The sequence below is a fragment of the Colossoma macropomum genome, unplaced genomic scaffold, assembly GCF_904425465.1.
Source record: "Colossoma macropomum unplaced genomic scaffold, Colossoma_macropomum, whole genome shotgun sequence".
NCBI lineage: Eukaryota > Metazoa > Chordata > Actinopteri > Characiformes > Serrasalmidae > Colossoma > Colossoma macropomum.
The window spans coordinates 24,338,202-24,577,957 of NW_023494791.1; the positions used below are offsets into that span (position 1 = coordinate 24,338,202).

General features: G+C 39.0%; 1 protein-coding gene across 1 annotated transcript; it reads left to right on the forward strand.

The window, feature by feature from the left end:
• The first annotated feature begins 1,318 nt into the window (after positions 1 to 1,318).
• dntt (deoxynucleotidyltransferase, terminal) lies at positions 1,319 to 171,886 on the forward strand. The gene is made up of 11 exons (XM_036574578.1): positions 1,319 to 1,434; positions 8,953 to 9,127; positions 27,323 to 27,412; positions 44,797 to 44,967; positions 48,656 to 48,727; positions 49,164 to 49,287; positions 59,668 to 59,800; positions 102,187 to 102,289; positions 121,614 to 121,859; positions 122,915 to 122,998; positions 171,800 to 171,886. The coding sequence occupies exons 1-11, from the start codon at positions 1,319 to 1,321 to the stop codon at positions 171,884 to 171,886; spliced, it is 1,401 nt and encodes a 466-aa protein (XP_036430471.1).
• Positions 171,887 to 239,756: the final 67,870 nt, after the last annotated feature.

Sequence of the window (239,756 nt, forward strand, 5' to 3'; positions counted from 1 at the left end):
TCTGACGTTAAAAATTCCATGTTTGTCAGTTTTGACAAAACAAGAGCATTCAAAGTGAAGGAGACAGATGTAGGAGAGTAACTGTTGGTTTACCATATGAAATAAATTCCATGAGGCTGTATTAGAAATGAAATCCAATTCCATCAAATTATATTTTTTCCGATGTTAATTGTAAGCTCTAATTACAGCTAAGGCTTTGAAAAAGGCAATGAGTTTGCTCTATATACACTGTAAACGTTTCTCTGTTATTTGTTTTGACACACAAGTTGTGTCATGCTTTGCACCTGCCTTGATAGCAGGAGTGAGATGAGTGTCACACTGTGAGTTCATGTTTCAGCATCCTTAAATGGAAGAGAAAGAAGAAGACAGGGAAGAGAACCAAGGGTAAGAAGCCCCAGAAGAAGAAGCAAAGCATAGATGCAGGAAACATGAAATATTGAAGACAGAAGCTGAGGAATAAAGAGAGCAAAAAGGCCCTGACTGACTATTCCCACATATGTTGCTTTGTGGCTACTGAGTAGCTAATGAAGGGTTCCATCTTCGATGATGTGCTCATTAGTTGGCTGGAGCAGATGGACGAACTAGCGGGAACAGGATAAGGTGCTGGGCCACATATGGGCAATGTGTGGGGGGAAGCTGCTGGACATCACTGGACAGCTGTGAAGGTCTATAATGGCGATGAGTTACCCAAAACCCCCAAGAGAAACAGGCAGAACAAGGTCTCAGTCAGACAAGCCCAGCATGACCAGTCTCTATCCCACATAGATTCATGATGTAGCTACACACTTCCACTTCCACTGGTCATATTCACTGTTCCTTTTTTTGCTCAGTTCATAGCATATCGTTCTCTTTTATACACAGGTCATACGGAGAAATGATCTTTTGCACTTTAGTAACTTTAACCACATTTACATGAATATTATACCCCCCTAGCCCCTTAACATCCCTCTTCTGTTTTCTCCATTTATCTCCATTACTTAACCCTGGTAGTTAAAATGAGTGCCAAATCAGAAACACCTGTTTCTAGTCTCTCTTCCTCTATGCCAAGTTACAAACACACACTCCACCACGCCAACTGCCAGTTCTCTCCCTCAAAGAAAAATAAGACATTGATGCCATCACCACTGCAGGAGAGGGGTCTACTCTGAGTGTATCATTGACAAAGCATAACCACAATATTACTGTCACAATCTGAAAGTGTCTTCAAATACTGCTAATAATATTCAAAAATTCTGCAAAGATGTTTCAGACGACCCTTTCGACTCTTTTGAGGAAACGCCGGCGACCTGAATCAACCCCTGTTCATCCTCAACAGGGAATGAAGTTTGAGGAGGTGACCATGTACCTTGTAGAGAGAAGAATGGGGACAAGCAGGAGGAATTTCCTGACCAGCTTGGCCAGGTCAAAGGGCTTCTGTGTGGATGACACCCTGAGGTATGACACCAAATTACAATTACATTTACATTTATGGCATTTGGCAGATGCTTTAATCCAGAGCGATTTACAGTTTAATCATGCTTACACAGGTCAGTGAATTTAGCTTGCTGCGCAAGAACTCTTGTTGGTAGAGGCTGGTGTACTTGTTAAAATGGGGAATCAAAACCCAGTCTACCAACCACTTAACCGCTTACAAAGCCATGGGCTTGTTGGCGGGCCCAAGGTTTAATGACTCACTTCTATAACCTAAGAAAAGCTCTATTAATTTGCATTGAAGTCTTTGTAGTTAATGAATAATAAACCTTAGTATGTAATAAGCCTGAAATGTCAAGCGGTTAACCTCATACTGAATAATAAGCCATTAATAAGCCTTAGGGGTTAAACATGGTGGATGACCAGGCACAGTTCACTGGCTTGGTTAGAACTGCGGTTTTAGTCATACATTGTAAGCCTTTACTCCAGGAAATGTTGATTAGTTGCTTATTTGATTGACGCGAGGCGTACTTCTCTAAGAATTTTTTTCATACAGTGTTATACAAGCTGCCAGTCTGAAGCGTGTTCAATTTTTATGCAAATCATAATGATAATGTGAAGGTATGTTGCCTAGTTTCTAAGAACACAGAAATTATGACAGCATAATAACAAAGAAGATGAAAATCTATCAGTCTCTGCGAGGTGTGACAGGGTAACTAGCTGCTACAATCAACCGATTGCTTGAAGAAATGACACTTGCAAACTCTGAAAACTGAGAACATTTGCACATGAATTGTAAGGTGGTGAAACATCTAATTTCATTCTCTTTTAATGCTGATTGCACATGGAACAGCCTGTAAGAACATGTCAAAGACAGCACTTATAAAGTGTCACCCACAATAAAATGAGGGTATGGCTCCCAGTCCTCCTCTGTTTCAAAGCTTTGTTATCTGGGTTTCTGCATGCCTTTGGATGCTAGCTGAGGACGGTAGTCCTGCCTGGCTGGGGCTGATACTAGCCTGTTTTCTGCCAGTTGGTGGTGGGTGCCAGGCCTGCACAGCTGGCTATTGGCAGCAGTGGGAGTTGTTTTCAGCAGGCTGGCATAACCGCAGCCAGCAACTCACTGTGGCATAGTGTGCCATGCACAGCTGAGGGATGGCACCATTCCCAGAAATGCAGCTTGAACTCCTACAGCACCCCAACACCCAATGAGCTATTGTCTAAAGCCAACCACAGGAAACAGGCTGAAAGAGACGCAAACTGACATTTTACAAGCCAGTGAGGATTAGATATCAGTGGCGGTTTGATAATACATTGGCCGATTCTAAATCCCACTGGTGTTACTGAGAAAACAAAATGGATTAAAATGCACACACACACACACACACACACACACACACACACACACACACACACACATCTATGGGCTACACTGAAGACAAGACAAAAGCAGAAGGCCTGGCATTGGTTTTATGTTTGTACAGAGCACTGCTGAAATTTCAATGTGAAAGACAGGGGGGCTAGTTGGGGTGGGTGTGGAAGTGGTGACTTACCCACAGGACTTTTTCATTGAGGAAATCAATGTCCTAGACTTCTGAGGCTTCTGAGAAGCTAGATAATCAGATTACATAAGATGAAACAATATTCTATATTTTAATATTTTACACTTGCCACATTTGTTTAGCTAAGGTTTCACCTCATGTTATCTACACTGACTCATTATAAGAGTAGACAATGCCTTACTATTGCTTTATACAGGCTTATTTTAAAATATAATTCTGTATGCAATACTTCTTAGTTATCTGAATCTTACTTCGCTGTCTAAAACGACACTTCGATCAGGCAAAACATTTTCATCAGCAGGCTGTTTTCAAACACTCTTGTGCTGACTAAGGAATTATTAATGATAAAAACCAGACCCATCTTCCTAAATGCATTCCTTCAGCAGAGTTTGGAGAGCATTATTTAAATGCTGCTTAAGGTGAGTTCCTGAGGTTGAATCAGTGTGCTGTTCAGCACATCAACTACTTGCACCACTGCAGCCCGCATGCCTAATCACGCTCTCATTTCAAATTTGAAATCTATTAGAAAACTCAACAAATCAATCATTTGGATCACTACAGGTGAGGATTAATGTGCTTCATATTGTTATTCTTAGAATTATTAACCTGAGGCATTTGCTAATGTGTGTATTGAATTCCTTGCATTTTAACCAGCCAGGGTAGCCACAGCTGTTCTAGCATAGTTTAAGTAGGTTTACAATGGTCTCTTTTCCACTGCAGGGCCGAATGGCTCTGAGCACAGAGGGTAACGTCAACTGTTCTAGTGGCGTTTCCACATGGACACGGTTCACCACATCCTGCTGCATTAGTTCAAACAAATAAAAAGCAGTGAAAGCAGTGCACGATTTTAAATCTGCCATTTAATAAATGTCAAAGCATCACAATTTCTTAATATTAAACAGCGCAGATAATCAGGAGAGAGTAACTGGTTAGCATTAACTTAGCTGGCATGCTGCCAGCTCTGCTCGCCACAGAAAAGGTTTCGATTCTGACTAAAGCTTTACTGACACAAGGTTAGATGTTAATGACTCAGCTCTGAGGAAGCGAAGTCAAGCGGTTGATGTTAGAGGGACAGAAAGCCAAAATTAAACCTGTTCTCTAGCATCTGGAGCTAGAGCCTCCAAGGTAGCTTAGCTAATGCTAACCGGCTCCTCTCTCCTAGTTAATTTAGCATAGCTGAAGATAACCGAACACCCCAGTGCAAGTTCGAGTTGACTAACCGATGCTCTGCTATCACAAGTATAGATGATAAAAACTTACAACAGCGAGAGCAAGTCGACTGACTGATGATGGAGTGACAGAAAGCTGAAATCGAGCCTGTTTTGTAACGCTTTAAGCTATAGCCTGCTAGGCTAAGTACGGTGCCTCCCACTGCAGTACAGGCTCGTTTCTAGCGAACCGATGATTAAAAACAACCATGTAGAGGATAGAGGCTCATATCTGAGAGCACAAATGAGAATGACTGGTGTAGAAGTGACAGAAAGATTAAGATAGAACTGTTCTGTGGTGCTATAATCTGTGCCCTGCCAGGCGACGCTAATGTAGCTAGTTACCCTGCTACAGGTGAAACCCTCCACAGTACAGGCTGTTTCAGTAACAGATGCTTAAATAACACCCGTTTAGAGGATACAGAAGATGAGAGCGTGCCGAGAGACTGGAGTTGGAAGGACAGATGGAATCAAACGTATGTTGTGGTGTGTGATGTGTGCATGGCTATTAGCCTGTTAGCAGTTAGTCACTCGTCTGCTTATTTTTCTTGGGTATTTCCTGGTTATGATTTAGCAGTACAACAGATGTAAACAGAAACCATAACCAGTCTCGCAAGTCCGGAACAGCGTGGAACGGCTCACTACGACCCTGAGAACCATTTGACCCGACAGTGGAAAAGCGGCTAATGTGTTTGCAAGGCTTTGAAGGCAGTAATACACAACGTTTCCAAGACACCTACAGCTCACTGCTAGCTGTTAGCATTAGCAATTCGCATTTTCTCACTCAATAAAAAAAAACTTTAGTAAGGTTAGGATACCGCACTTTTTATAACCAAAATGTGGTATTTTACATAAATTAAATATTTACTTTATTTCACTGAAAGAAGCTTTAATGCTCATAACTGCAATTATGGGCTAGGCTAGCTACCTAAGTATTGGATTACCTTGAGCGTTAGCTTACGTTAACTAAGTTAGCTAACATAACAGTTAACAGATACTTATAAGGACATAAAAAGTAAACATAATAAAGAGCAGCCATGGTTGTTGTTCTAAAATGACAACGTTTAAAGATTATTAAGAATACTTTAGCCAAACAGCTAAAGCTGCATTGTGAACAGCTTTTTAACCTTGCAGTAGTCATTTAAAAAAGAAATAAAGTGAAGCTAAAGTAAAATGGCTGTGACTCAATTATATTACAAATACCATCAAAAGCTACTTTCTACCTCGTCCTACCCATCATTAATACAAACTTATTTGAACAGCAATTGTACAAGTAATATCTGATCAGATGTTTACAAATATGGACTGTAGAACCTATTCTTTTTGCCTAGAGAACCTATTTTCTTTTTGCTATTTATGCTACTGATCAAATACAGATAACAATAGTTACGTTTGGCTTTGGGATAAAGAAGGAAGAGGCAGGGAATGTTACAGCTTTAATTTCAGAGGGTTTAAACATCAAAAAGACCAAATGGAGTGGACAGTATTTGACCATTTAATGTACAAAACCAGTTTAATTTTAAGGAGGCACATTGGAAACATCAGAAGTGGTCCAAAACTCATCAGTAAATGACTTTTTAAGTAAAGGATTACCTGTGAGAGATTAAAAGTTCACTCCAGAGTCTTTGGAGGTATTAGCCTCACGCTGACTCCACCATGAATCCACAATCTAAATACAGTAGGTGTTTATAATAGTGGGTCACATATGCTGCCCTATAAAAGAGCAGAAACAACACGAGTAATGAAACTTAGAAAGCAAATGTGTTACTGAAATGTTCACACCCTGTTTTGTTTAAAAAAAACTTCCCACACTTGATTACAATCATAACTCAGTTATGACCGAAACTGCATTTGCTGTGTTACGCCTTTATACGTCAGTCTGTGGCTTTTTCAGGTCTCATAGCCATTGTTATCTACCAGAGACAAAGACAGATCAAGTTTAAAACACAGAGAACACAAGATTCTGCAGAGCTTAAGTACTACTGCACATGTAAAATAGGCTGCAGTCTATTTGGGCTTAATATTTGTTGAAAAAAAGGCCTGTGGTTTATGCAGTTCCTCTCTTTGTACAATGAAACAGCAAAATGAGAGGAACTTCTCTGCAAGGGATTTGGCTCACCTGCGGTTCATCGGATTACTTAAATACACACAAACAAACAAACAAACACACACTCACATGCCCACACACTCCTGCCTCTTTCGTTATCTCTTCCAATTGGAACGTCCGGGGAGTTGTGGCTGTTGTACTATTCTACCTCTCTGGGACTTTAGTGGCGGAGCTGTACACTAGGGGTAATTATGCACGGGTGACTGCTCTCACTGGCACTGTAATTAAACAAAGCAACAAAAACAAGGGCGGCTGGCACACGGGATGGCTGTGGCGGATGTTTGTGTGTTTATGTAGGTGTGTGTGAGAGAGATTTGACTGCTGGCTTTCTTCAGTCTCCCGCAAAAAACGGCTTCTGTTTTCAGTGATGGGAATTCTCTGGTGCTCATGTTTCCACAGTGATGACAGAATGTTGGAAATAAATAGTCGAAATAAGTGAGCGTGGAATAAAAGGATAAGTAAGAAGATTAATGGCACTAAGGCCTTGCAGAGACATGGGGCAGACATTTAAAACTCTGTGTGGAGCTAAAATATGTAGCAGAACATTAAGAGAGTCTCAGTAGTTGCATGGCATATCAAATGTTACATTTGAATACTATCTACTAAGAAGAGGTTTCATGAGTTATATTTATGGGTGTTTAATCACCGCTTCAAACAACCGCGGTAGAAGTGATATGTCATTGTAGTGTACCACAGCGCTCAAACACTAAGATATAACATATTTTAGTTTTCATGCATTCCTGAGTGACAAATGGTGAAAGTAAGAGCACCAGGCTGGAGTTAGGGACTTATTTTCAGACCGGAAGTTACATGATGCAGACCGACATACCCCAAACTCTATTTCTCCTACAACACACACACACACACACACACACACACACACACACACACAGCATTGCCTTCATGCAAAACAGCTTTTTCTAAAATCTGTGCATTTTCCTTTTTTCATTTCATTCTCTCATATATTATTTATATGCTACACTGAGATGACCAAGGCGGCTGGCTAGTGATAAAATGCTTTATCTTTTGTGACAAGTATGACAATCATGACATTCAATATGCTACAAGCTAGTGCTAACTAAGTGGTTAATGTGGCCTCTTGCTTGAATATGTCTTCATTTTCCTCAAGTAGCTTTTTCTTGTCTTCTTGGTCTCTTGGTTTTGGTAATACATTGGTAATGCTAAATTACTGAACTTGGTTGGGCACTGCCTGTTGTATCAGATTCTCACCATCACTCTGAATTTGATACGTCAAGCTCTCAAGGCTTATGTTGCTGATGTTAGCTTCTATCCGAATTTCTGTTGCACCTAAAGTAGTGCAGCAGTGACAGCCATCTGAATGTTACCACTACATTGTGCAAGGTGGAACAGGAAATGAGAATAAGAAACTTCAGCTTTGTCTAATCGATCCACTGTGCTAGACTCAGTTACAATCAGCAAGTCTACAGAAGACAGCTTACTGTATCACACATATGCCAGCATTTTTTTTTTGGTAATATTCATGTTTTACAAAGATTAGAATTGATTATAAGAATATATATAGCTCATTTATTAGAGTTTGTTTATATGTAGCTAACTAGTAGTTAGGCAGTTTTGCTATAGGCTACAGGTGCTAAACTATTAGCAGATTAATTGTGTATGAAAACAAATTTGTTATGTTTGTGTGAATAGTTAGCATTAGCTAGCTAGTTATGTCAGCGATAGGGCTCTCTGACACCACAAAAACTGACAGAAAAGCAAAACAAAAATGTCACAACACAGTTTATCACCTGCATCAGGCTAGCCTAGCATTATCTAATAGACAGCTAAAAACTGCTTTCTTTTTTTTTTAAATAATATGAATATTCCAAACACTGTGTGACAGGCAGCAGCTTCATGTTAGCCAAGTGGTGAAAATTGTGAGGGCTACCCTGAGAATGTGGTTAACGTTCTCTTACTCTCCCACTCCACATTTGCAGCATCTTCTGTTTAATTCTGTTTAAATTTCAGTGTTTGACTATCTGGAATCCACCTCTTCCTTTGTGCTGTTGACTGAAAGCTGTTTGAGCTATAACACACTGCAGTGAGAAACTGTTTCTGTTGTTTGGAGTGGAAGTTTAAACATAAATATGAGTTAATGTCTTAAAATCCGAGGCTCATTGAATACTAAGGCTTATTATTCAGTAACTACAGGGACTTCAATGCAAACTAGCTGAGCTACTTATAGGTTATAGAAGTGTGTTATAAAACTTTAGGCACACTGGTGGGCCCCGTCTATTTAAGGGGTTAATTAACTGCCCTCAAGGGCGTAGTTTTGGTTTTCAAGTTGGATGGGGCGCTGTGAAGTTGGAAATGAATTATCCTCTCATCAAATGGCTTACAAATAATTTTTCCTTCTTTCTCAGTGATTTTGAATATTTAATTGACTGTTCTCTGGTAATGGGTGTAGATCACTGATCCTTGTATTAGTGGTGTAGTCAACTTCAGATAGACATTTATCAGTCAACCCATTATAATTATATTTCTATTATCTAGATTGCAAAAGCTGGGCAGCAAAAGTAGACCTACCTTATTTAGTGATTTCCCTCACAACCTCTGGCTGCCCTTCTCCTTGGAGGCAAACAGAATTTTGAAAAGTGAGCAGGGGGAAACTAAGCCAAGGACGGCCCATGTCTGGTCTTTGCAGTGCTAAAGTGACTCACGTTGTAGCCGAAGACAACCCGGGGCAGGAGCTGTGGCCATGGTTACAGGAACAGGGCCTTCCACACCTGGACAATACCAATGTGGTGGACATCACTTGGTTTACAGAGAGTATGAGAGCTGGCAGGCCTGTTCCAGTAGAGGCGCAACATCACATACAAGTGAGTACAGCTGTGTGTGTGTGTGTGTGTGTTTGTGTGTGTGTGTGTGTGTGTGAGTGAGTGTGTGTGTGAGAGAGAGAGAGAGAGAGAGAGAGAGAGAGAGAGAGATTAAGAAAGCAAGTTCAGCTGGAGAGCCTTTGAAGCAAATGTACAGAGATCTATCAGGCCAATGAAAGGCAGCAGAGACTGGCTAAGTGTGATAAGAAGCCTCACAAGCTTATATAGACTGGATGTTTATAAAGAAGCCTGGCCTGGAAGGGAGGTTACTGAGAGTGAATATGCATACGATGAACACTAGGTGGAGCTGTAAGCCCAAAGGGATGCACTCAAGGGGCACCAAAGTTTTTTGTTAAGCACTGTTAAAATAGCAAATAAATAAATAACACGGAATATGAGAAAGAAGCACGGAGAGGGTAAGAGATTTGATACATATTCAAAAGAGTAATGATTAATCGTATAATCAGACGTTCGTTTCAAATCACAGAAACAAACAGAGGTAGCTGAGCAGATGTTTGGATTTCTCAGTGCTGCTTCTTCCTTAATGAGATATTCTTATATAAGTTTGGATGACAAACTTACTCTCAACGCTCAGATGAGTCTACAATCATCCTATTCTGCATTATTCATCATTCAAAAGGTTCGTTCAAAAGGTGAGCCAATGTGCTGCTGAGAAAGAGGCTCTCTCTCTCTCTCTCTCTCTCTCTCTCTCTCCACCCTCCTTCACTCCCTCTCACCTCTCCGTTTGGCTCGAGCGTGGAACTCGTAGAGACCCGGACGCCTCAATTACACTGTCAGTTACAGCGTCTGAGAGCAGGTTTATCTGTACACTGGGAAATAATGGGGAGCATTTCTTGGGTTGGCCGCGACGCCACATTTCATATCGCCTCGCCCCCCCGCTGTCTGACAGCAGCAGAGTGATGCTCAGCACTGTGGGCGCCGGTGCCAAATAGACCCATCTCGTAGGCCTGCGCTCGTAGCGCATCACTAACCAACGCTAAAGACAGATTCCTTCCCCTGGACTCCACTGTAAGGGGCTTCCACAAGCATATGTGCCGAAAATAAAGAAATCTGCCGCCCGTTTCAGGAGACCCATCAATCTCGTCGCGTGCTCTCAGTGGGGAAAACGAGAGACAGAAGTTGTCCATCTTGCGCCTCCGCCAGGCGCGCCCGCGAGCCTCACTCTCCTCTGCGTCAGCGAAGAGTTATGGCCGTGAACTTGCGCTTGTCTTCTAGCCAGGGGCGTCGCTAGGCTATTTTTAGGGGGGCTTCAGCCCCCTAAATGTTATTTAGCCCACTCGAATAAATGTGCATCATACTTTCATTCCATCAGTAGTTTTTTCTTGTTCATTCTTCATTACTCAGCTGTACCGTTGTGCGTCCAAATTCACAACATTCTGTGATAGTCGGGTGTAAACTGGTGGAGGCGCTGCTGCTGCTCTAATCCAGCACTGCCTCCACCGAGCTACCAGATTTACTAACGTAACCGAAGAGGATACGGCTGTAGGTCCTTTTCAGAAGAAAGTGCGAAAAACGCTGGTAAAACAAGTCCGGCTACACCTCTGGACTAGTCCAATTAAAGCCATGCGAAATACAGTTTCTATCCAATTGAACGAGGTGGGTAATCCTGTAAATAATCTGTTAAATAGAACAATGGTAATCATGTAAACGCCTGTATCCAATTACAATCCCAATGGGAAAGTTTAAGTACGCTCTGCACATGTGCATTCGCTTCATAGCTAAAGTTAATAATGTTCACGGGGTAAGGGAGAAGCTAAGTAGCCTGCTACTTTTTGTAGCTAACTACAAGTTTTTGTAGCTAATAGCTGTAGCCACTACAGTTTTATGAAATGTAGCTAATAGCTGTAGCGCCTACAAATTTTTGCGTAGCTATAGTGATAATTTTCGCTAAAATTTCGCTACAGGCTTCAGGCAATCCGCACAAAATTCGAACCATAGAACATGGCCACTAACTGAGATAATGGCGATTGTGCAATCCTGACTGAGCCACAGACAGTTTGAACTAACGGACACACGCTGGCCCCACACACTGATCACCCCTTACTAGTAGGCTTAGCTCAGGGGTTGGCAACCGAAATGTTAGGAAGAGCCATTTTGTCCTTTCAACAAAAATGAAACTACCTTGGGAGCCACAACATTTTATGTCCGTTTTACCGTCATGGCTGTAAATATGTCTCGGTATGTGCTAATGTACTAGTACAGGCTAAAAACTATAATATAAATGCAAACGCAGACTTACTTTGCTCTGCTTTAACATTTAGGTCAGCTGTAGCCGCATTTCTCACATCTCAGTCAGGAAACTTTTCCTCAAAAGTAGAATAGTTCCTTGTAAAATGTCTCTCAATGTTTGATTTTTTTTTATGAGGCTGAAGTCAGCTTCTCCTTCACCAGCTTCTTGTTCAAATGGTCCCATTCCACCTTAAATGGTGCAGCACTACATTTAAGGTGGAACAGGAAAATTTGAATGAGAACCTGGCGAAAGACTGACCAGTTGCTCGCTGCAGATTAAACATACCAGGAAACAGCTGAGTGCATCTAAATGCAAGTAAGTCTGTTCGTCGCCAAATTATCAATGTTCATCTTAAATCTTTCTCTTTGCTATTTTGTTAGCTATGAGCTAGGCGAGACTGTTATCTGTGTTGCTGTGTGACCAGCAGTCTGCACGTCTTCAGCATTAAAGGTTGGTGAATTAGCAGTTATACATTAACTCCAGCATTTAAGATTGATGGTTACACTTAAACTTACTTTTTGGTGATCTTTTTGTATATTTGCAGTTTTTGAATTGTATGTTTCTTTCTGGCACAAGATTAAATGCAGTGTCTTGTTCACATCAGTTGGGCTTGTTTGGTGTGTCAGGTGGAGATTCACAAACATTCTGACAATCACGCTTTAAAAGTAGCTAAAAAATAGTGCACTACTTTTCAAAAAGTAGCTAAAAAGTAGCCACTACTTTTCTTCTGGAAAAGTAGCCAAATTGTAGCAAGCTACAAATTTTGGGAAAATAGCTACAAAGTAGTTACTAGTTTTTCAGTAGCTATCCCAACCCTGAACGTTCAGCATGGCGGAAGCAGAAAGTGGACTGCAGAGGAGACAAAGTTTATGCTTTGAACTTTAAAAGACGGCAGCCGGACTGGCGTCCAGCTTATGTGTCTCAGAACACGAACATGTTGGAGAACCAAACACACAAAAATGTGGGATTCCAAACTACATAAAGGATATAAATGCTTTGTGGAAAAATTCCTTCACAGCTATGAGAGTACAATAACATCAGCTAATGTATACAGAGAGATAAATTGATTGGATAGGTAAAAATAAGTATAACCAAAATGCTAGATTAGCATCGTTAGCTGGAGATGTTGAAACTGCTTGCCAACTAGCTGACAAAAGCTAAAGACGCACAGATGCCGGCAGGGATCAGGTCATCATGTTCCACCATAGATGTTTACACAACCATCAGCTTCAGTGAACGAGCACTCGCTCTCTCAGATGCCGACAGCTTTACAGGGAGAAAATGGAAACTGTTTCTCTGAAAGCGGCTGTGACAGCAACTTTAAAGCACAAACTGCATGTTAACATTAACTTAGTCAGTAGCAGTGAAATGCTGACACAGAGATTCCTTTTCCTCTGTTATGACAAAGTTTGTTCCTTTGTTAACTGCACAAACTCATTTTTTTTGTTTGTGTATCTCCACCTGACACACCAAACAAACCCAACTGACAATGTGAACAAGACACTGCATTTAATCAAGTGCCAGAAAGAAACATGCAATTGAAAAGCCGCAAATATACAAAAAGATCACCAAAAAGTCAGTTCAAGTGTAACCAACAATCAAACCAAAGGCGTGATATCCAACAAAAATTTAGACTAAGTAAAGGCAAAGTCAATCATTCCAGAATCATTTCCTAACAAAAATCAAAATAAAATCAAAAATAATCTAATACAAACCAAACAATTTTGTGCAAAGCATTGTCATTGCTAAATTTAAACTGCTCCAATTTAAACATTTCAGCAAGATCTGTATAGACATGACATTCAGAGTCCTTTGTTAAACTTCAGCAACACTTCAGCCTCAAAATTTTTATCAGTGACCCTGGCTCTGCGGAGTACTATTAGTAATAGTCTATTATGAAAATGTTTTTCCAACTTTAGCTAAGGCAGGGGTCAGCAACACACGGCTCTTTTACTGTCCTGTTACAGCTCCACAGCAGAACTAGATTTTTAGGTAAAATAACAATCAGCTCTGATAATCGTTCTAACACAGTTTTAACAATAAATGGTCTTAAACGCTGGAGTTAACGTATAACTGCTAACAGGGCCGTAACTAGGATCAGAAATTTTGAGGTCCATTTTGCAGAAATGTTACTCACATCTGATTGTGATTAAAATAACTACCAAATATGAGCATTAGAGCAACAATAGGTTTCTCCTTTTGTTTTTTTATTCAATCACTCCTTAGCCATCTATAACTGTTATGCACCTTTTTCTTTCATTTGTTCCTTCTTCATCCCTCCGTTCTTCCATAAACTGCTATTAATGTTCCATAAACCTATTTGACTTCAACTGCCCTGTTTAAGTTTAATTAATCATTTAACTATTTATTTATGTTTATTTTCAGCCTAAAACAATACATTAAACCTACATTAAATCAGGCGATAGTTTCAAATTGATTTTTTTTTCATTTATGTCTCTCTCTCTTTGTTTGTCTCTTTTGCATCTCTGTACTCACTGATTATTGTAAAAGCACACATTAAACATGTTATAAAAAGGCTGTCTGTACCAAAGCCCAGCTAGAGGGAAAGGCGGCTACTCATATAGTTAGTTAATGAGACAAAATATAGTCTAATGTACCTGCTGATTTCTTAATGTTTGTTGCTTGTAGTATGTTATTAACTTTAATTTCACATCTGATCTCTAATATAGCCGACTATGGAGCCTGTAGCCTAAACTGAGCAGCTACTGGAGCTAGACTAAAGCATGCTGATTTGGCTAGCCACATTACGAGCAGTCCGAACAAAAAAAAATAAAATATAGGGTTTTCATTTTACAATCTTAATGTGTTAATTGTGCTCATAAACTCTCTGCTAGCTACATTTATGCCATAGCGATGTTATGTGTTAGCTTATAGCATGTGTGCTGCATACCTGAACACCTCAAGAAGTCAAAGTTACTCTGGTTCTCTGGGCTGTAGCGTCTCGTACAGAGAGAAACAGAGCAGGCAGTTCAGTCTATGGCCGAGCCACAGCTGTACTGAGGTCAGCTGAGAACCTCTCACTGCTCGCTGTGCAGTTTCATCGCTTTTTGAATAAAACCCTGAGAAACTTCTGAGAAGCTCGGAATCCTAACGCTAGTAACAAACCTGACAGGCGCTGAGTACTTAAGTAATTGCGGACATCAACAATTAATAAGCGGTGATTGGAGGGTTGAGAAAATAACGCGGAGCTTGGCAGATTTTGACTGGCCATTATTCAGTGACAGCGCTCACAGAGAACAAATCAAATTTCATATAAAAAATATTCTGTCCCCAGATTTAAGACGAACATTATGGAGTTAGTTTTGTGCCAAAATGTTTGAGAGAAGATCCTGATGTTTGAGAGAGGAATGTTCCGGTTTGAGAGGACAGCGCTAATGAACTTGAACGCACTTGTCAGCACGACGTGCGGCAGGTAAACACCTCGGATTTGCTCAACAAAACACTCTGGTTTCATTCAAAACTTTAAAATCTGCACAACAATGTTTTTCCCTCTCAAAACTCGAACGTGCAAAACACTCCGGTTTTCACTCAAAACTGGAAAACTTGCTCAGTCATGCTCTTCACCTTCAAAACTCGCACATGCGCGCAAATCATTTCTGCTCTCAGCTCCGCAGCGTGCGCTCAACTTTCACATCTGCTCGCTGTAAAATGTCTGAATGTTTGTGTCAAAACTCCAGCCAATCAGAGCTGCCGAGGGGCGGCTCCTGTCAGTGCACCAATCATGGCGTCTTTTCTTAAGCAGCTTTATGCCAATTGGTCAAGGTACGTTCGTGGCTGTGGTATTGAGTCGACTAGTGTGCTTGTAGCCTCGACATTAGCTAGATGGTTTCTAGCTTTCTAGTATCAAATTCATAGAAATGATTTATCAGTAATACTCTGTCATAAATAATGACGTATTAATATAACTAACATTGGTAGCTCGGCCATTTGTTCCCTACCAGAGGCTTAACGGTAGCTAACTTCAAATAGCGGTTGCCGACCCCTGAGCCAAGCCTGTAAGGGGTGATCTACGCGTGGGGGCAGTGCGTGACCGTTTGCCCGAACTGTTCGCAGCTCAGTCAGGATCGCACAGTCGCCACCAGCCCAGTTAACGACCGCGCTCTGTGGTTCAGATTTTGCTGGGATTGTCTGAAGCCTGTAGCAAAATTGTAGCGAAAATTATCGCTATAGTTACACGAAAATTTATAGGCGCTACAGCTATTAGCTACAAAAATTTGTAGCTAACTACAAAACGTAGCAATGACTACTTCCAGCAGAAAAAAATGCGGTAATGTGAAAAAGAATCTTCTTTTGTTTAGGTTGGGGGAAAATGTAGGAGCTGACCCCAGCTCAGCCAATCATATCAGACCTCTTAAGTTGTTAGCTGATCATATCAGATCTTGAAAGTTGTGAGCCAATCATATGAGACCGGGGGGCGGGGCTTTGGTGGCCATTTCTCTGAAAACTAACTAACATCTGTCAGCAACCACTAAAGTTGTGACAAGATTGTGGCTAAAAGCTAATAAACATTAGGCTTTATTCAAAACACATCATGTGCAGAGTGAAACATTAAGCAGTTATGGAGTGAAAATACCTGCCTTGGGTACAGATTTCTGATCAATTATGGTCAGTATAGCTGGTTATCAGGTTTTTACCGGTTCTTAGCTAACGCTAGCTAACATTAGGTTTAAGTTATGTGAGGTAAAGAAAAGAGATAGACTATTTAACATTATTGTTAGCCAACTATTTTAGTGTAAGCTTGAATTTTAAGAAACTGAGTGAGAGTGAGAGTGAGTGTGAACGAGTGAATGAGGTAGAAATAATGTGACAGCTTTTAATATATTTTTGTGTTCATCTTTCTCTTCAGTGTTTGAAATAGTAACATCAGTAGTAGTCACAGACTGTCGCTTACTGTATGATAATCTTAGTGAAAAGGTCACACAGTGTTGATCATAATACAGTTTTGTATCCCTCAATTCCTCAATCTGCAGATGGACAAATAGAATTTCTTTAAGAAAGAAAATCAGACAGATTGATGTCTCATTAAGCTTTGAGTTCTTACAAATTTGATTCTTTAAAATTAATGTAATACTAAATAGGCAAAGTGAGAAAGTAGCTGAAGGAGTCTGACAGGGCTGAAGGAACGGGTCTGATCTATGGCCTGTGTATTTGAATAACATGTTTTGGATCTGCTGTTTTAACAGAGAGGATCTAATATTACTTGACTTTTGCACAAGTGGATGGATAGTATTTATGTCATCTGAGATTCATACCTAATAACTATGAAGAGACGAGTTTTTGATCAATAAATTTTTGCCTATTGCCAGTCTGGAAGTTCATGATGAACAGACGCTTTGGGGCCATAAAAGACCTCCCTAGTAAAGGTTTACCCCCCATTCATTAATCTGTAGTTACACCCCTGCATCTAACTACTTTTAGCGTGTTGCCCAGCAGAATGCATCTCATTCACTTTCCTCTCACTGTCCATCTAGACATTCTAGAGTGATTTGACTGAAGATTTTCATGGTTATAATGAAGAAAAAGCAAAGATATATAGACCGTTTCACTCATTCCATTCTTACTGTGTTTCTCTGCTTTTATGTGGGGCAGACCCTGTACACAGAGGTGTTTTATAGACTTCACACTTCCAATGGATTGTTTTTTATGGGTTATAAAAAAGGAGGATGGTGAAAAGGGACAAAGTTGAGTAAAGCTGCCTTTGTGAACATGTCCAGCTTTGCCTCGAGTGCTTTGCTGGACACTGAAAAATGCCTCACTTTTGTGATTGTTTATTTCTCTGCCTCCTGTGCTCCTCTCTTAAGGGGAGTACGAACTATTAAACCCATTGACTTGCGTTAGCCTCTCCGGTGTGGGCAGAGAGTGAATTATAGTCAAAAGTCAATAAGAACTTTATTGTCATTCCATCCATATACAAATTTACAGAAGAATGAAATAATGTTCTTCCAGGGCCCCAGAGCAATATACAGGTTGGGCAACCAGCTGTGTATGCTATGCCCCTGTTTTATGTATGTGTGTGTGTATATATATATATATATATATATATATATATATATATAATATATAGAGAGAGAGAGAGAGAGAGAGAGAGAGAGAGAGAGAGAGAGAGTCCATTCACAAATAAACATTGTGGGGCATCGGAATCACGCTGCGAACTAGATTTTTTGTTCTTTTACATTCTGGGAGAGGACATATATGTCTCTTAAATCAAGAACAAAGCAGAACTGAATAAAATTGCCCTGCAATAAATATATTGTCGCGTTGTAAAATACTTCTTTTCAAGTATTTTCAAAATGGTAACGTTACAGGAGAAGAAAAAAAAAATCCTTAACTTAAAATTTAAGGACCAAGATTTTTTTTCCACAGACTTTTGAAACATTTTTCCTGGTCCATTCATCATGAGATTTTAAAACATTGGAAAGAACAACTGGCATTTCCAAATTTGACAAAGACAACAAAAATGGAGAAGCAAGATTTTGTTCTGCCTGCCAGTGTGCAAAATACACCTTTGCAATCCAGGGGTCCGTATGTTCCACTGTGAGCTGGACACTTAAGGCTTACTTTGGTGTTATGGAATATATCACTGTTGTTGAAAGGAAACCTTGTATCTCTATTTTTGACAATTTTTAGCCATTGAGATAATTTGAAAATACCTGTTAACCTTTACATTGTTTGTAAAGTTTATGATGAATAGACCAAAAGAAATGGCCCAAAATGACTTGGAAAAAAGTTTGGTTCCATTGACTTACATTAAAAGTAAAGTAGGTTTTTTTCTTCTCCTGTAAAGTTCTCATTTTGGAGATGCAAGGTTTTCTTCTGACAATAGAGATATATTAATAATTTACAATACTACTGCATATTCAAAGCATAACATAACTAGATAAATCACATCATACACATATATGCTACTCAATTAGTAAACAAAAAACACAACACTGTGCTTCTGACCAACATCCCGCTGTCCATGACACATGCAGAGTCTGACACTGTTTGCAAACTATCACATCATGCAGAGGACTACAACAGCAATGCCATAATCTACTCAGAGCTACAAAAGTCATCTTCAACATAACCTTACACACTGTTCTTCTGTTCAACAGCACAGCTTCTTTTTATACGCTTCCTTTTAGGGACCCCCTAAAAATCTGATCAGGCCCAAAGGGTAAATTAGGGAATCCACTGGAATCCCTCATATTTTGCTGCTTCAATTTGGCATTGTACCTATTCTGATGCTTAATGTGGACATTACCTGAAGCTGGTCTGTGTCTGTGTCTGCATGATTTTAGGCACTGCACTGCTGCCACATGATTGGCTGTTTAGATAACTGCACAAACGAGTAGGTATACAGGTGCCACTCATGAAGTGCTCAGTGATATATACATTTTTTTTTTCTTATTTGTATGTAAACACACATACTTAGGGTTACAGGCTCTAATGGAATTTAGTGATATAACACCAGCCACCAGCGTATTGCTAATGTGGCTGGGCTAAGCCAATTTCCTCCCTGTTTTCGCTTATTTGCTATTTTAGCTGAAATAGAAACAATCTGTGCCAGCCTGGGTAGATTGGCACCAGAAACAAAGTGGCATTTGAAATCTACTGGTGCACTGTTTTTTGCTTACTCACTGGGACAGGGACTTCAGTGTGCCTACACTGGCTTCTATCAATCCTGATCTGAGAGTGACAGGAGATGGCAAGGTCATAATCAGGAGGGATTTGACCCCATTCCTGGTCAGTCTGAGGGCTATCATCTCATTAACCTCAATGGATGCGGCTCACCTGTACGTGTACAGATTATTATCCTCAGCATGTGTTCTCCTCACCTGAGTCTGATACTGGGATCACTCTCTCTCTCTCTCTCTCTCTCTCTCTCTCTTTTTCTCTCTCACATACACACACACATACACACACACACACACACACATACACACACACATACATTCAAACATAAGTTAGTCTGTGTTTTTTTTCTATCTCAGGGTGCATTATTGTTTTGGGCCTGTACTATGACACATGGTGTGGTGGCAGTAAAGGGTAAAGTTCTAACACTGAGTGAATTGCAGTTACACAGACCAATGCCAGTCCAGCAGGAGTCTACAGCACCCATTAAACAGTCCATATTATGGAAAAAACGATTTGCCTTTTTTAAATAAAATAGTTTGATGTAGTAAATACTCTTGTTTGATACCCACATAAGTGCAAGCTGATCTGAGCCCTCCTGGAAGTTAATGTATGCCCTTAATATAAAATGAATATTTAAAGAGAATTGGTGCCCTACTGGAACTCTTTTTTATTGGCTCTCGTTGTGTTTCCCTATCAGTCTTTTTTACTTTTCTCTCTTTGAGTTCTACTAAATTGTATTCTCTTTTATTTTACTCTTTCTTCCTTCAGTATTTTGTTTTTTAATCCTTCAAAGCAAACTTGTTTTAAAAAGTTGTTGATGGACCGTTCTGCTGAATTAATTCAAACTGTAGTCCCACTGTCTATTAATCTGTTAAAAACAAATAAGTACTCAGACATTAGATATTTACAAGGATTATGTTATTATCTTTTGAAACCCAAGGCATTAATTGAGATAGTAACAAAGATAAATATATACAAAGTCATTTTTGAGTACTTTCTACTGAGAAGTGCCTGTCCCAAATCCTAGCCCCTAAATTTCAACTTGTCAAAATTATACTTAGACCTTTTTTTTTTAAATATTTTTAAATGTCTTTTTTATTTATTTAAAAGTGAACATTTATATTTATCATGAGTTTAAATAAAAAAAAAATGTTATTTCTTTATCCCTGCCTCTCATGACCACATGGTTAGTAAGTAAAGCCCATTGTTCTGAAGTAAATGCATTCCAAAGTCTGAAAATCAGTGTGTAACATTAAGAATTGTCATTACTGAAGCACATCTTTTCTGCAATTAAGTAAACTTTTTATATGTTTTAATGAAAAATATATTATGCTTGTATGTGTGTACAGCTGTTCACAGCTGGGTTTACTAGTCATGTACTGGCTAACGTTTATGTGTTACGCTCAAAATTAGGTAACAGTCACAACCAAAACATTCACTACTGAAACATTTAGTAGGATTTGGTAGTATTTTGATGGTTTTATTAGAGACAAAATGGAATGTTCAATCATACATTTTAGTAGAGTAAACATAGTTAAGGTATAGGCTAATTCAAAGCAAAAAGACTTTAGTCTAAAGTTCAAATCAGTTAAAAATCTGAAATGTGTTTTGAAGTCTTTTAATCAATTTAGTAGAATCACCCATTTAAGGTAAAAAAAACAAAACAAATTGCATTATGATAAAACTGTTATTATAAAAAAGTCAGTGTTTTCAATAATTGTCGTTGAATTGTAAAATACAAACTAATTTGCTAAAGCCTTTTTGTGGTTCAGTAGAAGTCAGAAGTTAGATGTTTCGCCCACAGACAACAGTTTGATATCTAGTGCCGGCATTTCTCTCAAACCTTTCCAGGTCAAACTCAACTGCACAAAGGGTTATGAAGACCATGAAGACAGAAGACCATAAAGGATGCTCCAGTAGCATCCTTAAAAAGTGTCAGAACATAGGCTGTATTTCTTGGCTGAATTTGTGGGATACTTGTGATTAGAACAGTCACTGATGATGTAATGCACTCGAGATTGTAGCCTAACTTTCAGAACTCAAATCTGAAGATGGCTTGTGAGACTAGTTTAGAAGTGACTGAAGAGAACAGAACACATTCACGCAAGAGTCTTCTTTCATATCTCCAATATATTCCCTGCCTCTAACCCTACTTTCCTGCAGAGTTTAGTTCCAACCTCCATCTGAGATTCTGGCCCTTCTTTACCTAACACTAATACATCTGGCCCAGCCAATCAAGGACATGAAAAAATTAATTTGCTTGAGCAGGTGTGGCAGATTACAGTTGGAACTACACTATATGTCCAAAAGTATCCAGACACCTCTTCTAATTATTAAGTTCGGCTACTGAATTAGTGCATTCAGGTGTTCCCATTGCTGACAGGAATTCAGTGACACACAACTTGTGTAATCTTTGCCAATAAAATGAGACATTCAGGAGCAGCCGCGCATGAATCTGAGGCCACCATGACCAATGCAACATGTCGAGAGGTAAGCTCACTGGACAAAAAAATAGTCACCTGTGACTGAAATGTACCTAACGGCATGTAATACCTCCACGAGCATGAATAACAGATGTGATTCGATTTGGCATGTACTAAACAAGTTTTTGGATGTAGGAGACATTAATGTTCAGCCACTACTGCATCAAAGGATTGCGCAGTTTGGCCAGATTTTTGGATGTCCTCCCTGGTGTCTTATTGTTCCAGGTAGTCCCACAGATTTTAAAGAGGATTAAAATCTGGGGATTTTGCAGGCCAGTCGAGATGTGTGAATGCTCCTGAATGTTCCTCATGCCAATCAGTCACAGTTGTAGCCCTGTGAATGTGAGAATTGTCATCTTGGGATACAAAAGGCAAAACCTGATTGTCCAGCAGCTCAATGTAGGCACTGTGGTGTCTCTCTTTTGCCCAGGGTCTGGACATTTATAAGTAACTCTAATATTATCTATACTATTTGCCCTAATAACTGTCTATAATCTAATGTCTTTAAAAAGAATTAAATAATATCAATAAAAATGAAAAGGATAAAAAAGAATGGAAAAGGACTTCAGCTGCTGAGTTCTTGTGGAAGGAAGGAAAAGACCTTCAATGCAAAGAACATCTCAAAACATCCCTTTTTATTCCCCTCTGGGGTGATGAGGTAATCTTCTCACCCCATTTACACAATTCCATACCATTTTAGTCCCCATCATATCCAAACTTTACACCTTTTTTGTTAGATTTAAGCCAAACGCATATGATGTCTTTTTTTAAAAAAAACCCACTCTGGTCTGGCTCTTACCAGATTGTTCTCTCCTTACAGGGCCCTCTTGCACAACTCTCCATAGGGCCATCTCACACAACCCTTCATATACTTAAACTGTCATCTGGTACAGCTCCCTTCTGTGGGCCCAGAAACTCTTTCCCCGTTAGAGAGTCTACTGCATACAGTCCATAGTCTGTTTCCCTATATTACCTTATTAGGAGGTCTCTCTAGTCAGCCAATATTTAGTTTATTGATTACTAATCAGGGAATGTTTTATTCAATCTTTCCCATCAGTGGTTCAAATTTACCGTCACCTCAACCAAAGAACCCATTTCCGCAAAATTAAAACACCCCCAGAACATCACAGAATCTCCTCCAGCTTGAACCACACCTTGCACACAGTCCTCATTGAAGGCTTCTTGAGGTCTACGATGAACACGATGCCCAGCATCTTTCACATACAGGCAGAAACAAGATTCATCTGGCCAGATAACACGTTCCCAGTCATGAGCAGTCCACTCTGCTCCATATGTTCATGGTATGCAGTTGTGGAGTGTTCTTTGAGAAATTGGTTGTGAAGGACCTGCGTTGACTTCTAGAAGCAATTCTTGCCTGGAAGCGAAGCGATTTTTATTCACAAGCTGTTTCCCACACATCCAATGACACACTCACTGCACTGTACAACCTCTTCTCAATCTATAAATCCCATCACACACCCCGCATGTGTTTATAGCCCCATCATCCTCAAGCAATGCCATCTGCTTGAGCCTGAACTTTAGGAAGAGCTAGAGTGGCTTTTGTAATCCAGAACTACTCGTCTAACATCAGAACCTAACCTCACTAATGCTTTTGTGGCTGAATGCAATCAAGTCCACACAGCAATGTTCCAACAGCCAGTGTAAAGCCTTTAAAAGCAACAAAATGAGAATGGAGTCCCTTGATTACCCTTGATTTCAGAAGAATCATTGGATAATCATGTGTCTAAAAACTGAGAGACAAAAAAAGTGTAGAGTCAACAAGAAAGTACTCTCCAGGACCAGGTTTGGTCACCACTGATATATATGAATTTTGAGGAGACAAACAAAAGCAAACTAATGACTCAGTGTTGATGTTCATCAGCTGCTTCCACCAGCCATAAGATGTTATGTGGAACAACACCGTATATAAACCCCTGGTTCCTGTAGAGCATCTGATAGACTCATGCAATGAGTGGTTTGTTCACAGTAGAGGAGACCCATGGACTGAAAAGCACCTCTGATTGTCAGACATAATGAGAAACAAGAGCGTGAGATTAGTTCCTGATATGGAGTGAAATTTGCATTAGGGAATGTACTTGGTGGCTGTTGGTGCTTTTTTTAAGGAGATGCCACAGGCAGTGAATACAAGTGTTTTCTCCTTTCATTGCTGATGCTGCTAGACAAGACAAAATATCCTTCTTTGTCTATTCTAATAAGTAACTAAATGCCTCTTTAATGACTTGGAACTGCTTGGAAGCAGCTGCGTGTACATTTCCTGAACTCAGCAATGACACAATGTGTCTACAGGTAATTTCCACAGACTCAGAGCTCTGCTGCATATTAATTCCCCCGAATACTAAAGTCACAAGCGTAATCCCTTTGATACCTTACAAACGGGTGGAGTGATTTCTGTGCTGAAATGAAAAGGCAATTTACAGGAGGCAAATTGAATTACAGCTTGGTGAATTTTTTATAGGCCTGGCTGCGGGAAGTAATCGATTGGTGCTTTCTTATCTCTGTGATGAGCAGAAGCTGTTAATGTGTTGTCCTGATACTGGTGAGGTTTAACAGTGAAGTTAAGTAGTGCACACTCAATTGGTTAGATTTAAGCTCTTGAAAGATGAAAGTTCTAGTACGTTCATGTAAACTCATGAAATGGAGGAGATGCACACATATATATTTGTAAAGGAGACTGGCTGAATTTATTCCTGCACGTGTATTGTGTGGAGTAAAGTTCCAGGGAAGAGATAACTAAAAAATATCAAAAACATTTGTATGACACTAAACATGAGTGTTATATTAAACATCCAGCAAAGGCTGCATGAAAAATATAGATATAAATATGATAAAAAACACTAACCAGGCCTATCTGAGAACTGTGTGGGCATGGCTAATGTGCAGCTTGATTGACAGCTCTCTGTCCAACACTCCCAGCCTGCTCCACCACTTATACATGATTTTTTATATTAAAATCTGTATCCAGCTCTTATGTGAAAGTAACTGGATAAAAAAAGTCACGGATGAACAGATGTGCAGATGAACAAACAAATGGATGGAAGAAACAACGAGCGAAGGAAAGGACGAACAGATGTTCAGACAAACAAATGGATGGATGAAGCAACGCGTGAATGAAGGAAGGGACAAACAAACAATGTTCATATATGGATAAAGGAATGAACGGGCAACAGGCAGCTACAGACAGGTGGTCCAGCTTGCAAGCTTTTGGTTATACTTTGTTAGCTTGAGCTTGCTAAGTTTCTCTGACTCTGAGACTGTTTTGTGTGGGCGGGGCAAGAGATTCTTTGTGATTGGTCAGGGAAATGCTTACGGAAGCGCTACGCAAGATTTGGACCATCCCGGTTTACATCTAGAGAAGAGAAATATGGTGAAATATATCGGTCATTTATTGTTCATTGGAACCTTTTTCAAGGGGTATACATATTTACTGTTTGTCTGCAAGAGCAAGACTAATGTAACTAGAAAGAAAACACAGATTTAGGTTTACTGAGTCTTAAACCTTCAGTATTCATGGTTATGTTGCTGTATATGTTATGTTGCTGTTTTATCTGAATCATTATACATATAATATACATAATGATATTTATTTTTAAGGTTTGATAAGCTGGAACAGACAAAAAAGAACCATTAGTATCAATATTTATTTACTTAGTCATTCACATACTGCACAGCACTAAATCTAATTAAACATGACTGATTAAGCTCTCTTTTTAATGAGCCTTGTAAATGCATTAAAGAATATTAATTTACTGAAATATTTCAGTGCTACATGAGTTATACTGCAACTAAAATGCATTTTAAATCACATTTCAATATCACTAAATACATTCAACTCATACATTTAATACACACATACCTATATGCATACAAAGGTTCTTTTAAACTGGATCAACTTACATTGTAAAGAACTTTTCAAGTAATGAAGTATTTATTAAGACAAAAATTAAACTACACATGAAATGCATTTTAATTGTATACTCACGGTTGTACCGATACCTATACTTAATTGCTAGTTAGTTTGAGTTATATAGCAACAAACAAAATGTACTAAAGCATACTTTAAAGCCATTGCTTAAGAATATACTTTTAAAAGCTTAAGTTGATAACATTTAAATGTACTTTTGCTTAAGTATGCTTCAGTATGACAGTATGTTACTTTACTATAATTTAAAATGTTACTTTAAATATGTACTTTTGGAAAACTACAGAATATTTGAGGTATATTCCATGAAAGGCATTACATTAAAAATGATGTTAAGCATTCTCTGTATACTTCAAGTATACTATTGATCTACTTAAGTATGCTTCTGTTTTACAGGGGAACACATGCAGTTGTTCTACATTCTTTGTCAAGTGACAATATCCACAATATGCTGTGATGTAATGTGACATAGTTTGTCACAATCGTAGTGCGCAACCCTAAGTATATGTAGTTCATCATGTGAGTGATTATGTAATGTGACTTCATAATCACATGTAACCCTTTAAATAGCCAGGAGCCTCCGGCAGGTCTAGACTTCCTTTTCACACTCCTACAACTTAGGAATAACTTAGTTTGGACTGCTTTGCATGTAATTACTGAAGAAAGCCTTAGGATGTAATCAGCCTGAGATTTCAATGGTTTAAACTATGAATACATGTTGAGTATGAGTAAATGTTTTTTAGTTCTTTCCAATACCGATATCAATACAGAGTGACTGACCTACTTAGAATTATGTAGTTGTTAGTGTAAATGAGTGCAATGTACCTTAATAATTGAATCGCTAAATTAAGCTGCTTTTAGTGATGTGCATTAACTAGCTATGAGACATGAATTACTTTGAGTACCTTGAGTACTGTTGCAGTGGCGTGCAAGTGAGAAAAGCCCTTCTGAACAGCTATAAAGTAATGTATGTTTCATAGATTTGATCCTATGCTCCTCATCTTTAACTTTCTATAGCAGTCTGTGTAGCACAGTGACAGCACGATTCACATCTGAGGCTAATCCGGAGGAGCTCACCTGTAAAGTTTTATGTGTTTGCGGAGTCTTTTGATTGGCTGGTTGAGCTGTAGTTGAATGTCCAGAAATACACTGTGTGATTTTAGTAATCCTGTTCTTTGGTGACTAACACTGTACATTTGAATGGACTATGTACAAAGCATATTATTTACACACTGTAGGAAAATGCTTAGTCTGGTTGACATACTATTTGAAACACACAAGGTCTTTGGTAGGAAATTTTGAGTTTTTAGCCGCCCATATTGGGGAAGTGATTGTGATTGTATGTATGTAAAAACGTGTGTATTTCTGGTGAGAACATGGCAAGTTGGAATATTTAAAGTGACCAACAACTTCATGTGTGACTGCCGTGAGGTCAGCAGCACTTCTCTGTGTGAAAAGACCCTTGTTTACTGCCAGCTTGAAACTTGTTGAAACTGGTTCATTAGTGTGGCTGCATACACTAGGCTTACGTTCCATGGTATCAGGGAGTATTAAGTGTTGGTATCATTTGTTGGTGAATTTTATAGTATGAGTAGGAGTAAATGAGCATGGTGTGGGGCCAATACTGTAGTTTAAGCAGCATAGCTATATGGTAATAATGCTAAATATATAAAAACTAATGCATTTAAACATTTGGGACTGAAGCAATGTGAGATTAATTGATATTAAAGCAACAGAAAAAAAAAGATTCTGCTTCTCTCTCTGTTTTTCTGAGATCAATCTCTCTCTCTCTCTCTCTCTCTCTCTCTCTCTGTCTCTCTCTCCTTCTCTCTCTTTTATTCTGTCTTTCTCTTTGTGAGCAGAAACCTTCGCTGCAGCTGAAGACACCTCTGCCAGACACCTCTTTGCCTGCTGTGTCTCAGTATGCATGCCAGAGACGGACCACACTGGACAACCATAACAAACTCCTCACTGTGAGTACACACACACACACACACACCTACACACACACATACGGCATGTGGGGAAGAAAGGTCTCCTCAGTCTGTCTATCACAATGTGAGTGTTTCCAACCTTGACCAATTTCAAATGCAACACAGACCACGTATGAGGAGTGAGAGTGCACACACACACACACACACACACACACTGAAGGTTTTTGATTAAATGGAACAGTATAGTGCAGAAGATAAATTACGGTAGCACTTTATTTTAAGGAACACATATTGGGTGTTTATTAAGATCTTGTTCTTTGTTCAATAGAGCCCAAATTAGACACTTCTACTTGTTTTTTTTTCATTGTGCATTAGGCTACTTTTATTATGACCTGTATTAGTACATAATTGAAGGTCTATTATGTGAAAATCACTAATAAATGCAATATTGGTTAAAAGGCTTTGTTATGCAAATCATTGAGCATGAATTAATCACCTTAATTCACATGTAATTACTGTATAATTTGCAACATTATTCTTAACAACAGGGGAGCTGCATTTACGGCAAAACATCAAAGGTCTGCGCATTTATGAAACATGTTGTGTCATCATTTGTCATGTTAACTAAAGTAGTATTACAATTGCCCCTCTGATGCCAGACCTGGGTAGCATCATGTTGCTTTTGGAGTTTATTACATTACAGCTTATAAGGGTTTAATAAGTCATTAATGCTTCAAGATTGTTATAAAGTGTGATTTTAGTTATTACTAGAGGCTAAAAAAGGCTAAATGAGTCTTCATTAAGTCAAATTGCATCCTATATTATACAATAAACATGATTTCATAGCTTTGTGGTAGGCAAAAACATACAAGACAAAACAGCTCTTCAAATTCTATACTAATTCAAGCAGGGATGCGGGAAGGTGTTTTAAGTTGGGGGTGCTGTAATTTTAATCAGCATATGTGTGATGTAAACGGTGATGTCATGCAAAATCATTTGTCTTTTTTCATTTGGATTTTTTTGACAATTTACATCAAACAGAATGTCATATTATGCTATAATGAAGTGAAACACACTTCGAACACTTTCTCTGCTCTTTTGTTCTGGACAAACTGCATGACCTGAGTGGCGACCAGTCAGGTTGTTGATATGTGGCGAGCTAAATGATTGTGGCATGCTCATAATCACAGACTGAGTTTTAACACTGAAATGCACACTGAGTGAGAGATATAATGGGAGATAAAAACTGCTATTGTTATGTTAGATGGTTTTTTTATTTTAAACTTAAACATGCATTGTTACTGCAGGTTTTGAAAATACACACACACACACACACACACACACACCCACACACACACACACACACACACACACACACACATCCTCTAAACCGCTTATTCCTTCTGGGTCATGGGGGGAGCAGTCATTGGGTGGAAGGCAACACATACCCTGGACAGGTCGGTTTTGAAAATATATAAATAAAATATAAAATGCAAACTACACTCTAAAACAAGCACACATGGATGTTTACTACACTGAAAAAAAGAGTTGCTTAAAGTTTCCTCCAAATTTACATGATTCAAAGGTGTACATTTACTCCACATGAATGAAATATGTTACATCAACATAACTGCTATGTGTAAATAACTTAAGTTGATGTAACACAGATAATTTGTGTAGAACTCATGTACACATTTGAATTATGTAAACTTTACAACTTTTTATCTTATAATAAAGTTTCTATTAATGTTTTAATTTTGATATAGTATGTTAATTAGTTTTCATTAGTATTATTACTTTTGGAGGCGGCACGGTGGTGCTGTTGCCTCACAGTAAGAAGGGCCTGGGTTCGATTCCCTAGCTGGGCATTCAGGGTCCTTTCTGTGTTGAGATTCCTTGTTCTCCCTGTGTCTGTGTGGGTTTCCTCCGGTTTCCCCCCACAGTCCAAAACATGCAGTCAGGCCAAATGGACGCTAAATAGGCTAAATTAAACTGGCTAAATTGCTCCTGGCTGTGAATGTATGTGTAATTGTAAATATCTGTGTGTCTGCCCTGTGATGGACTGGTGACCTGGCCAGGGTGTTCCTTGCCTTCTGCCCAGTGACCACTGGGATAGGCTCCAGCGACCCAGAAGGATTAGTGTCTTAGAGTGTGTGTATGTGTATAGCAGTTGCATTCCTGAAATCTAGGGTGCTGCAGCCCCCACAGCACCTGCACTCCCTACATCCCTGAATACAGGTCATAATGAAAGAATCTTAGTAAATAAACCCTTCAAAAGTGTCTAATTTGAGCTTTACTGAACAAACAAGGCCTTAATAAACCCCCAATATGCATCCTTAAAATAAAGTGTTACCTAAATGATGAATGGAAAACTGGAAATAGATCTACTGAATTTGGACATTCATACATAAAATGAGCAGACTCAGTTTGTTACTTTGATGAAAGAAAAGAAAACTTTTGTATAGCAAGGTCAATTGAAGTATCATGGAGGAAGATAAATAAAGGATCCTGTCCTTTTACAATAGCATGGGTGCATGATTAAAATTAGCCAGCGTGAAGATTATACAGTTTCACCCTTGAGCTGATCTGAACCTGCTCAGCAACATCATCAGATATTAATGAAAATACATAATCTGGATTGCTCAGCTGCCAGTGGAGCAAACACGCTTTCAAAGCAAATAGATTCCTGAGAACAATCCCTGCCTGATAAAAGCAGGAAGTGATAGTAGCAACACTGTTATTTATTTCTTTATTTATTTATTGTGAGGAAAAGCTATCTCTGATATGGCTGACTATGTGGAGTGGAGGATTTACTCCTTACTGCCTGCTGGTGACTTTTTCTAACAAGAGAGTAAGAGTGAGCAAAGAACAGAGTATGATGGAGAAGAGACAGGCAGAGATAAGAGAGGTGAGAGAGAGGTAGAACTGCAGAAAAGGGCATAGAGAAAAAAAGGGCAAGGGGGTAGACAAGAAAGAGGCATAGAAAGTATAGCTACAGAAAGAAAGCCTGTCAGAGAGAGGCTGGAAAAAGAGAAAAAAGAAGGTAGAGAAGAAGAGAGTATAGAGAGAGAAGAAATGGGCAAAGATAAAAGTGGTGAGAGAAAAATTGAACCTCAGAAAGAGTCAAAAAGAAAAAGGAGCAGAGAGGGAGAGAAAGAGAGAAATGAGGAGATCTAGAAGTAGAGAGAAAAAAGTATAGATAGAGATGAAGACAGAGAGACAAAGGTAGAGAGAGAAATGGTGACAAAGAGAGATGGACATGAGGAGAAAGGAAGAGAGAGAGCGAGGGGCAAAGGTGGAGAGAAAGATAAAGATGAAGCCATACAAAACTGTGCAAATGTATCATAAAAAGCAGAAAACATACAGGCCTATTTATCAGAAAAACACACTAAAGTCTCCAAGACTAAGTATAATATCAAATCTATCAGTATTGTCCACTCTTTAACTTTGTTTGTATTGTGTCCACTCTTTGACTTTGTGCACTCTACTGCCACTTTAACTCTTCCATCCTTTCAGTCTTAAAGCCAAAGGCTTACAGCTGTGTAATAAAAGCTGTTTCTAAAGGTGTCACTTGCATTGTTATCCTTCAAAGAGACACTGACATTCACACAAGCAATCACCCAAACACACCTTAGCTGCCTTTGTCTTTCTCATGTGCATCTAAAAATGGCTAAAGGAGATATTGCTGAGATTGGATACAAGACAATCCACTTGCATAAGGAAGGGCAAAGTCAAAGGGAAACAGTGAATAATGAAGACTTTCCAAAACTGGAGTTTAGAAAGTTATTAAAAGTTATGAGAAAATGGAACTCCCAACAACCATGTAAGACCTGGTTGACCACCATAACGGTCATCAGATAAGCAGTACTTAAAGCCTTCATCTTTGAGAGAGAGAGGAGAAAATCAAGCTCTTACTTCAAAAAACTCTAGAGGTGTTTCTATTTATCCTTTCACAGTGAGAAAACAACTCCACACTATGGGTGTGAAAGGAGATGAAGTTGCCAAGAAACCTTTACTGAGAAAAAAAAAATAGACTAACAAAAGAGAAAAATTTGCACTGGAACACCAAAAATGGACGTCTGAGAAAAGGGTGGACACAGAAAAGTACTGAAAAATATATATATTATATTTAGTTTTTTATGTTTGTGTAATTTTGTGTTAAATAAATGTTTTTCTGCTTTTATTTCTGAAGCTGTAAAATGAACAATTTGTACTCAATGGACATTTTGACTGGAAATGAAATAAATGATGAGTGGTATCTGACTTTTGCACAGTACTGTGGGAAAATAGACCAGAGCATATAGAGTATAAGAGCCAAAGAGACTGGGAAAAAAAAAGACATTACAAAAAAGAAGTTATAGAGAAGAAGGGCTTACAGGGCATTTGAGGGCATGGGGCCAGTATGCTAGAGGTGAGGAATCCTGAGTGGTGGAGATACGACATGTCACCTCCAACACAGGCCACGAACACGATTTCCACTCCACTACACCAGTGAGGTGTCAATCAACACACGCCCATTCCCCAGAGACACACACCATTGATTTATTCATCTGGTGTTTTTCTATCCATCTACCCCTTTCACCCACAGCTTTCATAACCTGCTTTGTGATGCACGATAGCCCAGACTGACATGCTGTATAAGTGGCTCCTAGACATGCCTGACATGCAGTGTCTGTGTGTGTGTGTTAGGAGTTGTGGAGTTGCATGGCTCGGTGGTTGATGTTTGAACATTAACGAGCAGGGAACGGAGTTCACTTCCACGTTATTTCCCTTCGTCATGCGGCCTGTAGTAGCGCGCTGGATGGCCTGCCAGCGGCCTCGAAATGATGCTGTGCGCTCCACTGAGCAGTAACACAGATGGATCGAACTCTTTAACAATCCTGCGGGCCGTGCTCTCTCACATTCCTGCACCTAATCACAGCAGGAGTACACACATATGCTCATTCGCACGCTCTCCCGCACACAAAGCTTGTATTCCTATCTTTGTGGTGTATTTCAATTGATTTGCTCATGACTGTAGTTAAATGCTGCTATGCTACACCTAATCCAACCCTAATTGTAAGATCTTTTCTAGGCCTGCGAGTCGATCTCAAAATGAATTGACTCTCTGATTCTAGACATTTGGGAATTGCAAGTCGACTCTAAAGCTTTTGGCAAGTTCAAGTAGTTGAAGTTCGAAGTAAAATTTGTAACAAAAAAGTTGCTTAGAATCAACTTTGCAAGTGGTGATACATCTTCCCACCTGAAGAGGAGAATCACATAGAGTTAACTGATCTTAGACTCTGAGCTCTGTTTCATCCTGCATGTAAACACAGTCACTAAAGTATTTTTTATCATTTGAGAAATATTGCTAATGTTTGGCCTTTTCTATCTCAGAGTGACGCAGAGAAACTTGCATTTGTTCCAGAGTTGATTACTGTAATACTCTTCTTACTGGACTTCCTAAGAGAGCAATACATCCTTTACAACTCATACAAAATGCAGCAGCATCCTAACCAAGACGAAACAGACAGATCATATTACGTCTGTTTTGAAAGAACTGCACTGGCTACCTGTATCATTCAGGATAGATTTTAAAGTTCTGCTACTAGTTTTTAAGGCTCTAAATGACCTTAAGTCACCGCTTTCATCTCAGAGTGTCTGTCTGTTTATGTTCCAGCACATGATCTTAGATCTGCAGATACTGGCCTTCTGCAAACACCTTCTGTAAAATACAGAAAACAGGGAGAGGCTTCTAAACTGTGAAATTCAATTTCACCTTTTATTAGACAGTCAAGCTCAGTGCTCACTTTTAAGAAGCATCTAAAAACGTATCTCTTTAACTTAGCATTGAATTAAAACTCTACATCTTGTGGTATTTATCATTAATTTGATCTGTCATTTTCTTATATGATTCTAAATTAATACTTATTTCTTGTATTGCTGTTTAACTAAAAGGACTTTGAGCTGTGACTGGCATGAAAAGTGCTATATAAATAAAGATGATCATTATTATTAGAATTACTAATTTGACTAGCGGTATAAACAAGATAAACTGCCTTGCTAAGATCAAACAGACAGATTAAACTAAAAACAACTGAGGTGGTAGTACAGTGAAGTGAAGATGTCAAGATCTCCTGTCATTCGCCAATAAATGATAACAGTGTTTAATATTGTACAAATCCACTATCCATATTGGAGCAAATCCACTAACTACAGTGGTAAATTTTCTCTTTTCTGATAATTCATCCATGCTTTGTGTGTGCAGTTGTTGTGGTACACACAGGCTTTGTACAGTGTTAGAGGAGAAACGTTAACTAAGAATGATAACAGCTTTCTACTGTAATTGAGATTGAACAAACTCTGCATATGCACTAGACAAGATGTGCTCTCTGACTCCGTGGAGGACAAGTAGAGATTGTAAATTGTTTTGGTGGTTCTAATTTAGCAAGGACACTGAACTACCTCAGCCTACTGAGCTTGCTGGTCAAGAGGCCTTCAGAACATTCACCTCATCTCAACTCAACTATAAACAAGCTGTGTTTTATTCTGCTGCTGAATTAAGGAAAAGGCATTCAAGGCTGAACATTGCTGTTATGAAGATATCTAGTGCAATGTCTGACAGTTTGGATCCAGAATTATAACATCTGGGGGCTTTATAACATTTGGGGGCAGTCATGGGCTGGAGGCTAGGGAACCAGCCTTGTGACTGGAAGGTCACCGGTTCGATCCCCTCAGCTGACAGTACGTGACTGAAGTGCCCCTGAGCAAGGCACCCAACCCCCAACTGCTCCCCAGGCGCCATGGATAGAGCTGCCCACCGCCCCGGACAAGTGTGCTCACTGCCCCCTAGTGTGTGTGTTCACTAGTGTGTATGTGGTGTTTCACTGCACAGATGGGTTAAATGCGGAGGTCTAATTCCGATGTGTTCAGACACAGTTGGCTAAAAAGGTTCATTCATTCATAACATTTTATACAGTGTCCTTTATACAGTTTAATGCTTAAATGCAAACCTCAGTCTGCTAATGACCTATGAACTCACTTGCTGCACTCTATACTCTTAGCAAAAAAGGTTTTATATAGTACCAAAATGTTTTATGACTTGTAACAATAACAGAATAATTTTAGACATAATTTTGCTTTAGAGAACCATGGATGTTTTGCAAGTTTAACCAAGCAAATAACTGTTTAAGCATTCAAATTTTAGTATTTACAATCATGTATATCAATTGTCTTTACTAAAAAACTCTTGAAAAAACTTTTTTGCACTTAACCCACAATAAACTGTACCTTGGGTGTACCTTGTCCTTTTAAAGTAAACATGGTAAAATACACAAAAAACAGAAAAGTGTAAAGAAACTCCACATTAGAAAGTCTGAACAATCAAATACCACTTTACTGCAGAGTTCTGTTCATAAGGCTATGTGACACCTGCATAAGCTTGCCTTGACGACTGACATAACCCTGTATAAATGTTTAAAAATGCTTTTTCCAATGGGCATCATCTATCATAAAGGCTACTTCAGCTAACTTTGATTAAAACTGGCATATGTAAGCTTTATAGCGAATGACACCCATTGGAATAAGCATTTATAAACATTTATGTAGGGTTATGCCAGTTATGATCATAAGCTTTTGTAGGTTTCACGTACCCTTATGAACAGAACTCTACAATAAAGTGTTATCAAATTTTTGATAGCAAATTAGCTCCCTCCTAATTTAACCCAGTCTTTGTATGAACAGTCTGTTTATGAACCATTAGATTTTTGAACTCTCTACTCCACCAGAAGGTGATGAAGAAATTACATTTTGTTTCAGAGGGTCTAATCTGTTTAGTTTGACAAAGAAAATGTAAGCTGCATCCCGCCCTTACCGTTGCATCATGAAACATAGAAATCTCTCTGCCTGCTCCTTGCTCCCTAAAACAAAATGAAACTTTAGTGTACATTTTGCTTCAGACCACATTGGCTTTTTTTTTAACATTTGTACTGTTAGCTATTTGACCAAGTTCAAACCCAATACTTACATTTAAAAGTGAACTCCTTAGGCGCCGCTTGCTTCTCAGTTGACACGGTCATGTTCTCGAATCCTCGCCAGCACGTAATGAACCTTGGGATATGTTGGCTGGTGAAGGACCCATCAGTTGGATCCTTCGTTGCCATAGAAAAGAAGGACATATTTCCATATGGCCGAATATGAAGGAGTCTTCGAAATGGGACAGCCTAGTCGTGCTGCTGTGATGCAATCAGCCTTCAAATGCACCCTCCGAAGGATGCAGCCCCTGAATTGGGAAACACCTATAGACTATAGCATGTCTCACTGGGTTTGACCAGTAGGGGGCGGCTGTTTTTTTCCTTAGTCTTCGGGGGGAGGAATGAAAATCACTGAGGAAGGCTAAGTAGCCATCAATTGGTATGCTACACCAGCTTTGACCAGCAGGGGTGCCCTGCTGCTCCCCAGTATTTTTTCTCACCCAGTCCTTGAAGGATAATGGAAAAAATACAGCCACCTCCTGCTGGTCAAAGCTGGTGTAACATACCAAGTGTGCCGTTTTTTTTTCATGATACTCACTCATCTGGTGTAGCTCAGTAGAGGAAAAAAATTCCATGAGGGAAAGTGGAAATTAAACTCAAGAACTCACTTTGATTTTTTTTTCATCTTACCCTCATTGTACCTTATGTACTTCACTGCTGACCTCCTAAAGTAATAGTTTTGTTATAGGGTAAGTTGATGAAATGACATGGAATAAACTATTTTGTTAAACTCATTTTGTTCTCATTCATTTAGTTATACTTCAGTCAGGTGCGAATGATCCATTTGATCAGGTGTCTGTGGTCCCTTGGGCCAACAGTCATTTTTGGTGCACTAACCTTAATATAACCTGATGCAGTTAACCTGAGTTTTAATCTGGACCCTTTAAAGCTTTCCTGCTTTTCCATTGTTAACCATTGTTACAAACAATTGCATTTGTTGCAGCTGTAATTTTTTCACTAAAGACGCCTCTGTTGATAATGAAAATGGTATGTATTTTTGAATTTTGAATAGTATTGTATTAAAATGGAAAATACTATTATCAGGACAACACTACGAGAAAGGAAAGTGCTTTTTAAATGAAGTAGCTGAATGGTGTAGACTAGGCTAGGCTCTGCTCTTATCACACACCCCGGGAAGCTGCAGTGCTGCAATTCTCAGCACAGCAGGCCTTCAACCTCTCAACCTCACCATTACCAGCCTTACAAACTCATTAACCACTGTTGTGAGGGGAGCCCTCTGAGTGTGTGTCTGTGTGTGTGTTAAAATAACTGTGGTAAAAGGTGACTGTACATGTTCTTGATTCATGAAACATATGATTTGTACAAGTGTTTGTACAAGTGTATGCAGTAGAGGTGTCAGTCTCTCAACTTAAAATGATTCATTTTGATTGCGATTCTGTAGCATATGATTAGATTCTGTTCATTTATTTTAGTACAATTAAGAATTACATTAAAATTCACTGAATACTTACACAAGTGTAACCGGAGGTGATGAAATATAAACACCAAGCTTTTAACATTTGAGAACTTTAATTTCAGTGTTACTGAATTGCCATCTTTAGATGCATTTTTATGCCCCTATCAGGAATACATGTACAATGAGGCCTTCATCCTCTCAGCCTCACCTTTACCAGCTTCATATGCTCATTAACCATGCTGTGAGGGAGCCCTGTGTGTGTGTGTTAGAGTAACAGAGATAAATGATAAAGGGTGACTGTATATGTACTTTAAAAACCCAAAGGGAACATATGATATTTGTGTGCAGGCATGTTTAACACAGGAGTGCATGTACAGTAAGGCCTTCACCCTCTCAGCCTTACCTTAACCAGACTAACAATCATTAACCACTGCTGTGTAGGAGCTGTGTGCGTGTGGGTGTGTATGTTTGTCAGAGACCAAGTAACTGGCACATCTGTGAAGGCACCATTAATGCTGAGTGTACATTCGCATTTTGAAGCAACGTATGCTGCCATCTGTGATGTGTCTTTTACAGGGACGCCTCTGCTTATTTCAGTAAGACAATGCCAAGCCACATTATGCATGTGTTACTACAATGTGGCTTTGTAATAAGACAGTGCAGGTGCTAGACTTGTGCTGCATTATGAAGCGCATATACAGCAACAGAGACCCCAAGCTGTTGAGCAACTGAAGTCATATATCAAGACTGGGAAAAATTCACTTTTGCAACTACAATTTCAGTGTCTTCAGTTCTTAACTATTACTGAACGCTGTTAAAAGGAAAGGTGATGTAACATAGTGGTAAACATGCTCCTGTCTTATGCAAAATAAATAATAAAAAAAAATAATAAAAACAATAAATAATTAGTTGGAACATTAAATATCTTGTGTTTTGTACTGTTTCCAACCAAATACAGGTCAAAAAGAGTTTGCAAATCATTGCTGTTTGTGTTTTAATTTATATTTTCCCTACTGTTCCAACTTTTTATAATTAGGTATGTACAAATTACACATTTTTCAGGAAATATTTCTGGGGAGGTTAGATATAAGAAAATCCACTTAGGAGGGGAAATTAAAAGGAAAACAAGAGTTTCCAAAGCTGGAGTTCAAAAAATTATCAAAAGACATAGAGAAAACGAAACTTCAAACAACTGTGCAACACCTGGTAGACCACCAAAACGGTCACCATAAGATAACAGGACTTTCATTTTTGAGAGAGAGGAGAAAATCAAGCTGCACTCTTGTTTCAGATCTGTTAGAAAACAACTCAGAGCTGTGAGCCTGAAAAGAGGTGTAGCTGTGAAGAAGCTGTTATTGAGAAAAAGAAACACAAAAATAAGAAAATTTGCAAACCAAACAAAGACGCTGCTGGAGTTCTCGGAACAATGACCACCCCAGAGTCCAGACCTTAACATCACTGAATGTGTTTGGGATTACTTGAATCATGAGAAGAGGAAAGTGCAACCAACTTCTAAGACTGAATTTAGCGGTGTGGAATACCTGCATATTTATTTGCAAACTGAAAGTGAGTCCTAAAAAGAAGGGATCCCTTAAAAGAAGATCAAAGGGTAGACACACAATATACTGAAAAAATATATTTACTCGTTGAGTCTTTTGAGTAATTTTCTGTTAAATATCTGTTTTTAGATTTTTTTCCTGCTGCTGGCTGGAAATTAAATAAATGAGGGGTGGTCTCTGACTTTTGCACAGTACTGTACATATATGTATGTACCATTTGCATTTATGGTGTGTTTGAGACTAATTCAGCAGAGGTGAATATCAGTGACAGCTTTTTCAGAGAAATTAATTACAGTTTAGTTTTCTATTATTGTGCCTTTTTAAGATTAATATCAAGTGATGCGTGCAAATTGTCAAGAACACTAGAAATGGACAGCAGGTGGCTCTCATCCTTGATGATCCTGAGAGCTTAACAGAGTGTAAAGCACTTCAGGCAGGAAGCAGCACATTAATGCTATAATACCAAAGACCAAATTCAATGAAGTGATAATTTAACAAAATCTGTGTTTCTCCTGTAGGGCTGTGTATTCATTTACTGACATAGCTGTATAGTATATGTCAGTGATGTACTGAATTTTATTCCTAATTTACTGAAATTACGGTGAAATCAGTGTTTCCCTGCTCCCAACACACCTGATTCAGTTTATCAGCTAATGAAGGCTTTCAAATGGAAGGCTATCCAAAATGACCAGTGAACCAAATGACGAGCAAACCTGAGTTTTTACATGCAATGTTGACAATGGTAAAACAGCGACAAATCGAAGAAAAGAAGTTTTCTTTGGGTACTATATTGCCTTACAACGTTCCGCATGCACGTTGCCACTGTGAAAAAAGTATATTTTGAGCCAAAAGTTATCGCAAAACTATTGTAAATCAGATATCATGCAGCGTATTCATAACCATCATTTAGCATATTCATAACCATCATAATAACTTTCTGTGAAGGAGCTTAGCTTTAGAGGAATTCTATTTCTCCTGAACAGAGCATTTCATATCAAACCACTCCAAATGACTTTGTTTACATTTCAACCATTTAATTATGCAGAGGTTTTGAAAAATTGCTGTAATTTCTCTTTAAAGAGAAGAATGAAGGTTTTATCAAACCATGTTGAGTTGCTAGGCAATAAACTTGATAATGTGGTTTATGAGACCACATGACATACATGTTAGTTATGAAATTGAAACAAATATATGAACAAAATTCAGGCTATAAGATGACTGCTACTGTTTTTAGCTATACTGTTTACCTTTGTTTATTTGACTTTGGACAACAAACCTGTTTTGGATAGTCAAATACATTTGGACTAAGTAAAAAATTGTGAAAATTGGATTTTTTGTTTGGCTGAACTATTCCTTTAAATATATTATCCATTTGAATATGGATATGTGAAAGGCAGTAAATATTTTATCTGCCACAGTGTCCTCAGCTTTATATATAAACTGCTTCTCATCAGCAGTTCATCATCACTTTCTGACATGCTTAGTCCCACAATCTGCACATCAGTGTAGCAGTTTATTAATTCCTGCATATTTCATGCACTGCCTACTTACTCCAAGATTACATCTGCATATTATTATGCAGACATACACTTAACACATGCAGTCATTGGTTGCTGATTTTGAGCTAGACTAAGCAGCCCATGCTGCCACTTTCAACCATTCATCTAGCTTGACACTGCGATAGAGCGACTGGCCAGCCGTCCCCTCAGACAAAGATACTCTAAACTCTGTTTTTTTGCAGTCTTGTCATGTTTGCAGTGTCAGCTTTGCCCTGGTTTGTATTTTATGTCTAACTAGTAAACATTCCCATCAGTCATCATTAATCAACTGAACACACTGAAATCAGCTCAATCTCGCAAAATCGGGCCTTGCACCACTCCACAGCATACAGAGTTAGCATGCTGTCTGACTGGGGTGTCAGAAATGTCTTAACATCTTTTGGCAGCTCTAAAAGTGTTTGGCCCTCTAGGACTGGAGTCTGACATCCCTGATCTATCCTATAACATTATATGAAAATCTTCACTTGTGAAATGGGAGTTTAAGATGAAAATGCAGGAGGAGCATTGAGTATTAGCAGACCACCGCTGAGCTTTCCTGCCAGTCTTGTCACGCCATTACAAATATGTTATTTATGCCATTTCCATTCACAGCTTTTCTCTCAGTTGCTGTCAGCATTTTCCACACATCAGCCCAAAGAAAGCTTGCTTCCAAATAATCCTAAACTTGTTGCCATTTCACTGCGCATCTAATATGACTACTGTTTCAGTGAAGTGTGAGCAGTGAATGCTGCTACCAACCAACCTCCCCATCACCTATAAGTGTCTCTGCTCTTAGATCTATGTCCAGAGTGAAGTTTGTGAGTGGTTTAATGTGTCTGGCCAGGCGTGAACTTGTGTCCCTAAGATTCTGTGTCAATATTACCTGTGGTATGAGTGATTATTTGAGAATGTGAAAGTGTCAAGGATTTATGTCCAAATAGGTTTCTCCAGTATGGCTGCATATCAATTTACTGACATAACTGTGCAGTATATGTCAGTGGTTCTCAGTCTGGACTTGGAGCCTCTCTGCACCAGACATTTTAGTGTTTCCCTGCTCCCAACACACCTGTTTCAGTTCACCAGCCAAGGAAGGCCTCCATGAGTTGAACTGGGTGTATTAGAGTATTGAAAATACTAACCTGTGCAGGGAATTGGTTCTCCAGGACCAGGATTGTGAACCACTGGTCTATGTAACTGTTAGCAGAATGAAGCCATAAGAGCACAACATGGCATGTAATAGAAAAACAAAAATAGTGTGTTGCGATCCAAAAAATGTGCAAAATTTGATTCACAAATTCAACACAGGATTCACAAAATGTATACAAAAAGGGGGTTCTGGGATGGCCAAAAACAATAAAGATATAAAAGAGAAAGCAGAGTAAAAATAACAAAACTCAGACCAGACTAGGAGATTATGCTAAAAGGTGTACTCACTGAGTGTGTTTACATGCACTTAATAATCCGGTAACTGTGGAAAATCAGATTTTGTCAGTAATCCAATTAACGTGTGTACATGCACTTGGGTAATCAGATAATGTGAAACTCCAGGTCTTCACGAGTCAAGCAGTAATCAGATGTCTGCTTTACAACTGGCCAGTAAACTCACAGAAGATGATGTGACGTAAACGTAATGTAAAACGCAAACTTCATGCCGCAGCTTTTTTTTTTTAATCATTGTGCAACTTTACCTGAAAATATAAACATATATTATCTAGGAGATGAAGACTATTAAAATCCTTTATTTCGTCAAGCATGTAGTAGATTTTGGCATCATTCCAAAAGTGTTTTTTGTTGAAAGAAATCAGAGTAAGAGTTTACATGCACTGAGAAATGTGATTACTGAGCTAAAATCCAGCTCTCTTTATCCAATTTCTTAATCAGATTTCTAGACCTTACCTCTGATCGGGAAATAGGAGTATTCTGTTTATATTTGAATAATCATATAACTGCAGAAATCTGATTATGATCAGATTATTGAGTGCATGTAAACACATTCATTGGTAATAGAAGTTAGCTAAAGCTAGCTGTTTTCAAACTCAACAGGCAAACAAATGCAGACCATTAATTCAGGTTTCTTCCCAAAGCCTCGCCCTGATGGTGGTGCTAATGGTTTAGCTTGTAGTCAATTGTTACAAATAAAATGATGCTACAAGTGGACACTAACACAACAAATTAGCTAGTTAACACAGGAGCTAGCTGCCTACTAAATGTTATGCTTATTGGACTGGGTTCCTCAGCCTAGCTGGTGCATCAGCCAGCTACTTGTTTTTAAGGTGTAACAGGAAAATTCGAGCAAGAAGCTGGCGAATAAGAAGCTAACTTCAGCTTCATGTAAGAAGGTGCTAACGTTAATCTATTATGAACATCTACACGGTTTAAGGAATGCTATAACTTACTTAGCTACGAAGCATTAACCATCATTGTAAATAAATAACTACTATATGAAGTTAAGCTTCCCTGAATAGAGTATTAAATGACATAAGCTTAATATAAAACCAGAGGAAAAACAATCACATCAACAGATTCTCTGTGCCTCACCAACCACACAGCCATAAACATCACATAAACAACACACATCACACAAACATGAGCGTGGATCGCTGCGTTCCCTCCGTTATATAATCCTATCCCACTTTCTGAGCGCAATATTCTTAAAATAGTATAATTTTGGACAGTATCTTTCTTAAACTGCTGCTCTGTAATGGTACTGAACGCAGTCCAGCAGTGATGTTGACCGCCGCAAAATGGTGGCGCCGTTGACGTGCCTGGGTGGACCCAACATGGCATCTAGGTATGTATATCTATGTGCTGTGCACATGCAACAAGAAAACACATGAATATATCACTGAAAAACGCTAGAGGGCACCTATGAGCGAGTCCTCAGTGAATAGGGGTGAATGTAGCTAAAAACAAAAAAGGAAACTTATTTATAGACATTTGTGCAAGACCTTGTTTTAATTTTGGAAAGTAGAGGGATATATTTCATTTAGAAAATCGAAAGAAAATTGTACCTGTATTTTTCCATTCCACTTTTAGGTTTTGGGCCATAGGAAGCTAACATTACTGCTCCTGAATGCAGATTGGTCGGCTGATCAGCTTGTTGGCCGAGTAAAATGGTCCACTCACATTGATGCCATGAACAAACACAAGATACTATTAGGAACTATTAGGAAGTCCAATGAATGAATTTTTTTGTGCTAGTGCATTTCTCTGTCTAAAAACAATCAAGCATTTACAAACTATGATTTGCATTGTAGTAAACCATTCATTTTGGCTTGACACACACACACACACACACACACACAATTCTAAAGATTAGCACAAAGTCACACACTCATACAAATGTACTTTCTATCAACATTCTCAAAAAACAACCAAATGAACACCCACGTGTTTTGAAGAAGAAAGGTGTTTCTAGGTGTGTTTGTGTGTGTGTTTGTGTGTGTGTGTGTGTTATCCCCTGGGAGAAGATGTTGTGAACAAGTGGAAAATGACAGGTCCCTTTCCGGCACTCACAAAGCCGCATGTTGCTGTGCGGTCATCCAGAAGACGCCCTGGCACAACAGACCGAGAGAGAGTAAGATAGGTAGAGAGGGGGAGAGGGAGGGAGAGTGAGAGAGAGAGAGAGAGAGAGAGAGAGAGAGAGAGAGAGAGAGAGAAACGGGAGGATGGAGGGAGAGAGAGTGAGAGGAAGAAGAAAAGAATGTGTTCCAGCCTGTTCTTTGATCCCTGTCTGGTCAGGTCAGTGCTTATGGAGTATGGGCACGTATCTGACACATTAATTCTGTCTCTCTCTCCCTCTCCCTCTCCCTCTCTCTCTCTCTCTCTCTCTCTCATTCTCTCTGCCTGCTGTATTGTTTCTATCAGAACAAACCACATATGGTAACTGTAAGCTTTAATATACTACAATGTAAAAGGACAAAGTTTTGATCTGACTGCAATGAAATCCACACTTTTTTGTCATCTGCATGTGTCTATTAAGGGACCATATCATGGAAAACAGAGCTTTCCTTGCTTTCTTGAGATAAGAGAGTACATAAACTTGGTAAAGGTTTTAAAACATACTGTGGCATCTGTCATGGGCTGCGCTGCCATGGGAAGCTTGGGGGGTGCATGCAAAGTAGCTCTCAGGGTGCGCCACACTCCTGGTTAAAAAGGACAGTTATTGTTGTTGTCATTATTAGTGAAGTAGTTACTGTTTATTGGAAATGTGTCAGAGGAAGCTGGGCTTAGTGTGTTGGAAGTGTCTACCCACCTTGTACGTTGTGTCCTCCCTGTGTTTTGTGCTGGAAGAACGCTGGGCTGGGCTGGCTTTGATGACGTGTCTGTTGAAAATAAACAATGTTGTCTTCTTTTGTGGCAACGCTACAACAGCATTCACTCCTTAGACCCGTATATGGAAAACAGCTGATTCATGGAAACCAACATCTTTACATATATGCACCTATTCGGTGTACAGCAGTTTAGCTCTGCCCATTCACTCTGAAGTTTTAAGGAGTTTTTCAGCCAGGACTGCTTCTTGAATGGGGCACAATACAGAGCAACCAATTAGAACAGAGCTCATTTACATATATGAGTAACAAAAACAGTCTGTTTAATTTTAGGGGATAAAGAAAAGTTGGAAAATGGTCATGAAAAAATAAATTACACCTGCTTTTGGTACATAAAAGCACGTAAATGTTATTTGTGGACCTAAGGTGGAAAAAATGAAAAAGAATAAAAGTTCAGGATATGAGCCTTTTACATTTTTACCACTTGTGATTGATCTTTCTACACACTTACTTTCCCTGGGTGTCATTATTTATTATAGTTCTCTGGTTTTATTTTTTCTTAACTCTCTTCCTGCACTTTCTTTCATTCCCTTCCACCTCCTTCTCACCTGTGTATATTTCTTCAGGATGCACTGGAGGTGCTGGCGGAGAACTATGAGTTCAATGACAGTAAAGGTCCGTGTTTGGGCTTCCGGAGGGCAGCATCTGTGCTGAAGAGCTTGACCACTGCACTGAGCTGCCTGCAGGATGCAGAGGGCCTGCCCTGTCTGGGAGAGGAGAGCAAGACCGTCATAGAGGTGCAGTATAACTCCTCAATCTGAAAATGACTTGACTGATAGTCTTTCCCCAAGATCTCTTACGCTCAAACGTCTATTGTTTCTCTCTCTCAGTTAAGATACCTTGATTTAGACTTTGTTAAGAGTTTAAACATTTACTTTTGAACTGCAAAAACAGCCCGTTTTGAGGTCATCATGGCCGTTTTGAGGTCATCATCGCAACTGTGGATACCTTTACATATGACTGCCCATTCAGATATACCTACTACATGTAACACAGTGGCATAAGCAGAATTAAATATTTGGATAGGCCTGTGAAAAAGGAAGTTGGCCAACTAATTTTTTTTTCCTTAGGGATAGGTTACATTTTCCAAACGCAATGTCGTGACATCAAGCTATAGCTCATTGCTGCCTGCAGTGCAGTTGGAATTAAACCTATTTCAACAATTCCGCCTTACAGTGATACAAAACAATAGAAATATTGTGTACACATCAAGCGGAATGCTGGATTCACATATATAAAAACACTGCAACACCCTATATATAAACTATTTATACTATAAAGCAGAAATCTGAGTTCAAATCAGACAGATGTCAAGGAAGAACAACACCTAAACTTGAAAACCTAAACCATTAAGCAACCTAGGTTGAAGCATCTTGCCATGGGCAAGGACAAATGGGCCATTTCTATCTTACCTGTGATGGCTTTATGCACAGAAGTAGATATTTGCTTTGACACTTTGACAACTTTTCTTTATCTTTTGTAGTAAAAGAGTGCCAAATTTGTCATCAAGTCTATCTGAGATTTCTTAACAACTGTTAAGAACCTGTATGGTCTGAGGTGTGTGTGTGTGAGTAATGCAGTTTACAGTGTTCATTGGTGGAATATAAGATTGCATAACGTGTTAACTACATTAGCTTTGTAGCTCCTGTGCTGTATTTTAAATTTTTTGCCAAACTGTCAATTTAAGCACATAGACACTCAATAAAACATCTCTCAATAAATGCTGCATTCATTACCTCCTAGTTGAATTGATTTGCTTCAGTTTGTCTCATCATTTTTGTCAATTAACAAAAAATAGCAAAATGCTTGACACCATTCACTCTGTTTATCATGGAAGAATACAAGGAAAACTGAAATTAAATGTTAAAATAAGTTAAACTGTAAAAAACAAACGAGCTAAACAAACAGATGTCATGTGGAAAGACGTCAGTGACAGTCAAGGAGCCTCAGTGTGTGATGCGTGAGGAAAGGAAAGTGTGAGTTGTGTGTGTTTGCGTATGTTACTGTGTGAGCTTGTGAGTGTGTGTGTGAATTTGGTCTGTCGGTTTTGGAGGCCTGGAGCCGTCAGTGGTAATCAGAATGCAGTGCCTGAACTGAAAAGTGTTGCATGCAGGCGAGAGTCAGAGAGCTGAATTCTAACAAAGAACAACAAACACACTGCGCAGTACACAGGTCAAACCATTTGCTTTGAGTGTTTTGGTAGTGAATGTTTCAATAGTGACAATTTTAGCTAATTTTGAGCATAACTGAAAACGTTAGCCAGTACATGACTAGAAAATACAGCTTTAAACAGTTGTACACACATAAAATCATAAAATTATTTTTACTAAAACACACCAAAAAATTAAATTAATTGCAGAAAATATGTGTTTGATAAAGACAATTCTTACTGTTACACACTGTTTTTAGAGTTCAGAAGAAAAAAAGATCAAAACAAACACACTAACAAATGCAATGTAAGTAGTATTTTCACAAGTTGAATTTTAGGGGTTAGGGTTTGGGACAGACATCTCCCAACAGAAAGTACCCTATAAATTATGATTTTGTATATATTTAGCTTATTACTATCTTGATTAATGCCTTGGGTTTAAATAGATCATAATATAATTCTTGTAAAGATCTTTTTTTTTTTTTACAGTAACTGTAAACTGAGATCTGTAGTTTCAAATGCAGAGCTGGAAATGCTTGTACACACCTTTATTTCATCCTTACATTGACTACTGTAATGTTCTTTTTCCTTACTTAGTATGTCTTCACTTGATCGTCTGCAGGCAATTCAGAATGCTGCCGCAAGGCTGCTTACTGGGTCTAACAGAAGGTCTCATATAAGCCCTTTGTTGATATCCCTTCACTGGCTTCCTGTTGCATGTAGGATCCAGTTTAAAATTCTTACTCTTACCTACAGAGCACTTCACATGCAAGCTCTTGCATATGTGGCTGATCTACTTCACCCTCATTTGTCAGCTTGTTCTCTTAGGTCAAATAAGTTACATTTACTGTCTCTTCCACGCACCTGCTTAAAGACCCGTGGTGATTGAACATTTGAGGTCATAGCACCTAAACCAGGGGTCGGCAACCCAAATGTTAGGAAGAGTCATTTTGTCCTTTTAACAAAAATCAAACCACTTTGAGAGCCACAGCATTTTTTGTCCATTTTACCATCATAGCTGTAAATATGTCTCAGTAAGTGCTGATGGCACAGGCTAAAAATATAATATAAACAAAAAATGCAGACTTACTTTGCTTTATGCTTTAGCTCAGCTATAGCTGCTTTTCTCGCATCCCCAGCAAGAAACTTCTCTGCAAAAGTGGAATAGTTCCTTGTAAAATGTCTCTCGATGTTAGACTTTTTACGAGGCTGAAGTCAGCTTCTCATTCGCCAGCTTCTTGTTTGAAGTGTCCCGTTTCACCTTATATGGTGCCTGAGGCGCCAGAATGTAACTCGAACAAGAAGCTGACTTCAGCTTTGTGACTTTTTGGTGTTTGACAGTTTCTCATTGCAGATTAAACGTATTGGAAAACCAGCTGGAGTGATTATAAATGCAAAAAAGTCCATTCGTCTCCAAATTATCAATTATCCACCTTAAATCTGCACTGCATGCCAGTCTTCAGGGTTAAAGGGTGGTGAAATAGCAGATCCAGGCTACATTAACTCCAGGGTTTAAGACTATTTATTGTTAAAACTCTGTTAGAGCGATCAGCAGAGCTGTATTTTACTGCAAAAGAGGATTATTTTATTTTTTCTAAAAATCTAATTCTGCTGTGGAGCCACAACAGGGCAGTAAAAGAGCTGCATGCAGCTCCAGAGCTGCGTGTTGCCGAGCCCGGACCTAAACTGTGGAAAGCTCTGCCCACTCCTTTAAGGTCTGCTGATTCTGTGGAATCTTTTAAAAAGCAGCTAAGGACGTATTCTTTTAAACAGGCGTTTAGGTAATTAGTGTGGACCAGGTCTGCATTTCCTATTTACTTTGTATCTGTATTCTTTTATGTTGTGTAATGTCTCCGTAAAGCACATGTGACTTTCGTGTGTGAAAACTGCTATATAAATAAACTTTTATCACTTACTTACTTACTAAGGCCTCAAAACTTGATTGTTTTTTTTTATGAGTTTCTAGCGCAACATGTACATGCCACTACCATGTGAGTGTTATTGTGTTGCTGAGAATTGTGAACCACCCAAATAACATCTGGTTGTCCCTTTCCATTTATTGAGAGGACAGGGGGCTGATAAGTTGTGCAAGCTACTGTTAGTAAGGTGCACCTATATGATAAGTGTACCTGATAAAATGATAAATGAGTGTAAATACAAGTTGGTTGTACCAAATAAATTAACAACTCAGTGTATAGTGATTAGACACAAATAGAACTGCCTGTTTATAAATGAGAAATGAAGAGCTTTTTGTTTTCTGTATGTGTCTCTTACAGGAGATCTTTGAATGTGGATCGTCCTCCAGGGTTGAAGGCATACTAGCAGATGAGAGATATCAAACACTGAAGGTCAGTTGCTGAGATGTGAAGGTGATTTGTTGTTTATAGAGAAATGAAAGATCAGATGTATTGATGTTTTGTGAAGGGGAAAAGAAAGAAACAAATGATCATAGAAGTGCTGCCCTTCAAACAAAAACACTGGACTCCTCCACTTCTTATTGTTTCTCCAATAATAAAGACAATGTAGATCTTCACAGCTTTTTCTCCTGTTAGAAATCAATATCATGGTGTAGTTAGTAAACTGTCAGAGGTTGTAGTGATTATTCAAACATTATTTAAATACATCTGTGTGCTTATGTATGTTGAGTATCTTTGCATGTACACGTGTGTGAAATACCATCATTAAAATTTTGTTCTGCAGGAACTTCTTTATAAAGCTCCAGTGTTGCCATGAATTGTTTGGTGTGTGTGTGTGTGTGTGTGTACGTGTTTGTGTGTGTAACAGCTGTTCACCAGTGTGTTTGGAGTTGGACCCAAAACAGCAGAGAAGTGGTACCGCAGAGGCCTGCGTAGCCTGGAGCAAATCTGTGCTGATTCTAGCATCCACTTAAACAGGATGCAGGAAGCAGGTACCACACTCAGCTCATTCCTATCAGTGCTTAACACATACCAGACTGTCATTCTGTAAGAGCAACTCCAAAATAGTGACTTTATAGGAGAAAGAAAAAAAATGTTCTTGAAAACATCTGTTAATATGACATACTACACTTACACATCTACAGTTACACATCTACTGGTCAATTTATCATGATTTGTTCATGCTATGTAGTAATAATAATAATAATAATAATAATAATAATAATAATAATAAGAAGAACAAATGCTTGTATACAACATCTTTCATGCCATAGAATGCAGATTAAAAAGCTTTGCAATGACAAAGGCAAATAAAAGCCAGCATAAGAGAAGTAGAAAATGGAGAAATGAAAAACATTGATAAAAGGAAGGAAAAAAAATGTAAAAGTAACTGTAAAAATATAAAAGATAAGATCATGCTTAAATGGAATGACAAGAAATTGTACCACATAATAAAAAAGATTTTAAAATCTAAAAATCAAAACAAAATGAAAATTTAAACAAATATTTGCTTGTAAAAAGTCAAATGACATCATAAAATTGCTAACTGAACATGCATGTCATACAAATTGTGGGAGGCAGTTCCACAGCTTGGTTGTTTTAACCTTTGTGTTTTAAGTAATTCTGTGTTTGATGATATCACACATCATTGTTGAGCATATTTATTTAGACATTCTGACCAGGAGTGTCACTAGAGATCAATGGATGGGGGGGCTTAAACTTTATTGGGGGGGGGGGTCTTTTAGGGTTCCAAATTGTCTTTGTTTACTTGTTTATCATGAACCTTTAGATTAGCAATAGGCAAAGAATTATTCATCAAAAATATGACTATTTGGTGTCACTGAGAAGAAACAAGACCTGCCTCTTTATAGTTTGTTGTATAGGGGACAGATATGTGTCCTAATATGTCCTAAACCTTAAACGGCCGGGGCCTACCGGTAGGCCCAAAGTTTTACTACACTCTTCTTTAAGTTAAGAGTAACTCAGTTAGCTTGCATTGTATTCCATGTAGTTATTGAAATATAATCTTTTGCATGTCACAAGCCTGGAATTTTAAGGGATTAAATACTTCCACCATCCACTCACAACAGGCACAGATCAAGCAGCAGTACTAAAACATGTTATTCAAATACACAAGCTATAGATTAGTACCTGATCAGACCTGCTCCTTCAGCCCTGTCAGACTCCTTTAGCTTATTTCTTGGCCTCACCTTGCCTGCTTAAGATCACGTTTTATTAAAATCACACTTATAAGAATTTAAGGCTTAACAAAAGATCAATCTGATCTGGTTTTTATTTTAACTGGCAAAAATCTTCTTACCTGTCTGCCCTTTAGCAGAGCTGTCGCCTCTCTTAAAGAAATTCTGTATATCGATCTGCAGGTTGAGGAACACTGCGTGACCTTTTCACTGACATTATCATACTGTAAGTGACAGTCCGCGGCTACTAATGATGTCACTGTTTCAAACACTGAAGAGAAATATGAACACAAAGAATATAAAGAGCTGTCACAACGTTATTTCTATGTCTTTCACTCGTTCACACTCTCAATATCTGTGAAGTTTCTTAAAATTCACTTACATTAAAACAGCTGGCTAATGATAATGATAAATGACCTATCTTCTTACTTTACCCCCGTGAATTAAACCTAAAGTTAGCTAATGTTAGCTAAGAAGCAAGTGGTAAAAACTCAATAGACAGCTATACTGACCATAATTTGTCACAAATCTGTACTGTAGGCAAGCATTTTCACTGTATAACTTACTGTTTCATTCTGTATGTGATGTGTTTTGGATAACGCCTGATGTTTATTTCGGTTAGCTTTTAGCCAAAATCCTCTCACACCTTCAGTGGTTACCTACTGTTATTAGTTTTCAGAGAAATCACCACCACACTTACACTAAAATAGCTCGCTAACATTAATGTTAATATTGGCTGACATTAATGAGAGCCCCGCCCCCATATGAACTTTCGAGGTCTGATATGATGTGCCGAGCCGGGGTTACACTTTTCTCCAACACTAAACAGCAGAGGACTGCTGTCTGCTCTTCTGTTATGTTAGTAAATCTCTGGTAGCTGAGTTGAGGCAGCGCTGCATTAGAGCTGTAGCAGTGCCTCCACCAGTTTACACTCAACTATGATAGAATATTGTGAATTCATGATGGCACAGCTATATAATGAATGAGAAAAAATGTTGACGATTTGAATTAATAATGTACATTTATTTGGAGGGGCTAAATAAAATAAAGCCCCCTAAAACTGGCCTAGAGATGCCCCTGATTCTGGCATATGAGAAGGAGCTAGTACATTAAAAACTAATAAAAGGACCATAAATTTTATTATGTATAGAGCAGGTAGCTCCACAGTGAGTGAAATGCAGCCAGTACTGGACTCATATGTTTGAGTAAGAACTCATGTGGCTGCATTCTGTACAAGCTGCTGTATGTCTGTACTCTTTTTGAGTAAGCCAGTGAACAATGCATTACAATAATCCAAACACAAATGTAAAGGGCGGATACTATTTTCAAGTGGTGTAAACCATTTTAAGAATTTCTCTTTTGTTCAAGTCATCTACACTGCAAAAACGGTGTCTCATCAAGTAAAACTCTCTCAAATCTAGGCAAACAATTTAATATTTCTCCTGTTGAGATTATTGTAAGATTAATTTTAGATTATTTAACTTATTTCTAGACATTCTTTACTTGCTTTAAGTAATTTTATCAAGTAAATTATCTCACTATGTTGGCAGATAATGTTGCTTGTTTTCAGAAATGTGCTTGAAACCAGCAAAATGATCTGCCAGTATAGTGAGATAATTTTACTTAACAAAATTACTTAAAACAAGTAATACATGTCTAGAAATAAGCTAGATAATCTTATAATAAGTGTACAACCATCTCAAAATGGGAAATATTAGATAATATCGACTAACTTTAAGATCATTTTACTTGACAAGAGACCATTTTTTGGCAGTGTATGTAACAGTGACTTGTCAGATTTACTAGTTTAGTCAATGCATCCTTATATATAAGTTTCCTTCTTATTGGCTCCTGCTGCCATGTGTTTGCATACTGGACGTGTCTTTCCTCCTCTTTTTACTTATACTCTGTGTGTTGTCATTCTGCCTTGCTAACTTCCCTTCCTCTTTACTGTTGGCTGTAAGAGCGAGTTATGATGTTCCCTACAGCCGAGCTCATTTCTTTGCTCGTGATAGGCCCATCTGGTAATAGGAAGTAGATAACAACTTAACTAAACTATGTAGATGTAACATTAATTTCATTATTTGAACGTAACCATATTAAGTTAAAAGAAACTACGGACAATTCATAAAAATGAACAAGACAGTTCCTCAATTCCCTTTGATTGATTTATTTGAATTCACTGAGCATGTATTATTCATTCAGCTATATAAGAAGCTACTTAACATAGTTGTGTGGAACCACTTGACAAAACTATTTTTGAGTAGATAGAGATTTTGTTTTAGAAGAAAGCTAAAAACTGTGAAAAAAGGAATTAAGAAAAAAAGGAAGCTTTCTTATAAGAGTGTTATACAAAATAGTCTCTCTAAAACACACAAATGCTCATTAGAAATGCACAGAAGAATCATTAGCACAATTCAGCAGTTGAGCAGCAACATATGGTACACAGTCATTTTGTTAAGGAAGAAAAAATAAATCCACAGTGAGGCCACTGAGCACTTAATGCACCTTCTCAGGGCCACCATGCTGCGGTCAGGGGAAAGGATGACCCAACTCACTGAACCATGTTGCTACAATCTCAAGCAGCTTGGGGTTCAGTGCCCATATCAAGGACACCACAGCAGTGGTCAGAGAAAGGGCACTTGAGTCTAGTGCGCTCCAGTGACGATTGTAGTTTTTTTGTTTTTTTTTTAGGTGGGGCCACAACCTAAAGGCATTCCTGTTCAGAAGCCAAATAACTACCTACAAATTTAGAGAGCTTCATAATTGATAGATAATAACCATTTACTCAAAGTTAAAAGACTATTCTGAAAACATGATCTATAATGCAGGTTTGAGAGAGGTCAACTAAAAGACTTACAGCTTTGGAGTCACCACATTGCTTATTATCATCTAAGACTTCTATCAACCTGCTCAAACTGCATCCAGCTCTTCATTAAGGTCTTGCAGACTTGTCGATGTTATTTAGAGGACATTTTGAACTTCACTTTGTGGATGAATGTTACAGCCACCTATCTTGTTGCGTCATTTGAATTTTTTGTTGTTTTTATTTTTAAACACGTGTTCCTTTCGATTCAAACAGTTATGTGTGACATTGTGTACATAAAATGGTGGCGGTACTCAGCACAACACCCCTTTTGTCTGTTGTCCTGTTGACAGACTGTGGTGTTCAGCTACACAGTAAAGTTTTGTTAATTTTTATAGCTCACAGTAAGTCATACTGCATCCTAAACCACATCGACAAGTCTGTGCTACCATATGGAAGACGGGGATGCAGTTTGTGCGGTTGAGAGAAGTTCTGGAAAAGATTTGGGTGACTGTTGACTTCTAGTGTTTGTTGGCAACCTTAGCCCTAAATCTCCAGTTTAAAACTAAATAAGGCAAAATTTGGACATCACACATGTCTTGACTAATCAATTACATCTGAACCAATCCTCTAACAACGCATCAACATGAACACTCCCATGAATTCTCATTGTAACCCTTTTAATTCAGTTCAGTTCAAATTTATTTGAGTAGTACGTTTTTGCAATGGGTGCTATCACAAAGCAGCTTTAAAGAAATCTGAGTCCAGGCCTCAAATAAACAAGCCAAAGGTGTTAGTGGCAAAGAAAAACTCTCTAAGAGCGAGAGGAAGAAACAAAGGGACGAAGACTCAATTTTCCTAACACAAGAGCAATATGAATAAAGAGCAAAGAAATGACTTTGTAAATTGGTGAATAATGAATAAAGAAAAAGAGCCTAAAATATTTAGATTAACCAATGATGATCAATGAAAGAAGTATTGAGATTAACTTATAAGAAACAGACCGCTGGGATAGGCTCCAGCTCCCCCTGCGACCCATAAGGATAATAAGAACCAATGACTACTGTTAGCTGCCTATCAGAGTCTCAATGAGAAACAGATCTATGACAACTAGGGAATCCTGTTAGAAGCCTATGTGAGTGAAAGTGAGAATTAAATCCATGAAAACCAAGACTATTGTTAAAAGCCTTACTACTGCTAGAAGCCTAAGACTTTGGACTTTGAATTGCATAACTTTGATTATGTTTGTTAACAGCAAAGGATGATTGACGCTTAAATCTTTGCAAGCGTTACAGTCTGCTTGTATTTTTCTTCTTTGCCTTGGCCACTCTGAAATGACACCAGATTGCTCTCCCAAAAGTTGGAAGGCATGACAGAGAAATGATGAATGTCCCTATCAAAGTGGCAGTCATCATTTGGCTGTCATTGTGTTGATACTGGCTCCGCCACTTGTGTCTGATTGACTGTCTGCGGGCTGTTGTGTCTGGGGGGCCGTATTGGTCACTGGACAGTTAAATAGCCCAGCCATGCTTTGTAGCTTAATTTACTTTGGATCTCTCATCTGCTTTGGTGTCTCTTTCTCTTCCCTCTTTGTGTGAGGTGAGCGCTATGCCCTGTAGACTATAAACATGCTCCAGTGACAGGCCTGCCGCCACATGGGACCTCCCACATTCAGATGGCACTGAGAAGATGAGCTAGAGAGAGCTGAGTGAAATGCCAAGGCTCTGCGGCTCTCTCACAGATACACACCAACACACTGCCTCATCAATCAGGCGGCTAAAAAGGCCAGCGAGCAAAAGGCCACCCTCGCTTCCGTTATGATGCCTTTCATGAGTTACGATCCGATCGTGTTATTGCATCTTTTAAAACGGTGCATTAGCCGACCCACGCCAAAGCGGGTGAGCCGTAAGAAGCGCCGTGTCTTCGTTTGGGTTTCTAATGGAGGGTTGTGTTGTTAATTGCTGATTGTTATGAAAATCTGTTGTGAGGTGAAAGTTTAATGAGGCTCAGGTTTTTACTGCCACTGTGCAACTGATTTTTAATAGGCAGCGCTGGTAGACTTCCACACATGCACAACACACAACACACACATATACACAGGCACACAGGCACTCATTTGCAACCTGCTGGCCTATAAACAAGCTCGCTCCTAAACAATTATGCAGATTGAGTTGAGGAACTTTCCCAGAAATATATGCGATGCCTCAGGTGCACTGCATGGCTGAACACATTGGTTGTTCTCATTGGTTGAATAGATTTGGATTTTTTCCAGCATATTTTTATAAGACTATATGTGCTCATGGTGTTTCTGCAGGAAATTAAATTTAGTCTAATGAAATATGATGAGAAATTTGTACAGGGAAAGGAAGTTATTCCAGCATGGCTTTATACAGTGTGGTACGGTGAATGTCAATAACTTTTCAGCTAGAGGACCCTGCTCAAGGAATTCTGAGAGACATTCAAGGTAACATACATCTTTTGTCCAAAAGTTTGTAAACAGCTGCTCATTCAATGTCTCTTCTGAAATCAAGGCTATAAATAGGGGCTGGAGTAACAGCCTCTACATTTCCAGAAGGTTTTTACTAGATGTTGGAACATTGCTGTGATGATTGCATTCAGGCACAAGAGTGTTAGTGAGGTCAGGTACTGATGTTTAGTTCTGGATTACAAATGCCACTCCAACTTATCCCAAAGGTATTGGATGGTGCTCTATCATGCAGAGATCACACTTCCACCGCTCTGCAGCCTAATGCTGGGATTTATACCCCTGTAGATGTAGCTTGGCTTTGGATATGGTGACTTAGGCTCATGGGCAGCTGCTCCAGAATGTCCCATTCTGTAGGCAGTGATTTTCTATAGATAGTAGCTGAGATAAACTATGCTTGGTACCAACAGCAGAGGGAAATGATCATTACTGCACCTCAGCCAAACCACAAAAGACTAACCTATGTAAGTGATGCTGCCATGAAGGCTTGAAAAATATTTGTGGCATTTTCTAACAGGAAATAGATATATTTAAAGTGCATATGGGCAGTCACATCAGTTCCAATGCACCGTGGAACTTATTATTTCTAAATATATAGTGCTGCTTATTCATGCTTAGCAAAATCTGAGTCATGTGGGTATTTTGAGGGAAATTGGCATGCTTGTGAGTTTTCTATCGAGTAGCGCTTAAGAAGTGCTCAGGATAGGTGTCCAAATTTTGCTTCTTTAGCTTAGCACTGGAGCTAACATTGCTAACAAGAACAGGAACTCAATAGTCACCCAAATTTTTTCCATAAATACATCCTTAAAACTTCTCTCAATCCCCTTAAACTGCACCCAGGTCTCTACTAAACCCTTACCAAGCCATGGGCCTGCCAGCGGGCCCAAGGTTTTATTACACACTTCTATGGCCTAAGAAAAGCTTCATTAGTTTGTATTGAAGTCCCTGTAGTTAATGCATAATAAGCCTTTGTATGTAATGTATGTAAGCCTGGCATGTTAATGGGATAAGCCTGTGCAGATCTGTCGATGTGGTTTGGAGGACAGTACAACTTACTGTGAACTACAAGCACGAACTAACTTCACTTTGTAGAAGAACACTGCTGGCACCTATTTTGTTCTGCCAAATTCCACCTCCCACGTAGTTTCTGACTCCCCCTCGCATGCTCGCACATTAGGCAGACACATGCATGCTATATTACATTTGATAGTTCTGTTGTTTTTATTTCTAACCATATATCTTCAGTTTAAAAATTCAATATTAAACAGTTTAGAAAACAATTTGTAATTTATAAAAGGAAACAAAGGTATTCAATGGTGCTCCATCACTCAAGAGAATGTAGTTCCACTGCTCCACAGCCGTTATACTCTAGCCAACACTTGGCATTGGACATGGCGACTTTAGGCTCATGTACAGCTGCCTCAGAGCATCCTGTTCTATTGGCAACGCTTCTTTATGGAGATTATACATGCTCGGTGTGTGCGCAATTGAACACCTGTGCCAGCAATGGGAGTACCTTAAAGTAGCTGAAAATAGTAATTAAAAGCAGTGTCTGGATACTTACAGCGGAGACATACACTATATATAACTTTGTGTAGATTTCAATTAATGAAACAAACAACACATTTTGAGACAAAATTATTTAGGCATGTTATTGACATTCTTAACTGAAATATCTGTGTCTTGCTCTACTGGTCTCTGCTTTGTGAAGCTACTGAACAGTATGTACATTGGACTGTTTTGGCATGTAGAATGGCATACTGCATTAGAGGCCAGTCTGGAGGCATTAGTAGGTGATAGATACTTAGATAATAGCTGAGATAAACTGTGCATGGTTCTAATAGAAGTTAACAGCTCTGAGACATTTTCAGACAATAATAAAGGCATTTAACCACCAGCGGAGGGTAATGATCATTACTGATCTCTGCCATAAGCCACAAAAGACTAACCTTAGCGGGTGATGCTGCCATATGAAAGCTTTAGAAATATTTGCCGCATTTGCTAATGGGAAATGGATAATTAAAGTGCTTTGGATCTTGGAACTAAGAATCTATGTGTAGGAGTTAAACTGCTCTATTTAGGCTATCTCAGTCCCTAAGGAAATGAAGCGACAGTGTCTGTGGGCGAAAGCTTTCGCTTCCAACCTGTTACGAGCACTTCTTGAGTGCTACTCGTCAGGAAATTGGTGAGCACACCAATTTCCCCCAAAATGCCCATGTGACCCATTCCAGATTTTGCTAATCACGCATTAGAAATAAATGGTTCAACAGTGCATTGCCACTGACGTGATACCCCATATGCCTTCACTGACGTAATTAATGAAGACAGTGTATGCGGCAGGGTGCACTACAACACTTCCACAGTGCAGTCTGAGTTTGTTATGCTGACATTATTCATGTACTCCAAATGTTTCACTTAACACTGCACACACAGCTCTGTACAGTGGGCAGCAGCGCTTGTGCACAGACTTTGATTTTATCACCTTAGAAGTCTAGAGTTATATAATTACTTGTATAAATAATTACATAGTTTTATTCAATTTAAATTATGTATTGGGTTTCCATATATGACTTTTTTTCTGTTTGTTTCGATGTCAGGAAATGACAAACATGGTAGAAATGTAAGGAGTGGTTCTTCTTTCCACAAAACAAGACTATATGCATTAGGCCCAATCCCATTTCTCACCTTGCTCCTACCACTTAGCTCTTACCCCTCTGTTTTGAGCATTCATGCCTAGGGGTAAGGTGTCCTGATTTTTGTTGAGATGGAGGGGAAGGGCAAAGTGTTAGGGTTACATGGCCCTCCAAACGGAGGTTTTTCAGAGGCACACTCCAAACAGAGTGTTATGAGAAAAAAATAAAAACCAGCAAGATGGCGGTGCAAGCGACCAAGAAACCCACAGATGTGAGTATTGTCTCTATTAAAAAATGATGCTAACCATTATATTTTCTTAGTTTGATGTCATTTCAGTGTATTAAGATCATGTTCTTCACAACAGGCATAAAAAGTGGTTTGCTGATGTCTCGGTAGCTAGCTAGCTAATTTTCCTGTTCCCCCTTAAATGTTGCAACAGTCACATTTTGGCGCCTCAGGCGTCAGAACTGGTGCACCATTTAAGGTGGAACAAGAAAATTCAAACAAGAAGCAAAATGAATAGCTGACTTCAGCTTCATATCTCTGAAGAATTGGGGGGGGGTTGATAATAAATAATGGTGGCATCCCCTTCTTTGAAGGCATATAATTCCCTAAATTTAACTAAAGACCAGCAGCGAGGTTGCTGAACTTTACCGCTCCTCTGCTGTCATTGCAGTCTGGCAGGGTCACCTGTTGAAGTAATGTTCTTTTTTTATTGGAGGGTTGTCCCGTTTCATAGGGGATGATTTTAACCACTACCCTTTGTAACTCAGTTCCAAGGGGCAAGGTGACACTCAAAAACAAGAGGTAGGGGTGAAAATAAGAAATGGGACTGGGCCTAACAATAACACCTCATCAAATTTAATTCATAACCAAATATCTTCTGTTCTACTTACAAACATGAAAGTGCAGCAAATTAAAAGATGCACTTTGAAAAGAATTTGTCCAGTTATTTAGTGAGCTGTAAGTGAGAAATAATGAATATCAAATCGCAGCGTGTGTTTCCTATCACTCGCAATGTCCAAGGGTTATAAGAGAAGGGGACGTAGGTCCCACCTACCCACTGTGCTGTGAGGGCCACTGATTAATTTGTAGAGTTAAAAAGGAGTCTATTATTATTCATTCATTCATGCATTCATTCATTCATTCATTAACTTGTTTATCCTTTTATTCTTTAATTACTTTGTTCATTCATTTGTTATTAATAAATTAATTCCTTAATTAATTCATTCATTCATCCTTTCTCCAGGATTCCTGTACTATGAAGATATCTCAAAGCCAGTAACCGTAGCTGAGGCCAAAGCAGTGGGCTACATTATCGAGGAGGCTGCCAGCTGTTTCAGTTCTGGTGTCACTATCACTCTGACTGGAGGCTTTTGCAGGTAAACAATTCAAGATGACAGCCAAATGGCTCTGTTTGCAGCAATCTGTAGAGTTTGGTTTTATGTCATGGACTGTGGTAATTTCCTTATGTTTCACAATGTACATAATGTTGGACTGTTCAACGTTGTTGATATCAATAGTTAAGTCTTCAGTTTTTTTATTTGCCTTCATATTGTTCACAGCGACACCACATGCTTGGTTTGTGTTTGATACAGAACGTGGAGCTCATACAGAGTTGGAATAGATTAAGTCTAAGGCTAGAAATTTATTTTACACCAGTATGCGAATGCAGATGCTTCAAACTATGCAGACACAGTTTCACGCACTGTTGTGTCTTTCACTAAAATGTGTCATGTCGCATTGCATGCGAGCAGTTGCATCCTGAGCTTTAGGCTGTGTACACAAATACACTTTAGTGTCTGTAAAAAAGCATGTCTTGCCATTGATTTCAATGAGAGCATGGACAACATTACAGACACAGACATTACACTCCGCTGTCCATTAAAAAAAGTTCACCAGAATTGAACTTTTGATGGAGCATACTTTGACGTACTCATACATCAGCCCATAGGAGACAGGGTGGGGCAGGGCTTGAATCAGACACTCTATTTACATACGTCAGCCAATAGGAGATGGTGTGGGGCAGGGATTGAGTTAGACACTTTTTTTATACAAAATAGAGGAGACACGAATGACTGCTGTTAGCTCACATCCAGAGCTGTAAAATCCAGCTGTAAAGGTTCAGTACGACAGTAACCAGTTTGATTAAACAAACACTTTTTTGCTTCATTCTGCTAAAAAACAACAGGATTTCCACAAACAAGCTTTCATGTTTGCATAACTTTTTCCATTCAAAGCTATCTCCACCCACAAGCACAGCCACAATGAGCCAGTTATATGTATCAATACTTTTTTGACTGATATCAAAAGTCCTTGCGAATGCAGCCTCACAGAAAGTGGCACTATTATGACAGCCAAGGTGCACATACAGGAGGTCCGGGACCCTCTAATTAACCCCTTGGACACCCTAAATGTCAAAATTCTGGTGGGGTCCCTGAAAATAAACATTATGACATTATGCAGTTCATTAGGGCAAAAATAGATGCTAAAATACAGATTCAGGGAAAGGTCATAGTTTAGTCTGCTTCACTCACAAAACTGCATTTGCTGTTGTTGATATTCTTAACTAAGTAGAGATTTTAGCTCTGACCTGCCTTATGGTGTCGCTGTAGCAAATCTGTAACCATGGTTACCATGGCCGGGATACCTCTGAAAAACTTTACAGTACACCACAGTTGCAACGTGCCAGGTAGTTCACCCCATGTGAGAATCAAACTCATAACCTTTGTGATGGTAAACTGGAGCGCAAAGGGACAAACCACCTGGCAGACACTAGAGGGTGGCCTCAAGTGCAGAGCAACAGGGACTCAAGGGGAACGTTTAACTTGAGAAAAACATAGGGCTAAGTACATGGGAAAAACAACCAAACAGTCTTGAAAGAAATAAGAATATGAAAGGAAATTAAATAAACAAAGGAAGTCAGTGGTTGTGGGGGAGGATCAAACCCTTGACCTTTATATTTTTGGACCAATATACTATACTGCGCACCATCTGAGAAAGTGGGGGTGATGCCAGCTAAAGGGTTTACAAAGAATCCTCTCGAACCACTAAGAGCTTCTCAAAATAAAAACAAAATCCTCTTTACTCTTTCACTAAGAGCTCCTTGAACAAACAGAAGGGTATTTTTCTTTAGTTAATAGAAGGGGAAGGAAGGGGAGGAATATGCCAGAGTTGAAATTCCTTTCTGGTCTAATACGTTATAGTACCCCCCTAGGAACGACATTACCGAACCAGACTCCTGGTCCCATCTGAAGGCTCTAATGAGCTCTGAGTGTAAGATGTACTTGGCTGGTACCCAACACTGCTCTTCCGGCCCATACCCCTCCAAGGGTACCTGATGAGAATCCAGTTACTGCCGCACAGTATAAGCTCGAGAACCGGTGATTACTCGTGGTGGTGGAGGTGTAGGGGCAGTGTTCAGAGGGCTATGGAGGACTGGTTTCAAACATGAGACCCTCCTAATGGCCAGAGGTGGCCTAGCAGGCCTCCTGGACGTTACAGCAACATTTTTAAATCTGAAAACTTGCCCAGGAGTTGGGTGAAAAGAATGAATTTTCCGAACCGAAGACAAAAAAGGAGATGTGTAAGTTCTCAATTTGTGGAAAAGGGCACTACCAAACTGGAAAAGCACGTTTCCAAAAGAGGAATTGTTAAACCAAACATTTTGCTGTTATTGATGGGACCCCCTGAATACCAGGGGGTATTTCGCACACTGATAACAGCCAAGCCTGGTCAAACTGTCTTGCACCACTAGTGTGATTTCTCCTTTTCATAGCAGATGAACAGTTGGACGAATCTCTTGTAACAGTGGTTTACTTGCATAAACATATGTGATGAATCATCACCATTCTGATAGATCAGGTAAAGCAGCTCACACTCCTCTACTGTACACGTTTTGAACTGCTGTGGCCGTGATCCTCAATCGCTCTCCTAAATACTGAGTGTTTTAATCACCACAGTAGCGTAAGAACGCTTGCTGAGTTTGAGTAGAAGAACTGTGCATTCCTCAATATGTTGGCTGGGCTGTTCATTGTGCTGGCATACTTGTGTTGAGTATGTTTCTGACCAAACTCTTTTAGGAGTTAATTTAATAGTGATGTTCTGCTATGTTGGTCTGCCACCACAATATTTTCAACTACTGACTGCACTGCATTGTTGAGTGTTTTATGCATTAAGGTTAAGTTGGCCATCTATCCCTGCCATCCATCTCTAATAATGAGAGTGCAGCCAATTGCACTCTGGAGGACTCCTAGTAGTGACAATGTTGCCAATGCACTCAATTCAGGACCAATGTCAGAAATTAATTCAGTTAATTATTTGCTAAATTAATTATTTGAGGAATCTGCTAATGTGTATCAGCGAATGGCAGTTTGTCAGCTGAGCCGGCTCATCAAAGCCAAATGATTTGAAACGGCACTGAGGCCAGCTCTCCACAGCAGGGTTTTGAATCTAAGTAGGATCTGAGTCATATCACAGCAGTGTTTTCCCTGGATGCACCAATCACGGTTGTACGGTATGAACTTGTTAACAAAGGCCCACTCACTTCATTTTTGCGTTGATTAAATTATCTCTATGACTCATCAATGATGCAGCACAGCAATCACTAAATCGCCACTCAGCCATGATCACCACTCAGTTCTGACTGGCAAGCCTGAATCTTTAGCTCCTCTCAGAATAGATTTTCTCATTAAATGACATTAAAGTAACTGTCCATAAGCCTCATAAGAAGGCAGAGCACTGTGGGTGCTGCTAATGTGATGTGCACATGTGTGTTAACACTTGAGTTTCTGTTAATGGAAAGATGGAGTGTTTAAACCTTATATTTTTGGGAAGACTGGAATCTTGTACATTTTAATATCTCCAAAGTACTAATCCATACTACTCAATAGAAGCCAAAGAGTACTTTTTCAGACTCTTCACACCACCACCTGTTTTCACTAATGAGCCCATGCTCTTAACAAAAAAAGGGAGACTCATTAGTGAAATCAGGTGTTCTGCTGCATGACTGGAACAAATATCTATAGCAGATATCTTTAAAGGTTTTACGTATGTGCCCATATGGAAAAAACATATATTCCAAATATATTTTTTGCAATGTATGAAAATGGCCAAAATGTATTTGTTAACTATATTTTTAAAATGCACTTTAAGTGTATTTTTTCAAATATATTTATCAAATATATTTTTGCAATGTATAAAAATGGCCAAAAATGCAAAAATGTGAAATATATTTTTAAAATGCATTTATTCGTATTTGTTTGGGGGCATGTTTACCACTGTGTTTCATCACCTCTTCTTTTAACAGCACTCTGTAAGCGTTTGGGAACTGAGGAGACACTGCTGTAGTTTTGAAAGTGAAATGTTTTTCATTCTTGTTTGATATAGGATTTCAGCTGCTCAACAGTTCAGGGTCTCTTTTGTTGTATTTTTCACTTCATAATGCGCCAAATGTTTCCAGTGGGTGACAGGTCTGGACTGCAGACAGGCCAATTTAGCACCCAGACTCTTTTAATACAGAGCAGTGTTGCTGTACAGACAGAATGCGGTTTGACATTGTCTTGCTGAAATAAGCAAGACCTTCCCTGTAAAGGACATTGTCTGGATGGCAGCATATGTTGCCAAAACAATTATCTGTTGTTCAGCATTAATGGTGCCTTCACAGGTGTGCATGTCACCCATGCCATGTGCACTAATGCACCCCTATACCATCATGAATACTGGCTTTTGAACTGTGCACTGATAACAAGCTGAGTGGTCTTTAGCTCAGAGGACACAGTGTCCATGATTTCCAAAATAACATTTCATGATTTGTTGGACCACAAATCAACATTTGAGTTTTAACTTGCATTTGTGCGCACAGTGACAAATTGTTTTCACAGTGGTTTTCAGAAGTGTTTCTGAGCCCATGCAGTGATTTCCACTGCAGAATCATGTCTGTTGTTAATGCAGTGCTGCCCGAGAGCCCAAAAATCACTGCCAGCATATACTGTTTTTTTGGCTTTGTCCCTTGCATACAGAGATTTCTCCAGATTCTCTGAATCTTTAAAAGTTATTATGTACTGTAGATGATGAAATCCTCAAGTTTTTTGTGCTATTTTTATGCTGAGAAACGTTGTTCTTGAATTGTTGCACTATTTGATTGTGCAGTCTTTCACAGAGTGGTGAACGCCTCCCCATCTTCTGAAAGACTCAGACTCTCTGGGATGCTCTTTTTGTACTATTGCCAATTAACCACCAGGTGTTCTTTTAGCATTACACAACTTTACCAGCCTTTTGTTGCCCCGCCCCAACTTTTTGGGATGTGGTGTTGTCAAATTCAAAATGGGCGTATATTTAAAAAAAAACAAAACAATACAATTTGTCAGTTTCAACATTTGATATGTTGTCTTTGTACCATTTTAATAAAATATAGGGTTTAAATGATTTGCATATCATTGCATTTTGTTTTTACTTACATTTTGCACAGCATCCCAACTTTTTAGGAAATGGGGTTGTATTTTTGTATGGTACATTTCTATGTTTAATATTTGCCCATACATTTTAACATGAATGTATTTTAAAATCAGTAAGGGTAATGGGTAAATCGTAATCTTATTTTGAAATCAAATTTGTATTTTTCTGAGCCAAACCAATCTGTGTAGTACATAATTAAGCCTCAGTAGAATCAAGGCATTTTAACACATACTGCAATTCAAAATGGAGTTATGACATAACTGAAGTATGAGGAAAGACCACACCTAAAACACCTCCTTCTCAATTCCAGCTCCCTTTAATTACCAGTCCTTCACTCCTCTTTCTCGTGATGAAATTTCGCACCCCACCTCCTCCCCCTTCTCATCCACCTTGTCCACAGCTGCACATGATCTTTAATATACAGGGGGGTCAGCCTTCTAGTGACCCGCAGAAGCCATACTGAACTTCAGCCCAAAATTCCTCGGTTCCCCTCCCCTTGTTATCTAATTTACCAAGGCGTGGTTTGCATTTGCAAAACAAATCTTGACCTCAGAACCGAAAACTGTATCAATCGTGAAAACGTGATTACGTCACACCTCTACAAATCAGAAAATCAGCTGTTACTGACAACAGTATCTAATCCACTTTTAGAAAGCACAGCAAATCTCTTTTGTTGACCTAAAGTCAACCTGAAATTAAAATGGACATTTTTTTACTGTTAGTTTAAGCACAATCCATTGTGTCATATTGTTCAAAAAACAAAGTTTTTGTTTCTCCTTAGTATTTGATTGCAGTGTAGTGACCCACCTCTAAATGCCATCTGACGTTTAATTGTGTCACCATTTTCCATCGAAAGGAGAAAAATTATACTGACCAATAAAATCGTTTTCTCTCCTCCTCCCACTATCTAGTCTGTTAGCCTGCTGTAAACGACTTCTTCTCATCATTTGATTTACTCTCTCATTTTCACGTTTGTTTTCGTACCGGATGTTAAATAATCACTACGAAGTTATTTTAGCTTGTTTGTACTGACAATCTCATTAATGTTAACATGAGTGAGGTAGTGTGAAGCTGTGAGACTGTGTGAGGCTATACACACACACACACACACACACACACACACACACACACACACACACACACTCACACACAATCCATCTCATGCCCACACACATTAGGCGGTTGCACTCATACGCTGATTTTTTTTAATGATAACCTGATGTCTCTTTTTCTGGAGTCTTCTTTGTCTTGCTTTTGCATTAAAAGTGTAAGAAAACTGAAGGTAACATGGATGTTAAAAGGCTAGCCTGCTAACCACCTAGTTTGTGTTTTAAATAAAAAAAAAATGGATTTCAAAATTAAGCTTTCAACAAATAATGAGTCGTGTTTCAGAACCTACAGAAATGACTTTCTTGTTTGACAAAATTTGTTTATTTGTTTTTTTTCTTGGGCATTTCTGCAAAACAGACTTCATGTTCATTTCGAAAAGGCTGCTTTTCACAATCTAATCAAATCCAGAAGCATAAAATCATGCCCCTCCCACAATTATTTCTTGCCTGAGTGTTCTGTTTCACTCAGAAGCACATTCACATTGCATTAAGGAAGAGAAATGTGTTCTGATGTCTTATTCATGTTGACTTTAAAGCTGCACCATGTAAGATTATCTGTTAGAAAAGTATGAAAGAAGTAACATAACTGACTCAGGAGGAAAAAACATGCTAACATACTGTGTCCATGCGTTGCTGTGACTCACTATGTAAAGCCTGAAATAATAATTAATTTGGATTGGACTTCGCAGGAGTTTTCCATATCATATCACACATCTTTATGTATTAACATCACACATGCAAAAGGAAGGTTTGTCTCCATGTTTGGGTCTCAAATGCAAAATGAGCATTACGCTGATAAAGATAATTGAGTAGATAATTCACCTACATCCTCTGAAGACATGTCTTTCACCATGTTTTGATTTCTCATTGAATACTCTTTTAACACACTCACAAACATCAGATTCATCTGCTTGGGGAAGGGGTCCAAAGTACAACTGACTTTACAAAACTTTCTTATGCACATTGCATATAATTACACTTTTCCACCAGAGAGGTCTCCAAATCCCCAAATCGTACATGACATGAGTGTAGTTTAAATATATCTTGTTTCAAATATGTAGGTACTGTGATCATTATTCGAACCAAGCAGCCAATCCACATTGCCACCAACTCAGCTCTGTCATGTAAATACATAAACAGCAGATCTGTTTGTTTTGATTAAATCATGATCACAAGTACCAGAGAAGAGTGTCCTCCACACACTGTTAGTACAGCCCAGGAGCTGCTTTACAACTACAATACCAACATGATCATCACATTTTAGTATACTATTATTTGAACTATACTTTGAGGGAGTGTATGCTTTGACTGGAACTCTGTGGAGTTTACGCTTCACTTATGTGCAAGTGAAAAAAATGAGTGAGAGTGCAGCCCATGTGATTAAAACACTGATTAAAATGGAAGCGTATCTGTTCCGTAAGATGGCCAAATATAAAAGCTTCAAATGGTACTGTTTTTAAGGGTGACTTCAAGAATGAGTGTTTGAGTACTTGTTTGGAAAAATTACTGAGTATTCTAAGCTTGTAAAATGCTGTTCTGGTAAAAGTAGTTTTTTTACATTGAATGTATTTATTGAATGCACTTTACATAGATTTTGACAGATTAGAGATATAAATTTCAAAATATGATAAATTTAGCTTATCTGTGACAGTCATGGGAGTCAGTTGTTATTTGTACACTGTTAGAACTAAAGATGCTGTGCAGGCATGTTTTTTGTTCATCAAGGTACAAACAATGTAAATGTACCCCTCGAAGGTACAACAGTGGTTTTAAGGTCCAATTGTGTACCTTAAAGCAGTTTCTCCCAGGTAAAAAGTATGTATTTGTACCTTTTCATAACCTAATGTTTCAAAACAGAACAATATAATAAAAAGCCTGGAGACGAGACAGAGTATGTGGAGTCAATACAACTTTAAAAAAAATTGTAATATAATTTCAATGGATTATGGTACAATTATGTTTCCTGACTAAAGATACTGAGGTACCCTTTAGGGTACCGCCACAGTGACAAGAAGGGTACTGTCCCAGTGACGGTTTTACACCTTTATTTCTGAGAGTGTACATATTTCTGCATAACATTTAGAGGCACAGTATTACTTTGAGTTCATTTAGAAACACAGTATTCTTTTAAGATCAGTTAGAAATACAGTATCCCTTTAGATTCCTTTAGAAGTACAGTCATTCTATAAATTCATTTAGAAGCAGTGTTCTCTCTGATTCCTCAGCCCACATCCCTTATTCTCATGTGTGCCATCATTCACAGATTAAGAAACACCATATCAGACTGTTTTTCTTCTATTCATCATCCCTCTTTTAAATATTGCACCTGCTTTGCTCACTTGCGCTCATCTTCCTACAGACATGAAGCCTTTAATGAATATGCACATGCATCACCTCCGAGCTGCTCCGGTCTGTCACCCTGCTAAATGAGCTCGCTTCACTTACTCTGCTTAGGTCACACTGGCCGATGGGCACAGAGCTAGCAAAATCCCATTTTCTGACATCCTCTACTCCATGTAAATACTATGTAAAACGGTATTTTGTCATGGCCTTGGGCTCTGTTACCGCTGATTAAGCATGAAAGAAAGGAAACATAAATAAAGTGGATGTTGCAATTACATGCAACAGCATAGACTGTTATACTGATAACGTAGATGAGCACAAAAACCGCTGCTTTGTTCTTCTCTATTACATTCTACCCACTGCATCTGGTAACATCCTTTCTATTCTTTTAATCATAAAGATACACTCTCTTGGCTTACTTCTCTTTTCCCCCTCTGGTCTGCATCTATGATGAGGCCTGAGGTGCTTAAGGTGCTGGTGGTTTGGCTTTAAAAGAATTTTAGGTTTAACTGCTGTATTCCGCTGTAAATTATTCAGGAGCAAGCTGTCTTGAAGGACAGAGTAAGTCTCTGCTCGGTGGGAGTGACAGACCTTCTGTGTTGTTTATGTAGCCACACGTTCTCCGAGATCCTGCAGTTACCTTCCCCTTGCCTCTAGTGAAAATGGTTCAGGGAATAAAGCTACTTCGCTGGCCTGAAATTGTCTGCTGTCTCAGCCCAATGACTAACCACAGACTCTCAGGAGCTTCTCCGTCCCAACCTGGACATGCTACACTTCCAGATATGTCTGTTTTTAATGTCCTCCATGGCGAGTAGGGAGAATAACTGAGTAGAGTAGGGTGTGGGTAAAAGGGTTTGTTGTGTCAGTGCAGCAGTGTTTGTTATGCTGTAAAATGCAACTGTGTCCGGGGGGACTAGTTTGTGGTCTGCTTCTGTTGCTTCTAGCACTCACAACCAGGAATGCATCAATACCGTTTTTTTCAGGCCGAGTATGAGTACATGTTTTCTGGTACAAGCCGATACCAACGCAGATACCATGATGAGTAATGTGCTTATGTAGTTGTTAGTGTAAATGACTGCAATGCACCTCAATCATTACAATCTAGCTTATTTTAAACGAAGTGCATCAGCTTGTGTTAGTTATGTTAGTTATGTTATCGCAGTTACCTTGGATCGAGTAGCGCTGCAGTGGAGAAGACTGGTTTTAGTGCCACATCAGAAGAGCACTTCTGTACATGTGAAAGTAAGTACATTTTATAGTTTTGATCCTATGCTCCTCATCTGCCTCTCTCAACAACAGGTTCTATAGCACAGTGACAGCAGGAATCACATCTGAGGCTAATCTGAGGAGCTCACTTGTCAAGTTTTAGATCTTGTTGAAGTCTTTTGCCTGGTTGGCTGGTTAAGATGTAGCTGATTGTCCTCTAAAGCCAGGCATATACTGTGCGATTTTAGAATTCTTGTTCTTTGGTGACTCACAATGAACGTTTAAATAGACCACTCTGTATGGACAAAGCCTAGGATTTATATGCTTATACTGTATAAAAATACTTGGTCTGATTGACATGCTGTGTGAAACGCAGCCTCTACAGAGTGCTTTGTCTATGGACAATTATCAGAAAAGCTGTTTCATTCAAATGACACACTGCGCACCCATGCTGAGGAACTGAGCTAGCAGCTTTGCTAACTTATGCCACACTGAGCACTGAAACTAAATCCAGGTGGTGGTGTACATGAGTAGGACAATGTGGTCTCTCTACAGTTTAAAAAGATCAATGTATTAAAGGTTATACCTCACAATTCTATTCAGTTCAACAGATTAAAGTTGTCATATACAGACTTTAGTACCACAGATGTCAACTTTCTTGCCTCTGTTTTGTTAGCCTACATACCTACACTAGTATTGGGGAACTGGGGTTGTGTTTGTGTGTGTTCATCTCACAGGCAAAATGTCCAAATGGCTGGCAGTGAATGAGTGAGCAGACTGCCAGCTTGAGTCATTAGTTTTTTAGTGCAGTAGCGTATGCTAGGTTTACATCATACAGTATCAGGTGGTATCGGATTTTAGTATTGGTGTATTTTATGAGTATGAGTAAACAAGCAAAATATCGAGCCGATATCCAATAACAGTATTAATATTGATGCATCCCTTCTCATAACACAAAAATGCAGATCGGAGGAGCATGCCACTCAAAATCCAGAATTTAATCTGTGAGTACTTACCAAGTTTTTGCTTGAAATTTGTGAGGCCATCTTCATTAGGCAGAGATAGAGAAGCCATGTGGCTCTCCTGTAACTGTAATGCATTGCAATTTGCTTGAACAAGCGTGTGTATTGTGTAAATTCTGTGATGTCTCCAACGAAGAGGCAGTACCAGGAAGAATTCCAGGATATGTGCGGTGCTCTATATTAATTTAGGACACAGACAGGCTTATAGGAGTAGCCGGAGAACTGAGCTCCACCTGTTAAGTGGGAGGTAACAACCTCACGTGCATGGGACATTAACAATTAACTGCAACAGCTAGCTGGTTCGCTAGATTATCATACATTCTACAGTGTAGAGCAATAGCACAGAACAGGCTAAGCCTGGGGTGTCCAAGCTTTTCCACAAAAGGCCACTGCGGTTGTAGGTTTTCATTCCAACACAGCAGGAGCACACATGATCAGTTGCTGAAGACAGAGAGCAACTGATTAAACAAGTAGGATCAGCTGTGCTCCAGCTTGTTTGAAATGAAAACCTGCAGCCACACCAGCCCTCTGCGGATAAGATGGGACAATTGGTTAAGCAGAGGTAGATGGCTAATAGCTGCTGAGGCTGTAGGTTTTCATTCTGGCAGGAGCACACATGACCAATTGTTTGACCCAGGCCAGTTGATTAAATAAGTGGAATCAGGTGTGCTCCGGCTTAATTGGAATGAAAAACCTGCACTCCGGCCCTTTGAAGATGAAACTGGACACCACTGGTCTACAACATGGTAGGGCAACACGCAGGAGTATGAGTTTGCAGATGAGCAACACACAAAGCCTCGATCACAACAATACAAACATAAATTTGTTGTTCTACAAAAGTGTTTTAAAACACTGTCCCTCCTTAATAAGCCTATGTTTGAAGTGAATAAATAGAAACTAAAACATATTTACACACATCTCTTTTAATACTTGGCAACACAACTGAACTATTTTGAATAATTATTTGATACATTTGATGAAATATTGGTTATACAGTGAGGTCCAAAAGTATGAGAACACTTTGAAAATATCTGATTATTTGCAGGATTAAATAAAAATAAACAACAGAAAGTTTTGAAAAACTTTAAAAACAAATAAGTTATAAGAAGAAATATTTACGATCCCACACTATTTCTAGGCTACCAATTAAATTTAAGACAAATTGTGATATAAACCATGTTGTAAAGCAAAAGGGATACACATATTAAGCAATGCTGTAATTGTGAATGTTAAAACTTTAAAGATTCTACTGTTCCCTCAGATGGTTATGCTGATAATATAATCTGTACTGAAAAATTTGTCAGGTCCCCAAGCCTAATGTCACACATCCTTATAGCTCCAACACACACAACTCCATTTCCCAGAATCCCGTGGGAGATCATGTGACTGTTGGACTTCCGCAATCCACCAATCACCGTTCACAATCAACTGAATACTGATCTGCTGCACCTGCTCTGTTTGTCATGTGCCTGGGCTTTAGGTTAGTTACTTTGCAAGGTATTGCTTATCCTAGTGGAACTACTGAGTGTTTCCTGATTGTTGATTTGCCTTCTTGTGTATTTGACTTTGTTTCTGGATTATCTTACTTTGCTTTTTGCCTTTGCCCTTTTTCGATCTGGTTGCCTTTGTTATGTTTGTCCTTCTCTGTCTTTTGTCTTTTTTGGATTTGACCTGTGCCTGTTCACCACTACGATTCTTGTCAAACCTTTTACAAGTAAAGCCTCAATTCTTGTTTTTAACCGCGAGCGTCTGGCTGGTTCTGTCATGTTACACTTAACGTCCGAAACACTTTGAAGATTAAAACATAATTTTTTGTCAATTTTACAAATATTTTCATCTAATTTACTAATATTTCCACAAATTTTCTAAGTGGAAATATGTTGTAGTATCTTACAAAAATCTTTGAAAATATGCTGTCATAATTTTTCATGTCATGAAGAAGTAATAAACCTCTTCTTCCATCTTGACCTTATGGTGAGTAGGGTGGATCTCATGTCTTTAATCATTCATCCTCATTTGCTTTTCTGCTTTCCTAGAGTCTTAGCTCCTCCCTCTGAGGAGAACATGCAAGGATACATTGTGAGGACAAAGGAACCCAGAGGGATAAGTAGTTTAGAAAAGGTCTGTGTGTGTTGTGTTTTTTTACACCCTGTTTCAGACGTTTACGTTTGAACACATTTTGGATCAGTTTCAGCGTCTGGTGGGTTTTAAGGAAGCTTTCAGCTGCCTGTTCTGTTTCACTCTGTGGGGCAGCAGTGTAGGTCATTCACACATGCAGTTTCCTGAGTGCAACAACAATATGGTTCTACAGATATACTTTACCAAAAGCACCCATGCTTGAATCTACACTCACTGTCGAATTTTATCAGGTCAACTTCAGGGTTCTAATTGCACTCTTGCAAAATGTGTTATACAAACACGCATTCGCTGAGCCTGTCATTATAATGTGCTGTTATGTATAAAGTATTTATATATGAGTATAGTTTGGAGTTGGTTTAGACATTGATACTCCTTTAAGTTTGGAAAACATCTTGTAATGAAGATGTGCTTGAGGACCTACAGATTTGTTTGTACTAAAAATGACCTACTGATATGGGCAGCGTTTCGAAGGGGTTGCTATGGCTGTTGCTGTGGCAATATTTGAACACGACTGGCAGCGTGGGCTAAACAGTCAGTGACCTATATTCATCCACAGTCTAGCTAAACGATGAATTCAGCGCAGAGAAGTTTCAATATATAGTTTTAGTAATTAAGTGTCTACGGCTTCCTGTAACCTTGGTTTCATCGAGACTAAGACTAGCCTTCAGCTCTGCATGTGGTTTTGCTCTTCAAAACTAAATGTGCTGCATTTCAGCAACATGCAAAGCAGAAATACAGTTTTGAGGAGGCCTGTGAAAAAGTATGTAGGCTAACTGGGTAGATAAAGTTTCCAAATGCGCAAGGTCCTGCAATATCATAACATCAGGCTACTGCCTATTGCAACGCAGTCATCACTATTCTAGTGCTTTTGCCTTATAGTGAAACAATATCAAGACTGTGTATACATCAACCAGAATGCTGGATTCACATAAACACAACCAACACTTTACTTCACTAACCAGCACCACCCTTCAGTATAAAGCACTGTCCACTCACCACAGGTACAACTTTTACCCAGTGAAGACAACATAATTAAGTTAAAAACACCTCCCCCAGGTGCACTCTGCTATCACGGTATGTTATGAAATTGAAGATGCGATGGCACGCGATGGTTGAATAATGACGAATGAGAATCACGATTTGAAGTAAAGATATATATTTTATTTGGGGGGGGGGCATAACATAACAAACAAAATTGGTCTACCAATGCCCCTGTCCTAGGCTAAAGTACACTGCCATGGTGGTCATAAAAAAATTGTGGACCATCTATGTCTTTTCTTTGATGATTCGATGAAGTAGATGTTTTGCTTTGACATCTTGACACAGCCCATTTTAGCTTTTGTAGTAATAAAAAAGCACTGTAAGTACCAAATTCACCACTGACAATAGTGATGTTATTAAAATGTGTTTTTTTGGCTTTGGTTGGGTAGAAAACTACATACTTAATAAAGATGATCACAGGCTATGGGTATAGAAACACACTTGTGGGTACTGAAGCAGTATTGAAATCACTGTTAAAGTGACAGCAGTTGGCATCACTCTCCTTACCTTCGCTGTTTAGTTGTGACCTTTTTCACTGTCTTCTGGAAGAAATAAGAAAGTCACGTTTAAATAGCATGTATGTACTGAAGTACACAGACTACTTGTGTGTACGCATATCTTGTGGAAGGTGGTAAAAGATTTATGAACTAGTAGCCTAATTACATTTATATAATTTATATGAAAATGTTCAGGGGGTGCTAACGGGGGTGCTGAAAGAATTTTGCTTGAGCATCCCCCTAGAGCCACACCTGCATTCATTCATCAAAACGATTTGCCGTTTCTTGTGGAGTCCCCCAAGGTTCAGTCTTAGGGCCTTTGCTTTTTTCTTTGTACATGCTACCTCTAGGTGATGTTATTAGGAAACATAGTATAAATTTTCATAGCTATGCTGGCGACACCCAGTTATACATTTCTATTCCTTCTGAAGATCAAGACTCTGTAGACAGACTAACCAGCTGTGTGTCAGATATTTCTCAGTGGATGTCGCAAAATTTTCTACAGTTAAATCATGAAAAAACTGAATTACTGATTGTTGGTACAGAAACTCAGAGAAAAATGATTTTTGAGAAACTTCGTTCTTTAGCTTCATCTACCAAACCTGAAGTACGACACCTGGGTGTGATCTTAGACTCTGAGCTCTGTTTTACCCCACTAAAGTAGCTTTTTATCATTTAAGAAATATTGCTAAAGTTCGGCCTTTTCTATCTCAGAGCGACGCAGAGAAACTTGTTCATGCATTTGTTATAAGCAGACTTGACTACTGTAATGCTTTTCTTGCTGGACTTCCTAAGAATTAACACATCCCTTACAGCTTGTACAAAATGCAGCAGCACGCATCCTAACAAAAACAAAAAGAGAGATCACATCACTCCCATTTTGAAAGAACTGCACTGGCTGCCTGTATCATTCAGGATAGATTTCAAGGTTCTGCTACTAGTCTTTAAAGCTCAAAACAACCTAGCACCTGCTTACATCACAGAGTGTCTGTCTGTTTATGTTCCGGCACGCAATCTAAGATCTGCAGATAGTGGCCATCTACAGATACCCTCTGTTAAATACAGAAAACATGGAGAGGCCTCTTTCAGTTATTATGCTTCTAAACTGTGGAACTCAATTCCACCTTTTATTAGACAGTCAAGCTCAGTGCTCACTTTTAAGAAGCACCTAAAACGTATCTCTTTAAATTAGCATTTAACTAAAACTGAATGTCTTGTGGTGTTTATCTTGTAATTTAATCTTCTGATTCTAATTAAGTACTAATGATCTTTTCTATAACTATGTTTTATCACCTGTCTGTAAAGCACTTTGAGCTGCCACTGGCATGAAAAGTGCGATATAAATAAAATTATTATCATTATTATTTATTATTATACTGATATAGCCCACATAACAAGACAACATAATCTCTTCGTCAGACAGATTCTCTTATATGCACTCTTACATTGGCCAACTCATTTATCACAAGATCAGTCCACTCAAACCAATCAATCTGATCAAACACAGCAATCACACAATCATGTGAAAGACCACCTATCCTTCAGAGATCAATCAAACAATACAGTAAACCAGGCTACAAAACAACATCGCTCAAACATAATCATATATATAATCATATATATTGAGGTGGAATACAACTCTTGTGTTTTGAAATAGTGAACACAGATGCTAACTTACATGTGTCTATAGTGTAAACATGCAAAGCCTGAATGCTGGTCACCCATATAGATGCATTTTATAATTCTACAGCTATAGACTGTAGTTCATCTGTTTATAAATAATATGTTAGCCCAACTTTATCACATTCACACACTAACACGCCGCCACCAAGTCAGTGTCACTGCAGTGCTGAGAACAATCCACCACCCAAATAATACCTGCTCTGTAGTGGTCCTGACCATTGGTGAACAGGGAACAGGGGCTAAGAAATGATGCAGAGAAACAGATGGACTACAGCCTGTAATTTTAAAAACTTCAGAGTACTCCTATATGTGTGGGGAGCTGAAAAAATGGACAATAAGTGTAGATACAAATGTAGATATTTAAGTGTCCAGTGTGTATATATATATATATATATATATATATATATATTAGGGGTGGGAATCTCTAGGCACCTCACGATTCGATTCGATTACGATTCAGAGGGCCGCGATGCGATTATAAAATGATTATCAATGCATCTCGATGCATCTTTTTTTCTACATAGCATTTATATTTTCTCACTGTGTGAGCTCAAGTTTCGAGTTCAAGTTTCAAGTTTATTTTATTGTACATTTTAAAGTGACTAAGTAACTGTTATTGTTATTTAAAGTGACATGGTACTTTTAAAGCAAAGTATTTGTAATGATCCATAATGAATTTACTTCCAGTATCTTTTATTAATAAATCAAATGGAAGTGATGTGGCAAGTGAACTAGAAGGCTCTCATTCACTGCTCTTGTTTGGAGCACGAGAAGCTGCTGCTACTCATCTGCGATAAAATGTGCAGTTACGGTGAAATAAGATCCTGTGGTAATGGATGTCCAGAGCATTATTTTAAATTTAAAGAACAGAATAGAAAGCAGTATTTTGAGCTACAAAAAGTCATTTGGTCTTTATATTTGACATGTATATGTTTAGGATAATCCTGGAAGGCCATGGCACTGAAGAATTTAACACGTTCCCTTATTTAACATACCTGATTTAACTTATCAGCTAAATATCGAAGTATCCAGTTGAACTCAGTGTGTTAGAAGAAAAGGGAAAAGCCAAACCAGGCGACGTTTTTTTGAATATCTGACAGATGCAGCAAGGCACACCACTCTAGAAAAGAGTCACATCCTCTCTTCATATTGCTCTGTGTTTATGTTTTGCTATCTGGTGTCGATCAGAGAAGGATGGATCCCCTTTTGGATCTTGGTTCCTCTCAAGGTTTCTTCCTTTTGCTCTTAGGGAGTTTCTCCTTGCCAGTGTCACCCTTGGCTTGCTCACTGGGGTTTGGATCCATTTTTTTGTAAAGCTGCTTTGTGACAACGCCTGTTGTAAAAAGTGCTATATGAAAAAACTTTGATTAGTCTTGGTTTGATGCTCTCTTGAAATGAACTGGGCACAGGAAATGTCGAAAAGAAAAGATCCTTGAACTTTTTCCAAACTTTGCAGGTCTGTCTAATATGTCCTAACTTGAACTCAATTATGCCTGTGCTAGCTTCAGCAGACTATGTAAAGCCAAGTTCACACCAGAGGTTTGCAGTGAGTATAACATGTTGCAGCATGCTACATAGAGAAATGGTATCCTTTTTGTACAAAAGATTTTAGAATGTTATTTACCAAATTTTTCAGATAACATGCTAGTTTTATGGGATAAGGGTGATGTACTGATATAGTCTAAACGATAAAGAATGCATGTCACCCAAACACCATCAGGTGTTTGAGCTTGCAGCACTGGTGTGAACAGCCTGCTTTCACAAGATTTTGCTACAACTTGTGTCTCATTGCTAAAAGGTGTGTCTAAACTGGGCCTAGGGGCTGAGTGAGTTTAGGCCTAACCGTTCCTCTCTGAAGTACTTTTACTGGTTGTGCAGTAAGCTCTGGCCGTGTATGAGCGTATCTGCTTCAGGAGAGTGTGGAGGCTTCGCTGATGGCGCTGACATTATTCTTATTGAAGGGACATCTGTGCAAAAGCCGCTCACAGACGAGCATGAAGAGGATTAAAAATAGCTGTCAGACCGTCTCCGCCGTCAGCACAGTGTGAAAAGACTGCCAGGCACCTGAAAAAAAAAAATCCCACCGTTCAGCTCCACAATCAAATCTTTCCCAAACTTTTGTGTGAGCACTCAGAAAAACCTGTGTGATGTGACGGTGACGGAAAGTGCGAAAACAAATTTGTATTCGTTTATTTATGAACTGTTAAACAACACAAACAAAAATGGATGCATAATGGGAAACAGTGCAAAAGATGGTAAAGAAAAATAACAGTTATCAAAGGTAAAAAAAATAATGTGATGATTTGGGATGTCCTTGCAGCTATTTTACTAGAGGATAATTTCTGGAGGGAGGAGTACAGCACTTGTGAATTCATAAGAAAATAATTTGGGTTAAGTTGAAATTTCCAAAGTCATGACTTGTGAATGAGAAACTTGGCCGGGATTCAAAGTGCAAACGTTTTAACTGTGGGGTAATTGGTCACATCTGCCCATGCCTTATGAACTCACTTAAATGACTTTTCTCAATTTCTCTGTCTGGATGACTTATGCAACTAAGACAATGACAGGATTTAGTACTGCTGTTCGTTTATGGATAAATTAACTATAAATAGTTGATTTCTCACAGTATTTTAAAAGTTTGATTGAAAGGCGAGGTTGCAAAGATAGAGAACATGGCATCACCTTTCACACATACATGGATGGATGGATGGATGGATGGACGGACGGAGGGATGGATGGATGGATGGGTGGGTGAGTGGGTAGGTAGGTAAATAGATTGGCCATAATAGACATAGAAAATCACTACAAACAGAATGGGACACTCTGGAGCAGCCAATCGGGTTAAAGGTCACCATACAATGCCATACGTCAACTAGAGGAGGCTAAAGCTGCCTAGCATTGGGCTGTGGAGCAGTGGAACTGTGTTCTCTGGAGAGATGGAACTCCATCCAATAGCTTTGGGATAAGTTGGAGTGGAATTTGGGATTCAAATATCCATCATTACCTGACCTAACTAATGCTCTTGTGGCACATTAGATAAACAGGTGCTATAGAACCAATCAGTGTGAAGGAGGTCTCCAAATGCATTTTGTTAGCCAAGACATGTTTGGTACTCAGGTTTTGCTTCTTTAGTTTAGAATGGGAGCTTCCAGGTTAATGGTGCTAACAAACAGTGTTTCCACAAATACATAGCAAAATTTCCAAATTACATCCATGAGCTACAAAAACATGTTTAGAAAAAAAAGAATTTGTTAAAATGACATAGACACCCTTTATGTACACATTTAAGCTAAACCTGGAACTAGATTATCACTATATTATTATATATAGAAAACATTGTGCTTTCCAGTTCGATTTTGGCTTCAAACTCTGGGAGGCTGGAGTCCAGGGGCGTGTTGTAAAACATCACTGCGCAGGTATGTAGCATGTACCAGAGAAATGAGGTGCTGCATTCCATTTTGCAAAGTAGAACTAAGAAATCTGTGCGAAGTCTGGTATGATACCACCAAAATTCACCAAAAATCTGATATGGACACATGCAAACTGATTTTTGGTAAAGAACCACAAGCAAGAGAGACGTTCTGTGAAGTTACAGTGCAAAATCTTTGTGTATATTATGGTCATTTTTCACCTGACAATTACAGCTGTACAGCTGGGAGTCACTGATGGGCCCAGCAACTGAGGTATATCAACTAATGTGTGTGGGCTTATATATGTGTATAAGCACATATAAGACACGGTTTGATCAGCTTAAGAGAGGTTTTGAGCATGTATTTATGAAAATGGTTTGGTGTTTGTTGGCAGCATAGCCTTGCATCTCTCGTTCTAAACTAAAGAAGCAAAATTTTGACATTACACATGTCTTGGCTGATCAACTGCCTTTGGAGTAAATGTACAATCATGGAAACTTTTTTGCTCTATTCCTCTTAAATAAATGAAGGATGGTGTCTGATTTTTGCACAGCACTGTATATCAAATATTTCCTCCATATGTTTGTATTTAGGACATCTACCTCCCCTAAAATCCTGGTCTTAAATGAACTATGACAAATTAGAACAGTGATACAAAGCCTTTGATATTGTAATGATGATCCTGGGTACTCAGTTAATTTATATCAACCATGTTTACATGGTCAACTGACTTTTTGAGGGATGTGTTCTAAATTTGATACTTTGTCATGAACATTTTAAGGGAGTTTTGAAAAGCATATGTCTACAGGATTCCTCTGCCAGTGTCATCACTGATTTGAAGGAGAACCCACTTGAGTGATATATATATATATTTAGAGGTCTTTGAGGTGAAGAAGTGGACAAAAACTGGTGTTAATGACTAATTAGCTGAAGAATAGCAGGGAAAAGCGATCACAGCATCTCTTTTCAGGGGTGTTGTTTGTGAGAATCCATGCAGGCCAACACTTCCAAGCCCTGTATTATTCATTTGTCTTTTTACCTTATCATGGGCTTGTAAATGTGCATGTATATTTCATATGTGTGGTAGAGGAAATGCTGAATTATTTACAGTTTTCTCTCATGCAACAGAGGTAACACACTACCTAAAAGAGAAAACCACTGCCTGTATAGAAACCTACAGTAGGGGAGCGCGAGGAGCAACCTAACGTCGGGCACATTTTAACACTGAATTTTTATATTGTTATATAAGGTCAAGCAGCGTTTGCTTCTGACCACATTACTACATTTCCTGCCACAGTCTCCTGTGGAAATTCAGAGCACTTTGTCAGCATTTTAAGGAAATCTGTGCAAAAGACTATTGCAGGGCATGCAAGTCATTTTTTTCACACAACTTTTTTCACTTACTGAGCTGTTTGTATAAATCACAAAATCCATCATTATAGTACTCGACTCACCATCTTGTTGCCGACACCATAGCACCATTTTGAAGCAGCGGCAGGTGCTAGCTAAGCTTAGGTATAGCCTCTGTACTGCGGGAATAGTTGTTACACGGCGGTTCAACTAAGACACTTAGTAAACAAAGACAAATAAAGTAATTTTTTTCTTTGTCCATATGTTTACACACATTTTCAAATGACAAAAAGAAAACATCTGAAAACAGGGATTGAGCATCAGTCTGTCTCTATCTATCTTATAGATGGATAATATGGTTGGAAAATATGGTTGTTTTACATAACATAGAATCATATTGAATTAACTTTGCACTAATTCATCAGACTTTTGAGTGTTACATCTAACCCTCTGTCTGTTACAATTAATCTCACCCATGGGGTAAATTGTAAAATTGTCCTTCCCTTCATTTTTTGGTAGAACTGTATATAAACAGTAGGCACTAAAAACATAGTTCAAGTGTTCGTTTGTAGCAGAGATGTATATGTTGCTTGTATTATTTTGCAAAAACCAAAACATGTTAGGTTGTGTCCCACTCTCCCCTACCGTGTGTATTGCAGGTTGGCTTGTGAGAACTCCATCAATCCCTATCAGGATGACACTTAATTTGAAATAATAATACTGTGTTTGTGCCATCAGAGAGATGGCAGCGCTGAGGCTGAGAGGCAGGCTGGAGGATGATGCTGTATTGGCTCTCTTTTCTTGCTGGCTAGGGCTGATAAAAGTTCAATTCAACCTCAAAACCAATGAATGACAGTGCAAAGCTGTAACAGAAACCTTAGTCTCAAATTAAGGTAAAAATTAAGGTATTTTAGTGTAGGGCAGTGTTTATAAGGCTACATAACACCTACATAAGCCCTTCCACTGACACAGGCCTACATTCATAAACATTTATAAACACTTATTCCAAGAAGTGTCAGTTGCCATGAAGGTTGCATTTGACAACTTTGTAAACACCCCTGCTGAAAAAAACAGCACAGACTAGCATGCATTCCATTTTGGTCTATGCTGGTTTATGCTAGTCTAGTGCTGGTCTGGTGCTGGTTTAGCTGGATCCAGCATGATCATGCTAGTTTACCAGCATACCAGCATCCAAAACACAACATGTGCTGGTTTTGCTGGTGATCAGCCTAATAACTTCCATTGCTGCTGACAAGCATGTCAGTATCCAGGTGCAACATATGCTGGTTTTCTAGCAGGGATAACATCTATGTCAAGTGACCTGGATTTTTTTTCTGACATTAGGTTGTGTTGTGACACCTTGTGGGGTGAAATGTCTGTGTCTGGGAGGATGTGTCTCAATTTGCTAGCTAGTTCCGTATGTATTGAAATAGTACATAGAAAATGCAAATTCAGACACTGGCTAGGTCCCTGGTTGTGGGAGCATAGGGACACTGATGACTCAATTACATGTGGTATGGATACAGAGATGGTACACAGTGACATAGTATCAACAACACTGACTGGAAAGCTCACCCATTATGTTGTGCTTAGCCATACTGTCATTTTTAGGTCCTTTCATACATTTTTATTTTGTTTACACTGAGACCCGGATACAGCCATGCTTCAGTCAGACACAGCAATGTTTAATGCAGTTAAGCCTCACATTTCACCTGACCCCTTCAGTTAAGATTTAAACTTAAACCCTGTAACTGAATATTTCTAAAAGGGCCTAATTAGCCTGTTAGGCAGTTAGTGGAAAACATTATCATTAAAGCATACAAGTAAACCTAAATCAGGGACAGATGTAACTGGTTAGCTAAGTAGCTATTTCTGGTTAGGGAGCAAAATGAACAGGCCATGCTCACTGTTTATGAGGCATTGTGGGATCTTTCGGAGAATGAACTGCTCAGTGCATTGAAATGAGTTTTACACCCTAAAAAATGGCTGATTCCCTGAGCAGTATGCTTACTACTGAACTAGGGAGCTTTTTTGAGACACACTCATAGACTTTGTAGCCTAGTGTATGTCACAGTGACATGATACTGATAAAACAACATAGCTTGCCAAGTCAGGCTGGTTGAACAAAAGTGGATATGTACTGTGGACCTTAGGTTAAAGTTTAATTTTACCATTTATAAGATTTAAGCATTCTACTGACTTAGTTCCAACCGAATTAGTTCAAAGCGGTCCCACAGTAAAAAAAAAAAATAATAATAATAATAATAATTTCTATACTTTCTGTTGGGAGTTGGCTGTCCCAAACCACACGTTCCAAAAAAGTTTGGACAGGGGCATGTTTACCACTGTGTTTCATCACCTCTTCTTTTAACAGCACTCTGTAAGTGGGAACTGAGGAGACACTGCTGTAGTTTTGAAAGTGAAATATTTTCCTGTTCTTTTTTGATATAGGATTTCAGCTGCTCATCAGTTCGGGGTCTCCTTTATCATATTTTTCATTTCATAATGCGCCAAATGTTTTCAGTGGGTGACAGGTGACTGCATGGCAGCACATGTTGCCGAAACATGTATCTATTGTTCAGCATTAATAACTTTAGCCCGGAGGACACAGTGTCCATGATTTCCAAAAAGAATTTCGAATGTTGATGAGTCGCTTCCCCTCAGTCCATTTTAAATGAGCTCTGGCTGAGAGAAGGTGGCAGGATTTCTGGATCCTGTTTATGTACAGTTTCTTCTTTGCATTTTTTTTTGTGATCTATTTATTTATTTATTTTTTTTCCTGTTAATCAGGCAGCATTTTATCACAACATTACAGAACTTCTTCTTTGCGTTTTAGAGTATTAACTTGCATTTGTGGATGCAGCAACGAACTGTTTTCTCAGACAGTGGTTTTCAGAAGTGTCCCTAAGCCCATGCAGTGATTTCCACTAGAGAGTCATGTCTGTTTTTAATGCAGTGCTGTCTGATCATGGCCAGCAAATACTGGTTTTTGGCCTTGTCCCTTGCACACAGTGATTTCTCCAGATTCTCTGAATCTTTTAATGATATTATGTACCATAGATGATGAAAAGCAAAAGTTCTTTTATGTTGAGAAATGTTATTCTTGAATTGTTGCACTATTTGATCATGCAGTCTTTCACAGAGTGGTGAACCCCTCCTCAACTTTACTTCTGAAAGACTCAGCCTCTCTGTGATGCTCTTTTATACCCAATCATGTTGCTGACCTGTTGTCAATCAACCACCAGGTGTTTTTTTTTTTTAGCATTACACAACTTTACCAGCCTTTCGTTGCCCCTGTCTCAACTTTTTTGGAACATGTTGCTGGCATCAAATTCAAAATGGGCATATATTTTTCAAGAAACAAATTCTCAGTTTTAACATTTGATATGTTGTCTTTGTATTATTTTCAATTAAATATGGGGTTTAAATGATTTTCACATCATTGCATTTTGTTTTTATTTACATTTTGCACAGCGTCCTAACTTTTTTGGAAATGGGGTTGTATCATGAAGTTTTTAATAAAAGAACTTTACTCAAAAAATGCTGTCCCACATTTTCATGTCACTACCAAAACTTACAAGCATTATAATCCATAGGCGGAGCCTTATTTTAGCCACGCCCCTGCATATTTAGAGCAGGAAGTAAGATTACATCCTGTCCCTCATGGCCACATGGTGAGCATTTAGATTCCATTAACAAAACAACAAAATGGAATGTTCAATCATTGATTTTAATAAAAAGGATTTTAGTGGAAAGTCCTGTTGAAAGTCTAAAATGTGTTTTTAGCTCTACCTTTGAATCAATTTGATAGAATGATCCACATAAAAGCTACAAATGTATGTGTTATGCTACGTCATATTACCCAAAAGGTCTCATGGCACCACACAATATCAGAAAAAAAAAATATTTCACATGACATTAAAGTTGACCAAAGCAGACAGTGCCTGTTGGAATAAGCTTTTGTAAATGTTTATGTAGGTTTATGTTAGTTGTTATGATGAGCTTATATTGGTGTCATGTAGCTTTATGTACACTACCCTACAGTCAAGTGTTACCCAAAATAGCCTAAGTAGCTCACACAAACTTTTTGCTTTCTAGCTAAGTTGCATTAAAGACGTGATACGCGATTGCAAAAGTATAACAATCCCCCATCTTTCTGGATAGATTTGACTGAAACAATAAGCCACCGGAAATGATAAGCAAAAAGTTGGCAACATATTAAGGACAAGCTGTGTTACTGACTGGTACTCATGTGAAATACTGACAAAATTCATTGTTAAAGCAAATCAGTGATAAATCACCTTTAAACAGAACACAAAAACCCTTTTTTGACAGTTTTTTTTTTCACTTTTTTTCCTGGTTGCTATTAAAAATAAATATATTTTCATTCCTGGTTGCTGTTAACAGCAGATATGTTCTCCGTGAACAGTTGAGTGAATTTTGCCAGCACAGCAAAAGTCAGAGCTGAGATTCGCACGCCTGTCTCGCTATGTAAGAGAGGATGAGGGCCTATTTGAACCTGCCACTGCATCTCGGCACAGCTAATTGGAAATAGAAGAGACTTTTGATACTTCAGTGCTGAGAATGCAGCTTGCACATGTCTCATACATTAATCATAAATATGAGACTCTCCCTAGATAAAGTGTTAAGTGCAGGTAAGAGGAAAGAAAAGTGCAAAGTGTCCAAGGCTGAAGACTGTAGTTTCCCCAGAGGCTAGCTTCTTGGACTCAGTTCAAACTTTCTCCTGTTTTAGAAGCTCATGGTGAACTTGCATAGCATCTCTGTTGTTTGGAAACGTTAACTTTACCGAAGGAGAAAAAAATTAACATGTGTTAATGTAACAAGATATTATTCCAAGTAATTTTTAACCATTTATGTTGGTTCATTTGTCCTTTAGTGTTCACATAATGTAGAAGGCTGCTGTTTTCAAATGGTGTAAAAAATCAAAACGGAAAAAACAGAGGGTAATAGTTTCTATGAATACCATGTCTATGAACATCAATAAACGCATTCGTAAGACATTATAATGCATTCACAAGACATTCTAGAAAATGAAATACACTCTATAGCCATGTTTATTATGCATTATGAATTGTTAACATAATGCATAATGAGTTGTGTTTATAACATGCTATATAACATGTCAGTGCCAAATAAGTCAGGCCCAGCTTGCAGAGAGCATTATGACTAACAAATCTGCCTACTCATAAAGACAAACAGAATTTGTTTGTTAATATGGGTATAGATTGTTATTGGTAGACATATGATATTATAACCCCAGTATAAGAGCTTGTAGGTTGTATTTCTCAGCTCTAAGCATAGAGAGACATATCGGTATATTTACACCGTAGCATTTCCAATATTTTATTCTCATCCACAGACATTGTTAGGGCTGGACCTTTGGGGCTTATGTGCTGAATATTTGGATGTATAGCCCAGAGTTATCAATACTATGTTCTTTCCTTAATCACCGCTCTCACTTTAAACATTATATTACATCGCAGCAACCCAAGTACCCATCAGGCCCCTCCCCTGAAACCCCCTCTGCCATCACACTGAGCACTTTAAGTTATTGTGGAGCGAAGGCATGGAAAGTGAGAGGCAAGATCAGTAGTGTGCCATCATCATTTGTCAGTAGCCTTTTTTTATCTGGTTATCCTCACTACAGTAATGCTAATTTCCAATAACAGTCTATTGGATATGCAGTGTTAAGTTAGCTTTAAGCTAACAGTGGTGTAAATTGACCTTCTCACATTGGAATAAATACTACCGATGGCGCTACTACTCTGACATTTAAAGCTTGTAAGACATGCTTTACTTTGTGTGTTGCAGTGAGTCAGTAAATCCTTCAGTAAATACTTGAAGTCTCATTCATAATATTGGAAAAGCCTTTAGTGTAGTATACCTCACTTTACTCAGAGCTGACATATACAAATTACAAGCTCTTATAATGTGGTTATAATATCATATGTCTAATAATAGCAGTCTATATTGATAATGACATGTACATCAATTCTATGTGTGTTTATGAGAAAGTAGGTTTATTACTCACAATGCACCACACAAACTGAGAGATTCTTTGGCACAATATAATGTGTTATGAACACTACTTATTATGTGTTAACAATTCATAATGCATAAAAATGACTACAAAATTCATTTTTCTAAATATTTATAGTCATATTTATGATGCATTGTGAATGCATTTAAACATGTTATGAATGCGTTCATAGGTTCTTATAGACATGGTATTCTTAGAAAGTGTTACCAAACATAGTTAGGATGTCTTAAAACAGCAATGATGAGCATTACAGTTGTGAGCCAGTGTTGATATTGAACCTATATTACAATGTCCTATGTCTTAGTTTACCATATACAATGTAGTCACTGTGGAGTTTGTGACATATAATACAGGGTTGTCTCAGATAATCCTCTTATAATGTGGAGACATAATCTGCAGATTGGCAGAAGAAAAAACTTTGATCCAACTCTGTCAAAGGATTGATAGACCACATAGATAGGCATAGATGTAATTTAACAGACACCAAGTGTGAGGGGGACGATGAACAGAAAGTGTAATGACATTAGATTAGATGAAGGCACCAAGCAGTCATTTGAGTACAAGGAGACAGTTATCTTTCCCAGCCTTTTCTCATGTTGGTTCAAGATGTCTGCAACAGTCTGATAATGACATCATTCATGCTCTTTCAAGCCTTGCAGCAGTGTGTGTGTATGTATGTGTGCGTCTCACATCTCTCTGTGGTTCTAGCTCTTTATTTTCCAGGCTCTGACAGAAGTGTGGCAGGTTTAATTTAGCATTGCTCAAATGGAAATCTTGTCAGCTTTAAGCTCTTCAAAAGACTGATTTTTGTATCTGTGGTGCAGACTGCTCTACCCAAATTATGGGTTATTTCACCATGAACCGTTTAAATGTTTGGGGTGTAAAGCTGTGGTCAGGAATTGTGGAAACAGTGGCGCAAGGCTAGGCTAGCGCTAAAACATAAAATGACAACACAGTGTATAGTAACTGTTTACCTTTACTCCATTACATGTACTTCTATAAACTTTTGTATTTGTACTTTCCTGAGTATTTTCAGTTACATTTTACATTCATAAGTCTATGTGACTCCCAGAATTGGGAACAAGTCTCGAAGTTGCATGTAACAAGTAAGTCTCAAGTCTTAACACTTGAGTCTCATGTCAAGTCCCAAGTTAAGACAGGCTAGTCTCAAGTCAAGTCTCAAGTGAATACAGGCAAGTCTAAATTCAAGTCAGTATGCATTCTTCAGTAATGACAGCATGTTAGTAGTGTATGATTGTATATTAAGGGTTTTTTACCCTTCAAAATAACTCCTGCACCATTCAAGGTGGAACACAAAATCTGAATATGAAGCTGGGGACTAAAGAAGTCAACTGCAGCTTTGTAGTGTAGAGTTAAAATCATTCAAATTGTTTGCTGGTCTATTATTGACTACCTTGCCTAACCACGAAATACTGGGGCTACACATTTTGGTGTAAGCATTTTACCTGCTGCTTGTCAACCCACAGCACTGACCTGTTGTAAAGTTCTGTCTACTGGTGTAGAAATGGCTTTGTGGTATCAGTCATTGGTATTGGTATTTCCAATGTTAATGCTGAGTTGCTGAGAAGTGCTAGTATTGGCACAGGTTCTGATACAGTATCTGTGCAACTCTAATTACTGTATATCAAATTTATGGTATTATTTGACACAGTTCTGGCATGCCTACAACAGGAGACTCATTCAAATGAAAAGCAATCTCAGATGCCTCTGCACATTTCTTCCACTTTGGGTTTCAGTTCATTCCAAGTCATGAGACTCAAGACCTGGTCAAAATCTGAATAACTGGTGTTTAAGTCAAAGTCACAAAAAACTTTTTTGATTTTTTTGAGTTGAGTCTCAAGTCATCAAATTGTGACTCTAGTTTGACTTCATATGACTCAACACCTACATGAGCCTTTTATGACAAGTGACATACATCAACATTAGCTTTTCAGCATTGTATAAACATTTATAAACAAGCATCAGTTGTCATAAAGGCAGCTTTATTATGTAATTTAACCTCAGCAAGTGATAGCACAACTGATGCCTCCCAGCTAGCCATGAAATTCTGTCCCTCTTCTGGCCCAGTGTCTGCCAGCTAAGTGTGCCGGTGGTCACACAGGTACAACTGGTCCAACTGGTCCAATGGTTCGACTCTTTTTGTGTGACTGCCCTAAACCTGGATGCCAGATCTGTACAGACTCTGCCATTACCTGGCCAGAAACACCCTAAAATCCTTGTGATAATAATGTGAGATTACCAGTTTATGAGGCACAACAACCTAACTAAAGGCTTTTTTTTCCAAAAATGCTTTAAATGCCACCTTTTTTTAATTATATACATTGTTGGGAGTGGGTTTTACACATACAAGAAATATCACTAAGACTGTACTGTGCACAAAAAAGATGTCCCAGAAGTTAAAGGTAACTGTAAAAGCAAAAATGACTGTTCAATATCCTTTACCTCAGGATGCAGGAAGTTCATCAAAATGTTTATAGACTCTCTTTCACTAAGTAAAATAACAGTTAGTTTGATGAGAAACTGTGGAAGCTTGCTGCAAGCCGCTTGCACTTAAGTCGCCTTTCTTTCCGGTGGCATTCACATGCTGTCTTTGCTCCCTTGCTATGGTGATAATGGAGTTATCGGTATGCAGCTATGGTAATACTGGAATTAGCGGTATGTGGGTGCATGGCCACAACCGTCTGGCCAGAATTGGGCCAGAGGTACTATCCAAGGCCAGTGGCAAAACTGGGCTGTCACTGGCCAGATTGCTTCTGGTCGCATCTGACGCTCTGCCAACTGTGCCAACTGTAAAGTGGAAACTGGGCCAGATAGTTTAGTTAGCTGGTAGGGGTGTGGGAAAAAATCGATTCTTAGATGCATCGCGATGCAGACGATTTTCTAAATATTTAATTTATAACAATGTTGACTGAACGCAAAGGGCGGAACCTGGAAGTGGGTAAGTGCAGCGCCTGGACAGTCTGTGGCGGCACATAACAAAAACACAATGGGATGAGTGAGAAATCCGACCGGGACCCTCTGCATTAAAGCCAGGTTAGATCAGGAGTTACAACACAAATGTTAAAAGAGCCATTTTGTCCTTTCAACAAAAATCAAACCACAACATTTATGTCCAATATGTCTCAGTATGTGATATGGATGTCCTAGTTTAGGCTAAAAAATATAAACGAAAACGCAGATTTACTTTGCTCTGCTTTAAGCTTTAGCTCAGCTACAGCCGCTTTTCCTCCAACTCCGCCAGAAAACTTTTCCTCAAAATTTGAATAGTTTCTTGTAAAATGTCTCTCAGCTGTTTTACGAGGCTGAAGTCGCTTCTCACTTGCCAGCTTTTTGCTGAACTTTCCCGTTCCACCTTAAATTCTGACTGAGGCACCGAATGTAAAAGCGGCACCATTTAAGGTGGAACGGGAAAATTAGAAAGAGAAGCGACTTCATCTTTGCAAGTTTTTAGTGTTTGACAGTCTCTCGTTGCAGATTTAACGTACTAGGAAACCAACTGCGCTGCTTATAAATGCGAATAGGTTCATTCATCTCTAAATGTTCGTCTGTCTTTCTTTTCCTTTTTCGTTCGCTACTCGCTCGGCGAAACCTCGTTGCTACGTGACCTGCAGTCTTTCGCGCCCGCCCCCCTCTATCACGAGACCAAAACCGAACTTATGAAATCACTAAAGAATATATAATGTGCTGCGTGGTCATCCATTACCACTGGATCTTATTTCACCGTAAAAGCGCATTTTATCGCAGATGAGTGGCAGCAGCGTCTCCATACAAGAGCAGTGAATGAGAGCCTTCTAGTTCACTTGCCACATCACTTCCATTTGTTTTATTAATAAAAGATATTGGAAGTAAATTCATTATGGATCATTACAAATACTTTGTTTTAAAACTACCAAGTCTTCACACAGTAAGAAAATAGAAATGTATAGAAAAAAAAGATGCATCGATAATCGTTTTATAATCGCATCGCAGCCCTCTGAATCGTAAACGAATCGAATCGTGAGGTGCCTAGAGATTCCCACCCCTATTAGCTGGATTGTTGGAATTTGCTTGCTGGGTTGTAAATGTCTGTAGAGGTTTATATCAGTTGTCATGAAAGGCTTATATAAGTGTAGCTGTATGAACACTGATGTTGCCATGTTTTAGAATGATAATATTATAGCGTCTAGGCAAAGAAGAACAAGGGGAAAACATTGTGCACTGTTTATTGAACAGACAGCAAGGGAGAACCATCATCCAGCACTCTTTTAGTGGCCGGGATAGCGGGCAGGTCACTTCTAGCCATACGATTCTTGTTCATGGCACACACTCAACCCACATCAACTACCACACGCCCCAAGGCAGAACAGCACGTGCAACAAAAGGGGCAACAAAAGGCTGGTAAAGTTGTGTAAAAAACACTTGTTGGTAACCGGCAACAGGTCAGTAACATGATTGGGTTTAAAAAAGCATGCCAGAAAAACTGAGTCTTTTAGAAGTAAAGATTCACCACTCTGTGAAAGACTGCACAATCAAATAGTGCAACAATTCAAGAACAACGTTTCTCAACACAAAATAGCAAAAAACTTCTGCTTTTCATTATCTACGGCACATAATATCAAAAGATTCAGAAAATCTGGAGAAATCTCTGTACGCAAGGGGCAAGGCCAAAAACGAGTATTTGCTGGCCGTGATTTCTGGGCCCTCAGGCAGCACTGCATTAAAAGCAGACATGATTCTGCAGTGAAAATCACTGCATGGGCTCAGAAACACTTCTGAAAATGACTGTCTGTGAAAACAGTTCATTGCTGCGTGCACAAATGCAAGTTAAAACTATAAAACACAAAGATTAAACCATATACACTCTATTGCCAAAAGTATTCACTCACCCATCCAAATCATTGAATTCAGGTGTTCCAATCACTTCCATGGCCACAGGTGCATAAAATCAAGCCCCTAGGCATGCAGACTGCTTCTATAAACATTTGTGAAAGAATGGGTCGCTCTCAGGAGCTCAGTAAATTCTAGTGTGGTACCATGATAGGATGCCACCTGTGCAACAAGTCTAGTCATGAAATTTCCTCGCTACTAAATATTCCACAGTCAACTGTCAGTGGTATTATAACAAAGTGGAAGCGATTGGGAACGACAGCAGCTCAGCCACAAAGTGGTAGGCCACGTAAAATGACAGAGCGGGGTCAGCGGATACTGAGGCGCATAGTACGCAGGGGTCGCCAACTTTCTACAGAGTCAATCGCTACAGACCTCCAAACTTCATATGGCCTTCAGATTAGCTCAAGAACAGTGTGTAGAGAACTTCATGGAATGGGTTTCCATGGCCGAGCAGCTGCATCCAAGCCTTACATCACCAAGCACAATGCAAAGTGTCGAATGCAGTAGTGTAAAGCGCCACCACTGGACTCTACAGCAGTGGAGACGTGTTCTCTGGAGTGACGAATCACACTTCTCCGTCTGGCAATCCAATGGACAAGTCTGGGTTTGGCGGTTGCCAGGAGAATGGTACTTGTCTGACTGCACTGTGCCGAGTGTAACATTTGGTGGAGGGGGGTTTATGGTGTGGGGTTGTTTTTCAGGAGTTGGGCTCGGCCCCTTAGCTCCAGTGAAAGGAACTCTTAATGCTTCAGCAGACCAAGAGATTTTGGACAATTTCATGCTCCCAACTTTGTGGGAACAGTTTGGGGAGGGCCCCTTCCTGTTCCAACATGACTGCGCACCAGTGCATAAAGCAATGTCCATAAAGACATGGATGAGCGAGTTTGGTGTGGAAGAACTTGACTGGCCTGCACAGAGTCCTGACCTCAACCCGACAGAACACCTTTGGGATGAATTAGAGTGGAGACTGCAAGCCAGGCCTTCTCCTCCAACATCAGTGTCTGACCTCACAAATGCGCTTCTGGAAGAATGGTCAAAAATTCCCATAAACACACTCCTAAACCTTGTGGAAAGCCTTCCCAGAAGAACTGAAGCTGTTGTAGCTGCAAAGGGTGGGCCGACATCATATTAAACCCTGTGGATTAAGAATGGGATGTCACTCAAGTTCATATGTGTGTGAAGGCAGACGAGCAAATACTTTTGGCAATATAGTGTATAAACAGGATCCAGGAATGCTGCCACCTTCTCTGGGCCAGAGCTCATTTAAAATGGACTGAGGGGAAGTGGAAAAGTGTCCTGTGGTCCAACGAATCAACATTTGAAATTCTTTTTAGAAATAATGACTCTGTGTCCTCTGGGCTAAAGACCACTCAGCTTGTTATTAGTGCACAGTTCAAAAGCCAGTATTCATGACGGTATAGGGTAGCATTAGTGCACACAGAATGGGTGATGTGCACATCTATGAAGGCACCATTAATGCTGAATGATACACACATGTTTTGGCAACATAGGCTGCCATCCAGACCACGTCTTTTTCAGGGAAGGCCTTGCTAATTTCAGCAAGACAATGTCAAACCACATTCTGCACATATTACAACAGCATGGCTCTGTATTAAAAGAGTCTGGGTGCTAAACTGGCCTGCCTGCAGTCCAGATCTGTCACCATCTGAAAACTTTTGGCGCATTATGAAATGAAAAATACAACAAAGGAGACCCCGAACTGATGAGCAGCTGAAGTCCTATGTCAAACGAGAAACTACAGCAATTGGTCTCCTCAGTTCCCAAACGCTTACAAAGTGCTGTTAAAAGAAGAGGTGATGAAACACAGTGGTAAACATGCTCCCGTCCCAACTTTTTTGGAACGTGTTGTTGGCATCAAATTCAAAATGGGCATATATTTTTCAAAAACAATAAAATTGCTTGGAATTGATATGTTGTCTTTGTAGTATTTTCCTCCAAAATTATGGTTTACATGATTTGCATATCATTGCATTCAATTTTTATTTACATTCTGCACAGTGTCCCAACGTTTTTGGAAATGGGGTTGTATATCATGTTTTGATAATAATACCTTAATAACAATAACAATACCTTATAGTTCTAGAAATCGAATATTTTATAATGTTGTATTATAGGCCACATCTTGTATGAAAAGCCAACCTGCAGAGTGTACACAAGCTTCCTCTCAGGCACTGGACTCCATAGTGTATGCAGGTAGGCGTGCATGCAGATATATGTAAAGTGGTCAAATCAATCTCAGAGTTCCCTGAGGCTGATCATAACAAATCTGTTTCACAGAAATCTCCCATTTATTGCAGGGTTCTGTGTGCTCTAGCAGCGCTACTCCTCAACAACCCACAAAATTAATATGCCTTTTACGAGAGCTGATGCAATTTTTTTCTCAAGTGGTTATGCACCCCTTGCCCATGCATGAGTTTTGATGTATTATGGGCCTCTTAATGCTGCTGTGAGGATGAGACTGTTTCTGACTGTGAAATATAGCATGTCTAGTTAATCTCTGAGTGGATGTTACATTCACATTCCTGCAAGTTAGCCATGCTAAACTGAGCTCTTGTGCTCTCTCTTTCTCACTCTCACTCTCCTTCTCCTGGTCTCCCTCTCTTACGCTTGGTGACTCTGTCTCCGTCTTGCTTAATCTCTCTTTTGCTTGCTTTCTTAGTCTTTTTCTTACTCTTTTTTACACACTCTCTCTTTCTCTTTCTTTGGTTTCTCTTTAAGCTGCACTCTCACTCTTGGTTGTGAAAACATTATGTCTTCATCTCGTATGAATAAAGCAGTAGTGGTCTTTCTTAGAGAAACCCACCTTGTTAGCCGGCTAATTGAAAGTGGTATAGTTATAAATGAAATGTTTGTGCAGGTCATGCCACTGTTAGCTCCCTCCACAAAGATCACTGTTTCAAATGTACCGCCGTTTATACAGAATGATGTGTTGGAGCGTGAGCTTTTACGATTTGGTAAGATTGCTAGCTCATTTAAGATGGTTTCACTTGGCTGTAAAAATCCTTCACTTAAGCATGTTACGTCTTTTAGGAGGCAGGTTTACATGTTTTTAGACTCTTCTGATCACACACTTGATGTTTCCTTCTGTGTAAAACATGACGGGCGGGCCTACATGGTCTACGCTAGTTCAGGCAGTCTGCGCTGCTTTGAATGTGGTGATATTGGGCATAAACGGTTTGCATGTCCGCACAGGAGGCAAGAGGAGGGAAATGGAAATGTTAATGTTGGGTCTGAGATTGGCGCTGCTGTGAGTGCAAATGTTGGTCAGGGGGAGGCCGCCGGGCCTTCTCAGGTGGGCCATGCTGAAGCTCTGATAGAGCTGCCTGTAGTGTCTGAGCAAGAGAGCCAGAGTGTGGACAGTGCAGTGCCCAGTACGAGTGGTGTCATACAGTTGAAAGGCAACATAGAGACGAGTGATATGAAGAAGAAGACAGCTGAGTCCAGTGCTGCTGGTTTGAATGATGTTGAATCGAGGCTGGATGAATCCTTTTCTGATGAAGGGGGTGCTTGTTCGCAGGAGAGCCCTGGTGAACTTGGGGCTTCCCAAGAGTGGCCCTGTAGTGGTTTAGAAGTTAGTTCTCAGGGAGCTTCACAGGAGGATCAGTCAGTTTACACAGGATGAAGTTAACAGTTTTTTAGATGAGACCTATGGAAAACAGGTTAATGTGAAAGATTTTTTTCCTGATATGGAGAAGTTTGTCTGGTCGGTTTCACTGCTCCAGAAGACTGTGTGTCTTGACCTTTTGAATGAGAAAAAGCACTTTCGGTTAAAGAAACATGTTACACATATACGTAAGTATGGTAAACTGGTGAAGAAAAAATCTTCCAGTCATCTGTGATAAATTGATCATGTGTCACGTGGTGTCTTTGCCTCCTATGTTTCTATTCTTTCTCTTGGTTCTCCTCTTAGGTCTATTTATGGAAGTTTTAAGAGTAGGTTCTTTTAATATAAATGGGGGTAGAGATAGACTGAAATGGGCTTTAATATCTGATACTATACAGCAGAAAAGACTGCATGTTACTTTCCTTCAGGAGACACACAGTGATGTGGATAATGAAGTTGAGTGGGCTATGTGGTGGGAGGGACAGCATGTACTGAGTCATGGCACCAATTTGAGTGCTGGGGTGGCGATTCTTTTCTGTCCTTCATCGGGGGCTAAGATTTTGCACACAGAAGAGGTTGTGAAAGGTCGTCTTGTAGTAGTCAGGGTTGAAATTAAAGGCGTTCAGTTCTCCTTTGTGAACGTCTATGCCCCGAATGCGGGGCATGACCGTGTTGTATTTTTTAATGCTCTGCACACTGCTTTAAGTCTGTGTGCTAATCATGGATTCATTGTCATTGGGGGGGACTGGAACTGTATGGTGGATTTCACCGTAGACCGTACTTCTGAAGAACCTCACACACAGTCTTCTGTGTGCTTATCTAAGCTCCTGAAACAGTCTAGGTTGTTGGACATGTGGAGAGTTAAGAATCATGTAGCTAGACAGTATACATGGGATAAGGTCTCTGATAATAGAATTAGTGCTGCTCGGCTAGACCGAATTTATGTGTCTACACATCTTAGCAGTAGAATCACTGAGGCCGTCATTTCTCCTGTGGGGTTTTCTGATCACCACTTGGTTTCTATCACGGTGAGCTTGTCGCACATTTCCAGCGCACCTTCATATTGGCATTTTAATGTGAAGCTGTTGCATGATGCAGTTTTTTTGTGCAAGGTTCATGTGCTTTTGGGAACAGTGGAAGACCAAAAAGGTTGATTTTGAAAATTTGAGACAGTGGTGGGAAATGGGCAAGGCACAGATAAGAATGTTTTGCCAACAGTACACAGTCAATTCAAGTACAACAGCAAGACTGACCGTCCAGGCTCTTGAGAGGGAGATACGCTCTCTGGAGCTTGGACTGACTGCCACTCATGACCCTGTTATGTTGGGAAAGTTGCAGCAGAAGAGGAAGGAGCTCAGTGTCTACTTGAATGAGAGGGTGAAGGGGGCCTTGGTGAGATCCCATTTTACTGCACTCACAGACATGGATGCTCCGAGTGCCTTCTTCTTTGATTTGGAACGTTCAGTAGCACAGCACAAGCAGATGGTCTGTCTTCGCCTTCCGGATGGACGAGTGTCTACTGATGTCACAGACATGCGTGAACATGCAGTGGATTTTTATTCTGCTCTTTACACTGCAGAACTCTGTGACTTTCAGTGTGTTGCACAGCTTCTTCGAGGACTCCCATGACTGGACTCCAAATTTTTTTGAATCCAGAGATGAGCTAGACTCTCATCTGACTCTGCAAGACCTCACTGCTGTGGTTGGGCAGCTCAACACAGGACGGTCTCCAGCCATTGATGGCCTGCCCTCTGACTTTTCTAAGCATTTCTGGGACTGTATTGGGGGAGATTTTTATGAAGTAATCTGTGAATGTATCAGGGAAGGGGTTTTACCTGGTTCATGTCAGCGTGCTGTGTTGTCTTTGTTGCCAAAAAAGGGGGACCTCTTTCTTTTAAAGAATTGGAGACCAGTTGCTCTTTTAACCACTGATTATAAAATCCTTTCCAAATGTTTAGCCAATAGGCTCAAAAATGACCTGTCTTTGGTAGTGCACAGGGACCAGTCTTACTGCATTCCTGACAGATTGATAATGGACAACCTGTTCCTTGTGCGAGATGTATTGGATTGCTGTAAGGGTTCTGATAAGAGTGTTGGGCTGGTTTCTCTTGATCAAGAGAAGGCCTTTGACCGTGTTGATCACCAGTACCTTTTAAATGTGCTTAAGGCTTTTGGCACTGGGGATGGTTTTTTAAGTTTGGTGTGTTTACTGTATTCTGGTGCTGCATGTTTGGTTTAAGGTGGGGGGTGGGTTGAGCAGACCAATCCCAGTCACAAGAGATGTCAGGCAAGGCTGTCCTTTATCAGGTCAACTACACAGTCTAGCTATTGAACCGCTACTCATCTGTCTGAGGAGGAGATTAGCTGGCTTTCATGCTGCACAGGGATTTAGGGGTCCAGGGGTAGCACTATCTGCCTATGCTGATGATGTCACAGTTTTTATCAAAAACAGTCAAAATGTTCAGGTTTTAGTTGAGTCCCTCAACTTGTATGAGAAGGCTTCTTCTGGCAAAGTTAACTGGGAAAAGAGTGAGGCTCTTTGGGTAGGCCAGGAACAGATGGAAGGGCTACCACGTCTGCCTGGGACTTTGAAGTGGGGCAGAGAGGGGTTGAAAATTTTGGGTGTCTTCCTGGGGACAGATGACTTTCAGAAGCAGAACTGGGAGGGTATAGTGGAGAGAGTGTGCACCAAATTGTCTCAATGGAAATGGTTGCTACCCTGGTTGTCCTACAGGGGGAGGGTGTTGGTGGCAAATAACTTGGTCGCCTCCACCCTGTGGCACAGTGTTTTACAGCTGCCTGCAGGACTAGTACAGGAGGTGCAGAGGATGTTGGTGACTTTCTTCTGGTCAGGACAGCACTGGGTTCGATCAGCTGTCCTATAGCTGCCAGTACAAGAGGGAGGGCAAGGTCTGGTGGATATCAGGTCCAGGATCATGGCCTTTCGTCTGCAAGCTGCCCAGCGACTACTATTCCATGGAGCAATTGCTTGGAAGAATACTGCCACTGTGCTTTTGAGACGAGCAGGGGGAATGGGGTTTGATAAACACCTGTTCCTTATGACAACGCCAGAGGCTTTTGGCAGGACTTACACCTTTTTATAGTTCGATACTGGAAGCATGGAAGTTGTTTTCTGTCTCAAGGACTGCTGATACGCCTGTTGGTATGTGGTTGTTTGAGGAGCCATTGTTCTTTAACCCCTTTTTACCATCAGCTCTTTTATCTTCAGCAGTATTGCGCTCTCGTTTGGTGGCCGCAGGATACATGAAGCTTGGCCACCTTATGCGTACTGGAACAGCGGCTGTGAGTGAGAGGACTGGGATCAGGTCTGGGCGCCTTCTTTTTGGTTGGGAAGAAGACACTGTACTTGGTATGTGTGAAGGTGTCCCAGGCACGCTTTCTGGATGGAGTTTTATCGACAAGGAGGTCTAAGTTGTTTGGCGCTTACTCCTCCCCGAAAGGCTGCTGGCAGGTTCTGTATAAGCGTCCGATTGATAAACAGACAGCTGACTTCCAGTGGAGGATTGTACATGGAGCAATAGCTACAAACAGACATCGGGTGCATCTCGATCCAAATATTGGGGAGGGCTGCCTCTTTTGCCCACAAATTGAGTCTCTCTTTCACTTGTTTGTGTAGTGCGCTCGGTTGGGTGATTTCTTCTCCTTGTTGACCGAATGGTTCTCGTCGTTGGGTGGGGCTTTCTCCTTTCAGCTTTTTATTTTTGGGCCCAAATACACAGTAAGGAGGAAAAATGTCTTAGTTTTACTAAACTTTTTATCTGGTACAGCAAAGCTAGCCATCTGGAAGACGAGGAAGAACCAGATGCTGGGTCAGGGAGCGGTGGACGTGGTAGCTGTGTTCCTGGGGTTGGTGGCTGCACGGCTGAGAATGAAGCATGCTTGCTATAATTTGGTGGGGAAGTTGCCAGAGTTCGTGAGCATTTGGGGCATTAATGAAGTCCTATGCACAGTCGATGATGTTGGCAATCTACGGTTGATATTATATATATGTTGATATTATATATATGTTGTTTTAAATTTATGTTGCAGTTATTCTTTATTTTTTTCATTTTTTTCTAGCACTCATGGAATTTTGAGTGATAATTCTCCTCTCTCTCTCTCTCCTCTCTCTCTATTTCTTGCTGTCTCCCTGCTTGCTATATTTTTCTTTATCTTTTTCTTGCTCTCACTGTCTTTTTCTCACTCTCTCTTTCTGTCCTTCTCTTGGTCTCTCTTTAATTTGCTCTCACACTCTCACTTACACACTTGTTTCTCTCTCTCTCTTCTCGTCTGTCTCTTTCACTTGCTCTTTTTTCTCTCTCTTCCTCTTGCTCTTTCTTTCTTTCTTTTTCTTGGTCTCTCTCTCTTTGACTCGCTGTCACTTATGCTCTCACTTTGGTTTGGTTTCTCACTCTTTCTCTTGGTCTTTCTTTTGTTCTTTCTCTTGGTCTGTCTCTCTCTCTTTTTTTCTCTCTTTAATTTGCACTCTGACCCCCCCTCTGTCTCTCTTTCTTTCTCTTTCTTGCTCTCTGTCTTTGCTTGCTCTCCTTTTCTCTTTTTCTTGCTCTCTCTCTCATTTTTTTCTACTCTGTTTGTTTTTACCTTTCTCTTGGTCTCTCCCTCTTAAACTGTCTCTCTCACTCTCACTCACACTGTTTTTGTCTCTCTTTCTCTCTCTCTTTCAGTTGCTTTCTGCTCTCTCTTTTGCTCTGTCGCTCTTTCTCTTGGTCTCTTTCTCTCTCTTTAACGTGCTCTCTTACTCTCACTCACATTGTTTTTCTTTTTCCCTCATGCTCTCTCTCTTTCAATCGCTCTCTTTTTCTCTCTATCTCTTTTGTTCTCTCTCTTTTCTCTTGATCTCTTTCTCTGTCTCTCACTCTCTCTCTCTTTTGGTTTGATTTATTGCCATACATTTACATTACTGTTATCAAAGCATTGCACCAATTATCTACACATATGTAATAAAACTTCACTCACACTAGCTTTCCTTTCTCTCTCTCTCTCTCTCTCTCTCTCTCTCTCTCTCTCTCTCGATCTCTTTCTCTTTCACTTGCTCTCCCTCTCTGTCTGACTCTCTTTTTCTCTCTCTTTCTCTTGGTCTCTTTTTCTGTCTCTTTTTCTCGCTCTCTTTTTGTCTTGCACTTTCTTTCTCACTCTTTTCTTGCTCTCTCTTTCTCTTGCTCTTTCTCTCTTTTTCACTGTGTTTTTAGCTCTTTCTTTCTTTTGATCTTTCTTTCTCTTGCTGTCTCTCTCTCTTTGACTTGCTCTCTCTCTATCTCTTTGACTTGCTCTCTTTCACTTTGTTGCTCCCTCTCTCTTTACCCACTTTTACCTTTTCTCATTCTTTTTCTCACTCTGTCACTCCTCCTGCCATTAGTCTGTCATTGGTTGGTGAGATGAAGCATAGCAGCCGCCACTGTCAGATACAGGGCCCATTTATTCTCGTTTATCTGTCTCCTTAACTGGGAGATGTGCGGCTTTGCATCTGTTCGTTCAACAGATCTCCATCAAAGGGCATGGATCGAGGCTAAGATAACACAGACGCTGCTTCTGTGTGCCGGATGGTTTGAAGCAGAGCGGGCTACAGACAAAAAGGCCTGGATTCTCTCTGTATAAAACCCAAAAAAAGGATCTGAAAAACTACAGTACAGAGCAGCGTCCTGTGTTTGTGTGTGTGTGTGTGTGTGTGTGTGTGTGTCACTGTAGTTCTCTCTCTGCTCTTTCATGTTCAGCACACTCAGTGTGCTCCCAGCTACAAATGGCTGTGAATTTACTAAAGCTTTTTCCACAAACACATGTAAGTATGTTAGGAACTTCATCACACAGGTCTCCAGGGGGGCCACTGTAGATGGTCTGGTCCTTTTACACTCCTGCGCCCCAGACTGTTTTTCTGGACCACTGAAGAAGAAATCTTTGCATCACCAGAAAATCCGACCACTACATTGCAGAAATACACATATTGCTTGTTTGTGAAGTCGGATGCACACTGGCAGGAATGTTGAACTCTTGAATCGTGGTCAAAACTTAAATGTTTTGAGGGAACTGTGAAGCACAAAAGCTTATGATGAAAATAGCAGTTTTTTTATGGTGTGATGAAAGGCGCAGTATGACAGCAGAATAGCCAGCTGAGTTTACACTGCACCTCTGTGATTCTACCTTTGACAGCAAAAGAGGCAAGAAATGCAAGGTTTGAATTCGGAGACACACCTTATCCGTATCCTCTCCTTGCTCTGGTGTTTTCACCTCTGAGTTCTCTTTCCCCCCATCTGCCTTGACTACAGAAGGCAGACAGGCATTTAAACTCATGTTTCAAGACAGTTTTGGGGCTGTAAACTTGTGTGCTCTAGAGGCTGCACAAAGGAGTCATTTTTTGCATGGTGTGTTTGTGCTCTAAGGCAAACGAGAGAACTTTGATTCTTCATAGCTTTGAGGTGTTTGCCACTGAATTCTGTTTCAGTTGTGCATCTTCTATGGTTTAAAAAGCTTGACAAAAGGCTTTTTTAGGTAACTTCTTAACTTTTGTTCTCCTGAGTGTGTCTTGCTTTGCCGTGTACCCAGAGGGGCCCAGTGTAACACTCTCCCATTACCATAATCCTGAAACAGTGACACTCATAAAGAAAACAACAGCCCTGGCAGCTGAGACAACGTGGAGAGGAACAGAGAGCTGCAGGGCCTAATGATGCATTGCAAATAGCTTGTTTGAATTATGGGAAAGAGCCAAAGCTATTACACATAGCAAATATCCACATAATGTTATGCACTAGGTTTCTCCAAAAGTTATTTAGTCTACCTCCATATTTACACTGCAGTCATATAAAGCCTAGTATATCATCTTATGAGGTTTAATGAACGGGTATGATGAGATGAACATGAAGCATAAAATGTCCTTATGCTGATGTGGTGAATCTTTGTATTTGTGCGTGTTTTATCATGCAGGGGGAAAACGTTTGGGCACGATGTAGATTTCATTCTGACTGTACCTGAGCCTGGTAAAGAGGACGGACTGCTGCCTGCGGTGATTGGCAGACTCAGGAGTCAGGTACGGAAAAACTTTTAGCATGTAACTTAGCCTCTCAGCTACTCCTTGCTAGCCATCAGCGGTGTTGCAGTGAAGTCTGTGGGGACAGAAGATATCCAAAATACTGTTTATAAAACGGATAGTGCCAGTCCTAAAATCTGATCGGCTGAGCCGCGTTTGAAGCCGTTGTAAAATCCACGATATATGAACACCTATGACCACCTCACAGTGACTGAACTCTGTATCACTGCACCACAGCACGAAAAACCCTTGTGCTGTTAATGGAATAATCTTTGCCTCTAATGCTGCTTGCAGGAACCACGGATTGTACTGATAAAAGTAGGATCCCGTTTTTTGTTTAAACTGAGTGGTGGGCAGCTAGCTAACAGGCTACAAGATAGCTAACAGCCTAAACAACTCCATCATTAATATCACAGGCTTGCATCAAAGTACTTACGACATGATTCACTGTAAAGGGGCAATATAAAACACTAAAGAATGTCACTTGAATAGATTACACACTTCAGATGTCTGTGTTTCAGTCAGAAGTAGCGTCAAACCCTGGCTGAATCCCAAATGACTCCGTACTCCCTAAAAAGTGTGCTAGCTATGGCAGTTTAGAAATTCTAGCCTCTACAGCCAAATAGTAACATTACATCATTTACTGAGTATGGATGTTGCTGAATTCCAAATGACAATTTTCTTTAGCTGTACTATTCACTGTTGGGGTGCAGGAACCGGTATTTAGCTAATGTTAATTTCCTACATAGTGCACTATGTAGGAAGCAGGGAGCCATTTGAGATTCAGCCCCATTGTTAGAAGAGGGGCGCTATAGGGTTGGTGCTAAATACAACTCGGTGGTAATTTGGTGACCAAAAAGTACTTATAAAGCAAAGGTTTTTGCAGTAAGCAGTGCTGTGTTATCATATGTTCATTGTTATACAACAAAGAGTTTAAAAGTTAATGAAATGACTGCAATATACAGCGATGGCCAACTAAACATTCTCCTCTTTGCCTAAGAACACCCTTCACCATGATAAAATCTCAGTAATGCACGGCCTCTTAAGGCTTATTCCTTTAATGCACCATGCAGAAGACTTTAATTATTTAATTCAAAAAAAAGTAATAGTTAAATCAAATCTACGTGACTTGATTGGGTCTATCCAGATTGATCACAGTCCTGCCCAGTCAAATGGGGAATTAATACTTCTTATGCTTTATTAACATAATGAAATGTTCTGTGAGTGCTGTTACTGTGTTTTTGCCAATCAAATCAGTCCTCACCAAGCTCTGCCTTCTTTTCACAGCCCTCCAGACACTGCTTAGCAATGGTTGCTATCAGCCATTGCCTTAAGGCTTCAGTTCATTATCATTGCTCCAGTGTTTGAATTTTAAGTTCCAGTTGTGGTTAAAAGAGTAACTGGGGACCTTTAAAAGCGACAGTTCATCCTATGGAGTGTCATTTTCTACCTATGCAATGCCAAAAGGAAATTTAAAAAGACGTTGTCATCATTTTGTGACACTGCTTTTTTACAGCAATACCTGAAATTGGCTTTTTGAAAATGTCAAAGCAAATGTCTCACACTATTTCAATGTTTTTTTATTATGTTTTTATATGTTTGCTGTATTGTTTTTTCTCATCTTTGCACATCTCAGCTGTCTGATTTTATCATATCGTCTTCTTTGGGTCTGCCCGCTCTGGCAATATGTTCTAGCCTAAGATGATTAAGTTTAGGTATTTAAGTTTGCTGTCTTGTTTTCCTCATCGTTGTATGTCTCAACTGCCTGATTTAAACTGAATTATGCCATCTTCATTGGGCAAATGTGCCTGTGGTGAGTGGACACATGCTTTAGAGTGAAGAGGGTTGCAGTGTTGGTTGGATTTATGTGAATCCAGCTTTCTGGTTGATTGCTATTGTTTTGAGTGGAAGCGCTTGAACAGGTAGGGTGATGACTGCACAGTTGTCAGGATTAGCCTGATTGGGTCTATCAAGTTGGTGCACCCACTTTTTCACAGACCTGCCTAAAAATTGATCTCTGCCTATGCAATTGCTTAAGAGGTTGTCTTTGAAATTTCTAAACAGTCAAAAGTTTGGTAAAGGTGCAGCTAGGTGTGTAACAACTATGAATTTTTAGCTGATGATTAAATGTCATAGCTATAATGTAATTTCAGACCTTATAATTCCACTTGTATTCTATTACTACTTAAACATGTGATGCACTGAAATGCCGCAGGTTAACTCATTATGATGGGAGAATAATGCAAAAATGCCAGTAAATGACTAGCAAACACAGCTTGTACACACATATAAACATACTATTTTTCATTAAAACACAAAAAATCAGCTTAATTGCAGAGAAAGAATATGTATTTTTGGTAGTGATAATTCTAAATGTTTCACACTGATTTTCAGAGACACATTTACTTCAAAACAATGGGATCTAACTGCTCACCTTGTGGCCATGAGGGACAGGGATGCAGTCTCACTTCGTGCTCTAAAATATAGGGTTATAGCTAAAATAAACCTCCGCCTACAGACTATAGCTCTTTGTGTTTCTGTAGTGACATGAAAACATGGGACAGCATTTTTTAATTAACTTTTTTCATCTTAAAATGAAACACATAATAAATCTAAATCTTTTAGTTCCACTTCAAAGAAATCAGAAAGATTTTAAAAAGGGACATGGCTATTTGGGACAGCAGTTTGGGACAGCCACCTCCCTACAGAGAGTTCCTTATAAATGATGATTTTGTATATATTTAGTTTATTGCTATCTCAATTAATGCCTTGGATTTAAATATAAATATCAGACATGTATGTGTGCTGAAAAGTAAGGGAGCATACAGAAGAAGTGTACCACCATGTATTTTAGAATAGATCTGAAAAATAAAGGTAATATTATTATCAGAAATGGGGAAAGGTTTTAAAAGGTGCACATACACAGGACACTACTGAAGAATGTATAGGATAATGTTTTTATCTTGTGAGTGACAACAGACGGTCATTGAAGGTCATTCTATAGAAATGTCCACTATTTTATCTCTCCATAGGAGTCACTGGTGTTACCAATGCTCATTGGTGTTACACATAAGAAAGGTAACACCAGAGGCAGTAACACTAGTGACATTTTCAATGACAAATGCATTTTACAAAATGGCTGCTGCAGAGCATCAAACCACATGTTGTCAATCATGGAATATCCACTAAAATATGTAATTTAAACCATTTGTATTCTATTTTTTCACAACTACCTAAGAATAAAGTAGGTCACACCAGTGACTTCAACTAAAAGCTTCATATGAAATCATGAGCTAAATGAGAAAATTTCTGATAACTGAAAAGACACAGCGGACTTACCATGTGCTTTTCTTCATAGATCTTCAGAAAACAGGTAAAAGGACATCAAGTGTCTCTCAGCCTTTAGACATGACTGTGAGGACATGTACTTCTGTGTGCTTGGAACCAATATTGTTAAATTAATGGCTCAAGAAGGTGTAATTGTTAAAATAACGTATTGTTTTATTTTAAGATATACATAAATTTTAACCCTAACGTTTTTTGAGTGTAATATATCTGTAAAAGCTAGGGACACAATAATGGATGTTTCTGTAGAATGACCCATGATCCCTCAGTAATGAGGCAGAATTATGCTATATGTGACACAACATAGCTTTCTCAACAGCAGGACTTCAGTATAGCAATGACAAAAAACAACATAAAATATGTCCATCTTGATAAAATGTACTTGTCTATGTAAAATGTAATATTCAAAATAAAGGTAAATAAATTTATTTAGAGAGAAAAAAAACTAATTTTCACTAAAACATGTTACAATTAATGCCACCCGCACTTTGTTAAGGCCCTGAATCTTGTAAGGCTGGATGAGGTGAGAGAGCAAGTATAAAGGGATCTAAGACAAAATTTCTCAAGCAATAATTGCTTTCATATTTTCTTTAGTTAAAAAGATGAAAAACCCTCTTGGTTCTTCTGGTGGGCGATATCGGAGGTCACCTGTGTCTAACCAATTAAAAGGATCAGCGTTATATCATTGCTAAGCAAATAATTTATGCATACTTTAAATGTCCCTTGTGTTTGCTTCGCTTCTCGTTTGTTTAACCAATTATTGTGGTGTTAATGTGTGAATGAAAGCACACTACACTCAGAGAATAGTGTTCCAAGTGTGACTCTTTGAGTAATGAATAAGATGGCCCATCTGCTGCCCCTTTTGTATCATTTATTAATTCATTTTTTTCTTTTGCTTGTAAGTGTTCACTTACATATGTGCCCATTTGGATTTTGAACAAATAAATTGAATGTTAGGCTGTCTGTACTGTACTCCAGCTCTCACTCTGAGATCAGTTCCCTGATTCCTTTAAAAAAATGGGTCAAGACTTCAAACAAATGTGTTAAGGACTGAGGTAGACCCGCGGGTCAAATTCCCACCACAGGGAACAAGATGAGGAAAGAGAACAAATTTATACTTCACACCCCAAAGACACCTCAGCTCGAAGCATCTCTCTCCAACACTATGAGAAAACCCAACGCTTCTCTCCTTACTGTCTCTCTCAGGAGCTCTTACAGCACAGTCTTTCTCTATACACTTGTTACTCTGCCAAACTGAAATGCAAGAACACTCTTTACATCACTATCAAAGCATAAGCACAGAATTCTGAACTCGCCTCAGAGATGCTTTGCATTCAACAGCCAAAAACAGTGAATTTTCAAACTATTTATTTTTTTCTCATGCTTATATTCACTAAGTAGCTATGCTATAAATAACTAGTGGTCATTTGAAATACCTCCATAGCACCACTTAACTGTCATGAAAAAAGGATTTCTCTAAACTGGCAACTCAGATGTTCTTATGATAGTCATAACAAACAATTTCCTTTGTGTCTACTGGTCAGTTTTACACGAAATGCAGATGGGAATACAAATCCACCAATTACACACAGTGAGATGCAGATGACATGTTTCTCTACCTGTCTTCATAGCCTAATAACTCCAAATGTGAGTCACATATGATCTCATGATAAAATGGAATGGAAAGGATGACTCTACAGATTCAGGAAACGTTTGAACTGTATTTCTGCGCTGTGTTATCGCAAAGATAGAGGAACATATCGCTGTTGTTGGAACAAAACCTTGTCTCTCCATCTCAATTTTCAGTTTTTGACATAATTTGAATATGTTGCCCTTTACATTGTCTGTAAATTTCATGATGAATGAACCAAAAGAAAAGGCCCAAAATGATTTGGAAAAATGTCTGGTTCCATTGCCTTACATTAAAAGTAAAGTATGTTTTTTCCTTCCCCTGTAAAGTTATAATTTTGGAGATACAAGGTTTTATTCTGACAGAAGCGATATATAGAGGCATGACGTGTGGGCAGGTTCATGGAACTCAAAGGGTTATACAGTTCTGAGACGTTTGTGAAGAAATGCCCTCAAAATATTCCAAACACTCCTCTAAAACCTCTTACCTGTTCTTGTTAAGGCTGCTGAGCAAAAGTCTGCTGGCTCAGGAGCAGAGATGGATAATTCGTTATGGAAGAACAAGCCTCCAGACTCCTTGGTCAGCCCACAGACTGTTAAGAGCATAGGGCCCAGAAGAGGGTCAAATACTGAAATAGAAAAAAAACACGGCTCACATTGTTCTCCTCACGTCAGGAGCCTTTCCATCATCAGCTTTATTATTAAAATCTGGAGGCCCACCAGGCCCGAATGAGAAGCTTTTTTTGGAACATGACAGAGAGGAGGGGAAAGAGATGAGAGGGAAGGAGAGGGAGCGAGAAGACAGTTCAGGGTCTTTGTCTTTTTTTTTTTCTTTGTCACAAATGTCTTTTTTTTGCCGGGGTACAGGGGGTGCATAAAAACATTGAGCTCTAAATAGCAGAGGAAAGGAAGGCAAGAGAGAGAAACTGAGTGAGAGTGTGTGAAAGAGACAGCAAATGTGATCAACAGCAAAAGTCGGTGAGGGAAAGACGCAGCCGTATTTGCAGATGGAGTAAGAGAGGGGGATGGGGAGAAAGAGAACGATAGAGAGAGATACCTGTCAGCACCTGGCTGATGTGGGGAGTGTGTAGTAGGGGAGATAATGAGTGGGAGGTGTTTGATAAAGCTCACTCAGTGGCAGTAGCTGCACTGCTGATGCCGTTGCCTGCTGGCCCTCTCTCTGTCATCTCCCAGTTTAAAAATAACCCAGCGCCCACCAGCTTCTCTCACTATTCTTACTCTGTCTTTCTCTCTCTGTCTCTCTCTTTCTTGTTTTCCCCCTCTTTTTGTTTTATACTCTCTCTCACTCTTACTCACTCTCCTCTCACTCTCTCACTCACTCTCTTACTCTCTCACTCATTCTCTCTTGCTCTCTCACTCTCTCACTCACACTCACTCTTTCTCTCTCACTCTCTCATTCTTTCTCTCTCACTCAAATGAAATCAAATCAGATATGCTTTATCGGCATGACAGGATATGAAACTGTACAATACATGCTAAATTGAGTTATCATTAATATATAAATGAATAAAAGAAGTTCATAAGGATAAATAATTAAAAGAAAGCTGTGAAGTTTGTAGTGTAAATATGATAATACATATAAAAATAAAAGTTTTACATTTTGAACAGCGTTTGTGTCCTCTGACAGTGGTTGCAGATCAAGTCCTCCCATCCTGTTTTTCTGTGCCGTGTAGAGGGCCTAGGTGTTAAGTTACCTTCTGAGTTTTTCGTCTTGGCTAGTTGGTTTTAGAGGGTGGTTTGGGCTTATTTTGTTATTGATGAAGGCTTTATAGTGAGTAAAGGGAGTCTAGATCTTACTGGTTGAGGTGCTACTAAAATTTACAACATCTTTTCTTTCTTGGTCTTCAAAAAGTAAACTGGTATTTCTTCTCCTGTAGTCTGGCTTTATTTTGAAAAATCGTTACTTTTGTTTTGTCTGTATTTACTTTAAGGGCCCAGTCTTTACAGTAACTCTCTAACACTGATTCTATTGAAGTGTGTCTTTTGTTGGTACTAATACTACCAAATCATCTGCATATTAAACATTTTAATTCTTGATTTTCTAAGAGGCCAGGAATAGTTAAATGTTGTAATTTGGTGGCCAATTCATTTATATATACATTAAATAAAACAGCAGTCAAACTGCAGCCCTGCTTTACTCTCTTGTTTTGGTTCTTTTCTTTTTGAGTCCATTTTTACATGGCACTATGCATTATCACTCTTAAAAAAGTTGGTTCTTCAATGGTTCTTTTATAATAATAATAATAGTTCTATATAGAACCATGAACACTTAAAGAAGCACTTGCATGCTTAAATGGTTTTAAGCAGGGTGAAAGCCTTCTTCACATTGGTGCAGAATGAGCTGTCTATTGTTCTATACAGAAGCTTTTTGAAAATGTAACAGCATATAACAATAATAAATATAACAATTCTATATAACAGCAAAATGGGTCCTGTAATCTATTGTTATTGATGTCAAGCTTGTAACAATAGAAAATCCCTTTTTAGTGCTATATGGAACCGTTTACACAAAGATTATAGGATAGTGCAGAGAAAAATATTTGATACACCATATTTCAAGTAGAATAACATATATATATATCCATGTTTCTTTATATCATATTGCTCTTTAATCCAAATGTTTAGAAGTACAGGCCCTGTATGTTCCAACTGCAAATGTGACAGGATATTGTTTAAATTAATGTAAATTTCCTATTAACTTTAATAATATACAATTCAGTTACTACAGATAAGTTGTTATCTGCATATCCGTTGTATTATCATAGATATTTCTATGTCTTTATACACACATTTGTGTGTGTTCAGCTTTATCATCTGTATCTAGATCTATACACACACAAACACTTTTACACATATACGAGTACACATTTACACACACATACTATGATGATCTGCAGGTTTGCATACCTATAATCATTTCAGAAGTTTTGAGCAGATGAGTGCCAGCATGTCTCTGGTTTGGCTTTATGTGTTTTGCTCTGCTGTTCATCTCAAAGCCACTGCAGCGTAACTTTCCATCTGCACTCCTGTTTGTTGTGTCTGGCTGGATGTTCTTCTGCTATGGGTGGGGACAGGGCTGCCGTGTGGTATTGGAACAGAGTGAAGGGCAGGCTGATAGACTGCTGGTGTAAGATGTCTTGCTGCAGTATTGGTGGGGGGACTTGAAGGCTGTCTTAGTGTTGCTGTGTGTCCATTGATGATCGAAGTTGTGTGTGACTCTGTGGTGTAGTTGAGCCTTTTCTCTCTTTTTCTCCCTCTGTCTTACTCCTTATCTCAGTCTCTCTCACAATCTCCCTGTAGCTCTCTCTCTCTCTTGCTCTCTTTCACTTTGTTTCTTTCTCTCTCTCTCTCTTTCTCTCTCTCTTGTTTTGTTTCACACACTCTCTCACTCATACACTCTCTCCTCTCACTCACTCATTCTCTTTCACTCTCTCCTTTTACTCCTGCTTTCTCTCACTCTCCTTGTAGCTCTCTCTTGCCTTCTTTCTCTTTGTTTCACTCTCTCTATCTCTGTCTCTCACTATCTCTCTTTCCCATTCTCTCTCTCTTTTTGGTTCACCCTCTGGCTGTGTCCAAAACTGAAGGCAGCTCTCTTGACGCCTTGCTGCCTGTGCTGTCTCATAAGTCAGTGCCTTAGAAGGAGGCGTTGTGATGAAGGTATCTGCAACCAAATCGCATTTGAGACGCACTTTGAAGGCATACGTCACGTAATTACCAAGATATGATAGCTCACTGCTAGCTGTTAGCGTTACCATCTTTGACCCAGTCTTTTAAGAAGGCTAGCATGCTTAACTTTTCATGACGAAAATAAAAAATATTGCATTTATACACAAACTAGTCAATCTCCTCCACTGTGCCAGTGCTGGTGTTTGCTGATATTTTTTCCTAACCACATTGGTGCTGACACAAAGGATTATGGGATATGTAAGGCAGCAAAGGATACACCTACACTGCTTTCAAAAACCGGCCGAATGGAGGAACCTCAGCAGGCAACGTTTCATACAAACATTCGATTCAGACATGACTGGGTGCCTCCTGCCTCAGAATACTGTATGAGTAGGCAGTGTTTATTACATTTCAGACACAGCCATTGTCTCTCACTCATACTCTCTCTCTCGCTCTCTCTCTCGCACCCTCTACCTACAGTCTCTGGTGGTAATTAGCCCTTGTGTTGGCCTGTTAACTCTCTCTCTGCCTTTAGCTGTGCTCTGCCGTGGAGCTGCTGGTCCCTGCAGGCTGGTGGTTGAGGTCCAGCCTCCGCAGGCCTCCCTGGGGCAGGCCAGTGTGGGAGGGCCGCTGATTAAGTGGAGGTAGCGGAGGTCGCAGTAAGGCGTGTAACCTTGTCATGGCTGAGCTGGGCCTCAGGGGTGCACACGCCGTCGCTGAGGCTCAATATCACACACTCGCGCTTCATTCTTTCAGCCTGCGGGGAGGTAAAAATACATCCTCAGAAAAAAAGAGAAAAAATGTCCTTGTGAAAATGGGCTTCATCATCTTTCATTATTTTTTTGACCTACAGCTGGATATAAAAGCATAATTGTGGGGCAGAAAAAAGGGCAGCCAGTCGCTCACACCGAGACAGATGAGAGCAAATTCTGGCCTAGAATCAGAAGACATGATGAACTTGCTTGCCACTCGCCTCTGTGCTGTTCACCGTCTCATTTTGTCAGTTTGATTAGTGAGTTTGTGGTGGTTAGAGATTTGTCCTGTTCATTCTATCAGCATGGTGTAGTTGACCTTTCCAATTCTGCTGTTGAAGGTCAGGGTGCAGTATGACCTGTAAGTTGTGTATGTACACTTAACAAGCACTTTGTTTGGAACACTTGTACACCTACTCATATCAATTGTGTGGCGGCAGTGCAGTGCATAAAGTCATGCTAATATGGGAGAGCAGCTTCAGGTAATTTTCACATTAACCGTCAGAATGGATAAAATATGTGATCCCAGCAATTTTGACCATGGCATGATTGTTGGTGCCAGAGGGGCTGGTTTGAGTAACTCTTTAACTGCTGAACTGCTGAACTGCTTACTTGGAATCACGCAATAAAGAAAAAACATCCAGTGAGCGGAAGTTCCGTGGATGAAAACACCGTATCGATGAGAGAGGTCAGCGGAGAATGGCCAGACTGGTTTGAGCTGACAGAAGGGCTTCGGTAACTCAGATATCATGTCAGAAAAATCATCTCAGAATGTACCTTGATTGAACCTTGGGGTGGATGGGCTACGACAGCAGAAGATCATGTCAGGTTCCACTTCTGTCAGCCAAGAACAGAAAGCTGAAAAGTTGAAGTCAAAGGCTGGAAAATGTTCTGACAAATCTTGATTGCTGCTGAGGCCCACAGATAGTAGGGTCAGAATTTGCTGTCAACAGCATGAATCCATGGAACCAACCTGCCTTGTGTCAAAAGTCGAGGCTGGTGGAGGTGGTGTAATCGTGTGGGGAATGTTTTCTTGGTACACTTTGGGTCCGTTAATACCTATCAGTCATCTCTTTAATGTCACCGCCTGTTTGAGTGTTGTTGCTGACCATGTGCGTCCATTCATAGCCACAATGTACCTATGTTTTAATGGCTACTTTGAGCACAAAAATGCACCATATGGCAAAGCAAAAGTCGTTTCAGACTGATTTCGTTCACATGACAGTGAGTTTGGTGTTCTCCAGTGGCTTTCTTAGTCACTGGATCTGAATCCAGTAGAATACCTTCGGGATGTGGTAGAATGGCATATTTGCTGCATGAAAGAGCACCTGAAAAATCTTGATGCAGTTATGTCAGCATGGACCAGAACCTCAAAGGAATGTTTCCTACCTTGTAGAATCCATGCCACGAATAACTGACACTGTTTTGAGAGCAAAGGGAGATCAGTATTAGTATAGGGTTCCTAATGAAGTGTTTGGTGAGTGTATGTGTGTATCTGTATGTGAATCTATATGTACAATACCATTCAAGAATTTGGAATTTCTTGTCGTATTAGCATTTTTGTCATTTTATAATAGACCTGCCACTATCACAAAATTTGAAAGAGTGATTAATTGGGATAAGAATAACTGCACTTAATAATTTGTCTTTTTTTTGTTCATAATATGCAACAAAAGTGGCCAAATTAGCTTATTAGCTGTTTTACTTAGTAGCTGTTGATGCATAGTTTCTCTCTAATGACAGAAATAGTTTGAGCTCAAATAAACAATCATACACCACTACCTTCTAAACATGTTAAAGCACCACTTATAAACTTTCATTGTTTTCATAAGACCCATGATGTCTTATTAAATGCATTGTGTGAAAGTTAACATATGTGTTAGCTTGAACAATTGTGATTATGTAATGGTTATGACTGGCCTATTTAATACACACTATTAACACATGCAGTGCACTTTTGAATACTATAAACTAGACAACATATGGTGTCTAGTTTTTAGATGATTTATTCAATAATTTATTGATGCAAACTGATAAATAATACACAGTAATAATACATCTACAAGAATTTTTGTCAGGATATCCACCTCACTACATTTGATCACCACTTTTGAAATACAAAACATTCTAGATTCATTTTATTATAACGTCATTACTGATGTTGTGCAGCTTTCCGCCATTTTAAAATTATCTACATCTCTTTCTCCATTAATCATTCTTGATACATTGAAATATCTTTTTTATCAGCTTCTTTGCTTCCATCTGGTTATTTCAAACCTTTTGCACTGGGCTGGCATGTTACAATCATTTTATATATTTATTTGCAGCAAAATTATATATAATTGAAAACATTCATTCAATTTTTTTATAATTAGTCCAAAGTGCTATTCAGATGAGATTCGTTGTCACTAGGGTGGTACCCTCAAGGGTACATCTCAGTACCTTTAGTCAGGGAACATAATTGTACCGTAATCCATTGAAATGATATTTTCCCACACACCCCGTCTCGTCTCCAGTCTTTTTATTTTATTGTTCTGTTTTAAAACATTAGTTTATGAAAAGGTACAAATACATACTTTTCACCTGGGAAAAACTTATTGAAGGTAGAAAATTGGACCTTAAAACCACTGTTTTACCTTTGAGGGTACATTTACAGTGTTTGTATTTTGATGCACAAAATACAAAAATGTACATGCACAGAACTTTTATTTCTAACAGTGTATAATCCCACATCAATGAAGATTCCAATTGATTTTACCAACAATCTAAATCATAGAAATAACCCCAGGTTTTATTAATCCGTTGCTAATTGCCATGATGTTAATTTTCCATTTTGCTCTGTGGAAAAGAAGTGTTTACCTTTTTTATAAGTGTAGAAGCACATGAAAGCATTTTATTGTGTTCTCCGTGGCTTAAATCAAGCTGATATGTATTATCCTACCTCAAGTGTACGACTACAAACATTAAAACATGTAAAATGCTGTTGACTGTTGACTGTAAATTCCAGCACTAATAACTTAAGACAAGGCTAGTGTAAATGAAATTACTATTAAAAGACATGTTTTCTCATAGACAGCAGCCAAACATATTGCTCCAGACTGGAGATTTTTTTTCTCCAACACAGCTTTTTATTCAAAGAATAATAAACAACAAGTAAACCTTAAATATTACAGCACATGCTTACCATGTTGGGCATTGTAAGAAAAAAAGTACAGGTACATTTTTCATTCGGCAAAGTACAAGCAATGTAAATGTACCCTAAAATGTACAACAGTGGTTTTTAGGTCCAATTGTGTACTTTAAATAAGTTTCTGTCAGGGAAAAGGAACATATTTGTACCTTTTCATAACTGAGTGTTTTAAAACAGAACAATAAAATAAAAAAACCTGTAGACGAGACGAGTGTAGAGAGACAACACAACTTAATAAACATAATTGCAATTAATTATGGTACATAATTCTGTTCCCTGACTAAAAGTACTGAAGATGTATCTTCGATGGTACCACCACAGTGACAAGATGGGTACGACCCTGTGACAATGAGCATGTGGATGCTGTAAAATGTCACGCAGTAATGCTATATTAACTTCACTTGTGCATCAAAGCGCTGCCTAAATGTAGACTTATAAATATCGATACAGCCATCACTGTATAGATACATGTACTAACTGTATATTACAAGCTTATCCACTTTATATTGCAGCTTCAATATTTTAAATGCAGCCCTAATCTGAATAGCACTTAAGTGTTCCCTGCGCATCATTAAGTGGTTAACTGCTAGGTCACGGACCCTTATCAATTGTTATAACTGTGTAGCTGTGTGGTCAGAAGAGCATGCAGAGTTAGCCCAGGGGTTTTTCACCTGTCATGGACAAATGTGTAAGTAATTACCAGCACTGTTGGATATGTCATGAAGTAAATTACAGTTGCAAATGGTGTAGGGAATACTTCAGTCAGATTTAGTGTGCAGAGTGCATGCTAACTATGCTCTGCATGACTTCCTGTATTTTTTGTAAGTCAAAATGTATCACTTACACACACACACACACACACACACACACACACCCACACACACACACCACTATTAAACTCTCTAACCCTCGTCTACTTGATAATTTCACCGATCAAACTTAACAGTTCCCTGCACAGCTCCTAAAATCAAAGGCAAGAGCAGTTCAAACGTGTTGTGCTAACACAGGCTAATCTAGCTGTGAAGACGGAGAGGTTTGAAGTCTCCCTCTCCGCCTCGCAGCCATCGTGACATTGGATCAGTCTGCTGTCCTGAGAGCCTAATGGGAAGGATGTGGCAGCTGTTTATGGCCCACTTTAAAGAAAGAGGGAAATATGATATTTAAAAAAAGCTGACCTTTTTGATAGTATTTGCAGAAGCTGCAACTCTCCTGCCTGTTTTTGTGTGATTTTGCAAGTGTGTATGGTGGAATACAGATGGATTTCCTCATCACCTGCAGAGCAGAGCATGATTACTGTAGCTTATTTGGCTTCAGTCCCCTCAGCAGTAGGTTGGTGAAAAGCTTAGATAGGCTCCTTATCTTTTACATAATATATTTAAGTTGTATTTTCAAATGTGAACAGCTGTGAACATTTAATTTTGAATGTATCTGTATACATCATAGACTCTTACAGACATGGGGCTATTTGGAACGATAGTAGAAGCGTCTGAATAAAGGGGCTTTGAATATTGCTGAAGCTTTTAACATAGTGATTTACGTTAGGCAGTACAAGGAAAGCCACCCTGGAGTAACTTGGGCCTATGTGCTTTCCTCAAGAGTACAATCGAATACAGATATCACTAAAGAAACTGTGATGGCTGGGATGTGTTGAAACTTGTTAAAACCTGTTGAAAAAAGTAGTTGTACTGTAGCTTTAGGTCTGTAGATAGATTGGTTTCATTATTTCAGTGTGGGGTTAGAGCTGGTTGTGTGTGGAAGCAGAGGCCAGCTGTAGGTGACTGGGGTTACAGCTTGATTCATGGATGTGGCTCTGCACTGATGGGAAGTAAAATACTCCATGTAATTACGCACCAAATCAGCTCCTCACATCACAGCAGCAAGGACGAGGAAGTTCCTCTTCACGTCTGCTGCTGTTCCGCCGCCTGCTGAGACTAATTAGAAGAGCATGTATATTTGTGAGTGATAGAAAGAGGGGACAGGAGGGCAGAAATGAATAAAGACATTTCCCCCCCTTTTGTTGTAAATGATGTCCTCTTATTCTCCGTCTCATAGGCCTTGCGACTTATAAGACCAGACCAATATCAGTTGAGGTGCAGACCTATGCCATTATTTTCAATTCATTTTGCCATATATAATTTTTTACTAATGGATTAAAGGCGAAACTTCTGTGAAACAATCATTTTGTGACCATAAAAAACAGCCTAAAACTATCTAATAGCAGAATATTTTACTGAGCCAGAAACTTTCAAAGATTAAAATAGATTTGAACTACACAACCCTTGGCTCAGTGCCAGCTCTGCTTTGTAGGAAACACTTGTAAAAAAGGTATTTTTGTTTTTTTGCTGTCAGTTATTTGTTTGGAACATTGCCATAGTGTCAAATATGACTGAATATAGGGGTAACATGGGAAGTTATTCTTACCCTTTGTTAATTCATAGCTGACAACTGACAATCATATCATTCACTAAAGCCCCTTTTTTGTAGTCATGTCCATTTCCACTAGGTCCTCCATGTGGTGCTACATAGTTGAGAGGGTGAAGGCTACTGCATGCTTCTTTAAATCTTGTGAAGCCAGACACTTTAATGCCTTTTACTAATGCCTTGGGCTGCCAATAATGTTATGTTAGCTAACACATGCCCATGTTATGCTCTCTTGTACTCTACATAAACAACCACAAAAGCCTTCACGACTCACAGTAAGATTTAACTGATCATTTATCTTTTTTGTGATCAATGTTTTATTTTTTTTTTTTAACAAATATGATGTAGCTTATATTCCTTTTTAAATGCAAACAAGCATTAATAAGTACAGTCAAAACTACAGACAATTAAAGAACAAAATCCAACCATTTTTTCTCACTAAATGAAATAGCTGAGCAACCAAGTGCTGAATGTCATTCTGAAGAGAAGAAAGTTGCAAACGGAGTTGACTCAATTTGATAGGTTTAGATGCACATCTGGTGTGTTTAGTCTCCAGTGGTGGCATAAATTGTTCGGCTTTGTCAACGTTCTTTTGACAAGAACAGAGCGGGTGTTGCTTGTTTACAGTTCCTGTGCACGTGAAGCCTAGCACTAAGTACTCACTGCTGTTTTTTCGTTGTTTCGGTTTAGGCTTTATTTTTTATTTTTTCTCTTTCTGAATACAGTGGCCACTTCACTTGTTGACGGCCCAGTCTCAGGGTCTTTCCTTTTGAAAAGCTGATTTTTAACCATTTATCCATAATAAATTCCATCCAATTGAAACTGAAAATTTTCTGTTGGCTTGCACTAAAAAATATGAACATAGCTAATTTGTCAGACCAATCAAAGAGCTTAATTTAATTATGATGTTTTATTTTTGCAAATATAATAATGCAGATTTAAAATGTTATCATTTGATTTATTGCATATGTTGTAACACATTTTTGTGGTTTAAGAAAAGCCAACGTCCTGCTACAAGGACCACTAGCTCACAGGTTGAAAACTAGATTGTTGCACTGCTCGAGAGCCACTAATCCACTGTTTAAATAAAACTATAGAGTCTATTTAATTCTTGATCATGTTGAATTATTACAGCAGACCGAACATTTAGCTCCTTAAAATCATTACCAATGACAAAATTGGTCATGCCCTTCATGAGTCACCTTGTACTGTATTGGCTTGGTGTGTGGTGCTCATATTACATTGCTGGATGGAGTGGGCTGTTTGGTAAAGGAAGAGTTATAGGCACTTTCCTGCATAGTACACCACAATTACACTGAGTGCCTGTCGCCGCTCCTGACCAGGAGAGAGACAGAGAGGCTGTGTAGGTATGTAGGTATGCGTATGTGAGAGAGAGAAAGAGAAAAAAGTGCTGTAGCTCCTGTGGCAATTATTGCTCCTTAGTAAGAGTACTGCAGATTTATGGGCTGCAAGAGGGATATAGTAACTCAACAATTATTGCAGATACTGGAATTAAACCGACAATTTGTAATGTTAATCGCCTTAGTGCTGCCCCCATCAGGAGCTGAATAATCAGAGTGGGCCCAGGCCCAGAGGAAATCAATTTACAGCCTCTATCCACAGCCAGCCCAGACTATCTCTCTCCCTCCCTCCCTCTCTCCTCCTCCCTCTTCACTCTCACTGCATCTCTTTCTGAACCCTACCCTCTGCTTTTCTTTATTTTTGTCTCTCTCTTTTGAACCTTATTCTCTTGTCTCATTTTCTCTAGCCCACTCTTGCTTCTTTCCTTTTTTTCCCACTTTAGCCTTTCTTCATCCTCCTCTTCACCAACTATCTGTCTGTCTTATTCTCTTTCTTTCTCTCCTTCCTCTCATTTTCTCTCTGTCTCTCCCTCTTCCTCTCACCTTACCTATGCTGTTTCCTGCTTGCCTGCATCCTCTCTGTGGTAAAGTCTGGAATTGATTTCATTTCCTATGGAGTGGAACCATTTAGCGCAGATTGAGAATGGCATCCTGCTGCTGCTGCTGCATTAAGGGTTACAATTTAGTGAGGTGTGTGTATCAAGAAAATGTGCCCTCTAGCAGTCTCTGTTCTTCAAATAAATTGGCCCAGACTGAAAATGGTGGCTATTCAGTGTTGCAGTGCAGGATGTGCCTATATATAGTTTCAGGAAGGCATTCATAAGCAGTCATCAGATTCACTTACCAAATCATACACATTTGTTACATTTATTTATTTCAGTATCTCAGATGCACACATGGCTCGGTGCAGACATTAGGTTGTGAGATTATTTACGAGTGTGTTTACATGTACACCAATAATATGATCATTACGGATTACGGCAGTTATCCGATTATTCCAGTGGTATTGTAAATAGCATATTCCAATGTCTTAACCTGTTTTAAACTAATGTCTTAAGCTGTTTTTCAAGAAATCCGATATGGAGACATGGGTTTTAACTCAGTGATTGTTTTTTTAGTGCATGATTACCTTTACTCTGGTTTGTTTTGTTTTTCTTAGTGAGTACATGTGCAGGAACGTAACTGGATACAGGGTAGAGCTGTCCAAGAAACAGCAAGCAGCATGTAACACAGCACCTGTGAAATGGCAACTAAACCTTTTTGGAGTGATGCTCAATCCAACTACTTGCTTGACAAAATTAACTCTAGATTATCTTCTAGATGATGCGTATTCATATGTTCTGGTAAAGTGATTCCTTGTTTAAAAAAAGCAGCCAGAAGTTTGAATTTAAGGTAAAAAAATACAAAACCGTTCATTGCCTGATTCATTGCTTGTTCATTGCTGGAGTTTTCTCATTACCTGATTACCCAAGTGCATGTGAACACATTGAGTTAATGACAAAATCAAATTTTCTGCAGTTATCAGATTATTAAGTGCATGCAAGTCACTTAATTTTAATCAATGAAATTACTCAATGACTAAACAAGTCCAGTAACACTTTATCGGAAGGTGTCTACATAACACATTCATAATATCTTAGGTAAACACTCCATAACATGCTCCTGAATGTTTAAATCTACATTCATAAAGCAATATGTACAGACTACTATGTCATTTTACTTTTATATGTTTTTCAAAATAAAAGCCCCCATTTTGTATTTAAAACTATTATTTTTGGTGAAACTCCTCATTTCTGGACAGCCAAAATAAAAATGACCTGGCTTTGACCTTTTGGACAGAAAGTGCTTTGATGTGTTAACCCCTTTTGCCTGGTCTTTTAACTTTTAAATGATTTATTTTCTCGTAAGCGTTTGTATTTTACACTTGGTTATTCTTTCCCTATTTTACTGTACTTCTTCTTTTAAATTGTATCGTGCCAGAGGGTTAATTCAGCAGTCTATACATTGTTGAGGAAAACATTATTTAAGTTTAATCAACTATCTTGGGTTTAAATGCTAGCACTGTTATCTGAAGGATTAATTAAGACTTTAGGGGTTTTATTTTATTTTTAGTGATGTTCTTCTTCACTTGTGGTACTGGAATTGACACAAATAAAATTGTGCATCAGTTATGCTATGTTTAATTGACACTATTTGAGCTTAAATGGTATATACACTGCAAAGCACTTGCTGTCCGAAAAGTCAAAGCCGGGTCATTTTTATTTTGACTTTCCAGAAATGAGGAGTTTCACTGAAAATAATAAAGTTTTTCAAAATACAAAATGGGGTCTTTTATTTTGAAAGAATATCTAAGTAAAGTGACATCGTAGTCCACATTAATGATATGTAAAACTTGTATGCTTCATGAATGTTGATTTAAACATTCATGAGCATGTTATGTAGTGTTTATGTAAGATGTTATGAATGTGTTATGTAGACACCCTTCACATAAAGTGTAACCAGAAATCCAATATGTGTTTGTAGTGCAGTAAATAATCCAATATGTGTATGTAGTACACACTAGTTACCACTAGTTACCCACATTTTGTTGCTACAGATTAGTGTGCAGCACCGTGCTGTGGCGAGCTTATAATTACCTGATATGATTGTGGTCACTTTTGTGTTTGTGCTGTTTATAGTAGGCGGGATAGCCAGTTTGCTAACTATGACTCAGTGTGAAACACTCCTATGTGTGTATAATGACCTAATATAATTATGGTTACTTTTGTTTCATCACTGTTTATGGTTTGTGAGTTAGCTAGCTGGCTAACTGCAACAACATTGAGGATTTTTTTCACTGCCAAATTTTTCTTAATATGCTAGCACATTTATGAATACATTTCACAGTAATAGCAAATGTTTCAGTTAATCCATAAAACATTGTCTGTTTCCCTTTCCAGAGTCTTCTCCTGTTCTCAGATTTCCAGGAGTCGACCTTTGACCTGAGCAAACTGCCCAGTCAACGGTTTGAGGCCATGGACCACTTCGAGAAATGCTTTCTGATTTTGAAGCTGAGGACGGCGCTGGTGGAGGGCAAGCAGACAGATCCCAGCCGCAAGAGAGACTGGAAGGCTGTGCGCGTGGATCTGGTGGCCCCTCCAGTTGACCGTTATGCCTTCTGCCTGCTGGGCTGGTCAGGCTCCACGGTACGGGATAATGGCTTGGGGAGGGTTGTTAGATGAGCAAAAACCTCAAAATTTAGAACCGTCAGATTAAGGGCAGTAGTGAAAGACGGGTACAGGTTGATTTGGGTCACTTCTAAAAGCGTGGCACTCATGCCCTGTGTCCCCGTGCTGCCTGCTGGGCGGCTCTACCCATCAGCTGTAATTACAACCTCATTCTTTGACCTTTCCCTAGAGAGCTATCCCACAATGCCTTGCAGTGCCTGTGGAGCTTTCACTGAGTTACAGAGTGAGTGAGAGTGAGAGAGAGAAGATTGACAAGGTTTGAAAAGAAAAAGAATTTTATATGCCTTGAAAGTTGTTTCATAGTGTCTATAAGCTGCATATCTTGAGTGCTTCTTGTGCAGGACTGTAAACGATTAAGAAGTGTTTTACTTAATTTATCCTTCATTCTGTTTTTTTTTTTCCATCTGAAGAAACTGTTAATTTGTTCCACCATTCTTTCCTTCATGCATTCCTTTGTTCGTTTGCGAGCTCTGCAGTGTCCCATGGCCTCCACTTCAAACTTTTTGTTGATAAACAAAGCTAAAATGGCCATGACCTTCAGGAGATTAACATAATGCAAAAAAACATTAGAGTTTAGAGGAGATTAATAGAGTGCAATTTAAATAAGTCTGCTGGCCACGATAAGGCTTTCTAAAGAGATTAATGTCAAACGGTGCACTTAATGCAACATATCAGCAAAGCTGCATTTAGATAGCCAGTCCAGATTAGGACCACCCCTAACTGAGGCACTGCAACTTAAATAAGTGTTTACTCTTTGTTTAGTTTTGATAAACAAACAGAAAAAAGAATTGACTCTGTGAAAGAAGGTGATTGACAGGTTGTGGATGCAGTTTGTTGATGGACACTCTGAAGTCATTTAACTTGCATGAAAGCAATCTAACAATTAGCTATGCTGCCGGTTTGTGATCAACTGGTAATTGCTTATTTCATTTGTGAGTTAGGGGCTTCCAGCAGCTGATAAAAACTTTGTTGAAATGACCGTGGTTCAAACCAGCGTGGTTCTGTCTCTGCAGCAGTTTGAGAGAGACCTGAGGAGATATGCCAGGCTGGAGAGAGGGATGCTGCTGGACAACCATGCCCTTTACGACAAAGCTACAGTGAGTATACAAACACACTCACTCACTAACTTATTCTCGCGCCCACACACACACACACACACTCTCTCACTCTCAGGCCTGTATTACTGTGAGGTTCACCTTCTGTAGTGTGTGCACCTGTGTAGCACACACTACAGAAGGAAGTACTTTGGATCTTATACCAGAGGCTATTCAGCCTTAGTGTATTTTTGTATGAATTTGGCTTTTATTCGTGTAGCAGCAGTGTTGGGGATAATGTGGTGCTAAAGTAACTTGTTACAGTTATATAGTTTAAAATAATTTTCCTGTAACAAAATAATATAATATATTACAGTGTAAATCTCATAATCACATTACAACTACTGTCTTAACAAGAATTCTTTTGCTTGTGCTGCACATATAACTCATAATATTAATTATGCATAATGCATTTAAATCATACATTTCCTCTATAAAGATTATCCGTGCCTGTCCCTGTATGTATTTTGTGTGCATGTGTCGTGTGCATGTGCTACTTGTGTCAGCTAACTGGGCGACTTTAGTTGTGTATATGAGCAATGTCGAGGGTGGGGGAAGCGGTCAAGCACCTACACTGCAAAAAAATGGGGTCTTGTCAAGTACAATTATCTCAAATATCTCATGTCTTATGAAAGGCATGGCTATTACTTCCTAAATAAATTACTAAAAAGGACTACTGTTTTTTTCTGTTGTACTTTCTAGTTGGTACAGAATTATATGATTTTTTTGGTGAACAACTTTTTTTATTTTTAATACTAAACAGAAAACAAGATGTACAATGACAACACAGATACAAATAAATGCTCTCCCCCCTGAACTCCTATCCTCCCACCTGTCTATTCACCCTCATTTGGAAAACCGACACAATACAATTAACACAGAAACAAACTATAAACACCATAAATCAAAGATAGCTTAGTATATATATGTCCATATATATAGATACACACACATCTATGCCTATATACCCTTACCAACACATTTATATAAAAAAAAAAATACTGGAGTTAACAGAGTGATGACATAAAGAGATTAATCTGCTGTACTGTCCCAGCATGCATTACAGTGTGGGTACTTTATAAGATTTGTATGGGTTTTATAGAGTAACATACAGGTAATGAGCAATGAGAAAGGAAAGAAATAAGTCATGTAATCCTATTACAGTACATACAGTATCCTATAGCAGAACATTTTCATTTAAGTTCGAGGGCTATTTATTTATTTATTTATTTATTTATAGCAGTATATGTGCTCTTTGGGTATTGAATCCATAGCCTTGGCCTTGCTTGACCCATGCTCTTCCAGCCGAGGTAAAGCATTCATCTGTATGCTTCTGTGTATTCTCCACATTTGAAACATATCTAAACACGACTCAGAAGTGGAATAAAAACATCACTTTATTTGCTCTGAGTGGAATCGATTTTTTAACGTTCTTGCTCTTGCATTCCAACCCTGACATAACGTTTCTAAACCAGTTAAAACAAAGTGAAAAAAGGGTCAGTTTTATTCTTTCCACACACAGGTCTGGTTATCTGTCTAATGCATACTCTAACATACTGAGATTTTGTGTTGAGAAAACATTTATACAAAGCTTAATTTACCCTGTTTTTTCATCCATAAACTGAAGGCATGCAATGTTATAGTCCATGGTGCACAGTGTGAGTAAAATGATTGAATGAAATCAGGCGAGACGTGATGTTGATTCAGAAAGTGTACAGGTGAAACAAATAATAAGCTAGTGGCCTACATAGATTGAAAAATAATGTTATTAACTGGTAACAGAGATTTCAGGTTTCTGTTTTGCAGCAGTTAAGGATGATTACGTTTTTGTTCCTAGCTGAATAGCGTTGTTAATTCAGCAATGTTACATCACAAAGATTACAAATCCCTCTTCAGCTCAGCGAGGGTGCTAGCTTGAGTTTCCTCTGCATCTGCCTCTCAGGTTTGTGTTTATGGATGTAAAGAGTGATTTGCTGCGGAGCCTCTCGTTCCTGAGCAGAAGGATTAGGGGTGCTTATAGACAGATGTCTCATGCGGGAATACATAGATGCATTCTAGTGCTTTCATGCGGAAGCTTGGTGTCAATGCGCAGGCCTTGTTTCAATCATTGCTTTGCCTCTCTTGAGAGCGAATGCATTGATGTATCAGGTGGTGTTTTCTGTTTGAGTAGTAGCAGCACGGAACATATCAGGCTTCCACTGGGAATGTAAAATAGCTAATACTTTTCTTTTGTTATCTGGTTGCTTGCTTAGGTGTGGCTAATTGAAATGGGAAACATGAGATGGTTAATGCTTTTTTGTTTTTGTTTATTTATTTATTTAAATCAAATAAATTGCTTCTCAGTATACTCTGTTGGAACTTGACTCATTATAGTACTGTGGATAAATGTACTAAGTGAACCTGTAGACTCACATACACACACGCACACACACACACACACACACACACATTCGCACAAAAGACACACGGGAGGCACACACTCACTAATGGAAGACACTCTGCATATTACACATGTGATTGGGTGGAAAATGATTCTAATGCCTTCTTAATTGGGTAATTAACTTAATCAACAGCCTCTCACAATTCTGCTCAAATGCAAATAGTCCTTCTCTTCCATAACATATGATCTGCCTAGTTACATAAAAGTTCTCAAGAAGTCTTAATCAAATTTCCTTTAAGGTGCGTTAAAGTATTTACCCTGATAACCCCCAAAATTAACATGTAATGACTGCCACACTGTTTCTGTGTACCACAGTAATCCATCACTGTCGTCACACAATGGTTGTCTATGACAGCTCGACCTCAGCAACGCTGACAACCAATCAGGACTGACACCTTGGGAGGTTTCCTCCAATGAGCCAGCAATAATATAATGTGTCCTGTCATAGCTGTCACATACGGTGGCAGTCTTATCAACGAACACCTCAAATCAGTCAATTTATGACCCAAACCCAGGAAGAGTGATGAAGGCAGTGCAGTGCATTGGTTATTCCCTTTCTCTCTTTCACTTGTCCTCTGTCTCCTTTTTGCTTACTCCTGTTTTTCTCCTTCTTCTTGTGTACATTTGTATGCGTCTGGCTGCAAAAAAACACATTATTACAATAACATTTGTAAGATTTATCTCCAAATGGCTTCAGGAAGACAAAATTGTGTAAGACCATGGCTTTTGAATGATTTCTTTGAGAAATTCAAAATGCAGAAGACAAATTTGATGAACAGTAATCTAAGAAATTCATTCCAAATCCCACTTCTAACTTATCTTCCTGAGTTGAGTCAACTATATAACTTTTGGGTAATAGCATCATATAATTAGATTCGATTAGATTAGATAGATTACATTATCACGATCCAAAGAAAAACTAGTATCTTCAAAATGGTAACTTTACAGGAGAGACCAAAATTGCGCTTTACTTACAATGCAGGTTAATGTAAAGATTTTTTGGAGCATTTCTGTTGGTCCATTCACGATGAAATTTTCACACAATAGCAAAAGTTTCTAATGTTCAACATGGCTGGAGCAGAAACTAGTCTGCAGAGGAGACAATGTTTATGCTTTAAACTTTAATAGATGGCAGCAGGATGGGTGTCCAGCTTATGTGTTTTAGAACATGACGTCTTCCTCTTGCCCTTCTTTAATAAGTACATGTGAAGTATGTTTTCCTGAGACTGCCATCATTTTAAAGTCATTAAAAACACAAGCGCGCCAGCTGAAAACTCAGGCAAACACACTGCTGCTCGTCTCACTCTGACTGGACTCATGTGATGCTCGTTGTCATGGTAATGTCTACACTAAGTGGTACTTTATGTATGCCACATTATTTTTGATTGGATTACTTGTGGTGTGCATGTAAGATTATTCAGGAGAGTGTACAAATAAACACCTTAGTCTTAGTCTATAATCAGAATGTATTAAATCGGCTTGGCAAAAATCTTTGTGTGTAAACACAGCCAATGTAAAGGACAGTTGCTGTGCTGAAATGTAAAGTAAAAAAGTAAAAATCAAAACAAATTAACATTTTTTTCTTTGGACAGTGATGATATTTACCTTTTTTCACTTGTAGAACATACCTCATCATGCTAGGCATAGTATACATTAAACCATCTGCCTTTTTGCAAAAATCTGAAGGCTATCTTTCTACTAAGTTCAAAACCTGGCTTGTCTTTAATATATCAGTAGCTGCACTTAACACCTGGAGTGTGATTTATATATCCTGCATTAACTCCTTTTCACAGTAGCTATAGAATGCAGTTTCACCTGTTTCGGAGGTCCTGCAGTGTATTATGTTTTTTTTATTAATGTTGATGGAATATTTTGATGGAAATCTGTGTGATTTACAAGGTGAAAGTGAGCTAAACGCCAATAGGAGGCTTGCAGAAAAAGGGTTAAATGACCTAGTGATATATTTTTTGGCTTTGCAGTTGGTGTAGCATAGTGGGTAACATCCCTTCGCAAGGAATACTACGGAAGAGCATGCTGCCTGGGCAGTCACATCACACCACACTAATAGTTCACTAATAGGTGCAACACTCCTAACACTCATCCGCCTACCTCTGTAGCATGATGAAAACTGTGTGGCTCTGAGTAAGAACATCAGCCAAATACCATAAATGTAATATGTAAAAGAAAAGATGTTAATACAGCTCAGAGAGTTTTGACTAGTTCTGGGTTAGACGTCTTAGTTCCACAGATATTCTTATGACAGCTCAACTAAATATTTACTTTAGTGTTGACAACTGAATGTCACTTAGTACAGATAATTCCTTACAGAACTAGACAAGTGGCTATCGATTGGTACTTACATGTACTTGATACTCTTTGTATCCCCTTAAATGGCAACCCACAAGTTTTATTACACACCTCTATAACATAAGAATAGCTCTGCCAGTTTGCATCAAAGTCCCTGTAGTTACTGAATAATGAGCCTTACTGTGTAATAAGTCTGGGATTTTAAGAGGTTTGGCTCATTTTTTACAGTGTAACATTTGATTGATAAAATGAACTGAACCATTTACACTAACTGTAGAAAAATCTCAGTTTAGTTGATACTAAGTTTACAAACAGAAGTTAACTTATTTGTAATTCCACCCCTGTTGGTATCAGGCAGAAGGCTCAGTCCAGCACAGTACAACTAGGCCAACCAGATCAAAACATTATGAGAGATTATGATTTTATATATAGTTTACAACATTCCAAAAACGGGAGTATGTGATTGTGTTAAATCTCAACAGAGCAGGATGGAGGAGGCTTGCATTTTCAGATATAAGATGCATAGTCACCTCAAATGTGAACTTTAGTTGCAAATAAGTTATTTATTTGTTAAGTTATTGTTTATTAAGTTATTGTTTCTCTAGTTAAAGGAAACAACAAACACGGCCAATAAATGTATGACTCGAGTCCTCTCTCTGGTTTTAGATGGGACTGGCAGAATAAGATATGGCACATACAAAGTAGATTCAAATGAGATGTTGTTTCTCCAGCTGATGGACAGAGTGCTGAGTCTCCTGCCACTCTGCTCTTCAGGTCTTGCTCCCTGGACTCATTTGCATTGTGTGTTTGTCACGGGGAGACCCAGCCATCTTGAACAGGGATGTGGGTTTTCCAAACATGCCACTGGAGTGACTGAGAGGGACACACCCTGTCACTGTCAGTCTACAGGGAGCAGAGAGGGTCAGCATTGTGGCAGATATGGAAGACAAAATTACATATTTACGACGTTAATTCAAAAGCAAGGGCAGTGATGGTCAGTGACTTTGTGAGGACCGCCGCTGTTCTGCAGAGGAGGAGATGGCACCAGTGATGTTTATTCAGAGACTAAGACAGGGGGTCAGCTCTCAGGGTTACACACACACAAACACACATAAACATGTTTTATGCCTTGCCCCATATATATATAATTAATGTGTGTATTACCTAAAATTGTCACTATCAAAACAGTTGATGAAGTTAATATATGTAGAACTCTATTAATCTAGTAACGTTTCAATATTGACAATTTTAGTTAATATTTTTATTAAAACTCAAAAAATATACAGAAAATACGTGCTTTAGTAGTGACAGTTCTTAAAGTTACACACTGATTTCTAGGCTTTAGGATGGATTTACTTCAAAACAATGTTAACTACTCACCATGTGGCTATAAGGGGATGTAGTCTCACTCTCTGCTCTAAAATGCAGGGTGTGGCTAAAATAAATCTCTGCCTATGGATTAAAACTCTTTGTGTTTTGGTACTGACATGAAAACATGGGACAGAATTTTTAATAAGGGTTTTTTTCATTTAAAAATTAAGTTCATTTTAATAATATCTTCTTGATTTAGCTTATTACTGTATCAGTTGCAGTGGGTTTAAATAGATTTTAGTGGGTTTAAATAGATCATAACAAAATCTTTGTAAACATGTAAGGTCATTTATTTGTTCAAAGACAACAAACAAAAGAATCAATATAAATAAACAAATACACAATGCATTGTGATTTGATGTGGGTAAGTGTGTTTACCAAATAGATAATATAGATGATATCCAGATGACTTAGAAAACATATTTTAATGTACAATTACTGTTTGTTGCCAAATTTCACATATAAAATAAAATATAAAATAAAATAAAATATAAAATAAAATATATATAAGGATAAAATACTACCTGTGCAAAAGTTAATGTTATTCCAATTTTCTAGTATGGTAAACCCAGCAAATAAAAATTGTGCTCTAAAATTAGCAGAGAAATTTTTGAGCTTGTTCCCTGTAGAGCATGTCTTAATTTATTTTCACTTAGAAAATCAACAAAACATGTTCTTTGGCTGGGAGTTTTCAACCCTGTTTACATATGACTTCAAATAAGTATACATTAAAAGTTATTGATATCTGGGTTAGAAAAAAACACTTTTGGATGGTAACTGTAAATACTGAAATACCTCAAGAAAAGCTGTGGGAAGAAAACCTTACACACACATACACATCAAATCACAATGTATTGTTTATTTTTTATTTATATGTATTCTTAATCTTTCTTAAACTCTTTAATATTTCTTTGAAATAAATGCCAACTAGCCAGATAAAGAGCTTTACAAATAATTTAGACTAAGACTTTTGCTTAGTATTGTATGTCAGTGTAACACAATTTAATAAGGTGGTTTTGATATCATATCTAATGGTCTCAATAGAATGTTCTAAAAATGTTCACACAATGTGTGAACCTTATCTAACACTCTTTTGCCTATCATGCTGGTGCATCCCTTAGTATATCGTCCTCAGACTGGTGAAGGTCAGTCTGAATTGTCGTTGGAGATTGAGGAGATGTTCTGCTGAAGGAATTGTTGGACAGCATGATCCGCTCCTCCACTGCACAGTGCTATTAGAGCTTTAATCAAGCTAATGAAGATCAATTAGGTGTCTCCTTCTCTGAGCCTCTGCTTGCACACATCGTTGAGCTTCCCTTTTGTTCCACTGCCCAAGGCTTCGAGCAGTGGCCTGACGTCCGTTACCGTGAAGGCTTAATTAATTGGAGGAACGTATGGCCGCCACTGCTGAGATAATGATACTTTTATCTTTGTGGAGTGCTCTAATTGACCCTCCTCCCTCTCTGGAGATGGAGTGAACTATGTCTTGTTTCTATCTAATGGGTGTATATGGAGACAGGGTGGTAATGTGGTTTGGTGAAGCTGGCTAATCATCTCATGACTGAGGATTTGACAAGGTCATCCTGAGCACTTTTTGATCTCTCTGACCATGGTCTGCCCTTTCCTCTCCTGATGAGAGATTACTCTGTCACATTATGGAGTGATCAAGGGAAGGTCAGGGCTGAACATGCGCAAATTATAGCAATTACAACCCAGCACTTAGACAAACAATAGCTTTCTGAGGGCAGCAATTTTTGACTAATAGGAGTCTGTGGCACATTATTTCTTAACACATGACTTTAGTATGCCATGGCACCTTAGAGGATCATACAATTCCCAGAGGAGTGCTGAAACACGCTGTTTTAGGCCTGGTGTGCATTTTGCAGTATTTCTTGAATTCTTGTATGTTTGAAGGTACAGACAAAGTTCAGGCTTCAAGACTACTGTTTTTAGCTTTTCACAGATAGCAGTATTAGGGATGCGCCAATGGCAGATTCTGAGTTCTTTACAGCCAAATTGATATTTTTTAAGGTCTTTTTTTTAACCAGAGGCTCACTCTATCTGGGCTAAATGAAAATGAACACATTGGCAGCGCTTTCTATTAGCCAAGTTCGCAATATAAACATTATTTGCTTCTTAAATCTTTAAGTCTGATGCAAAAACGGGGCTATTTCTGATGTTTAAACTGATATTCTCTGTTAATAAGGGGGTTTTTCAGTGTTGTTGTTGCATTGATTTCACATGTGGAGAACTTGATCTAACAAAGCTGAAAAATTGTAGATTTTTGTTTAGTTTGTGTCACAAACTAATCTTTTAAACAACAGAACACCTGAATAGGAATATGTCACACATCAGTTGCATTTTAATGAAGCACAAATAAACAAATATCAATTTAAAATGTCATTGTGAATGAGCTTGTGTCCTCGCTCTGAAAAAAAAATAACACTGCATCCAGCAATAAAGGAAACCTTGTGAATCGATTACACAGTGATAGAAAACATGGTAGCACCTAAAAAGCTCCAATCTAACATGCTGATATATTTCACTGTGGCCAGCGTGAATATGTGAGCTCTGTAACTGGTGAGACACTGGAGAGATGGTCAGTTTGACAAGGTTAACGGGCTACACTAGCATTTTAAATTGTTAGATAAAAAGTCAGTTACCTGTTTAAATCTCAAAAAAATAAAATGTTGCATTGAAAGTGAGAGGCAACTGGCTATTTAGCACAATGAGTATAATTATGCTTCCATAGTTAAGTATAGGTTTAGCAGCAGCACTCAATACAGTGCGAATGCACTTACCTGGTTAAAGTTATTTATGTTTGGCACACAGACTGGACAAACAGTACATTCGCTGATTGCTGATTGCATGTTTAGAGCAAAAATCTGCCGATTCTGATCTTAGGAATCGCTAGGAAGTAAGTCATATAATGTCAGAAACCACATAAGCAAGTCTTTTAGCATTTGCTCAACAGCTTGACATGGTTTGATGCAAATACAATCCCACTTCCAAAAAGGTGGGATACTGTGTAAAAATGTAAATGACTGTAAATAAAAACAGAATGCAGTATATAATGCACCCATATTTTATTCACAATGAAACGTAGAACACATCAGATTTTGAAAGTGAGACATTTTGCCATTTCATGAAAAGCATTAACTCATTTAGAACTTGATGGCAGCAACGCATTTCAAAAAGGTTGGGACAGGGCCATGTCTACCATTGTGTAGCATCCCCTCTTCTTTTAACAAACGTAAACATCTGGGAAGTGAGGAGACCAATTGCTTTTGGGAGAGGAATGTTGTCCCATTCTTGTCTGATGTAGGATTCTAGCTGCTCAACAGTCTTGGGTCTTCTTTGCCGGATTTTTCGTTTCATGATGCGCCAAATGTTCTCCATTGGTGAAAGGTTTGGACTTCAGGCAGGACAGTTCAGCACCCGGACTCTTCTTCTGTGAAGCCATGCTGTTGTGATGGATGCAGTATGTGGTTTAGCACTGTCTTGCTGAAATATGCAAGGCCTTCCCTGAAAGAGACGCTGTCGAGATGGGAGCATATGTTGGTCTAAAACCTTTATATACTGTTCAGCATTGATAGTGCTTTTCCAGATGTGTAAGCTGCCCATGCCATAGGCACTAATGCAATCCCATACCATCAGAGATGCAGGCTTTTGAACTGTGTGCTGATAACAAGCTGGCTGGTCCCTCTCCTCTTGAGTCCGCAGGACACGGCGTCCATGGTTTCCAAAAAGAATTGCAAATTTTGTTTCATTTGACCACAGAACAGTTTTCCATTTTGCCTCAGTCCATTTTAAATGTGTTTTGGCCCAGAGAAGACGGCAGCGTTTCTGGATCGTGTTCACATATGGCTTCTTCTTATATGATACAGCTTTAGCTTGCATTTGTGGATTGCACTGCGAACTTGGGGTATATATTTACTTCATAAGTCCAGTACAAAACCACAGAAGAAAACTTCAGACACTAAATCTGTTTTGGTTAATTGGCTACATTTGGGGTAAGGCGAAAACTCTTACAATTAGATTTTTCACTGAACTATACATTTAAGAGTTTTGTGTAAGTGCAGATTTGAGTTGATATGATGTTAAAGCCTATCATCTGTCATTCTCTTAGGTACGTGTGTGGGAGAGTAGATTTGTACAAATGTTCGTCCGTGTGTGTGTGCGTGTGTGTGTGTGTGTGTGTGTGTGTGTGTGTGCGTCTTGTGTGGCTAACTGTGTCCTCTACTGTTGGGCTGAAGGTGGAGGATAATTAATATGTGGTGTGGGCTTTGATGAATGAGGACATTGGAGGATTTCATCAGCCTCAGACAATCCTGCACCCTCCCCAAACAGGACGGCTGTGTGACCCCACTGACACCTCCTAAAACACCCCCTCACACTTTGGCGGTCAGCACCAAACTTTCCGTGTGTGCACATCTGTGTGTGTGTACACTGACGTTTAAAGACAAAATGCAGCATTTTGTATATTTTGCTTTCTTTGCTCTTATTCTTCACTCTTCTTGTTGGCATCTTTGGGTTTTCGGTTGTGCCTAATGTTAGTGCTATGTGTGTGTGTGTGTGGGTGTGGGTGGGTTTGGGTGTGTGTGTGTGGTAGGGTAATTACTCATAGCCAGGTGTAAGTGTATGATTAATAACCCAGTAGTGTGTAGGCTTTGAGGCCGGATGTCCTGGCAGAGGGGCTGAAGCTGTGTCTGTCGTATAACAGAGCAAAATTAATATCCCCTCATCTGCACCAGTCTCACTCCAGTCTTCCTCACTGAGTACTCCTACCAGGGGCAAAACCACCGCCATGTCCAGCAGGTGTAAGCAGGGACACTGCAGAAAGACAGCTTTGAATTTCATCTGTTCCATTAACCTTTTGAGGCCAAGGCAAAACAAAAATAACTACTTCTGCTTTTCATGTACTCTTCTCTGTTAATAACAAAGGGCCAACAATTACCAACATGTTCCTAAGTTTTTTCTTAAATTTGAACTTTGGAAGGCTTTTGAGCACTAACTGCCTGTTGAAGATCTTTAACTTTAACCTGCCTTAAAAAAAACTGTACTTTGTGTTTACTCAGGGTGTCTTTGTCTTACATTACATTTTGTTTGAAGATCTGAAACAAATGTGCAAAAATAGACAAAATCTGGAGGGTGCATATACTTTTTTTTCACAGCACTGTATAAAGAACATGTAATAGAACTGAACATTTTGGGGGTTTTTGTCACAAATTTTTTGCACTATTTACTTCACATTTCACATTTTAGTCACTTTTAACATTACAAACAAACCAGTAACAAGCACTTTGAAATGTGAATTCTGTTCTGAATGTGTGTGAACACTTACTCAGAAACTATCATAGTGCAACCAGTAATAAAGGCAGAATAGTGCTACTTTTATATAATAACAGAAATTATGGAACCCCACAAGCAGACCAACTATTCCAAGGACAGATTTTAATGGGTTAAAGGGGAAAAAGCCAAACTCTCTGAAAGGTATTGATGCATTATGTAAGACAGGATTAGCATGAGCTTTAGCAGATTTGCTGAAAATGCACAGCAGCTGATTCTTGTCTAAGTAGATGGCTATCCTGTTGAAGGAGTCACTGTGTTGTTGTGGCATGCAGCAGAGGGCCATACATTTGTCAATAAATGCTAGTTAGATAGTTGGTTCTGGTTGAGAAAAGGCTGAGTTAAGATTCTTAAAGAACACATATGTCAGTCCTGTTAATGTGTAAAACAAGAATGTCTACTGTGCACTATATGAACATTTCTTAACATTTCCAATCAAAATTCTTCAAAATTACTTGGAATAAAATCTTTACATGAACATACATTTAATATTTTTCCCTCTCCTGTTAATTTGCTGTTTTGGAGATATGACGTTTTGTTGCGACAGTAATGATATTGTCACACGATATTTGGTTCAGGTGTCCAGTCCAACAGAGTCTGGAGATTTCCATGCTAATATACACATCTGCTGAGCATGGTCACTAACTGCTGAGTTGAATCAGCTGTGTTTGAGCAGAGAAATCTCCAGACCGTTCTGGACTAAGACCTTTCCAGGGCTGGAACTGCATGTCCCTGCTTTGGATCATCCGCCAAAGCGGTGGTAGATTTATTTACAGAGTAGAAGGTAGAAAACCCATTTACACACCAAAGGTATCAGTGCTACAGCATGCAAACTCTAACAGCAGGTGTCCTCAGCATTTATGGAGTTCAAAGAGAAGTTCTCAGATGTGTCATTGCTGTCTGTCTGTCTGTCTGTCTCTGTTATTAGGATAGTGGTATGAATACTGTATTGAACGAAGGTATGTGTGCTACCAGAATTGGATCAGGCCAGCTGTGTGTGGTGGTTATAAGAAGACGTGAACACCATGTGCAGGAGAGAAAGCGAGAAACTGTTCTGACATGGCAACATAAGTGTGTGTTTGCAGCATCGTTCATGCATGTCTGTGCACACACATACATATGTGTATATATACATACATACACACACACACACACACACACACACACACACACACACATATATATATATATAAGACATTTTCTATGACATAAACACTACTGTTCAAAAGTTTGGAATCATCATTCATAAGTTTGAAATCACTGTTTTCATTATTATAACAACAAATGTTGTTGCAGATACATGTATGAAATTATTTTATGATGTTGACACTACACTACAACTTATGTGTATCTAATATGTTTTGTCGGAAGCTGTAAAAAGTGAAGAAACATGAGATGTCTCCAGACAGAAGTAGATGATTCCCTTTAAAAAATCAGTTTAACACTGAAAATGAAGTTATAATAAAATTAACATCCACAATAACTCTTATTTAAAAAGTGGCAATCAAATCTCGGGGCAGCAGTCTCATCCAGAAATCACTGTAAATAGATAATTATGGATAATCACAGAGGGAAGCGCTCAGGGTCTTCTAGACCTTTGGATTTTGGTGAAATAAAAACAACATTTGCCTGTAATTTTTATTTAACCCCTTAAAATCACATACTGAGGATTATTATTTAGTAGCAACAAAGTTTTCAGTGCAAATTGGCTGAGCTATTGTTAGATTATAGAAGTGTGTAATAAACTTTGGGTCCACTGGCAGGCCCAGGCCTTTTAAGGGGTTAATAAAATCATAATGCTTGTTGAATTGAACTCTGTAAGTTTTGTAGTAACAGTCTTATTTCATTCTTAGGTCCTGGTTAGAAATAAAAGAGTGAAACTATCCAATCAGAATTATTTTCTCTGTGGTCTCTGAGCTCTCCCATTGGTTAGGCCTTCAGGAGCTGAACTGAAGACCTAATGCATTGGATTAACTACAAGCATTATGGGCCTAAAGGACCAGTTCTAATGCTCATGGTTCACTGCTGATAATTACAGTACATTATATATCATTATGTATCAGTTAATAACTTCAAGGTCCCAAAAAAACGTGAAACATAAAACATCTTAAAATACCTGCTTGTGTCTAGTTTATTCAGTCTACACTACATAGGTTAAAATTAAGTAAAATCATCAATTATAAATATGACAAGTGATTCCAAACTGTAGAACAGTAGTGTAAACACTTTCACACTGGACCTAGTGCTGAAATGCAAAGTATACATGTGTACACTCTCTTTGTAATAAATCTTGACTCTCATTATTCTCTCTGTTAGACTCAAACACACATACACACACACACACACACACCTCTGAGCAGTGGATGAGTGGACAATAACAGGGCAATTGCGTTGGGCTTTAGGGAGTGACGCTTTTGAAAACTCCCAGCTGGTGTGACTGGTGTGTGTGTGTGTGTATCTGTGTGTGTATGTGTGAATGAGTGTGTATGTATGTGCAGTGGAGTGTGTATGATGAGGGTGGGGTCCGCCATCAGGGGAGAGAACAGAAATGAGTAGAATGGGCAGTATGCTTTAATTTAGTCTCACTTTACATCACTAGACTACTGAACACTATTCATACACACACACACACACACACACACACACACACACTTGAATGCCCTCAAATAGATGCACATTGATGCCTTTACTTTATTGTCTTTTCATGAATAAAATACAAATAAAATAAATAAAAGGGCTGCAGCCTATAACGATTTCCATTTTTGATTAAGTGGTTCTTTATGGCTTTGATTAATCAATAAACCAGGAAAAGAAAAAGTGCAGCAAGTAATCTGTCAATAACTAAATATTTCACATCATACACAGTGTTTCTTTTATCAAATTAAAAATACAAGGGTCCAAACTTCTAAATCATTTGCAAAAAGGAGGACCTTTTTCAAGATCATAGTAACAGATCAGTAATAGAACAGATAAATGCTATTTTACTCAGTGTGAAAGGTGCAGAAATAATTAAAGAATAATACATAAACAAATCTTACATGGCAAGCCAAGGACTATTATGGAGGTAACCTTTGCATTGCTATTTAAATTATTTCTCCTGTAATGAAAGGGCAAAGATAAATTCATTTGTGTGGTTGGTAACATCATATAATTAAAACCTGATATTGCAGAGCACACAGACACAGCCTGGTTATCAGCCATGTCAGACACACAGTGGCCTAAAGCATGTTCACCACTTGTAGACAAAAATAGCCAAGTATGCATGTGAGTGTTTTCAAAAACACCCAACCACATGAAAACACAGGAAAATTAGGTTATAAAATGTCCACGAGAGCATCAGTCTCTTCGCTGACCTTAAGCACTGTTCTGTTAGGCTGGAAGGCTAAAATAGAGAAGAAAATAAATATATTTTCAAAAAATATGTATGGACGAGCAGGTCTGTGTGCATTAGCGTGCACTCTGGTAACCATTAAGTCTTTTAGCCATGCAGTTTAGATGAAAATGCAGCTCATGCTTTAAGCTAAAGGACTAAAACAGAGCTAGCTGGAAAGCAGACAACAACATGCTGTTTTTAGCTTTTGACCACAGTTTTAGCAGTTACTCACTGTGCTGAGCTTTCATCATTTTCTGCCGTGAACGTGCTTATTTAGTCGCTTTCCAGTGGCATTCGCACTGCAAAGGTGAGCTCAGATTTACACATTGTACAGGAAACCAGTTTTAGATGAGATTAAAGTAAAGGGTCCTCTTATTTTTTATCATGTGTGACCCTGTACTGTAGTCTCTACCATCTGTAGTTTCTCTCTTTGTGTCAGGTGATGTAAATGGGGAATGCGAGTGTCATTAAGTCAAATAATCGATAACAAGGTTCCAACGATTTTTTGTTACCAGTGTTATAAATAACATTATAAAAATGCATTATATCAATGCAATTATTGCTAAGAATATGTAAACTGAAAGAAGTGTGCTGATGCAGGCATGTGGAAATGATGAACACATTTGAATCAAGTCAATTTAATACACCGCTTTTTTCAGTGCAGTCATGCGCATGCTGTCATACTGCACAAGTGCCGGAGAGGATGCATGTATCATCTTCCTTAATTAGGCCTATTGACGCATGTGTTGCAGGGGAATAGATTGCCATCTTTGGCTCCTTCCCCCTTTGGAGCTTTGACTCACTGGTTGGGTGCGAGTGTGTGTGTGTTGTGTTTGTTGGTGCCCAGGGCACAGCAGAGGAGACTTCAGCCTCTTTGTTGCTCCTGAATGATTGCTGAAGCTCGTCCAGTGAACACAGATAGTGGAGATAAAAGATAGAGTTTCATTAGCCGCGGCCACAGCGGACCACATGGCCTCGTTGGTCAGGGCACCGGTGGCCCGTGCTGCTTTAGCAGCCAAGGTCAGCCTCTATGACACATGCTTGGCTTGCAGAGTGAATCAGACTCCTTTGATATATGGCTGCGTTTGTTCAGAGTGATTATAAAAAGCATCAAGCCTTTGGGCTTTCAAGCCTACTATGCTCTGTCAGTCGTGCATATGGCGAGATTTTTTAGTTGCAGGTTAGGAACTGCACGTGGGTGGACCACACATTAGACAGCAGGAGAATTAGATCTGCAGTATTAGAAGTGCAAGTGGGTTGAATGGACACAAAGCACATACATTCATACTTACAGGCACGCAGAGATTCCAACATGGCTGTTGAAACATGACTACATACATGTACCTTTGCTGTACATGCAGGCATATAATGACCTCTGAAATCATCGTTCTGTAGTCAGCATCATGCCCAAATTTAGAGCAATTAATAATAATAAATAATAAATGAAATGATGACTAAAATGTTTAATGTTGAAAATGTAAATAATATTTATAGTAATTTTATGTTTATCAGTCTGACCTATTGCCCCGGCATTGTTTGTTTTCTCAAATTGTTTTTTTTTTAGGTGCTTAATTATTTACATATAGTAGATCGCTGTTTGTATGTGACAATAATTTTAAGAATAGACCTCAGAAATCATGAAATGGGTCTGTAGTCAGTGTCACGCCCATATTAGGGCCTCCAGGTCTATGCAGGTTTTTTTGCTATGGTAAAATGAATGGTATTTTAAAAATACGCACCCTGTCATAAACAAAAATGTTCTAAACACCATACATTTTGAGGCACATATTCCCCCAAATGTCACTGGATACATTGAATCACGAGGCCATTAAAGGGTTCCTACACAGTATGGAAAAGTATGGAATTTGATTTTAGTAAATTCCAGGTCTGGATATGTATGGAAAAAAAGAAAAGAGAGTATGGAAAAATATTTGTGTTTCCAGACTATTTTCCTTATTTTATTTTCTAAAAAAGTTCTGAATTTCTAAAAATAAATCGCTCATACAAGCAGTGTTTTTTCTGGCATGTGAGAGAGAGCACAGGCCAGAGCGAGCTTGATGTTGTTGAAAGCAAGGCAAGAGATGGCGTGCAACTGAATGCACCTCCTACGCAGAGCTGCCTCTATGCCTGTATGTCACAGACTGCAGAACAGCTCTGCCCCGAGTATCTAATAACTCTACCAAATCCAGACATCCGCTACCAAATTAGTTTGAAAAAAAATGCAGCAATATCTTTTAATTGCAAATATACGTAGCATCACAATTAACCAAGCATTAAGCCTGTCTGAACATTTATGAGTTATGCAGTGATGTTATCAGAAAAGTAAACACTGTCTTTTCTGCGTAAGAAACCACTCACTTTTCTCAACTCATTTTTGGTTCTTATTTATAAAAGAGAATAAAAATATGGGGAGAACGATAATATAATATTGTTTATTCAATACGTTAAAGGTCAATAATATGAGTCTGGGTAGCACCCGTTAGTTTACTTTTTCTTTGGGCAGAAATAATTGACAGTGGAATGTTGTCCAATTTTCTGCATAGAAGTGTGAACTGAACAGCCACAATAGGTAAATTCAAGTTTTCCAAGGGCTGGAAAAAGTCTGAAAGATCTACCAAGAAGTCTGGAAAAGTATGGAATTTTATGGAATCTTGTTATTAAGGAGTCAAAATGTGGATATTGCTTTCTATATATATATATATATATATATATATATATATGTATATATATACAGGTTAAGAATCTTTGCTTATGTATTGCATTCTGTGATACACTTCAACCTCATAATATATTTAAACAATATTAAAACCAAATATATAACTTAAACACCAAGATACATACATACATACATCATCTAAACCGCTTATCCTTCTGGGTCGCGGTGGGGTGCTGGAGCCTATCCCAGCTGTCACTGGGCGGAAGGCAGGATACACCCTGGACAGGTCGCCAGTCCATCGCAGGGCAGACAGACAGACATAAACAGTCACACACTCACTCACACCTCGGGGCAATTCAGCATGTCCAATCAGCCTGACTGCATGTTTTTGGACTGTGGGAGGAAACCGGAGTACCTGGAGGAAACCCACGCAGACACGGGGAGAACAGGCAAACTCCACACAGAAATGACCCTGGTCGCCCAGCCGGGAATCGAACCCAGGCTATTCTTGCTGTGAAAAAAGAAATAATGCATCCCCTGGATTATGAATGAGATTGGAGACTTACACCCCTGTTTAAAGACCAGACTCAGGCACAGAGACACTTGCATATTTCCATGACCATGGCAAAGTGACTAAATATGTGCTTACTTTTATTTTCTTATTTATCAGGTTTTTGGAGTCTTATATAGCAATGTGGAGTCTTATATAGCAAATAAAGGCTTAACTAGAATTTATATATATTTTTATGTGGGAGATGTGGAAGACATGAGTGAGTTGAGTAAACACGCAGTTCATGAGTGTAAACATGGTCATTATTGACACTCTCACTGTACATTATCCCTCTCATTACATGGCTGCTTGGCCCAGCAGATAAATTAATTGCTTTCCATGAAACACAAATTTGTTGAGACTCTGGCCATAAAATCCAGGCCATCTAGGAAACTAACTGCAGCAGTAATACTCTGCTGTACACTAAAGTAGAACATTTGAATTTTGAGGATTTATGCCTCACTGCATACACTCACCATTTGTTTCATTACAAACACTTATCTTATACTTCTGCCCACAGGTCACTTAATGAGGTCCACTGTATAGATGCACAGTTACTGACTGTAACCTATATGTTATGATTTATAATTCAGCCATATTTCATAACTGGTCAGTTTTTGACAACAGCACCAATGTTGGCCAGATATTATTTGGAAGGCAGATCCGAAACAGTTTTGGGAGTAACGTGGTACAAAATAATGTAACTTATTATAGTTTAAATTCTTGTAATCACATTACAGTTCTGAATAAATGAGAATTACATTACTTGTGTTACTCATATGTCTCTAAGACAGCAAACTGCATGCTGTCTTACAAGCTCTACAAGTTCTACAATTACAGACTGTAATTCTTTGCATAATTTGTTAGCACCATCTACTTCAATAGTCAGGACCCCATAAGACCACTAGGGAACATTCTCAGCACTGCATTGACACTGATGTGGTGTGTTAGTGTGTGTTGCGCTAGTACGAGTGGATCAGACACAGCAGTGCTGCTGGAGTTTTTAAACACTGTCCACTCACTGTCCACTCTATTAAATACTCTTATACAAATCTTGTTGGCTCCATGGGGTTCCTGTCCACTGACGAATAGGGTGAAAGGGGACTGACAAAATATGCAGAGAAACAGATGGACTACAGTCTGTAATTGTAAAACTACAAAATGCACCTACATGGTAAGTGGAGCTGAAAAAATGGACAATGAGTGTAGATGCAAGGAGGTGTACTTAATGAAGTGGCCGGTTGGTGTATAAGCTATTGTATATAAACCTAGCTATATATATCTGAACTTAAATATAAAGCTTATATATAAGCTGTAAAATGAAGTAATTTTATTCATAAATTGTATTTGGAGGCAGGTGTTCTACTGGCTAGTTTCTTAGTTGTCAAACAGAATTGGCAGTTCATCATTTTTATCAAGCATAACTGTCTGTGCCTTGTTCAAAATCAGGGACAGTGACGGGTCTTTTAAATTATGTTTACTGCAACTGGCTATTTCTTTCTAAATAAATTACTAAGAAATGACTAATTGTTTTTTTCTCTTATACTTTAGTGTTAGTACAGTTGTTTATGGTTGTGTATAGTAACATAGAAGTAAAGTAATCAGTAATTAAATTACTTTTTTCCTGGAAGTAATGAGTAAAGCAATCCCATTACAGTAACACCGATATGGTACTGGTATGGTAGTGAGTGTGGTGCTAAAAAGAGTGTACAGTGGTGCTGCTGGGATTTTTGCCCACGTCATTGTCACTGCTGAGTTGAGTGTTCTACCCACCAGAAATATCCAGTGAGTGTGTAGGTGAGTCATTCCATGAGATCAGCACCAAATAGAGGTGCTAATTTGATTTTTTTCTCATTAAGAAATAATTTTTTGTCCTCCATAGTTTCAATTACATATTGCTCTTGCCCATTAAATGACTTTCCCACTGTAGTAACCATTTTTATATTTATATCAGTAATAAGTATAGCTCCATCACACTGGACTTGAGACAGAGGAGAATGTGATGAGGTGGAATATTCAAGGCTAAACTGGCTGCCTTTCTGACTGTTATCAAGCTTAGACCTTCAGTTTTTGAACAGTCAATTACATGACTTTTCCATGAATATTGCAAAAAAATTCAGATTGACCCCGGAGAAAACAACAAATTATCAGTGTTGAAACTTACCAGCTTTTGATCCTGACTCCTCTGAAGACTAAGTGATGTCAGTTCCTCTTCATTATGTAATTTGATGTGATATTAGAATAATTCATAGCTGCATAACTTGAAAAATTCAAAGAACACCAATAAATGAATATATTTTTCTTTAAATTTAATGTTTTAATTTTAACATTTTATGTACTTTTAATGTGGAAAGTTATACGTCTGAGCATGGCCAAGGTCTGAGGTTAAAACAACTGTTATTAGTTTAACTATTAACTATTAATATCCTTTATTATTAACACCAAACCTGCTTTTATCAAATATATGACTAATATTTCAGATGGAACTTCAATGACTGTCTATGTGGACATGTAAAAATGGATTCAAAGTTCATCTTTAACATATTTTATGATTATTTTGCAACTGGATAACAAATGTTTATATATATATATATATATATATATATATATATATATATATATATATATATATATATATATTGAAGCTTGAAAAGCACTTCAAAGATTTCTGTCTAGATTTTCTAAACTCAAACAGCATTCCTTACAAGTTTGCTAACAGCCTTTTAGGTTTTTGTCAGTGGACTGATTTGCTACAAAACCAGCTAGCCTAATTTCTTTCAAGGGAACATATGCATTTGGCAAAAAAAACTTAAAAATATCAAAAAAATATCAATAAAAAAAAATGTCAAAACTTTTCCAAAAATTCAGACCTATGAAATTCATCTCCTATTATCTTACTGTGTGCTAGTCTTGAGGATCAGTAGGCAAACCCAACACATTAGTGGTGATGTATTTTGACTGGAGACAACAGGCCTGTTCCACTCCAACCTGCTGCACATCATAGAGAATAAAAAAATTATTACGCACAATATCTCTCCGAAATGGCTCAATTTTTCAGAACAATAGTCCTCGCTGAGTGTATGCTAATGTCTCTCAGCAGGAAGTGCACGGCTGTTCTTTGCTGGCTGCTATCTGCTTTTGTCTCTTCAGTTCACCCTGAAGAGGGGAGAGAAGAATATGTGGGACTCATTGTCAGACATTATACGCCGTGCTATCCACTTTCTGGCGCTAATCGCAGTATTGAAGCTCCGTCAGCATGGAGATGAGATCTCAGTGTGTGGCCGGCTTACAGGCAGAGCAGCATTGATCCTCACAGCTCTTAACGTGTGCGGGGTCATCTCCAAGCACTGCCGCTCGAACAGACTTTACAGTGCTCTTCTGTGTCTGGTATGAAACTGAGCAGTATAAATAGAGGATGACACTAATCCACCATGTGGCCCTTTATGAAATTCATTTCAAGGCTTGTGGCTCGGGCCTTGTCCTTCTCTTCTCTTTTTAAAAAAAAACTTTCTTGGACGTTCATCTAATCATTTGTGTGGCTGTAAATATGCACGCACACACACACACACACACACACACACACTCACACACACACACGCACACACACACGCACATAACTCTTCTTATAATTACTTACACAGACACTAGAGTTCAGTTTAGCTGGTTATTTGCTGAAAGTCTGTATGTGTGGGGTGTATTGAGTAGAGGTATAGTTGTGTATATGTGGTCTTGGAAGGCTGATCTTATGATAAACTCTAGTTTATGATGTATTTGGTAGGCCCATAGCAATATGCTGATTCACTGAAATGCTTATATGCTTCCAGAGAAGTTTTTTTTTAATCTTTCATTATGCAGGGACTGCACTGAAGCATAATGCTGGAATGCACAAGAAAAGCAATAGTTATTTAATTATAATGCACAAAAGAGTTGTAATGCACCAAAATATAGCTGAAAGAAGTGTGAGAAACATTCATCAGCAGCACTCTGAAAGAGCTCAGTGACAATAATTCAATATCTGCGGTGCATTAAAGCTACACTATATGTCCAGAAGTATTCAGACAGCTTTGAATTAGTGAATTCAGCTACTTTAAGGTGCACTCATTGCTGACACAGGCATTCGATTGCCAATACACAGTTTATATAATCTCCATAGAAAGGCATTAACAATAAAATAGCACAATAGGACACTCTGAAGCAGAAGCACATGAGCCTCGGGCAGAGGAGGGAAATGTGGGTGCATAAACATATGCATGTTTGCACACACACACACACACACACACACACACACACACACATACACACACACACACACACACATATAGACACACAGTCGTGTGCAAAAGTTTGATGTTCTAAGTGAAAATTAGTACACACCCTCTACAGAGAACACATTTCTGCAGTTTTTATAATGCACAATTATTGTTAATTATATTTTATTTTATTATTTCATTATTTTCTATATATCAAATATATAGAAATTGTGCTCTAAAGTGTGCAGAAAAATGCCATATTTAAGCTTGTTTGTTATTATATAAGCTTAAAAAATGTAGAAAATTAACGACATGACGAGGACAGCATACTACAATGTGTATGTTTCCAACAAATTTGGACGCTGTGCAAAATGTAAATAAAAACAGAATGCAGTGATGTGCAGATCATTTAAACCTGTATTCAATTAAAATGGAACAAAGACAACATATCAAATGTTGAAACTTGGAAATTTTAGTGTTTTTTTTATGTATGTCCATTTTTAAATTGATGCCAGCAACATGTTTCAAAAAGTTGGGACAGGGGCATGTTTATCACTGTGCTGCATCACCTCTTTTTGCTGTTTTGCTCGTTTTGCTGTAGTTTAGCTGTACTTTTGAAGGTGAAATATTTTCCCATTCTTGCTTAACACAGGATTTCACCTGCTCACCAGTTCAGTGTCTCCTTTGTCATATTTTTGTTTCATAATGTCAGTTGTTTTCAGTGGGTGACAGGTCTGGATGGCAGGCAGGCCAGTTTAGCACCCAGACCCTTTTACTATGGAGCCCTTAATAACTGATAACAAGCGGGATAGTCCCTTTACTCTTTAGCCTGGAGGACGTAGCATCCATGGTGTCCAAAAAGAATTTCAATTTTTGATTTGTCAGACTGCAGGACACTTTTCCACTTTGCCTTAGTAAATTTTAAATGAGCTCTGGCGAGAAGGCGGCGGCATTTCTGGATCCTCTTCATATATGGTTTCTTCTTTGCATGGTAGAGTTTTAACTTGCATTATTGGATGCAGCGACAAACTGTTTTCACAGACAGTGAAAATAGATTTTAGGAAGTTTTCTTGAGCCCATGCAGTGATTTTAATGCTGTTTTTAAAACAATGCTTCCTGACAGTCTTGAAGATCACGGCTAGCCAATTTTGGTTTTCGGCCAGAGATTTTCTATGATATTATGTACTGTAGATGATGAAATCCTGATGTTCTCTGCTATTTTACATTGAGAAACATTATTCTTGAATAGGTGCAGTATTTACTATATCCAACCCAGTATATGTGTGTGTATATATATATATATATATATATATATATATATATATATATATATATTTATATAGATAGATACAGATATGTATAGATATAGTATGATATGCTGTCCTCTGTCACAGTTCATCATGCAGTGTGTGCATTTTTCTTTAACTTGGGGTAGACTCTAGGTTTATGATCTATGCTATTGACTGAAAACGAGCGCACACACACGTACACACAAAACCTGCCGGATCCTGGCAAATCACCCACATTTTCACTGGAACGGAATTAAAAGAGGAGAGATTGGCCTTTCATTTCAAGCCTCAGTCATTTTGTGGGGTTTTATTCTATGGAGGTCAGGAAAACAATTAAGGGAGGTGTAATAGAAGTGTAAGGAGGAGAGGAGAGGATGTAAAATTGATGGTGCACAAGTGCTGGGTGGTGGATGGGGCGTTAAACTGGTGTGAGATGGTTCGGTAATGTGTGGGTGTCAACCTCTGTATGACAGTGTATGTCATCAGGTACTCTGTGTGTGTGTCTGTGTGGAATATGAAATCTTTTTTTCCTGCGTGTGTAAAATGAGCTACACTGTTTCTGCTCTGAAATGTGTTCATGATGTGTAAAACTATGTTGAGGTTTTTAAACTTTCTAGTTTGCTCCAGATGAAACCACATCAGTTCCAATTCACAGAACTGTACCAGATACTGTCCATATTAAAATGACTCAGTATGATAGCTGATAGTCTGCAGTGTTGTGTCTGATAACTGTGCAGTGGAGATATAAAGAGACAGATGGTCGGAGACTAATACTACGTGATGGGCATTCAGAGATGGACTGAGAGATAGAGGGGGTGAAAAGTAAATTTAATCTCTCAAACAATATGATAAATCATATCATTTTATTTGATGGATTCAACTAACTTTCACTAATCCCTTTTGATATAGCTTGAGGTCAAATTTCCTTTCTTTCTTTCTTTCTCTCTCTCTCTCTCTCTCTCTCTCTCTCTCTCTCTCTCTACTTTTCAGGAGAAGGAAAACATGTTCTTAACTTCATCATATTTTTTGTTTCACAATATGCCAAATATTTTCAGTGGGTGACAGATCTGGACTGCAAGCTGGCCAGTTTAGCACCGAGACCCTTTTACTATGGAAACCTTAATAACTGATAACAAGCTGGATGGTCCCTCTATTCTTTTGTCTGGAGGATGTGGCATCCATGATTTTTTTTTAAAAAATCTAATTTTGATTTGTTCGAATACAGGACACCTTTCCACTTCGCCTCAGTCCATCGTAAATGAGCTTAGGCCCAGAGAAAGTGGCAGTGTTTCAGGATCCTGTTTATATATGGTTTACATGCCAGCTGTCATTTATATTTCATAACAAATGGACTAATATAAATGGTCCAAAATGTTTTAAAAATCTTGTTCTTTAACCTACATTTAGCAATGAGGCTGAAACACCTGAGCTCAATGATTAGGGGATCTGTCCCAATACTTCTGTATATATATATATATATATATATATATATATATATATATATATATGACCATTTATATTGTCCATTTGTTATGAAATATAAATGACAGCTGGTGTTTTTACATAAAAAACATGAAATATGAAAAAGGGGATATGAGGTTTTGATCTGACAACGACAAAATATATTTTCCTCTTGTTCTTCTTTGTGTGATGAGGAGAAACGTTTGACTTGGTGCGACTCTCTCTCTCTCACTCTCTCTCTCTCTCTGTCATACTTCCCTTGGAACTCTGTTGACATTTTCCTCTGTGTCACTTAATTTCTAAATTAGTAAGTTGGGCTTGTTCCTAATGTAGCTCATCCCAACTTTTGTAACCCCCGACTCCCACCTCATCCCCAACAGGCCCATTATCACATTTTCAGTACACAGAGAGAGAGTGAGAGGATTGAGAAGGAGATGAGCATGTGTAAGGGAAAGAAGAAAAACATGAAGGAGTCTGAAGAAGAGGAGAAAGAAACCGCTGTTTAGTAGCTACTCCTTCTTTTTTTGTCATTCAAATAGAATTTAATGCCAGGCATTTACCTCCTAATCCAACATGCGCAATCTACAGACCACTTATTATGATATAAAAAGGGAAAAAGTGGAAGGAACAAAGGGAGTGCTGAGCTTAGAATGAGAAGGAAAGAGGAATAAAGCAGAGTAGACAGAGTGGCTGCATTATTGATGAGGGAGAAGGGCTGAGGTTTGAGTTGTTGGGTCTGTGTGCTTGTCATGTAGTATTAATTTGCATGGTGATTGTGGTGACAGGAACAGGACATGGCTGCAGATCCAGTTTCACTAAGGCCCATGATTAATTCAGATCAATCTCTTTCTCTCTCTCTCCCTCTCTTTCCCCCTCTCTCTCTCTCCCTTTCTCTCTCTCTCTCTCTCTGTCGTTCTCTCTCTCTCGCCTCTGTTTGCAATCCAGGCCTTTATCTTTATCCCAGGTCAGGAAATGACTCAGATTTACAAAGCCATCAGTAAGTTAGAGAGAGCACAATGACTCGCAGCCAAACAAGATTAATATGCTGTATAATCCCTATTGTCACAATATTATGCAGACATCATAAATTCAGCTATGACTGATAAGATGTGCTATGGTTTTATACTCAGCCATCAATAAACATATCAAAAGTATGTATTGATATGAGCAATGTGATATATTGGTGGGCAATATTGAATGGAACAGAATGGCAATATGATATTGGTATAATGATAAGTTACAGTACTGTGCAAAAGTTAGAGATCACCCCTCATTTATTTAATTTCCAGTCAAAAACTGCCATTCAGTATAAACCATCCATTTTTATCCAGATATTCCTGAGGAGATTAGATAAAAGATAATCAGTCCACTTGCATAAGGAAGAGGAAAGCCAAAATAAGTGAAAAATCAGGGATTCACAAAAACTGGTAAACAACACCTAAAGCTTTCATCTTTAAGAGAGAGGAAAAACTCAAGCTTCACTTTTGCTTTAGACCTGAAAAAATCCACAGGTGTTTCTGTCCATCCTCCCACTGTGAGAAGACTATTGGTATGAAAGGTTGTGCAGCTGTCAAGAAGCCCTTACTGAGAAAAGGAAACAGACAAGAGGGAAGAACCTTTGCAAATCAAACAAAGAAACTGCTGGTGTTTCCACTGATACAGTCCTACAGTGGTTCAGGTCGTATCTTACAAACAGACAACAGTTTATCACATTACGTCCACATAAGTCCTCTACCTCTCCTGTTACATGTGGTGTTCCTCAGGGTTCAGTTCTTGGACCCCTTCTTTCCCAATCTACATTCTACCCTTTGTCCAGATTATTCATAGCCATAGCCTTAACTTTCATGCTATACTGATGATATTCAGTTATATGTCTTTACACATTCCCCATCAGACTCCCTGCCAACTACACTAACCAATTGTATTTCAGATTTAAAGCTTTGGATGCACAGTAACTTCCTCATACTAAACACTGATAAAACTGAAGTTTTATTGGTCAGGCCTAAATCTTTACTATCAGAATCATCCAATATTTCTGTAAGTATTGATGGTCTGCTTGTTAAGTCTGCACCTGTTGTTGGACATCTTGGTGTTTTACTCAACTCATCACTTAATTTTGATCTACATATCTAGTTAATTAGTAAAAATGAAGACTGCATTTTTTCACTTACATAACATTGCTCATCTTCGCTTGTTCCTGATTTATAATGATACACAAATGAGTCATGCCTTCATTATGCCATGTATTGATTACTGTAACTCCCTCTGGCTTCCCTGAAGTCTATATAAAAGCTACAGTGTGTTCAGAATTCTGCCTAGAGTTGTCACCCATACTAAGTGTTCAGATCCATTCTCTCTCAGCTACACTGGCCACCAGTTCTGTTCCATATAAAGTTAAAAATTTTACTTCTCACTTTCAAACCCTGCATGACCATTTTCCCCTGTACCTCAGAGAACACCAGACCTCTTACACTCTCTCTTGCTCTCTTGGGTCTTCTTGCAATAAGTTACTTGGTGTCCTGCGCACCAGACTTTCCACCTTGGGAGGGAGAACCTTCAGTGCCATGGCCCCCAAACTTGGGAACTCTCTTCCTCCATCTCTCCGTGACTGCTCTTTTTTTTCTACCTTCAAATCTGATGTAAAGACTTTTCTTTTTCGTGAGCATTTCTTTTCCATTTCGACTGAAAATTCAATAAATGAAGGGTGGTCTCTGACTTTTACACAGTACTGCACATCATAATGTGCTTTTCTGTATAATGGGGATCTTCACTACTAGAACACTGAACAACAGCATGTGTCATAAAGACAGATATAGACCAATTAGAGAGAGCTTGTAAACAACAATAATAAGTGTAGAGTAACTGCATTAACTGCATAATAAAAAATAGCTGATATAATGTTGGCCCATTATGCTGTAATCTTTCTTCATTTTATTTATTTACTTGTAGAAGTTGTTTTGATTTGTCCTCCTGTTCCTTCCTAAATAGTCCTAAATAATAAATGAAAAGAGAACTCAGTTTACATTACCTCATTATATTATTAATTCATTTTTACTAATTGTTTGATTTCCCTTCCTGTTCCTTGTTAAATAGCTTGTTTGCGCAAATGTTGAATTAAACTATAGTAATCATAATTCATAGCCTCTTTTAAAATTTAGCACTACTTTACAAGCATATTAGGTCTATTCCATCCTTCAGTAAACCATGATAGATATTGTGTATTGTGAAAATGCACAGCACACAAAGGATACTGTTATGTCGTGACACCATGAGGCAGGCATGATTTTTCAGAACGACTCATATACAGTAAGATGTTTTGATGATGGAATATGAACTGTTGGTTAGACAAACTTAAGACATGATTAGTTCACATTCACAGGCTGAAGCAACAGTTTAACAATCTAGTAAAACAGAGCTGATGTTTTATTATTGCTATGAGGGACGACTGTCAAATTATCATCACCCTCCTTGTTCTGTGGACTTTGCTGCGTACAGATCAGGTTCAGTCCCTTGTGTGTCTCGCTTTCTAGAATGATCCGAATCTCCTGAAATGCAAAGCAGAAAGGTTTGGCTGCCTTTGATCATGCACCCGCCTCTGCGAGTTCCGCATAAACTGGCTTATAATGAATGAGCATGTTTATTCAGATATAAAATGCTGGCTAAATCAAATTACCTAGCATCTGTCTTCCTGGGAAGCATCTTGGGATTTTATTGGAAGGGACGGTGGCGTGTCTGTGGAATTAGATTCGGAGCAGACATCAAACGTATGGCTTAATTAGAGCTTTTACTCTCTCTCTCTCTCTCTCTCTCTCTCTCATTACAGCAAGTCACACTTAGTCATCTACCAGACACTCTCTTATTGGAGATATTACCATTATCATTACTGTCCTCATTACCTTTTTCCATCTCTCTCTCTCTCTCTCTCTCTGCCTCTAATTCTCTCCATCTCATGGTCTCTGTTTTTTTTTATCTCACTGTTTCTGTCTCTGTCTCTTGCTTTTTTTTTAAACAAACACACTCACCAGTACACTCTTGCTTTCATAATAACTTGTCACATGTTGATCGTCTATATATTTATATAGTGGATAGTATCATTGTCATTACCGTGCTCACTATCTTTCTCAACCTGTTGCATTCTTTTTCCTTGCTGTGCAGCGTCTTCACTCAGTGTATACACACACACACACACACACACACACACACACACACACACACACTCATAATAGCCTGTCACACACATTTATCTACTGGACCTGTCATATAGATACAACTATAACCACTAGCATCCTTATCCTCTCTCTCTCTCTCTCTCTCTCTCTCTCACACACTCACTCTCTCATAATAGCAGGTGCAGACTGGTGGCCAATACAGTATTGGCCTGTACAATACCGATACTACACAAGACTGCAATATGCAAACAAGCCCTATAACTAATTACAATGTTTTTTGTTGTGTTTTTTAACTGTGTTCTGTGAGCATCATGACCATCTTATTTCAGACGACCGTTACTGTGCATGTTTTGAAGGAATTCTTATAATCCAGGGGGTGTGTGATCTTATCCTCAAAGGGCCAGTATGGCTGCAGACTTTCATTCAATCAAGCAACAGCACACCTGGTTCCTCTTGTTTATTCAGTTTGTCTCAGGTTTGAAGCATAGATCATATGTGCTTTTGCTTTGTTGGAGTTAAAACCCCTGGCCCTTTGTGGATTTAATTAGGCACTACTGATGTAATCCAACTGAGTGATTCCACAAATGGGGTGCCCTTCATGTATTACATTTACAAATATGTATGTGAAGTAAAGGTGAAAGAGATTTTAAACATAAGTGTCCTTAACAACAACCTACACTATATGGACAAAAGTATTGGGACACCTACACATTACACCCACAAGAGCTTTTATTACATCCCATTTTAAATCCATAGACATTAACATGGAGTTGGTCCTCCCCTTTGCAGCTATAACAGCTTCCACTCTTCCGGGAAGCTTTCTACAAGATTTTGGAGTGTGTCTTTGGGAATTTGTGCCCTTTCATTCATTCAGAAGAGAATTTGTGAGGTCAGAGACTGATGTTCGATGAGAGGGCCTGACTCACAATCTCTGTTCTAGCTCATCTCAAAGGTCTTCGATGGGGTTGAGGTCAGGGCTCTGTGCGGCCCAGTCAAGTTCTTCCACACCAGACTCACCCAAGCATGCCTTTATGGACCTTGCTTTGTGCACTGGGGCACAGTCATGCTGAAACAGCAAAACCCATTTTGTGGAGCTCCTAATGCGCAGTTCTTTTGATGATGTTGCTTCCAGAGGCGATTTGGAACTCGTTAGTGAGTGATTCAACAGAGGATAGACCCCACTCTGTGAGTTTGTGGGGTCTACCGCTTTGTGGCTAAGCTGCTGTTGCTCCTAGGTGCTTCCATTTCACAAGAATAGCACTTACAGTTAACAGGGGCAGATCTAGCAGGACAGACATTTCACAAACTGACCTGTGGCAGAGGTAGCATCCTATGACAGTGCCATGTTTAAAGCCACCGAGCTCATCAGTTTGACCCTTTCTACTGCTAGTGTTTGTTTATCGAGATTGCAAGGCTATGTGCTTAATTTGATCCACCTGTTAGCAATGGGTGTGGCTGAAACGCCTGAACTCAATAATTAGGAGCGGTGTCCCAGTACTTTTGTCTATGTAGTGTATGTGCCTAAGATAGATATCTTAAAACAATAATAAAACCTCTTTACACTGCTTAGAAAACAGTATTTTTGTCTATCCCAGCCCACTATTACTACACTTTACCTTGAAACATAATCATTGAAATACTTTATTGCATGCAAAATTTGTGAAAACTTCTAGCATCTCTTGTTTGAAACACTCTTTTTCATGAATCATCTGTTATAGGTGATCCAAATTATCAGAGGGTCATGAGAAGAAGAAAAGTACTTTTTCACTTTTTTCACATTTTTTCAGCCATATTGCCCAAATTACAGATTAATTTTATTGTAAATAATTGTTGTATTTAAATTATTAGGATGTCCTTAATGTCTTCCATTAGCACAGATGCCAGTTAACCACATTTTGTGTATTTCAAGTCAAGTCAAGTGAAATTTATTTATATAGCGCCTTTTACAACAGATGTTGTCACAAAGCAGCTTTACAGAGAATCCGGGTCCAAGCCTCCAGTGAGCAAGCCTTTGCGACAGAAAAGGGGGACAGATAGTTAGTTCAGCACCAACATTCCCAGATTACTATAGGACAGATCTGCGCCTTATTCTAACAGAAAAACAAATTAACCAAAGGCTCGACTAAACAGGTAAGTTTTTAGCCTAGACTTAAAGATGGAGGCTGTGTCTGAGTCCTGAACACAGACTGGTAGGTTATTCCAAAGCTGGGGGGGCGTTGTATGAAAAGGCTCCTCCCCCTGACGTAACTTTATTTATTCTGGGTACTAATAATGAGCCCGCACCTTGTGATCTAAGTGGGCGTGTCGGTTGATAATAGGAAATAAGGTCACTGAGGTACTGAGGAGCAAGGCCATTCAAAGCTTTATACGTCAGCAGAAGAATCTTGTACTCAATGCGGAATTTAACTGGCAACCAATGTAAGATACACAAAATTGGGCTAATGTGGTCAAATTTCCTGGTTTTGCTGAGAACTCTGGCTGCAGCGTTCTGGACTAACTGAAGCTTGTTAAGGTTTTGGCTGGAACAACCAGAAAGCAGAGCGTTACAGTAATCTAACCTGGACGTGATGAAGGCGTGAACGTTTCTGCATCCTGTAGCGACAGTGCATTTCTTAATTTAGCGATATTACGCAGGTGGAGGAAAGCTATTCTGGTAATATTGGTAATATCCTCATTTTACAGACTTTTTACAGATGTGCCTGGTGCAATTGAGAAACTATTAAGATTAAGAGTAAACGTAGGCAGATCATTCCTAGCAGCTTTTGGACCAAGAAGAAGAACTTCTGTTTTGTCTGAGTTTAGTAAGAGGAAGTTACTTGACATCCTGTCTTTAATGTCTTTTACACAGTCCTCTATCTTATTAAGTTCAGTTTTGTCCTCTGGTTTAGCTGAAATATATAATTGTGTATCATCGGCATAGCAGTGGAAACTGATGCCATGTTTTCTAATGATGGTACCTAGTGGTAGCATATATAAGGTAAATAATGTGGGTCCTAAGACAGAGCCCTGTGGAACACCATACTTTACTCTTGTGAGAGCTGATGGTTCACCATTTACATTAACAAACTCAGCGATCACTAAGGTAAGAATTGAACCACGAAAGAGCTTTACCTGTCACTCCTACTAGTTTTTCAAGCCTGTCCAATAGAATGGAATGGTCTATTGTGTCAAAAGCTGCACTAAGATCAAGTCAAACCAGTAAGGATATGTTTCCTTTGTCAGCGGATAATAAAAGATCATTTACAATTTTCACTAAAGCTGTTTCAGTACTATGGTGAGGCCTGAAGCCAGACTGAAATTTTTCATATATATTTGCTACAAACTCTATGCTAAAAAAACTCAACCCTGTTACTCTTTTATGCCACTGTCAGCAAAGACACCTTGTTGAAATGATATATTGTTCCTGAGGTGGGTTAACTCAAAAAAATAGTTTAAATATTAAGTTACAAGGGCTAAATGGTACTCCAAATGTGGCATCACCCCAAAAGAGTCAAATATTTAGGTCAAAATAGTACAAGATATTTAACCAACTCACATTATAGATTCACTAATGTATTTTTAATATATAGCAAGGTGTTTCACAGTTGCAGTATGTAGCACTAGAATCACATCAATAGTATTTCCTACATATCATGCAGCTCCATCAGATTAGCAGCTTTCTCCGCTCCTCTCTCCTTGTATACCCCTCCGTTTCTCCTACTGTTGCCTCCACACCTTTAGAATTCAAAGCCCCTCTGTGTGTCTCACACTGCTAGCGATAGTTTAACACAACAGATAATAAAGTGCGCGAAGGCAGAACACTTGTGATGGTGTTTGAAGCCGAAACAGCTCCAGTGCTGAAACAGCAGCCCCGCTGGATGCTGGTGTCTGGGGCAGGAGGGGGGAATTTGTCATGCAAAAGCGGGTGCTTTTGAAACAAACCAATTAATTATTTACAGGCTTCAGCAGAGCAGGGAAACTTAATTTATTGTTATCATAAGAGGCCTGCACTTTCTGTGCCTGGAGAGAGTGAGAAAGAGAGAGAGACAGACAGTGAGACAGACAGAGAGAGCATACCTCTCGTAAGAGAAGCCTGTACTATAACAAGAAAGTATGAACTTGCTAAGAGAGGCCATCATTAATGAAATAGTGAGGTGTCATGAGAAGAATAATGAAATGCTGTTTTTGCGTCACATGACCTCCAGCGACGCCTTTGTTACCGACATGCCAAATAATCAACAGTGGTTTATGTGACAGACTCTTCATTAGTTTCTTTTTGTTTTGCATTCTTAAGGTGAACATGGAGACAGTTATAGACTCACAGCGTCAACCTGCACTTTCTTAAAAATGTTATTGTCTGAGCTCAGGACTGATGAATGTGCGTGTCAGAAGTTATCTTTCTGCACTTTCCTTTTGAACATCTTGTTGGTGGTTTCGCTGATTAGGATGACAGATGACAGGTGACAGACGAGGCAGGAGCCTACACATTCATCAAAGAAAGGTGGCCCAGCACAGAGAGGTAACTCAGAATACGCCAGAAACTATTCATCAGAGTCCGTCATTTTCACCAAGTGATCTGAGGCCTTTAGCTTGTTAACATACGATCAGACAACCTCCACAAAGCTTTTTTCTGGTGCCATTACTGGTTTAGATAGGATGTTTATTTACTTGAAACAACAACATTATATTTTAATGAGCTAAATCGTGAGGCTTAGTCTGGTTGCAGTAAGTGAGCCATTTTATTCTGGCCACTCGAGTCTATTTTTTGCTGCTTGTAGTGAGCGTCATGGTACTAGGAGCAACAACTCCCTTAGTGTTCTTCACAACGTCATGGAAATGCCCACTTTGTAGGCCATTTCTGCCCATATCTGGGGTAGTTAATGGTCATTTAGTTCAAAACTAAGCATGTGCTAAAATAAGAAATGAGGAATCTTAAGCAAAATATAACCACTTTCTCCTGATATCTAAAAAGAAGTAATAGATGATACCAAACTCAACCTAATAACCAATCAGCTACCAGCTCCACAAAGCATCTAGAAAGTTGTAATAGTTTTGTTGCCTTCAGTTTAACACCCACTAATTACCTTTTCTTTTTTCCTTCCCTTCTTTATATTTTAAATCCCAAAATACTGCTTCTTTTCTTGATTGCTTTTTTGTGTTTTGTGTTTTTATTCGTCAGATGTTCAAGGCTTGAGGGAAAATGCTTTGTACAAGCTCCTTTGGGCTATTTTGTATTTTCCCTGCTTAGTTTTTAGCTTCTGTTTCTGTTCTTTTATCATTATTATGCAGAAAAAAGTTCCTCCCGTCTCTCCGATTTGGCCTCATCTCTAACATCATGGGGCAGGGGTCCAGATTCATTGTCCTTGGACAGGACAGCCAAAACCACCCCCCCCCCTGCTGACCAGTGCCATCAGCATGCATTTATGATCACAGTGCTGGAATTATCGGGCAGCAGGTAGGCAGATTAGTGGTGTAAGAAGCTGTAATGTGGCTGAAGGTGTGCAGCACTGAGCTGCTTTTATAGCGCAGATTGGCCTATTATGCTGGAAGTAATTGTAGGATTGATTAGTAAGGAACGGTATTCCTTCTCCTCTGCGTGTGTGTGTCTGTGGGGGTGAGGAAGAAGCCGTTCCGACAGAGAGAGCAGAGAGAGTGGGTGTCTAATCGACTTCCCTGGTTTCTGCCTTCATCAGCCGTTTCTGTCCATGTCTGCCAGCAATATAGACAAATTAGCTTTAGGGCAATCAAAAGACTATTGAATTTATCACTTCCCTGCTACTAACAGCCACTTTTTTCCTGCCTTGCAATAAAACCCAGAGACAGAAAGGAGCAGTAAAATCATGGGGCGCAATGTCAGGAGCAATTTTGTCTCATATTGTATTGTCTATGAGGTGTTGACCCATGGGAACTGGAAGTTGTGTATGTGTGATTGTAATGCACACACATTATTTCCATCCCTCTGATAAAAGTCCAAACTCCAAATAAGTATGTATTCATAGTAAATGATTACAAACAAACAGGTCAGTGCTCAGACATTTGCTCTTTTTCTTTGCATTACCACATCTAAGAAATCTCATTTCATCTTCTGCAAACGAGGAGACACAAATCGGAGGTGTTTCATCTCGCCACAGTCTTTTTTTTGGTCATTTTTTATTTATGCATCAAGTGAATGAAGGAGCTGCTGAATAGACCAGCGCTTCAAAAACGTCCTGCATTTCCCACACGTGTCAAAATTGGCATCCGTTTAATAGGAGATTTTTTTCGGTCTCAGCTTTTTATGGCGCCTGGGATATGAAAGGCAGCAGCCAGTGGCTGCATTCCTGCCTCTATTCAGCAGCACTTCCCTTTGGACATACACACTACTGCAGCTTTGATGAAAGCCTTTTTTACCTCTTAGCTTGAAAGAGCTGTACAGTGCTATATGATGGGGCTTGTAATGACTTCCGAACCATGTGAGGCTAGTTACATCGCTCAGCCAGGGCTTTATCACAAAGTTTTTAAGCAACAAAAGGCTACTTTTACCTTCCGAGCGCAGCCCTGAGGCCAGGTCAGTCTGTTTCTGGTGTAATTGTAGTTCTGTTTTTGTAACAAAAACATAGTATGAGTATTGCTCAAATTTATATAACTTATGCTTATTATAAGAATCATAATGTGACAAAATGTTAATTTTATAGGAGAAGGAAAATAATCATTACTGTCATAAAATAAACTTATTACTCTGAAATGACAAGTTTATAGGAGTGTTCTTCATTTTAATTTTATTTTTATTTTTTGATTTCCCTTTGACTGCAATTTCTTTTCGGGATCAATAGAGTTCTATCTATCTATCTTTCTATCTTGAGCACCCCTGCCTTAGAGCTTCGTTGTGAATGGGCGGAGCTAGACTGCTGTAGGCTGAATAGGTGGATATATGTAAATGAGTTTCTAGTGACATCATAGAAACTCTTTTTGCAGTTTGCAGGTAGTGAATGTTTTGAACTTGTTCACACACAGTGTTTTTGCATATGCTTTATTTCAAACAAGTGAGAGGAATTAGCTTTTTACATAATACAGATTTTCAACATTTCTTTTTCCATTTGACAGGAAATGTTCACAGTGTTCAGGTATGATTTCAAATGGTGTAAAATACAAAAACTAGTAGTTGGAGGACTTATGAGGTTTTCATGTGACAGTGACTAAATCTAGGCAGAAAACTAAGGGCATGTATATGAAAGACAATAGGGATGGTGTTCAGTGTTTTATATAATATGGGCCCTTTTTCAAGATTTCTATTTTCATTTGTCAGGAAATGTTCACACAATGTAAAAGAAGCAATTTCAAATGGTGTAAAAAACAAAATAAAACAGGATTTTCATACCGCAGTGATAAAATCTAAGCAGAAAACTAAGGGCATGTATATGAAAGACAATAGAGATGGTGTTCAGTGCTTTGAGCTGCTGCTCTGTTGAAGGTTATGGCCTCAGATGACTGGTTGGAGGCGATAGCAGCTTTGAGTGTGTTTTGGCCCTCAGTCCAGCCCATGGCCACCATCCTGTCCTTGAGATGTGCTCTGCTTTGCGTTTTCACAGAAAGCAACTTTTTCATTATGAAATGTAATAAGCGATGTAAACATGCTCTGCAGCCAAGCTTTTTGTTTATTGTTGCTATGACAGCATTGTCCTGTTTACTCATTATGAGCAACTTGCTTGCAGTAATCTTATTAATGTTGCAGGAAACGGAGAGCAGAAGTGTGTGATGGGTTTGTTGAGGAATCTGCCTCGCAGTCCCATCTTGTTTCTGTTCTCAGAAAGAACAACAACATATTTCTAGTACTTGGAAATTGTTTATTTTGGCAGTAGAGGCTGAGCAATATGTTGGGCTTTGGTTGGTTCTGTTCTATGTGGGTACAGGGCAGCTATATAGGGGACCAGCGTGGGAACCTGACCAGACTTATGAATAATGTAAACGTAATAAATTAGCTTACATACAATATTTATAATCTGCATGTTGCACTTATTAATACGTTTTTATTTGATTTGAATCAAGTAGTCAGTCTCATCAGTGATGGCTGGTCATAATATTGGATGGAAGGACACCTATGAATAGCTCACATGCTGTAGCATCACATTTTCTTTCCAGCTACAGCAATGAAACTGGAATGAGCTGTCTAGTTGGTCACACATAAATGTTTAAATGTTGACATGTACCATTACCTAATGCTATAGCAAACTAACAAAATAATCACACTATACTTCACAGCAGCACTGCACTTTTTTATTAAAGACATCACATGTTTTAAGTTCAAATCATTAGTAAAAGACTCAACAGATGCATGCAAAGTAAAGATATCTTACCTGAAAGTTACAAGCAGTTATAAGCTCTAAATGTCTGTGTTTATGTGTTATAGCATCCTGTTGGAATAGCACCAGCCTAATACTGTAAATCTCATAAGGTGCTATTTGGAAATTAGCATCATTGCAGTCATGGAAATCAAAAAAATGCAGGCTTCTGATGAAGCATATTGCAGTGTTTCAGCATTAAACATTGTCACGTAGTGACATTCTCACAGTCTGACTTCAGAAATTTTAGAACTAGACCCATTCACCCCAACTGTTATTGATGATGGACTGTCAGAAGTCAGAGTTAGGCATTGTAAAAAGATTAGCCCAAACGGATAACAACTCTAGGGAGTGTTTCACGTGTAATACGTCACAACACATTTGCCCCAGAGTCCAGACTGGACTCTCCAGAGTGAATCAGGGATAGATATAAATCAGCCCCATCTTAGCCAATTCATAATTGTCATATATCCTTTTGGTGGTACTTTTGTTCTCAGGTCCATAGATAACAAAAAACTGAATAATCAACTTACAGTCACTTATTAGCTCAAGTAAACAGTGTGGATGGCAAAAATGAAACTTTATTTTGAAGCCTTTATTTTTACCACTATACTATTAACACTAGAATTTCATTGATACTTTTTTGTCAATTGGCCCTGTAGGTCAAACTCTGCTTCTTCAGATTTTAACTTGCTTATGTATTTCTATTAAAAATACGAATAAAATTAAAATTAAGATACAAGTAAGATTTACCTTACATATCCCCTGAAAAGAGAAAAACTAATGGCTTTGGAGGCAGCAAGTTCAATTTAGCCTATGGTGCCAAATACATCACTGCATAATCATAGCAATCATGTGAAATAATGGATAGAGTTGTAGACTAATTTGTGATATTTTTTAACTTTAAACTATGAACTACACTCAGCTACTAAACACTCAGCTCACAGAAGTCTCCTCTGTTTACAAAGTAACCTTATCACAACTCGCCTGAGCTTGGAGTCAATGAGCCACATATCATCATATCATATCATCTACTCAGCTCTTCAAATAGGAATGAATTTCACACTCATGAGTATGTGCAGTATTCTTTTATACACCTTTAGCTTCACAGTTGTCTTGACAAAATGTGAAGTGATAAGATATATATATATATATTAGATAGACAGAAATGCTCTAGAAATACATTGTCTTGTCACTTCACATGTTTTTCTTTTGTAATTGATTATTATTTATTTAAACTATTTTTTCCTACCTGTTGTTAGTTGTCACTAATTCAATTTCAAAAACCCACTCTGAATGAATCCACCCAATGTCTACTCTGAATGAATCCACCCAATGTCTATGCTCAATTAATCCAAACAATGCCCACTTAGAATAAATCCAACCAATGCACACTCTTAATACATCCAACCACTGTCCACTCTGAATGAATGCAACCAATGACCATTCTGAATTCTCTGAATTAATGCAACTAATCTTCACTCTAAATGAATTTGACCAATGCATGTATCATGAAATATCAAGAAAATGTGATTAAAAACAACTGCCTACTGTTTTTATCTTGATGGCTTAATTAAGTCCATCCTTGCTTGTCAGTTTTGGCATCAAAATTATACCTGATTCCTTTTTGACAGTCCAACTAAAGTCTTTAAATCAGCAAAACAAAATGTTCCAATCAGTAATCATCTGACATCAGCATCCCTTCCTGTCATTTTATCTGCTCAGATCATCTGCCCCTTGTTTTAAGAGAGAACAGTACATTACAGTACAATAGAGTTTATATAGAAAACTTGTAGAATGGTTCACTTCTGCCAGGTTCAATGCAAGTCAGTCAGATTTTGGAAAAATGCTTTTCAGACTGTGAACCAGCCTTCCTACCTAACATCACCAATTTAAAACTACAATTCTAAAACTACAAACAGTGTTAGCTAGCTAATTAGGTGTGCCTTCAAGTACATTTAGCAACAGTAATAAACATCATCCAAGGATGTCTAATTCAGCAAAAACTCATTTACATGGAACAAAGATATTTTATGAACAAATGTTTGAATTTGATTCCTCAGTCGTGACAGCTGTAGGTTATCTGGCTACACAAACTCAAGTAGATACCTCTGCAACAGAATGTTTTAAATTACTTCAAATTCCTCAGAATAAAACAGCACAAAGCCTAGGCTACTTGTTGAGGCATAAGGACATTTAAACATATCAATTTACAGTTAAAACATCACAAAACAGCAGAAATGAACCAACCAGTACTTACAGGGTGGTAGGGAGAGATGAGGAGGACCGTTTAAACGTGTAGCTGCGTTTAAATTAATGAATTTGAAGGGTTGTATATATCACATTGATTTATGGACATCCTAAAGTGGGGGTGCTAAGGGGGTGTTGCAGCATTGCCTAATTTCAGGACCGCCACTGTTAAAAATAATGATAATAATAAAATGCTCTGAACTATAATAATTTGAGCATAGTAGAGACCCATGTGTGCTTGTTTAGTGGCCTTTAAAAAAAATCTAGCACAATAGTATGCAAAAGTCAGAGCCAAACTTGTTTATTAAATATCAAGCACATTAAGTACAGGATATTTTATTATTCAGCAACAGAAAAAAAACAAGAAAAAATAGGATATATTTAACATAAAATTAAATTACACTAAAGCCTCTACGACTAAGTACACTATATGGCCATAAGTATGTGGACACCTGAACCTCACACCTACATAAGCTTTTTTTTCTTTTTTAACATCCCATTCCAAAGTAATGAGCATTAATATGGAGTTGGCTGCACCTTTGCTGCTATAACAGTCTCCACTCTTCTGGGCTTTACACAGGATTGTGAAGTGTTTCTGTGGGAGTTTGTGCCCATTCAGCCAAAAGAGCATTTGTGAGGTCAGTGTTCAGTAGGGCTGAGGTCAGATCTCTTTGCCGGCCACTGGAGTTCTTCCGCACAAAACTTGTCAAACCATGTCTTTATGGTCTTTGCATTGTGCACAGGGGCACAATCATGCTGGAACAGGAAAGGACCTTCCCCAAACTGTTGTACCAAAGTTAGAGGCATATAATTATTTAAAATATCTTTTTATGCTGTAGTATTAACATTACTTTTCACAGGAGCTGAGCCAAACCCTGAAAAACAGCCCCAGACCATTATCCCTCCTCTACTAAACTTTACTGTTGGCACTATGCATTCTAGCTCTTCCATCCTTCCAATCGTAAAACCAATAAGGTACAGCTATGTCTTTCTAACAAAAGCTGTTTGCAAAGTTGTCACTGACAATATGTTCCCCTTCAAAGACACTAACATTTACACAAACAACTACCCAAACACACCTTAGCTGCCTTGCAAATTTCTTTATTATATGGAGGATTATATTTTGTAATAAAGTCAAAGAGTGGACACAATAAATACTGAAAAATGTGGTATTGTATTTAATATTTAGGCTTCTGTGTAATTTTCTGTTAAATATTTTATAGCCATAGAAATTAAACAAGTGAAACTTGGACCTTTGCACAGTACTGTATATACACTGGAAACCTTAGTTAACTGATTTGCCTTCACTCCTTTGACATCATTGACATCACTTTACATCATTTAATTAATAAGTTAAATAACTTAGGCTGGCCCTTCAAATGGTCTGAAGTGGTCATTTTCAGTTAAGTAAAATCTACTAACTGAATCCAGCACAAGACAATAATTACATTCTTTTGGTCTAATACAGCTGTGCAGTTTAGTTTGCTCCCGGCCTTTTATACGAAATGTCAACCAGCTCTCACTAACAACTTTAATTTAATATCACAGCTATTTTCAAAAATATCACAGCTTAGTAGGACCACTGAACTGTTTTCTCACTTGCTATTTTGAAACACAGTAATAGCTTTTGTGTTCCTGTGTTTTTGCAATAGATATAGAGAGCAGTAATATCATGCAGCTGTGAACAGGCTGTGCTGCATGTACAAGTGTGTCAGAACCAATTCTACCATTGAAAACAGCTACAGTCAGCAGCCATAGTGGAGCCAATAGAAAGGAAATGACAGAGTTAGATTATCCGACCTTGTGATTACAGGCATCTATACATAAACACACACACAAAATCTGTCTCTGCAGTGCTCAGTGTTGCTTTCTCTCCGTATGACTGAAGTTTGTGAAACACAGTTGACTCCATTGCCCTCATAGAGAGCTGCCTCATGAGAGCAAGCTGTCAGTTAGAATGTGGCTGATGTTAGTGTTTATGAAGAGAACATGTCATCTTCTCTTCTTGGCTTCGGTTGAGGGATTTAAACAACTGCATAGATGAGACTCATTTTAGTACCCCAATTCAGTCAAGAATGTACCCTGAAGCTACTGCCAAAGTGCTTCTATGGAGAAATGGAGAAAACACTGATTAACATTTTAATTAGATGACTAGGTAATGACTGGTAAAGTGCAAGGATTAAATTAAGTAGAAATCAGAGACAACATATTTAGTAAAGAATACTACTTAGCTGTGGTGATGCAGCGTAGTGCACTACACTCTATATAGGCTTCTGTGGAGAGATACCATAGAGCACAGGTTCCCAACCCTGTTATCAAAAAGGCCAAGTGGAAAGATACCATAGAGCACAGGTTCCCAACCCTGGTACCAAAAGGCTTCTGTGGAGAGATACCATAGAGCACAGGTTCCGAACCCTGGTACCAAAAGGCTTCTGTGGTGAGATACCATAGAGCACAGGTTCCGAACCCTGGTACCAAAAGGCTTCTGTGGTGAGATACCATAGAGCACAGGTTCCCTACCCTGGTACCAAAAGGCTTTTGTGGTGAGATACCATAGAGCACAGGTTACCAACCCTGGTACCAAAAGGCTTCTGTGGTGAGATACCATAGAGCACAGGTTTCCAACCCTGGTACCAAAAGGGTTCTGTGGAGAGATACCATAGAGTGCAGGTTCCCAACCCTGGTCCTGGAGTACCCCCCTCTCTCAGCCTCCTGCCCTTCACATTTTTAGTGTTCTCCTTGCTGTAGCAACTGCCTCAACTCAGGAAAGACTCGTCAATTAAGTGATAAGCTGGATTAGGTGTGTTGTGCAGGGTAGAGGTATTCCAGGACCAGGGATGGGAATCATTACCACAGCAAAAACACATTTCATTACTTAGAGAACATTTTCATGGCTGGTTCTTTAAAGGAATGCTCTAAAGTAATGTTTTTCAACCTAGTGTCTGTTTGCTAATTTGTAACATATGGTCACTTAACATGGACAATAATTTCAATGCAGTAAGTTCGTTTCAGCATTCAAACACACTACCCAATGACTTCTATAGACCTCTGAAATCATTCTGTAGTTGGCATCTTAACCATGTTCGGAACTCTAAGTAAATTAGAGTCTAAGTAAATTTTCTCTATGTGGAAATTTATTAGCAGTTTTGATAATCAGGTCTGTTGCACCCTGTGGTAAATGAAAATTTTCAATACCTGATACATTTTTGTCCTGTGTACACTTTCCCCCAAAATGTCACTGGATCCTTTGCATTACAAGGTCATACATGCATGCTACAAGCAGGCTAATATTACTGTGCATGGAAATGACATGAAATTAAGTCTACTATTAAACTTCATTTTTAGTCGTCTCCAATTCCACCCACTTGTTAGGACTCCCCCAGTCACATGGGATCATCATCAGGGATCGAACTCGCGAAACTCCTGGCGATAGGGACAACGCCTAGATGGTTGCACCACTCATTCATTGTGCAGCAGTTTTAGCTTGCATGTAGCAAGAGTTCTATTCCAGCTCATTAATGAACTTGTAGTTCAGAAGATCTGGCAACATTTGGAGGGAAAATTAACTATTGTCCATGCGAATCAGCTATATGCTACAGTGGCAATAAGAGAGATTAGGTTGAAAAACACTGCCGTATTTTGAAGAACCATTCATTAAAAATAAAAAAGAACCAAAGGTAGTTCTTCTATTGTATCACTTTAAAGAACATTTTTGTTACCTTTATTTATAAGAGCGTACCTGGCTGAGACATGCCTGACCTAATTCTCTCTGGAAGGTGACAGTGGCTTCTTTCCTCTGTCACTTGGGGATGTTTTGGATTTTTGCCAGCCTGTATGGTTGCATGGCAAATCAGAAGCTTAGTGTTCTCCTCTGATTGTGTTGAGGTGTTCAAAGGTACCACAGTATGTAGCTGCTAGTTTGGAAAGATACAGTGTGAGGTTTTGTGAACATCAGAAGAGGATAGGCAACTACTGATGTGGTGATGAACTCGGGACTAAATTGGGAGAAAAATAGAGACAATAGTGAAGAAATGGCAAGACAGTGGGATATCTACTTTAAGTTTATGTTTTCTCAACAGTTTCTGTATAATTGTGCTAATATTACTTATGTTACACAATAAGCTATTGACCTGCATATGTTTTAGCTCTTCTTTTTTTTCTAGCTCTTCCTATAATGGAAAACTCCAATAAACAGAGCTTTTTTTTTCAAAAATATGAAGGAATAAGAATGCTTAGCAAACTCAAGAAGCATGGCTGTTGTCACTGAGCAGTGGAGGGAGAATTTTTGTGGGAGAATTTTCCAACTCCATTGTGGAAGCATGCAGTATCTGTATGGGCAAGAACAGCCAAACTTGCAGCTGGCATGTGTGTCTGTGCCATGGACGCAGCTCTGTGTTCTGCACGGTAATTAATGCTGAGTATCAGAGAGATTGAGGGGATTTTAGGGAATGGGCTTCTCACAAGCCCAGCTTAGCTCCGCTCCACGGCCGGGCCTAATTTGAGCGCTGCGGAGAGCCGCTCCAAAGCTGCCCTCTGTCCACCTGATGCTGGATCTCTTTCTGCTAGACCTTTTCAGCTGCGGGTGTACGGCGTCTTGTTAGCGAAGTTTCCCCACATGCCTTCCAGATTTCATCAAATCCTGATGAACGGAGGACAAAATCCCTCTGTTTTTGTCAAAACTGCTGTCTTGTGTTTTCAAAAACACTTCGCAAGATTTTGATGCGCTCAGAGTCTAAATAAATGATACATCTACACCCCAGGATTACGACGATGAATCAAAGCCCTTTTCTTTGCGGTGAACAACAGAAAAAGAGAGAGAGAGAGGGAGGAAACTCTGTCAAAGGAGAGATCAAGAGGTAGAAATAAAAGTTAGCTGAGATGCTGGGAGGAAGCAAGAGGGGTTGAAATGAGGAGAGGAAGAGAAGTTATGAGGATCTAATTGAGATGCATAATTTACACAATGTGTGTTGTGCCTTTGATTTTTATCAGGAAAGACAAAAAACAAATAAACACGGAGTGATATTTACTCAGTGGGTGAGCGGGCGTCCTCTGTTGTCCGCACTCGTTCTGCACACAAACCAGTGTAAACATACACGCACCTCTCTGACCACTCTGTCTGATTTACATTTTAAACAAGGCTTCGGTAGGAAAGATGAGCTGGCAGCCTGCAGCTCTCATTGCCACTGTGTGCTCACGGACGAATGTGGTTTTCTTTTTTTTCCCCCTCTTTTCTGCTTCGTATTCTTCCTCATTCTGACACGTTAGTTCCAGTTTAACACTCCGAGGCAGGATGTGTCAGATTTACAGCATGCTCTTGGCTGCGGTGCTGCTGAGGTAAGTCAACCTCGCCTCATGCCTGCTGATATCTGCCTCAATATGACATCATGGCATGAAGGTGCTGAGAGGCTGACTCGCACTGGCTTTAAATTTTAGCACCCGTGTAAATCCCCTTATTACACATCCGCTCTCTAAATGTTCACACCTGATGCAACATTTTCTGTCCTTATTACACCCACATCTTGTGACATATCAGTAAAGACATCCATAATGACTGCCTTAGAGTTCTCACAGCGAGCTTTCAGGGCAAGGTCACAGCCTTTTTTCTAAACGCTGACCCCGGCCTCAGACTCAGCCCTGCTCTGTATTAACATAGTCACGCAATCTGGAGCCGCTTTTCATTCAGATGCACTCTGACAGATGCATTCCTCACTGGTAGTGCCTGCATGGAGAGCTGAGGGAAACAGGAATGCTATCATGAGAAATCAAGAGGAGAGACACTGCAGATTGTTCTGTGCTTGCCAATATTTAAAATCTTAGCTCTGGAAATATGAAATTAATCATCTTGTTTTAAAAGGTATTTACTAGTTTCTATCTTTGAATTCATGGTATGTTCTTAAATTGATGATAAATATGTCTTTTATGCCTCAATTAGTCAGAGAATCTTAAAATTGAGTAATTTAATGGTAAAACAAGGTAAATGAAATGATATTCTCTTTCACTGAAAACACTTCATTCAAGATTTAGTGACACAAAATTGCTTGATTTCAGAATCACACATCCAGTTTCTCTTCAGTTCCCTCTGCTGAGGTTTTCTCATTCCGTTATCGAGTTTGATTTTATTTCAGTCAGACGTTTTTTTTTCTCTCTGATGTTCAAACAGTATAACCTTTTTTTGTTCTTCAGTGGTCCAATGTCATCTCTCACTCAGTCTCTCTCTCTCACTCTCTGTCCCTCGGTTCAGTTGTCAGAAAATGTTGAGGGAAGTTTCACTTGCAGTTCTGGATGTGATTTCAGTAAAACCATTTTTCTGTTTTCAGAAGTCTGCTCTGAGATTAAGGGCTAGTTTTAAATTAAATGTAGGTTTAGACCTACCTATTTCAAGAGGAACCGAATTGTAACAGCAGAATCATGTTCCACTAATATTAAATCATTTCTTTGGCCTTCAATTTTTAAGTGTTCTAAAATTAAGAATGCAAAAAATTGAATTAAGAATTCTTTGCTAATATTCAGTGTATTTCACTTGTTACCGTGCTGTAGCAAGACTGTTCTCAAGTAATTTTGATCTAACACCCAGCATTTCCTACTAATTTTAAAGCTTATTAGAGCCTTTCTAGACTGGAACAAACTTACTTCAGGATTTCTTGTGAAGTAAACAGATCATTTCACTAGTATTAAGTCATTTTCTCCTCAAATTCGGTGTTTATTTCTTGTATTTTGGCTCATCTTTTCTGAGTCCTTAGCTGCCCTCTTAGGCACAACCTTCTATAAAGCCAAGGCATCCAGCAGGTAGAGCAATCTTGAAGGAGTCTGATGTAAGACTGAATTAAATTTTCATTTCTGTCTGCAGGATCTTCGTAAATCACTCGCGAACCTGAAATGAGCATCATTAGCTATAAAAGTGACAAAGTTCTCTGAGTGCTGGTATGGGTTGAGATGGAAGGGACAGGGTGGAGGTCATTACAGATCACAAGCATGACCTGCTTCTCTGCAAGTGCTGTGGGTTTTGCCATGCAGTATCACTCCACTCTTAACACAAATGCAACTGCCCTTTTGAAGCTTCTTTAATGGTTGTAAATAGCCAAAGAATTGAATTTTGCATTCTTTATTGACTATTATTACATTATAAAATGATTCTACCATTCTAAAATTTCTAGAATTGAATCACATTATGTTCATTGTTACTTCTGACCTCTTTATACTGAGTATTAGGGGTGAAAAATTGCAATCATGCATTGTAATACTGATTCAATTGTATGAATTTTGCATTCTTTATTGGCTATAATTACATAATAAAACAATTATAATGTTCTGAAATCCATACAATCATGAATCAGTATCACAATGCATGATTGCATTTTTTCCACCCCTAATACTCAGTATAAAGAGGTCAGAAGTAACAATAAACACAGTGTGATCTTTGGCACTTTTTGCATCTTTGCTGTCTGAAACAGAGGACAAATCAACAGTTTCTGAGTCAGAGCCAGGATTTAATTGAGACTGAAATATGGGACTGTACTGGAAAATATACAACTTTCTGTCATCTTAAACGTGTTTCAAAGTTATCATTACTACGTGTCTTTCTAATTAGGGGTCCCAAAAGTTCCAGACAACTTTCATGAAGTTTTCAAGACTGTCATGAAGGAGTTCTTACAATGCAACTAAAGGGCAGATGTTGAGAGAAATGCTGTTCATAGCTCTGATGCTTGACAAGTGAAATCATCATAAATCTAGTCAGTATATCTAATATTTCTCATTATGAGATTGATGTCTGTTACAAGACTATTGAACCTATTTCTAGATAAGCAAACTCATCTGTCAATGCAAAAAAAGTGAATTTGCTGGATAAAATTTCTTAACACAAGTATACGTGTCTAGAAATTGGTTGAATGATCTTATCATATTCTTACATCAATCTCATAAAAAAAATATTGTACATAACAGGGGTCGGCAACATGCGGCTCCGGAGCTGCATGTGGCTCTTTTACTGCCCTGTTGCAGCTCCACAGCCGAATTAGATTTTTAGGTAAAAATAATTCATTATAATTCACTGTGAACTGCTAATTCACCCTTTAACCCTGACGATTGGCACACAGACTGCTGGTCACCACAGCGATGCAGACAACCATCCTGCCTAGCAAGTAGCTAACGAAAAAACAAAGAGAAATAATAAAGACAGACATCTTATTTGCATCTATAGCACTTAGCTGGTGTCCTGCTGCATTTAATCTGCAGCAAAAAACTCTCAAATGCTAAAAAGTTGCGAAGCTGGAGTCAGCTTCTTGTTCACAAGCTTCTTGTTTGAATTTTCCCATTCCACCTTAAGTGGTGCAGCAGTTACCTTCTGGCGCTTTAGGCATCATTTAAGATGGAACGGGAAAATTCAAACAAGAAGATGTGAGAAGAGCGACTATAGGTGAGCTAAAGCTTAAAGCAGAGCAAAGTAAGTCTGCATTTTTATATATTTTTTTGCCTATACTAGCACATCAGCGCATACAGAGACATATTTACAGCCAAGATGGTAAAATGGACATAAAAGGTGGTTTGATATTTGTTGAAAGGACAAAATGGCTCTTCTCAACATTTGGGTTGCCGACTGCTGGTATAGCTCAATGAGATTAAAGATGATTTCACTTGTCAAAATATAATTTGCAGAGTTTGCGAAGTGGTTAGCTTGAATTATAAACAACAGTGCTATGTTCTGGATGCAAAAGCGTCATTACTTGTTTCATCTTAGATCCCCCTCTTGTCAGTTCGAACACAGAGGATGGTAAGTTCTCCCATAAGAGTGGACATACCTGTACTGAAACCTTGTCTTGTCCAACCTTATGGAGCAGAGCATCATCAGCAGCATAGCTCTTTGTCTCTGTCATGACCTCTCAGCGAAATCGTTGGTCAAATGCAGCCATTGTCCTCCCAGCATGCCAGCTCATCTCTGTCTTTGTCCTCCTCTGGCGTTTGTTGTACGCTTTCAAGCAGGCTAATCGTTAGACCCATCATTTCACTGCTGTTTTGTGTTTCCCCCTTTTTGTTCTCTCTCTCTAGAATACCTTCCTGCCGGCCAAGACAGAGGAGGACATCTTTGCCCATTTGGGGTTGGACTATATTGAGCCTTGGCAGAGGAACGCATAGGCCTCGTCTTATTCATCATCCGCAGTCCTGCAGCTGTTCCTGTTCCCCGCTGTTTTGATAGCACACTGCTGGACTCACTTAATGCCATCAGTCACTGATTCATCTTACTCAAAAGCCAAAGCATTGAAAAATGCTTTGCCATTAAGGTTCATTGTATGCTAATAACACAAAACAACTTCTGCTTTTGAAACTCTTTTTTCTGCATGTGCTACAAAACCAAAAATGTGCAAATGTATGTGATGTATATATGTGGTGTATGTTTTTTCTTTTTTCTCATTTTATGTAATCATTGAGTCTCTCATGAGTAAGGGTGAAAGAGATAAGGCATGAAAGGTAGAGGAGAGAGGGTGAGAGAATTGCTGTAATTTTAAGTGTATGTGAATCCAGACTGCAAATTTAGGACCTTATGTGGCTATAATAAGTGCAGGTGGAGCTGAATAGCAGTATAACTGATATTGGATTCCACATTCACTGAACATCATTTACTGAATACTAGCATCTAAGGGCCTCATTAGTGTAGAATAGCTCCAGACTGCTGAAATAATAGTGCACACTCAGTCGTAGATTCCATATGATCATCATCTTTAATCCCAGTGTTTAGAGATTTAGCAGCACAAAACGACTGAAGAGCTTTTCTGTTTAGCTTTCACCTCTGTTAAAAAGCCAGAGCATTACAGGAGTAGAACTACATAGTGAATAAAATCACAGTAGCAGATTAGCATGATATGAAAAGTCTTTTTTTTTTTCTTCAATTTGTTTGATTATTAACTCACTGTCTATTAGGAGCTTATATATTTATATACTTTGAAGTGATTTCATTCAGCCAACATTCAGATGCTTATTTTTATTTTCGCTGCGAACAGTGCACTGATGCATTCATGTATACTTTACAGTATGCTTGCACTTCTGGAGATTGACATTTTTTTCATAGATCTAACTGCAGGCATGTTTTTGATTTTGTTGTTTAAAGCTGATTTGGGGCTGGAATTAAAGGGTCCTGCATTCACTTGGCAAACATTCCTTTTGATATGTGGTGCAGTTTACACAAATAAATAACCAATGAACTGTATTATGAACTTTTAAATATAAACAGAAATCTATGGAACTATTTTTGCACTCCTCAGTAATATTAATATATATTTATATCTAGTGTAGTTGCATTCAGAAAAAACAGTGGAAATGTGGTGATCATCAGTTTTTGACTGGATATTCAACACAAGAAACTGAAAAAGTCGGATGGCTTTATAATTTACATAATAAAATAAACCAAACACAAATTAAAACATAATAAAAAACAAAACAACTAAACAGAAAACAAATGATGCATTGTAAATGCAGAGGCCTTTATTCATTCCATTAAAGTGTGTTTCTCAAGCTGTGTTTTTTCTATGGTTAACTCCTCTTGGGTGGCTTATTATGATTTTATAGACTAATATTTGTGTCAAGAGTTCACATTTTTCCTTTTAAAACGTGCTGGTAGCATTCTACTGCAGTAGCTTTGCATGCTAACAGCTTCACACCCCACCGCACAGGTTCATAGACCCTTTCACACTTCTGTATTCGATGCGATGTGAGCCATCATTGTAGGGAAAACATTACAATAGTGGCAGCGTTTATGAATGAGAATGAAGAGGACTCATGTTTTTATATTTATATAAGTTATTTACTTTGGTGGAGCAGTTTTCATTTATAAAGAAGAGCAAGCTTGACAAGGTATATGTTAAAAGTGGGCTACTTACACCTGCAGCAATATGGATTTAAACATGGTTAAAAAAAACTATCTGTGAATGGGAGAGGAAATATGTGACATTATCTATAAATTAAATAAAATCTGGTGACGTTGGGTAGGGCCAGTGCACTGTGTGGACAGACTACAGCATTCTATGTGGTGATTGTATTGATTGGTAAGGTTATGTTTTAATGCTTTTCCACAGCAACATTAAACATCAATGTTAGTTAATTATATTACAGCTTAAACACTTAAGTGATTAAACATTGTCATAGCTGGTTAACTAACATAGGAGTACTGACCTGCCCATTTCAACACTGGACCATGTACAAAGCAACACTAATACAGGGGAAAATGTATAATTGTTAAGATAAATCACAAAATACAACCAAAAGAAAATGAGGTACAGCTGACTCCATTAACCTTACTCCCAATCTGCACAACACTGACTATAACCTATTAACTTACCTCTGAAATCAAGCAGGTAATTCTCAGAGAACTTGAAGCCCTTGTGAAAACTGATCCACCAAACTAAGAACATCTGTTATGGAAAAATTATATGTTAACAAGAACATTAAAATAAGCAAGTCCTGTACATCAGAGACATTGCAAAGGAGAACTTTGCCTATACTCTCATTTGTAAATGTCGCTGCTGCTGTAACTTTTTCCCTACTATGACAACTGCCGCTGCGTGAAGGAAGAGTGGTAGTCAGGCACGACTTTTGGCCAGTGACTCTGAGAGTCGAAATGCTTTGAGTTGACTCTTGACTCTGTGTTTTCTCATTGTAATTGGCTCAAGGGACATTCTGATGGAAGCATGTGTTGAGTTTGAGTAGCATGAGTTTGTTTAGTAGATTAATAATAATTCAGCATTGCCCGCCAGTCGCTGATAAAAATGTGGCTGGTATGTCTGCCTTTACAGTACACCACTCGGCACTCTAACTATGCTATGGAAACAAACGAAGGAACAAAAACAATAGTAAACAATATTTTTCACAGAACATTGTGTACAATAAAATAGCTAAAGACATTTTTTTGGCTGCTTCTTATTAAAGTTTTTGTTCCACCTTAAATGGTGCTGCAGTTATATTGTTGTGCCTGTTCACTATTTAGGTAACTACTGCATCATTTAAAGGTAGGTGAATTATTTTAGAGACCGCAGCCCAGGGGTGTAAAAACCCCGTCCAATCATTTCATTCCATGGCTTACCTGCCTGTCTATCTACCCACCTTACGACCTGCCCACATGCACGCACTCTGCACGTGTACTCTTTTGCTCATGTGCGGAGTCCGTCATACATCTCTACACACGCACACACACACACACACACGCACACACACACACAGCTGAAAGGTAGTGAGCTAGGTTCACAAGAATAGCAGAGAAAGTTATGTAGATACATACAGCAGCTTTCATTGTTAAAGACAGAAATAAATAAAAAAAGACAAATAAAAAAGGCATTGAACAAAAAGAGGTTGAATAAAGCAAAAGCTCAAACCAGACTGAACATCAGTGTGACCTTCCAACGGTGGTGAAACCTGAGGGAGTTGAACGACCTGGAAAGCAATGCCCACGTTGCTGTTTTTCTGTTGAACAAGTAAGTAACTGTCTGGTTTGTTTTGTTTATGGGGGAATTTGTTAGTTTCCTAGGTTGTGTAGCCAGAGTACTAGGCTACTTATGTAACTACATTATATATCAGTCCAATGCTAAGTAGCTAAGCTCTGGGTGTAAGCTAGCTAGCTATGTTTATCTTTGTGTATATGTTTGTTGGTGTGTTCATGTATTTTTGGGGGAGTAGCTTTGGAAGGAGGGCTAAAAGTAGGGAGTGGGATTTTTTTTCGGTTGAACTTCTAAAAACTAGCTTATATTTCCTGCTTTCTACAAAATCACCCACTCCAGCTTTAATGTGGGATAATACATTTGTCATAGAAACTGGCAAATATGCCAAATTCAGACTTATGGAAAGTGAAACAAGATAACTTCCAGCTGCTCTGGAATGAAAACTTTACTTTAAATCTGGTTTACTGGCTTATAAGCAGTGACATAGGCATATTGGGTAGACCTGTGAAAAGTAGGTAGGCCAGTTTGGTAGATATTAATTCCAAACACGCTGATGTCCTGCAACATCATTACATCAGGGTTTAGGCTATTCCTGAGGGCTGTGCGGCCATCATTTTACCTATTCCAACACTTCCACCCACTATGGTGTTACCACAATATTCTGGCAATCAACCAGAAAACTGGATTAACATAAGCACAACTGGATATCAATGGTGGAGCTTGGCAGAGAGCATAATAATTTGATTGGCTATAATACAGTGACAGCGCTTACAGAAAACAAATCAAATTTATCTTAGAAAATTTGACGTAATAAATATTCCTTCCCCTTTTGATTGAGTAGGCTACCCAGGCCTACCCCTGGCTATGCCCCTGGACCACAGCAATGATTTTCTCAGTTTCCCATTGAAGCTCAAGCTCCCATCAGGAGCCTCATCATGTGAAATCTATGAAAATATGTGAATGTGAAAAATGTATCTGCTGCATCATTGGTCCAGCTACCTGGTATTACTTGGAATAATTACAAATTTTCATCATATCACTATAAACTGTAACTATTCAAAAACTAGGTAAACTACATTTAGGAAGGTTTAACATCTGGTGGATCCCTTTATCACAGGCACTGGAGCTGTCTTGGTTTTAAATTAAGTGAAGTCGACTCTATTGATTCCTGCAACAGGAGTCAATTGTTGGAGTCTAATCCAGAAATCCCGAAGCCGTGCATCGTTTCTGCTCTGTCTCATAAAACACAGAAACAGTGTGCAGGGTAGTGAGGGGAACAGGCAGGGTTTAGAAACGAGGAGTCAAGGGAGTGTTTACAATTTTCATAAAATCATGTATATTCATGGCTCTTTGCATTCTTAATGAGTGTCAAGGTTTAGGGATGCTCCTATGCAATTTTAGTACTTTCTGGGGCATAACAATAACGCATAAAACAATACTTAATTTAGTTTAAATTTATGACTGTAGGGGTACTTTAATTTATTTCTTTGCCTCTGTATGAAGGAAGTAGGGTGATACATAATTCATTTCCATACCATAAAACCAAGCAGATGTAACATTTGCTTATACTTACCTCCTAAAACCCCTTTATGGGACTTTCTTCTCAGCACTCACTGGGTTTCCTTTTCATCTATATTGTAGCATTACAGTAAGAGTCTGCTGTGTTCTGGCCGAAGAGCTGCCCTCTTTTTACACAGGAGGCTTTCATAGAGCCAATATGTGTCCCATCATGTCTTAAAGAAGAACGCAGAAGCCAGCTCCAACCAGTGATGCTCCTATTTAAAGAGCCTTAAATAGAGCAGTCCAAGCATTTCCAGGACTCGACCCCAGGGCCTTCTCTCTCACTCTGTGTGTGCAGAATGGCCAAAACACCCTATATTACCTAGACTGAAGTGAATGGCCTAAACCACACACTACTGTATTCACCATTTGAACTAGATTAGGTTCTGTTGTTTTGGCCTTAAATTGCTTTACACTGAATTACAAGGTCCACAGCAGCATCATAATTCACTATTGCTGTGACAGCTTTCGTTGCCAGCAGTGGCGTCCCTATGAGTAATCGCCACATGTTCTCCGGTAATGAAGGTTTGTGGGCTTCTGACTTGGTTGTTGGCAAAGATGACCAGCAAAGGGAAGGCTCGCATCTAAAACATTATGTTTTATTGCTGTTCAGTGCTGTGGGGAGTGTTAATTCTGCTGTTCATGAAAGAAAAAAAAATCGCCTGTTAGTTTACTGTTTTGTTTACACTTTACTGAGCATGATCTGGTACAGACCATGCTGAACGGCTTTTACTTCAATGCTCCATTAACTATCAAGTATATACTATGTACAGTTATATATCTATGAAAAAAAAACAACTGTACATCAGACTAATTCTTTCAGGTGGTAGTGGTTGAAGTATCATGTCCGTAAATACACCAGGGATCCATAATCAATTAAAAACGAGCAGAGCATAAATGTTTTCAGACTCATATTCACTGAGATAGAGAGGACAATCTACCCAGCGTGCTCCTGCTTAAGGGATTTGTGAAAACCAATGTTCCAGTACTAACAAGTTGATCTGATAGCAGATGGACACAATGGACAGAGCTCATTCTCTCAGCTTTGTGCGTGCTGATAATTGGGCCTGCCTCGGGTTTCACTGTGCAGGATTTTGCATATCTAATTCTCATATTTATTTTTCTCTTTAAATTTATTTGGTACTGCCAGGACAAATGCTAATCAGGCCTCTGTATAATTGTATGCTTTAAAATTGTATGTTCAGCTTTGACACAATTGCAAGCGATTAGCATACTTCCGTGTTTGAGGTTCTTGGGCTCTCTCTAGAGCTCTTTTCTTAAATTGGCTAGTTGGAAAATGTAGATTGTTATCAAAAGTAGTTTTTAACATGCCCATGGCACTCACAGCTAACACTGTGTAATGTGCTGACAAAAGGTGCCTTTGCTTTAATCAGTCTTTCTTTCTTTCTTTCTTTCTCTCTTTCTTTCTTTCTTTCTTTCTTTCACAGGGCCTTCTTTTTTCCTGTGATTTGTTTTTAGCAGAAATCTATGCGATCTTTAAGCAGACAGTGAAGCATCCAGTCTCAGTTCCATGCAGTCAGAGTAATGTTGAGCGGTGGAGCTGGAGATGGAGAACAATCTGTTGGTGTCGTTAAAAGTGAGGTTTGTTCAGCACTCGTAATGAGCCTCTGCAGTGGGAAAGGGAAGGTCGTTTAGCTAGGCATTCATTTGTCTGTCTGGAGGTTAACAGCGTGATGGAGAGGGGTGATGCTATCAGGACATGTTTCTGAGCCAGCAGGCTCGGCATGTGCAATAAAAGGGAAGACTTTGACTTTCTGTGTCATGGCTGGCAGAAGGGTGAAGCAGGGCTGCATTGACAGAACAATATAAGGCCTGTTTGTTGGTGAGTAGGAGAAAGGAAAGGGTTCAAGTGTTGTGTCTACTGCAGAGCAGAGTCTGAATCTGTTGTTTTTTTTTTTCAGACAAGCCCAGAATAATGACTGCACAATGTGATGCTCATTACTTGGCTTATTGCAAATGGCCAATATGAAAAAGACATCACAGCATATTTAGTCTATGGCTAAAACTTTCTGCTGTTATATAACAAAAATGGAATAGATCAGTGGGAAGACAAGTTGTTTCAAGACTTTGCGAGTAAACTTTGCCACATTGTACTCACGGACAGTGATTTATTAGTTGCGCTGTACCGGCTACAGTACATGTGTCCAACCAGTCAAAGGCAATGGAAGCAGATGACAGAATAAGGGCACTGTGTATCCTCTCTTTCCTTCTCGCATCCTGTCACCCTGTCAACCACGCCGAGCGAGACCCGTACAATGATTCCGTCAGTGCAGAGGAACAGCTAGGAAGATGAAGATGAGGAGGTAGAGCAGATAGATTAGAACAGATACAGCAAGGCGCCGGGATGCGGAGTGACAGGCCGTCATTCGCCACTCACCCGCGGAGAGAATGACAGCGAGAGGTCTCTCTCTGGTTAAGTAGTCATTAATTTGTCACACAGCTTTTCAGCTGCCTCCAGAGCTTGTTGGCTGCGCTGAATGAGGAATGTTATTGCCAAATGACTTAATTAAACAGAGTGAGATTGCAGTGGCAGCCTTAGGTTGTTGACTCCAACAAATTTTACTCCGTCGATTTGCGATTACGCCTGACATATTCCGAGATTTGGGTATAACGATAATGCCCAGATAACGGTCATTTAATGAGAATCATCTCATTCAACTCACATTAGTTTCTAATGACCAGTTGATAAAGACAGAGAGTGACAACAATTTGTTAGGCTTTTCAGATGAGATTACTGTCTCTGTCAAATTAAAACATTACTTTCCTGGCTTGCTTTTCTGAGAGAGTGAACCCAGGGACACCAACAACAATGGTAGGTGTTACGTGAATAGGTGTATTTATGCTATCTTGTGTGCTGTTGCCAGCACAGGAGCAGGACATTTCCCTGCCCAATTTGTTTGGCAAAATGGGCACATTTTCAGCGTTCATGCCCTCTCTCTCTTCTTGACCCTTCCAATGGTCCATAGCTTGCAAGGGGCTCCAAAAGGAGGTATACCAACCTGTGAATACAGTGAAGGGGCTAATGCACTCATTTTGAAGCTCTCTAGATATAAAGCCAGTCATTTAACCCTTCTCTGAACCCCTGGATGTGCACTATTTATAGATATCACCTCATTTCACAGTCTGGATTCCTCCAGACTTTTGGACTCTGCAGAATTTTAAAATATAGTTACACTCATAATTATGGGTTTATGTTAAGATGTTTAGCTATGCAAAAGTTTGACCACCCCTGGTCAAATGACACATTTTTTAATTGACAACAAGTTAACACATGCTGGGAACTTAAATATGGCATTTTAGTGCACAATTTCTATTTATTTGCTGAGTTTGTCATGTTGATAATAAAATGTAAAATATAACATGTGCCAAAACTTTTGCATAGCCCACGTTTTCAGTTTTTCCCCACAGTATGTTAAATTCAGCAAATAAACTATAATTGTGCAGGTATGTTTTCTGTAGAAAATATGTTACTTATTTTCACTTAGAAACTCAACAAAATGTATTTTGACCAGGGGTGCCAAAACTTTTGCACACGTTTGATATTCTCATTTCGTCTCCAAGTTGAATTGGCTCACACCAGCTCCAGATCCACCCTGGCTCCGCCCACTCTTTATCCTACTCACCTACAGCTTGTTTCTGGACTCATTAGCTCTCTTCTAAATACTCCTTTGCTTTAAATGCTCCTCTTTGTGAAGACTTGTCACTTTGCACTCAGTGCAGTTTTGAGCAGTTTCCCTTTTTATCCATGGTTCTGGGCTGTTCTTATTGGCCTGGTGTTTCTGGTTTCTGGTTATGGATTATCCCTTGCACTATTCATATTTGCATAGACAGTTACTGTACATGTTTTTATAATACATTATAATTTTACATATGCTTCTTTCTACATTTGCATTCTCTCCACTCACTCTGTATATATGTATAAATATTTATACTTATATAATATCTATAATTTTTTTGCCACTCTACCATCCTTAATTGTACATATTGTAATCTCAGCATTGCTTACCAGGGTTACTTTCCTGCACGTTATATATAAATAATACTGTATTTTGCACTTCTGGTTAGATGTTAACTGCATTTCATGGGCTCTGTACCTGTACTCTGCACAATGACAATAAAGTTGAATCTAATGTAATCTAACATCTTCTTGTGTTTTGCCCTCCTGCCTCGAACTTGGTTTGTGTTTCTTAGTTTAACCCTAATAAAGCTTGTTTGCACAGCATCCTACCTTCTTCCACACATTACACATCCACAACAACGACAATCCTCAACTTTTATTGCACTCATACAGTTTAAAGAGAATGCTGGATATTCTGACAAGTTTCTCATAACATTATCATTTGTGTTTGTGTACAAGTATAGTATCTTGCCTCAGTTTTTTGGTTATGATGTTAATGTAGTCAACACGTACAGTACCTTGTATAGCATCGCTGTCCAATGAAAACCATGTATCTCCATTTTTGTTGGTTTTTAGTTTCTATATCATTTCAACAAACCAGCTGTCTTTTACATTGTGCAACAATTTCATGATGAATGGACCAATTGAAATGCTCTAAAATCACTTGGAACAAAATCTCTTTACATTGACTTACGTTGAAATGTAAGAGTGTTTTTGCCTTCTCCTGTAAAGTTAATATTTTGGAGATACTCGTTTTTCATTGGAGAGCGACAATAATTACTGTTGCCCTAAAAAAAGATGAGCAAAAAAGCAATGAAAAATGTCTTTGTTGTTTATCAGCTCGATTCTATACTGAATATAAGAGTAAAGCAAATCCACATTAAAAATACAATTTTTTGCCCCAAAAACACATGTGTAACAATTACTGACACCCCTAGGAATTCTTCATGAACGAAATGTAATTGGTATTTACTCTCATTCATATTTTCCTTTTTCTGAACATTTGAGTCGTTCAGAGCTTTTAAGTGGTCACTCATGCCCTTGGGTTTCACTGGGGTATAAATATGTAGTGACATGCAGGCCAAACACCAATCCGTCAGCAGGGAGAAGATCAGAGAATGCACAAAGAAATAAGACAAAAGGTCGCAGATCCAACAATGACTATAAAATGCTTTACATCTGAAAATACGCATCTTCCTTTCTGGGGTATTCATTAAGAAGAGCATTTTGCCTCCTTGTACAGAGAAGGTGTCATTCCATAAAAAGAGTGCCATTGAGTCCACAATAGAGTTCTTTGCAGGACCATTTTTTAGTCCCACTCCTTCAAGATTTCATCCCGCTCCCACCTGGTCCTGCAAAAAATCTGCTCTACCGTTCTGTATAGCTGATTTTCATCTGTGATATTCATGACTGAAAATGTCTGCCATGCACTGTAGAAGCAGGCAATCAGGAGAGTTGGGAGAATTCCCAGTGGGCCAGTTGAAATGTCCTACTGAAATGCATATTTATATGTAGCGCTCTACACAAACTTGTATGATACTTTAATAACCTAAATCACCCTATCAAAAATGCCACAAAATTAAAACTACAGGTAATTTAGGTGTTAAACCAGCAGTCCCCACCTCAAGTGGTACAGCCCCCATTTACTGATTAGACTGTGGATAGAGATTAGATGAAGCTGAACTGAGTTTCTTATTCTCAATTCCCATTCCACTGTAAATGATTTAGCAGTTGCCTGTATGGGTTCAAGCGTCTAACTGCAGCACTATTTAAAGTGCAAATTCAAATAAGAAAGTTCAGTGTGATGATGTGAATCTGACACAGCAACCACTGCTCTACAGCATTCATTACTTTTTTCACAATTTTTACACGTAAATCATGTGAAGACTGACAGCAGTGGCAAGAACAAGAATGAAAACATGACTTAAGAAGGATGAGGACATATCTGAGCAGGTGGGCAGCAAGAAATACTGACCTTCACTTACTTAGCTAGCAACATGACATATTGACCATCATGATTATGTCACATTGAAGATAAAAGCGTTCAGTTTTCAAGTCATATTGGTTATCTCAGTTCATCATATTGTAGTGTTTGCATACAGTTTGTGTATTAAACTCAGAGACAGCTTTCGCATGACATGGTGCTTTATTTTCCAGCTGTTTACAGCCACAGCTATGAAGCAGAGTTCTCTTTCTCTAACAGCTCATTTGCTGCCCAGCTTACATCTGCTGTCTCGCTGCTCATGCACCCTCCCCAGGGTTGATCCTATCCCCACCCTATACAATAAGAGCCCTTAGCTAAATGAATCCATTGAAAAAAAGCTGAAGGACACCAGGCAAAGATGTGTAGTTTTTCAGGTGAATTGGTCTGCATTATTAACTCCCTGTAGTAATAACAAGTCCTACTCTGACCCTAATGCCATGTGACTTGCCTTTGGTCAGCTTTATAGCCCCTTGCTGCAAGATAGTGAAGAGGAAGTGACATCATTTAATCGTCAGATGATCCAAGATCAAAAGCTGGTAAGTTTTGTTTTATTCAGCATTGACAATATGTTGTTTTCTCCAGGGTCTGTCAAGCATAACATCTTTAATCTGTCATGCAAAATATACAGTAAAAACAGTTGTTTTTATGATATTTTTTTTGCAATACTCACAGAAAGGTCAAGTAATTAACTGTTGAAAACTGATGTTAGAAGTTCTTAGCTTAATAACAGGCAATGTGGCAGCCACTTTAGCCAGAAATATTCCACCCTGTCACATTCTCCTTCTGTCACAAGTTCAGTGTGATGGAGCTGTAATTATCATTGATATTTTGTACTAAATATAAAAGTGGCTACTGGGGTGTTTTTGTTTAAGCAACTCATAATTGTAATATGTATGGAGGACAAAACCTGTGATTTCTTGACATGAAAAAAATTAAATTAGCATATCCATTTGGCAAAAAGTCTTACAGAATGACTTGAAGAGGATTGTTTGACAGATAAAGACTTTCTGAAGTTGTAAAATTGTAGGACTGGGTCACAACATGGCATCACAAATTCAACAAAACTAATTGGAGCCACCTTCCTGTCAACAAAACTATTTGGAGGCTAGCTAGAAATTGTCAAACCATGGCGTAAGTGTCTGGAGTTCGTTTGGCATTTTTGGAACTTTGATTGGAACCAGATTCTGTGGTCAAATGTAGCAAAAATCGAACTTTTCCCATTGTGAAGTATGGTGGTGGATCTGTAATGTTATGGAGCTGTTTTAATTCCAAAGCACCCCCGGATTCTAGATAGGATACATGGCATATTGGACAAGTAATAGATTTTCACTGACCAAAAAGCTTTTGTGGTGACAGTCCTAGTCACTGACTAACCTTGTAGCGAGAGCTGAACTGTCCGAAAGGGAGAAGCTAACTGAAAGGTTATATTTCTGTCATATTTTCTGTGTGGACCAATCTACTAACGTTTTTCTTTCAGAGCCTGTTCACTCTTCTACTAATCTTTAAGGATGCCAAATAATTTTGGAAGGTCACTGTAATTCTGACTCTGACCTGTTTGGGACGGCAGAACGTTGGCAGAATTTTTTAAGCGTTAGTTCTTTGTAACTGTGGATGCCTATGCAAATTTTCACTATCAGAATAAATGCATGTACACAACACATGCTTGGATTAATTGTTACAGTCCCACATTTTGTATTTGTATGTGAAGGAGTGCAAGGGTCACGTCCCTGCAGACAGCATGGCTGCCTCTCTCTTTTGCTCCAATGCCGACCTTTTTCCGCAGTATGCATTTTAAATTCATCACAGGATGCACCTCCTCTCCTCACCAGATGGTCCACTGTACTGCAAGATGAATGGGTCAACTCCCTCAAGAGCAGCTAGCCTCCAGTAGCTCCAAACACACTGATCCTAGGTCAGGGTAAAAAAAAGTAATGTTTTACAGTTAAAGTTAACATTGGCCTTGAGAGGACAGACCCCAGATCAGTTTATTAAGACTCAGCAGCCCTGCTATACTTCTCATTGTTGATGTACTGTATTCAGAAGCTATGGAGTGGTTCACTATGACAGCAGTACATGAGGAGACAGAGAGAGAACAAGTGGTAAGCAGTAGCTCATGCACATTTGAAAGAAAAATGATCTACTTTTTATCCAGCTCCACTTTAGACATTCATACCGAGCTGTTATTTATTAATTTAGTTTTTTCCCCAGCTGGACTTCATTGCTCTTGCTCACATCTTTTTTAAACTTTATTGTTTTATTTTAGACCAAATGATCCCAAAAAAGAGAAGAATAGTGCCTAACAAACTTCTGTTCTTTTGCTGACTTATGCACAATGTACCAAGACGTTTCACTGCAGTTATATCGAGAAGTATAGAGCTGTAGAGCACTTCAGACTTTTTTGACCTGACACATTTTTATTTCGGCTTTTTTCCGTTAGACTACTGTTACTTCTATGTGAGTCATTATCTAACAAAAGTAACAATACATTAACTAGATCATGGGTTTAGGCTACTCTGCCCACATCTGAGTGTAATAAAACTTTTGATTTGTCACTAGTTTTTGTAATAAATTTTGGTATTGCTTTCCTGTACCCTATGTTCTAGGTATTAACAAGGTAAGTGTGATGTACAAACATTAAAGTACAGGAAGTGTACTTTTTTTTCAAAAAGGTTCTATGTAGAACCACATACTACACATTCTGAAGAACAAATTTCACCATGCAAAGAATGTTTTTTGGCATGAAATGATTCTATATAGAACGTAATATACAGTAGTGTAAACAATGTAATGTACAGTAGTGTAAGCAATGTAATAGACTGTATTCTAAGCAATGTCATGTCCAGTAGAGTAAGCAATGTAATGTACAGCGTTTTAAGCGATATAACATACAGTGGTATAAGCAATGTAAAATACAATACTGTAAGCAATGCAATATACAGTAGTGTAAACAATGTAAAATACAGTATTGTAAGCAATATAATATAGAGCATTTTTACAAAAGAATACAATACAGTGGTGTAAGCAATGTACAGTACTCTTGTATAAGCAATATAATGTACAGTAGTGTAAGCAATGTCATGTACAGTAGAGTAAGCAATGTAATGTATAATATTTTCAGCAATATAATGTACAGTATTTTAAGCAATATAATACAATACAGTTGTGTAAGCAATGAAGTGTACTCTTGTGTAAGCAATACAATATACAGTGGTGTAAACAATGTAAAATACAGTACTGTAAGCAATATAATATGCAATATTTTTAGCAACATAATACAATACAGTTGCATAAGCAATGTAATGTATTCTTGTATAAGCAATCTAAAATACAGTAGTGTAAGCAATGTCATGTACAGTAGAGTAAGCAATGTATTGTACAATATTTTAGGCAATATTGTATACAGTAGTCTAAGCAATGTAATGTACAATATTTTAAGCAATACAATATACAGTAGTATAAGCAGTATAATATACAGTAGTGTAAATAATGTAATATACAGTAATGTAAGCAATATAATGTACAGTAGTGTAAGCAGTATAATGTACTATGGTGTAATAACTTTGCATAAGGGTGGATTTTAACGTTGTTTATTTAAAGTACGGTGAAATGCCCAACAGATTCTGGGTATTAACCGTGTAAATGTGAAGTACAGACTCCAATGTACTGTGTAATTATTTTGAGTATAATGAAAAGTAAGTACTCAGACAGTCTCAGAAGTTGCATTTCAACTTAGTAATTTTTCATTTTGTCAGTTTATTGAATTGGCTTTGGTCATATCTAAAAAGTGGTACTTGTTTAAAAATGGTAAAATATTAAATGAAATGAAAAACAAGCCAAATAATCACATTCTTGGCTATAATGCACCCAACTAACAAGTTATCTGTAATGTTATGGAACAAGGCCATGTTACTTAAATGTGCAGGTCAGTGATAACTGTGGAGAGAGATAGTAACATAGAGAAGGTTGCACAGCAGACCTTACAATCTACAAAGGGGGCCTGAGACCAAAACAGTGTGAGAACTGCTAGTATAACTAAATTACACTGAAATGCCCAGTGAGTTCTAGCTGTTAAGCTGATAAAAGTGTGATTATCTGGAGTAACAAGGTGGTATGTACAAATTAGCACAAAATTTCACTGTAATGCAGAAAGTAAATTGGAAGTACCAGGAAGGTACATGGGGCAAAAAGCCAGCACAAAGACATTTAAAGACACAAGAATCTTAAATAGTATATACAGGTCTAATACCTAAACTAATCTGAATCTGGGCTGTAAAGGAATGCAATGAGTCTCACTATGCTTTTACTGGTCCCTTAGTATTTACTTAGAGATTTTTCTGGTTTACTTTCCTGTTCAAATGTGTGAGGGTTTTGAAATAGAAATATGTGCATTTATGTGTCCCTCCATAGACGTCCATGTTAGTATGCACAATAAAAGTCTACAGAATCGAGACATCAGTGCTGATGACTGGTATTTGTTAAGATTACCAAGTTCATAATTATTTCCTGTAAAGACTGTGTCAGTGTTATACATTTACGCTGGAGAACCTGTTCTGTAAATGAACACAAATGAGCAGTGTTCCATACACAGATTAAAATCAATATCCATTTTCATATTTGTCATGCAATATAATCAGTAATCATTAATTATGAAAACATCAGTCCAAATTTTGACATCTGATTCGTGTAACTGAAACATAATTGAAAAAGATTGCATGTACTGCATCTAATTTAAGCCAATCAATCTGGCACAGCTTCAGTCACCGTCATAATGTGATTGTGGCATTCGTTCATTATCTCTCTCTCTCTCATGGTCACAAATGAGCGTCTCTCACAGGAGTTGGAAAAACAGGTTCTGGACATTCTATTTTTAGCACAGGATCTGGTCAGACTCTAGCTCCACAGGAAACTTCAGACAGACTTCTGCTAGCGTTGTTCTCCTCATACCTCTGAAGTATGTATGAGTGAGGCGAGAAAGGCCAGACTGCAACAATTCCAGCAGACAGACTGTGTTTGTGTGACACACGCATACAGAGGGGTCCAAAAGTTTGAGAACACTTTAGGGGAATTGTTTTATCTCCACTTTGTCGGATTGTCTTCATTTAATCCTGCAAATAAACAGCAGAAAGTTTTAGCATTTAAAATATTGAAAATCAAGAAAAGTTATGACAATTTAAATAAAGAGGATATCTGCTCTGTTTCTAGGTCACTATTAAAACTGAAGCAAATTTGTGATATTAACCATGTTAAAGTCTTTGTACAAAAATGTCAGATTTTTTTTGAGTCTTATTCCATCCATTGTGTTCAGACGACTCTCAGATGGGTATCATCTACTGATCGGAGGCTTTTGTCACGGTTAGTGATCAGAGACAGTACTAGCTTGAGTGCCTGCTGACATTAAAGCAAAAGGGGGACAAACACTAAGAAATTCTGAAAGTCTTGTTAAAATTTCAAAGATTATACTGTTCACTCAGATTGTTATGATAATAATACAATCTGTTGTGAAACAGCTTTGTATTACATTAGAGAAGCCAAATAGAAGCATGTTTGTGTACTTCTCTTTGAAGCGTATTTCCACTGACTTCTGTATTACTGTAGCTAAATGTTCCATCCCTTAGGAACAGGAGGGGAGGTGGGCAAAGGGGCAATTGCACTGGGGCCCTTGTGCTTTTATTGCACTGGGGCCCTTATATAGACAATGACACAATTGTACACTCATGACTCAAGTTGTAATTTCTTAACATATTTCACCAGACAGCTTCCATCAACGCTACACAAACAGCCCTGACTCTTCATTTTCCTCTGAAATAAGGAGTCTGACATACACATTTGGGATAAAGTTAGATGTTAGTGGGGCATGTATCTGAATACTCTGGAAGAAAAACAGCACCACAACATCACAGATCCACCACCATAGTTCACAGTGGGGATGGGGTACTTTTCTCCCTGGCTATCTTTGTGTCCACACTAAACTCAACTATGATTTTTTATGGTCATCTGACCATAAAACAATGTCCCACTGAAAGTTCTAGTAACGTCTGGCAAACTGTAGGAGCTTAAGTTTGTTGGTCCTTGACAGCAGACACTTCCTTCTGGCAACTCTCCCAAAAGCTTGTGGTTATATAGGTGATGTTTGATTCTAGTTTGGGAGAAACTCTGACCCTGAGACCTAACTAATGTCTACAATTTCCCATCTGGGATCCTTGAAGATTCTTTATCCACTCAAACCATCCTCCTCCCTGTGCGTGGGGTCAGTATAGACAGTATAGACGCTAGATTTCATTCTTAAGATTTTCTAGGGGTGCCAACGTTTGTGGCATACACAGATTAAAGAAAAATATATATTTCATGACAAGATTTCGTTTTTTCTCTCAATCACCTTAAATAAAGATTAGATTTTTGTAAATATTTTAAATGAAAGACCAAAAGAATAAGTAATTAAGAATATTTCTTACAGCTCATTTGATTTGTGGATGTCGCTGTAAGTGTTTTTCAGGCTTAAATATAGGGGCTGAGTTTAAAAGCTGGTCAATTTTGTGTTTTTTCTACATCAATTAATTGTTGTTTGTCAAGCATAGTATATCCACGCTGTCACACAAAAAAGACAGAATAAACATTTTTTTAATAAAATATTTTGCAAAATTCACAGAAAAGTCATGTAATGTACTGTTACAAAACTGACATGACAATGTATAACTTTAAAGCAGGGAGCCAGTTTGTCATTAAATATTACACCCAACACTTCCCACTTTGTCACAAATTCAGTGTGATGGGGTTGAACTTAGACTCAGTGTTACATGACACAAAAACTTAAAATGCTTACTGAGGTGGGAAAATTTGTTTTTATATAAGAACAATGTGCCTTTGAAACACTGGAGGATACAAAACTGTGAATTCTTGACATACAAAAGTCTAATGTATGTCCATTTCATACTGATCCAGTTGAGTCATGTGAAATATTTTGTAAAAATCATATAAGCATGGTATGGCATTGTTTGATGCCCTCCATGTAAAATAAAGGGGTCACTAAAATGAAAATAAAGCATAGTTTGACTTTTTAGTATGAAAGACTAAACAACATAAAATACAAAACAAAAAAAAAACAAACAAAAAAAAAGACTGGAATTGTTAATGTATTGATTTTCAATGGAGGGGCTCAATTGTTTGCAAACAAGCAAATTACATTTTTAATTTACATTTTTGGTAATTTTGTAAGGGATCGTTTTTTTTTTTTTTGCACCAATAAAATCCTAGGTATGCCACTAAATTGATGAAATGGCCAAACTGTCAAACTGTGGACAATAACCTTTTTGCTATTTTGCTTTTTCAAGTAAAAGCCGCAGTTTTTTGTGAAAAATAAAGAAAGAAATAAAAAAGAAAAAAAATTTGCGGACTAACAAAATGTCTTCCCAGCAGTGATTGGACAGAAGGCATGAAACACCTTGGATAGGTCAACAGTCCATCACAGGTCAGACACACAGACAGATATACATTCACACGTAGGGTCCTTCTTGCTGTGAGGCAGCAGCACTCATTTAGTTACCATAAAGAGCTAAATACATGGCTAAGCACACACACGCACACGGGTTTTGAACTATTATTAATGACATCGGATCAGTTAAACACTACAAAAACAGTACATCCTAGTTCCATTTTATTTTGAGAGCTCTTGTGATGAACCGAAAGCGAATCCGTTAGTACTGCACCTTCGTTAATCTGCCCACACTGCTGTATAAAGACATCAGACTGCTTAACTGCACTTCCACCCCACTCCAGCCAAATCCCAGGAGATTAGCACTCCAGCAGGCACACTCATGTTATTACGAGTTACAGAAGCGCTGACATTTCAACAGCCATGATAAGTCTTTTCGCATACGAGTGCGTTGCCAGCTCCACCTGCTGAGTCCTCCTCCAACAATGAAGAAATGCACTAATGCAGCGGATTAACACTTTAAATGGCATCTTTGAGATGACTAAGTCCTTGACCTTCTACTTCCTTCTCTCTCTCTCATATCAGCCCACATCATCAGAACTACCTCATAAGGGGCAAAAACCTGATGGGCGACATCACTCAGCCCATGATCAGACTGTGTTCATGCTCAGGGTTGCATTCTGATTAAATTTTCCACTTATACCTATTAATGCCTACGGACTACTTTGTAGATATGTATGTATATTAGTCAATGCTTAACTGGGCCACCCTCCTGACTAACAAGAGTACAGACAAATGTGAATTGGATCAAAACCTATTCAAGTTAGTGATGTTTTCTTAAACCAGTTCAATAAATCAGTCAAACTGATTCACAAGTGCAACAGAACTGAATCAAGCACTAGACAAATAGATAAATATTATATGCAATACTGTGCAAAACTTACAGACCATCCTTCATTTACTTAATTTCCAGTCAAAACAGCCATTAAGTACAAGTTATTCATTTTTCAGCATCAGGAAAAAAAGCAGTGAACATACGTAAAACAGAAAATTACACAATAACTATATATGACATCACATTTTTCTGTAGTTAGTGTATCCACCCTTTTCTTTTTACACTTTTCTGATTCTTACAATCCAAGCACTCCCAAAAAACTCAGTGATGGGTGGTCAGTTCATTGTTCTGAGAACCCCAGCAGCTTCTTTGTTTGGTTTGCAAATTTTCTTGTCTATTTCTTCATCTCAGTAACAGCTTCTTGACAGCTACACATCCTTTCAGACTCATAGTATTGAGTTGTCTTTTCACAGTGGAAGGATGGAAGCATCTGAAGCAAGAGTGGAGCTTGATTTTCTCCTCTCTCTCAAAGCTTTAAGTACTGTTTTTCTGATGGTAACAGTTTTGGTGGGCTACCAGGTCTTGATCCATCCTATCAGGTTGATAGGAGCCCTGTTTTCTTTATATCTTTTAATACCTTTTTGAACTCTTTTTGAAATTTCACATACATTCTCTCCAGTGACAATAGATGATCTTCTATCTAATCTCCTCAGAAATATCTCGTAAAAACTTTTACACTTTTGCTCATCTTTTGAAGGGAAACTCAGGAATGTAGACAGTGTTTGTTATGTCTCTGTTATAGTCTGAATACTTAATAAAATCCAAATTGTCTCATAAACTGCAACCTTATCTAATAAAAATATTAAATGTCACATTGAAGCATATTAAGAGCAACCTCCTTGAATTCACAATTTCCAGTGAACTGAATATGCTTTTAGTAACAAGATAATTAACTCATTATCTCAAGATAACAAAATTGTTATCTTGAAATAAGGAGTTACTTATCTTGTTATCTTGAGATAACGAGTTAGATATCTTGTGATCAAGATAACAAAATTGTTATCTTGAAATAAGGAGTTACTTATCTTGTTATCTTGAGATAACGAGTTAGATATCTTGTGATCTCAAGATAACAACTTTATTATCTTGAGATCACAAGATATCTAACTCGTTATCTCAAGATAACAATCCATAAAATTATAGCAACAGCGCATGGCCTCTCTAGACTTCCGTAATACTCAGAGCGTAGGCTATAAACATTTAGCACTGACCATTAAAGAGTTCATGTTATAGTTCCCGTCAACAAAAAGGAAAATCTGAGGCTGGAAGCTCTGCTTTGTTTGCAGACTGTTCTGATTTATTTTTCAAATCCGATCTTTAGCACTTACTTTCTTGCAGATTAGATTGGAGCTGTGTGTTCAGTGTGTTCATATTTTGCTGTATCCACAGTAATGATGTATGCATGGGCAGCACTGCATAGTAATACATGTACTATAGTGCATGGTATATGATGAGAGAAAAATGACTGACATGTAATCTGAGTGTTCAGACTGGAACGGAATTTAAAACCTGCAAACTGAATCGCATTTACAATTGTGGTTTGGATTGGATTTGTAAAAAACAGATTCAGTGTGCTGTTCAGACAAAAACAACGCAATTCTAATCTGATGCGCAAAATCGGCTTTGATCTGCGTGTGTGAATGCAGCCGCGGTCTTAGTGAGCGCCTGCTAAATGAGAGCTAAGGCTGCACGGTGGGTAATCAGCTGCTCTTTGTGTGGAGCTGAGCTGCGTTTGGGAGCGCTGCTGGTTCTCCTCTCATTGGCTTTATTGTTGCAGTACAGGGTGCTTGATGAGAGGCGACGGGCTTTACCCACCGGGACGTAAAGCAGCTTTGCACATGTTCAGAAGAGATGAGAAATAGAGCCTCACAATCCCAGCCAAGGCTCCGCTGCATGCTTGTCTATGGCGGGCATCACACTGAGGGCGAGGACGCGTGAGCATGTGTAGTTCTGTGAGTGCGCTTATTCGATCCCTCCCCCGCCCTCTCCATGCATTTCTCATAATCAAGCATATTACTATTGTCGTGAACATAAGCCTCCACTATTCCATATCTGTGGCTCGAGGCTGTGCGGAGATCAGCTGGTTGTTTCATTTTCCTTTATTTCGCCCCAGAGCAAACTTGTGATGTGATGGTTTCGGATCGAGAGCGCCGCTTGTATTGGTGCTGTCAACACTGATCGCTGTGTGAATGGCTCTTCTACGGAGGAGGACAGGGGAGCTGGTGCCGGGAGGAGAAGCGTGCCATAAACCTCCACAGTTAGTCCCTTCCCCACTCTAGGCATTAAAATGATCCATCATATTCTCACCTCGGCTAATACAAACGCTATTGAGATATCATAACAGTTTTATTTCTTCCTCGTTTTTTTTTTTTTTCCACTAGCAGCAGCAGCAGTAGCACCTACGCCTATGAGAAGTGTACAGGAGCTGGTCCGTGGGGGCTGAGGGGATGATCTAACAGGGACATTTGTTTCTGTCTTGGGCCTGCACTCTCTCCTTTACGCCCAGCCTTCTGCTGCTGCAAACAGAAGCGTTCGACTGGGAGGGCCTGAGCCACGCTGCCACAGTGTATAAATAACAGTCACGGTGACAGGAAAACAAGTGTAACACACACCATCTGGCTCTCCACTGGTGTCTGGAACGCAGAGGGAGGTTATACGTGTGTGTGTGTGTGTGTTTGTGTATGTGTGTGTGCCACAGGAAAACATTCTCACTTCTCACACTTTCACTTCTGCTGTACCTCAGCCAAAGCACTCAGGTGCCAAGCTGAAGAAGATTACGCTTTTTACCTCCGACAAATTTGTCCTTTGGTTTGCAATCCGATAATGAAGCATTAAGCCACAAGATCCTGCATGTTACAGTGATTTTAAGAAATGATGTGATTAAATAGTGTAGTTTAACATGAGCTGAAGCAATGACAAGAAACAATATAAAAAAATGTACAACAATTAGTTTCAACAAGAAAGTAGGATCAATCAGCTTATCACATATAACAGCACAATTTTTTTTTTTTCTTTTACAATAACATTCCTTTGAGCACTAGTTGTTTTCTGGTGCAGCTAACTGTTACCATGCTTGTACTTTAGTAAATGCACAGCAGAAAACAGACATTTTAGATAGCTTCTGTAAGATAATATTTGACCTGGAGCTTGGTCAAATGCTGAAAACAAGAAGGCTGTAAAATGATTTACATGCTTGCCGAAACAAAACAACATTCAGGTTAATCTGGTAAGTGCTAAAAAAGCTGAGCTGAACCTGATATTGCGACAGTTTTATAGCTCTATCAGTACTGAAACAGGGTACTACTTTTTTGGTGGAAGGAATTGCAAATATATTAAACTACAGTTGATATAATATTCAGGGGCTTTACTTTTCTCTTTATTTTGCAGAACTGTTGTATAAAAGCAGTAAAACACTTGAAGTTATGTGTTATGGTGAATAACATCATGACATGTAATGTTCTATGTACTCACCTTGATGTTATTTGTGATAACACATTCCCTCTTATTTTCTTTTGCTCAAAAATACGCTAATATTCAGTAAAGTATTTAATTCATTGGTAACACTTTATTTGGAGTGACCCTTTGTAGATGATTAATAAACTCTTAACAGATTGCCAGTAACACATCAACAACATATCAGTGAAGTAGCAGTAGTGAAGCATCTGAATACATTGGGGTAAATATCTTGTAGATGTACTTTTGATACGTTACTTACGTTAAGTAGATGTATTGTTAATATGTTAGTTCCATTACACAAAACCTAACCTTATCCAGCCTTACCCAAAACCTAACCCTGACCCTGGCCTTAATCTTAACCCTAACCTTCACCTCAAACCAAAAAAATTAAATGTCACCAATATGTTACTGATAATAATCACAATAATCAGGATAATAAGAATCAAGTGTTTTTAAAGGGGCATTCTGGCCTAAAACTAGATATTTAATATGTTAAATGCAATGGACTGCAGCCCCCAACCCCATTGGTTTGACAAAATTCACAATTTTGCGTTCTTTTTGTGTTTTCGTCCATCAATGTTCTCTCACTACAATACCCAGTATGCGTTACGCCATACATTGAGGTCCCCACCCCACTGTGATAAAGAAATCCTGACTGCTAGCAAAGCCACTGATGTATAGGCAAAAGTGGGCATGTTTTCAACAGGTGTAGCAATGAGTAAAGTTGCCAATTTGGCCAGACCTGGGCCTTTTAATAATGTGGCACATTAATACAGAATTAAAATTATATGTCATATTTGCACATACACAGAGTATTTTACAGCACTTCAGCCAATCAGATTTTGGGCTGGAACTGCCTGCCATTTGTAGCATAACTTCACACATGTGAGTTAACACCATCAGTTGATGCACCAAATAAGTCTTTCAGTGAACTGTAATTACATTCTTTAGTTGCTTGATAGCTGATAGCACTCGACAGACACAATTTTCTTAAAAGTATTGTTTTCACCTAGAAAACCGACAATTCACCTTCACCATAACATCACCCTCTTGTCCGTCTTCTTGCAAAAGTGAATGAGTGCAATAGAACTTACTGTGATCAAATTCTGCACCTTTGAGTGTGGAAAAAAAAGATGTTTTTCACTGCTTCTCGTTCTTTTCAAATCGATTCTGTGGCTGAAGTGCATTCCTACCGAGAATTACTCATCTGTGAACTGGAGAAACGGAGATATTAATCAATGTAACCTTTGCGACTAACAACCTTGTTATTCCTCAAAGCCAAACAAAATGAGAATTTGGCCACGCTCGAGTCTTGTTATTAGGTCCGGTAGCTAACAGACGTTATATACTCGGCTATTGATCACGACGTGAAGACAGGCGAATGTGGCCGCAGCTGTAATGGGATGAAAAATGATCTTTTTTCTCATAAGCGTGTCCCTGCTGTGAAACTCATAAGAATGCTGGTCTATTCTCATCCCTCTCTCTCTCTCTTTCTCTCTCTCCCAGAGGCTTTGGTTGTTGTTCTCGTCTACTGGTCACTGAAGCAGCTCTATTCCTCGCCTCTTATTTCACCAGCAGCTCTTTAGTGATTGTGACTGGTCTAATTTCTTGCACTGAGAGAGACAGAGCCACTGCTGTATTGGCTCACAAACCGTCCTCCTAGAATTCCCAGCCATTCTGATCCCTCCACATATAATGTGGCATTCAGAGCAAATTTCCAATAAGTCTGTTCACCTGAGGTTATGAATGTTTGCTGATAGACTGCGGCAATGTCTCAAAATAAGATATAGCCGTACCGGAGTGTCAACATAAAGGAAATTAAAGCTGAAATCTCCACGCCGGACTGAAGGTTGCAGGCGTCTCTGTTATTTAATAGAAGCACAAACAAGTTCTCAGCCATCAAAGTTCAATTTCAACCATCTGATACTCAGCGCGTGGTCTGCTTTCTAAAAGAGACAATTTCCTGGGCCTGAGGGAGTAGGGGTTTTAAAGGATTTTTTGGGGTCAGGAGGTCAGTGCCATGAGGCTGTTTCATAAAGACTTAGCCCTAAGAACCCAGATGAGCACAAATTATTTAACCAGTTTAACTTGATATCCACTCTATTAGCCATTTCTTCTGTCTTATCCTGGTCTTCCTTCAGCAGGCCCTACCAGTCTGAACTCCATTATGGCCCTCTTGTTTGAACTCACTTTCCTCTCTATACATTTGCAATTTGTAATAGATTTAATCAGAGATGTTAATCTCAATAAGTTGTTGTTTTCCTATTGATTGATTTCTCTGTCTCCCCAATAAAGCAAATTAAAGAGGAGCTCCCAGTTGTGCATAGGTTCATGTGCCGTGTTTGGATGGAAGGCTTAATTTGAAACATGCTAATCAAGTACTTAATCATGGCTGTCTGCTAGCACCAATACAACATCTGCATGCTGACAAGTATTGATTCCCACACCAAGAAACTGACAATCAAGCTGTTTTTTTTTCTCAGGAAACATATTCTGTTTTGATTTTGGAAGGAAATCTATCATCTGATCATTTGGAATGGTGAATTAGCTTACATGACTTACATGAATGTGCTGGCAATACCATTGACACCTCTTTTATTTATGATCATGCATCTACATTTTGTCCTTGGACATGAGTGGAAGCATTTTTATACTTATTCAAAGCTTTCCTTTCTTACACATTACAGCATTCAACCTCCACTGCGCCTTTCCTGACATCCTGATTGCTGCTGCTGGAAAAAAACAGCAAAGCATAAAGCATATTTATGTTTTAATACTGAAGATTATTGTTGAATGCTCGATCATTTGCACAAACAGTCGTATGCAAAAGTTTGAGCCCCCTCTGGTCAAATGACATGTTTTGTTGATTTTCTAAGCAGAAAATATGTTAACACATCCTGTACAGAGAACATGTCCGCACATTTTAATTCTCAAATACAGTTTATTTGCTGAATTTAACATGTTAGGAACAAAATGTGACCAGCGCAAAAGGTATGGAGCATTTTATATTATACATTTTATTTTTTTCCAGTATGTTAAACTCAGCAAATAAATGGAAATTGTACACTGACATTTGCAGAAAAATGGCATATTTAAATGCTAATGCTGATGCTGACATCCTCTGTAGAGGATTTGTTAACTTATTTTCACTTAGAAAGTTGATAAAACTTTATTTGACCCAACTACTTATTTTGGCAGTGAGTTTTTGCCAGTAAAATGATCAAAACATTTTTAAAAATACAAAAAATTGTTACACAGTTTGGTTCTAGACTTCTTGCTGCTCTCCAGCCACTGTACCAATTTGTTAAATTCCATCAGCAGCACTTGACTTAATTTAATTAAGAACTGACATAAAGTAAAATGTACATAAAGATGGAAAAAAACAACAAACTTAAAAACTCAAACTGTCCATCATCCTAGATAAAGCATACTGCAACAATGGGCATGGAAAGTGTTTTTTGTTTTCCATTTATATCTTACCTTTGATGAAAGTTCGCAGATCACTGCCAACCTTTTACATTTGACTTTGGAAATGGGCATTCTCTGCTTTGTTGAAATACAATTAGTTTGAATATGTGGAGCTCCAATTTCAAAGAAAGATAGTGGAAATGTTACTACACAGTGATTGGAGGAGAAAACGAAGCAGAGGTTTATGACAGACATGGAGAGGACCTGGATGATAAGTGACTATAACACAATGATATTAGTTCTTTTTTCAGTTAGTTCTGTGCCAATTAGAGGTGCTGTTTAGATTTTCTTGTAATTGTTTGTGGTGGCCTCCTGGTGGCTCGAGCCCCTTGACGCATGCTTATAAAACCCATTGGATGATCCAGACCGGACTGGAAATGGTTAATCTAACACACACACATAAAATCACAATGTAGTATTTATTTTTTTCATTTGTACTTATTGCAAAATAGTGTTTTAACAAATAAACACTTACTGCTCAGATAAATAGCTTTGCTATAGGTATGGACAGCGCTACAGCTTTGCTCTTCAATTTCTTTTGACAGTGTTGCACTGATCATTTGATGAGACGTGATGCTCTCTTTTGGCAGATTGTTCCAGCTGTCACAGAAGATTACAGTGGATATTTGGGGAGCATTTTGGACTGTGAGGAATTTTTAGTAAAGGACTGTGTTGTTTTTTATTCCTTCAGGGTGTCATGAAAGTTGCAAAACATATTTGGGATAATTTTTAAATGTAATTACTTATTACATTTACGTGTACATGTACATAATTCCTACTACAGACTGAATGCCAAAACAAGAAATAATAAGAGATAATTAATGCCTGTCTGATACTCAATGAATAAATAAGTAAGTAAATAAATAAATATACATTATACAAAAAAATAGAGTACTGTGCAAATGTGACCACACTTCATTTATTACATTTCCAGTCAGAATGGCTATTAAGTACAAGTTATTCATTTTCATCAATAAGAAAAAAAAGCATAAAACACATACTTAACACAAAATTACACAGAATCCTCAACAACTAAACAAAATATCAAAATTATTAGTATTTTGTATGTCTTTGCCTTTATTACACCCTGCATTATTTTCATGACACTTGCTTTTAGTTTTTCTGCATATCTCCAAAGTTCAGCCTTAGAAATAGTTTTTTTATTTTCTGCTTCTCACGATCCAAGTACTACCAAACACATTCAGTGATGTTAAGGGCTGGACTCTGGGGTGGTCAGTCCATTGTTCTGAGAGCACCAGCAACTGCTTTGTTTGATTTTCTTCTTTTTATCTATTTCCTTTTCTTAGTAACGGCTTCTTGACGGCTACACATCCTTTCAGACCCAAAGCACTGAGTTAGATCGTCTCACAGTGGTAGGATGAACAGAAACACCTGTGGATTTTTTCAGATCTGAAGCGAGAGTGGAGCTTGATTTTCTCCTCTCTCTCAAAGATGAAAGCTTTAAGTGCTGTTTATCTGATGCTGGCAGTTTTGGTCGTCTGCCTGGTCTTGCGTGGTTGTTACGTTGTTTTTCTCTATATTTCCTTGAAAATGAATACATATTGCTGGAAATTAAATGAATGAAAGGTGGTCTCTGACTTTTACACAGTACTGTATTATGGTATATTCTATTTATATTTTGGAATATATTGACAACACATGACAATATTGATGTATGTAGCGGGTGTCTCTGGTGCCTTTCTTCCTCTATGTTTCTCAACAGTACTTCAATGAGACAGATTATCCCTTCTTTGGCATAATAGACTGTGGCTCCTTGCCAAGGGGAACTGAAGTTATTGGCCTAAAACTGGCAAGCGAGAATGGGCGAGAGAGAGAGAGAGAGAGAGGCTGTTTCCCACTGCTCATAAGCCTGAGTCAACCGTGTAAACACAGACCAAAGGTAAGTATTTACTCTCCATGTCGCTTCCCTGACTGTTCATTGCCATGAACAAATTACTCTGCGACACCCCAGGCGTTAGCCTATTACAGCCAGGGGTCAGTTTATATTTAGTGCCAACAGTGGCCCTCTGTGAAATAGAAGACAGACATGAACAGCGGCCTCAGAGACGTGGCACTGGGAGACGGGCGTGTGTCCGGTCCATAGCATCTGATAGCCGTGCCTTTGATAGTTGTGGGAGGCATATGGAGGGAGCAGGACTGGGAAGGAGATAGCTGCTGGCCTGAGGGAGTGCTTTTGAACAGCAGGCTAATGCGGCCCCGTCAGAGAGGCGCTCTCGCAGGGAAATGTAATGCTTATCACTGCTCATCTTTCTCGCCGTTCATGCAGTGATAAATTAGCCATTGGAGGCAGGGGATCTGTATTAAGCAAAGGATGATGCATCTCACCTCGGAAGATGACCTTTCCTGAAAATCTCCTGCCAGACTGAGAGCATGAGAGAGATGAAGATACCTGTGGACACTTATGGGCGAGTGAATCCCTCCCTAGCATGCTAAATGCTTCTTGACTGCCACTGCCATTTCTGTGCCTCAGATTATAGCTCAGAATCATAAAGTAGGGTCAGGTGATTGGAGCCACATTGTCAGAAAGGGTGACTGATATGTTTCTTCGGGAAAGTTTTCCGTTATCCAAATGGTGTCATCCATAATTTAGCATTCTTGAAGGAGAGAGCAAATCTCAGCCTCCCATTGCCTGAGGAATAAAGCTCCACAAGGCCAGGCTGGTCCAATGTCATTATAATCAAAGAATGTATGGTGAAGCTGGATGAAGAAGCATCTCTGATCAGGGCTCAGAAACAAAATATTCAAAAAAATCAGTTCACTTTGAGAAGAACTAACATTTCCATTTCCATTTTTGTGTTACAGCCCCAACATAATATCCATAATATTAATTTTGGAAAAGATTGCAAAATTAATAACCAGTTCCTAAGTTGATCCTGTTTCTTTATTAATATATAAGGCCTAATATAATTTAATAGTATGTTAGTATGAAAAGCTATTAGAAATTGTATTTGTAATGATAAGAATATTTGTAAATTAGTAAGTTGCCTCAAAATATAGCTCAAATATATGTGATTTCACACTAATCAACTAGCAACATGATTGTTTTATGCTGCTGCTGCTCTACAACTTCAACTAATTTGTAAGAAATATCAGATGTGTCCAAACTGATGAACATGCACAATGTAAGAAATTGCTGTAAATAGATAATTACAGTGTAATTATATTCATAGATACTAATCAATTACCCTCTGCTGAAACCCAACTTGGAATATTGAGTAAAACATTTGATGTCTGGCTTTTATCATTTAGATTTATTTAACAAAGTTATTATTAAATAAAATATTGTCAAGTATTATGACAAGTGATTCCAAACTTTTGAACGGAACATTCTCAAGAAAGATGGTCCTTCAAGGGTTATTTAGTAAAAGAAATGGTTCTATCTAGAACCATGAGTTCTGTATAGAACCATTTCATGCATAAATGGTTCTTTGCATGGTGAAATGGTTCTTCAGATAGATGGAGATATGTTGTATATGAACCTTTTAAAAATGGTTCTATATAGCATCCCAGATATGTGTAATAATTGTAGTCAAAAAGGCTTCAGATGCTATAATAACATATGTAATAACATAGCTATACACACCTGCTTCACTCATTTACAGTCAGCTCTTGAGATGCTGCACAGTCTGTGTGAAATAACGCATTGATTGAAAGCACGCATGACAAGCTGTTGATACAAAGCCATTTGGGAGTTTGGCGGTAAGACATAAACAATAAGCTAGTTAAGTTTTAGGGCTAAGTGTAATGAAAAAATAACATTATTAACCAGTAACAGAGATTTGAAATGAATGTTTCTGTTCCAGAACAGTGAAGTATGAAAACATATTTGGCTTTGTTTTTGTTTCTGGCAAAATATCATCTGTTTTCATTTTTCATTTTTGCTAACTAGTTTGGAGCTCTGTTTCCAACACTGAACACCTATGCACTCCTTGCATCTGAAGCAATGTGTGGCCAATGATGTGAACCCAAATTGCTATCTATCCTTCCCAAAATTGCTTGTTGGGCTTGAATTAATCATAATTGAATTTCTGTCTGGAGTCATTAAAAAGGCTCAAAGTAATTGTGTCTTTGTGTTAGAGAGTTATTAATGTAAAAGGGGGTAAAGACTGCAAGGCCAGTGGAGATGGGAGCACCAATAAATCTAGACTGGTCAGATCACCTCCATGCATTAAACAATATAAGAATAAAGGCTTTGAAAGTTAGGTAATGCATATGATGAAGCCTAGAGGCAGCATAAGAAACAAATGAGGAAACAAACTCATAGCTATCATAGCTACAGAGTGCATCAGTGACTGAAGATGGATTGAGTTGTTCTAAAGAGGTTGTGCAAGACAGATCAATGTTGTTCCTGTTTAAAGGTCAAATTGGATATAACTAGTTACTCAGAATCAGTATAACGGTTTATTGTTAATAATTATTAAATTAACCACACCTCTATGTTTATTGAATGCATGCTATCATCCCTTGATCAATACATTGAATTCTACCGAATGACTTAATGCAGGTTTGCATCAACAATGTGTTTATTCTTTCATTACTACACTATATGGCCCAAAGTGTGTGGACATTGTATATATATACATTGGTGGACATCCCATTCCAAAATCATGGGGATTGATATGTAGTTGGTCCCCCCTTTGCAGCTATAACAGCCTCCACTCTTCTGGGATGGCTTTCCACAATATTTTGGAGTGTGTCTGTGGGCATTTATGCCCACCCAGTCAAAATAGCCTTTGTGAGGTCAGACACTGATTTTGGACAAGAAGGCCTGGCCTACAATTGACATTCCAGTTCATCCCAAAGGTGTGTAGGGGGATTGAGGTCAGGGCTCTGTGCAGGCCACTGGAGTTCCTCCACACCACACTAGTCAAACCATGTTTTTATGGACCTTGCTTTGTGCACAGTAGCACAATCACGGAACAGGAAAGGGCCTTCCCCAAATTGGAAGGGGCTGAGCCCAAATCCTGAAAATAGCCTCAGAAAAAAAATAGTGAAGCATGATTCATCACCTCAGAGAACATGTTTCCACTGCTCCAGAGTCCGGTGGAGGCATGTTTTACACCACTCCAGCCAATGCAAGGCACTGTACATTTTGATCTTAGACTTGTGTTTATCTGTTCAGCCATGGAAACCCATTTCATGAAGCTCCTGATGCACAGTTCTTTGCTGATGTTGCTTCCAGAGACAGTTTGGAACTCTGTAGTGAATAATGCAACAAAGGATAGACGCTATGCGTTTCATCACTTCACGGCGCTTCTTTGTGTGTTTGAGTAGTCTACCACTTCATGGTTGAGCTGTTGTTGCTTCTAGGCTCTTCAATTTCACAATAATAGCATGTACAGTTGACTGGGCTGATCTAGCAGGACAGACATTTTGCAAACTGACTTGTGGCAAAGGTGGCATCCTACGACAGAGTCATGTTTAAAATCACTTCTTCAGTACGACCCATTCTACTTGCAATGTTTGTCAATAGCAAGGCTATTTGCTTGATTTTATCCACCTGTTATGGCGGAAACACCTAAACTCAGTAATTAGAAGAGGTGACCATGTACTTTTGGCCATATAGTGTATTTTAATTTTCAACCATGTAACTTGAGGCCTGTGAAACATCCCACTATTATTAATGCACTACTCATATGCTGATCCATGTCAGACAGAGTGCTACTAACACATGCTAACAGACTTTCACATGAGTATTCAAACAGTGTTAGGCTACATGCACCGCCCCCCCCCATCTCCTCTCGCTCTGACTCCCCTCCTCACCTGTAAATAATTCACACCTGTCACTCAGAGCTATTGAGCCAGCTGGTAATTGCTTTTATTAACAAACATCTATCACGCACATGGTATTCTGACTGGTACAGCAGGCACTGGGGATACACCCACTGTCTAGTGTCTGTCCTGTGTGATTTCTGAGAGCTAAATGCCCTTCCGTGGTGAAGTGAGGTGGGTGGAGGGGCTTTGAGGCCCTGGGGAAAACTTTTAAGCAGGTTTCTGCTGTCCCCAAAGAATTTTTATACCTCATTAGACTGATTGGTGTACTGCATGAACCACGTAGTGCTTCCTTAACAACCATGAAATGATTGGTTATAGCAAAACAGATTGTGTTGTGATGCTCCGCATATATGAGTCATTCCTAAATGTAAGTGTAACAAGCAAGTATATGAAGAGATTAACACTTGCAAAACTTATTCATTAACCCTATACAATCTAGTGTGTTGCTGGCAATGCATTCAAATACTTTCATTTAGAGACTCTAAAAATAATCCCCTTAATACAATCTGCCCCAGAGTAGCTTTGCCACATGCATGTCCACCTTTGGCATAGTTAAATGTATCAGCATGTGGAATCAAAGCCTTCTGTGTACTGCCATGTTTTCTATGTCTATACGGACTTTAAAGTAAAATTCTTTTGCTCTGAGTGATCTTATGTCATAATTATTTTTATTTCTTTAAACCAAAAGATGGAATAATCCTTGTCACTAACAAAACAATCCTAACACTACTGAAACTTTACCAAATGTTTCAATAGTGACAATGTTAGGTAATTTTGAGCATATCCCAAAAAGCCAGTACATGACTAGCAAACACAGCTTTAAACAGTTGTACACACATAGACTTATTTGTCATTAAAACGCATTAGAAGTTTACTTAATTGCAGAAAATGTTTGTTTCGGTAGTGACAACTCTTAAAACTATTCAGATTAAAACAATTCTTCAAAACAGTGGGAACTGCTCACCATGTGGCCATAAGGGACAGGGATACAGTCTCACTTCCTGCTTTAAAATACAGGGGTGTGGCTAAAATAAGGCTCCACCTACAGTCTAAAATACTTTGTTTCAGTAGTGATGTAGGACAGCATTTTTTTTCTTTTTACAATTTATTATTATTTTTATTAGTACTTTCTCATTTATTGCCTTGGGTGTAATTAGATCATAATATAATCCTTGTAAATATGTGAGGTTAAATAGTTTTTAAATTTTCTAATCGCAAAGGAGTTAATATATTCTCTGCAGGGAGGACATTTGAATATGACATATTTTTTACAATTTTCTGTGACAGTTTCTATGTATTTGCTGAGCTTATCATGTTGGAAAAAAAAAAATACAGCAAAATTTGCCACATTTTAGATTATGTAATGGTTTTGTTTTCCAACATACTACATTCAGCAAATAATTGTATCAGTTGAATAAAATGTGCAGAAGTGTGTCCTCTGTAGAGGATGAAGAAAACATGTAAATTGAAAAAAAAAAACATTTTTTACAAGACTGTATATGTTCTCATATTCACACTCATATTGCTCACTCCGATTGGCAGGTCAGGACACAAAGCAAACTACAAATGTTTGGCTTCGTTTGATCATGTTCATCAACAGTATAAAAGACAGAAACAGTATTTTTCTTCAGTATCAAAGGGTTAACAGTAAAATTGGTAAGTGTTTTCTTCTTTCTCGCACACTGAAGTTATTGTGAATATGGAAGGACTTAAGCTAGCACAGAGTTTAGTGGTTCTACAAGTCTGGCTGATGCGTCCACTGGAGTGCTCATCATAGCCCTGCTGTTTTTACACCAGCCACTCATGCTTGTTAATTCCTAATTAATCAATGCATGCCTCTGGTCATCAGAACGTCTCAGTGCTTCTTACTGAGGAGGCAGAGCTCACGGGCACACAAATCCCCTTACGTCCTGTAGAGGATCTAGAGCACAGCATCTCATCACCACTGCACTGTTTCTTTTCCTTTCCTTTCCTTTCCTTTCCTTTCCTCTCCTTTCCTTTCCTTACTTCTCTTCTCTAGTGTCCTCTTCAGTTCTGTTCTCCTTTCCTTTCCTTTCCTTTCCTTTCCTTTCCTTTCCTCTCCTTTCCTTTCCTTTCCTTACTTCTCTTCTCTAGTGTCCTCTTCAGTTCTGTTCTCCTTTGCTTTCCTTTCCTTTCCTTTCCTTTCCTTTCCTTTGCTTTGCTCCCTTCTCTAGTGTCCTCTTCTGTTTTGCTATCTTTTCCTTTCCTTTCCTTTCCTTTCCTTTCCTTTCTTCTCTTCTCTTCTCTTCTCTTCTCTTCTCTTCTCTTCTCTTCTCTTCTCTTCTGCTCTACTCGTTTCTTTTCCTGTCTTCTCATCTTCTCTTCTTTCTTATCTTTTTTCTTCCCTCCTTTATTTTTCAGTACCCATCTATCTCCTCCTCTCTTCTTTTCTATGCCCCTCTATTATCTCCTCTCCTCTTCCCCTTTCCTTTCCTTTCCTTTCCTTTCCTTTCCTTTCCTTTCCTTTGCTTTGCTCCCTTCTCTAGTGTCCTCTTCTGTTTTGCTATCTTTTCCTTTCCTTTCCTTTCCTTTCCTTTCCTTTCCTTTCCTTTCCTTTCTTCTCTTCGCTTCTCTTCGCTTCTCTTCTCTTCTCTTCTCTTCTGTTCTGCTCTACTCGTTTCTTCTCCTGTCATCTCATCTTCTCTTCTTTCTTGTCTTTTTTCTTCCCTCCTTTATTTTTCAGTACCCATCTATCTCCTCCTCTCTACTTTTCTATGCCCCTCTATTATCTCCTCTCCTCTTCCCCTTCTCTCCTCTTACCCTCTTCTCCTTTCCTCTCCTCTCCTCTTCCCCTTTTCTCCTCTTCTTTGATCTCCTCTCCTCTCTTCTTCTCCTCTTTTCCCCTTCTTTCTTCTCCTCTTCTTTACCCCTTCTCTTTTCTCACCTCTATTAGCCCTCTTCTCTCCTCTCCTCTCCTCTTCCCCTTCTCTCCTCTTGCCCTCTTCTCCTCTCCTCTCCTCTCCCCTCTTCCCCCTTTTCTCCTCTCCTCTCCTCTTCCCCCTTCTTTCCTCTCCTGTCCTTTAGCACTTCTCTCCTCTCCTGTCCTCTCGTCTCCTTTAGCCCCCTTCTCTCCTCTCCTTTCCTCTCCTCTCCTCTGCTCTCCTCTCCTCTCCTCTCCTCTGCTCTCCTCTTCCCCTTTTTTTCCTCTCCTCTCCATCTGCATGCTGGAGGATTGGGCTTTCTCTGGCTTTGAGATAAACCCAGCTGTGAATGTCTAACACTGTCCTGAACCTGTAGGAAATGAGCTCTCGTGAAAAGCACTTGAAGTCAATTCCATGTAATATTTTTCTCTGCTGATGTTATTAAGACCTTTTGATGTTTACTGAGAGCAGCCTCCTCAGTGTGGCAGCTGAAATGGGAGGTAATTAATGCCAGGGTGTTTCACTGCAGCGACTCATCGCACGGCTGGGGATGGAGGAAAAGCAGCAATGGAATTAAAGCTGCGTTTTGTTTGTGCCTGACACACTCTGGTTTCTGGACCCCCATCTCACTGGCTAGCCCTCCGCCTGTACTTATCATGAGTCTCGTTTGGAATTCTGCTGCAGTCTCCTTCGCCGTTAACATGCTTCTCAGTACCTTGAGCTTGACCAGAGGAGCTCCATTCACTATGCACAAATCATTAAATCTTCAACAATTATAAATAATTCAGCAGCTCCAAATAAGACTCTGCTGTGCGTACATGCATGGGGATGAGTGTGTGTGTATGTGTGTGTGTGTGAGATATGTATGTCACAAATGGTTGCAATTCACTGGTCAGAGTCCAAAAATACTCAGAAAGAACTCTGTAGCAAAAGATCTGCTTGACCCTGACTGTGAAATTATATGGTACGTGTTGGTCAAAGATTTAATCTACAGCAAATATTCATGAATGTTCTCTCTCTTCCCAAATCTTGATCATTCATAAACCATTTCTGACGCAATAATGAATTATGAACCATATGAAATTAGTTTAAGAGCCTGCAAGCCTGAAAGAGCCACAGTCTGAAAGCTGAAATTTTTTTTTTACTCTCACAATTTCTTGGTACCAGAATACTGTCCTGATTTAGGAGCTCCACTTTTTGGCTCTCCTGATAGCCGATGTGACATCTTCTGTCATTCTATCCTTAATACAAAACCCTTAAACCATGTCCAACTTTTTTCCACTGGAGCAATAACAGCCAAGATGTTCCTTTTTTCACAGAAAATCTTAAGCCTTCTCTTTGGCATCAAGCTCGGAAACACCATCAGTTTTAGCAGCAGCAAAGTCAAGAATCCAGTTTCAGTTCTGTTTCTTGTTTTTCTTTTGCATTCTATATTTTTGCATTGCCACCATTGAGAGATAATGTAAACATGCTTTATCCACAACTTTCAACAGTGAGGAGAGTTAGCAGAAATTAACAGAGGTGGGAACAAATCACTAAGTTGCAAGTAACAAGTAAGTCTCAAGTCTTCACATTCAAGTCCCAAGTCGAGGTAGTCGAGTCTCGATTCAAGTCCTGAGTCAGTACAGGTGAGTCTCAAGCCAAGTCCCGTCAGTACTCCTAATCTTTGAATCCTAAGAAAGTCAGTGTGAATTCTTCAGCTAATTTAAGGCCATAACACTGAATAATGGTAACAGTACTATAGCCTTTTAATGACAGCATGTATCACAGCTTTTTACTGATATTATATATATATATATATATATATATATATATATATATATATATATATATATATGAATAAAACTTTACAGGAGAAGCAAAAAACTTACTCTGCTTTTAATGTAAGTCAGTGGAACCACAATTTTTTCCAAGTCATTTTGGGCTGTTTCTTTTGGTCCATTCATCACGGCAACAGGCATTTTCAAACTATGTCAAAAACTGAAAAACAACAAAATTGGAAGTGAAGCAGCAAAATATGTATATATAAATTGAGATGAGATCATATATATATATATATATATATATATATATATATATATATATATATATATATATTATATATATATATATTTTGTGTGTTTTATGTTGAACCTTGTTCCTAGACGAACGTACTTGTACATAGATGGAATGACAATAAAAGTCTTTTGACTTGATATATTTGGTCAATTACATCTTTAACAGCAATTTTGTGTAAAATGATAACTTTCCTTCTCAAAACGACTGCTACATTTACAGTCCAACCAGAGACCTGACCAAAATACAGCTCAACATCGGCCTGTCAAGGCATTCTGACTGCCAGCATCGGGTCAATAACTAAAAGACATGCAGGGCTTTTTTGCAGAAATTACTGTGGTCAGCCTTAAGGATCATACACAAACCTTCACCGGACTTTCCACAGTTTACAGTATAATATACAAGAGGTCTGAGAACAGATGAGATAAGGCTTCAAGAGCAGGTCCCTCTGCTGAAGCTTGAGTGAGATGATACCAGGCTCCAATTTTTTTCATGCACTGAAGGAGAAAAAAGGAGTCTATTCATTTTTAATGGCAGCCATCAGAAAGAGATGAGGGGCTGTAGTTTTCATCTTCTTTGTACCGTGTTCAATTCAGACCCGCGAGAGTCAGAAAGGGTGGGTGAAATAAATCAGGTGGATGATGATTCTTTAGCTGGGGGGGCAAAGAATAGCTATGGATAAGCTCAGTGAAGTGTTCTAATTGAGAACAAAAACATTCCCTCAATAGCTGGAAGCTTCACACCAACAGAGAGCCTCTCCTTTTTTATAGCTCTGTAAATGGGACTGAGAACAGACAGACATATAACTAATGCATCGAGAAGCACTTGAAATGGTGAATGAAGACCAGGCAGATGTAGGTGCATGCTTGCACAAGCCTGCTGGGAACTTCTAGTCACCCTCCATTGAGTCTTTAGCTACTTGCCAAATAGATCTAGACGGGATGATGAGTAGATCTCAGAAATCTACAGCTCATGGAGAAGTGGAATTTCTAAATGTGGTGAAAAGAGCTGGAGGCTTATGAATGGCCATGAAAGCAGGCAAGCAATTCTAGAGGCAATTAAAACATTTGCTAAGTGGCTCCTTCTCTCTCCTCCCTTACTTTGCTCTCAAAAACTACCTTCAGGTCAATAAATCTAAAACCCCTGAAGGTATGAAAAGGTGTTGATGAGCTGTAATCAACGCAGTTGCTTTTTCTTCTCACCTTTTAAAGGCAGAAGAATGAGCCATTATCAGATACAGTATTTAGATTAATTGGAAGTCCCGGATCTATTAAAAGCAGCTTATACAGTAGTTAGGAACTTGATGAACTTAACGAGTACTGCCTCTGCTGGAGCTCTCTCAGCTAACAAAAGGTTGTGACATCTTTCTTTTCTCTTGCTGGTCGACTCCGGAGGCACGGCAGACTAATTGTCACATTACTTGAAAGAGCACTGAAGACGGTGATTAAGACTGCAGCGAGACGTAACCGCTGCACATCCAGAGTCAGGCTGGAGGTTTCTCCCAGCGCTGTCTACTCTATTCATGAGCAAATTGCAGGCCAGAACGGTGCCGAACAGAAATAGCTTCATGGAGCAGATAACAGTCAATTAAAGCGGTTAACAATCAGCTCCTGTGAGAAACAACAGGAGGGGCGGAAAGAAAAGGGATGGACTCGGAGGGGGGGGGCAAAAGTAGGAAGGGGACACCAAAAGCTCGACAGCTTGGATTTATCTGTCTATGATTTATATTTGCTGTGGGCTAAATGGAGTGTGAAGGGAGCTTTCCTCCGAGGACGTGGATCATTTCCCGATTTATGGTGGGACAACGCTAGCATGGTGTTCGTCGCTGGCAGCAGCTAGCCGGGTACATGTTCAGAGCGAGCAGGAGGGGGCCACGGAGAAGCAAGCAGGTGGAGGCCGCCTTCTGGCCTTACCCATGTCGCCCCTCGCCTCACAGTCTGTCATACGCGTGCTGACGGCTCCAGCCGAGGAAGTCTGTTAGATGAATAACCAACAGATATCCAACTATGCGCAACAAAATCACTTCACATTAGAGCGAGAATGGAGATAATGGAATGTTCCCTGTGCAAGAAAAGCCTTTTTCCTCCTACAGTTTATCTGGAGAGTTTTTTTTTACCCTTAAAATCAATACAAAGACCACAGGATATTGTCTAAAAGACAGCTTGAAGTTATTGTCTGGGATGATATGCGATTTGGTTATCTGATAATAGCACTATCTGATGCGTCTTCCTATGCGCATTGATTAGTCTGTCTGTACACACGTCATAGCCATGCCCAATTACTGTAAAACCCCTGGGTGAGCTATGGTTTCCTCTTTGTGATGGTTCAGCATTAATAAGTTGAACAAGGGAAGACAGAAAGCCTTTCAGAAATTAGGGCATCTCTACTGGTTTTTAGCCTCGGCTCAAAGCCAGAGGGTGCATGAAGAAGACAGGTTAGGCCAGCAGTTCTGGCCTAAACAGAATGTCTGAGATCCATGAATTAATGATCCAGTCTTTAGGAGGCGACATGTGCATTACGTAACATCACCCCCTTGGTTGATGTCTGGTGTAGCACTAAGGTCTGGATGCCCTGATGGCCGCATGTCTGTGCATGGATACAGAGGAAGGCGTGCTGGGATGCCAGGCGGAAAATCTGTCCCAGTTCAGTTGCCAGCTAACAAATTTTTTAGGCCTGTTGTTGAGCGTATTCACACTTCAGTGTCAGGCTAAATTCAGAGCCTCTGCCACATTGCACAGGTGGACACAAAACCACCCTCAATCAGTTTCTGCAATAAACCATTTGCCCATTCCTATCTGAATGAGTTCCTGTTTCTGTTTATGACTGCGTCAGTATTTGTGCACAGAAATGGACTTTTATGTCTGAATAAATGCTTGAATTTTGTGAAATGGGATGCCATGCTGGTTTAGTGCAGGTGTGACTTGGTCATGCTAAATATTAAGGCTGCCACTGTCAATTATTTCAGTAATCAAGTAATCAACTAATTATTTTGATGAATAATAGAGTAATCAGAGAATTCTTTTTTAAAAAGGCCACAAATAAGGGATTTACCTTAACAATAACAATGTGTACTAGGGATTTTCCTGATTGGATCTAAATGATTGTGATCACAGCCAATCCAGGCACATTTTAATAGATCAGGTATCAGCCAAATCCAGTCTGCTAAGCCAGTGTTTAGGCTGTGTTTCAGTTAGTTTAGTGCAAAACAGTAGCTTGCAAAATGTTACTGGCAATGATGCTTATACTCAGATCAGTGGTGCAGTGGTCTAAGAGTTGGCCCTATCATCAAGAGATCACAAGTTCGATCCCTAATGATGCTACAGCCATCTGTGCCTGGGAGTCCACAATTATCCTTGCTCTCTCAGGGTGGGTAGGACAGCCCTCATTTTCCCCCATCACACAGCGCAATGCTCGCCAGTGCAGGTGTAGCTGAAGCAACAGAAATGGTGATTAGATCTCTCCTCCAAGTGTGTTCAGCTGTCCAGTGATGGCGTATAGCAGCAGTTCGAAAAGATTCGACTTGGAGGAAGCCTGCGTTTGTCTTTGCTCTCCTAGCGCTGGTGTATCTTGTGTGTGGGTGGAATTAGATATGACTAAATTAGGGAGAAAATTTCCACCCCCCCAACACCGCCCACTCAAAAAAAAACCCACCATGTGTCAAAAAAAAAAATGTAAAAAAATGTGATTGTGTCAGTTTCATGCACACATTAAAAATGAGGTGTGCGCATGGAAATACGTGAAACCAGGAACATATGTGTGTTAAGGTCGGAAAATACAAAAAAACTTCCTTTATGTGCTGAAAAAAAAAAAAATTTGATAAAACCTGCTGCATGGAGGTCAGCATACATGGACATGATCGTCAATCAGAATTCAACTGATTGTTATGGCTAACTTAATATGTAACAGACATCAGATGCTCAGATGTTTATGTATAGGCGGAGCATCAGAGGCTGAGACTGCCATCAGAGTAGCATGCAAACTCTCAGGACCAGATGTAGGGTGTGAGAAGACAAGGTGCAAAGTCTACCATGAGCTGTCACAATATGTGCTCACAGCCTGTTATTGTTTCACAAACGCGATTTTCTTAGACAGAATAAAGTAACACCATGGTAGAGTGTCTTAGTGGGAAAGCCCTTCATTTATTAACACTCTTTGCTGCTGAACTTTCATTTTCTGTTTAGTCTCCAGCTTGTTGATGGCTCCATTATTTCACTGTGCCAGCAGTTAGTGGGGGGGCTAAGTGCAGTTTGTGTGATAAGCTGCAGTTTTTGTAAATCGTATAAAATAAAGTGCAGATATTGCACTGCACTTGCTCTCATACATACCGTTGGCCAAGAGTGTCAATCAGGCTCTTTCTTCCTGTAAGTAGTACCAGTAGAATCATTAAAAATACACATTATCATCATGTAAATTATCAAATAATCACTGATTAATTGTGAGGGTCAGATTTATTTGATGATATTTTAATCTAAGTAATCGAGTTTAGTAAATTAATCGTAACAGTCCTATAAAATGAGTGATGTTTCTGTTTCCTCTGTGGAACAGCGTGTGATAATATACTCGTATGTTATAGACATAAAGAGGATAGGTGCGTGCTGAATTTTGATTAGTTTTCATATTCGTTGACCGGAGGACTTTTTTTCTTTCCTGCCAGCTGCCTGCTTACTTAATTGCACATTGTGCAGTTGGGCGGATCCCGTCTCTCTGACTGTGGAAGGCAATTTTCCCTTTCAGCACAGCCAAACCCCCTCAGTGAGGGAGAGAGTCGTGGCAACTAAACATAGGCAAATCTGTAGGCTGGGTGAGTTCGTTTCTTCCAGCAGCTGCCCTATACCATTGTTTGAATAATTCAAAGCAGCACATTTGCAGGGCTACAATAGCTTATACAGTCCATGAACACAGACGGTCTCGACAGGCCTGTGTTGGACATGAACCGCATTTACACTGTTATGAGTATGTGCATATGTATGTGTTTATTCCTTTTAAATATCTCAGATATCTCATAAGGGAAATACACCAACAAGTCAAGCTGATGGTAATTCCTGGATATAAATGTAATGAAAATTTAGACCAGCTGCTCCAAAGTAAATACGTCACACTAGTATTACTTCACAATAATAAACATGACATTAAAAGTCAACTAGTTTTCATTTTAATAGCATGAAAAAATTGCTTTAACCCCTGAAATGGCCAGGGCCCACCAGTTGGCCCAAAGTGTTATTACACACTTGTATAACCTAAGAATAGTTCAGCTAGTTTGCACTGAAGTCAATTAAGTTACTGAATAGTAAGCCTATGTATGTAATAAATCTGGGATTTTAAGGGGTTGAGAGAATGATGAGAGTAAGCAATGATAGTGTGGGAGTGAGAGTCTGTATTCAAGAAGCAGTAGGTTTAAAGCCAGGTTTAAGGAATCCTTAGCCAGGGATAGAGTTTATCTCACTGATAGGAGCTAACAGAGAAGAGAGAAGGGATTTGGCTTCTATTTTCTCATGGCTCTCATTCTGTTTCAACAGCTGAGTGATGCCATTTTGATCTGGATCTCTCTGGGTGAGCCCACTAAGCACTCTGCATGGAGACTGCCGTAATGTGGCTCAGCCAGACTCCTCCAGACAGCAGAATGCTGCTGAAATCTTCATGGAGAAACAGTGAGGGGGTACGAGTGGGTGAGCATGTGCGTGTATGAGTGTTTGTGTATGAGAGAGAGAGAGAGAGTGAGAGAACAAGAAAGAGAACGATAACTCCCAACTGTGACAAAAAAAAGTTGTCACGCTCAGTACTTTTGCATCGCTCTAGGATACGGCAAACATCAAAGTTTCCTTGAGAAAGAAATAAGGGGAGGAGAGCGAAAAAAAGATGTGTGAAATGGTTTGGGGCTAAACTGTGAAAATGATCTTTTGTTTTCTTTGGGGAGATATCAGTTTAATGGCATTTCCAGGGCAATTAAAGATGGCAGAGGTGATCAAAGCCTGTCTGGATGGCCCCAAGTTCTGACAAGATAACAATTTTGTCTGCAAGAACAATTTTTCATCCCAGCAGCCATTTGCAATACAGTCTTTATCAGATCAGCTGATGTATGTGCTTGTGCATTGCCGGCAAACCCGGACTCTGTAGCCTGGATAATTTCCCCATGCTAAACATGAATAAAGCACCAGATAAAACATGCTAGCTTGACACAAACGCTTACAGGGCTGTACTGTATGCTGATGTATCTGAGCACACTGAGATATGACAAAGGTCGAAGAAAAACTACTGCTAATGCATTTGTGTCATCTTCACTCAGCTGAGAATGTGTTTTATGCAAACTCTCAGGAACAGTATACTTAAAGATAAAAGCAGGTTTACAGTAGCTGTAAGACAGCATGCAATGCTGTGAAATATAAAAAAAAACAGCAAGATATATTGAACACCAGTTGGTGCAGATTTACTAAGATGGGCACTAATTACCCACAGTCTACTAACCCTTTCTGCTGGTGGAGGTGGTCAGATTAATGGGTTATCTACTAAGTACCTCCATGCAAATGAACACAGGTGCGACTTCATAATTAACATTTGACATCATTTCAACGTAATAGATAAGTATTGTCAGCAAATAAGACATTATTTTAACATAATATGCCAGAAATTTGAGAAAATAAGTAATTATTTTGACTTTGTGTTTTAAAATGCATATTCATTTGCTTATGGTAGGATGAGCTGAACATGAGTTCCATGCTGAGTGTGTTTGGAAACCATGTGCAATTGTAAAGTCCCTGTTTAATTTCACTTAGCGCACCCAAGTCGTGTAAGAATGATATGATTTTGAACGTTGCCTCTTAGCTACATGGGGCACACCAAACAATGACTGTGACATTTCCGCCACATGCACACATAAATCACAGCACACATATAAACCACACAGGAATAAGGAAGTGAGGAGTAGCTTTAGTAAAGCAGGACTTATGGAGCCAAAGAGTTTCAACATATGCTTTTAACAATCATTTGAAAATTAAACTCTCCCATCATTATTTAGGCATAACTTGCTCTTTGCTAGTGTTGTACAACCTACCCAAAATATGAGGAAACAGTTTAAAACATTACTTTTCTAAAAGTATTTGGTTTCATTTTTTTTATTCATTCTTCACATTATGAATAATGTGACATGCATGGTTGCAGTTTTGTGTTTTTTTTTCCTATCAAAATAAATAAATGTGTATACTCTCTTTTCTCTAAGTGCAAACAGTGTCAGTCATGTCAGCAACAAAAATAAGATGAGCTTTTCTCGGGTGGTAAACAGCGCTTGTCAGTATTTACTAACCAGCTTTGAAAAATCTGAGTGGTGCTTTTTTAGAATGGACTCGTTCCAGTGTTTTGCACTTTGAGTGGCTCCTATAAAGGCATACAATGAGGCAAAAGTGTAAGAGGGCATGACAGTGTAACATAAGGGAGGCATTTTTGTGTAACATAGGGAGGCATGTAAGTTAGTTTGCAAGTGTGAAGTGGCTTTATTTGGGACAATCCAAAAAGTATTGTCCATACAAGCAGGGGTCAAAACACAAGCAGGCAACATAAGAGACATATCCATAGTCAAAATCCTGTCAGACAAGCAGGAGTCAAAAATACAGGAATAACAAATACACAGTAAAAAGGCTAAGAACTCACTGCAAACACGCCGGGAAAACATTACAATTATGGCATTTGTCAGACGCTTTTATCCAGAGCGACTCACATTTTAATCATTTTACACAGGTAGGCAAAGATAGTGTTAGGAGTCTTGCCCAAGGACTCTTATTGGTATAGTGTAGGAGGCTTGCCCAGGCTGGGTGTTGAACCCCATTCTACACTATAGGCAGAGGTGTTACCTGCTACACTATACCAACCTATATACAAAGAGATATATGAGAGTCTAAACAAGTCTAGGACAACAAACTGCAGGTGTATGTAGTGGAGGAGATTAGGTGGAGCCAGGAAGAGGCCAAGGAGAGTCTCCCCAGAGGGGGAAGAAATCATCTTCTAAATCTGCATCCCTGTTTTCAGCTACTTATCAACCAGTTCACCCACAGTCCATTCAGGTATAATGGGTTTCAAACAACAGGGGACACTTTTAGAAACTCTTGTTTATTCCATTTTACTAGTCTGGTGAGCAAAAGGAAATGGTGTTCATAGACTTCAGTAAAATAATGTTTTTTCTCATTTCAAGCCTATGAATATTTCCAATGAACACACTGTCTTGTATTACCTTAATCCACCCTACAAACATCATTTACATCAGCAAAAAGATCATTTTTTGCCATTAAACTTTTATAGTCAACCTGTAACTAAATGGTTGAATTGCAGTCAGTCAGCAGGCCAGCCCCCTCTGTTGTCATTTATTTTGTTTAAATGCTGCACATCTTGCCTGCAGTTGAGAAGGACCTGTCACTTTGTCTATTTGTATATTTGTTCAGTGTTAAGCAAATACAAAAGTTGGAAACAAATGCACACAAAGCTTTCTAACAAACAGGTTGCTTTGAATCTAATGAAATATTTAAGCAGCTGCACATTAAATTATTATGATTCACTGGAGGTTTGCAGAACGCTACAAATATGTAAAGCACTGTCTCTTGCTCTTTCTCTCTGACTCTCTCTCTGCTCTGTTTCAATCTCTCACTTACAGGCATGCAAACACTCACATCTCACCACCATCTTTGTTGCAATTCAGGGCTTTGTTCTGCTGCACTTATCACTACCTAGGGTGGCAACAGACATCTTTGAATAAAATCTATCCACCCCTGGAAGTAAAAAGACTGAAAAAGATTCAATATAAGCTCCCCGGACAAAAAATTAGTCACCTTGCGTGTTTATAGTGGTAGTAAGTTCAGGCTCCTGCAGCTATAAATATGTCTGGGGTGGGCGACACGATTCATAGATTGAGAAGAGGTGGTACAACACAGTGAATGTCTTGTTTGATGTGTGGAAAATGGGGCGCAAAGCAGATGTTAATAATCGGCAAAAAGGAGTAATTGCACTCAGGCGTGCCAAAGGCCATAGTGTCAAGAAAGTAGCTGAATTTGCAGGTGTATCAAAGCATATGGTTAATTGTGGCCAAAAGGCGAAACTGACAGACAGGGACCACCAGCGTGTTTCACAGCTTGCGAATAAAAGTCGTTTCACTTTCAGACAAGAATTGCTTATAGAAGTCAACACAGGTCCTTCACAACCAATTTCTTAAAGAACACTGACAGGGAACTGCATACCATGGACATAAGGAGCAGAGTGGCATGCAAGAGGCCTTTCCTCACTTCTGCTCACAAAGTTGCCCAGTTACAATGGGCGAACAGACCTGTTCATGACTGGAAACATGTTATCTGGTCAGATGAATCCCGTTTCTGCCTGTATGTGAAAGATGCTAGGTGTTTATCATAGACTCAGGAAGCCTTCAATGAGAACTGCGTGCAAGGTGTGGTTCAAGCTGGAGGAGATTCTGTGATGTTCTGGGAGTGTTTTAATCATGTAGAAATGGCTTCTTTGGTTGAACCACAGTGCCTACATTGAACATAACATCCTATCCCTGTATTCCAAGATGAGAGTTCTTGTGTACACAGTGGTGCAAATGTGACTGATTCATGAGCATTCACACATCTGGACTTCCCAGATTTTAATCCTCTTGAAAATATGTGGGACTACCTGGAACAATGAGTAAGACGCCAAGGAAGGCATCCACGAAATCTGGCTGAACTGCGCAATTCTTTGATGCAAGTGTGGCTGAACATTGATGTCACCTACACTATATTGCTAAAAGTATTTGCTCAACTGCCTTCACACGCATATGAACTTGAGTGACATCCCATTCTTAATCCATAGTGTTTAATATGATGTCGGCCCACCCTTTGCAGCTATAACAGCTTCAACTCTTCTGGAAAGGCTTTCCACAAGGTTTAGGAGTGTGTTTATGGGAATTTTTGACTGTTCTTCCAGAAGCGCATTTGTGAGGTCAGACACTGATGTTGGATGAGAAGGCCAGGCTCGCAGTCTCCACTCTAATTCATCCCAAAGGTGTTCTGTCGGGTTGAGGTCAGAACTCTGTGCAGGCCAGTCAAGTTCTTCCACATCAAACTCGCTCATCCATGTCTTTATGGACCTGATTTGTGCACTGGTGTGCAGTCATGTTGGAACAGGAAGGGGCCATCCTCAAACTGTTCCCACAAAGTTGGGAGCATGAAATTGTCCAAAATCTCTTGGTCTGCTGAAGCATTAAGAGTTCCTTTCACTGGAACTAAGGGGCCGAGCCCAACTCCTGAAAAACAACAACTATGCAGTCAGACAAGTACCGTTCTCCTGGCAACTGCCAAACCCAGACTCGTCCATTGGATTGCCAGATGGAGAAGTGTGATTCGTCACTTCAAGTCTCTCCACTGCTCTAGAGTCCAGTGGTGGCGCTTTACACCACTGTATTCAACGCTTTGCATTGCGCCTGATGTAAGGCTTGGATGCAGCTGCTCGGCCATGGAAACCCATTCCATGAAGATCTCTACGCACTGTTCTTGAGCTAATCTGAAGGCCACATGAAGTTTGGAGGTCTGTAGCGATTGACTCTGCAGAAAGTTGGCGACCCCTGCGCACTATGCGCCTCAGTATCCGCTGACCCTGCTCTGTCATTTTACGTGGCCTACCACATCGTGGCTGAGTTGCTGTTGTTCCCGCATTTTTTATAATACCACTGACAGGTGACTGTGGAATATTTAGTAGCAAGAAAACTGCACAGGTGCCATCCTATCATGGTACCACGCTGGAACCCACAGAGCTCCTGAGAGTGACACATTCTTTCACAAACGTTTGTAGAAGCAGTCTGCATGCCTAGGTGCTTGGTTTTATACACCTATGGCCATGGAAAGTGATTGGAACACCTGAATTCAATGATTTGGATGGCTGAGTGAATACATTTGGCAATATAGTGTATATCCAGAAACTTGTCCAGTCCATGCCAAATCGAATCACAGCTGTATTTCGTGCTTATGGAAGTATTACATATTATTAGGTACATTTTTTCTCTAGTGAGCTTATGAATAACATCAGTGTGAAATTCAATCAAGCGATGTTTTTCTTATTACTCTCTGTGTAGTTATATCGATGTAGTACAATGGTTTTGAATTCATATTTTAAATCAAATTCCAATATGTCAAACATAAAACCTCAGGATGTCTTATTTAAGTCCAGATTCCAGTCTTGCATGACTGGAAGGAACTGCCTGGAGGCATTTCTAAGATTGCTGCAGGGTGGACAGACTTTATCACTAGGACTTGGACTTGAGTAATTCTTCCCTGTAACGGTGCCCAGATTTAGTTCTGGTACTTCAGTTTCAAAAGGACTTTGAGGACAAAAATCCAGTTGGATATAATTAATCTTCTACTTGCTCAGTCTCTAGACTAAAACTTCTTTAGACTTTAGCAGCCAATCACCAAGGCCCTGTACATCATGGCAGGGCAGCCAGTGACTGCATCCCTCTAACACAACCTTTTCAAACACAGTTTACAGCTGGACAAAACTCTTCAGTAAAGCTAGAGCAGAACACTGCTTTGCTTTGATTGGCTTTCAGACATGAATCTTTATATCTTTATATATTAACCATGGTGTCTCAAGTAAAAGCAAAAGTACCATAATTTCTAGTGAAAACAAGTATTGTTACAGTAAGAATGTACTCAACTGCATTGAAGAGCAGCCACCATGTTGAGAGTTACAAGCTATCCCATTCATATCTTAACCAGTGAACAGTGTCCTTCCTTATAAAAAGACTCTTATAAAACTGACTTTGTCCTTCCACATTGAAAAAGGTAAGGACTGTTATGTAGTTAATAGAGTACCTGGTATATTTTCAGCTAAATTACCAAAGGCTAGAATAATTAAATGGAACTGCAACATACCAACTGAGCACTGACCTCAGCCTGCACTGGCCTTGCTGTACAGAAAGCTTTTACTCTAAATGTAGGGACACATAATTGCTTGCTGTCTGAAAATATCTAGTTCTAATTATTTATGCAGATGCAGAGAGCTATGCCATTTGCAGGATTTCCTCATTTGAGCACTATCTGCTTAGTCAGCACCCAGACCAATCCTTGGTGAAAAGTCCTGGATGCGTTTCGTTTAAAGCAGGCGGGTCTAACTCTGGTCCTGGAGGCCTCGAGTCTATTGCAGTTGGGTGATTTCCCTGCTGTATCACACCTACTAAACCTGATAATTAACTGATGAGTTCAATCAGGAGTGTTTGAGCAGGAAGATCAACAAACTGTGCAAGATTCTGGCTCTCTGGAGACCAAAGGTGGGTCCTCTTGGTGTAAGACTGAATTCACATGAAAATAAAGTTGCATTAAAGCAAGCTCAGGGAGTGTACACTAACCAATGAGTGACCTCCAAAAACAAGCAGTTGTGTATTGCATCATCATGTGATGTGACCACAAATTGCATCTCTCTGTGGCTGTGTGCAAGAGTTATTTTAGGAATAATAAAGCTAGGCTTTCAATTATTTGAAAAGTTGAAAACTTCAGATGCATGAAAGGAGGTGGGCATTTACCTTTAACCCTGCCAGTCTGGGTATTTGAAAGTTTACATATACTAATATGAGTATTTAGCACAAACTGACCAGCAAGTGATCTCATCCCTGCACAGTAATCTCCTCTGTGATTATGTGGATGCAGTTTTTGGTGCATATTGTGCAACAAGGAAAACACCTGTAGTGACTATAGTGAATTATCTATGACTTACATTTGAAGAAAACTAGGGAGAAAAAAAAATGCAAAAAGGATAAGGATTTTTAGAGTTTTAGCAAGTGCAAACGTTGCTGCTCTGTAATCCAGTTACACTAGACAAAAACTGCTGTCCATTAACCTGTAAATAACTTAAAGAGGCAATTATTGAACAGGATTTGTGTTGATTTAATGGTGCACAGCTAATTTTCAGTGAGATGATTTAAGCACAAACTCTCACTTTCTGGTTTTAGTCTTTTCACTCTTCATAAGCCACTGACCCATCTAAACTGGTGTGTGTATCTGCTTTCACATTTAGGTCAGAGGAAGGCTTGATTTACTAAATGCCTAAAAGAATTGCTGCTTGAAAATGTGGTCTTGCTACGCAGTGATGCCAAGATTGTTCAGGAGGTCACAATTAATTAATCTTTTATTGGAAAGCAGAAAACAGGTGCACAAATTAATTGGCAATTAGTGTAGAATGCAGCAGAAGAGAGGGGATATGCAGAAGAAATAAAACCTTAATTAGAGCAAGCTCAATTTTAATGGTGCTGCTATTATGCAGTGTTCCGCATGTTTGAATATTATCAAATGAATATTCACCCATAGGTACAGCGTGGATGACTTTCTATGCTACAAAACCAAAGTGAAGTGAACACGGCCCCATAAGGCCTTGTTTACTCTCTCCGCAGCAAGTGGGCGAACTCAGCTTAGCAACACTTCAACTTCCATGTATTTACATATATTTGCATATTTGGCATGCTTTTCACTTCTGGTGTGCCTCTACTCCACATATGAATTTCATTTTTGAAGCATACTTAAGGAGCTTAACTCTCTATCCTCATTCCTTGATACTGACCCACTTTCTCAAACGCTAATAACTTAAGGACGCTACTCATGGAGTTAGCCTGTTGTACTAGCTATTAGCAAGTCTACCTTGTCGTTTAGTCAGAGTTACTTTTTTAAGGCGGATTATAGTAGGGCCAGAGGGATGCTGGGATTTCAATGCTTGACTTAAAAGTACTCTGCGTAAGATTTGGCATGCAATGGGCTCTTTGCTTCCAGTGTCTCTCTGTCACTACTGGTAAATTTCATGTTTGCAGAAGTTTTAATCCACATTATCACTTTCCCCTTTTGGCTTTCGTAATAAAACAGTCTGCTCAGAGATTCTCAATATAGCTTTGGAGAGGAAGAAAAGAAAAATAAGTGAGATCTGCCAGGCTTTTAGTTATGCTCTGATCCTACTGTATGTCTTCTGAACTTGAAATGAAAAAGATATATATACATACAAGAATCTTGCCGGGGGATATGAATCAGAACTTAAACCTGGATGACGGTATTTTACACTCCCAAACACAGTACTCAACCGAACTGCTCCAGAGTTCACATAACCTCTATACTTAATGTCACGTGCTTGATAACGCAACTGAAAACCTTGACTTACTATTTTAAGACCTAATTAGTGTGCCAAAGTGTGCTCTGATGCCAATATAAATTTAAAAATAAGAGTTTATGCATAAAGCAATGCCAGAAAAATTAGCCATGCAGCATTAAATAAGCACATTTTTTAGTTTAATTTTCTGAATTGCTTTTATCTTTTTGAATTCACCCCAGCTTATCTTTTTTCCCATAAAAATGTTTTGGAATCTTTGAATGGCTATGAATGACTATGTTTGGTTAAGTCCATTTTTATTGTGTAGCCTTTTTCGAAACTCTGATTACTTGAATAATCGTCACAATCATTAGTCGATTACTAGTATAGTAATATGAAGTCATAGCTCCAAAAAACAAGGAAATATTTAATTTAGTTATTATTATATACCAGTGGCAGAAGGTGACTATTAGAGCTTTGCCTTCAATATGGGCTATAACTGTCAAATCTCATGTAGCACAAAATGCAAAAACTATTAGAAACCTCATAGGGAAGCTGGTAGAAATCAGCATTATTAAAGAGATGTACTTTTTCCCCAGAAAGCCTAGAGTGATGTTTTTTCTCACAAAATTGTATTTCAAAATGTGAGTGTTTGATGCCCCTGTCATTTCCTAATTACGTTGGTATTTAATTGTTGGTCTCTTAAAACTACATGACAGGAGGTTTTTTTTTATGAAATAGTGACACTGATTATATGAAATAGCAACATTGCTTACACCTCTGTCCACACTGCAGACTGGGGTTCAAGCTCTTAACAAGCACCCTACGCTATACCAATAGGAGTCGCTGGGACATGTAAAAACTCAGAAGGCACAAACAGGTTCTCTGGACATTTTAGTAAATAAAATGTCTATATTTGTCATTCCTATCACCACTATTGTAAAGAAATCCAAGCTCACACCAAAGTACTCTGAATGACTTTATTTACATTGCAACATTTTTCCAAAATTTTGAAATATTGGTGGAATTCCCTTTAATCTAATCTAATCTATAGGACCTCCAGTCAAGCTCCTGAAGGCCTAATCAGCTAGTCTGGCTGTATCTACCTGAACAGCATGTGAAAAAAAAGTCACTGTAACTTTAAAATGACATTTATATATATATATATATATATATATATATATATATATATATATATATATATATATAAAGTCTTATAGATTTTGCAGGGTTCAAGAACTGCTGACCGTGATAGGACAGGGCCATTTGACATGCAAAATGCATGTAAAATCACAGAATGTTTAGCACAATGTTTACACTGAAACCAAAGCCACATAATACACTGGCCACTGAGAATATCTTGTTCATTTGCTACTTATAGTTTCAACTTAATTCTGGAAACTTTTAAAATTCAGACAACATTAACTTTTTTCAATCCAGTGACTTTATCTTGCTAAAAACTCACTGGTGTGCAGAGATTACAATTGCTTGCTACCAGCATTTAGCTTAGTAAAACATTTGTTTTGAATCTGACTGATTAAACTTGTGCACAGAGGAGCAGATAGCCACAAGACATGAGATTCTGAGAGCTGTGGTGATTTTAGCCAAAAAAGATTGTGTAGCTTCTTCAGTCATGTTTTAGAGTGCAGTTCACATCAGACAGCTGAGTGTCTGAGCCTGAGACTAACTGAAACACAACAAAAACTATTCTGCCTTGCATATCTCACGTCTCAAAATGTAACCACTAGCCGCTAACAGGAAGCAGCTATCAGAATGCTTTTCACTGATGCCTGGAACACTGTCCTTTTTTAACTATGGTAATGATAACTGGTGAACTAGTTGACTACTTTTTTGAATGACTAGTTGACTGATAACAATTAACAGTCATGCAGTGCTTATTACAGACATATATTTTTTTCAATTACCAGAAGTCATTAGGCCTCTTCTGAAGGCCTAAGGCCCAGAGGTTTCCATACTGATATTTAGCATGTAGATCTTGCCTTCTTCCTGATATCACCTGAGTTCTGAAAGAGATTAAGGCATTTAGCAAAACACACTTCAAGCACATAGTGAGGTCAATCATGCTGATATAACTGGAGTTCAGTCACACCTGCAAGCTCCTGAGCTCAGGGTTCTGAGGTGCCACCAGTGTTTTAACTTCTTTCTTGAAACGGTTTTGCATAATAATTTTAGGGTTTTCATTTTCTTTCTTTCTTCTTCTTACAACAACTTAATTATCTCATTCCCATGTCTTACTAAGTCATTTCCAAGCATTCGGATCTTGTTCCTACACAGTAATACAGCATGGCCACCCTTTTTTTTCATACAGGATGTCTCCAGCAGGGCTCCATATATTAGAGCATATGAGTCTACAATAAAAAATACTGACTGGAAAAATAGGTAAAGGTATCACTGGAAATCAAGAAAAAATGTTTATAGCTATCAAGGGGGTTGAATACTTTTTGCACAAGACAGCATATACAGTATACATACAGGCAATATTCATTCAATGCAGTTCATTTGATCAGTGACAGTATTAAAGTTCAGATGATTCATCTTGTTGTTCTCATGCACATGCTTATGGTTTACCTCTTGTCAAAACTGTTACAATGAACAGAAGACTAACTGAATAAAGGCATTGTCTTTCCAATGTTTGTGAAGATTGGCAAACAAAGACCAGGTAGAGTCCTTCTCTGCTCATGCAGAGGGTGTGAAACAGACAGAGAGAAGAAAAGAAATGAGGTAAATGAGAAGAGAGAGAGAGTGGTTGAGTGCAATAGTGGGTGCTAGTGAAAGAAAGGGGGAGATTGCCCTCTCTTTCTTTCAAGAGGTTAATTCTCTGAGGCCGAGCTGTGAGAGAGGACAGTAAATGAGTCTCTGGAGAGAGGCCATTACCGAACAAAATGACCCTCATCCCGAGCTTAAGGGCTCCGGAAAAAACGAGGAGTCTACAGGAAGACGAAGGCTGTCGGCCAGTAATTCACGCGGCAGTGACCGACTTCGTGTGGCGGAAGTTTCAGAAAGTGTCATGCTGGAATGGAGGCACTACATGTAGGCTTGAGTACTTTTATCATTCACAGCTTTCATCAAATGCATGGTTATAATTAAAGGATCATTCCTTTGAAGCACATGACTCATTCACGGAGGAGAAAAAGCCTCAGTGGACAGAATGTCCAGACGACAATACATTTGCTGGGGTATTGAGCGGAGCAGATGGCAGCGCTGTAAGCTGCAAATGCAGGAATAAAAACACATTTATACATCTCGCACATCACCTGTTCAAAACTGCACCTGACAAAGCTAAACACAAATTATAACTGGAAATGAAAGCTGAAAAGAGATGCAAATTAAATTTATGTTGCTGTTTTTTTACAGCAATGCGCCACATCTGCTTCAAATGTGCCACCTCACCTTGTGCTGTTTTACTGGTGAAGAACATGACAGCAGACTGTAAAAGTATGCATAGTGAAAAAACCTACTTCAGGTGCTTTGAAATGACTTAAAGGCCCGCGTCCTGCATTTCTCTTCTATTGTATCAAAGTACTGGCACCCTCCTGATTTCCTCTACTTTTGCATATTTGTCACACGTAATTGTTTTACATCTTAAAACATTGAATATAATACAAAGTCAACCTGAGTAAACACAAAACACATTTTTTAAAATGATCATTTCATTTATTGAAGGAAATAAGTTATCCAACAGTGTGAAAAAGCAATTAGTTACTCAATCAATCAGTTAACCAAATTTTGTTGATAACTGAGATCAGTTAAGCTAGACACACCCAGGCCTGATTACGGCCAGCCCTTTTGAATCTAAACATTGCTTAAATAGAACCTTTCCTGCAGTGAAGTAGGCAAAAAGGTCTCAATGAGGAGCATGCTATGCCATGATCAAGAAATCTATATTCTGCTCTGTGCCACAAAATCCTGCACTGAGAATTTCCCAACATCAGTCCATGATCTGAAGCTCAAGCGATCTTAGCTTAAGTGCATTTCTGAATTGCTCAAAGGAAACCTAAAGAAGGTTTGAAATGCTGTGGCGTGCTTGAAAGTCCAATATTCTGGCTGAATTAAAGTGATTCTGTGGAGAAGAGTGGGGCAAACATTCCTCTATAACAATGTGAAAGACTGAGATCTTGTTACAGAAAGTGTTTGGATGTTTTTGCTGCTAAAGGTGTCACAACCAGTTATTAAGTTTAAGTTTTCCATAAATGAAATGATAGCTTGTTTTGTGTTTCTGCAGGTTCTCCATGATCATTTTCCAATATCTTTTTATTCAATAGAATCAAACAGGCTGTTTATGTAACTGTTGGATAGTTTGTGTAGAGACATGGGTAACACCTCCACCCTCCCCACTCCAGACTGGGGTTCAATGCCCCACCTGGGCAAGCTCCCTAATCTATCCCAATAAGAGTCTTTGGGCAAGACTCCTAACACTACCTTCGCTTACCTCTGTGAAAATGATCAACTTGTAAGTCACTCTGGATTAGAGCATCTGCCAAATGCTATAAATGGAAAAAGTATAGAGAAATTGTACTTAAGTGAAAAGCGTGGGACTTTCTCCTAAGTACGTTTGAACAAACTCCTAAATGTGGAAAAATGTTGAATGCATAACATTGCAACAATTGCATTGCTTGACAGTATTTTCCTTCACTTGTTCTCTGTCCTGCAGCAACACAAAGCACTCCTGCTCCTCATCTTCCTCAGCAGTGAGGGCTAAGAAAGGACTAAGACCAGTCCTAAACTGCTAAACTGCTGTTGGCTGAGTGGGCGGATGTATGTAAATATATTGGTTTTAGTGACATCACAAAAACAATGATTTAAAACTGGCTTTGTTTCCTTATATTGACCATAGAGGTTGAATAGTGTGCTCTAAAACTTTAATAATGTTTCTGCACTACATTAAACTCTTAAAAAAAAAAAAGAAAAAAGAAAGGAAATGTAGTTTTCAATGATGGATCTTTCAGGAAGAAGTTTCACAGCTATGAGGACTGACTGGACTTCAAAAAAAAACATGTATGTTCATTTTATTTTTCATTTTATTTACTTTTTTACATTTTGACACAAGGCCTTTACATCCTTTCAAAATGTCACGATGAATGGACCAATAGAAATGCTCAAGAATCACTTGGAATAAACCTCTTTACATTAACTTTCATTAAAAGTACAGAATGTTTTTTTCTTAGTTAGTTTCTGAGATGCATGTTTTCCATTGGACAGCTGCAGTATGCCTAAGATGACTTAACATATGCTAATTTAACCAGAAATGGTCTTTACACTTTCCAATCAAAAGGAGAAACATTTCAGCAATTCAAGTTCTGCCCTGCGATGGACTGGCGACCTGTCCAGGGTGTATCCTGCCTTCCGCCCAATGACTGCTGGGATAGGCTCCAGCACCCCACCGCGACCCAGAAGGATAAGCGGTTTAGATGATGTATGTATGTATGTAAGTTCCTCCACTTAAATTCTATCACTATTCCTTCTATGCAAACTCTCCTGTTATGTACCTTTGCACATGCCTTTGACCTATTCTTCCCTAAAAGCATCATTTTTTAAGCAAAAACCTCTTTACACATTTCTAAAGTTCCATTTCATTCCCTCTTGATTTGGATGGAAGCTCTGCTAGAGTGAGCATCAGTATGCCAGGGTCAGCTCTTCACTCGGAAGTGTTTGCGCATTGTTGAGCTGCAATGTTAGCCAGTGAGAATCAGAGCTGAAGATTATGGCACTGCTTGAGGATCGGGCGAAAAAAAGGGTCACGTCTTTTGAACTTTCTTCCAAAAAGGAAACGTTTCAGCATCTATACAAGCACCTGTACTTCATGTCGTCATGGAGACGGATTTATAATACAGCAAGTGTGTGAATCCCACCCTCTGGTCTCTGAAATGGAGGAATCATTTTACTCCAGTGCTGACATGTGCAGTAAAACAGAGTTCACTTTCAAACAGAACCCCCCCAAAACACACACACACACACACTCACACAAATGCCTACTAGGCAGAAAACTACAAGGTCACGTTTATGAGCTCGACTGCGATTTCTATAACTGAAATTACTAGGAAAACCTCAGAGATTCTTGATATAATAAAACATGAAAAAGACCCCAAAAAATGCCTTAAAGTCTAGATACATGGGTTATGTACAATGTCATTTATAATCACAAACTCTTATTTACCGTCATCTGGTACGAAAATGCCTACTGGGCAGGAAACTACAAGGTCATGTTTATGAGCTCGACTATGATTTCTATAACAGAAATAACTAGGAAAACCTCAGAGATTCTTGATATAATAAAACATGAAAAAGGCCCAAAAACGTGGCCTTCATATCTAGATACATGGGTTATGTACATTGTCATTTATAATCACAAACTCTTATTTACCGTCATCTGGTAAGAAAATGCCTACAGGGCAGGAAACTACAAGGCCATGTTTATAAGCTCAACTGTGATTTCTAGAATGGAAAATACTAGACAAACCTCAGAGATTTCTGATATACTAAAACATGAATAACGGCTAAATCTGCGGCCTTCATGCCTAGAAACATGGGTTACATACAATGTCATTCATTCACAAGTTTGGTTTACCTTGATCTGGTAAGAAAACCTTACAAAGAGCAAAACCCTGTTGCCTTTATGACAGTGCTATTCTGAACAACCCCAGCGGCATGGCAATAGCACTTTTCCTCAAACTCGCGAACTTCTGTTTACGGGAGCAGGGAGAAACAGAAGTACAAGCAGATTTCTCTGTGGTACTTTGAACTCCAAATATAAGCCATTAAATAAACATTAAGCGCCAACTGCTATTTGAGAAGACCTCAGAGATAAAAGTTCACCATGGTCATGAACGGCATCTATTTTTAATTGGCTTTTAATTGGACTCATATTTTAAAAGAGGTTTGCCGCTTACAAACTAATAAAGAATGGGAATTTTAAGAATTACAAGCATTCCCTCAATTCTAATCAGCTTTTATGGCAGCCGGGAGGGTACGACTTGTCTCCTCATATTTACAAGCGCTATCAGAACAGACTGATGAGAAGTTATTACACCGGCTGCTGGAGCATCCGGATGTGCAGGCAGGCTGATGTGCGTGTACATGTGTGGATGTGTGTGTGGGTGTGCTACCAAGTCCATTCATATGCATTATGACTGCTTTAGGCCTTTAATAATACGCAGCTTGTGATGCTGCAAACTACCATTATTTATATCGCTGCTAATCATCCATCTTTATGTCTGAGGTTGGGGCTCTAACTAGTTATTGGCCCACAAAAAAGATATATGGTAAATAAAGCATTTGCTCAGTGCTGTTTGTTTCTTGGCCTTTTTCGTGTGTATATCAATAGCTTTTGTGAATATTTACAATAATGCAGTTGCTCTGCCTGCTGAATGATACTGATACATTATTTGTTTTTCACTGAGATACAAATGAAAAAGCTCATAGATACAGTAATTTCCAGGTGAAAGCTTTTAGTACCACTTTTGGTACTATATGTAGTTGCTGTTGGAACAAAACCTAATATCTCCAAAAAACGGAGAGGAGAAAAGAGAAAGAAAAAACCTTCTTGCATTAGTTAAGATTCAAGATGCTCAACCTTTAGCTGTTTGGATCCACCTCCCATTCCTGCCCATCAACAGAAAGAATGCCCTTAGAATCAATTGTGCCAATTGGAGTACATTTAGTTTGCTAGCATTTACCACAGAGTGATGAGGTAGGCTGTTTATTAAGACTACTGCCTTTGTTATTAGGATAAAGATGTTGAATGTATGGCATTATGGTGTCGTTACTTGTGAGGAGATAAAAATACCCGATATAACCAGCATCTTAATAGAGCACACTGAGTATGGTCCTTTTCACGGCTAAAACGACAATTTCAAAGATGTTAATCACAGTTATTAACAGTTACAAGTGTAGTGATTGAAATCTTCCCCTATGAAATGGGCCAACCCTCAAATAAAAAGAACATTACTTCATTAACAGGCTACTAGCGCTGCTCTGTAGGTGACCCTGTCAGTCTGCAGTGATAGCAGAGTAGCGGTAAAGTTCAGCAACCTCACTGCTGGGCTTTAGTTCAATTTAGGGCATCATATGCCTTCAAAGAGGGATTATGCAACAATTATTTATTATCGCCCACCCCAATTCTTTGGTGAAATTAAGCTATTCACCATCTAAGTCATCTATTCGCCAGCTCCTTGTTTGAATTTTCTCGTTCCACCTCAAATACAGCAGCAGTTACATTCTGGTGCCTCAGGTGTCAGAAATGCCGCACCATTTAAGGTGGAATGGGAAACTGAGCTAGCTAGAGACATCAACTTACTACTAGCGGTTTTTATGTGTATTATGAAGAAAAGGACCATAATACATTTAAATGACATTAAACTAAGATAATACAATGGTTATCGTGATTTTTAATCGAGAAAATACTTAAATTTGTGGGTTTGTTTGGTTGCTTGCGCAGCCATCTTAACACTCTGTTTGGAGTGTGCCTCTTGAAAACTTCCGCTGGGGGCCGTGTAGCCCTTACATCTTACCATAACCTTCTATCTCCACAAAAATCAGGACACCCTACGCCTAGGTGTGAATGCACAACATGGAGGGGTAAGGGCTAAGTGATAGGGGCAAGGGGAGAAATGGGATTGGGCCTAAGAGATGACTACAACACTGCTCCCCCCCCTTCCCCCTCAGCAGAGTATTGGTTTATTCTACTTTGCAAATTGTGATGACATACCAGTACATTTCACTTACTCAGAGAGATTTTTTGTTAAGTCATGCTATCTAAGAGCTCTTCAAATACTTTTTGTATAGCAGCGTTTGGCAAAAGCAGGCATCAAACTCCCATGGGTCTCTTGTCTGGGGGGCATAATAGTATAAGCACATATGGTATTGCGCACTAGGAAATTTAACTGCTTGATAGCACAGTTACCAGTAAACAGTTGGCATTTGGTTCATACCAATTTGCTGCTGCAAAAATAGTCAAGATTGTCTTTGCTGTCTCTACACTCATTGTCCATTTTATCAGTTCCACTTACTATATAGGTGCACTTTGTGGTTCTACAATTACAGTCTGTAGTCCATCTGTTTCTCTGCATACCTTGTTAGCCCCCTGTGGCACTCGCCCGCCCCCTGGGCCCAGACGAGGACGGCCGCGAGAGCCGGCAGGAAGGCGGGGCCCGAACATCGAGCGGCGACGAACCCCGGCGAGGACGGCGGGGAGAGAGCCGCGAGTGGGTGGGGGACAGAGCGCAAAGCTCGAGCTCCGAGTGACGGCGGGAGGAGGAGGAGGACGGCGACGGTGCCGGCAACAAGAGGCACGAGGGCAAGGAACGAGTCCTGAGCTCCGCCGCCCCGGGCGCCCGCCTCCACCTCACCGCCCCCAGCCTGCAGCTCGGCCGCTCGGGTCGAACGTGAAGTGTAGTGAAACGGCCTCGCTGCGTAACACAGGACCGCCACAGAGCAGGTACTATTTGGTGGTGGATCATTCTCAGCACCGTAGTAACACTGATGTGGTGGTGGTGTGTTAGTATGTGTTGCGCTGGTACGAGTGGATCAGACACACCTCATTGTCACTGCTGGACTGAGAATAGTCCACCAACCAAAAATATCCAGCCAACAGCATCCTGTGGGCAGCATCCTGTGACCACTGATGAAGGACTAGAGGACGACCAACACAAACTATGCTGACACACATGGACGTGGACCAACAAAGTAATAGTGTGGACAGTAAGTGGACACAGTGTTTAAAAACTCCAGCAGCACTGCTGTGTCTGAACCACTCGTACCAGCACAACACACACTAACACACCACCACCACGTCAGTGTTACTGCAGTGTTGAGAATGAACCACCACCAAATAGTACCTGCTCTGTGAGGGTCCATGGGGGGCCTGACTACAGAAGAACAGGGTAAAAGGGGGCTAACAAAGTATGCAGAGAAACAGATGGACTAAAGTCTGTAATTGTAGAACCACAAAGTGCACCTATATAGTAAGTAGAGCTGATAAAATGGACAATGAGTGTAGAAACAAGGAGGTGGTCATAATGTTATGGCTGTTTGGTGTACATTTCAATGAAGGTGGCTCATCCAACGCATTACTTTACCAGGCTCTCTAAATGCTAAAAGATTTATCTACTTGATTTGTTATGTAAGGTTTTTCATTCAAACAGTTCAAGGCTTTATACATATTGTGTTAACATACCAAAGATTTTGTGGAGATGCAGAGATTTTGTTTTATTTCCACTGCGAGGATGTGGTACTGTGCCGGTCCACCACTAGTCAGACGCTTCTGGGGCAGTCTCATTGTTGGTGGTTGAAATATTAGTGAGACCAGCCATGTTCAGTAAGCAGTGACTTGCCAGGGTTAACAAATTACCTCAAATAACACTGTAAAAGCCTTGATCTAAGACCAGGTACCAGCAGTATAAACTGAATTTCCAGTTCATCAGACAAATTAGCTTGTAACAGTACAACACACACTACCATGCCACAGAATGGCCCATCCCCAGGCCCAGATCATCAAGTTATGGGCCCCTGGGCACAAATGTTTGGTGGGCCCCTACCTGGTTACCTTTTTTGGGCAGTCAGTGATTTTGTTATGATATCACAGCAAGTCAAACAAGGCCTATGAGTGCATATTTTTTCCCAATTAAGACAAAACAGTAGCAAGATTTTGCACACATTAATGAGAACTCAGGTTAACATAAACACAAGAACTAGTACAACATTTCCCTATAAAGCAAGACCAGCACAAGAATAACCCCAGTGAAGAAGACATAAATTAAAATTGGACAGGTAAAATTTGCATAAAGATGAAAAAAGCAGCAAATTTAAAAAGCCAAACTGTCAAGCAGCCTAGCTAAAGTATTCTGCCGCATTTTTTTCCATTTATATGTTATCTCTGATGACACAGATCACTGCCGACAAGGACAAATCAACCTTTTAACTTGGGTGGTTGACATTTTATATTTGGCTTTGGAAATGGGCATCTTCTACTCTGTCGAAGTTTTATGTCTCACTTTTACGAATCCCTCAGGCACATTTTTTGAATTCCTGGAGCTTCATATTCAAAGTACATTCACAGGAACACTAGTTCAGTGCTAAAAATCTGAAAGCTTGAGATAATAAAGGATAATGTAACAGTTATTAGCGGTGATTGAAGGAGAAAAAAAAAACTGACTTCAGGAAAGACATGGTGAGTGTTAGAATCATGATGGGCCATAAAACAAAATTGCACTGTGTTTTAACAACAAGATGGCATTCAAATGTAGCATCACATTGCGTTGCACAATCTGCAGGATGTCTACACCGGAAACAGCAAGTGCGCATCAGAACATAAACAAACCACAGATGTATCAACGGATAGCCTCTTTACTGATAGAGCTGTCCAGCTGTGGGGCATGTATTTACTAAAGTTTGTAACAGGTTACGTTTTATCCCCACATTTAACATCAGCGGTCTAAGTAATATAACATTATACCACCCTGGTGTTGGGCAGCTCGGTTATGCTAACTTGTATCTACTTACTTAACCTAACTAGCTAACACAAAACAAATGGTTTTCACCTCTAATTTCCAGTGCTTTGGTTGTTTCTCTCCGAATTGTTTACTGGAAGGGTCGTAGAAATCACACCACATTGCGCTTTCAGCTAGATTACAACATAACATTGATTACAGTGGAAGCATTTCGGTTTTGTTACTGTCGCTTGCTTGTATTTCTCGCTGTTAGGAGTTAGTTAATTTTTCCCACTGCGAATCAAAACAGTTGCTTAGATTTGGACATAATTGCTCACAGGGGCCCTCCAGTGGCTCAGGCCCCTGGGCATGCATCCATAAAACACATTACATAATCCGGGCCTGCCCATCACCCTGTAATACCTGGTCAGCAGTGGTCCCATGGTAGTCCCTTTCCATTAATGGACAGAGGGGTGTTAAATTGACTCTAGACTGATAGATTGTACATAACAACAAATGGACTACACTAATAAAAGTAAATGTTCTTCAAAAAGCGATATGTAAGATCACGCAATCTGTCGAATTCATGCTCCACACTCCAAACAAATAGGGGGCAACATATCACCAGAAAATTTGGTGTCCATCCTAATCGTAAGAAAGTCCCCCCTCCTCCCTCTCCATGCCTACCCCTCCTTACCAGTCTAGAGGAAATATTGTGAGTTCAGCACCAAATTTGTTTTCATTTACTTGCCAAAGGCCATCTCCAGCAGTGGAAACCAGTGCCAATGTTAACTCTTGTTTTGCTTCTATTTACATCACTTCTTTTTTTTGCTGACAAACGTGGTTTCTTACTGGGAGTGGACAGCAGTGGTGATAATGGTTGCTTGCCAAGAGCTTCAGTCATCATTGCATTTACTGTTGCTTTCATTGCTACCTGTCCTAAAATGGTCTGACTGGGAGCACCTACAACATGATTAAGAAGAGGTTAGAATATGCCCTTGGGGCAATGCTAAATCTTCAGCCTCTCATGCTGGACTGATGGCAGATTCGACGCTACAGTGACTCATTGTTGCCTCTTTAGGTGCAAAGAGTTGTTTTCAAACAATTAGATGCATATCTAATAGCAAATCAGTTATTTGAAAAAGTTCAGCATTGGTTTCTGTTGTGAATGCCTAGTTTTTTAAGACTCTAAATAGCCTAGCTCCCACTTACAGCACAGAATATCTGTCTGTTTATGTTCCAGCACATGATCTAAGATCTGCAGATACTGGCCTTCTGCAAATACCTTCCATAAAATACAGAAAATGTATTAAAAATAGTTAATTATTTAATAGTTAAATAACTATAAATTATTAAATGGTTCTTGGCTTGAATATGCAGTTCCAAGATAAGCCTTTAAGCAATGTATAACCTTTACATTATGTGGAGGTTATTTATACCTTAAAAAGGTTCTTGATCTTATATATATAAAAATGGTTCTTTAATGCAGTAATTCTCATATCAGTCCTGAGGGCCTCCAGCAAGTCCATAATTTTGCTCTAACCCAGCAGGGGTCTTGCTAGACCTTTTAGAATGAAGTGGCCAGGTAAGACTCAGATTTTATTGAGGTGGCACGCTGCTAGACGTAATAACACAGCATTGCAGTATTAAAATGACATGAAATGTGATGCATTGTTTTTTCTCCACACATAATTAAATCTGTCCATCATTTCTGCACGAATAAAATAGTAAACCCACAGTGTTGATGTAACATATAGTTATTCATGAGGAAAGACTGTGATAGAATCAAGTAAATTAAATTAAATAAAATTAAAATAATCACTGTTTTCAATGCACAACAGTAACTGTTACAAAAACATTTCATATAGACAGACCATAGAGGTTATTCATTTAGGTAGCCCTCTCTACAGGTTATATATGAGTGTAATGATCAGAAAGCTAGCCAGACAGCACTGTATAATTCAGCCTGTAACATATGTACGTATTTAACTGTAAAAATAAATAAGTTAGTATGATAAATGATTATAGATGACTAGTTTTTGATAGTTAACTCGACTTTCCATCATACAGCCTACTACATAATGTACCTTACAGAGCGGCACTGCTGAAGGGACCCAGCACACTCACCTGTTTGCTCAGCAAATTAACCTGTCACATTATTAAATGCAGCATCATCAGACTCTTATAACTGAGTGTTACCCTGAAGGCAGATTTTCACCATAAAGCATAATTGATGTTTTATTAATGGTGGCTGACTGATGATAGCTGACCGTCTCACTTTCCATAACTGGGGTGGCCAGAAGGATGGCCATGCTTCATTCTATGGTGGCACTGGCTGCTCCTTGGCTACACCTCTGTAACCCAGCTCCCAAAACACCTGAAGCAGGTATTTACTGTTCTTAATTGCTTAGCTCAATTGTGGACCATCTTGGGGTTTGAGAATCACTGCTTTCAAGAAACATCCCTTGAAAGGTTCTTTAGGGAACCAAAAGGTCCCTTTATGGCATCGCGCTAAAGAACCCTTTGACTGTGAAATCAGTATTTGTAACCTACAAAGTGCTCCTATATGGTAATTCTTCCTGATAAAATGGCCAGTGAGGGTAGGTACAAAGAAGGTGTTATTAATATACGGACAACACAGTGTACATATCAGCACCATGTCCTTTATTGCTTTACTCACAAATCATAATGAGTCACTCTTATTAAATCAACAGCACTGTCCAAACTCGAGCTGATGCGCCGTGCAAGGCTCCTGGGAGCTTACTGAGGCCACAGACATCACTCGAGCCAGCAGATGGTCCTTTGTTTCACTTTGCTCAACATTTTTTTCACAGTTTTTCGTACTGCATTTCCATAGAATGCTATTAATACGAGTAGATGTATTCCTGGAGGTATTATGAAACTCAGTCTGACTTTGCCCAATAAAAAATTCATCAGTGTTAGAGGAGCACAGCAGAATGGAGTAGTGGCCTGACTCAGGACAGGTCCTGCTGGTTCCGCTGTGCAACAGAGAGATTACGACCGGCAATCGCTACCAGCATCTCTCTCTCTCACACCTTGGTCTTTCCGTTTCATTCCAGATATCTTTGACAACAGCCTGAGGGGGAGAGAGAGAAAGAGAGAGATAGAGTGAGAGACGGAGAAAGAGAAGCAGTTAGAACCACTTATCTACCCATCTCCCTCTGCTCCCATAATAGAAGGTGCTATGCCACGGCAAGGTGATTCTTGAATGCTTGCTTAATATGCAGGGGTCTCTATAGGCCAGCGTACGAGGCTTGGGATTTCAGTATCTAAGCTGCAGTTTGGCGATAAAGAGCTTTTTGTGTTTATCAGGTGGCATTTAAATCTGATTTCTTCCTGAATACTCTCTACAGTATCTCACTCTTTATACTCTTTATCTTAGCTGATAAGAAGTGACCTGATGCATACTTGGTTATTATATTCAGGCATCAATGCAAGGAGATATTAATGCAATTTTGGGAACTAAAATAACCTGTGATGGCATGAAGTTGGCTGTCAACAATTTGTTTTTACCCTATGCTCTTTGGCTGATGTGCCTCATTCAAAAGGAAACCCAGACTGAAACTGCTGTAGGCAGAATAGGCAGATACATGTACATTGATACAGGCATTGGTTTTCAAGACATCATCAAAACGACAAAAAATTCAAAATGGGCTGTTTTTGCATCTTAGCTCCCAGAAATGGACTGGTTTTAAAACTTTAACAATGTTTACATACTACATCAAAACTTAAAACAAGCAAGAAAAGAAAGCTCTGTGAGTCACATATGGCCTTCTAATATAACACATTCTATATAGCCTGGTACAGATTTGACTGCAGCTTGTATACAGTTCTACCTTTAAATATCTCATAATCTTTGTGCAGATTACACAAACGTAATCCACAGCTCCACAACCTCAAACTACATGCATTTTTAACCAATCAAACCTTCCTGGTATGTTTTCTCAGTGACTGCAGCGGGCTGCTGAAATATGAATGTGCCCTCTGTTTGCCCCCTTTTTGCCGCTCAATACAGATGCACCACTAGCCAAGTATAGTGACACACATTTGAAGCAATCCAGGGAGCGTGGCAGGTGAGCAGAAAGGAAGGTAGAGGAGAACACAGCTGAGTCGGGATTTGAGACAGAAAACATCTAATGTTGTGAGAGCTCACTCCTGGGAGTATCTGACCCCATTTCAAACCTTTATGTTGCATTACAAAGACATTAGTTCAAGGACAGCTGTCTATGTTGTATTCAATAAATAGATAACTGAATGAATACGAATGGACGTTTCTAGTGAATAAGAAGGACCATCTCCTAAAAAATGAGAATTCTCAGAGCCAAGGACAGTAAAGAAAGAAAGAAGAAAAGACTGAGTGATTACATTATGCCATGATTTATCTATCCGATCCTGCTCAGTATAAAGATGATGACGTGCTATAGATGTTCAACTAGACAGAAAAAAAGGAGAAGAATCGGCTGGCTGTATTGATTTTTTATCATATACGTGATGTATGAAGCAGAGACGATGATGTTTATGGACTTCTACTCATCGTAAACGAGGCTGCAGTTATTGATTGGAGTAAGTGTATTTTTACAGTCAATCAGGCAGGCTGCCTCACAGGCAACACACACATTAAGAGCCACATGAAATGGATGCCACTAGTCTCCGGTCATTTCTAGAGCCGGACTGCTTCACGGTTCCTTATGATGACACCTGAAAACTTGAATGAAAGTTTAATGTTTAATGAAGAGTGTGTGTGACTATGCGTTGTGGGGACCCACAGTATCATGGAAAAAAGTCTTCATGTTCTGTCTGTTTTTCAGCTTCAAAAAACAAACAAACAAACAACAACAAACAAACAAACAAAAAAACATTTGGTTTGGGTTAGGTACAGGTAGCAATATTTAGAAAAAAAGAACCCCCAAAAAGAATTGGCCCCCAAAAATATTTAAACATTTGTGCTACACTTCAGTTCATTGTGTTGGGAAACAACATGTTAAGCCAAGTGGTATTTATTTTAAACAGATCATTCCAACACTTTCATTTCCTTTTTGGCAAAGTATTCTCAGAAAACGTGGCTGATCTCAATCATTTATCATTTGAGCAGTTTTTTATACAGACTTCTGCTGGTTTTCATCCAAAATGCCTTTGTACAGTTCATGATCTCATCAATATACACAACCTCACTGACACCACTGTAAGAAAAACATCCCCAGACTGCTGTAGTCTTAGTGCAGTAGGGATGGGTGGATCAATATTGAAGTATCAATACCTTCTTTCTGAGAATCGAACCTCAATACTTTGTTTTCTTTAAGTAGCAAACCGAATATATCTTTATTTGAATGTGTCTTTGATGTGACAAAGTGAAACAAATATGCATATATTACTGCAAATGAATATGTAGAACACACAGGCCCAGACAGCCACATGAGACTCTGTAATGGAATATGGACTCCAGTCAGATTATTTAACACTATTAAGGTTCTCAGATTTTTAATGACCAAATTTACTGCTTTTAACTGTAGAATTCCTCTTTTTTACATGTGCAGGAATACTTTGAGAAGTCTCAGTTTTGGTATTGAGATATAAACCTTGTACAGGATCAAAACAAACATT

What these genes read in the sequence shown, in the direction of transcription:
- dntt (XM_036574578.1), top strand. Translation starts at nt 1,319, where the DNA reads ATGAAGTTTGAGGAGGTGACCATGTACCTTGTAGAGAGAAGAATGGGG. An exon ending in AGGCGCAACATCACATACAA is followed by an intron (nt 9,128 to 27,322) that starts GTGAGTACAGCT and finishes CTGCAGCTGAAG; the next exon opens with ACACCTCTGCCAGACACCTC. An exon ending in TTGGCAGACTCAGGAGTCAG is followed by an intron (nt 102,290 to 121,613) that starts GTACGGAAAAAC and finishes TTCCCTTTCCAG; the next exon opens with AGTCTTCTCCTGTTCTCAGA.